This window comes from Coturnix japonica, chromosome 3 (assembly GCF_054131305.1).
Source record: "Coturnix japonica strain WE chromosome 3, WE-NBRP24, whole genome shotgun sequence".
NCBI lineage: Eukaryota > Metazoa > Chordata > Aves > Galliformes > Phasianidae > Coturnix > Coturnix japonica.
In genome coordinates this window covers 56,855,539-57,108,592 of record NC_140665.1, presented here as the reverse complement: position 1 = coordinate 57,108,592, position 253,054 = coordinate 56,855,539, and the positions used below count along the sequence as shown (strand labels likewise).

Below are 253,054 nucleotides of genomic sequence, written 5' to 3'. Positions count from 1 at the left end.
GAGTGCGTGCGAGCTGCTTGGTCCCCCGCCGTCTCTTTGTACACAGAAATGTGTCCCTCACACACGCGCAGGGGTAACACCATAACACCACACTGCAGAGGCTTCCTGAGGTACTGCAGGAGCGGCATCGTGTATCTTTTCAAGAGTCACGAGTACTTATGGTCTTAATTCTTTTCATTTATATAGTGTGCAAAAACAACTGTAGCCTATTGCGTTACAGGGATGGTCACACAAATCGCTTACAGACTGTAGAACACACTTTTCTCTTTGCAGATCTTAACCCCTAAATGGCAGACCAGCAGCTGAGGGAGGGTTGGGTTGGCTACGTTGCCTTATGTTGGCCTAGCACTCAGCATGTTTTTTTGTCCACCTCTTGCAGGTTATTTTGATGCTCACTCACTGGCCATGGATTTCATGAGCATTGGCTTCCGGGAGTGCTTGACTGAAGTTGCAAGGTACCTGACATCTGTGGAAGGCCTCGACACCTCTGACCCACTGCGTGTCAGACTGGTGTCCCATCTCAGCACCTGTGCCTCTCAGCGGGAAGCGGCTGCCATGACCTCCTCCATGGCCCACCACCACCACCCGCTGCACCCGCACCACTGGGCAGCCGCTTTCCACCATCTCCCGGCTGCCCTGCTGCAGCCCAATGGACTCCACACCCCCGAGGCCGCCCCATGCAGACTCTCCTCAGAAGTGCCTCCCCACGGCTCTGCACTGCTCACCGCTACCTTCGCCCACACCGATGCTGCCCTCAGGGTCCCCGCAGCGGGCAGTGTTGCTCCCTGCGTCCCCCCACTCTCTACCTCTCTCCTCTCCCTCTCGGCCACCGTTCATGCCGCAGCCGCTGCTGCCACAGCAGCTGCCCAGAGCTTTCCCCTCTCCTTCACCAGCACATTCCCCATGCTCCCTCCAAGCGCAGCTGCTGCTGCAGTGGCGGCAGCTACAGCCATCACCCCGCCATTGGCCGTGTCAGCCTCATCCAACCCCCAGCAGGCTGGCAATGGGGCTAGCGGCAAGCCCTACCGACCTTGGGGGACCGAGGTTGGAGCCTTCTAAGTGCCCTCTCTTCCTCCCTACCCAGTTCCCTCTTCTCCCTCCATGCGCTCACACACATACACACACTCATGCACACACACATGCACACACATACACAGCTCCTGTGACGTCGCTGAGGGCCAAGGGCCACTGTCACACAGGGCCTGGCAGCCAGCCCCTCACTACAGGCACTGGAAGGGATACAGGCAGCCTGCTCCTCTTGGCAGTTGTGCTGAGGGCACCTTGGGGCAGTGGCTTTCAGAAGCATCACCACTGCGTTGGCATGTGGATGTTCCCCAGGAGATCCATAGGCACTAGTGTTAACAGTTCTCTGGCTGTACATGCACAGTTGTGGGAGTGGCAAGGGATCACCCCCATCAGGTCTCCTGGGGCTCAAAAAAGAATTTGATTTTCCTAAGTGCCTGACATCTAAACGATAATAATAATAATAATAATAAAAAGAAATAAAACTTACATATACGTGTGTTCTGCTAAAACCAATAACATTGCACAGGTATGGGAGTGATCTGGGAGAGATAGGCAGTCCTGCATGCAGCTTCAGGACAGCAATATTCTTCCAGGAGAGTGTGCTCTTTAAGCAGACAGGTCCATTTAGCCAAAAGGCTGCTGAGAAACAACGTCCAATTTGACAGGCCTGGAACTCGCTTACTTAGTCTCCTTCCTTTGTACAGACTTGCCAAATTGTGACATCTAGCACAGCCCTGGTAAAAGCGATTATCTTATCAGTGCTTGGATTAATGAACGTTTCAGCAGTGCCTGTGAACCTTGAGGCACTTTTTTTTTATGGCTTAACTATGGTGCTAGCTTGTATCTGCACAAACAGTAGGTTGTCATGCACCCAGAAGGAACCACCTGCTGACAGCACGCACGCTTCCGTGGGGTTGGCTCATGCCAATACAAGAGACCTGTTGTTGTGAGAGTTCTATTTAACTTATTTAGCTGCGTTCGGACGTTTACTTTTAGCCAACTCTGTGCAAAATCCCTCTTCTTTTCGCTATCAACTTCTGGGATAACAATCGCTCTGGGTATGAATGAAGTGATGGTAGGGACAATTTTAAATTGGCTGTTAGCATGCCAACAATGTAATGTGGGTTTGATTCCAAACCAAAATGAATGTATTAAAGGGGATGGCAGTAAGTTATTTTGTCAATACCCAGACTACTAGTGCTGCATAAAATGTTTTGCTTTCCTTTTTTATTACGGTGACTTAAAAATAACCTAAGTATTTTAATACATCAAGTCAAAAACTAGAGATTTTATGTTAAAAAAAAGAAAAAGAAAAAAAAATAAAACACAGCATGTATTATTATGCACTTCATTTCTCTGCTGTGTGGAGAAAGCAGTAAGCATTGAGAATGTTAAACATTACGCAAAATATACTTTAAACTATTTGTTTTAAAAATACTGTACCTAGTTGGTCTTTTATGCATTACTTTGTTAACCTTTTTCTATGCAAAAGTCTTTACATATCACTAATTAAACGAAGTCCTTTTTGACTGCGTTTTATGGATGATTTGTTGCAGTTTTTATTTGCTCTTGAAAAATATTCGTGGGCTCTGTGGCTGGAAACACACCCATCTGCCTCTCTCCTGCTCCTGTTCAATCAGAAGCCTGCCTCCTCCAGGACACGTTTAAACGGGCAGGAAAATGAACAGTAAAACAGCATTGCTTTTTGTTTCTGCGTTGGTGGGGCACTTAATGAAACAGATCCATCTGTCCATCCCAGAGAGCGCCCTAAAGCATTGGGGTTTCTTGATCCAGCATTCATTCACCCTCACTAAGGGATCTACGCATAGAAGGAGAAAAGTGTAACCAAATGACATTCAACACTGAGAATAAGACTGGGCAGTTTTCACCTCCGGTTCTGGTTTCCTAACTTCAGTTCTCACTGAGGCAAGGGTTTGTTTCATGTTAGGTCTGCAGAGAATGTTAGTGGAAGGTGTGTAATTCCCTAGCCATAGGATAAGCACAGAGTCTTATAAGTCTGAAAGGTGCTAGAAGATCTATTAGGCTCACCTAACAGGTGACAAGACTGAGGCACAGAAATGAGGTGACAACCCTGCAGCCTCCCCGAGACAGCATCCATTGCCAAAATGCAGCCTCAGCTCAATGACTTGCTCCCACCACCACTTGCCTCCCAAGTGTTAGAAATGTAGCTGATCCACACCTGCATAAGTGAGACCTCAGTGTTCAGGCAATGGGGGGGGGGGGCTTAGATTTACATGAACAGCATGCTGTCCCATGGATAAAACAGGCAAAATAAAATAAAATAAAATAAAATAAAATAAAATAAAATAAAATAAAATAAAATAAAATAAAATAAAATTTAAAAATAGGAGGAGGGATCTCTACTCCCATGCCATAAATCATACATGGTATTTTGTGAAGTTTTGCTGTTTGTGGGAGATTCAGACATTTCTTTGTCTCTCAACGTAACTGCCCAATGGCAGTTCAGCATGTCCAGCAGCATCCAGTTAAGGTATCATTCATTTTCTCCCTGGGCACTTTCAAGAAGAAAAGTCACATGAGTGAAAAAAAGTGGTGTTTATTTGCATGAAAAAGCAGATTTCAACCCTACTTGACTTTAAGCTGTTAACTATTAACCTGCCATCTAAGAGCCTGGTAGGAGGTCTCCCTACATCCTACTGTGGTAAGAACAGGCAACCACTCACTTGGTTCCAGCTAAGGGCTTCGAACTATTATTTGCTGTGCCCCATATCATTATAGTCTGTCTCCCTAAAGGCAACAGTCGTGAAGAAAGGTAGCTTGAAAAACTATTTTTCAGAAACTGATTAGACAGAACTGTGGTTATTTTAGCTTCCTGAACCAAAGCATCACGAGTGGATTTGTGCAGCCTTTGTATTTGGGCCTGTCTTCACTCTAATGAAACAAGCCAAGTTTGTGTATGCTGAGTGGCTGATGTCTCCTCTATTTTCTTTTTCTGCTTTGTTTTGGTTTTTGTCTGGTTTCAATTTGTTTTTTGAGACCAGCACTGGGCAAGGCAGGAGCTCAGCCTACGTCCCTGTTTAGTCCTGAGCCCCCATATAGGATGTCACCTCTGTCATGGCACATGAAGGTTTCCTGAGTGAGAAATGAGAGCAGAAGCAGTTTATCATACATGTGCCCTTGGAAAGACGTCAGAAGGTAATAGGCTTGGGTGGGTCAGAGCTGAAGGAATCCCTACAAGTACTAGAACAGAGCAAAGGAAAGATGTCCACTTGGTGTAACTGAGTGCCAAAAGGTAGAATGTGGCTCTGCACACATTTACTTCAGCCTTTTTCTGTCTTTATTCTGCATTCAACTAAGCAGCAGTCCTGGGCAAGGAAAACTTGGGATCTACATCATAGCATGTAGCCCAAGAAAGCAAATCAGACTGTTCACTCAACAGTGTATCTGACTAACTTTAGCTCTGAGTAACTTTTCCATGTGTGGGTTAGAACCTTAAATTTCAGGAGTTGTACCCTGGCAGCTGCTGGGGGGCCAGGTCTTGCTGCTGCCTCCTTGGTGCCATCCTTCAACATGTTTGTTTGAAGCAACTCTGAAAGATGGGCCTTCATTCAGGCAGTCTCAAGGCATGTAAAGGGCATGGGCCAACACTCAGGACATGTGTGTTGGCAAATTCTTACGACTACTAACAGTGATAGAATTCTTCACATTAATAGAAAAAGTTCACAAGCGTATTTTCACCAGAAGATCTTACATAAGAAATTACTAGTGAATCTTAATCTGGGCTCCTATTAGCTCTGTAGTCACTAGGATCCCTGGCCATTTGCTTCAGTGGGCATAGATAGCCTGAGATCACACAGATGAGGATTTAAGGGATTCAGTAGTTACAGATGGTTTTGTCTGACTTCAAGAAAAGGTGAATGTGTATCTTTCTTTGCAGGCTTCCTGTGCCTGAACCTGGGCATAGTTTTACTCAAAGCTGAAGGTTTACATGCACTTTTCCCCTGCTTCACCATTTCACACTGGCAAAGACCACTGTTTTGGAAACTGATGTGTGAAGGTCTCAGAAGGAGTGACAGCAGGAGCCCACCTGCCCATGACAATACATGATAAGCAGAGAAAACCAGGCAGGTGCCAGAAATGCCACCATCTCAGCCAGAACCTACGCCCAGCCTTTCCTGATTTACAGATTAAACAAATGTTTGACAGGTAATTAACCGTGAAGAGATGAGATTTGTGTTTTTGTTTTGTTTGTTTGTTGTTAGTTTGGGGCTTTTTGTTGTTTATTGTTATTTTTTTGCCTCTGGCAACTGCTACTACTGGGAGTGGGAAAGTGCCACAGCTGTATTAATGCATATTTAGTCTGCATTCACTTGCCTAAATATCTGTGGTGTCCTCAGCAGGGATCCATCCTGCCCCCTGGCAGGCACATCTCCCTCATGTCCTTCAAAGTCTCTGCCAGTCTATGCAGCTGTTGCTTGAAATGACACGAAATGGTTATGCCCAGGGAAATAAATTTTTCCTTTTCTATCTTGCATCATCTGTGAAAAGGTGGAATTTAATGATACTTTAAAAAGCAGTCTAATACTTTTTTCCATAGAATCAGATATCTCCTCCACTGATGAGAATATAACCGTTTTTCAAAACAATCTGAAGATAATGTGAGATTATCATCCACTGATCTTATAAAATTACAACCAGTTAATGCTTGCAATGAGCTCATTCATCACTAATACCCAAATTTCTCTGCAGCCAGAGGGCTGCAGCAGTAGCAGCATGATCTTAATACCGTTTCTTTTCATGGCATATTTTTCTGCATTCATGATCGCAGTGCAAAGCTGGGCAACGTGAACTAGCGTTGTACCCTAGAAGCTCGAAGATCAGAAGAAGAAAGGAAACGAATGCAGGAAATAAAAAGAAATGAGTCCGTTTAAATGAGTTTGATGGTCTGGAGAGGTGGACTGCTTTTTACAGCTACAGCTGCCAACGCTGAATTCAGGCAAAAAAAAAATTGTCTTAGACAATGCTTATCTGAACATTGCTATTACTTATTCTACATGAAACTCCTTCTGGGCTTTTGATTTCATTCTACTTTCCATGTAGTCTGTGTTCAGCATTTTTCTCTTCTACAAAGGGAAGTCTTCAGAGAAATAGATGTCCTCTGATGCAACATTGAAATTATGATTGCAATCAGTTCAGAAATGTGTAACTCTGCCCACATCTTCATGTAAGTTACACTGCAAGCCCTCCTTCTATTAAACCAGCCCCCTGATCCAGGAAGCAGCACGTCACTGGTAAATGTTAAAGAAGGGTTTTACCTGCAAATACCCATAAATAGTATTCTATATTACTGTGTGGTATGTGAAAATCTCATAAATGACTATAAGGCAATCCATAAACCTAAGGAGCAAAAGCTACAATTACTGAAGGGCCCACGCTTTTTCTTTTTTCTTAGTTTTGGTTTAACTCTGAATGCTCTGGGGGATTTTTTTTCATATATCAGAAAGACACAAGTAACTTCACTTTGTTTTAGGAGATTAATGTCTTTTGAGGACTTTAAAACAAAAATTTACACATTTCAGGTACGCTTTTGCAACAGGATTAACAAGGTGATAGGTATTACGTGTGGATAGCTCGAGTAGTTTTCAATGACACTTCCCAGCACAGCACTATGGTTTAATCTGCAAGCCTTAAAATAAAATAACATTGCTTCCCTCCATTCTGTCTCCCTCTTTTAGAAGTATTTTGGTGAGGAAGAAGGGAGCAGTGTGTTTTGTTTGGGTTTTCTGGGTTTGTTGTTCTGCGGAGGCACCAGGCCAGCGGCACTGCACTGGGAGCGTTGCCTCAGTGGGACAAGGCAGAGCCGCTTCCTCTCCTTCTCCCCCTCCCCTGCCCCATGCTGGGCAGTTCTCTCACCCGGCAGCCTCCTCCCACCCCTCCCAACAAAAGGAAAGGCAAATGGGGTGAAACAGCAATAAAAATGGCCCTGCCAAGCATTTTCCCAGCTGACAGCTGGAGGTAAGCACCAGCAGCACAGCAGTGGCTTCACTGGGCTGCCTCGCATCTCTTGTCTCCACTCGCTTTTATTTAAGGATCTCAAAATATGTGCTTTTGATTAGTTACCTTGGATATCCAGTCTTGATCTGCCATCCTCAATGCCTGCTTCCTACCCTCCCCTCATTATGACGCATCTGATACCTGCTCAGCCACAATGGCTTTTCCTCTTCTATTTATTTCCCTTCACAGTTAGCAGATAAAAATGCTCTAAGCATGAATCTGAAAACAAAGCAAAACAAATACCAACATTTCTGCCCAATGATAGAGCTGAAAAGTGACCTGAATGTGCTGCCCTGTCTTCCTCTAAGTCCTGCTAAACCTACAAGAAAGATTCCCATTAGTAAATCACTGTTGGATCATTAAACCTTTTTAAGGCAGTATGTGCTTTACAGAGAGAATGAGGATTACGACACAGCCGTGCCTGCTGCCCACTGACAATCATGGGAACCAACCTCAGTAATAAATCCATGAATTATCTGGCTCACTTTGACCGGTTCTCACGCCAGAGCAGTTCCTTTGATGTGACCGTCAAGACCTAAGGATGCCCAGTAGCGGTAGCCACAAACAAAACAATAGAAAAGTAATAATTCAATATAAATATGTAAAACCAGCTTCTCCATATGTCCAGCTTTTGCAGTGTGGTATTTCTGTGCCTTTCGTTGCAACTGAAGGGGGGGGGGGGGGGGGGGGGAAGGGAAAGAAGAGAGAAATAAATGCCCTTCACACCTTCTGTTTTTTCTATGTATAATCCTCTAACGAAAGAAAAGCTGAACATGTCAGAGATACATCTTTTAGCTACAACTGTGCATGACTTCTTCAGTTAAGGGGCATTTCCTGTTGCTTTCCAAAAGTAGTCTGATATTCAAAACTGATATGTGCTTAAGGACTGATCCTGTAGAGCCAGTGAGTATGTAAGCAGCCCTACTCAGATGAACTATTCCACTTCAGTGGGACTGTTGACATAAATAAAGTCAGTCGTGCTTTTAAGCCCTTGCAGGACCAAAACTTCAGAGGATGCATTCTCATTTGTCTGATTTGTAAAAATATTTAGGTGCCAAGCTTCTTCTGAATGTTTAAATATGTCAGAAACGCAACAGTTTGTCTCCTTCCTGGCTGCCCAGCTGCACAACAGGGATAAAGTTATTTAGTTTTTTGTCCTTGATCTTGTCAAATTAGATGCCAGACACCAAGGAAGAGTTTTCCTCCAACCCAATCTCATCAGCACCCCTCTGAAGTTTCTGGCCCTATCTGTAAGCCTCCAGTTTGTAGCTGCCCTAAAACCAGGTTGTGAGGGATGCAAATTTCTGATGCTATTGAAATGATATGGAAGAAAAAATTCCCTTCAATACGACCAGAGTAGAAGCAGAATTTATTACATTATTTTTAACCACTGTATGTATACGATTATATATATTTATTTATATTTACTGCAAAGGATGATGGGAATTATATTTACTCCCAGGATGATGGGAACAAATGAGATCACCCCGCTTCTTTCATTCATTTTGCTGGACCACTTATGCAGAACTGCACCTTAGGTGATACGGTTCGTGCAGTTTATGCATAGAAAAGCTGTCACGTATGTCGAAAACATCCTTGCACAAGGCAGGGGCTGTTCAGGGCAGTGGCAGAGCTGGAGAAGGCTCTTTGCCATGGCCATGCCCACCAGCCCCACCAGCCTCACCTGGGTCACCACTATGCCCTGCCTGACACAGCAGGCAGCACCGACAATCAGTGCATGTGTGGAAGTATCAGTTTATTGTCTATTACTGTTTTCCTGCTTTCAGGGGAAACTGGCACCTCCCAGCTCTGTTTTCCTGCCAGATAGGCCAAGATTAGGCACAGCACAATGCATTGTCAATGTAGTTTACTAAGGTGTGATTAATCAAAGCGCACGTGGGAAAGAAAGCATAAAAAAAGCAGAAAATAGTGGTTGACTGTAGCCACAAGGCAGTAATAAAACAGGTCTAGAAGCAGATCTTTAGAATGTCTGACAACATTCAGATGTTTAAAAGGGTCAGAACTTTCATGGTTTCGTTACCAGAACACTACTGAAAAGGACACAGTGACTGCTCCTATAAAAAAACCTTTTTGGAAAATAGCCCTTGGATAGAGCTATGTGAGGTAATTATATCTCCACTGAACTTTTGTTATCAATGCCTTAAATAAGATGCCTTATTTCAGATTAAGCAACTTCTTCCAAAATATGACTCAGGGTGAGCTTTCTAACTGTTGTTCTGAAGCGACAGTTATGGTGGGATTTGCAATGAGATTGCTGTGCTTTTTAGGTTTATCTTACTGCCTGGGAAATGCTGCACATCAAATCTCTGTCTAGGAGAGATTTACACTTCAGACAGTACTATTTTACAGAAAACTTGTTGGGGGGAAAAAAAACAATAGTCAGAATAAAGGGTTATGTGTCTGACACTTCTTTTTTCTTCTCCTTCCATCTTCAGCAGTTTATCTAATACGCACTTTGCCTTGTTTGTGTCTGCTCACTGCCATGGTGACAACAGCACTCATGTCACAGCACAGCCGGCTCCCATGGTCTCGCCAACCGGTGCAGCAGGGAACCCAAGAGGAGCTTCGTGTCTCCCTGCCAGCCAGTCGTGATGCCCGCCCACCTGGGATGCAGAAACACTGGCTGCCTCCTCTGCCTTGGCACAAATTTCTGCACGACCTCTCGTTGCAAATCTCATGTAAGAAAAGAGGTGGAAAGAGGATGGAGGAGAAAGGAAAACGTTGCTTACAATTTGGCTTAATAACGGTTTCATCTGTACACAAAGTTTCTCTGTCAGCAATACAAAACCTTCGTTACTTCAGAACTTATCACAATTGAATGGGTATAACATTACCTTAAAAATTAAACTGAAATCTGTTTCAGCGATTGGTTGGGAGGCCAAGAGAGAGATAGTGGCGAACATTGTGGCTGGGGTGCCACCTCGTGGCCTATTGATAGCACGTTTTTATCCGTAGGCAAAGGACTGTTTCCCTTTGAGAAGGCAGCATGGAGTTTTACTGCAGGTTATTTTCTCCATAAAAACAAAAAAAGAAAAGAAGAATAATGAAATAAGCTGCAACCTGAATGCCATGGGAACAGATGAGTGTGTGTCCTTCTGACAAGAGTGCAATATGAGAACAAGTAGAAAATAAGTCTTTTGGGGAAAAAAAGAGAAAAAAGAAAGAAAAATAAAGAAGCTTTCATTTTCTAAACAGTCCATCGATTGTCAGACATGCAAAGTTTTGTGCCTATCACAGGCGTACAAGATTGGAAGCACTTCAAAAGCTGAATTAAAATAGTCCTGTATCTTCTGAGAGGTTGCCTGGAAGACATAAGTTCAAGTTTGGATCTGGAAGCTCCTGTTTTCCAAAACTTCAGAAAGGTGTGAGTTTAACTGCATACTCAACTGCTGGTTAAACTGATCTGTACTCAAGGTGTTGATTTCTTTACCTTTCTTATTGCTTCTGCACTGTTTTCCTATCAACCTTTGGTGTGAGGTGGAAAGTTATTAGTCAAACTTTTGAGGAAGAACATAAATGAAATTAAAAATACTTGAGATTTTTATTTCAAATTTATCATATTCGGAAGCAAATTCAGCCACGTAGTCAGGTACTTCTGCATTCCAGTGTTGTGAGTTACCTATTATTTAAAACAACAATAACAACAACAAAGACTCCGGGACAGATTCTTCTTTCATGTCTTATAATTGAGTGCCTTCTCTCCATCATGCTGACCTGAGGCCCAGGTAAAAGGAAGCCAATCTTTAAATATCCAAAACTGCATCAAAGAATATTGGCAAACCAAGTGTGTGACAATGAAAATACAATTAAGACAGGTTATAGAGAAGATTTATGAACTATCTATGACCATAGCAAGAGTACATTTAGGCAACATCTCTCTTTCTGCTCTCCTTTTATCTACCTATGGATTGCAGACATCCCATCTACACAGAAAAAAATATATATTGTGGAGAAATAACCATTCCAATGTCAAGAAGGCCATGCACCCACCCCTAGTAGTCAACTGCCACAGTTCTAAGAAGGCTAACCTGTCACAGGCATTCAGCAGTGACAGTGTGGTAGCACAGCAAAACGGCTCTCAGAGGAGTGAGCCAGGTGCTGGTTCAGCTCAGAAGTGGGGGCTGGAAATAATCACAGGCTGTCAGCCCACAGCTGAAAGGAACGTTCTCTTTCTTTAGCCTGGCCTCCCAGCTTTTCAAAATAACTGATTTTACTACCACAGCAATCTGACCCATGCTGAAAATGAACACTTATCCTGGATTTTTTTCAATTTAAAGAGTAATTACAGCAGAACCTGAAGTATCAGGAAACTTACTGTAAGGGAAACAGTGGGAAGCTCTGATTAACCACCTGAGGCAAGCAATGAGCCAGCTGCAGGAGCACAGATGAAGGTAATTCAGCTGTGCTCCTGGAAGGGGTGGAGCTTGACTCCTCCTCTCCTAGATCCCATTTAAGGGCTGACCACCACTAAGGTAGCATTGTTTTCTGGAGATTGCTCCTGTGTGGAGTTTTTGTGGTGAGCCTTGACATCAGTGAGCACCTATCTTGAAGGCCTTGGAGTTGGTGAGTGCCTTTGTTACTCTCTAGCTATTCATTTCCATCTATGTTTGTACTATTCTAACCATACAATACCATACTTATATTATTTCCACTGTACAAATACCATACTTGTATTATTTCCACCATACACTTGTGCATGGATTGTTTTACACTCACTGCAAAGTGGGTTTTTCTTATCTGAGCTTCAGTGGCAAATTTCAGGTCTGGCACTGTACTGAAAAAGCTTTGGAATGGTAGTGCTTCCATTCCTAGTACAATATTACAACCTGCGTGAGCTGTTTTGTGGGATTTTTTTTCCAAAGTTTCTGAAATCTTGCATATGATTAACCTTTCTCAGATGACTTTAAAGCTGGGATTGTGGTGCTAAGAGCATGCAAAGATATCATTACAAAAACTGAATTTATGCTTTATGCCTTAAAGCAAAGTAAGGCCTCTCCCTTTGCACTCCTTGGAAGTTCCTTTATCATTAAAAACAAATAAACAATAAAAACAACAAAATGGAGGACCTCTGGCTTCTCATGAAACACTCTCATCTGTAATGGAGAGTAGCTCAGTGCGCAGCACCCATCTGGCACACCCAGGCAATGGCAGAAGAAGGTATTGTATCCAGTTGTGACTTCACACCAAAGTCTTCCAGCACACAGTACAGGCTGAAGGAGTTAGCCATGGGTGATGCAAGCCTTGTGGCGTACTCCTGGCAGTGGGGAGGATCCTGTCAGTCATGCAACTTCATAGTATTCATTTATTACAGGTATTTCCTGTCTTATGTGCTGGCAGGCACCACTCCAATATGAATGAAGGGGTCCTCCCTCAGCCCCTAAATGGCAGCCTGCTCCTCAGGCCCCAGGGAGAACTGCAGCACTCTTCCTTCTGGCAGACAGCTGGGGGTTGAACCTTCTCCATAGGATGCTCCAGAAGGCTGTGAGCGATGAGGTCTGCCACGGCAACCAGCACATCATGTTTCAGCTGGATCCTCATTGCCTGTCATGGCACCAAATGACTGCTCATATGGGGAGGAAAATGTGGGAACTTGTCGGAGCAGTCAAAAAAAAAAGGGGGGGGGGAGGAAATTTTTACACACTGACCAATCATGCTGCCTGCCTGGCAGGTGTCATTCACCTGGCTGCTATGGGGCCTGCAGGGGGAAATACGGTATTATATTGCAGAGACGTTTCTGTGAGGGTGGTGCATCCAGGCAGATGCCTCACCTGCCTGCAGGTACCGTGCACAGGATAAGAATTCACATACCTCCCTCTTGCTTGAGTCCTGCAGATTTCAAACGTTCTTGAAACTTCCCCCTGAGCAGGAGCACCAGCACCTTAGGCTCGGCACAGAGACCATCCCGGATGCTCGTTGGGCTATAAAAGTAAAGAGGAGGAACAAAGAGAATTTTAAAAAGAAAAATATCCCAAAAAAGAAGTAGGAAAGAGAGAAAAAGTAACTTCCCTGACCGGGAATCGAACCCGGGCCGCGGCGGTGAGAGCGCCGAATCCTAACCACTAGACCACCAGGGATCCACGTACAGCATTTGTAATTTGTTTTTCAAGACCTTATCAGCTCGCCACGTCATTACCCTGTTGCATTTTCCTTTTGTTCTCCTTCTTCCGGACAGTACCACGCTTCGAAGGCAGGCGAGCGTGCGGAAGGAACCTTCCATTCCAACCCATGGAAGGGGAGCGGCGGGGAGAGAAGCGGAACTCGCTTGGCTCCGAGTCGAGTGCTGTGACGGGCCCTCGTCCTAGGCGAGCTGGTTGGCAGCCCGAGCGACCGCCAGCGGCTGCGGGTGGAAGGAGCCGGGCTTTCTCATTCTAGGGGGCTCCTTCCGAAGAGAACGGACCCCAAGCAGTGCAAGCCTTCAAGCTGGGTAGAGGAGCTGGGCCGCTGGCACCTGGGATGAGAGCCTTTAAAGCACTTCGTGCTGTGCCGTCTGCTGCGTGTACAGTATTCCCCCAGTGGCAGCAGGCTGGTGCCTGATGGATGGGTTTCTTCTGTCCAGAGGAAAACGTTGCATGAATATTTATGTCCTTAAAAGAGGAGAGAAGGCCTTGTCAGCGAAGTGCCAGGAACACAGACTGAGGACGAGTTGCCTGGGAGAGAGGAGGTTCCAGCTGCATCGTGTGTTCTGAAAGAAACTCGAGGGAGCAGAATGTTCCCTGGTGTCTGGTCCGTAGGAAAATGCCGATCCAGAGGCACACTGAGTGAAACCTGCAGCTCCAAAATGGGAACCAGGTGGACAGTTCTCTGTTCTGTGTTGGCAGGTAGGGATCCATGACTACTGAAGATGCAGACCATATCTGTGTAAGTGCTTTTCACTCTGGCACCGTTGTTTCACAAGCAAAGCAGATCTGCAGGCAGCAGTACAGTCGAGAGTGGGGGTGGATGCCCCATCCCAGGATACATTCAAAGTCGGGCTGGACAGGGTACTGAGCACCCTGATGTAGCTGTAGGTGTCCCTGTCCAACTGCCCTGCAATTAACTAAATGGCTTTTAAGGGTCCCTTCCAACTCAGATGACTCTATGACTAGTAAAATTTTTTCCTTGTGGAAGCAGTATCCATAATGTAAGAGGGTTTACTCTATAGAAACGAATGGCTGGTTCTCAAACCTTCCGTCACTGAAATTTGTTATAGAGTAAACCTTTTCCACATTAAGACAGATATGCTTCAGATTTAAGATTGTGAACTCTGCAAATATGCCTTAGCTTATCTTAATCAGCTTCAGAGTCAGAAAGCAAATGTAAAGGACTCCTTTTTTCTCAGGGCTCAGGAGCTCATGGTGTTTGGTTTCAGTCTTACCACTCTCTCGTCTGAGCTGATGGTTCCTTTCAGCCAGAGCCTTTCACAGTTAGCAGGCTTGAACAAAATGCTTATTTGGATTGAAATGGAGCTTGCTTTTGTCCAGACTGATTGATTTCAGGGCACAGTGATGCAGTCAGTTTATTAAACTGTAAAGAATCAGGCCCTGCTGGATACAGTCAGTTATCTTATACCCTACAAGATTTTCAGTTCACACATGTAGGTCAATAACCTCTTCTTTGGTAAGGCCAAGGCATTTTCTTCTTGAAGGACCAAAGCTGAGGGCTGCTGGATAGGGAGCACCCCAGGCTGAGGAGCCACCATGGCCTGAGAACTTTGCAAAGATGGGAACGTGGTCAGGTGAAAATCACCTGGTCCCAGCAGGTCACCAGTGCCCCTTGTTGAAGAGAAAGGCCATGTGGGACCTGGTGTCCTACCAGTTTGAGCCAGTGTAAATATAGTGGTTATTTTGACCCAAGAGTCTGCACGGAGCATCAACTTAAGATAAGGAAAGTTCTGTACCAGCCCAGCTGCTGGTTCAAGTGTGTTTGTGTGCTTAAACAACTCTGTGACATCACAGTTAGCAGCAAGGCTCCCCCATCTCTAATGCTTACTGTCACCCCAAAACTGGCTTTTGGAGGGCAGCTGAGTTCTGTGCTGCTGTGTCTATGATGCTAGCAGCAAAGGCAGCTCCTTCAAAACTAGAATAGGTCCACGAACTAATATGATTAAGTTTATGGCTAAGTTTTGGTGAAAGAGTCCTTGAGTGCAGCTGTAAAGGTAGTGAAAAATGTATGTACTGGAAAAGCTTTGCTGATTTTTTTATTTATTTTTTTTTTATTTTCCTATGTGTGAATCCAGGCTGCAGCAGCAGGGGGCAGACTCCACGACCTCCAGGAAAGTGGCACTGGGAGTCAGATGTTTTCTAGTTGCTTTTAGGAAAGGCTTTCACTTCCCTGCAAGTCATGTGCCCTGACAAAAGATTACACCTCTTCTCTGGATTCCTGCGTCCGACAGAGAAACCCCTCCGTGCAGTTGTCAGCAGTTCTTCCTCCTGCTTGTAGGAACGTAGCTGCAGCTGTGCCTGCATTCCTGTGATACCAGCTGGAGAGGAATGATCATCTGAGAGCAACAGGGGAGGAGGGATGTCACAGACTGGTGCTCCTTGTCACCTGATGTGGCGGGATAGCTCTTTGTCGGTTAGGCCAAGTGAATAGCACTCAGTGTCAGGGGTACCACACCCCAGCTTTCAGAGATGAGTAATTAAAGCTGAATTCTGGAACCTAAAAAATCAAAGCACTCACTTTAGCTGCAAGCTCTAAAGCAGCACACAATTAACTTGTCTGTTCCATATGAATATATTACATTATTATTACTTTCATTTGCCAGGTTAATTAATGTGTGACAGCAGGTTTGCTGCATAAAAATGAGTAAGAATAACATCAAAGCAATCTGTTAATTTACTCAAGTCTTTTATTTGGTTATGTTTCCGCTACATAATGGTAAGTACAAATTGTCTTTAGTACCTAGAGTACCCAATCCGGTAGTAGGGGAAGTCCTGTATCTGAGCAGACACTGTAATCATTATTTATAATTACATGCAATATGTGCATTTATCACTTCTCTCTTTCCCCAGCTGTTTATTTGAGCTGGAAAGTCTTGGAATCAGCTTTTCTTATTTAAATTAGCCTGGTTTAAAATGTGCATCATCCCAGTGTTGGGGAGGTGGAAATGAAAGGGAAGGAAAAGATTCTGCACAGACTGATGCGTTTTTATGTTTAATATCCATGTATAGTCAGAAGGATTGCCTAACTGTTAGATTATAATCATGTTCTTGGGGGAGGGAAGTTGCAGTTTAGATTTCTTAAAGCTGCTTTCTTCGTGGCAGTGTTTGATGGAAAGAATCTAAAGAAAGTCTCGAAAGATGTTTCCCAGTTCTTACAGCAGTCCTGATACTCCTAGCTCCAAGATCATTGGAGTAAGAAAGGCGAATTGCTCTGTCCTCTTGTAGTTTAATTTCAGTAATGCTAGGGGGCAGTATGAGAGAATTTGCATCGTCATGTTTTCATGCTTTGTAAACCAGTTATTTATTGTTTATAGAAAGCACTGTAAAGATTCTGAGGAGGAATAGGGGAGAAACTCACCAGCAATACTGTTATAAATAATCTTGCAAGTTCTACTACTGCTTCCCTTGTTCTTCCATTCCTCCCCTGACACTGCATTTGATCCAGGGATACCAAGGTCAGCTTTTCCTCTTGCCTCTGTTAAAATATGATACTGGGGTCTGGGATAAGGCATGGCAGTGGGTGCTTCATCAACTGTCCACTGAGCTCAGCAAAAAACCTTATTTGAGAGAAATAACAGTTTTGTTCTTATCTCCCCCTGTATCGAAGTAAATCCTTTTCATTTCTCAGTATCCTCTGCAGAGCCTTTTGGAAGCACCTTCTGGTTTAATCCACTTGGCAGTAGTAACTGGAGGACAATATCAGTTATGAGGGGAGCAGTTCTTGCAAATTTTTTTAAGCTCTGCTCTCTGTCTCATTTTTGGGAAATGTGTAGAAATTTTCCATATCCCGACCTGCTAAATTGATTTAAACCTACACAATTCATTCAAATTCAGACAGGAAGATCCGCAAAACTCCTCTTGGCCTAAACTGCAGAAACCAGGCTAAAAATAGTGATGTGTTGTAAGGGAAGTCAGCCCCTGGTGCATGGTAGGATCAAGCAGAGACTCAGTTAGGAAGAAGTCTGTCTGTCTCAAAGCTATTTTATGATTGTTTTGTAGTGGAAAAAGTTGTAAAAATTCTTGGGGGGGAACACTCAACAACAGAGTGACTGCTAGTAGGAATAGAAAACATCCATCTCATGTTTATACCTTTTCACAACTGGACTGTTAGGATATTCTTTACTTTAGTAATTCTTAATTGAGTGTTACCTTCCTTAAATAAATGGGCAGTAAGGCAACAGATGCAGATGTTTGGGGGAAAAGTGATGTGAGCCATATCTGAGCAATTGATTTCTTCTTTGTGGAAGCTGATCTGAGTGCAGGCCAGAAATTCACCATCAGTACCTCTGACAATTTTGTTCTTTGCCATGTATGCAGTTCTATTAATATACACTGCAGTGGATATTCAGCGGGAGATCAAACTCTGTTCAAATATTGTACTTAAGTATCTGAAGTCTGTTCTACCATATGCTATTATGCATGTGAGTTTGAGTAAGAAATCTTTTTTTTTCAAGAGTAAAAATTGATGATTTGAAAGTGACTAAAAATCAAACTTGCATTTTTATCTCCTTCAGTACAGTGCGATCAGTGATAAAACAAGCTTGTCTGATCCTGAAATCAGTAACAGATGTGAGTGCCTGCTGAAGATATTCTAAGCATTAATATCACAAAGACTGTGATTTAAACAATGTTAAATCATTTGCATTTAAAATATTTTCCATAGGAATGTATTGGCCCAGGAAAGAGCAGACTATTCAGACTGTTTCTATTGCCTGTGCTATATAGAGATCAAAACTAAGTTTTGTTTCAAAGGTTTTATTTCAAAGATGATGTGTCTCTGTATCTATACCTACCTCTGTATGTCATGTTCATGACTGTAGCAGATAGGCACTATCTCTTGCTTCCAGACTCAGTAACAAATCAAACAAATTTTATTTTTAGATCCAGCCCCACAGTCTCTTCCAATGTCATAAACTTGTCTATGGCTTCATAGACAACATCATAGGGGTTGGAAGGGACCTCCAGAGATCGAGTCCAACCCCCCTGCCAAAGCAGGTTCCCTACACCAGGTCACACAGGCTTCAATTCCAAGCGATATCTCACAGTTCTGTAACCAAAACTTATGCTGTGCTTCTGTTCTAGCTTCAATGTGTTTATTCTGCTGCTGTGACTGGAGCTAGAGTGATTTCTTTCCAATGCCAGAATAGCTAGAATAGACATTTGAAATGCTCAGGGCTATGTAAATTCTGAAGAGGAATGTGTCTTTGTCTGCTATATGGAATCTATGCATTGTCCTGGTAGAGTCTTCTGCACAAGACAAACAGGTAATGTGCTTGATGGAGAGTAAACTCCTACATCTCAACAGAGGCAGCTTTTCCTGGAGTTAGAATAGGGTGTCACTGACATTTAAATTCATCTGGGAGATGGCTGCATATCCGTATGAGAGCTGCATTCATACTTGAAATCATAGAATCCTACAGTCACAGAATGGCTTAGGCTGGAAGGGACCTAAAAGACCATCCAGCCCCAACTTCTGCCATGGGCAGGGCTGCCACCCAGCAGCTCAGGCTGCTCAGGACCACATCCAACCTGGCCTTGAGCACCTCCAGGGATGGGGCATCACAGCCACTCTGGGCACCTGTGTCAGGGCCTAGGCACTCTGTCTCAATGATCTCTCTTCTTTTAATTAAAACAATCCCCCTTTGTCCTGTCACTGCCAGACCATGTAAAAAGTTGGTTTCCCTTTTATTTATAAGCTCCGTAATCAACACAGATGATTTTGAAAGGGATCTTTAAGCAGTTGTTAGACTATTTAAAGAAGAAAGAAAGCATATACCAGTTACTTCCCTTTAAATCCAACAAGCTTTGATGTTGACTAACAACGTAACTACTAAGAAAAATGATTCTTATCTGGATGTCCTTGCATACCAATTGCTGTTTTATTTTTGCACGGTCTTTTACCATCTGCATGCACACAAACACATTCTGTGTTACGTTAAGTTGCTGTTTCTGCAGGTATCTGTCTGTCTACGGACCTCTGTCTTGCAGACTTTGGGATTTAGTGGTGCTGCGATGTGGAAGGCCTTTCTCCTGGAGTTCCTGTCTTTCACAGCTGCTTACTGACTAGAAGAGGGAACAGAAAGTGAGGTCTCATTCAGGCTGCCATTAAGGTCTGGTAGGGTTACCCAGAGCTACCTAAGGTAAAGGAGCAGAGTTTCTGGTAACTTGGATGGGTTTTTGGGGGGTTTGTGGAGTGCTTGTGGGGAAACCTGCATGCGGTGGATGTGCAAACAACAGCAAGCTTACAGACATTTCAGTTTCCAGTGGATGTAAAAGCATCTGCAAACCTGGCTTTCCAAAAGCGGTGCTTTAGTATTACCCTTAAAAATAACTAAACTGGGGTAAAGCTTTTCCGTCACGCCGAGGAAGACCCTTTCCCCGTACAGTGCTGGCGGCACTGAGAGCCTTGAGCATCTCCCGATTCCCACCTTGCACCCCTACCCGGACTCAGCCCCGCACCACCCACGGGGCCGACCGCGCCCCCTCCCCCGGGTCCGGGGCGGGCCGGGGGCGGCTCGGCGCGGTGGGGCGGAGCCGCGGGCCAGGCCGAGCCCAGGCGGGCCGCTCGGGAGCGGTGGGGCTGGTCCTGCTCCGGCCGAGCGGGGAGCGGTGCTATCTCCGCGGTCGCCATGCCGCCGCCGCTCGCCCTCCTTGCAGGTGCGCTGGTCGCGGGGAAGGGAGGTCGGGACGCATCCGCCGTTAAGCCGCGGGGTCACTGCCCGGCGTGCGGAGGAGGCGCGGGGCGGGGGCCGGGGCCCGGCGGTGCTGCGGGGCGGGAGGGAGCGGGGGCGGCCGCTCAGCTGCCGTGCGGATGTCGCCCGGAGCCGGGCTGCGCCGCCCTCCGCTCTGCGTCTCGTTGCTTTGCGGGCTGGGGGCTGCGTGCTCGCGGTGCTGCGGTGGCCGTGTGCCCGCCGGGCTGAGCGACGCTGCCTGCGGGGCTCGCTCTGCGGTGCGGACCCGTAGTTTGGCGGCTGGAGGAGCGGAGCGGAACGAGTCGTTCTGCTGATGGCCTTCAGCCTTCCGAGCGGATTTTTTCCCTAGACCTCGCGTGATTTACTGGAATGTTCCGAGCTCTCCCTGTTAACTTGCAGTGTCTGATGACCGTGACTAGGAAGCACGGCTGGAGGTGCGGCGGTGACTGTTGTCCGTCCGTCCGTCCATCTGTGTGTGCGCAGCTAACCTCACCCTCGGCATCCGTGTTGGTGCCTGGCCCTGGGGCTGAGCTGCGAGCTGCTGGCAGTGTGTGGTACTGACCGATGCGGCCTCCAGGTGATGGAATCGGGTGATGAATGCTCACGGCAGCCTTCTACCGCGTGTTTACTTTACACGCCGCTGTTACCGTTCGCCCATTAAATCATCGTGCATGTCTTGTGCTAATGCGTAGTAATGGACTTGAAGGACGGGTAGGTGCTCGTTAATTGATTATGGCTTGCTGCAGGATGCTGTGCTCCTGACTAAGTGCCTGTAGTTGGATGATTAAAATGCAGACTGGAGAGCTCTTCCAAGCTGTTGTATAAGCAAGTATTTCCGTAGCGTGGAAATTGTATTGTGTTTATATTGGGTTTTGGATGTGCCTATGTGTAAGTTTGTGTGTACGTACTCAGACTTCAGGAAATTAATGAAGAACACAATAGAAAATAGAAAGAAAAGTGTACGTGCCTATATAGTTTCTGAATGGAAGCTACATTATCAGCAACAGATGTAAGGCAAGGTAAAAAATACATAAGTCAAGCGACTGCATTCTCTGTTGTCCTTGCAAGGTTGTCCTTATTCAGGATAATGTTAGTAAATATAAGCAAACTATTTTAAGGATCAAAACCCATAAGTAACTTGGGTTCTGTGAAGAGCTTTAGTGGAGTTGTTGGGACTGCTTGCAGACATAGCATACTTTACAATGATTTCTCTTTTTTTCTTTCTTCTTTCTTTTTAATGAATCCAATTCTCGAGTTTGATGGAAATTCTGTACTTGGGTTAAATTCAGTACTGTTGTTGTTTATTATGCCATTAAAAAAATAATAATCAGGTATTCTGAAAATGAGTCTTATCTAAGTTGCAAAGTCAGGTCTCTGAGTCACAGCTCTTGCCTTTGCCCAGTGGGCTGTTCACTTATGTTTTCACTGGGTCAATGGCCACGTTTTGATTTTTATTTGCTCGTCTATTGCTGAAATGATAAATGATTCCCTTTGGAGATGAAATGACTAAGAATTGATTGGACAAGTACTTATCTGGCAGGGTAGGAATACTGTTTTATTTTGCTTTTTGTATCCAGGGTTTTGAAAGAGAAGACTGAGGTTGGCCAGGGGTTGCCGCTGTAAATACTTGGCTAGGTTATGGGTCTGACCTCTCTTCAGTGGACAGCTTACGTGTAGGTCTGTTCTTTTAAGTGATTCATTGAAAAGTGATTTGTGTTTGAGAATAACATTTCTTTATAAGGTTATTAATAAGACTGTATAAAATGCTCTAGATATGTACAGCATCTGCAGGGGCTCCCTGCAGTCACCCCATCTGGGTGAGCATGTCAAAGGTGGAAATTAGTGCGATCCTCTGGAGCGTGATCTGATGCAAGGACCTGCTGCTTCAGGCAGCTGGAAATTTCTGCTGAAAATAATTACGATGCAAATAGAGGATGAAGGGACTAATTTCCCCTTTGCTTTGAGTGAATCTGCTGTGACCGTGCAAGGAGTGACAGAGTGACAAATCTCTTCCTTCCCACAATCAATAATCTGTACACGTCCGAGGTTTTGCGGGCTCAGCTTTTGTTTTGGTGAAGCATCTGCTGGCTGGTACAGTGCTGAGGGTGGGGGTGTGTACTGGCCTCTGTGCTTCTCATTTCTTGCTCCCTGCTGTGAGGGCACTTAGTCTCAAGGTCTGCTCTGTCTGTGTGTGTGACACAGAGATTGCGCTGCTGCTTCAGGGCCTTCATGTGGGCTGGTATCACTTTCCCTGAAAGAGGAAATGTAACTACAGCTGAGGAGTGAAATCAGCACCAAGAGGGCTCACTAAGGGGCCTCCTTTGGTAAGAAGGAAAATAAAGGTAGGAGAATAGAGTTTTTAGACTTATTATTTTAGATCAGACTTCCTTATTCCCGAGACATTTCTCCCTAGCTTTATTCCTGAGACAATTGTAAGCAAACCAGAGGGGATTATATTCCCACTATAATCACATTGTTTTAGTTTGACGCATCAAGCACGTTATGGGAATATTTTTCTTCCTTTTCTTTTCAAACCCTTCTATTTGTGGGTGGAAAGCCCCATGGAAACATCAAGCAGGTGTAAGCAGCTGTGAGCTGCAGCCAAAAGACATCTACTGTTTATTCCTTTTTGAAGTCCACAGTTTAGTGCTGCAATCCCGGGGCCCTTTGTTTTGAATTTGCAATTTCTGTTCCTTTTGACTGCAGGAGGAGGATGCATGGACAGGCTTTGTATGGCCTGTCAGGACTCCACCATGGGGCGCAGCGCAGAAGCTAGAAGTAAGCACTGGGAAATACAAGTTGCTGCTTGTGCAGTGCTTTGCTCTCACAGCTGGGCTGCTCCCAAAACTAAACTCCAATTAAACTTGGAGAACTTGCATCAGTACTTCAACTTGATACCACGTAGCATCCTAAAGATGAGCCTGTACTCAAAGCTGCAATTTTATGGCAATTTTTTCTCTTCTAGGAAAACTGGCTTAGGCTTGATGAATATTGTATCCACTGAAAGCTTTGTAATCTTTACGGGCCTTTCTGATCTTTACTTAATCTTACTTTTAAAACATGAGCTGAATTTTCAGTTGCATGCCTCAGATTCCGCGTTGCTTGAGATCAAGCTGTTCCTTACATTCAGTTGTTCTGTCTCCTGTAAAACGTGTAATTGAGCACCAGGCCTCATGTTTGAAAACCAAGTGTACTTTGTCACGGCTACTCATAGTATGCTTTAATTTGTTGTTGGTTGGTTGGTTTTGGCTGTGGGGGGAAGTCTTGTTTCTTCTTTCGGCATCTTAAAATCTAGGCTCTCTGACTGCCTATCATGTTTAAGTGATGGTAATTTCAACCAGGTTTACAGGAATAGAAAATGTCAGAGCTGAGCAAGGATACTGTACCTGTTTGTTCAGGCAAGATTTGTGTTTATCTTTTGCTTAAAGTGTCAAATTAGGAGTGTTTGTTTCTTTCCCTTTCCACTGCAGCAGGATTTATAAGTCTTTTTGTTGACAGCTACTAATTTTCAGACTATGGATATCCTACTCTAGCTTCACCCTTTCTGACTGATTTGGGGATCTTTCCTTCAGAGTTTCTGTAGGTATCTGAAAGCCATTTTTCCAAATCTAAGTGTCTCAAGAGTGTCTCAAGAAATCACAGCTTTGTTCTGTGGCAATTCACAGTGGGAGCTACTACGACCTTGAACTCAAAGTGGGAGGAACCTTGTCTAAAGAAAAGGCAACTTACGCCACTTTTCCAAGTAAATGTGAATCTTTTCTAGCAGCGCTTTCTCTCTACAGCTATGCTTATCTTTATTTTACCCTCCTCTCTGTCCCACATGCCATCTGTCTTATTTTCTCATTTGTTTTCTTTTTAAATACTCTAAAACTGATGCAGAAGATAGAAAAGAAGTTTGAATTTTTATGAACCATTGCTACCACCTTCACTTTTGGAGGAAGATGTGCGGATGCCTTACTGTCAGCTCAGATGATATCAGAAACTGCTTGGAATCTGCCTAAGTTCTTACTTGGGATGTTGTAAGGAACAATTCACTATCGTCAATGGCTCAACACAGTACTTCTGTGCTGAGTCACTTGTTAGCGTTCAAACTATTTCATATGATATTTAAACTATCTACTAAAGAACAAAGCACTTTTCTTGTACTCTGCAAGCAGTATTTGACTTTTCAAACTCTTTCCTGTCACTCATCAAGACTTATGCAGAGAAGCTGCTGAAGGTTAATAGTAGCAACTCTGATACCTTTTGGCATAAAATCCAGAGAGCTCCTTCTATCCCATCTCTAAGAGTTTGCAGCCTGCAGATGTTGTTCTGTGGATGTGTGGTGTGAATGATGACATTGTGGTGAAAATGGGTGGTGAAGCAAATGGGAGAGTCTTTGGTTTCCACGTTGTTATGGAGCAGCATATGCTATGTGCTGAAACATATACAGGTGTGTGGTGAAAGACTGCATCCTGTAGTCATCAGGGTGGCTAGGAGGTGAATTATAAACTCAAAGGAGTGACAAGCATGACACTCTCTTGGTACAGTTTGTTGTTCTCCAGCCTTTGTGCTTGCATATCAGCTGAAGAAATTTAGAATCATAGAATTACTCAGGTTGGAAAGACCTCGAAGATCATAAAGTCCAACCATAGCCTAACCATAGCACCCTAACTCTAACAGCCGTCTGCTAAATCATATCTCTGAATATTTCCTTTGATTTACTGTTTTTGTTTTTTGTTTTGTTTTTCAGGGGGGTATGATGCTGAGCTCTGTTGGTCAGGCATGATTTATTGCTGGGAGGTGAACAGATAGTGAGAGATGGCTGGCATCATTACACTGCTGTGCAGAGACTAGGCAGGAACTTGCAAAGTCATCTATTTGTGTTCTGCTGCAGTCACACAGGACTGAAAGCAAAATCTCTGGTGTGGAGCTCATGTTGACATAGTTGTTGATGGGAGCAGAATTGCTTCCTTCAATACAAGAATTCTCAGTTCCTTAAAACAGAGCCTGCTGCTAACTGATCAGTCAGCAAATTTAAAAGTAGATTATTTGTTTTGAAAATTGGATTTCACATTGTAAGGCATGGTTTCTGGTAGTACAAATAGCACATTGTCATGAAAAGGGTTTTCTTTTTTTCTCACTCAGTTGACACTGTGCACTTGACGCTGTTGTGCAAGTGGTAAGCTCCAGTGTTTTGTCAACTGGTTTTGTCCTTTCCTGAACACTGCCGTTGTGGCTGTCGATCTCAAGCTGAGCTGGGAAGATAACAGCTTTTACAGCCCATAGCTACCAGTGGGTGTTCCTCCCTTAAAGCTTACTGGGATGATAAATTCAAAAAACACAGAGTTGCCTTCATCATGGAATGGGCTGCCCAGGGAGGTGGTGGAGTCACCTACCCTGGAGGTGTGAAAGGAGTGTTTGAACGTTGTGTTGAGGAATGTGGGTTAGTGAGAACTACTGATGATGGGTAGATGGTTGGACTGGATGATCCTGTGGATCTTTTCCAACCTTGGTTATTGATTCTGTGATCCAGCATGAATGGGGGGAACAGGGAAGCAGCTAGGCCTGATGCCATGATGGATGTTAGTGAGCTGCCTCTAGGCTCGATGAGTAGTGAGCAACGAAGAAAACACATTACCTAAGAAAACTGGTCTTAGTTCTTCTGTTAATCTCTGAAGTCCATTTCAGATTAGGTTTATGAGAAAAGCAAGAAAGTTATGTTCTGTTCCTTGTTTTTCCCTCTGGAAAGGAAATAACCAAACTCTGCAGAGCAGAAGTGCCTGCTTCTTGCAGAATCCAGCCCATGTCCATTAGGAGTGCAGTGCTGGTATTATTAACTTTCTGTAAGGGCTTCAACTTTCAAAATGTATTTCTTAGGCAAAATAATGGCTGTCCCTCAGTAATGGTAACAGGCCTTTAAAATATCTTTTCTGCCTTAGTTTTTTGCCTTTTTTTTTCTCCTCTCTCCTGTCTGTCTAGGAACTTAATAAATGATTTACGTTCTGCAGATGTCACTGAAATGAGGGCTTCACTTTCAGTGCTGATACAGTTTTCAACTCTTAACTGCCTTGCCGTCAACATTATATTGTGCTTAAAAGTTTTACCTCGTACTTTGTTTTACAAATCATTTAGTTTCTGATGTCTTTTTCATTCCACGTACTATTTGTTCTAAATTTTGTGATGAAAGAGCTACAGGTGATTATTTTCTTCAATGAAAGGCTCTAGGATGACAGCAGGCTGTGTTATAAATTGAAATTTATTTTATCTGGCCTTGAAATGCTTCTTCCTGCTTCCCTTCACTTTTTTATCTTTCTGCCTCAATGAATTCAGCAAGCAGAAAGTTCAGAAAAGCCATGTTGATTTGTGAAAAGCTCATGTCACGTGCTGTGAGTTCATTAGGCTGGCCCAGCAGCACATTCTGGATTTGAAGTGTAGATTTACTTTTAAGTCTTGTAGTAGTTATTGATCAGAACGTATATCTAGCTCTAGAATAATGTACTTCCTACAAATAACGTGTCAGTGCTTTTAAACTACAGTTCAATTATATACACAGGCATGGTAGATGTAAGCTAAATTTTATTTTATTTTTTTCTGTCTTTTTTTTTTTTTTTTTTAAAGTTGTATATTTTTACCCTATTTGGAGACAGATTTCCAGAGGGTCTGTGAAAAGGTCTGAATTGTTCTTTACTTAATCTTAAATTTTAGACACCCAATCTGGTTTAAAAACAAAGGCTTTAACATGGACCAAAAGAATAATGCTGTTAATATATTAACTATTCTAGATGACTTCAACTTGAGGTCAGCCAAGCAATTACTTTGGTGTAGCTGTAAACAGTCAGTGCATGATTCTTTTAGTTTCAAAATTATCCTGCTCTGATCAACAAGAACGCCTCAGTTCAGTAACAGTGTTTAAAACCCTCAAACAACCTGAAGGTAACATTTTTGGTAAAGCAATAACACCAAATAATTTCCATGCTTCTGTTTTTATGCAGCTCCTCAACCTTAATTCAATCTTACTTTTAAGTTGTCCTTTTAAAAAACAAGCTTTGAATCGTCTTACTGGCTGAATACATCTTTCACTGAGCAAATGAAGGCCAGATTAGGAACACCATAAAAAACAACAACAACAACAAAGCCTACAGGTGGTTCATATCATCTGTGTCTTTTTAATATATATAGAGATACACTGCTAATCTTATTTACCTGAATATTTTCAAGCAGGCACTCAACTGTGCATAAATATCTATGACACAGAAAAACTGTTTCTCTGCTTCTGGACAGAAGCAAGTAGCTCTTCAGAGAGACTGCCTAATTAGAGGTAGGTAAATGTGATACTGCTATGTTGTATATCAAGGTAAATTTGTTTTCACATATGAGTTTTTGTCTTGTAAATGATGCAAGCTGGCTGTCGGTACAGGACCAGAAACTGCTTGTCATGTTGTATAGGAGTCCTTAGCTGGAGAAAGGATGAACAGAAAGATAATAAAGGCTTTGAGGATGTTTCACGGGAGCACGAGGACTAAATCATTCTTCATTACACAATACTGAAAGGAATTATGCAAGAAGGAAGGAAATAATTAGAAACATTGCTGCTATTGAGCCAGGCCTCAGGCCATGCAGCAGTAAGGGCACAGCTGGCTGTCAGAGTGCTGTGGCTGTGCTGAACCACGGCTTGCAGCATCTGGGCACTTGTGGCCTGCACTGGTGTCATACCCTGCAGTGCCAAAGCACTGTGATGAGCTGAGTGCTGCAGGCTGGGCAGGTCAGAAGTAGCCAGGGAAGGTGTCTTGTGTTTATCTCCTGTGTTAGAAGCAGACAGGATTTTCTGTTACAATCAAACTGTTCAATGTGTTATTTAATATACAGTGTATTCATGGCAGAATTGAGGTTGCTATGGAAACCTGGCATTCTGATACTGTTAAGGGTGTTTCAAATCAGAAAACATTTGCATTGTGTTATTGCGAGACTCCCTTTTTGCTCCACTCATTCTCTCAGATCCACTGTTTCTTGAGAGGCAGGTGAGAGAGGGTGCAGTCATGCACCTGGATTTGCATCAGTCCTTACAGGCAAGCTGGGTTGGAAAGGGATGTTGAGGAATAGGAAAATGATCGTTTTCCCTTCAATTACCTCTTCTATCTTGAGTTGCTTTTGTGGGAGAGGAAGCATTTATAAATTCTAATCTTTCACATTGTAAAGTCAGTAGGCTGTTATCTTCATCTCTTTTTCCCTGGAAAATTGAAAATGATAGTTACTTTTAAAATAAAAATTTATAGTTATTTTTACAGCATGAATTTTATTGGAAATATACTAGACCTGTTCCAATACTTCCCATTAAACTGGCAGATTTATGTGTATTTTAATACTTTATCATTTGCTTGGCCTTATTCTGTAGAGCACTGAGAACGTGCTAACCAAGTCTGTGACCCTGAGAGTGTGCACTTCTTGTCTGTAGTCTGTGCCTGGCACTTGCTGGCTCCTCTTGCCAGTTATCAAGCTGTGCAATTGCTGAGGCCTGCTGCACAGGGTGACTACATGAGGAGTTAAGTCTACAGCTGCAAATCTGTCTTTTTCTGTCAACTCTGCCATTACAAATGTGTGTGTGCAGTTTATCTGTGTGGCACAAAGGCCTGTGTTGCTTTCAGTAGACCAGCTGGAAGTGGATATGAGCTGACATGTCAGGAGAAAAGCCAGGCTGCAGGTATGGAGTCTCTCTGTTGACTCTGTTACTTACAGGTAATTTGTCTGGCAGTTTTTGGTGGAGTAGTGGTAACGCGCAACTGTAGCACATGAAAAGGAGAAAGACAAAGAGCAGCAACATTTCAAACCATGGCAGCTGCTTCCTGCATGGGCTTGTTTTAGTACCTTCAAAAAGCCCAATTTCTTTGGATTGATACTTGTACTGTGCAATTTGTGAAGGATGTTTACTGTACATCTATTAGTGGTGATGCTTTTTTTGCCACTGTAAATTCCACTTGCAGGAACTGATTAATAGGGAAGACTCTGAGGTGTGACTTGGTCTGGGACGTGTGACACTGGGATCCAGTGCCACTTAACAATGTCCTACATATTTGATATAGGTATATCAGTCAAGGATCTGTCTCAGAAATACCTTATAAAGAGTGGTAGAGATCAGTATCTCCCGTAAGCACAGACTTGGTTTCGCTGACAAAGTATCTTGAGAAGGAAAGGCACGCTGGGCAAACCATTCAGCTTGCAGTTAGAAGAGCTGTGACTTTGTAGCAACTTTGCTGAATGACAACAATGTCCTTCAGAGTCTCAGCCTGCTGCCTCTGAAAAGAGAGCAGATGTTTTTGACAAGGAATTTTGGGAGACATAGTTTATTTAATAAAGTTGCTGACATTTACTAGAGTCTCACAAATAACTGGAGCCAGTACCCTACACATTCCTGGACACTTCCATTGTTTACATGTACAAGGTTGTCTGTATTTTGGTGGCTACACAGTTTGTTCTCCATATCCGAATGTTGATATTTTTCTGCTTCCTTGTATCTTCTGTTGCAACATTTTTGTAGGAAGAAACCATTTCTTTCTGTCAACAGCCCACGAAGCATACAGGATTTGGCATACTGACCCACCACATCATGTATACCTTTACACAGTGAGTGTAAAAGGTTTTGGGTTCAGAGAGGTTGGCTTTAATATTTCACTTGAACTGGGGTGAGTTGACACAGGGGATGCAAGACAATGAAGGGGTTAATTCTTCAAAAACTTCGGGGGCCAGCAAATTATCAGAATCTTAACTGCTGACTTATAAATGAAAATCTTCCAAAGTGGCTCTGTTTCAAACAGTACTGCACTTTCTCATTCAGTATGATGTAGCACTCTGCTTATCAGTTTACAGTTTTATAACTAATTTCTAACAACCACTGCTGAGTTATGCAGTAAAATGCATTGATCTTAATGGAAAATATATCTAGTGATGTTCAGCTGTCTGATTGGGAAGATTAAATGCTTTTCTCTTGACAGCTCTCACTTGTGGCCTTGACTTTCTGGCAGCTCTTTTGCTTCACTTTGTTCTGTATGAAATATGATAGCCTGAGTTAGTGGTAAATTTTTCCTCCCAAGTAAGCTAGGAATGATTCAGCTGGAGAGTCCATAGGAGCTGTTTCAAGTTTTTGTTACTGACATTCTGAATCAGAAATGTCTGTGGGGTTGGTCTCCTCTCATTGGTGATAGGATGAGGAGAAATGGTCTCAAGTTGCACCAGGGTAAGTTTAGGTTGGATATTAGGAGAAACTTCTTTACAGAAGGGTAGTTAAGAGCTGGAATAGGCTCCCCAGGGAGGTGGTTGGGTCACCATCCCCGGATGTGCTTAAATGCCGTTAGGATGTGGGGCTTGGGGACATGATTTAGCGAAGGGTTGTTAGTTAGGGTAGTATGGTTGGGTCATGGTTGGACTTAATGATCTTTTAGGTCTTTTCCATCCTGAGTGATTCTGTGATTATATGATTTAATCATTGAGTTTATTTTATTTGAACTCTGGCTCTTGTGTACTTAGTTGATGAGTTGAAGGTGATCTAAGCTTAGCCTGCTTCTATCGTGTTAATGAGGAATGGAAATGACTTTTAGCTTGCAACACCTCTGCAGCAGGCATAATAACCTCAGAAACCATTGCAGCCAGTTCCTTAACCAAAGGTATGTTTTTCATTTATGTATTTTATCTCTATTATCCAGGACTTCTGAACATGCTGATGCAAGTCCACATGATGTAGCAGGCAGAACAAGCTGCTGTCAAGTGTTGCATTTAAGATGGAGAAACTGTGATGCTGGTCTGCACATTTAGTCTGAACAGGAAGTCTAGAAGTCATTTTTGCACACAAATTCACTTTCAGTTTTTTTAATTTTTGCATTTGGGGCTTTTAGGAGTGAAACCCTGTTGCATGAAACTTGACAGACTTAATGTTTTAAATGCCAGTGGAATTATATGCATAAATGAGGGTTGTTCTTCTTAGCACCAGCTGAGTGATCAGTCCCAACTTCACTCAAGTGGGGAAGCTCTCCTAGTTTTTGCTTAGTACCCTTCAGTTAAATATAATAGACTGGTACTTCTTTATAAAGATAAAGCTTATTAGTATTTTAACACTGCATTGTACTTTACATGCTAATTACGTTGTGACTATATAGTAATAGTAAAATAATCTTATATTTATCTTAAGATAGCATTAGAATAAACTCTCAGTTTTTGGTTTGAATTACTGAATCTAATTGAATGTAATTAGTCTCTGCTGTGTTTTATTGGCATGTACTAGTGCTTTCCTGAAAGCTTCCAGTCTAATTTTATCTAAGTCATTCTGCTCAAAGAAGACAAATAAATAAGTAAATAAATAAAATAGTTGACTTAATCTGTTCTTTTTTTTTTTTTTACTGGCTGTATGTTTATATTACCCTGTCAGCCTAAAGCACTACAATGTTTTTGTGTTCTTTTTTTTTTTCTGAGACCTTTAACTTTTCAGTAACACCAAATGAAATAGGCTAAAAGAATGTAAAAGCAGTAAAACCAAACCTAGTTAGTCCAGGTCATGAGAAGCAAATGAGAATGTCTTGCCTGCTCCATTGCTTTACATACAAGCATGTTCTGTGTGATCCTGTGCTACAGCCATGTTAGCATGCGTGTGTTTGCGTGTGTGTAGTGCTTGGTAACTGCTTTGGTCTGACCAGAGACACAGACAGCAACCCCAGGTGTTCAGTTTCATAACTAATGTGCTAAAAATACTTTCCCTCTGTTGTCATACAATTTCTTACTCTGGTAACTTGGTGGAAATTTGCAACACTGCACTTAAGGTACTACATATGTATTTCATTTTTTGGTCTTAATAGTGACTTGTTGATGTAATCCTTCTCATCTCTCATGGTATGCTCTTTAGTGCAAAGGTGGCATGTATGCCCAGATGCCTTATTGGCCATAAGAAGGCGCTCTGCTGCAGAGCTGAGTAGAATCCTCAGTAATGCTTCATTCCCCAAGCCTGTGAGTGGCAACAATGCAATGTTTGTACTGCAGCAGATAATGTTAAGGAAATGTGTAGTAGTGTGAGGTGCTGTACGCTGTTTATCTGTAATCCTGGGGCAGAGGTAGAATAGAGAAGCAGAAATAAAGAGCTGTTGTTGTGTGAGATGCTATAGCCCACACCTGCTCTCTCTGGAGGGAGGGTATTTGTGCTTGTTGTTCATCTGCTCTTATGGAAGCACGTGGAAGGTACTTAGAGCTCAGTTAGTTCTTCATTTGCTAAGGGGGGAATTACAATGTTATCCTACCAGATAAAAGGTTGAGAGATGCATTGACCCCACAGTATAAAGAGGAGTGGAGAGAGCTGCATGATTTTAAATCATAGAATAATATCCTAAATTGGAAGCAATCCACAAGAATCATGGAGTTGAACTCCTGACTCTACACAGGACGTTCAGAACAGGAATTTTGAGTTGTTATTAAGCACAGGAAGCAGGTCCACTGTTGTCTCTTAAAGACTGCAGTCTGCATACAATGAAAGTAGTGAGGTATATCATTCTTCATGCTTCAGAAGAGACGGAAGGAGAAGTGGTGGTCAGGAGTTCAGTCTGTTCCTTTTACTTATGTGGCTTTACTGGAGCATTCCTGCCCTTATTATTAATACTCCCGTAGCTCCTTGGCACCATAAACAGACAAAGGATCAAGTATCAAAAAAATATGCTAATACAAATGAAAAAGTTTAAAGTATCAGGACTTACAGCAAGAAGTAAATTTTTGTATTTTGCTCTTCCTGTGATTACTGGGTGAGATGTTACCTGACATTGGCTGAATTTGGAGAGCAGTACATTTTTAACAGAATCATTATATAAATACATTATTTATGTGTCAGGATTATTTCTTCTTTTGAAATTATCTTGTAGAACAATTAGCATTGCAGTACATAACAACAAGATTATCATTGTCTATTCCAGTTTTAGTGTAGAAGGAGTTAAAGGGAGCTTGTAATTTCTGTAAATCAGTTTTTTCATCATTTGGGCTTGGACTGTTCTCATGATATATGAGTAACATCTGCCTCCCGGCATATAAATATGCTCTAAATATATGCATTTTTAATAGTCTGCCTGATTCAGTCTGCAACTTTATCAGACAAGAGTGCCAGGAAACCAAAATTCATTTTAATTGTGTATCCATAATAACATTTTCAGCAGTTAATAAAGAATACCTGCTATTTCTTTACTGGGAGTTATTGAAGGACAGACAGAGGAGAAGTGTGGAGTTAGTTTCCCTTTTCTGATGTAACTTTAAAGTGATACTAAAAACCTGTAAAGTAAATGTTGCTTCTGTACTGGTATTTAACTGAAAACCAAAAAGGGCCTTTCAGAAATACTAGTCTTAGCAGCAATTATTGCAGGTTACCTTGATCTTCCTAGCTTTTAAGCTTTTGTTCCTTAAAGGTAATTAGTACATGACAAATTGCAAAAGAAAACAAAAGTGAACTCAGAGATCATAAGGGCTGCACTCCTAACCCATTTGTTGTTCCATAGTACTATAGAAAGAAAACACTTTCAGAGTACAGATTTTCAACTGTAAGTAGACCTTCCTGGGATAATACTTTTTGTTTCTTTGAAGAAGGTGAACCAAATACATTTTAATTCAAGTGAGACTTGTTGAATTATTTTGTTGTGAAAATTTCTAGTACTCATTTGCTGAATACAAGATTTCTGTGTGTTTTATTTCCAAAGGAAGGAAATTAAGCCATTTTTCACCAGATTGCCTTTCTGTTACCTCTAGTCTTTCTGAACACAATAAACCTGACATTTGTTAAATTAAGCAATACCATGATTGTTTTGTGCTGATGCTTTCTGTAGCACATGCAGCTCCAGACCAAAGCCCTATCAATATCTGCCTTTCTTCTCACTCTCCTTGCAGAGCCTTGGTGTTGCTGCTCCAACACTGTCAGGACTCATTCTCCTCTTGACTCCCTTGGGAGTGAATGGAAGGAGCATGCTTCCATCACTTGCACAGGATGAGATCCCATAGAGATCTTCCTTCCCTCTTTTCATCCTGTGCTTTTGTGCTGTCATGTGAGAGGACTCTTGACACTTCCCTGTTCTCATTTTTATGAGTCCCGTTGTCTTTGTTTATGAGTTTAATGTTATCTAAGTGCTTTGGTTATATGGTAGTTCTTGACATCAACACGAGGTTCATCCGTGACCAGTCAGTGCTCTTATGCACACACCACAGCCTATAAATAGAGGAAAAGTAGGCAAAGGGGAAAAGCTAGTTCCTCTCTTTGAGCTCTGTGTAGTTTGCTAGGTAGGTGGTGATTGTGTGCTTTTGAAAGACTTGTTGTAATTCTAAATACAGTTCTAACAAAGATACCATTTTTGATCCACTGAAAGCCTAATGACCTACCTCAGTAAAGGAGATAAGGTTATACTGGAATTCTTTATATCCTCATACAGGCTGTGCAGGTGTAATGTCAGTTTCTGTGTTCTGCTGGAGACTATAGCAGATGATAATTTGCAGGGATAAAACAGTATTCTATTTATAAACCAAAGATGTCACAGTCAAATTTGCCATTTAAAGAGTGCTGTCACATACTGACCATTATAATTCTCTGCCTGATGCCTAGAGATCAAAAAAAACTCGATTATTTATGAAGTGCTGAATATATACCAAGTTAATGAGTAAGGAAAGTGCATTTTTAAGCACTGGACTTTAATTGCCAGGGACTGAGGCTTCCTAAACATGGAAAAAAATTATGGCAAATATTTCTGATAGAATGCAGCATGATGTGCTCTTTGGATTTTCAAATAGATTAGTCTATTTTTTTCTGCATGACCTCTATTGTTGACATCTGGGAATTTATATCGTATGATCTTTTAATGTAGGAGAAAGGTAGTAGGAGCTGATTACGCCCTAGAGTAGCTTTTCTTCTTCTATGAATCATAACTTACATGTTTTTCATATCTTTGTTGTATTGTCCATTGGACTAAAATGCTTAGTAGTAACTTTTGATTTAAATTTTAATCTGATAAAGAATTCTTAAGAAATTGACTCTGTGAATGTGCACAAGCCTTCAGGGTAGGCTGAGTGTATACTGGAGAGGGGAAGAGGATAAAATACATGACAAGATTCTCTGAAAGGAATTGATGTGGCATATGATTCATTGCAGTAAGTGCCAAGCAGTTCTGAAATTCCCACCTCTGATTTACAAGGGCCTGAATACTTCTACAATTTATCTGGAGAGGAGGAGATTGATCTTATTTCTTCTCCTAGTATGCTTGTTTGAACTTGTGTATTGTTCACAGCAGTGAAAGCTGTTTGAAGAACGCAGATGACTCTTTTTTTTCCCCCCTTTTCATTATTCTTAAACTTCTCACTATTATACAGATTATTTTTTTTCTTTATAAAGTCAACATTACATATCTTTCTGGTTTTACTGTTTGTGTGGGATGTTTCTGAAGATTCTTGATCTTCTTATCTGTGAAACACCAGGAAGATGATTTCATATAGCCTATTTAACTACTGCCAATCCTTCCAGGGTTTTATAACTTGCTACTGCTCTTTGGATTACCTGCTTTGCAGTACGGCTCTTTCTGTGCTGGAGAAATTGGCCTGAGTGCATTTATTGTTTGTCTTACTGTATGCTAAATGAGTATCTTGTGTCATGCACTGACTGGTTAAAGTTCTACTTTGCTTTAACAGTGAGTCAATTGCATTTCCACAACACTGCTGGGTTTTGTATGCATTGTTGACACACTGATTTATGAACTTCCTGTTTTAAAATTTTATATACAGAGAACTCTGCCTGGATATGAGGTACTGAGGGGAAGAAGAGCATCACGCCTGGCTGCTCACCTTGCCCATTTGACTGTACATAATGGAGACCAAGGAAGAGAAAAAGGAAAGAAGACAAGGCTATTTTGCTCGGTAAGGTTACAGGTTTTATTTCACTCTGCATATTCACATGGCTTAACAATTTTTAAATTATGCTTTAAAATAAAACAGTGCTACATTATGTATCCAAAGAGTGCTTTTATTGCCCATCCCCATTGTTGGAGTAATGATTTGTTCCGTTGAGGCAGCGGAGATAAACTTGAACTGTAACTGTTCTTTATAACAGAAAACTGTTCCTGGGTATTCAATTGCAATGTGCATACAATTTGAGCTTCCAGCATCCAGCTTTGGAGAGTATTTATAAAAATAAATGCATCTAAAACAAAATGTCTAAAACTAAAGCTTATGTGACTGAAGATAAAGCACAGATTTGGTATTGCCTCATGGGAAAAGGTGAGCTAAGAAAGGGTCGCTACATACTATATGATGCTGCCTAGACTTTATCATATATACATGCAATACTTATTCAGTCTCTTTCTCTCTCTCTCTCTCTCTCTCTCTCTCTATATATATATATATATATATATTTGTCATTTGTAATTAATTATTGGTGGTTGAGGTTTTGTTGTTGTTGTTTGTTTTTTCAAGAAATAAGTGATTGTGATTTCCTGAACACTTTTCTTCATTAATTTGATATATATATATACATATATATCATGTCTTACATGTATAGTAATCTCTGAGATTCAATGTACAAGAAGAACTAATGCTTGTTTACTCCTGTAGGAATAGGAGGGGGGTGAAAACAAGTATGAGGACATCTTTGACTAAGATATACTTTCTGCACCACTGAAATGGAAAGCCATGTACTCTCTCTACTCTATACTAAATAACTGTTACTAAAACTGCTCTAAACTACCAGCCTAAGTGAATTTCAGATGCCTAGAGACATGTTTGTCACACCTGCTTGAAGTAGTAGCATGGGGAAAAGTTGCAGCTCTGATTAACAGGTGGTGTGTAATGGTGGCTAAAGACTGAAGGGTTGCAGTAAAGAACGTCTGTTAATGTCAGGTAACTTGCTTTCCATTTGGAGAATTGTAATTATGCTGATGTTCAAATAAATATTTTGATTTATGACTCTGAGAAATGAAAATAAACAATGTCAGCTATAATAGAGATATATGAAATAAGGTAAAAACATATCTGAAGAGACTGCAAAGCCAAACAAGTAATTTCCTGCTAAAGAAGATGTGATTTTCAAGAAGAGCCTGACTAAGATGCTTTAGTATTGAAGATAATGTTTTGAGTCCTTTCTAAATGCTGTCTTCTAAACAAACTGGAACTGCCACCAGGGGCTTTCAGCAAAGTCCTCCTTGACATTTTATTTACTTTGTTTTGTAGCTTTTCTATGTTACTCTCTTTCCTATGGAAAGTCTCTTCTAAATTTTCTTGGAGTTTTTTCACCCTAAATGGGTGCAGGATGTTGTTGATCCTTGCTTAACACCTGAAATCAGTTTTGAGTTCTACTACTTACCTGCTATGTAACTCTGAGGAGATCATTTTCTTCCATCCTGTTTTGCATCTTTGTCCTTTACATAGGTTATAGGCCCTTAAATGAAGGCTTCAATCAGCTCTAAGCCAACCTGTGCATGATTTCTACAAGACTGCTAACACAAATCCTCAAATTATGTTCTATATATATCTTTATATATATATATATATATATATATATGATTTTTAATAGAAACTTAAATAGACGAGCAGGCAAGGTGCCCAGCTTACATTTGCATACATTGCCCACGTGTGCAGTCAGGAGCAGAAGTGGAACGGAATTTGCATGTCAGTGATTTTAATCTAGCATGTTTCCTCTAGCAAGCAGGTGTCATGTAAAACATCTTGCTTTACATGATGACCCATGTAAATGTCATGGGAGTACCTGAATAATAGGTGGTTAATACTGCCTTTAATAAAAAGGCAGTTCTAACAAGCCAGTGATTGTTTCTTCATTGTTGTTCTTTTGTTCTTTAAGCTTTAGTTTTGACTTAATGTAAACAAAAGTTCCATGCTTAGGTGCCCAATATTGGTACACTTAGATAATTTCATCAGGTGTGTATTGTTGTTGTCAGTTTTGGTAGTTCATTAGCTTAGAATCCGTGGTCATCTGCTCTGTCCTTGTGTTTGAGCACATGAGTTTAATAGTTGTGACCCTAGGTTCAGGTTGTTTTATGAGGTACTTGACATATCCTGTTTTTACTGCCAGCTTGAACTCATGTTTATAAAGCCAAGTGCAACCTTAGAGGATACCCAATGCATGCATCCCCTTACTTCCACTACTGTTTTTAATTTTTCTTCCTTTACCTCTTTTAACTTGTTCTGCGAGCCTGGGAAAATCTGTCTCTCTGCCCCGCCAGATCCTCAAAGGGCCCAACTTCCCATCAGAAAGCAGCTTTTGGTCTTCAAGCTGGTGTAGTTTTGGCCCTTCCAAGAAAGCTTTTGATGGAGGTGATGGTCAGTGTCTTGATGGATCACACTAAAAAGTGTTGGAGAGGTTCGACTTGAGAACCCCAAAGTATTTGATGTGGTTAGAATAGTGGTGGTGATGTGCTGACAAACCACCTCCTAGACTTCTAGAGGGGAAATGAGATTAAAATGAAGTAACTGTCTGCATCCCTCTCCCCTCAATTCAGTGTTTCAGTTAAGTTTGTTTAAACATCAGTCCTTGAAAGTAGTTAAACTTCGTCTATAGAAGAGACCTATGCAGCCATTCTATCTTTTCTCTACAGATCTTCGTGCTGTCAGTGCCTCAATACTTCCCTGTAGCCAAACAACAGTTTTCAGAGGTCTCCACCCCTTCTCCAGGGAAGTGAAGCTGAAATAAAGCCCTCAGCATTTCTTTCTGCTTACCAAATACTCCTTTACCTGCTGTTTATTGTGATGAAGGCCATACTTTTTGGCCATGAAACAATTAACTTTTCAAACAGAAGCCTCTACAATTTTAAAAGACCAATTTAGATTCCTTATGCAGATAAGATGTTACAGCTTGTGGGAGTTTAACAGGCAGGAAGTTGAAATATGAGAGTAACATGCAAGCATAAATTTCTCTTATGTAATAGGTCCTTATGTGAGACTGCTACTCCTACTTAAAGACCGCTCTCTATAGTTAAGTTTTCTTGCTTATGTATTCAAACTTGCTTCTAGGCTTTTACTTCAGTGCTATCAGCTCCTAAATGTACCAATGTTTTTTCCAGCTCTTGCAAAGAACTCTGTCTCCTCTTACTCCAAAGGCTTTCCTGGTATCCAGCCAGACAGAAAATAAATGGTACAGTGTAATATGGGTCTATAGTGGCGCATTTGTATATACTAAGTCCCTGCTCTGCAGTTGCCTGCCTGTGACACTTGGTTCTTTTAACTGTAATTATGTGCTCTTAAAGCTTGATATTGTTTGCAGTTCCCTTCAGTCCCTGCTTTTCTTGTCTCTCCTCTGCTCTTAGAGAATGGGGAACCTCTCTGTTTTTCCCTGCCTGCTGTGTAGGGTCAAGGTCAGAGGTACTTCACTTCATCTATGGCTTGTACGCATTGGTGATTAAGAAATGGTGTTATATAACAGTTTTAAAAGTATGCAAGTTGGAGCTGACATTGGTATGAATGCTTAAAATTCAGGTAACACAGATTTTGTTGTGGCAAGGTACAGTCTGAAAGCACCACATTTAATAAAGTAGCTGTTACATTAGCAGACCAAGGAGGGCTATCCTCTCATACCTTCTGGAGGCAATACTCAGTCAGAGCCTGAAAGTAGTTATACACTTGATAATCACTTCATGTTGCCTTATGATATGTGAATGTTTGAGGAAAATAACAAAATTTACAACAATTTAATTTTAGATTCTTGGTTTAGATACCTACATGTGAAACTTGCGAGTTAAGATTTGAACATTAAAACCAAGGTTTACAACGATTATAAACATCATGTTTACAACCTAACCTGAACTTAACTTATAAACATTCATAGTTCATTACTGTAGAGATCACTAATACATAGCTGCTGAGTTTTAAACAGCTTGAGTCTGGAAGGATGACCTGGAGAAGAGATTGCATATGTGTACGCCTTTCTTTTTGGCCAGACTCATAATGTCCACACGGCATTCATCAAATGCTGGTTGCTTCTTGGATTACTGCTTTGCCTGCAATTGTCTCCTTGCAATTCTTGATCTCTTGAGCCAAAGTGTTGCTGTTTATTCAGGTTTCCTATAGCACCCATAATTTATTTTTTGCTTTCAGAAGGAAAAGCTTCCACGCATTGTTCTTAAAACAAAACATTGTGAAGGTTTATCTTGGGTGTGAAGAATATTCAAGCCAAGATCCTGGAGATACATGATTTATTTATTTTTTTAATTACTTGAGGAAACAATGCTTCATTTCAGCTCATCTGTCTAGTGGAAATTTCTTAGCTCTGCTTCCAGACATGCAAACGTTTCTTCATAATCCTTTTACTGACATTAAAAATGGTATTGCATTTCACTTCCATCGTTCTGTCCAATGATATGCATGCCTGAGGCATGTATATTTGAAGAAATGTGTTGTTGAAGAAAAGCTGAAGATATCCCTCCCTCAGATTTGTAGGTGCAAGCATATTATTTGCTCAGTTATTTGGAGGTGTATGTGTGGGATAGTTGAACTGCTGTGTTGGCTGCTGAGAGAAGCATTAAAAATAATTTTTGGACACATAACAGTATTGCATTGTCTCCCCTTGCTTAGAACGGAGAGGTTTCAATGTTTTTAGCAGCCTTTCTGCCTGCTGCTCTAGGTTAGCATTTCAGCAGTCTTTTGCAGCCACTGCAGTTTTCAGAAGTTAAAGAACATCTAGAATTCCACAGACAGCCACCTGAAAAGACTTTGAATACAGGTTTTCTGGGAGGTTGGTGAGATCCCTTTGATGCTTGAGAGACATTTGCTGCTCATACACTTATTGCATATATAAAAATACACGGAAGCCTTTTATCATAGGTATAAACCCGAAAAGAAAAATGGAGATCTGGGGAGAAAATTTTATCTTTTCTGAAGTATGTTGTGGAATGTGATTGTTGGCAGGGGAAGAATGTGTTGTGTAGCTGCTTAGCTTGGGAAATGCTTCCTTGCTTCACATTGCTGTTGTTTTCTATACCAGCAATCTTGTAGTTCTGTGATGCAGGATGAGAGTCACTGGGAAAACAGCCTTAATTATTGCTCTTTACTTAGCCTGTGAATCACAAATTTATTCTCTATTTGAGTTCCTCCTCTGGGAAGTTGAAACAACACAGTGGTTTGTGCAGTTTTGGTTCCTTGCAATGCTTTTGTCCTCAAGAGTAATGGAGTCATCTATGATCAAAGGTTTTGGTTTTGGCTAACAGAGGTTAGAGAAAGTATCTAATGTGACTCTGAAATGTTTCTTCAGGGTTTTTCAAAACTTTCCAACTCCAGAGATGTTATTTATAGAGATGCAAAGCTTGTTTAAGACTTGTGTAGTTTATCTTTTACCCATTCATTTATTTCCCTCTGCATAGGATTTGAAACTGGGGAATAGTGTGTGTTCTGCATAAAGACTTTGTGTTTTCTTTTAGGAAAGAAAAGAAAAGGAGATATTCATGATGTTCTTATTTCCTTGAGGCCTATATTGCAGAATAAAAGATTGTGCTTATTTAATCTTAAGACATGCTTTCTTGTAGTGAAAATTCTGAAACGGTTGCTGTAAGATCTGTACAAAGTTTGTTAGGCAGCAAGTATACAATGTCCTTGTGTTTGCTTTTCCCAAGGGGACCTTTGGGTTTCTCTTACCAGCCTTTAAAAAGAAAGTATTTTAAAAATACATGTATATTTTAAAAAAAAGAAACTGATTTAGCCTCCTTTTTTTAGTAGTTACGTGATAGACCTTTTGATGTAGGAGTCTGTGCAGTTTTGATAAGAGCTGCTATTCATACAATCATGGTGTATTTGTTCTTTTTCCCCTCCCCTTCCCTTACTGTCTGCAGCCTGGTCTGCAGTGCATGGAGGGCATGCAAGAGGCCTCAGGCAACTTCCTTCTTTGCTCTTGGAGAGATTTAAGGAGGTAGCATCCTAAAGGCTATAAATACATGGTACCTTCAAAAGGTAGCTTCAGATCTAGGTAGCTGAGATCTAGGCTTTTTACTGGTGTCTGTAAGAAACTGATATAATTACCTGTCTACACTGTGCTGTGTTTCTGTAGTGTCTACATACACGATCTTGTCCTGTCAGTCTCCGAGAAGGATAATCTCTTCTGCTGTTAGGACTTACTGTGTACAGTTCTACATAATCCCAGTGACTAAGAATATCTGAAAGCTGGTGGAAATCTGGCACTATTACCTGGCAGATAGTTAGTTCCACAGTCGACATAAACGCATGCTGAGCTCAAGCTGTCACCAGAAGAAGTGATCCTGTACAACCTTCTGGTTTTGCCAGGTTTCTGTGCACCCAGGAACTGCTGGGGAGTGAGGGGCCCTTCCAGGAGCAGCCTCGCTGTTCCTGGCATGGAGACAGTTCCATGGCACAGAGGCACACACTTAAGGGAGTGCCTGGTGGTACAGATTTTTCTTGTTGGTGCTCTTAATCATCTCTTGCTTGTGCTGAAGGAAATCCCAGCTGTCCAAGCACCTTGTGAAGGCAGCCCTGATGAGCTCTCATGCTTGGTACCAGGTGGCAGGTAGGATTTAGAGCGTTTTGCGAAGAATTAGAGATAGCATCTTGAGATGTGTCAGAATTTACTTGGATCATGTATTTTTAGTGAATGATGCCTGCAGGGGTCTGCTTTTCAACAGAGGCAGGTTCATGATGGTGCTTGGTTCTCAGTGGTTCCAGGCTGGTGTGCTCCCGTGCCCTCAGCATTAAGCCAGCTTGCAGACTGAATTCAGAACTGACTGTGAGAGGTAGGTTGTCAGTGTAAGTTTGTAGGTGTTTTTCTGTCTTACATTCTTGTCTAGGCAGGGACTGTTTCCATCTGAAATATAAGCATATGTGTTAACTGTGTTCTAAGTCTCGAATGTTCTACCGCTGAGGTCTATGGGATTTTTTTTTCCATTTGTGTGGGAGAAAATCTCATGGAGAGCAGCAGAATTGGATAGAAATTTGATGGGAGGGAGAGAATTGCCCTGATGATAGAAAACTTTTGTAATGCAAATGAGCCATAAATCAGCTAGCTAGCTCCTGGGGTGCCTTCATGTGCTGAGCTTTTTCCTGTCAGGAAGCAGTCACTTTGGAGTGGAGAATGTGTCTTGTATAGCACTTAATCTACTGATAATAACTCTGAGTTTTTACCACTGTTTGTTTTTTTTTCTTCAGTAGGCTTAAATTTAGCATGTGGCCAATCGCACATAAACTCAGTTTAAATTAAGTTTGATGTTTTTCACATAGCATTGCGTGTCTTTCCACTAATGAGTCTTTTTCTCTCAATAATGCTTTTATAAATACATAGTCTCAGGGCATTCATCACACATCTCAAGCATCTGATCTTCAAAAATCAGATCTCTTGGAACAAGATTTCTATGTGTCCAGGATCTGCATTGGAAAGACTGCCATGGTTTAATAATTTTGTAATTTTACTATCAGTATTCCACATTATAACATCATATAAAGCATGAATAATTTTACTGAATCTGCAACTTACAGAAGAAGACTACATCTCCCAGAGGACAACACGGTCAGAGATGGGTCACAGGACCTGGACACTATATTATCTCTCTCCCAGACGTCTTTCGAGTTCTGGCGTTCAGGGGAGTGTGTGGGAGCCTTCACCGTTTCGCCTAGGTTCACAGTAGGCCTCTCGGTTTCAGGACTCATTCTCTCTCCTATTTTGCTAGATTTGTTAGCTTAATTTCAACTATATTATATTATATTATATTGTGTTATCCTGTATTTCAATATAGTATTTAGTAAATAAGTGTGCCTCCTTAGATCGTTGCCACTGTTTTCTTTTCCTAATTAACTTTTCCTTTCGGCCTAGGGCCCCTGCAGGGCTCACAGCCCCCCCTGTCACGGAGGCAGGTAGATTTTCATTTAAACCGTGACAAAGACAAGGGCCCTGGTTCCCCCCGGAGCACAGTGGTTGCTGTGAGAATTGCTTCCCTTCAACTGAGAAAAGAGTTTTTGGTATTGTAAAAGTATTCATGTTAGACATGATGCCAAACCCCTTGGATTTTTTGTTTCTTTGGGTTCTTTTTGTGGTTTTGTTTGTTTTTTTGCTTGTTTTGTTGTGTTTTTTTTTCAGTCTTGAGTGTAATTAAACTGTAGAAGATGACCCTGATCGTATGAAGTGTCGCATTTGAGCCATTTTATGCATTTCATACTGTTAGGTTTACAGAATAGTAGAGGTCACTTGTAGGAACAGAGCTGAAGGCAGCGTGGTGGGAGTCTGTCCTTCCAGGAAGTTCCTGCACCCAGCTGAGTAGGGATGGGGCAAAGTGGGGGTGGAATGGGAATATTACGAAGAACCCACCATACCTGTTTCCTGCCAGCCCTTTCTTCTATGAGGCCATTGTCCTTGAAGGCAGTGGGGAGGAGATAGATGGCCTGCTTGCTCCCTGGAGAGCTGGTGACACTTGACTCTGTGTCTTACCTACCCATTGGCCTCACTGTGACCTGGGTGGGTGTGGTTATCATTTTCACTTATGAGAAATCAATTGTAAGAAACAATATTACTAAAGCTGTGGATTCCTCTTTTTCCTCACTTAATGTTAGCATTGCTGAGTGTTTTTCTGAACTTTAATCCACGTGCCAGGATCTACCATATACTCGCACATTTCCTCTCCTGTGCTGTTGGTTGAAACTCTTCTCAGGAAGCGAATTAAACTGTTCAACTTGTTGAATAGGTTGCAGGTTGTTTGGAAGCAATGATTGCAAACGTAGAAGTGAGACACACAGTGGATTAGTTGAGATGTGTTTTTATTATCTAATCTGAAATATTTTAAATAGAACTTTTCTTCATTTTTGTGACAGTATTTCTTGCTGTAAATTTATTCCTGGACAGGGGAATTTTGTGACCTGTTTGTAAGCATGTGCACAGCATCTTTTATGAGCTCCAGATGCGTCATTTAACAGGATTCCTAAGGAATATATGGTGGCACTTACATAATTCCAGTCATGGCAGTTTTGCCATACAGAAAGCCTTGATATTTAAATGGTAATTTTCAAAGTAACTTCTGAAATAAAAGCAAAAGCTAATGCAAAGACAGGTGCTTTAAATCTCGGATTACTTCTCCTCTGGAACATCCCTCATAGGGTGATTTAAATGAAGAAATAATTAAGACTTTTGCTTGCATTACTTTGGTCACTGACTTCCTGGCCGTGGTTACTTTCTGATCTTGCTTACCTTGCTGGCAGTGTCAACCAGATGACTTCATTTAGCAAGCTGAGTTGATTACTCAACAATAAGATCCACTCTAAGAAGGAAAGTGTTTTCTTCCCCACTGGTACTGTAAAAGCAGTGTCACAGTGTTCTTGCATCCTGCTGCAGTGAAAGCTACACTTCTCTCAGCTCTCACAACTCTAATGAAAATTTCTCATCATCAAAGTGCTTTTTCTGGATGAGTGGGAAGAACTTACCACAGCTATGGCAGTGTTCCTGTCCAGACGCTGATTGGGCATCATGTAGCCTATGTTTGGTTTCGTTTCTGGTGGCTTCTCTTTGCTGATCTCAGGCTGATACTGCAAAAGCAAGGCTCTCATCTGATGAGCCCTGCATCAACGCCTATAAATTGGCACTGCTGCTTCAAGGGGCAACCTTGTCTCCTCTTTTGGCCTTTTCCTTTGTGTTGGTATAGATATTAACACAATCATGCAGGATATAATGGGGAGATTTATCTGATTTTTGAGAAGTTAGTTTCACATTGGCATTTCTAGAGTGGTGTATTTTTTTGATTTTTTTTGTTTTTTTTTTTTTCATTTGGTTGATTGTTTTTACTTAGGTAATTTCCCATGAAGCTGCAACAAACACTTGTGTGTCAGAATAAGGACGGCTCTTAGGGACAGTAATAATAATGGACACAGAGAGAGGCTCCTCCTTCTCTGGCGGAGAGAAGTAGCTTAAATTTTTTCTTGAGTTGAATCTCCTTTTCCTTGAATTGTATGGTCCCCAACAGGGTCCAGGGGCTTGCTGTGCTTTTTACTGTGTATCAGTACACTTGCTGTGCATTACTGCTGACAGTGGCTGGTTGTGGATACTTAAAAGAGTGCATTTAGAGAGCAAAAAATCTCAGTGCTGTGTGCATGCAGGGATTCTTCACAAAAGTGCTGACAGGTATACAGGCTTCTAACAATTTGCAGTAATAGGTACATGGGGAGAAAAAGTCTGTATCCCTGCCACTGTGCTCTTATGTCCTCATAGACCCTGCCATGATGAATTTTCACAGTTGCTTTTTGTACCTGTTTATGTCTCAACCAAACTCAGCATGTCGAAACTATTTATTTTTAGCTACTTTTCACTTTACGTGGCAGTATTACTTGAAACAATTTAACTGGATGCTCTCAATGTTTGTTGTTTATATAAAATGCTAAAATATTATTCCATAAGTTTTTCTTCCTGAGTTGGGTTCTAGGTGTGTTATTGTGACATTATATGCATTGCATTAGAATTCTTTCCCATGGATTTCACTTTAAGTGATCATTGATTTTCATTTGCTGTTTTATTGCCACGTTGTAAATATCTATTGCTATTGTAGTCACTGGGCTTTAAATTTCCTTCTGACTTTTCAGTCCATTTAACAAAAACTAAAACAAGCTTTATATGTTCAGGAAAGTCTAGCACTTGATCTGATAAAATGGATGATTAGTGATGATTATCCTCAGCAGTGCACATCTCAATAAGTCCTCATGTATCCTGTCTTCTTGTTTTGCGACGTTCTCAGTCTTGTACTTTAATTCCCTATTTTAGTTAATTATTACTTTCAAAGGAACTTTCTTTTTGTCTCTTGGAAGTTGAGTTTATTCAAGTGTTTAACTGAAGCAGGGAAGGGAGGATTTTATCAAAGTTTTGAAGAGAAATTGAAATGTATTTCAGCCAGCCTTATTGCCATGTGCTTGTTGTACGCATCAAATAATCTTGTAATCATAGAATCCTTAAAGTTAGAAGGGATCTTTGAAGACCATGTAGTCCAACTCTCCTGCAATGAGCAGGGACACCACAGCTAGGTCAGGGTGCTCAGAGCCTTATCCAGCCTCACCTTGAAGTCTCCAGGGATGGGGCATCAACCGTATCTCTGGATAACCTGTTCCAGTGCCTCACCACCCTCACTGTAAAAGACTTTTCCTTATATCCAACCTAAATCTATCCTTTCTAAGCTTGTAACTGTTTCCCCTTGTTCTATCAACATGAACTAGACTGCTAAAGTCTATCCCCTTCTTCCATAGAATCATAGAATGGCCTGGGTTGAAAGGAACCTCAAAGACCATCTAGTTTCAACCCCTCTGCCATGGGCAGGGTCGCTGACCACTAGCCCAGGCTGCCCAGAGCCTGTAGCTCCCCTTTAGATGTTGAAAGAATATGCTGCTTTAGCCATGTAACTACATGTGTGAGTTTTTTGTTTTGCTTTGGTTTGTTTGTTTGGGGTTTTGTTTTGTTTTGCACTTCCAACAGTTGTGTCAGTGGAAGCAGTAACTCAGCAAGCTGGCAGTGAATGTAAGGAGGAGCTCGAGCACCAGCTGGAGGGCACAAGCTGGCCATTCCTCCCTGGCAAAGGGCTTGAATGGAGAGGAACTGTCTTGCTGAGTCAGTCTGGGAGGAATTTGTTGCATGTGTAGGAGCGGTTGGGGATGAGTACCATGGTAAGATAAGTATCTAGCAGTGTTAGAAAGGAAGAAGAGTAGGAGCAGGATGGGGTTGTGGTAAGAGTCAAGTTGGAATTTGTGACAAGACAGATTTGTGATGTGGATTTAATTGAACAAGCCAGTTTAATGCATTTAAGGCAAATTTAAGAGAGTAACTCTTCAGGGAGAGATTTCTTGATTTTTACCTTCTGCCTATAGCCTGCAGTAACTGAGGTTATAAAAGAAGGAATTAAATAGATGTTTAAATCAAACTTAAAGCAGCTTTCAAAAATCCTTTCCCTATGGAAAGGATTTCATTAAATTGTTGCCATGGTAATGGATTGCTGAATACATGGTAACCTCTTTTGCTAAGTAAACAGAAAGATGGGGATACTTTATGCCTTTGAAAGTAGAGTTTATTAAGCTGAGTGGGAACATTTTATTCCTAAATTTTAAAAAAAGAAGATGGAAACTTTCTGAAAGTTCAAAAGTCTCTCAAGTTTTATCCTGGGAAACTGTGATATCCGCCCCCAAAATTAACATAAGAGAGCTTAAATAAGTTATTTAAAATTCTCTGCTATCCAGCAGAAGACTTGGGAAGAAGTAATACTTTCATTTAATCCAAGAACTGTCTTTTTTTAATCAGAAGCTGCAGCCTTTTTAAATTCCAGAAGAGCATTGCTACAGATCTGCATTACAGATAATGAAAGAAAGGTTGAGATGCTTTATTATATGTTAATGGCAGTATCAGGAAGGAAATAGACATACCCCCATAGTCAGTGCAGCACTTTACTCTTTGAAGCATAATGTCTTTCTTGATGATTGCTGTTGGCTGACCATGTGTGAAACATAGACCCGGTGTTTGTTGTAAATTAGTAACTGCTATTTCAATGAAAGTGGAAATTTCCAGCTTTGACCTGTGCTACAAATATCAGAGGTTTCTGTGGTTGCAGCATATGTTGTCCTTTTGGAGAGCTGGCAGAGTATAACCAGTGTGGGCACTTCTTGGTGTATTGCACCCATACCCATTCATCTTGATAGCTTTTTCAAAGAGTTAATTTTATCATTTTTTTCCACCTTCAGTTAATCTTTGAAATCTAACATAAAAATGTGTGCCATTGCTTACTTTTTGCCTTCATAATCTGTTTTAATAGTAAGCATACAGAATTGTGGCTTGCTTATTTCCAGAACAGAGTGCATACCAGCCTGAAACAGCACACCTTTGATAGAGCGTGCTTTCTTGCAGGGTGGCCACTACTTACTGAGATTGCTTACTGAGAGTGAACTGTCTTCACTGTAGTTGTGAAATGCAAGAAGCTGCACTGAAGAAGTCAGGTGAAGGCATTATGGTGTGGCACGGAAGCCTTTCTTTGGCTCCGAAAGTCGTCATGATTTGCTATGCCTGAGATCATTTATTCATCATGTTACATCAAGTTGGATGAAAGCATGGCCATGCTGTAAGGCTTCTGAATTTCAACACAATGAATTTGATTTATGTAGCTGTTTGTGTTCTGCAGGATGTTGTGCTGATCGTATATCAGATACCAAGGCATTTAGAGGATGCACATTGTAGAAAGTTTCCCGAAGGGAAAACTGTCAGCTTTAAGAAGCCATGAAGATTTCTTTTACCTTTGCCTTTCCCCCCCACCTTTTTTAAAAAACATGTATTTGTTTGAGGGTCACTTTGATAAATCATTTCTAAATGGAATTACTTATGCTCTGTGATCTTTGGCAATCTAATAGATCTTAAAAATCAAGCTTGATCATATTATCCCGGGACATTTTAAGAATATAATATGAACCTAGTGCTCTTTGTGATTACTTACCAAGTATATACAAAATAAGTTCCAAACCAATTATTTGTTAGGCCCTCCAGTTGATTAAGTGTTAATTGAAACCAAATGTATTTTCTAGGGGAAAAAAAAATAAAAATGTTACTGTCAGATTAGTTTATTTTCTTGGTATCAGGGATGCATTCCTTTCTTGATGCTCATATTCTTCTAATGAAAGTTATACAGTTAGCATCACCTTTCCTTTGACTGGACTGTTTTCTTTTTACACTAACCACCTATGTTAGTGTTATGGGAAAACCTGGCTGCTTTATTCTAAAAATGCAAGTGCATTTTCTGTTTGTAGGCAGTCAAATGGACTTGAATCTGGATGTTTAACTAGGTTATTTCTTGAAATATTTCCTGGCTCTTTTCCTGTAAGTCAGTGCCCAGATTCTCCCCACCCTCACTGCCAGTGAATTTAAGGAAGCACTGCTGACACTGTATTTTAACCTGTACACTCTGAAATTTCACTCCTTTCACATCACTAGTCCCTAGTAAATGGTGCCAGAAATCTTGGCAGCCAGCTCTCAGTGTCTTCAGAACTGGTTTTTGTGGGATTTTGTAGTAAAGTTCCAATGCCATCTGTTGTTCACATTAACAGACTTAAAAGTTTTGTTTTGCCTGTCGTAACCAATTGGCTTGAGGAACTTTAACTTGTGTCTAAATTACATTCCGAATGTGTAAGACTTTCTGAAGAAGCAGGCATGTTTATGCAGATAAGTTGTTTGTGTCTCCATGCCTGCCTTTTTCTCTGTCCTTCTTCCTTCCCTTGACAATTTTTCTGGTGAAACACAATATATTCTTTGACACAGACACTGAAAAAATGGACATCTTCTGCAGTAGTATCTATCTGCTTAGTAAAAAACATACATGTAGTTTTGTTTGTAAAGCTGTTTTAACTGCAAAACCTGACACTGTGATCAAACTGAGTGATTTTAATTAAGTATTTGGCCTTCAGCTCAGCAGGGACTTTCACAGACCAAGTCCAACGGTTTGACCTCTTTAGGCTAACTAAAAGTTACATCGTGTTTTTGAGGGCATTGTCCAAATGCCTCTTGAGCGCTGTTAGACCACCAGTGTTAGACCACCCTCATGGTGAGGAAATATTTCCAGTGCCCATTGAGCCCTCCTGTGGTGCACTCTGTGTTGTTTCTGCCCCACCACAGGTGACTAAGACCAAAGCACATTACCTCCCTCTGCTTTCCTTCCTCAGGGAGCTGCAGGGAGAAGTGGGGTTGCCTCTTGGCCTACTCTTCTCCATACTGAGCAGCCTAAGTGTACTCAGCCTCTCCTCACAGGACACTGAATTTTAGTTGGGTTCAGAGAGGTGTCCTTCAAAATGGAACAAGATCATTAGAAAACCTCCAAGGCAGTTGAAAAAGGAAATAGCTTGACAAATGTTCTTAAATGGATTTTTCCATCTTGCTAGGAAGGGTGGGAGATAACAGAGCTGTAAGGAGCAGATAAGACCTTCAGTCTCTAGCTTGATCAAGAGATGAAGAAACCTTCAAGAGATGTTTGAAACCTTAGCATGAGCAGGAGGAGGGATGAGCAGCTTACTCGCCTTGCTGTGTTGTGGCCCTGTTGCTCTTTGTGGTTGGTTATTGACTAATACCAAAGGAGTTCCCACTCAGCTCTTTGTTGGGCACTTCAGTTGAATAAGTGTTCAGCAGCCTTGCTGGGTGGTGCAGCTCAGCGTGAGTGATGAATGGGTTGAAGCTGAATGGAGTGACACAAGGGGATGCAGTTTGGCTATATGTGCAGCAAGCTCTCCAGCTATGCTGTTTTCTGCCTTGTCTCTGTAGTGCTCCACCAGTGAATGTTAATAATGAATTGCCTTATGTATAGGTTCATTGGGTTGTTTTATCAAGATCTTTCAAGAATGAGGTAAGTGTGTGGGGGAGTAATTTTGGCTTGACTTTAGAGGCCTCTAAAAGCAGCATCTTCTAAGTTACAAAGCGTTTCCTCAAGTGGAGTTACCACAACTCCAGATCCTATGGTGAACACTGTGGGTGCTTAGTCCTCATATGATAATTTTTGTAGTGCCATGGTTACCACTTTGAAAGCTCAGTGGTTACCTCGAAACAGAGAATTGGACAGGGGTAGTCTAGGTATTATTGGAAAATGTGATGTGTGTCTTGAGGATGAATTGAGGAGTGTGCTGGTGGCTTTACCTATTTACAGCTACTGTAGGTTTTGGGATAAGCTCTTGGTGAGCTGCCCAGCCTAGGAGTTCGGCGAGGTTAAATGCTGTGATGAGGAGCATTGGTTGATGATGTTACTATTGATCGGTCCTGTCTTTTTTCTGCCTTCCTCCTTCCTGTCACTAATGGACCAGGTCTTTTAAAGCTCCTTTTTCTTCAAGTTGCCTAGGGCAACTTTGATAACTCTAGTTCAAGTGTACTTTAAGAGAAGTACTGATGGAAGCTGTTGAAGTCATCATGAGGAATGTTGACCTCTAGGGAGGATTGTGGGTATTTTCCTTTCAAAAAAGGGTTACATGTTTCCATTATAGCTGTTTTTTGTTGTTGTTGTTGTTGTTTGGTTGTTTTGAGATAATGTATCCATGCTAAGTAGAACTTACTTAATGAGGTTGGTGATCAAAACACATTAGACATGTGAAACGGAAGGCTCTGATGCAATGTGGGTAGAAATGGAGCTGCTGGTGCCTCACCAGTTCCAGCCTGTTGAAGCAGATGATTTGGATAGCCTGTGACAGGCACATGTGCAGGAAGCTCATCGTGTCACTTGAGTAACAAGTCAGGGACATTTCATTTACAAGCCTGGAACCAAGTTCAACCACAAAGTAAGGATATACCATTGTAGTGGAGCAGGCTGCTTTAAAAGATACTAAGCGGGGCTAAATATTGGCATTGTATATGCGGTGTGATTGTAGTGTTTTGCAGTTATTACAGAAGCCTTTGATTAGTTTTGTGGCTAATTAGTCAAAAATAAGCTTCTTTTGCATACTCAGATTTTCCAAAATCTAAACAAAACATTTTTTGTTATACAAATGTATTCACTTTTGTCTTTTAGAACTACAGGTAGGTTGTTTTTATATGTAGTCAAGACCTAGTCTATAAAGTTTACACATATAAAATCTATTTTGCTGTGCAGAACATGAACTACCTCAACTGCTTTTTATGAGTCAGTGGCTGTGAGTGAATGGGGGACCACTGCAGGAGCAAAATTCATCTTCCCTGAGTTAGCTGCAGAGTGGAGATCTGCTGCAATGGTACTTGGGGAAGCATTTAAGAAGTATGTATACAGTTGAGTACAATAGGCGTGAGGCTTTTGCGAGTCAATCTATTGATATATTTCACTGGAAAATGTTGGTTACATGTGGACTGAAAAACTGACCTTTGTAACCTAGAAGTCAGCGTAGAAGAGAGAAGTATCATTAGGTCATTTTTTTTTGTTTGTGCAATATATAAATGATTCTTAAATTAGTGGTACCTGGGGGCATTTCTGGTGACTCTGACCCATAGGCCATAAAGTGAGCTTTGAAAGGTAAAGATGGGAACATAGCAGAAAGTGGTGTTAGGATTCCTGAAGCGTCTTTTTCACTTGGGCTGTTTTAAGGCTTCTAAAAAGAAAGTGCCCTTGTTGTTATAGTGATAGGCTGACAGATTTATAGGCCAGCCATTAGCATTTTTCTTAGAAGAGCATAAAAATCTGGGAAGTGTTTCTGCACCAACAGTTTGCAGCCACATCAGTCTCTTTGCTGTACAAGCACTGGATGATGCTTGGGTGCAAGGTAACACAGGCTGTACAAGAGCAGATGTAGGTTAGCATGGGTAGATAATGTTGGACAAAGTGGAAATAAATAACAAGTTTGTGTCAAAACAAATAGCTTTCTATTATGCAGGAGCAGCTGACTGTGAAATTGTTGTGTTAGCTGTTGTATGATAATACATCAGGATCTGAGCTTTTATTTTGTCCTTAGTTTCATCTTGAAAACAAGGTTTTGTTTTCAAAATTCGTTCAATAGCAGTTTAAAAACAAAACACCATTTGGATGTTTCTCTCTCTTTTATGAGGAAGAGGAACAAGGAAAACAATAGTAAAAACATTATTTTATTATTGTTATTGCTCTTGAGAAGATAATCTCAAGGTGATGGGTGATATGATGATTAAAGAGTCTGCCTTGGAATAACGTTAGGTACTGATGAGAAATGAGTTTTTTACAGGGTTGTAAGGATTTTTGACCTTCAATTAACTAAAAATCAAGAGAGAAAGTGAATGAACTTGTTTATAGATATTGGCAACATCCTCATGTTGTTTTTCTCTTTCCTTTTTATATAGTTTGAAAAAGAAAAGGCAAGCCAAGCAAAACACCGAGACTGTCTCTGCCAATTCCCCCGGATCTCCTGTTTCCAAAACTCCAGCTGAGAAAGATGAAGAAAGTAAAGTTATTTTGGAGCAAATCAGTTCCTCTGAAGACAACTCTAAATATGCTGGGGAAAAGGAAACAGTTCCGGACAAAGAAAAGAAAAAAAAAAAGTACAATCAACTGAAAGACATCAGGCGCACAGAGCTTAAAAGATACTACAGTACTGGTGAGTTATGTTGACATTACAGTGTTCTTTAAGTGTTTGTTTTGATGGACAGTTAATGTGCTTTTCTGTTATCTTATAGAGGTTCCTTTGATGGGTGATTGACTCTGCATATCCTTTCTGTAAAAGCAAAAAGGTTTATGTTGTTCTGTATATCCTCTAACTTTATCCTTCAGTTTCTTTAGAACAAACAAGAAAACCCAGCGTTATCAGAAACATGTTTCTGGTTTCTCTGTTCTAAAATACAGTGTGTAATAGGCAACTGTTAACTTTTTTGCTTTTCTTTTTCTGAATTTTTCTTCTTTCAGAAATTGAGGTTTATTTTTTGTTAGGGTTATTTATTTTATAAGTGATGCACACTGTTTAAGACATCAGTCTTTATTCTTACAATTTTATCTGCTGAAGTGTGAACAAGTAAGGAAATTAACTACAAAATTTTAAACAAAATGTCAGAAGAACCATGTGTTTGAAAATTTGTCATGTTCACCCCCTTCCCTTCCTCTGTGTAATCAGTGCTTAGTAAATCATTTATAAAATTATTTATACATATATAATATATATTTATAATCTTGCAAGTAATTTAGTCAAAACTAAGTGTGAATATAAGTGAGAAGAGTAGTACACAGATGTGTTTGCGTTTCTAGATTGTGATTTGTCAAATACTCCAAGTAGTTTTATATTTAATTTATGAAATACTTTTCAGATTCTCTTGGTGTTTTCAGTGAGTTCTTAGGTTAATAGAAGTAGGTGTTTGTGTGTCTTAGAGGGAGACACCAGGAAGACACCATCTTAGAGAATACAACAGGAAATTGTAGATATCCTAGAAACAGACTTCTTTCCTGCTCATGCAGTGTGTGTGAGCAGTTGACTTCTGAGGAGTTCTCACTAGTAGGAAATGAATCAGCAGTAAAAATGCTGTTATGCATTGACTGGCACGTGCAAACTGGTCTGTGCTTGTCTTTTATGAGGCAATTGAGCCTTCTCAAAAGGGTGGTAAATCTTGGAGTAATGTTTCCTAGCAAGCACAAGAGTTTATAGTGATATATCAGTCAAATTCTAAATTTTGGCAGGTTTGAATTTAATAAGATCAATAATTTGGAAACTAAAAGAATACTTGTTTTGCTTTTTTTGTCTTACATTCTAGCCGCACTGTTTTTGAAATCAAATTAAGAGGAATTTTTCAGGAATTAATCTGTGAACTATTTCTGTTTGCTTGGTACATCGTTTTTAAAAACAAAACAAAGCTTACAACTCTAACACAGCAACATTTAAAGTCATGTTGTATTGCTAACAAAGTGCTTCAGCTAAAAGCTGCAATTCCTTGTTGGTTTGTCCAGATCTGTGTAAGGTAGTTGGATTTCATTTCTCTGGTGTTTCAGGACTTCTGTAAAAACCTTTTGCTCTAGTTGGTGCTTGCTGTGGAGCAGTGGGGGATGACATGCCTCTACCAAGGGTCCTTCTGAGCTGGCGAGGAAGGACAGGAAGCTCTGCAGATCTTGGCTGGTGATCCAGCAGTCAGTAGAAGCTCAGGTCTTACTCATGTTTGTTTTGTAAGCTTTCTGATGTTATGCATGGACTGACATCGTGACTCAACACGCTGCTAGTTGTTGTGTGGATGTGCAAAGTTCTGCAGTGCTTTGAGAAATGCAAGAGTTTGATTCTGCAGTTGAGCTGAGCACAGACCAGGCTGACAAAAAAACACAGAGACTGCTTTGTTATTTCAGTGCCTGCTTTGTTGTTCCTAAATACTTTTCCCCAGCTGGAGTGTCAAAATTGCGGAAGTGAAACTTTAGAGAGGGGTAGAAGATTGTTGATTAGGAAATGAGTGTAATAGCCCTGTGTTCTCTGTGCAAGTCTCAAAATGCAGTAATTTCACTTGAAACATTGGTTGCCACAGAATTAGTTTTCGTTTGTTTACACTTACCTTCTTTTGCTGCAGCTGTACCTGTTAAAGAGTGTGCAGTCCTCAGGCACTTATCCCCACAGTTCTCCTAACAGCTGCTGCTTTTACTGCCCTTCTGTGCTGACTGAAAAGTTCCTGAGAGCTCTCCTGAAGCCTGCAGCAGCATCTATGGAGTGGGCTTATTTAAGTAGTTAGACTTTGCCTGCATGAAGATGACAAAAAATGTCCATCTGGCTGAGCTGAGCTCTGCAGGAATTATGAATGCAGCAGGTCCTGATGGAAAATATTAGCTGTGGTGGTCAGAACTGTAGAATTCCAAGGCTGGAAGTTCCTGGAGTTCCTTCAGCCACTCCTCATAAGACTTGTGCTCCACTAGTCTCCATAAAGACTAGTTTAGAAATGTTGATGCACTTTTGTATGAAAGTGGCTAAGAGAGACCATCATGTCATACACATCTGTCTTTGTTATTTCATGTTATGGATACATATACCTCATATATTTTTTCTTCTTTCACACAATTTCTTCTCTGAGTTGTCACTTACATGATGTATCAGACTGAAGGACTCCCTCTCATACCTGTGTTTCACCATTTTTCTGGATTTACCTTTTTTGTTGCTGTTTTTGTTTGGTAGTTGTTATTTTCCAATTATCTAGCTTTGACTTAATGTCTAGAACTTTTTAAGAAAATCTGATGTAAGACTTATATTTTCTAAATCCATTCTGTACTTAACCAAAATGCATTAGGTGTAGCAACATTCTTATAGATTCTCATCTGCACGTTGATATGGTGAGAAACAGGTAATTTATTTTGTGATTTAATGGAAGTCCTACTGGAAGTTTCCTTGAGCCCAGCAGGGCTGGGTTTCTTAGTGTAAGTGACTGAAGACCTCTGTCCTCTAAATAAATCTCCCTTTCATATTTTGCATGACTACAGATGCTTCTTTGTTTTTGGTTGTAAAACAGGGAAGGAATATTACAGCTCACAGTAATTTGTTTCTCATATACCACACTTCTTCCTTAAAAGCTTGTGGATATGTTTGCCTTCATAAATTTGCAAACGTTAATGATGGTAACCTCGCTCAAATGTGATTGTGTTGATTAGATAAATCCCTTTTCCCCAGAAGGACAGCTGTAGTGCAGTTTCTCTGAACGCTGCAGAGAACAGGAAGTGGTGGTACACCCTATCACGCTTTGTAGAAAGAGAGTGTTTAAAAGATTAATGCTCAGAATCAAAGAGAGGTTCAGCTGGTGAAGTTTTGTGGTTGTGTCTGTAGCCAGTGGGTGGCATCGCAGAGCCAAGGAGGAAGTGCATCATCCCGCAGAAGTCAGTCCTCCAGCATCTCTCCCCACCTTCTGGCACTGTGGTGGCATCATTACAGATAGCCTAATGTTATGCAGTATTGATCATTTCTCTTGAGACACTGCTGAATGGCTGAACAGGTGCCAATAAGAGATAATTTCTCCTGTGTAAGCTTATACTTAGCTTCTTTATTTGCACTTCTGTTGTTCTTGAATGGCTGTATAATTTTACGACATATCTGTACCATTCAGCCTCCAAATGTCACACTATAAGATATTGCTTTGTAAATATAGCCCTTGTTTTCATGCCTTATAACAGCAGAGGCACCAATACTATTCCTTTTTCTTTTCTGAGGACCAATGGAAGTAACACTTTCTCCTTCTTTCTACTTCATCTCTTGATGTTCAGCTTCCTAACTTTGTTTTACTCTTTTGCTATTAATGTTGCAGTAATCTTCTAATGGGATGTATTTGTCTGGCACAGTGCGATGTTTGCTTAGGCACTCTGGCTGATGTGCCTACTGCCCAGGATGTTCTAACCTTCTTGAGACAGCATCAGTGATGTGCTTCTGCAACTGCCTAGCTATGAATATTTTTGGGGGGAAGCCAGTTCTGTTGGAAGATATTGACTTCCCAAGTTTCAATATGTAAATTATTGGTTTTTATTTGTTTTGCCTTTTGTTTCTTTTTCCCTAAGTGTCAGAGGTTTGAAAACACTTTCAAAGCATGAGGGTGAATTTCAGAAACCTAGTGCTGAAACTCCAGCAGCTTGGAAACACTGATTCTTCATCTCTAGAGTGGAATCCACATCTCAGGAACAGAGAGCACCCAAGTGGACTGCTGTGAGACTAGAAAAGCAGGGTTTGTATTGGGAATTGTAAGAGCAGATGAAGAAGAGTGTTTGTGCTTTGCCACTGAAGGCTGTTGAGGGGAGAGGGGAAGGGCAAGAGACCTTGTGAAAACAGACAGTGTGAAAATGATGTAAATTAAGACAGAGTTCGCCCTTCTGAATTTCATTTGTATATTTACTCCATAAGAATATTACTTGCCTTCCTAGCAGCTGTGCTGTATATTCCCAGGTTCCACTGATTTTGCTTGAAAATGTAAGCAGTTAGCATATATGAGAGCTGGTCACCATTCAAGAAAGCATCATAAAGAAGCACTTGGTTTAGACTATTTGCCCCACATTACACATTTTTATCAGCAAAATAAAATGTAGTTCAGTAGTTTATCATTCTGCCCTCTAATCATAAAGCCATCTTTTATTTTCATGTGCTATCCTATCTCATTCAATACATTCAGCTCAGTTTCTGCAGTGTGTAGGAGATCACTGTAACAGAGCTTGATCCTATTGCATTTCTGATTTCTCTTCAAAGCAAGCAGGAGTCCTAAGAGCCATGACAAGAGTCCCAAGAGGGAAAAATGGTATATGTCCATGTCATGAGACTGCATAGTGTATGTTGAGCAGAAGGTGCCAAAGTATGTCCCCAGAGTCCAGAGGCATACAGTAGATTCTTTTATGATTTGTCCTCCCTGGCATGACTCAGGCAGGGGTGATATGGGAGCAGGATAGCACACGTGCAGTTACAAAACCTCTGAACCTTCTGGGTAGCTGGCCAAGAGCAGATGCTAGTCAATAAAACAGAGGATATAGCAATTTTCATCACTTATAAATGCCGTGAGATTTACTTAGATTGGCACCAGATCAACAGAAGCAGCTCCTCTGGTACCAGCTGTACTTAATGTCACTTTCAGAGCTGAAAGCTGCATGCAATGCAGTGAGAATCGTTTTACAGTTCAGTTTATTAAAGAAGTGGAACACTTTCTGAACCCACTTTGCATAGCGGTTTGTAATCCTTAGGCTACTTGTTAAATAGGTTTAGTCTGAAGTAGAATTTTCAGTATATTTTGAGTTAGAGCTTGGCACTTAGTTAATCAGGCTTGATTTTTGTCTTCAGTGCCTGTGGTGATTATGCAATAATAGGATACAGCTGAGAACTTATTTAGGGTGATAACTGTAGAAAGACAGATAGTACTTAAAATAAATAAATAAAAGAAAATGCATTGAAATTTTTACTGATAATTTGCTAACTCTGACCGGCACTAATCACTGGAGGCTTGATTTGGTCAAGTCTGTTAATGTTGTGAACTGTGTTGTGTTGTATTTAATGTAAATGATGTACAGAGCGGATGGAAAGGAAAATAATTACCCCCAAAACTGAGATCACAAAATTGAAGCAGCAGAGAAAAAAAAGAAATTATTTGGTTATAATTGCCTGGGTAGAAAAACAAGAAGTGTGGAATAACGTATGAGTATAAATGAGTGTAGTTAGTAGTGGGCTAGGTGGGACGCTTCACACAGTTGGCATAGTAGCATGGCTTGCTGAAACTATTTAGAAAGAATGAGGTGAACAGATGATTGCGAGACAATAGGTTTCACATCATCAGTGTTTGGTAATAAGGAAAAAATGATCTTGGGTCCCTCTGAATCAGTGTGAAGAGCAAGGTGTTATGTTCAAACTGAGTACAACTAATGGGTTTGCAAGAAACAGTCACACACGAGAGGAATGCCCTGTCCACAAGCAGCAGAATTTGGTCTGAGAAGTGGGTACCAGAAATAATGCTGCTAAAACTTAATTTCTGAAGTCGGGTGGAAACATCTGTACACTTTCTTGAGTTCTCCATGTACAGAATACTATTTTAATTCTCATCTCAATCAGTAAGTTTCTGTTTGTTGTAAAACTAAGTAAAAGACACATAAGGCGATGTTATGAATGAATTCTTTGGGTATTGTCTATCAATACACTGCAGCATGCCTATTCCCTGGCACCTTGAATTTTCTGAAAGAGTGAGTGCATGTTCTGAAGGACATCTGTATTTAAATATAATTAACTTCTCTGAAAATTGGTCCCTAGAGGATGGGAGCAGTGCTGCGCAGCAGCTGGTCTGATAGTATGCAGCGGGGCTATGGTAGCTGTGTGTGTGAGAGGGATGGGATGTGTGCTGGGAGACTGAATGAAAAGAGTTGTCATGTTTCTGGCAAAGATGATGAAGGAGGAAGCTTCTGCATGGTAGTGAGTCTTTTACCTCTAGGATACTTGGGATAGCAGGTGTTGGCTGCCCAAACTCACCAGGCCTGCCCCAGTTGCCTGTGGCTCTGTTGCTTGTGAAGACATGGGCCATGGGAGCTGCTCTGGATGCACCTGCAGGGAATTGTGGCAGGTGGGGCTGTGTGGACAGAATGTCTTGTCCTAGGGCAAAAACTAGCACTCCAGGTCCTTCAGGTCCAGGACTGCCCAACTAAACCTGGTGTCATCAAGGCAGATGTTTAGATTCTCCTCTTTTGCAACTTAATCGTATTTTGCTTGAAACAGACTGTAGGATGTTTGCCTAAATACTCTGAGAAGTAGAACTCCTTTGACCTGAATTTAATAACAAAATGGAGTTTGGCCAGGTGGCTGGTATTTCAGCATCAGTTACATCTCCTCCAAGAGTAAAACTGAAAATGGTTTAATAATACACCTTACATCTGTCAGGTTTTTGCTTAGCCTTTGTTGTGTATTTCAGCCTTGTATAAGGAGGTACCCCTTTGTGTCTACGAGAACTTTGTTAATGGAAGCTTTTTGCTTGTGGCGTTTGGGATTTGATTTAAAAATGGTTTGGACTGTAATTGGCAGAAGTGAGATTTGTTTCCTCTTACTTGTCTTATTGTCAGAGATGCTCAGGATAATTGTTTCTTTACATTGCCTATGGTCACACAAAATTATAATGACATCTAAACACTTGTTTAAAAGCAGCCACAGCTCTGTCTCATACCTGGGAGGGGATGCAGTCTTTGTTTTGATCCACAGACAAATGAAGTTTGCTAGTGTACCCAGTCTATCTCAGAGACTTAGGACACAGAAGATTTGCGGCATTTAAGACAGCATTTCTCCTAGCAGAAAGAAAAGCCTGTGTATCTAGCTTACTTATGGGCAAAGACAGGCAGACAGGATCATTGCAGCTGGGAGGCTGGAAAAACGTTTTTCTCCTATCCAGCTGATATATATCATAACTTAACATGTACTTAGCAACAAAGACTGCTCTTTGTTGGACCTGAAAAGTGGAGTTGTGGTCCCAAAGACTTCTCTCATTTTTTCTGTCTATATTAATTGTTCTGTCAGAAACCTATTACTTCTTACAACAGCCTTGTCTTGCCTATTTTTGACCATTATGGCTCCAACAAGAACCCCACCACCCTTTCCTTACGTTATCTCCTTCCTTCTTCCCCATGACACCTGATACTCACGTTGCAAATGGGCTGCTTTGTACTTGGAAACACTTGGTGAAAGCATTCCTGGAGTCACTCCTCTCCACTACTTCAGGATGAGTTGCAGAGGAGCTGGATACAGAAGCTGCCCTGCCAATCAGGATCCACTGTTGGCCAGGGAGCGCTTGTGCTGTCTCCATCAGCAAGGCAAAAGCTTGCTTTCTCTGCGGGCTTTCTGCACTTTGGTAAACATCACTATGACCTATTTCTTAAGGAGACATCTCTGCCCACAGAAGTTGGTTTTGTTTTCTGTCTGATGTAAAGTTATCTAACCAGAATCTCTCCTGTATCTTCAGACAACAGCTACAATGCCGGGAGCTTTCCACCATCCCTGCCTTTGCCAGACACCCTTTGCACACACTTGCTGTTCATAGCAGCTCCATCATCTTAACTTTCTTTCCTTTCTGACGATATAATATAATGCAATATAAAGACTCATCCAGTCTTTACTCTTCAGGATTTCTTTTCAGCTTTGACACATTTTACCTATTACCCTGTTGTTTTTCAGGTGAGATTTAGAGCTGAAGCAATGGACTGTTTCTGCATCTCACCATTTCTTTACAATAACATACTAAATAATCCTCTTGGCTGTTGCAGTACATAAACTCTCTGAAATAGTCCTTTCTCCCTCCTCCCCCCCCCCCACCCCCAAACTTCAGTGACCTTTTTCACTACATCTTTCCTCCTTCTCTTGTTTTTCTAACAGATCTCATAAAGGAAACTTTGAATGCTGTGGTGTGCATCTTGCCATCTTAGCCTTGGGAGCCACTCAGTTGTTGGGCACTCAGCAAGCTGTGTGAGGCTCTTGTACCTCCATGCTGTCCCTGCAGGGTTTGTGCATCCTGCTGTGTCTCCCTCCATTCTGCCTAATGTGAAAGTGCCAGCAAAAGAAGAACAGTGATGGCTCCCCATGCTGCATCTCCTTTTGCTTTGCATTTTAGCTCAGCATGCTCAGATTGTAATCAACTGTTAAAATCTGTAATATGTGACTTTGCTTTGTGCCCCTACAGTTTAAACTGGAGCACCTAAACCCCTACTTTGTGAAGGAAGAAGTAGATGACTGTAAGAGGAATTTAACCTCCTTGAAAATATTTTCAGTTTTCCATGTAGAAGCTGCAGTATATGAATATTGCATGAATCTCAGGTTCTGAATTCTTACTTAAATGTGGCTGAAAATACTTAAATCCATTTATAGCAGGAGTTGCTGCCTTTGCTATGTCAGTTAGTGGAACAGATTGTGAGTTTGTTTTGGGGCCTTCTGTTTTCTGGAGGTCTCTTAATTTCTTTAAAAGATGTACCTGAAAAACAGCTAGTATTGAACTACAATCAACTGTTAATTAAAACAGGGGGAAATTATTATGGCATGGATATTTCAAAGTAGACACGACTAGATTTTTATCAGTCCAGGAATTACCGTTCTCCTATGGCAGAAGTTTCAATAACTGAAAAGTGCAGATGTGGTCATGGTGAATGACTACGTGTTTATTATTCCAGTTATTTCAACCACAGAGAAAGAGGAGCCAAATGATAAATATGATTCAGTAGAGTGAAAAATAGAGAAAAGTAAAGGTGAGGGCTTGGCAAAAGGTTGTTAGAGATGCGGAAGTATAACTGAAGAAGAGATACCTAAGATAGCGTTGGCATGTTGGTTTACATTGTTTTTTTTTTCCTTCTTTATCACTAACAGTATGGTAGCACTCTGCTATCCAAATCTGAACAGAAAATGTTTCCATCTGCCTCGTTGCTTTTTTTCTCAGGAGGATCAGTCTGACTAGATACCTGAAAATCTCTATGTACCTAGCTGCTGCAGCTGTATCCTTTTTGCTAAAAGGAAGGAATGATGCTGGAATGGGATCTGCTCCAAAGATGCTGCTGTGATCACTGGATAGCACTGAGACTTAAAGCTGGGTGGAGGGTATTCCACAGTAGGCATCCAGCTCCTATGGAGGTGAGGTTCACCTGCACTTGAAAATAGCTGAAAGCAGGGCTTTGTTACATGTATTAATTTCAGTATCAGTGCTGTTCAGCAGGATAGTTAATGGATAACAAGAGGAAAATTGCTTGGGGATGCAGAGTTAAATCATCCTGTATTCAGCTGCTCTGTGTATATATCGTTGCTGGATGCTATTGAACATTTGGTTTAGAAAGTAAAGATGAAAAAAGTTGCTCAGATAAATTGATTTGACTCCCCTCTTCATCCTCAACCAGCCCAAGCAGGGTCTTCATATTCTTGAATTCTTTGTGTCTCTATAATGACTTAAGTGATACTTATTGCACCATGTCTCTGTCAAGATAGTTGGTATTGAGCCTTATTCACTGATAAGAGGAAGCTTTGTCTGCATAATCTCTTAAGTGGTGTTCTGATTAGGTTACTCCAAGTGATAACTGTCCACTGAGTTTATTGCCTTTTAAATTCTGTGAGCTACCTGCAAGTTTTCACTCCTTAGTGCTTGGTAATCAGTTAGGCTGAAACTAGTATAATTTTATTTGTTCATTGAGGTGTAAGACTGGATTGACTTGAAATGGTAGTGAAGTACTCAGAGATGTAGAAAAATATCTGGAGTCTTACGGTTTTAAGGAAACCCTTGATATGCTATTGCATAAATTAATGACACCTTTCCATCTTGAAAACTGCATGTAGTTTTTCTTCTCCAGCTGAAGAGGGGCACATTAGAAAAAGCAAAGAGATAGCCATTGTGATGAGAGAAATAGGAAGGAGTGTGGAGTATGCTAGTATTAGTCAACCTCAAGAAGTGGCAAAATAAACGGAAGATGTATAAAAATCTGTGCCTTGATATGTGATATGCAGAAGGGAACTTATGATTGTTTATTTGTTCATTCTTTAGATAATATTAATCAGGATGCTCAGTGAAAATAATAAATTCTAATTTTTAAGTAAGAAAAGGGAAGCACTGGCTTATGTAGTGCACAGTGGTATATTGTGGGGTTCACTGTCATAGGATCAGTGTGAGGGAGTGCAGAGGGACGGGGCAGACTTGTGGATGCTGCTCCTTTACCTTGAGCCTTAATGACCTTACCTGTCATTTCTAGAAGCCTAGGAAACTGATCAGAGAAAAGATTTCTGCTTGCATGCTGCTGAAGTCCTTTTTAAGACAGCGATTAATAAGTAAAATGGACTTTTGGTCCAACTGAGCTATTGCCTCTATTCTCTTAGGCTACTGAGTTTATTTACCCAGCTTGGGAGGCGCTCAGTCCTTCAACTCTTTGTTTACTTCTGCTTTTGTGATAGCATTATTGGACGTCAGCTGAACTATCAGGCCAGTTCAGATGTCATAGCTGGTATGAAAGCTCCTTATGCTGATTCTAGCCAGTTGCAGGTTAGTCCATAACAGCAGTGGAGATGGTTACACTGACATATCATATGCAGGTATAAGCAACCTGGGATTCTGTTGATGCTTTTTGACCTATTCTCATCTCTTTATGTAGCTATTTACATAGTTGCAGAGGTGCATCAAGGTGTTCTGGATAATAAACTGATTGACCTCTTATTCCTTCAATAGTTGCTTTCCAAATTACTGCTAGATAACTCTTGTTTTTTTGAAGGCTTCCTATAGGATTGGAAAATGAAATATGAACAGTCTGCTAAGAAACTGAATCAGGTATAAATATATCAAGGGCAGAAAAATTTCCATTCCAAGCATATCAGTTTTTAATAGGCATGTATCTTCTTGCATGCTCTCACTTAGCATTCTTATTCTCATTGCAGATTAATTTTACTATTTTTGCATAATTCCTATTTTACGTGTTTCCTGAAAAGATAGAGAAGTACAGTCCAACCACTCCACTCTTTTCCTTCAAATGCTGTATGTTTCCATTTCCATTAACACCTAGTCAGCTTTCATATTCATACAGTGCCATGTTCAGTATATGTGTAATGCAGGAAAACTTGTGAGGCAGAACTCTGAGTCACTTTACCACCAAGCAAATGTCCAAGTTCAAACAGTAGACAGTGGCTTGTATTTTAGAGCCTGTGAAGATGTACATCTCTTCCATTCACATCTTCCTGAAAGAAATGTGATTACTGAGGATAAGCCTGACTAGCCTCCATCATGTCTGTGCATGCTCTGGGTGCCTTTGGGACTGCTGCCTTCAAACAGTCAGAAAAAAAACTGGTGTCATGAAGAAGAAACTGGAAAGGATACAAGAACTGGAAAAATAATATGTTGTTTTTCTACTTCCTTTGTCAGTTTTTATTTTCTACTTTATAATCCTTCATGCAGAGTGTAGTTTGTGACCTTGGCCCAGCTAAGCGTATAGTAAGTAGAGAGGGCAGGATTTGCCAGACTTAATGGATTCACTGGAATTATTTTTTTCTGATAATCTGATTTATTTTTTATTTTTTTAAAATAATTTCAGAGCTTTATATGAAAAATCAAAAGCATCGAGTACTGTAGACTTTTCACCTTGGTAAATGATATTATGTTTTTTGGTTAGGTGGTTACGGCCAATGTGAGGATGGAATCCAGAATTCATTTCATTATTTCATCTAGGAAAAGCCATTTTATATATTAACAATTAATTAATATATATTAACAGTTAATTTATATTTAGTTTAGGAAATAGTAATTGTTTCTATAGACACTGAAAATGTGAAATTCCAACACAAGACGAGAGGAGGTGACATGGTGATTCTTTAATCTTTAATTCAGCTGTCAGCGTGAATACTTCTTAGACTTTACAGAAACATTTAATTTTAAGAACCGGAATCTGTTATGTATACAAATTAATCCATCAGACTTAAAGTAAATGAAGATACTATGTGAAATATTCACTTGTCATCTTGGAAAATTACTTAAATTAAGTGATGCTTATGAAACTCCAAAAAAGATATCTAGAAAATAACCATTCCCAGTGTACAAAGAAAAGGATTTTTTCAGTAAGTTCATAAGTATATTCCAAGTTTATATTTGCATGTGATGTTAATGTTTTAGCTGCAAACTTTAACGTATATTTATGCACCTAGCTTGTAGACATGGAAGAAAAAGCGAGCCATTTAGCAGTTGGGGTTCTTTAGGATATGTTGACCTTTACCGGAGAAAGAAGCACTGCATTATATTTATCCTAAGCTCAGCTTGTCTTTTGAACTCTTTTGCCTTTTGTTTGTCTGTACCGTTTTGGATGTTCAATTATGTGTAAGTATCTACCTCACTGTATCGTAGTGCTCCACAGTTCTGCTGGGGACTCTACTAAACAAACAGACCCACAGTTCTGTCAGGCAAGAACTAGAGTGCAAGAACTCCTTGCAACAGTATTGCTTTTGACTGTGTGATACTTTATAACTTCCAAGCCTAAGTAGCTATTGCAGTTGAATATACCTGAAAAATAAGATGTTGCAAGGGAAGTTAGGTGAGGGAGAGAGAAACATCCATTATCAGGCAAGAAGCTGTACAGTCGAAAGTTATCTGTATTGGCATACTGTTTTGTGGTCTCCTTATACCACAATGTGGTTGCTGATGTGATTGACTGTCAGTCATCTCTCCAGTCTTCCAAAGACAAAGTCTTGTTATCAGCTAAACAGTTTTAGTTCCAAACAGCAATGGCTCTGCTGGGAATTGTACTACTGTTCTTCCCATCCACATACAAACTTAACTTCGTATTCAACAGGCATAAATTCTGCCTCTTTCCCTCCATCTTCCTCGACTACTTTATTTTTTATGTTTTCCCCTGAGGTCTTGTTGATGCCTATCTAGTTCATATTCATGCATGCAGGTTCAAGCTAAGGAAGAGTTAATGTATTTGAAAATTTGTCTACTTTTTCCAGCTAGATAAAAATAATTCAATAGAAAATTTAGTCTTCCTGGCAAACCTTTTCTCATCTCTAGCGATAGATCATGGTCAACATAAAGTTTGCCTTTATATTTGTATTACATGGTTTTAATTATCCTGGAGTAACTGGAAGAGTATCTCCTGTGTAGCACAAAACAGTGATCACAGTGTAGGTGGAAACAGAGGCCTACTACACTTGGGCTATCTTAAGTCTGCACGGCCTTATGGAACCCACCTAGGGATGCTGAGGGAGCTGGTGGAGGTGATTCCCAAGCCACTTTCAACTGTCTAAGCATTCCTGATCCACCAGAAAGGTCACTGGTCCCAAGACAGACCTCTGGGGGAAACTGCTTGTTACCGGCCTCCACCCAAATGTAGAACCATTGACCATTGACCACCACCCTTTGTCTGTGGCCTTTCAACCAGTTTCTTATCCACCATGTGATCCATCTGTCAAATTCACATCTCTCCAATTTGGAGATAAGGATTTAGGGGAGATGGGGAATGGACCATGCCAAAGGCCTTGCTCGAGTCCAGGTAAATAACATTGGCATTGATCGCCTTCCTTTTGTCCCCCAGTGCCACCACCCCATCATAGAAACCCACCAGATTGGTTAGGCATGACCTTCCCCTGGTGAAGCTCTGCTTGCTGTCTTGGATCACAACCTCATTCCTCATGCGATTTATGATCTAGCATATCATCCATGAGGATTTGCTCCATGATCTTCCCAGGCACAGAGGTGAGACTCACCAGCCTGTAGTTCCCCAGTGTGTCCCCAGTGTCACTCCTATCTACAAGAAGGATCATATAGGAGGATCAGGGGAACTACAGGCCTGTCAGCCTGACCTGGGATCAAAGAAACAGAGCATCTTGAGTGAGACCATGTGCCAGGTCCTGTATTTTGTCTGCAACAGCCCAAAGCAACACTACAGTCTTGGAGCAGAGTGTCTCAATGACTGCGTGGAAGAAACAGACCTGTGGGTGTTGGTTGGCACTTGGCTAAACATTAGCAAGCAGTGTGCCTGGGTAGCCAGGAAGGCCAATGGCATCCTCATTGTGGCAAGGTGGTAGTCAGCCTCTTCTCCTGCATAACTAGTGAAAGGACTAGAAGGAATAGCCTCAAGTTGTAGCAGGGGAGGTTCAGCTTGGGTATTTTGAAAAATTTCTTTACCATAAGAGTGGTCACGTGCTGGAGCATGCATGCTGAGTCACCATCCCTGGTGGTGTTCAGTAGATGTTTAGATGTAGTACTAAGGACATGGTTTAGTGGAGAATTATTGGTGGTAGGTGGATGGTTGGGCTAGGTGATTTTGGAGGTCTTTTCCAGCTGACATGGATCTATGATTCTGTAACTCACTGTTAGTTGGGAGAGTTTCTTTTCATTGTATCGTAACCAGCAATTTTACTTAAATAACAGATTAGGGAAGTATTTACTATTTGCCACTTTTGGCCATCATTGGTGTTCTTTTTGATGGTTTAATACTGTGCACCCCTAACTCTTGTCACTGCCCTCTTTCTCCTGCTTTCACCATAGACTTTGATCTGAATAAGTTGATGGCAGAGATGAAAATCCAAATGGTCAGAAAAAGGCAATAAGAATACTAATTCTAGAAGTTCACTTTGGGTCTCCAGTCTCAGATGACTGAGATCTCTGAATAGTGTTCTTCTCCAAAACACTATTGGCAAAAAGTCAGCGTCATCCTAATGTTCATCATCCTACCTCTGCCTTTCAGGATACGTGTGCTATCCATGCATGTTTAAACTGTGTATTTGGTCCTTGCATGCTTTTTGCCTCCTTTATGGGAAGATTTGCATTGCTATCTCTAATATTGTTAACCATGACGCTTCTCACGGCAGTGTTCTGAGAAAACCATTGGTTGTGTCTGCAGTACTACGTGCAGGTATGCTCAGCTGAGCACACTGAGTTTTGCTTGTGTGGGCCTCTGCAAGCTGAAGAAAGTCCCTGAGTGCGTGGCCTCAGTGTTTTGAAAGCACTGTGTTAGTCCCTGCACCAGTCTCAAGGTGGAAACCAGCTGCAGAAGGGCCAGGTGTGACCTATCTGTGGGCCCCTCCCTTCTTTCTGTGTACATTACAGTTGGTTATATGAGCCCTCTCCCTTCTTTTTACTACTGTCTGCCTCTCACTCTTTGGAAATAGCAAAGGTTGCAGTGTGGCCTGAATGCAAGCCAGGAGCCCTGCCTTGCTGTTCCTCATTCTTCCTCCCCTGTCCTTCTCCCCAGAGCTGCTGGTTTGCACGGCAGAGCATCCCCCAGGAAGGCAGCATCCTCAGGGCCCTGCTACTTGGTCTTCTGGACCTGGCCCTGCTTTCTCCCCTCTCCCACCCAAGCCAGCTTGCAATACTGAGGGGCTGGGGGCACACAGGGCAGCCATGCACAGTCTCTCCACCCCTCGGCCTCGCTCCTGGAGCTGGGGCTGTGTACCAGCCTCACCCCCACCACCAGGTAGGAGAACATGGGTCCTTGGTGCAGGGTGAGCATGTAAGGGTGGAGCTCACTGGGTTTAGGCAGGGTGGGGGGTGAGTGGCTTCTCTGGTCCTTGGTTTTGCTGTCCCTCTGCTGTGGTAAGAGTGAAAAGGAGCAGCCCTGCTTGCGCTGCCAAATGCTGTGTGTGCCTTGCTGGTCCTGCAAGGGGTTGTGCAGGTGCGCTCAGTTTTCTGTGTGTTAGCTGGCAGAAAACGTCTTCTGAACAACCTTTATGCTTATACTACTTAACACTGTCTTTTACTGCTTTATGCATACCTATTTTGCAGGACTGCTGGGATACTTCAGGCTTCAGAGTTGAAAATAGCATTTAAATATGAAGTACTGGTGGTGAAATGGTGGTGAACCAGTATCTGTTGTGATCATGCTGACATAGTATCAGTGTATATCTTTATAAGCTGGTTTCTCTCTCAGCCATGATAGCAGCTTGTCACACAAAATGATAATGTCTATTAACAGAATTGTGCAGTAGTCATGGAAAAGCATGGGAGCAGCTTGGCATTGATACATAATCATGCACAGAATTCTTCCAGAGTTCCTGAGTGATCACTAATTGTGCTGCACTTGATGAAGAGTTGCCTGCTTTGCAGTGCCTGTTAATTAATAAATATTTTTGATGTGTCTGTTTCCATTTGCAGCTTCAGTGTGTACATCCCGTGAATCTCTTTTGAAACTTGTTGATACACAAACGTCTTAGAAGTCAATTACAATCTTTTTCCTTCTCTTTAGATGACAATCAAAACAAAACCAATGAAAAGAAAGAGAAGAAGATGGTTTCTCAGAAGCCTCATGGTACCATAGAATATACTGTAAGTATTGCACTATGGTTTGTTCATATCTGCTTTTTGAAAGTGGAATTGTTGAGGCTGACGTTGAGCCAGTGACATAATGCAGAACTCATGAAATGAATACTAAATGATATGTTTGTATGAATCTCAGTTGGATTTGTTCCAGTTATCATTGTGTGAGGAGAGCCAGGCTTGCATCTGGAACTGCTGTTCAGCCCAGGTGCTCTGCCTTTTCTCACAGCTGCCAGCCCTGTTTTTATTTCTGTGGTGTGACCCTTTAATAGGATAATTGGTTTTGTTACTTTGAAAAATATTTCCACTGTTGCTCAGGGGCATCAAGCAGGTGCTTGATCCTGAGACGACTGTGTGATCTTTCTCTAAGGAACCTCAAAAGAGCTGCCAGAGCTCAGAGAACTGCCTCTGTGCAGAAAGACCCTGTGTGTTATCCAAGGTCCCTGAACAACACTCACACTCAATCCTCCCACACCCAACATAACTGTAGAAAGCTTGTGTCCTGTCTGGGAACAAAACAAATGTCTGACTTACTGGGACAGCTGAAGGTGTAATGAGCTTTCCAGCATGTGTCCATCTGCCATTCTAGTTCTAATTAAGGTACTGCTGCTTTAAAGTTTTGTGACAAAATGAGAGGGGTATCTATAACACATCTCTATTTTTTTTACCCATCGCATAGTGTGAGAGAGGTAGGTTTGTTGTGGCTTTTTTTTTTATGTATTGACTTTGGCTTATCATATGATCTGTTAACAAGGGAGTGTGTTCAATCATCAAATCCATTCCCTGCAAACAGTTTTAGATGGTTACTGTCTAGCTGTTAAACTGTATGTGATTGCCATCTTTATCTTAAGCTTCAACTTTTTCTTCAGGCTGGAAATCAGGACACCATAAACAGCATAGCATTAAAGTTTAACATCACCCCAAACAAGCTTGTGGAACTCAATAAGCTTTTCACACACACGATTGTTCCAGGCCAGGTAAATTTTTTATGTTTTATATGCCTGAAATCTGATTATTTGCTAAGGCTTTTTATTGCTTTCTGCATATATTTGGGTACCTAGATGCAAAGATAATGGACAGTAATTTAAATCTCTCAAACGTCAACTTTACGTGGAGCTGGTGGGGAGGGGGATGGACTTTTATAATTGCCATATCTGATGTCCGTTATTTATTTGCTGTCACTAAGGCTTTAAGACAACTCTGAAGCTCAAGAGGGGAATGGAGCTGTTGTAAAGGAGTAGAATTCATGGAAAGCCTAGATAAATTATATTATATGATACATTAAAGAATTAGAGAGTTGGACACAATAATTGAAATGGCTCTTTGCCATTATTGTGGAGATGAGTCAGTCTCCCGTAAAGTGGGAAATAAATAGACTGCTTTTGAGAGAGTCATTGTATCTGTAATAAGCAACTTTTAAAAACCAGTCTTAATGCTTTTCATGCTTTTGTATTTAGATTCTCTTTGTACCAGAAACGAGTGTTGCCAGGCTGCCTTCTTTCAGTCCTGGTGCTCCCATTTCTCCTTCGTCATCAGATGCAGAATATGATAAACTCCCTGTAAGTCAGACGTTGGTTAACACTAGTCTCATGTTCACAAAACATTTCCTGATTCTGAAGCTGACATTCGGGGTTGTGTAAATAGCTGTTTGTTCAAGTTACAATTCTGACTTCATATGTAGTGTTATTGTTACTTAGTGTCAAGTAATATTTTAACATGCTGCAGTATAAATTTTACATCTTTACAATAATCAGAATTAGGGGATTGTGTCTGAGCAGAGCAATCCAATACAAGATAAGCTGGGCCCAGAGTATATCTGGGCAGTTGGAAATAGTGTGTGGCTTCTAAAGAATAGAAAGTTGGATGTGGATTTACTGCTTTATCCTGGAGATTTCTATACTGCTCTGCAGGTTTTTGGCTCTGTTCTACAGCCTTAATCCTGCATGGGGTTCTCTTTGCATGGGAATACTAGTTTGACAGAGCAGTGAGTTTCTTGCTAGCAAGTGTACTATTTGTGTAATAAGTGTAATAAGCTGTACCCATTTAAGACAAGATCACTGGATTTAATATTTGTGAAAGGCCTTGATGTAGTCAACTTTCAGTGGCTGTAATTAGGGTTTTCAGGGAATTAACTGTTCATCTGCTGATAATAAAACAATTAGACATTTCAAATTCAAAACTACTTAAGAGAGAAAATGGAAAGAAGCTTGGAGTGAATTACTGTGTTTAACTCTAGTCCTATTCCTCTGTGCCTTCTGCATGGGAATCACACCAGTGCCATTGGGGTGCACCGTGTGTGGAGATTTTCAGCATGGATGGGGTAGCTCAACTGGCACTCTCTTAATGAAAGTACCTCATTGAAACACAGTAGATTTACTCGACTTGACATTTGAGTTTCTTTCCTGTTATTTGGAAGAATTTTTTTGTAATGTTCTTTGATTATTTTTTTTCAGTCTCATGAAATTTACAAGTAGATGATTTTGGTCTTGTTCCGCACTAAGCTTTTTCTTTCTTAAGGATGCTGATTTGGCAAGAAAGGCCTTAAAACCGGTTGAGAGAGTCTTGTCTTCCACTTCAGAAGAGGATGAGCCTGTTGTTGTCAAATTTTTAAAAATGAATTGTCGTTACTTCACAGATGGTAAGGTATGTGGAACTCGGGCTCTGGGGACGTTGCTTTTAACATTCTTTGAATCCAAAGTCTGTGTGATTGAGAGATGAGTACTGTGGGAGCCAGGCGTACTGCATGTTTGTAAAGAATGCAAATGTTGCAGTGGTTTTATCTGTCATTGCTGTATTCATTGCTGTCATAGCAACATGTGGTATGATTTCCTTCTTTAATGTTTGGAATCTGTTACAATAACCGCTTTATGGAGGAGCAGCTCATCTAACAACCTTCATTCCTTTATCATGCCTTAACCAGAAATAGTCTGCTTCAGAGTGTACTGTTAGACACATAAAGCTACACTTTAATCCTGACTCGTCTGAGCTTTGGTTGTCCAGTTGCATCAAGTTGTGCAACGCCTTCGTAAGAGATGAACACATGCCTGTCTATCTCATTTACAACTTTGAGCTAAATTTTAACTCTTTCCAAATCAGTGTTTCCAAATGTGACCAGGTTGATTCTGTGCTTACTAATGAAGGTCACACAAACTCTAATAAAAAGGTTGACGCTGGTTAATGTTGCACAAGATCTTTTCTTTCTTTTCTTTGGAGCCATTCTTGTGACATACATGTTCTTGCTGGGATTGCAACTCTAAATTTTATACTGTGACTGTTTTGGGAAAGAGGGAATAACGTTTGTGCGGTGCCTTGGTCCTGTTCTCAAGGTTGCTGTACTTAAGCTGTCGATTTTCATGCTGTTGTTGAGTCCAGTTTCAGATAGATGTGCCTCCATGTTTTTGTTTTCAGGTTCTCTGAAATTGATAATTCTAATAGGTAATAGTCTTGTACAGGTTGGAAGGGACCTTAGAGATCATCAAGTCCAACCCCCAGGATTTGAGCCTCTGTGTAGAAGAGCAGCACTTCTACCACTTGCTCCACAGGGGGGAATTCTAACCCGGGCCTCCCGTGTTGCAACGCGGCATTCCTACCACTGCGCCACCAGGGCACACAATTCTGGTGGTTTAATGTTTGAAGACTTATTTTTTTTCCTCCTAATCCTATGATTTTTCTAAGAATAGTTTTACACTTTACGTTTTTCACTTCTTTTTGCGTGAAGTGCATGTGGACTGTATTTAATCACTCAACAATTTCTGTGGTCTCCTATTTTGTAGAAAGCAGTGGAGGGCTACTTGATTTCTTGCACGTAAATTAGGGCAATACTGTTTCATTGTTGTGTGATGCTTGCTAAGTGCAAAGGACACATATTGCTTTTTGGCCCTGGGACTGAAACAGCCATTAGCAGTCAAAGCAGTGGAATGTGGGACAGCTTGAAATGTGGTCACATGTCAGAGGTTGAATGCTGGATGGTGGCTAATGCAGTCTCTTATCAAATCAATGCTAGGTCACATCTTAGAGAATTAAATGCATCTTCTACAGTTGTGCAAAAAATGGTTGGGTCAGTAGTACCAGGGAGGAAGTGACTTCATAATAGATGCTTATGTACAGACCTTTCTGCATGTACCTTTTGGAACCCCAGATCAAGAAGATTTGGAATTCCGCTTAGCACAGTAACCTTGACATTTCCATGTTGAAGATTGCCTTCAGGAGTGCTAGTTTCATATAAATACATATGCTGTGTGAGACTGGCTGTAGTTCAGATGAATGTGTTTGTTTGTTTTTAAAATTCCCTACCCTGTTTTGTCTGAGGCTTGTTAATATTCTGTAACTCTAGTTTGTAGCAGTCAATGCTAAAAGTTGTATAGCTCAGCTGTTCTTCCTTAACAGACGTGAACCTGAGTGTCACTAAGAAATCTTTTTCTTTACTCTGCCAATGATGTCTGACTAAAACCTCCTAAGTTATGATAAGTTAATTACATTTGATATGCTAACTCTTTGTTCTTCTACTTTAGGGTGTAGTTGGAGGAGTCATGATAGTAACTCCAAACAACATCATGTTTGATCCACATAAATCTGATCCTCTGGTAATTGAGAATGGCTGTGAAGAATATGGGCTAATCTGCCCCATGGAGGAGGTTGTCTCTATAGCTCTCTACAATGACATCTCTCACATGAAAATTAAAGATGCATTGCCATCGTAAGAAGTGTTCTTTTCTGAACTTATTTTATTGAATTTTCCCTAACAGTCATGGAAAGGAGTTGGGGAGGGATGGGGGAAGGTTTAATGCAGCAGAATAAAACAAATGGGGAGAAAAATGCCAGCAAATGAATGATTCACATATGTTCTTTTGCTTACTTCTTAGAAGACTTTGGTGGCAGTAAAGAGAAATGTGTTGTAAGTGTGAGAATGCCAGTGCAAAGGAGACCAGTTAAAAAGAATATTAATTAAAGCTTTGGTGTTTTGCCATGACTGGGCTCTTGCACTGTCTGATCCACAAGGGATATTTCAGTGGAACTGAAAAGAGTTAGATTCTTTTGAACCATTTGATGTGTTATCGGGATGGTTCTGAGAGGGTTGTTTGTAACTTTTGAAGATAACACCTTAACTGTCTCTTTCAGGACTTGTAAAAATATTGTTTTGTAGAATATTTCCAACTCAGAACCAATTCAGAAGAGTTTTGGTAGTTAGAATTTGTAACACATAGCAGACTTTTGAGCACAGAGAAGATGGTAGTTTAATTTACAAGTGGTATAACCACTGCTTAATTTGTTCTAAGCAAAACTTTGTCCTTATGGATAGTACTTTCTTCCTAAGTGAAATTCACCTATGTTTCTCCATTTTCTTAGTTTAAGAAAAATTTTCTAGATACTTGTGTTATCTCCATTGCCAGGCTGCCTACTAACCAACTTCTGAGTGATGAAAGTCGTCTATTCTCATTCACCTCAGACTTTTAGCAGTAAGATGGAGCTTATGCAGTTTGCTGTTGTCTGCTGGCTTTAAGAATTTTCCACTGTAAAACATTTTAAATGTCTTGCATTAAAAATAAATATGTGGGAGTCTGCATTCAGATAGTATAGCTTTGTGCTGGATAAAAGAAAAAAAATGGACTGTTGCCAGTTGTGTTTGTGGAAAACATGTTTAAAGAGCACATACCTTATCTGTGATTTGCTTTCTTCTCAAAAATGCATTTTTATTGACTTAGGGAGCATGAAAAACCCACTGAACTACTAATGAGCAGAGCCTGACAATTCCCAAGTGTGACAAGTAATAATACTAATATGATAAAATGATTTTCCAGTGGCTAAATACATGTCCCTTTTTTTTATTACTGAGCTTTTGATAACCTTGATCATTTTTATTACATGTGCCATTTCTTCACCTGTGTTGCATAGTCTGCCAAGTGTGCTACTCATTTTAGTTTGGTATTTTCCTTTCCACATTTTTTTTTTTTCTTTAAAGTCATTCATTTGTACTGGTCTATGTTTATTTTGGAGAAAGTAATTTTTAGTTGAGTTTCAAAACTTAAGTTGATATATTATTCATTTTTTTTTTTTTTTTTCATTTTTCTTTTCTTCTGTTTCCATTTTGTTTTTTACATCCTATGTACATCCGTCATTTTACCTGGCAGTGACATACCAAAGGATCTTTGTCCTCTGTACAGGCCAGGAGAATGGGAAGACCTTTCCTCTGAGAAAGATATCAATCCTTTCAGCAAATTCAAATCCCTTAGCAAGGAAAAGAGGCAACAGAATGGTGATTCACCCAATGTTCCAGGTGCCAAACAGATAAATCCTTCAGATAAAGAAAAGTCTTCTGATTTTGAAGTTCTTCAGTCATCTGAGAGTACGGGCTCAATTAAATCAAAGTCACTGGAGTTTTATAATAATATCACTGCCACTGAACATTTGGAAAAGTTTGCTGCAGATCCACTTGTCAAGGAGCCTTCTGAAGAAAAAAATGTTTCAGACATCAGAACCAAAGAAGACTCCCTTTCAGGAGGAGGAGGGGATGATTTCATTGATCTGGAAAAGGTTCCATCTCGTATGGATAGAGGGTTGGACAGGAAAATCTCATTAATGGAAGGCTTGTTGGCTGACCCCAGGGAGTTGGGGAGAACGAAGCAGCAGGTAACCAAACCCACTACAGAAGTCCAGGAGCACTTCACAGTTGATTCCTTGGAAAAAAAGGACAGTGTTGAACCTAAAGCTGATTTAGACTTAGAGCTATGTGAAAAACAAGATGTTATTCCAGAAGTAAACAAATGTGTCAGTTCCCCAACAGGTAAGGTGGAGACTGCATTGGACACTAAGAAAGAGCTAGAGAAAGATAAACTTATAGAATTTTATCTCAATAAAGATGGGAGTGGGTCTCAGTCATCTGAAGACTTGCACAAGGCTGAAATCCAGAAAGGTGAAAACAATAAAGCAATTGGTATAGACCTTACACTTAGCTGTTCAAAGTCCCAAGCTGATGAAGTCCATACAGTTAGAAGTATGGAGCTTGATTCCTGCTGTGTTGGAAGGAAAGCACCTTCATTAGAAAGCAGCGCAGCAGCAGCAGAGGAAAAGGATCTCAAAGAGTCTCTGGACTCTTCGTTAGTACCAGCTGTAGACAAGACCTGTCAAGAAACACAGTTAGACAATCAATCAGAGGTCAGACTGTGGCTGCTGCAGAAAATTCAAGTGCCAATTGAAGGTAGGTCTCTGATTATCCTTGTTTCCTCTGAGACTCGGACAGCATTATGACGGTAACCTTTGCATTGATATCCTTCTGCTCTCAATTTTCTCTTTTATATATATAATGCTTGGTCTCCTTTTTTACTGTTGTATATTATAATTTTATATTTTATGATATTTAGAAGAAAAAGATGCACCTTCAGGCTCCCTAAATTTCTAGTTTAATAAGTAGTTTATGTGCTCTTTCCATATTCAGTGATTATGGTTTATGTAAACCTTATGTCATGTAAACTTCACTGCTGTTTACTGGCTTTAAGAACAGTAAAACGTCATCCAGTTGGAACACTGACAAGGATGCATCATGGCATAGGAGTTGTCACTGCTTATCTATCAATAACTACTTCTTCAGTGAATTTAGTAAATGTATTTATAATCAAATCTGAAGAATAGCATTGTTATAAAGTAATCTTGACACAGTATCTTCCTGGTATCTTTGATGCTATGTACGCCTCTAGGGAAGTGATAAATAGGAGTATATGCAGAGTCTTACTGATCCTTTTGTTTTAATTAGTGATTGGTTTATTGTGAATAAAATTTGAGAAACAAAATGAAATCTTACTTTAAGTAGCATGTTCACAGACTGTTATTTCTACTGCTACTCGGGGCATCTGAGTTTTAGTTTAATGAGCTATTGGCCATAATTCCTTGATTTGTATGAGATAGTGGAGGACAATTCAAGTGGAAGTCTTTATTTTAAAAACAGTTGCTCTTAAAATAATTTTCCTTTTCACTAATGTCTCAGTAGTTGCACTTGATGATAGTTCTCATCATCGAAAAACAACAGAAAAAGGCTGTATGTATGTTCCTAAAATGGCTGTAACAACTTTAGTGTGGTTGACGTTGCCTTTTAATAAACAACTTTGGTTTTTTTTTGTTTTTTTTTTTTGTTGTTGTTGGGTTTTTTTGTTTTTTTTTGTTTTTTGTCAAATTGGCAATTTAAGAAATTTGAGCAACTGTTACACTTTACCTGTCACGTGCAGACAGAAGGTTTTGACATGACTATCTATCTGACCATTATGGCTGACAATCTGACTGGGCTGGGTATGTTTGATGTTACTCTCTGGTAGGATTGGTTTCCTGGACTCATTCAAACACTGGGGTAGGAATGAGGGATCTAGCTGGGGACAAGACTGCAATTGCATCACCCTTTGTCTGTGGTGAGGTTTGCTGGGCTGGCTATGGTGACAAGTAGGCAAGGTCTTCTACTGTCTCCCCTTCCTTGCCTGCTTCATGTCACAGTTTTTACCCAGTCCAGTTATCTTAATGATTTAATTTACAGTGATACTGTACTCAGCTCTACAACTGAGGAGTATATGGTCCTGATAAAATGGAAATAAATAAACACAGTTTAGAATGAGCAAGGATTTATTAAAGCAGTTTGGCTATTGAATGAAATGTTAGGTTTAATTCAGTGCATAATAATTTGTAGTCTACTTTTGTACAAAGTTATCAATCAATCTCTGTGCCGATATTTTATCAGTTGTGGTAGTTGTGCTGTCTTGTAAACAGCTCATCTCTTCTGTCTCTTGTTCAGATATGCTTCCTTCAAAAGAGGAGAAGAGCAAGACTCCTCCAATGTTTCTGTGCATTAAAGTAGGCAAACCCATGAGAAAGTCTTTTGTGTCTCAGAGCACCACCATGTCTCAACAGTACAGTAAAAAGATAAAGCAACCAGAGTACTGGTTTGCTGTTCCCCGGGAAAGGTAAGTTGCAGCATGTAGTATGAAAACATTATCTGTCTCTTAATTTTTAAAGGTGTAGTGCTTTCTGGAGTTGAATTTGACTTTCTCTTTGTGGTCTACGGTATAAAATGCACCAAGAATGCTGAAATGAGGAGGGAGGTATTCTCATTTTATTATATGCCAGAAGTATAATGAAAATACAGTTCCCAATGAGAAAGAGGGCACTGAGTGCTGTGTGAAGGTTGAAAAGCTTGGTAGCTTATGATAAAAGTGCTTGGGGATCATCTGGGTTTTGGCTATAGTTTGGGGAGTGAGGAAATGGGGAAACGTGGGGCATTTGCAAGTGTCGAGGAATGCACTAAAGTGCCAGTGTTAAAAGTAGGTACTTCGTGTGAGCGAAGGACGTAGAGTGGAATTGAGAGACCCATCTGATTGAATGGGTGTGACTCTCTCTGCCTTCAGACCCATCAAATAAAACATTCCTTTGTGACAAAATCCACTTAAATGCTCTTTGCCTCTATGTACAACGAGCAGTACTGTAGGCCAAAAAAAAGTTAAGGCTGGTGATCTTCCATATGGATCATTTTTCCTTGACTACAGGGAATCAAATTGCTAGTTTTCCTGCTAGAAGGAGGATGGAGCAGCTCTCAGGTCTGTTAAAACAACAGAGGGAAATCAGTGATCACACTTCTGGTGAATTAGATGCAAGGAAGAAAGAATTGGAGAATTGGATGTGCAGTCAATTTTTCTTTTTAAACACTTTTTTCTGAATATTTTCAGATTTTGTAGCATGTGTATAAATTTAAGTGTATGTTTCATATATGTTAGAAATGAGTGTTTTAAGCAGACCAGTAGTGTAGAAGTTGCTGACATAGGGAGGAGGGGGAGAGGTTTAATCCAGCTGGAATGTGGCCATCAGGAGTGTTGCTGAAGGTAGCTTAGGGTTTGCTTGCTATCTGCTGAACCTGGTACTCAGCTCCTTAGGGATTTCAGAAACGTGGGTTTAGAAAATTCTAGTTTGGATTGTGAGCAAATACTTCAAGGAGCTGAAGGGATGATGTGATATAATACAAGGTCAGTTGTTGCTTTGAAGGCAGTTTGTCTAATGTTGAAAGCTGCTGGACTAATGTAATTTTTTATCGTTATCCTGTGTAACAGCTAAATCTTAAACTTCTTAACACAAACTTTGAAAATGGCAGCTCTATTTGTCATTTTATAAGCAGAAATTTTCATGATATCAAGGGGATTTAATTCATATATATACTTAAACATTGACAACTGGTTTACACTTCAGTCTTCAGAATAGTAAAAGTCATTAGTGTTTCCTTTAGTTAGTTAGTGTTTCCTAAAAAAAAGTTAGTGTTTCCTTTAAAGTCTCAGATGCATCCTAAAGCAAAATGGGGCTTCCTGTTCACTCATGTCATGGCTTGTGCTAGTATTACATAGTGTGTACTTGGTGTTACGTCTTGAGAGAATCATGGAGAATAGATTATTTGGGATAGATCTTCAATATATTTTTGATACAATGTATCAAAATAACATAATAAATTAAATACTATTCTGAATACAGAGTAGAATTACTTATGAAAATATCACAAAACATCTTTCTTGTCTAATTGGCCCTGTAGCAACGTAAGTAAAACATTTTCTGTTTACCATGGTCGCTGTAGCTTGTGCAGTGTCTTTGTATTTTGTAGCAATTAAACAAAAGTGAGATTGTGAAGAAATTAGTGTGCAGGTCAGTAATCACTGCTTAAGTTAAATCTTCAGATTTTCATTTAATTGTGTTTTTCTATGACCTTTTACTGTTTGCTGTTAAAACGGCTTCTGTAATCAGTTGCGAAAATGGCTCCTTTTTCACCCTGAGCCTCCATAATCTGCTGTTCCCAGCAGAGTTGCTGCTCCTTGTGTAAACAGTCTGTGGCTTCTGTGTCCTTGGCAGGCTTTGGTAAAGCTGCATGGTGGGAGGTGAGGGACACGCAAGGTAATTGCATTGGTTTGCTTTTCTTTGTGTTCTGTGTTTTATGAGAAACATTATTAATACACAGAAAAATGTTAGGCTGGCATCCTTTATAAGGGTTGTTAGAATGTCTTAAATCTTGTTTTCCTTTTGCCTGTTCTTCTAGTTCTGCTCCGACATGTGGCTTCACAGGGCACTGAGAGCAGTCCAGTGTGTCAGTCATGACCCTGAGCAACACTGCTACATTAATCAGTGACTCTGGGACTGCTCTCTGCAGCTTTGCTTAATCACAGAGGCATTTGCCTTAGCACGTAACGTAGGAGATGAAAATCTCTAGTTGCCTTACATAAAGATTACCTGGACTCAGGCAGCTTCTCATCACATTAACTGTTCCACTGAGCAGGGAGGCACTTGTGCTTTTGGACAGTAATGAGGAGATCGATTCTTTTGCTGAGAAGTCTTGCGATGGGTGTAGCTTATGGTGTTAGAGGGTAAGTGTGTGTGCTCTTATGGTTTATTTAAGTGGGTATTTAAATGGAATGCAGATTTTTCTAGTTTACTAGATTTTGAGCAGCAGTGGCAGGTGAGTAATTTGGTAACTTGTAGACTTCCTCAAGCTCTTCCAAAGGAAGATGTATTGTGCTGGGGCAAAGATAGCTACATTGAATTTCTTCCTTTACAAACTTGCATCCTAACAAATGATTTCCTTGTTTTAGCATTGAAAAGTTCCTCAGGCAAGCAGTAAAACTTTTAAATCATATTAGAATCATTTCAGTTGGAATGGACCCTGAAAGGTCATCTAGTCCAGCTCCTGTGCAAGAAACAGGGACAACTACAGCTACATCAGGATGCTCAGTGCCAGACCTTGAATGTCACCACATCTCTGGGCAGCCTGTTCCATTGCCATGTCATGTTACAATTTTACAAACAGAGAAGGGATGCTCTGCATCCCCTGTCAGAATTACCTCACTTCTGCAGTTGTCTATTTCTTATTTTATGTTGCTGCTTCTTAAATCTGGAGTGTCTGGATTTACTTAGCATTTGCCCATGTGGAGGAAAACTTATTTATTGATTACTTAAAGAAACTGAGATTATACAGGACCATGGAGACTGACAGGAAATACTCTGAGTGTACAGAGGCAGCTGGTTGATATTATTGCAAGGCTGCTTTTTGTCTTCCTTTGAAAGGTAATGATAATTGGGAAAGATCCCTAATAACTGGAAAGATAATTACTGCAACTATCTTCATAAAAATCAAGAAGAATCTGCAGGAGCATGGGCCAGTTGGCTTCGCTTCGGCCCCTGGGGCTGTTATGATGTAGGTCCTGATGGAAGCCATTTCCAGGCATGTGGAGGTCAAGAAGTGATCGGAAACAACTGTTCCAGATTTACCACAGGCAAACCATGTAGCTTTTCTGTCTTGAGACATTAAGCTTTGTGAACGAGAAGACATTAAGAGGTGTTGTTAACCATGCCATCAGTAAGGGCTTCACTACAGTCTCTTACAGGATTGTTACAATTAAATTGGAGAAAAGTAGTCAAGACAGATAGAAAATGAGACAGGTGAAAAATTGGACTCTCCTGCTCAGTCGATATCTAGTCTAAGTGGTAATGAAGTACAAGTGGTGTTCCTTAGCAATTGATCCCATTTAATGTCTGCATCCTTGATGATAGAATGCATCCTTGTCACTTTGGAGGGTGACACCAGATCTGGGGAGTGTTCGTACATTGGAGAGCAGAGCTGCCATTCAGAGGAACATGAACAAGCAAGTGCAGCGGGATGACAGAAACGTTAGGAAGTTCAGAAAAGGCAAATGCAAGGTTGTATGCTGTGGGTGGGACAACCTCACTGAGCATCTGGGGACAGATGGCCCTGGGGAGTGGTTTTACAGAAAAGGAGATGAAGAAATTGAGAACAAACTCAACGTAAGCCAGCCTTTATTTTCTTTGAGGTAATGAACGTTTTACTTCTTGCTGGCTCACATAATGGAGGAACATGGTGAGCAGTTTGGAAGTTGTTATTCACTTTTTTAAAAGATCGATCCAGACCCTTTGCAGATGACATGCTGCATACATTGGGGGAAAGTCTGGTTAGATGCAAGAGGGGAAAATAAATACACAGCATTGTTTGTATATGGAAGAAGTTGCACAGAGATGCTGTGGAATCTGTTGGAGATTTTCAAAGCTGCAGATGGACAAGGCTGAGCAAGCTGCACAAACTTAGGAATTAGCTCTACTTTGAGCAGAAGGTAGATGAGATGTTCTCCAAGAGTGCCTTACAACTTGAATTTGTTCTGTTTCTGAAATAAAGAGCATACTGCTCTCCTCTGCCCAACTACATGAAAGTACTTACAGGTTGTCCTTGGCCAGAAAACAGCATTTCCTGGTTTTATTGCTCTTGTGTAGGGATTTGTAGGAATTAAGTAGGTTAGCTTTCCAGACTAGGCCTACTGCACATAAAATACACGGTGCTCGAGCTGAAAGTCTCTTCCAATTAAAACTCAAATTAGTTAGTGAGGAGATTATCACACTGTTCTTTCTGAAGCATATGTGAAGCAAGCTGAGAGGAATGGGGCATACTGTGTCAGCTATTGATGTGGGGAAAAATGCAATTAGGGGAAAAGATCTTATCTAAAATTAGATGAGGCAACTTTCAGAAATATGTTCTACAGTTCACAAATTTCAGATCCGTGCAAGCTTGTAAGCAGTCACATGGCTTCTCACAAAGAAGGGGGAACCCTTAATACTGTGGAGTGTGACCCTCTTCAGTCTCTTACTGCAGTTATTGGCTATAGTGATGCTGAAGGCTGACTGATTGTGCTTTACTACCTAGATCTCTCTTTTATTTGTATGTGTTGCTGCAGAGTTATGAACAACAGCTTTTTATATTGTTGTTAGCTTTGTTGCTTATGTGTGACAACAGGAGGCTGTTGATGCCATAGAGAGTAGTGCTGGGTAGAGCTGTATGTTGTTGCATCCTTTGAAAATGTTTCACAGATACAATTCTTTTGATAACAAAAACATCAATGTAACTATGTCACCTAGTAACCATACACTACGGAAATGTTTTGTGAATGTGCAAAGAAGAGAAAAAACTAATTTGTTCCTTTTTCATGACTGGGACCTGAAACAGAAAAGTCAGCACTTCATACTTTCTGGGGGTAGTGGAAATTGTAGCCAAATTTCATGAGGTCTAAGTAAGTCGAGCCTCACAAATATTTTACTTTAACTAGGAATTAATGTGACTATCACTAGCAGGACAACAACTTTAGGGCTATCAGTTTCTGCAGTTACAGCTGACAGCAGACTATAACCCTGACTGGTAGAAAAGTGGAACAAGAAACATAGATTCAGTTGTAAAAATCTGTGGAATTATATTCATGAACAGAATCCAAGAGTGCAAGAATCCAGGGATTTTAAGGTTATTCATATTAAGACAATTTTGCATGTGCTATAAGTGCAAGTAACATGATTTATAAAGTGAAGGTATCTAGTATTCACTAGGACTTCAATTCTTTTGTATTAATCAAGGAATTGCCAGAAGAATCTCTCAGGTGAATAACTGAAGAAAGATCCAGTGTATTAAGTACTTACTGTCTGTCTGTCTTCCCTCTTTAATTAGGGTTTGATTTCTGCTGTGCATTCAGTTTCTTGGACAGTGGGTCCACTAATGTATTCCTGTTTGGTTTTGCATATGTTTGTTTTAACTTTGGTCTTCAGAGCTACCTGGATTAGAAGATTATACTAAATAAATTGTTCCGTTATTATTTTTTTCCTCTGTTCATTATGGATATTGTCAAACAACATCTCTTTAAAGCTGTCAGTAACTGCTCCTTTTTGTTGTTACAACAGGATGAAGAATTCTTTTGTGATTAGTCTGTACATTTTAGAGGGCAGCTAGAAATGCTGTGTAGAATTTGTTGGTGATATTTAGCAGCTTGCTTTACTTAGAAGGTCAAACTAATTGAAATGAGATGGTAGTCTTTTCTTTTTCTATCTTTCCCTTGGATTTAACTTCTGTGAAGCATGTTTCTAATACTGAACAGTTGATGGGCTTAATATGAATTGTATGGGACTAGACAAGCCACTTAGTCTTTCTGTGATTTTTTGTTTGTGTGTATAGCAAAAGGAGAAAAAAAATGTATGATTTGGGGGGAGGGGGTAAGGGTGGCAGGGATGCAGAAGATTAAATACTTCACGCTACTGGGTGGAAGGAGCTACTGCTGTGTGTGGAAGTACATGAGTACCTGGTGCGTGTGGTTATCCGCTTTGTCCCCAGGTGAAATCTCTGTACTACATGATACTGCCGTATTCATGGATCACTGAAAAACAGTTGTTTCTTCCTTTTCTATTCACAGGGTGGATCACTTGTACACATTTTTTGTTCAGTGGTCACCAGAGATATATGGGAAAGATGCCAAAGAGCAAGGTTTTGTTGTGGTAGAAAAGGAGGAGCTTGACATGATAGACAACTTCTTCAGTGAGCCCACTACTAAAAGCTGGGAGGTGGGTGCTTTCTGCCACTTTATGAACCATGTGTGTGTCAATTGTGCATGCCCTGTTAAGAGTCCCAGCACTTATTCTTTGGACAGTTTTTATATTTCTTTTTATAATGTTTTCTGCTTCGAGACTTGGCAGCAGTCACATAAATGTACTCATCTTCTTTCAGTATTTCTTTCTTCTCTCCCCAGAAACTGCAGGCCAACAACTAAACAGTTTTCTGATTTGCCACTGGTACATATTATGCATGTATTTTAGCTGTGTGATGTTTGCCTTTTGCAAAACTGTACAGATGTATGTGGTTAGCATTGCTAAATCTATGTTGTATTTATATACTATTAATAAATGCTCCCAAAAGCACAGGTACCTGTGAACACACCAGCGCAGATTCCTGTGTGCTCACTGAAATGGGTTAGCATGAGATGCTGTTGTACCAGACAGATCTTTGCTTCTTAGTTGCACAAAGAAGTTTAAATGGTAGTTGTAAGATGGATAGGTTTTATACTCAGACTCGTTCATCCAGAGACTTTTGCAGTCTGTTTTAACTACTTGGTGTTCCTGTCTTTACTATCTGCATCTCATGCCTATCAAAAGTAGTTCCTAAGGAAAGTAAGTTCATGTGGTTTTTTTTTTCTGATTATACTTATGAACCCTGAAGCACTTGTTATGTTATGATACGTGATAAATTAACAATTAGGTAATTTCCTGACTGGGAGGTAACTTAGTTGTGATTATTTGCCTTAAATTTGTTAAAATAAAAAGCTACTGGCCTGTTTTTTAAACATTTCTATTTTCAAATCAAAGTATGTTCAGAATCAGAACTTGGGAATGGAACTTGTCATTGGAAATGTAACAGAATTATCTCTGTGAATAACTTTCATTTTTAAAGTTTTGTTGTCTCATGATTCTGGTGCTTTGTGAACTGCAGCATGGGGCGGGGGGGAAGAAAGGTTTTCAGTCCTTGTTTTTCTCAGAGCTGAGTGCAGTCATACATTATGCTGCGTTTCATTCTTCATTTGCTATTTGCATTTTCCCAAATCCAAAATGAAGGATCAGGGACAGTGATCCAAAGAACAGAGGTGGGAAAGATCCAGCCACATTAGGAACTTCTCTCATTGTTTTGTTTAAATATGTACTGGCAGAAGAATTAGCTGGAAAGAGTTTTAAGGTGTGTCTCTTTTGTTCGCAATATATTCAAGCTTTGCAAATTTAAAGTAGGTCTGCCAGGAAATATCCGTCGAAAGTCCAAATTTGGGCATGGCTGTTGTGAAACTATCACTCTCCCTTGTGGGGAAACAGAAACTGCAATTGTGGAGAAGCATATAAGCAACTTTATCAAAGCGAGTCATGGGAAGAGGCTGTCTGTCACACTTGTGGGCAGGAACTCTTGCCACTGGAGCACTGAAGTACAGTAGATACTGCAAATTAATAGATGATGAAAAGGCAAAAGATGCCTTTGAATATTCAGATTTTTTACTGTGCCAAACCTGACCAGGACGAACCTTTTGTGAAGGTATGTTGAACTGTGTTCCTATTTGAACAGCATGGATCTGATACAGTACTACTTATGTTCTAGTAAAAAGTAATCTGTTCTCAGATGAATTTTAAAACAGAGTATTTGAACCTCAGGTAGCTTGTTTTCTCTTTCCTATAAGATCTCTGAAAAAAAAAATGTTGTAGATACAGTTCCTGTAGCTGTTGATTCTTTTCATTTGTTTTTGGTTTGTGTGGTCTGCAGTGTTAGAAGTTTTGCTGCAGTTACCGATGTCTGCAAGTTGGGTTGTATTTTGCCTGCTGGTGGTTGATTTACTTAGTACTTCCTCCCCCCCCCCACCTTCCTGGAAAGCCTAAAGAATAACATTTATAATAGGAGATCAGGTACATCTGCTTTAAGATGAAACAGATGTTCATTCCGTTTAAAAATATATATAATAGTAATAATGGCCTGGGTAGGGAAGAAAAACATTTAAGAGGTAGAAAGAGAGCAGGGATAAAAGCAGAAAGACCATTTTCCTTTAACAGTTAGAGGAGGAAGGGGTTGTTTTGTGTTTTCATTTATTTATTGTTAAACTGGTTTAATTTTGCAGTTCAAACCCTCACTGAAACTGGACACGTGAAAAAATGTCTAACACAGAATTCCCCCCAGTCTGGATCCCCCTGAGCCTGGACTGTGGGGTTAGGATGCAGTTGCACAGTTCTTCAAGTACCACCATCAGAAATATCTGTACTGCCTGGCTTTGCTGGGGCAAGAAACACTAATCCTGCAGGCTGGATTTTTGCCCTATCCCCCACTGCGGGTGCTGGACCATGAGTTCCCTGGCTCCCTGCTCAGGGTGCTGCTGTCAGCACTGCTCCAGGTGCCTGTGGATGGACACAGGGTGGATGGGAGTAAGCACAGTAGAGGCCTTGCTCCTGTCCCACTAGAGATATTGGCATGACTGGCATCCCTAGGGCTTTATCCTCCATACACAGAACTCCTCACAAGTCCTGGTTTTTATGGGAAGTTCATTCTGCGCTTTGTGGTGGAGCTAAACCTCCACCTGGAGCCTGTCCAGTAAATTTCTTGCCTGTGGGATAGGCGTGTATAGGACCTCCAGGTGTTTTTTGGCTGCTGATGGCTCCTGCAAGTTGAAGCAGCAATTGTGAAAGTGTGGGGGAGTTGTTCAAACTCAACCAGTGTATTCTGTGAATGACATTCAGAAGCTGTATTTGTAGGAGGGTGTGTGGAAGCTGTGCAGTAACGTTTTGAGATTGTTCTTCTGAGATAAGGCTGCTGTGGCATTAAGCTCATAGAAAGATGTTGATGTAAAGTTTCCTAGCTTTTGTAGCTGGGCCTCTTTCTTTCCCCTTTTCTTTCTCATCAGCCCTATCTCTAAGCCATTGCTGGTGTTTCCTGTTTGCCATGGTGGCATAGAGCCCTAAACCCAACTACAGCCCAGCAACACCATGTGGTGTTACCTGCTCACATCAGTGTTTATTAATTCCAAAGGACCCAACAGTAGTGGAAGGTCATGGGGGTGTGAAGACATTCGGACCGTGCTACCCATGCTGTCTCAGCCCTTGCCATTTGAGAATTACCCTATTAGTGGGCTGCCTGTGCTTTGATATAACCATTCCATACAGTGGTTTTGCTTCATGCAGTATGGCAGATGATGAGTATATTACTTCAAATGAATTTGCTTCCATAGAGGACTGACAGCATAAGAGCAGTGCTTTAGGTTTGACGCTTCTTCTCTTGCTTCAGATCATTACCGTAGAAGAAGCAAAACGGCGGAAGAGTGTTTGCAGCTACTATGGAGAAGAAGAAGATGATGATGCTTTACCTGTCTTAAAGCATCACAGTGCACTTCTGGAAAATATGCACATAGAGCAGGTATGACTAAAAAACAAACAAACAAACAACAAGAAAACCCTGGTTCCCTTATTAGTTCTGCTAAGTGTGGAGCGTTCTGCTATCTGTGATGTGACTGGTTGAATGCCTCACTGTTTATCCCTGTTCACTGTCCAGCTTGCCCAGCGCTTGCCTGCAAGAGTGCAGGGCTACCCGTGGCGGCTGGCGTATAGTACTCTGGAGCATGGGACAAGCCTGAAGACTCTGTATCGCAAATCGGCATCTCTGGACAGTCCAGTTCTCCTCGTCATTAAGGACATGGACAACCAGGTAAGGAGTATTTGTTCTGCAGGGTTTGGACTGAAAATAAATGTGTCATTAGGAAGTATTAATCATACCACATAGTGACATCATGCCACAATAAAGCATTGCTTATTTCTTTTATTCTATTTATATTTTCTACTGCTTAAAATAAACTTAGAGGCAGAAAAGCATGTAAGCACTAATGGAAACAAAACTACATATTTTCATAATTACAATGAGTGCTCCTTTTAACATTGGCTGTGGAAGTTGCAGATAACACCTTTGTGGTGGTGTACTTAGTACTCAGCAACGCCTGGAGTCATCATTCCTGTTGGCATGTGGCTTTATTTTGAAAGACAGAAAATTCCTCTTGAATTTTATTCTGTTCTCAAAAATAGTTTAATCCTTTTATTCTGACAGATTTTTGGAGCATATGCTACGCATCCCTTCAAGTTTAGTGACCATTACTATGGCACTGGTGAAACATTCCTCTACACATTCAGTCCAAATTTCAAGGTAAGCAGTGTTCTCTTCCTCGTATAAGATTTTTGGATTCCAAAAAGTAATAACCTTTAAGGCCCCCTGCAACCTAGGGCATTCTGTGATTTTAGATGTGCCAGCTGTTGGTTGCTTGTCTCAGTTGACCGCTTGTCTCAGTGTAACACTAAGCAAAAAAAAAAGGCTACAATTGTTTGAAGTGAGGGTAAGCAGTGGGTTTCAAGTGGGTTGAGGGAGGGAAGCAAGGAATAATAAGGAGTAAACTATCATAGGCTCACCTTGGAAGTTAACGAATGTCAAGAGGAGGATATAATTGCACACATACTTGGGGCCATAAAGACATCAAACTAGAGATAAAAGTGCCACTGGAAAACCCCTTGATTTCCATAGCTTGTGTATTTTTCAATACCGAATACACTGGCCTTTTTCTTTTCAGAATGCTTCTTGATTTAAAGATGCAAGCAGAATTGTGAAAATGATTAGGATGCCTTGTTCCTGATTTTAAATATGTACTTTTTTTTTTTTTTTCTTTCTACCTGTGTCCTCTTCCTCCTTGCCAATCAAAAAGAAAATAAAAACCAAATATGACTACACTGAAAAATACCTGCTAACAGTCAGTCCCTGCTAACTAATTGCATGCACCGGTACAGGCTGGGGGAAGACCTGCTGGAGAGGAGCTCTGCTGAGAGGGACCTGGGCGTCCTGGTAGACGACAGGTTGACCATGAGCCAGCAGTGTGCCCTTGTGGCCAAAAAGGCCAATGGCATACTGGGGTGTATTAAAAAGAGCGTGGCCAGCAGGTCGAGGGAGGTGATCCTCCCCCTCTACTCTGCCCTGGTGAGGCCTCATCTGGAATATTGTGTCCAGTTCTGGGCTCCCCAGTACAATAAAGACAGGGATCTCTTGGAAAGAGTCCAACAGAGGGCCACAAAGATGGTGAAGGGCCTGGGGCATCTCCCATATGAAGAAAGGCAAAGTGGACTGGGTCTGTTTAGCCTTGACAAAAGAAGACTGTGAGAGGGAACCTGATCCAGGTCTATAAATGTCTGAGGTGTGGGGTGCAACGTGGCGAGGCCAGACTCTTTTCAGCAGTGTGTGGAGACAGGACAAGGGGAAATGACCAGAAACTGGAGCAGGGAACTTCTTTACGGTGAGGGTGATGGAGCACTGGAACAGGCTGCCCAGGGGGAATGTAGAGTCCTTCTCTGGAGATATTCAAGACCCGCCTGGATGCCTACCTGTGTGACCTCGTGTAGGGAACCTGCTTTGGCAAGGGGGTTGGACTCGATGATCTCTGGAGGTCCCTTCCAACCCCTACAATTCTGTGATTCTGTGAACTACAAAATCCTGTAGTACTAGAATCTTCACAGTGCAAGTAACTTTGTTCTCCTTCACCCTCAGGTATTCAAATGGAGCGGGGAGAATACCTACTTCATCAATGGAGATATGACCTCTCTGGAGCTTGGAGGTGGAGGGTAAGTGAATGTTTGCTTCTTGTTCAAATGGTGTAGCTAACCTTATTTTATTTTGCTTAAAGAGGATATGGACTGTGGTGGTTGCAAGAAAAACTGATCAGTGAAACTGCTGGCATTTTAGTAAACTGTGTAGGACAGATATCTCAGCAATCTGATTTCTGTTACAAACCTTAGAGCAGTTTCCATCACTTAAAGATAGCAACTAATGTTGGGCAAGTAATCTTCAGTGGATGGGGGAGGTTAGAAAAAACAGATGTTTGGGATAGATACTCTTCTCATTGCTGAAGAGTTTTGCTGTTGGAAGATAATCTGTCATGGCTGTTTTGCCATCAACATCTAGTGTTTCTCACATGGTCCTTTTAAACTGTCCTTATTCTGTTGCTCTGCAGAGCTAGGACAAAGTGCTTAATCCGGTCCTAAGTTTCAAAAATGGGTGCATATGAAATCAAGGGCTAAGACTGTGCAACTAACTGAAGCTGACAGCAGGCTGCTGCCTGCAGTATCTGGCCGTGGTTTGCATTGGGGATGTGTAAACACCTCTTCTCCTAAATTGGAAGGGACCATGTCTGGAGCAGGGAAAGGTCCCTGCTGTTCTCAGAAATGCCTACTTTTTTCCATGTCACTCCTTTACAGCCTTGGGTTAAATATAACCTGAAATTTGATGTGTATTTTCTTTTAGCGGACGATTCGGCTTATGGTTAGATGCAGACCTGTATCATGGACGAAGCAACTCCTGCAGCACCTTCAATAATGACATCTTATCTAAGAAAGAGGATTTCATAATACAGGATGTAGAAGTATGGACATTTGAATGAAGTACTTACTGACTGCCTTAAGGACTGGATCCATTAGGCACTTAAAAGCTAAATAAAAGGTGCGGGCTGCCTCACAATGTTACACGCTTTTTTTTCCCCCTCAAGTCATACCAGAGCATGACTACGCAAAAAAATAACCAAGGAACAACAGCTGGTTTTCAGAGGCAGAAGGAGATGGAACAATACAAGATCAGTCAGAGGTTGTTTATTTTTAACTCCTTTCTTCAGCTCTTGTCCACTGAAGATATGATGCTTATGAACACATTGATGGTGTATGAATTGAGAACTTCTTCTGTAACTGTGAAAATATATATATATATACTGTGGGAAAACTATCTCTGTCCTGTACATTCCATGTGTATTTATGTTCAGCGTACAAATGCTAACCAAAAATAAAAAGTTAACTGCACCAAAATCTACAGCATACTGTTTGCCATGGGAATGAATGGGAAGTAGGTGTATGCAGCACTTAAGGGAACATGTTTTTAAATGCTTTTTATTTATTGTTATTGTATAGCGGACTTGGTTGTAAATGTGTTAGCTGTGAGGGTTGGGTTATTGGGTTTGTTTTTTTGTTTTTTTTTCTTTTTTTAATATTTCAGATCTTAATTTGGTAAATAATTACTGTTCAGGTAGGTTTCTTATGCGTCGGCATTTATTTTGAATCAATTTATTTGATTTCTGAAGTTTGATTTTTATTTTGTAAATGAGATTTGGTTTTCATTTAACCCTAATTAAGAGGGTTTATTTTCTGGCAGAAACACTTGAGTGCATAATTCTGGTTTTCTCTGAGATGAGAGGAAAAGTGGTTAGCACTCCTCATTAACAGGAACGTGTAAGCAGAGCTAATAGATTATTTAGGCAGTGTGGGGAGGCGCTGGGCAGAATGCCACCTGGTGTAGACTGCATGAGCTCTGGTGCAGTCAACAGAATTGGGACAGCACGCCCTGAGCATCTGTCCTAGTGCTATTGACTGTTTAGCAGGAATGTTTCTAAGAGGTGATTGTTTTCTGTATCACCACCAAATGATTCAAAATAAACCACCCACTGTGCTTTTTTATCTGAATATTTCTTTACATACTGAATAACTGCTTTGGTAAGGAAAACATACAGTCTGAAGATATGGAGAAGAATGGTGTTTCCTTAACAGGCTGGGTCATGGTAGCGCAGTATTTGTTTTCTTAGCAATTAATATTATTTTCTTCCTTATGTCTTGAAGCAACAGGCCGGCTTAGGATTTGATGGGCAAATAAGTATTCTTCCTTGTTTTGTGCTTTCTGATCTGTCAACCAGATAATTTTCCTATCAACACTTAAAAGACCACCTTACAATATACGGCTCAATTCTAACCAGATCAGTGCTATGAAAATTTCAGCAGGTAGAAAAAGTGTGGCAGAAGACCACCAGTCTTATTGTTTTCTACAGAATTCTGCTTCCCAGTTAAGCCATGGTTTTATTCACACAATCCAGTTGTGACCAAACACCGTCCTGCCATTAGTATTGAATGTGGGGTTGTCCTGACAAAGACAGGTTGTAGAAATGGTGGTGTGTTTCCATGCATTAAACAGTATCGTCTAGTTTTGGAATATTATTGAGTAATGCAACTCAGTTTAGTTACCACTCTTCCCATTTTTAATATATTCATAATAAAACAAGAAGCCAAATTCTTTTCTCTCAAAAGCATTAATAAATCTTAATCCTTCACATAAATTTCACAATCTAACACCAGTGCTGTCTATACACAGTAAGTCTGTAACATGCTGCACGTAAGCTTTTCACATGTCCCATCTACATGGCCTACTACAGCCATAGACTTATTGGTAATGCTGTGAAGTGTTTTCCAGGTTGCTAATAGCATAATGCTTTGAAGGCACCAGGAATATGTAAGACCCGTTTGCTCTTCTGATGGTGGCAAACCACTTACTAGTTAAAAAATCTACAACCCCAAAGCCAAGTTCAACATTTTACACACGTTTCACCATTGCTACCTACAACTTAGTTGGTTATATTATACTTGTCAGAGCATATCTAAACGCTGTGTTCTATATTCAAACAGTGTTGTTCAATCAAATTCTGTGACCCTTGAAACTATGAATATTGAATATATGTAATGCAGTGCTATCACAATATTTTCAATAAAGGAATTTATGCATTCAGAAACTTGGAGCAGATCCTATCCTTCCTTTACTCACTGAAAGGATATTGCTTGCAGACATCATTTTTGTATGGACCACCTTCATATTGCTGAAGTGTTTGGTGTATTTTTCTTTCCAGGTGAGACAAAAGCGAAAAGTCACCTAAAAGTTGGTTCTCAGCTTTATCAATGTATGCATTTAGTAGGTAAAGAAAATTGGCATTGGGAAAAAGTGAAATATGATTTACATATTAATATAGCAACTGTACTTTTGAACATTTCTTTGAACATTACCTTGAATGCAATGGTTGTAGAACTTTTATGTAAGTCGAGAGGAACCAGTCACTGGTAATTTTGCTCTTATAGTTATAACTACTTTAGAAAGAGCCTGTTTTTGTAACATGGAGCATGTATGTACCTCAGGGGAGGTTTGTTATTTGGGACCATATAGAAATGCACAGCAGGGCTGCTAAGTGGTTGGATGCCCAGGAGGTTGTGGATGCCCCATCCCTGAAGGCATTCAAGGCCAGGCTGGATGTGGCTCTGGGCAGTCTGGTCTGGTGTTTGGTGACCATGCACATAGCAGGCGGGTTGAAATTGGACAATCATTGTGATCCTTTTCAACCCAATACTATATATAGTGATCCAAAAGGAGGTTGTGGCAAGGTGGGGGTCAGCCTCTTCTCCCAGGTAACAGTAATAGTATGAGAGAGAATACATCAAGTTGCGCCAGGGAGTGTTCAGGTTGGATATTAGGATAAATTTCTTTTCAGGAAGAGTAGATGGGCATTAGAACAGGCTGCTCAGGGTGGTGGTGTTGGTCACCATGCCTGGGGGTATCCAAGGGTAGATGTAGAAGTCAGGGACACGGCATAATGGGCAATATTGGTGGTAGGCAGACAGTCACACTGGATGATCTTAGAGGTCTTTTCCAACCTCACTGACTGCACAATTGACTCTAAGTGTGGCACCTCCTGGCCTTTAAGCACTGGCTGAGGCCTGCGGGACAGTGCAGTGTGAGCAAGCTGAGAAACTGCTTCTAACACCAAAGGTTGACTACCATTGGGAAACAGCATCTTTCAGCTTAGATTTAAACAAGGTCAGAGCGTGTTCACTTTATTTCCAGTTTGTGCTTTTATTACAGAAAACTTAGGCTGAACAGAGATGGTGGTTTGCTTCGGAGCCACCACCGAAGGCTCTTTAACGTGGCTATGATCACCGGTGGGATCCCGGCTCAAGCCTTAAGCACAGGTAACCTCGGTCTGTGCCACACACAGCCTGAACACCGAACTCTCTCGCCGCAGCCCTCCGCTCCTCGAGGGGGCGCGGATGAGCCCGGTCCCCGCTGGCTGCAGGGCCGCCATTGGCGCACGCCGTGAGGGCGGGTTGGGCCTAAGGCCGGTCGTGAGGCGGTGCCTGTTTGGGCGACGGGCGATGGCGGGCGAGGAGGCCGCGGCCGCAGCCGGCCCGGGGAACGAGCAGCTTCTCGCCGAGGGGAAAGAGCCCGCGAGCGGCGGTTACGACGGCAAGTGCGTGTTCTGCAGGATCGCCCGCCGGGAGGAGCCGGGCACCGCGCTGCTGCCCTGCCAGGTGGGTAGGGGCGGCCCCGCCGTTGGGTAGGTCGCTGCCGCCGCCGCCCTCGTTGTCCTTGGCAGCGCGCTGTCCGGCCTGCTGCCCGGCGGACAGCCGCCCGCTTCCCGCTGTGGGGTGGGCTGCTGGGACGGAGAGAGCACAGAAGGGGTTAACTTATGAGAACTGTAGATCAGCCCCTGAAATCCCGGGTGTATGTAGGCCAGCTGACCGCTGTTGCCTCTCTGAGGGAAGTGGTGTCTTTATTTCCAGCTAACGAAGGGTGTCACCTTAGGGATCCCAGTCCTGGGGTTGCCATGTAGCCATAGCGGTTGTCTGTTCTTTTATGGAGGCAGCGATGAAGCTTTCCGCAGAAAAAAAGAAGTATCTTATTGTACAATAGCTACAGGTCATGGAACAGCTGCTATTGCTGTTAGATACTGAGGAATTCTGGCTGCAGAGGAAACAAAACTGTGCTCCGGTGCTTCAGCAGGCATACTCCAAGACAGCTTGCTTCAGTGTAGCAGCAAAAGAAAATAGGCTTTAGTTTTGATATTGTTGTTAGTTGATTCAAATATGATACCAAGTAATATCAAACTGGTATAGGGGAAGACCAACTCTGTTACCTGCTGTTTTCTTCTGACCTCATCCTGATCGTGTAATGTGTTTGTATTCTTCTGCAGTATGAAGACCTTGTTTGCTTTAGAGATATCAGACCTGGTGCCCCTCACCATTACCTGGTGGTGCCGGTAGAGCACATGGGAAACTGCAAAACGCTGAAGTCAGAGCATGTGCCCATAGGTAAGGCTGTAAATGTGTGTTACTCTTCTTAGATCAGGGGCAAAGACAGCAGTTTTACATAGCGTGCTGTCAAGTAAATTACAGCTTTGGACATTATTTGTTTGCGGTTGTGAAACACTAGAACACGTTATATGAGTGAGTTGGGTATGGAGTTACTCTTGCTGAAAACATCCATCATGTGCTATTCTAGAGTCATGCTGCGCTAATGCCAGAAATCTCTTTTTGTTTGCATGGAGTATAGATAGATGCTTCTGCTCTTGGCTGGAAATGCCACTATGTTTGTTAAAGTATATTCGTGATATCTTTTGAAAAGATAAGATCGTAAAATACTGAAGCTGTGCTGTGTTGTCTGCATGCTTCATTTAGTTGTTGCTGCTGTTAAAACATCATCTCAGATGTAGTTGTTTCACAAGAAATGCCCGGCTGACAGGAAAAAATTACATCCCTAAATGCATGAACAGATTCTGCTGTGGGGAAAATGACAGGTGCTACAAGAGAAGCATTGTAGTCGTGCACTGCAAATTTTGACTCATCCTATTTGACTTCCAAACGTCGGCGTTTCCTTCAGAAGCAACTTCTGTGTGTTTTGCTCTGAGGCAGTTTATTTTTTATGCCTTTGTCTTGGAAGTTTTGGGATTAGAGTTTCTTCTCTTTTACAGGAACGAAAACGTTGTCTTAGTAATAAGTAGGGCTGATGGTTTAAATGTGCTTTAATTTTTGTTTCGTATCTGAAACTTCGTGCCCCGGTGGCGCAGTGGTAGAAATGCCGCGTTGCAACACCGGAGCCTGGGTTCGAATCCCCCTGTGGTGCAAGTGGTAGAAGTGCTGCAATGCTACACAGGGGCTCGAATCCCGGGGGTTGGACTCAATGATCTCTAAGGTCCCTTCCAACCCGCACGAGACTGTGAGACTGTGATACCTCCAGGCTACAAAGGACAGAGGTCAATGTTGCTGTGTAAAGACATGAGATTAGTAAACCATAACCTCTAAGTGGCATGAGTGTGGAAATCAATAACAGTAGTGATTTTCACATCAAACTTTGCACTGCAATGTCTTGACAATCTGTTTTATTATGAGCAGTTACGGTATTTGTACTTTGAATAAAGCAAACACAAGCTTGTGATCTCAGTGTAATCTTTGTTGATGTTAATATTCAAAGGTTTTGTTTCTTCAACACCTGCTTCAAACTATTTGACTCTAAAGTCTTAAGATATGTAAAACATTATTTAAACTAAACAGTAAATGAAATTCATTTGTATTTGATAGTGAAAAGAATGATGGAAGTTGGAAAATCTGTTCTCCAGAAAAATAACTTTAGTGACTTGAATGATATAAGGTATGTACCTGAGCTTTCTGTGTTAATTACTAATGTCCTTGGCTTTTCAAAATGCTGTTTTAGGTAACGTGTTACATTTGCAGTAACATTTATTGGGTTTGCCTTGACTTACCATGTGACTCATCCAGTCTCATGTCCTGGCAATGAATATAAACTCTTTTTTTTCCTGATAAGTTCCCAGTGTAGGTTGTGTTCCAACTGTGAGATTCTTTCCTGAACACACTATGGAATCGTGAGGCCAATTCACACAGCTTATCTAAAAGGCTGTTCTTTAGTTACGTGCTGGACATTGACTCCACCGGTGGATTCCAGGAAAGATAAAGTTTGTCACTTTCACCGGGGTGCTGCAGTGTGTTTCAGAGTTATACCTGCATTCATTTAGGTTAAACCAGTGTGTTTGGTAGCCAGCATGAAGTGAACTGTGACATATTTAAGTAGTGTACAGTGTAGGGAGATGAGCCTTCCTGTATAAAATAGGTGGAAAGTACATTAATGTGGTGATACTTAACTTTCCAAGTAAAAAATAGGTATGGTGCATCTAAGGAACATTCCTGTTTTTTAACCCTCGTTTCAGCACAGTGTGCTGGATAGAGAGATGTGAAGTAAGTGGTTGGTGGTCTTCTGGAGGGTTTGCATCAGAGCATGTTGATGGGAAAGGACACATTATTTTTCATGCAGTGTAAAAGGAAAATGTTGTGAGTAAATTTCTTTGTGCAGTTGATCTCAAACGTAAGATGTTCCACTTCCTGTATTAACATCACGGTGTTTTTAACTTGTTTTCTCTTTCTGAAGAATGGGTTTTCACTGGCCTCCATTCTGCTCAATATCCCACCTGCATCTGCACATCTTGGCCCCGGCAAGTCAGCTGGGATTCTTATCCAGACTGATTTACAGAATCAACTCCTACTGGTTTATCACAGTAAGTGTAATGAGGTTTTTGAGAGGTCTTCCAAGCCTCTAAAAAGACCTCAAGAAAGAGGTTGATGTCTTTCTGACATCCAAAATATCCTTTGAGATATTAATCATATCATTACTATAATTATTTGTTATATTTTGCGTTACCTATTTGAGAAAAGGCAATGGGTAAAATTTGATACTGTTTATGCTTACACAGGGAAATAGAGTGACTAACATTAACAGCAAACAGTGAAGTAGTTCTGGATTTAATGCGTAGCTTAGGTGGATGTGATTTGCTTCTGACTAGTCTTTGTAAGTATTTGTTCTTTGATACGAAAAGATTTATTAGAATGTGATGGTTGAATGAAGACATGTATAACACATAGCCCAATTTAGATGAAAAATATGGCCACCTCACAGTCGCTTTTATCAGTTCATACACTTTTTTGCTCATCTTGCCATCCTTAGACTGAAACAAGTGTTTGCTGGACCAAAGCATTGTTTGTACTGTTTACTGTCTGTAGAGATTGCCAATGAGATTGAATTGAAGCTGCCAGTCACTGCTTGAAAACCTCTCTCTTCAGCAGAGGATCTATCCATGCAGTGTAGCTCCAGCATCCTTGTGTCATTGGGCAACCCCAAGGCAAAGGTGCTGAATAAAGTCTCTCCTAAAGATGATTATGGCAGCCTCTTTAAGAGGAAAAACTCCGCTTCTTTGTGGTGGTAGCTTGTTGGAGATCTCACCTGTCTTGAATAGAGCAGATCTGGCTGCTGTGTAACAGAGCACCACAGAGGGGGGAAGAAAGAGAAGACGACCTATGGCTTGTCTAATTATATTGGTTACTATTTTGGGTTAGCTCAGAGATCTCCGTACCAGGTTTGGTTATCCAGTGTGGATGCAATTCAAAAGATATCTTGCCCAGTTGTCAAGTTGGAAAATGTTCTTGAATTGTCGGGAAGGTTTTTTTAGTTATATACAATGCAAATACATAGAAAGTGTAACGGTCCCAGCTATGTAGTAGATGCATGAATGATCCCATATGATGAGAAAAAGCACTTATGGGCCTTGTGACATAACCAAAGACTGAATGTGTTTCTAATGACACGAACAGCACACAAATGCTCTCCATCACTCAGTAATGTGTATGACTGCAGTGCAGTTGTGAGCTGTGAGGGCTTGGAAAATCAGCCCTACGAGGAGAGGCTAAGGAAGCTGGGACTGTTTAGTCTGGGCTGAGGGGAGGAGACCTTATCACCCTCTTCCAGTACCTGAAAGGCACGTACAGTGAGAGTGGAGCTGGTCTCTTCTCACTGGTGACAAGTGACAGGACGAAGGGAAATGGCCTCAAGTTGTGCCAGGGCAAGTTTAGGTTGGATGTTAGGAAGAACTTGTTTACAGAAAGGGTAGTTATGTACTGGAATAGGCTCCTCAGGGAGGTGGTTGAATCGCCATCCCTGGTTGTGTTTAAGAGCCATTTGTATGTGGTACTTAGGGATATGATTTAGTGTAGGGTTTTTAGAGTTAGGGTACTGGCTAGGCTGCGGTTGGACTTGATGATCTTCAAGGTCTTTTCCAACCTGGGTAATTCTATGATTCTATGAAGAGGCCACAAGATGCTGTTCTGGAGAGTGTCCCAAGGAATTCCGGTTCTCATAGCTTGGTTGTTGTGGGCACTGTCTTCCCAGGTCCTTAAAACGTGATATTTTAACAGTGATTACTTCACTCAACCATCCTCCAATTGTCATAGTTGTTGTTTTTTCTTTCCTTATCACCAAGTGGGAGTTTAGTGAACGCATGACAATATCAGCTGCTTAAAGTCATGGTATTTTACTTCTTTGTATGCTTTATCCGTAAAAATGAATAATATATGCTGTGTCTGTCAGTGTTGTGCTGTTACTATTTTTAAGGCAGATTTTTCAGCCAACTGACAGTCTGCTGCATTGTTAATGCGTTGTGTTCTCTCTTTCATAGGCAGAGCAACTGATTGAGCGACTGCAAAGTGAAAATGCTGCCAGCTGAGAGCGCTCTTAGCCTTGTGTCATTAGCCATTTTGTTCTTTGTCTTTGAACTCTGATTTAAGGTTGCACAGTTTGTGGCCAAATATATACCAGGATAAAAAAAGGCTTAGTTCCTTATGAGGGAATACTGAACGTAGGACTGTCAACCTGATTCACACATTTGGGTTCTTCAGAAGTCTGCATATTTCTCTGACAATACGGAAATGCATTTTAATTATGATTTGATATATGTGTATACATATACATGCATACATAATACATACACATATGTAGACAACTTTTCCCAGTAGAATGTGGGGTATAGCAGCAGAACTCACTCTTAAGGAAACAGGTTGGTAGTAACAGCATGCACATGGTACCGAAGGTAATATTTGCTGTGGAATCTAGCTTCTATTTTAAAGATGCATCATTCTGGAATTGCAGGGAACATTTGAAGTATTTTCAGTTTCCATCTGTTCTTGTATGATATATCACCTACACCTGGTTAGTAGCAGGTACCTTGCTGAAAGTGCACTACTAACTTTTCTGGTGCTAAACCACTTTAATATATCGCCGATCTTACTTGCATGGCAGTGACGTAGTAAATGTTAATACAGTATATGCCCAAGATGTGATAGTGCTAAACCATAGAATGTCCTTTACATGGATGTATAAGTGGCTGTATGTTGGACCTGAAGATTGTTCCCATCTCATGTGCACAATATTTTCAACTCGTTATTGTATGTTTACAAACATGTGAAGAGTTCAGAGGAATTGATTTTAAAGCACCGCTCTTCTGCATCCTGTTAGAAGAAATTAAAAAAAACAAAAAACAAAAAACAGATTTTGAGATTATTCTGATCGTGTTCTCACTGGAAGTCAGTTGGAGATTACTAATGCCTTGGCTAGATTTGATTTCTAAATGAGGTCACAAAACAAATGGGTCTTCATTACAGTGAACTGTAGTAGGCTTGCATAACAGCAGTGTGATCTGAGTTTGGAGTAGCAGGGGCTCAGCCCAAAAGCAGAACTTGTAGGGATTGTGTTCTGAAGTGCTTATGGAATCCGCTGAACGCTTGCCCTCGCTGCATGACTCTAATCAGCAATGCTGGCACTCTGTTTTTCAATACCATGTTAAGGCAGACTGTTCGGAAAGTTTTCAACTCCAGAAAACATGGAGTGGATTTTCTTTGTTCACAAACTATTATCTCTTGGTGCCTAACCAACCAAGTGCCCTTGGCTGTTGCACTGAGATGCGGCTGAGGCAGTGACGGTCTGTTGCACCTGCAAGATTCCCTTAATATAATCTCAGTGTTTTCCACTGATCCAGCACCTGTTGCCTTAGTGGACAATGTATTACAGTAGACTATACATCATAATTCAGAAGGTAGGCACTCTTTTAAACAAATGCTTTCTACCCAGAAGAGCTAATATTAATCTTTTCTGAAGACCTCATTCCCAGTGTCTTGTTGTTCTTATTAGTGGGCACTGATATAATTTGTAGCACTTTGGTTTTAAATTGTAGTATTAGCTGTGAAGAGCGTGAATTAAAGCCACTGAACTTTGATCAATTCTGTGCAATAGATTGGGAGGCTTGAGCGGGCTCCTAACTTCATGAAATATCTGAACATAAGGATTTTTTATTTTTATCTGTGTCCTGATTTTTAATTAGTCTGTGTAACTGTACTTAACTGTGATATGTAATATTTCAAGAGCCAACATGGACTGTTGTCAAAAAGGATTAATAAACTGAACAAATGCTAATCTTGGAATGATCCAACCATAGAGTGGTGAGATACTTCCTCACTCCTGCTCCCAGCAGGATGGGGGAGGAAGAAATGAAGCTAAGAGGATGGAAAAAGAACAAGATTTGCTCTATAAAGGCAATCATTTCCTCCTGCAAACAGTCCAGTAGGAATGGCTAGCCTAATTGTAGCCCTCAAGAAGCCTTCCCTCCATTTTTATTGCTGAGCATGCTATTATACAGCACAGGATAACCCTTCTGGTTGCTTTGTGTGGTTGTGCAGGTTGTCCCCTCCCAGCTTCTTGCTCGCCCCAAGCCTGCTGGTTGGAGTGGCAGACTGGGAGAAGGAGAATGCCTTCATGCTGTGCAAGCACTGCTCAGCAACAGAATCATAGAATCATATCATAGAGTCATAGAATGGCCTGGGTTGAAAAGGACCTCAGAGGTCATGTAGTTTCAACCCCTCTGCTGTGGGCAAGGTTGCCAACCATTAGACCAGGCTGCCCAGAGCCACATCCAGCCTGGCCTTGAATGCCTCCAGGGATGGGACATTCACCATCTCTCTGGGCAATAGTCAGAAGATTGCTGCGTTAATGCTGTTTTAATCACAAACAGGAGATGACACTGAGCTGCTACAAAAGAAACTTAAGTCCATCCCCGATGCACTGAAATGTACACAGCAGGAAATGTGAAGACTGACTTTTATGTTTGAGGAGGGCCAAAATAGTGAGGGGAAAGTAAGACTGGAGAGGTAAAAATCAGGTCATAACCTAGCTTACAAAACTTTGTTGATAATCAAGATAGGGATTTCAAATTGTCTCTGCCACTCACAAACAAGCCTCAAACAGGCTCAGACAAGATGCTAAATGGAGCCACATTCATTACTGAGATGAATGCTCAGTGTCTCATTAGTGCTTTCCATCATGGAACTGTGCTCCATTTTCCTTCTGTATTGACAAGCTTTGTTCTTGGATTCAGCGGATATTTTTTAATTGGGCCAAGAAATATTTTCTGTCTATTCTGATGCTTTGAATATGTTTCAGAATTGTTGGCTACCCTCTGGAAAAAGCAGTGGGCAGACCCTGTTCATTATGTCACCCTCTTCAACAGCAGCTTTATAACGCCATTTTAAAACGTCCCCAGTCTTCTGTGGAGCATTGCGGTGAGCAGAGATGGCTAAAAAACCTTGTGGAAAGTGAATGTACTCAGCAGTTTTAATCTTCAGTAGACAAGACTAAGAAGCAAAGAAAGTTGCTTAGCCTCTACCCCTGTTCTTTGTTCTAGTATTAGCAGTCTTGAGAAAAGCTGCTTTTTTGACTACATATTTAGGAATGACAAAGCTTCGCTTGTACTCTTATGCTCAGTTGTTTTACCTAATGCAAGCACAGAGAATAATACTTCTGTGGTGGACCACTAATTGCCTCCTGAAAGGATGAAGTAGACACACACACAATACTGTTGCATGTAGAATTAAAAAAAAAAAAAAAAAGGGTGTGTTGACCCAAGGACAGCATTTTCAATGTGAGTACACTGGTAATAGACCCTCTATGTACTCAAGAAAAAGCAAACTGGTGAAGATCGTATTTGAAATTTGGCAACTATGAGAAGTAAATATGAATGGTAAAACCTGCATAAAAACTCTCTCGCTGTCATTTCAAGTGCTGTGCAATATTTATTGAAGTGCTGAAAGCACTTTGACAAAATACAGATAATTCCTGTACAACACACAGTACAGACCAGGTGCAGAACTCACAGGCTTCAACTGAAAGGAAAGACTGCAGAGGAAGCAGGTAAGGTTGTTGTAAGAAAAGAGAACTTTCAGGAGAGACTGTGAAAGAGCTGAATGTTACAAGGTAGGACAGAAAACCATATAAAAGGTCAAACTTTAGTTACAACTACAAACGATTTTTAATATTTAAAATACACATCTTACATTTTTTGTGAATATATTAAATTCTGTCCCACTAAAGAGGATTTCTATTGCTCTAAATAGGACCTGTTGCATAAGAAGACTTCTAAAAACTGTCACCTGTAGATGCTAATTGAAGCTGCATTGCAGATGAAGCAGAACTTTGTAAAACTTGTAAGCTGGTATCTAGATTCAGACATGTTCATTAGATAGGGCATGTTCTTGTCTCTGCTGGCTTTAAGATGGATTTTGTTATTCTTGAGAGTATTTGGTGGACAAACTGGACAATTGCATTACCTTTTAAAGACTTCTTTTGAGATATGGGCGATTGCTGAAAGCAGATTAGATTTGTCAACTTGTGCACTGACCCAGTTTGGCAGATTTGACACAGAATCACAGAATGACCCGGGTTGGAAGGGACCTCAAGGATCATGAAGCTCCACCCCCCCTGCCTGGCAGGGCCACCAAACATACACCTTTACTAGATCAGGTTGCCCAGGGCCCCGTCCAACCTGGCCTTGAACACCTCCAAGGACGGGGCATCCACAACCTCCCTGGGCAGCTTGTTCCAGGGCCTAACCACTCTCCTAGTGAAGAACTTCCCCCTAACATCCAACCTAAATCTTCCCTCCTTCAACTTAAAACCATTTCCCCTAGTCCTGCTATTATTGGCCCTTTCAAAGAGTTTACTCCCATCCTGGGAGTAAGTTCCCTTCAGGTATTGAAAGGCTGCAATGAGGTCACCCCGCAGCCTTCTTTTCTCCAGGCTGAACAAGCCCAGCTCCCTCAGCCTGTCCTCATAGGGGAGGTGCTCCAGCCCCCTGACCATCTTCGTGACCCTCCTCTGGACCCTTTCCAACAGCTCTCTGTCTTTCTTGTACTGAGGGCTCCACACCTGGACAGAGGTACTTCTGTTCTGAGAGGTACGCTTAAAGCTTTTCCAGATGAGCTCAAGTGATACGTAAACCAACCCTAAGCAGCAGTACAGCTGAGGCCATGTTACTGTCTGACACTACATGCGTGGCAGTGGAAGCCTTGGTTCTTGTTGCTTAACTACTTGGGTCAGTCTTAATTAAGAATTAGTGAGTCTACACAAGCTGGACTTGCACGCTGAGAGTGCTCAGGTTACACACTGCCTCAACTGTGTGTCTTTGAGAGCAATGGATTATCTTCCCTGATACTGCCATCCTGTAGTGTTGGGCAGTTCAAGTATCACCAGCTGCCTTCTCTAAATTACGAACTACCACTAGAGCAGAATCAAACGGACTGACAAACCATTAGAATTAAGCAGGCCGCATTTCATAGCTGTGTTATAAAAAGATTGATTTGCTTTGAAATCAAAATACATGCCCATGTTTCATCAAACGGGTGTGGAAATCCACTAACTCATGCTCATGTCACTTGGCTAGAAATGCTTTTCCAAAAAAACTAAAGCATTTGAAATATGTAGCGATGACAAGTTACATAAGTCCTGTTTTAAGCCATAAATTATCTTAGAAAGGGGTGGTTTTAAGAACACAAGCCAGTGCTGTCTGGTGCAGCATGTATTCTTCAGTTTCCAACATGCTGAAATGATGTGGTGATTGAAGCCCATCCTTTGTTTCCCCTCTATGCTGTGCCTGCCTCTGGCTCTCCTGTTCTCCAAATGGACTTATTGCACCACGTTTATCTCTGTTTTTTTCCATTCTTTTCACTAGGAAAAGGAGGCAGAGGGATAACAAAAACTGTATTTTCACTTGCTCAAACTTCTGCTTTTTTTGCAAAAAAAATAAAAGGTATTTTATGTAAATAGCACTAAATAATCAGTTTTATCTAGTGCATAGTTTATAACAAATCTCAGTATCCTCTTGAGGTGAGAGAATATTCTTATCTTAAAGACTCGTCAAGTACTGTACTTAGCACCACATACACCACATAGGAGCTTTTATTTGCCCTGTTTAAAAGAAACAAAGAAAAAAAGCTATGGAATTTTGTATTCCTGGTTTTCTTGATGGCAATTATGTGAAACACAGTTCCTGATTATTTTCAATATTGTTATTACAACTATCAAATATAACCAATCCTGAACACTGAAAAAACTTCCTCCAGAAGAACCACGAGGAAAATTCCCGTCGCTCATCTTTCAGTCTCATTTTTCTCTCGCAGCTCATTTTTTTTTCTCCCAGTTTGGAGAACTTGCAACACAGCTTTGCCTCAACTAAATGAGGGTTGTGACAGCATTCTATACTTCTACTTATGCGTTTGGCATTACAGGATCTCTCCTGTTGTAGACAGCATTGCTATTCTTTGCTGAATAAATCCAGAGCTTTTTTATTTGTCATTTTTTCCTTTCCACGAACACCTCAATATATTTTCTGATGTCTTTAAAATTGTTGTGTTGTGGCACCGTACTTTTTGGGAAGGGTATATTTGAGGTCACCAAAAAGGCTGCGGAGCTTTGTGATCCCCCCTAGTATGAAACAGCATTAGAAGGTGGAAGTGGTAGGATATACAGAGAGGAAGAAGAACTAGATGCAGAAGACACGATGCTAAGAATAGACCATTAAATTCAACAAGATGCAGCTTATTTAGGAAATGTGAAATATCCTTGCTGTGTGTGTTGTAGGCCACTAAGCAAGTGATATTTCTGTAAACTTGGGCATTTTCATATACTTCATGACAGTCAACCTAACTTCCATTTATTTAGAGTCACCAATAACAAAAACTGTAGCTACAGCCAAGCTTTTGTTTGAAGCATATGAATTCCCACAAAAGTGCTCAATTCCATGTTTTACAAATCACAAAATCCCCCCCACAGCAAGTCTTTCACAACCTCCAAGATTCAGTGCTTTCTGGTGGCAATTAGTCATTAGTGTTCAGAACCTAAAGCACTAACCCAGTGAGGATACCTGAAAAACCACAGCATGCTTGGTATTGTGACAGATTAGTTGATTATTTGTGATTTCTCTCCAAAATCGCTTATTATTTTTATGCAAACTGGTTTTTTATGTATCACACCCATTTTCACTCCTTTAAATGTCCCATTAATTTGCAGAGCTGAAATTCTGCAGTGAAAACCTTTTTCAAGACAGTATCTAGAGGTTTTTTTTCCAAATGGAAACAAGCAGCAAAACTGATCAGATGCCAAAGTCTCATTCCAGCAAAGTGATGACCACATCATCATCCTTTCCTTGCCAAAGCATTTCACCTTCAAAACGAACCAGGCCGTGTTTTCTGGCTCTCAGCAAGATTCCTACCACTTTGTTGGAGATTGTCACATATGTCTCAAACAGCTGCCCGAACGTTACACTCACGTGTCCATCTTCACCCTTCTGCCCGGTGCTTCTGATAATCAGGCACAGCTCTTCCACCTCCTTTTCCACATGTGAGTGAGCATCTTTCCCTCTCTGCTCTGTTTTAGACCCTTCAGGGGGTCTCCCGTAGGCAGGGTCTCCTCTCTGAGCGTGCAGAGGTTTAGATGCAAGCCTGTCATCGTTGCTGAATGGGTTCTTCCTCTGGTACTCGACCCGATCCTCTGCCCAGGTCTGCCAGCTTCTCCTCAGGTCACTCACTGCTCCGCTGGTTTTAGCACGTTGCCCCTTATTCTCCTCCATTCCTTGGAATTGGTTTGTGGCACTCAGATGGGAACCAGCAGCCGACTGTAGAGGTGGTTCTCCTGTGAACTGTCAGCTGAGAAGGAAACAACACAAATAAGCCTCGTCAGAAGCGAGAGAGAGAAAAATAATCCTGATAGTTTCCGCCAGAGTTTTGCATCTGCGACTGCCAAGGCTGCCGAACGCACTTCAAATACTGAACTTTTTGGTCGGTCCACTCATATCCGCACAGCAGCTGAGAAAGCGAAGAGATGCAGCCGGCCTCTCCAGGTCGGGCAGCGGGGCGGGCAGGACGCTCAGCCGCCGCTGTCCGCGGTGCTCTCGGCCCCGGTCCCTCGGCCCCACATGCACTGCGGTACCCGGCCGGCCCCGCGGGCACGGGACGCTGCGCCCGCCCCGCCGCCGGGATGTGCCCGCCCCGGAAGGACACAGCGGCCCCGTTACGGCCGGGAAGCGCGGCCGGGCGGCGGAGCGTTGCTAAAGTGGAGGCGGATAGTTCTGCCTTAAAAGGCCCCGGGCAGACTCTGAGCGAGCTCGGGCCGGGCCCGTCTGTGCGTAGAGCCGGCGGTGCCCCCCGCCTGCTGAAAGGCGGGGTGCTGCGGCTGGGTTGGGATCCAGCAGGGAGCACGGGGTTAGCGGCTCCGGGGGTGCTGAGACAGCGAGCAGCAATGCGCACTGCGCCGCGGCTTTGTGGCCGTGGGAGCTCACGATCACTGCATGATCCCGTGGTGTGTTTTGTGAAAGGATGGTTTACTTTCGGCTCCTGGAAAACTTCCAACTTGAGTAATTACATTTTGGGTCCTTAAAAGTCCCCTGAAAGGTAAAAAGAAGGAATTCCGCTTCCTTTTCTCCCTACCGTAGTTGTGTGATGCTGTTGTTGCCTTAAGACAAGTTCCTTCCTACAGCCCAATGATCCGCTTGGCTCATCTCTGAGACCTTACAGTACTGGGTTCTGCATCTGACCTATGCTTTGTTTTTGTCCTGCAAGTACTCTCTTGTTACGCTCTTGTTACGCTCTTGTTACGCTCTTGTTACGCTCTTGTTACGCTCTTGTTACGCTCTTGTTACGCTCTTGTTACGCTCTTGTTACGCTCTTGTAACTCTCTTGTAACTCTTTTGTAACTCTCTTGTAACGCTGTTACTTGTTAATCTCCATACACTCTTAAACTGTGCTATGCAGCACACAGATTCGGCACTGATCCCCATGCAGAGAGCAAGAAAGTGCAGAGCCTCAGCCCTGTTCTTCATCAGAAATGCACTGCTAGACCATGGAGGTCTTCATCTTCTGGGGTGGACAGCAGCGCTCCGTGCAGGTAAAGTAGGAGAAAGGCAGACCCAAAGAGATTTAGCTCAAGCAATAATGCCAGTGGCACCTCCTAAAAAGCTTTTGTAAGCTGCCTGGGATGGGCTTGTCAGCAGCCCGATGTGATGGGCACTGCTGAGCTCCTCTGAACTGACCAACAAGAAACATCTCCATCTGCTGCTTCACCTCCTCCTCAAGAACAGAATCACAGAATCACACAGAATGACCTGGGTTGGAAGGGACCTCAAGGATCATGTAGTTCCAACCCCCCTGCCTGGCAGGGCCACCAAACATACACATTTACTAGATCAGGTTGCCCAGGGCCCCGTCCAACCTGGTCTTGAACACCTCCAAGGACGGGGCATCCACAACCTCCCTGGGCAGCATGTTCCAGGGCCTAACCACTCTCCTAGTGAAGAACTTCCCCCTAACATCCAACCTACATCTTCCCTCTTTTAACTCAAAACCATTTCCCCTTGTCCTGCTATTGTCAGTCCTTTCAAAGAGTTTACTCTGGGAGTAAGTTCCCTTCAGGTATTGAAAGGCTGCAGTGAGGTCACCCCGCAACCTTCTCTTCTCTAGGCTGAACAAGCCCAGCTCCCTCAGCCTGTCCTCATAGAACTGCCTGGGAAGGTTCACCCTCAGATTACATTGCACACTGAGGTTGGCAGCTGTTGAGGTGAAAGCTTCGTACCAAGCTTTGGTTCTGATTAATGCAGGAGGAGAGGGTCAAGCATTGGCTACACGGATAAATCAGGAATGCAACCCATATGGTGCTTCCAGGTCATGAGCAAAATCTTAGCCATGTTGAAGAAAGGCCATCCAAAAATCGGCATGGAAAACACAGAACATGAGTTACTGCTGAGCTGGCCTGCTCCTAATAAAGGCTTACTGAAATCTGGATAAGCCAAACCTCCCAGCTCAACACAACGGGGATCAGGGAGTATGGGATTACAGTTATCGAGTCTAGATGTTAAGTTATAACAAACAATAGCCTGCAGCGCAAAACAGCATTATTTTATCCTGCTCAACAGCCGCTTCTCTGCCTTTTCCCTTCACAAGAATCTCATCTGTTTGCCCAGCACCCATGCCACAGTCGGTGATGTTCCAGCCGTACCGCAGCGGTAGCCGAGTGCTTGCCTCCCGCCGGGCCCTGCCTCCCGCCCGCTCCCCGCTAGTCCCGCCCGGCGGCGCATGCGGGGCGGTAGGCGGGGGATGGCCGGAGATGGCGGCGGCGGGCCCGGCACGGCAGCGGTACCTGCTGCTGCTGGCACAGGAGCACCTCGAGTTCCGCCTGCCGGTGAGGGGAGCGGGCGGGGGGCGGCCTCCGAGGGGAGGGGGAGACGGGGCGCTGAGCACGGGGCTCCCATGGCTGTACCTGGGCACGGCACGGCCTGGCCGCGGCGGCGGGACCGCGCCTGGGCTGCCCCGGGAGTGTCGGGGGGATGGCGGGTTGTTCCCGGCCCGTGTCCCCGCGTCGCTCTCCATGCGTGGTTGCAAGCGGCGCGTTCGCTCGGGGCCGTCTTCGTTTGCTTCATTATCTTTGCGGCCTCGGCTCCTTCCTCGCCCTCCAGCCCTTGGTTGGAAGGAAAGGCTTTCCTTGCCGCCTTCCTGCGTATGGTGGGATGGGGCGCTGGAGCCAGACAGCCGATTCTGTGTAGCATGTAGAGGCGGGACGGGCTGGCAGCACAGCGCTGCAGGCTGTGAATAAGGAAATGAGACCTGGAGGAAAGAGCTGGCTTACGGAGGTGTTTCTAAGGTCCTGTGCTGGTGCTTTGGCCAGGCTGTCTGAAAATGGAGAGTGCTGGGACCAGTGCAAGATGGTCAGGCAGAGCTGGTGCTTGTCAGTGCCTCCATCCTCTGTGTGGGATGGAGGACCAGCTTTGCTGCCTGTGTGGTGGTGCTGGACCCCAGCAACTGCAGGCTCCTGTCCAGACCCACATCTGTTTTCAAGCTAATAGCCGGTCATTAAGTTACATGTTTCATATTTCTCAGTCTTTAAGAAATCACACTCTGTGCTCAGAGCATCTCTTCTGTATAGGCAGAGAGAGATCCTGAGAGAGGCCGGTGCCTCCCACTTCGCTGTGGGCTGGCAGTGCCCTCCAGCTCCTTCCCTAGGAGATGTGCCCTACATCGCTGCATTTGCTTCTGTTACACTCTGTTGTACTTCTGGTCATGTTCTGAGGCTGCAGCTTGGAGTGAATGGGCTCCGTGAGGAATATCCCCAGTGCTTAACTCCCATTTCAGTTTAAAATGTTTTTTTCTGTAAGGAATTTTTACAGCTACTGCTTACTTGTTACTTGGAGATTTGCTGTTTCTCCTCAATACTCCTGAAGCCTGACCTTTGTATTTTCTCCTTAGGAAATAACATCTTTGCTCTCGCTTTGTGGCGGACAGTTTAGCAGTCAGCAGGAAGTCCATGTAAATGTAAGTGAGTATCAGATACCTTTTTAGAGTGTTCATGTGGTATACATATACATATATGTTGTCTATGGTATTTTTATTGGAAGAGAGTGACTGAATGCATTCTGAAGTTCATTAGGAAAATAAGAGATCTTCCAAAAGTGAGTAATCTTCAATTTCAGTTAAGATTTTGAATTCAGAAGAAGCTGCACCAAACACACATTGGGGTGTCTTCAGTTATCTGTATAAAAAGAAATTGTGCCATCTACTGGGAAGCTTGTTTTATTTCATTATAACTGAACAGTGAGCAAGTTCAGTAGCTCTGTGAATTTAATGTTTATTTCTGGTTCAATAAGACAGCGCATCCAAAATAGTGAAGCCAGGAGATACATGTTTCTAGTTTCAATGCTTAGTCAGCAAACATTACTTAGATTTTATTATTAGCTGTGTGTAACTAAGTATTCCAATTCTTTAGAGTCTGAATAACCTATAAAAACACGAACCGATAATGTTTTACCAAGTCAAGTATAGAGTTAGAGACTGGAATTTGTGATAAAGCTTCTTGGCCTTTCAAGATAATATACAGTTTTCCTTCAAATTAAATGTTTTATCCTTGTATTCTCTGTACAGCTTGTGTTTTCTTTTTCTCTTTTTCACTTTTTTTCTTCAGCATACATATTCTGTTTTGACAGTGCAGAACTGGTGTAATCCCTGTAACATCCTCCATCTGAGTGTCTACATCTCTCATCTTCTTTTTATTTCAGTCTCCATTTTGGATTCTCAATATTCCTTCAGAAGAGATGGCGAGGGGGCTGATGAGACGGACAGTATGTGCAAAGTAAGAAGGGGTGGAAAATCTTGAAAATGATGATGTAGACTGTGAAAATTTCTATCATTGTATGGTGGTAACTATTGATTTTGTATGGAGAAATCTCCCCTGTGAGGAAAGGCTGGATGACCTGGGTCTGTTCAGCCTTGAGAAGACTGAGAAGGGATTTTATTAATGTTTATAGATATTTTAAGTGTGGAAGTCAAAGGAACATGGCCAACCTCTTTTCGGCGGTCTGTGGGGATAGGACAAGGGGAAACAGCCATAAATTGGAGCACAGGAAGTTCCTCACCAGTACGTGAAGGAACTTATTCACAGTAAGGGTGACAGAGCACTGGAACGGGCTGCCCAGGGAGGTTGTACATTCTCCTTCTCTTAAGATATTCAAGACCCACCTGGATATGTACCTGTGCAGCTGCTGTAGATCCCCTGCAAAGCAGGCCCCCTGGACTCGATGATATGTAGAGGTCACTTCCAAGCCCTACAATTCTGTGATTCTGTAATTATAATTAAAGCTGAGAACAGTGATAGATAAAAACTGAAAATCAAATTTAGAAGGGAGTTGTATGATGCATATTTTTTGTGTCACCCTCCTGCAGCCTTCAGCCCAGCTCCTCCTACAAAACTCCAGAGCTAAGGAGTATGCCAGAGGTTGGTTGTTTCTGCTGCTCTTGGCCCTTTTTGAGGGGCCAATAACACATTTTCCCATGAATCATGAAAGATGGCTCAGAGACATAGTACAGGACAAGAAACAGCATAGACATGGTATGGCTCTCTGAGCACACTGAATTTATTTTATGGTCTCTTTGCTGCCTTGTTTAGAGTTGGTTTGGGCAACTGCAGAGAGTTGCATGCTCCCTGTTGGGTGCTTATTGTTCGTGCACGCAGTTTTACTTACAGTGGCTTAGGCTGTTTATTCTAGCTTAGAGAAAGTCCATGTGTACAAAATGGCCCTTTGTGACAGTATGTTTCCAATGGGTTGTGAACAAAACTTAAGCATACTCTAAGACTTAAATAACATCCTTTATTATACTGTGAAGCCCAAATACACTGGCCAAGAAGGACTGGTGGAAAGCAGTAAGTGTCTCTAAGATGTCTTTCAGCCTTCCCATCTTGCTGCACTCTAAAAATATTGGTATTTTCAGGTCTATATTTGAGCTGTGGGGTCGTGGCAGATCTGCAGGGGAACTCTATGCATCCTTGAAGAACTATCCAATGGACAAGATGGTATGCATGTTAAGAGTTTGAAACTGTGTTTCTTTCATCACAATGATTAATGCTGCAGCTGTACTAATTACAGTTTTTGCCTTTTTTCAGCTTCCATATCTACAGCCAGACTCGACATATAAAATACATATTCATACATTTAATAAAACGCTGACCCAAGCACAGAAGATAAAAAAGATAGATGTAAGTAGGCGTTTGAGATCTCCAACCTTTGTTTTAATCTACTGATGTTGTTCTTATGCCACGTTATCAGTGTTGTCTAAGATAAATGGAAGTTTAGATCTTCTGAACATTTTAAAGCAGTTAAGAGCTTGTGATCTCGTGTGATCTTTGTGTCTGACTTAACACTGAAATCACTGACTTCGTGATATTTTTTTCTAAGCAGGCTATGTAAGGCAAATATATCACTGTGCTGATTTCACAGATACAGAAGTGTGTATGTGTGGCCCAGAACTCTGAGATTTACATGGTAGAGTTAGGTGACAGTTTTAATAAAATCTGTTTCTTGATCTCAGTATTCAACTTTTATCATTGTAGAATGTGGTACAAACCAGTTCAGTGACTAGTTGCAAGCTGTGGATTGTTTGCCAGTTTTCTGTTCTGCCCTCATGTCCTGGTCTGCTCTTGTGTTCTCCTCCTAATTAATCAGTATTTTAATTCGGATTTTTTCTGAATTAGTTTTTTTGTCTTTCCACTTTCCATTTTTAACTGTTATTGATTCTGTTTACATTGTTTACTGATATTGAAATTATCTGATAAATAATTGGTGCCCTTTAGTGCTTTTTTCAGTTTTTATATATGTGAAGTAGTGCTGAAAATTTCACGGGATCGCACACACAGAATGACCTGGGTTGGAGGGGACCTCAAGGATCATCAAGCTCCAACCTCCCCGCCACAAGCAGGGCCACCAACCTCCACATTTAATGCAAGACCAGGCTGCCCAGGGCACCATCCAACCTGGCCTTGAACACCTTCAGGGATGGGGCATCTACAACCTCTTCAGGCAGCCTGTTCCAGCATTTCACCACTTTCTTAGTAGAGAACTTCTCCCTGACATCCAACCTGAATCTCCCCTCCTTCAACTTAAAACCATTTTTGCCTTGTCCTGCTGTTATGTACCCTTTCAAAGAGTTGACTCCCCTTTTGTTTATAGGCTTCCTTTAGGTACTGGAAAGCTACAGTGAGGTCAACCTGCAGCCTTCTTTCCTCCAGGCTGAACAAGCTCAGCACCCTCAGTCTGTCTTTGTAGGGGAGGTGCTTTAGCCCTCTAATCATCTTTGTGGCTCTCCTCTTCACCCTGTACAATAGCTCTCTATCTTTCTTGTACTGGGGTCCCCAGACCTGGATGCAGTACAGGAGTCTCACAAGGGCAGAGTAGAGAGGGACAATCACCTCTCTGTCCCTGCTGACCACCCCTCTTGCGATGGAGCCCAGGATATCATTTGCTTTCTGAGCTGCAAGAGCACACTGCTGGCTCATGTTTGGTTTTTCATCCACCAGGACCCCCAGGTCCTTCTCTGCAGGGCTCCTGTCAATTTAAATTGGTATAGTTGCACATCATTGAAATTTTATGTCTTACTATCTGTCGGAAGTATTGTTTTCCTTACTTGCAAACTGCATAATTAGCACGTTCATTTCTTTTCATCTAAAGTTGTGTCTTCTTCAATTAATAACAAACTTTATGCTTCTGTTTTTATTCCTTGGTCATTTGAGATGTGTTCACAAAAAAAGGCATTTTAGAAATCCAGGGGAATGTCAGAATGTACTTTTAGTAACAATCTGTTATTTCTCACAGACAGAACTGCACAGTGTCTTTTGGTTTGGTGGCTGTTGTTGTGCTTCTTTGTGTTGTTTTGTTTTTGTAGGGTACATGTTTTAAAAAGCTGTTTTTCTTTCTTTACCATTTAGGCACTTGAATTCCTACCATTCAGAGGAAAGGTGAATCTAAAGAATCCAGAACACATCTTCTGGATTTTGGAAGATTATGGAACGGACCCTAACAACGTCCCGGAAGAACCTTTTGATCTGTATTTTGGTAGATGGGTGCGTAGGTACAGTTACTTCCATTTTAGGACATGTCTATTAAGGAAAGTGTTTTTCAATTTGAAATGCTGAAGTTGTATTGAGCCTTAATGAAAGCAGAATGATATTGGAAGAGCTTTTGAACATGCTCTGTTCCAGATTGCTTTGGTCAACTTCCATGTATTTTATGAAGTCTTGGGCTTTATTTTTCCAGTGAATTCTTATCTGTCAATGCTATCCTCAGTTTAGATTTCAAGTATGAAAAGCCAGTGAAGATGGAACTTTTATGCGACCTTTGGCTATGTGCTTACACTTGTTAATATGTCCTTATTATTTGGAAATTCTTTTAACTTTGTATTGCCAGGAATTGTTATTTTGTTATCTAGAATAGTAGCAGAGCTGCTCTATTTCTTACTTATTTTCGAGAAGAAATTTCACTCTAAACTGTTTACATGCTTTTGATTCTATCTTGATGTATTTATCAGTTATTGCATCAGGGTTTCTATTACTTGGAAAGAAATCATTCATACTTGCAGAAGGCAGAAAGCAGACTGATGTGTTATGAAACAAATAGTTCACCGTTTGTTGGGTAGTGTTACTTAAGCAAATCTGTTAGTCTTCTTATCTCTTGTATCTGAGACTTGACAGCGATTTCAATTCTTTCTACAGATTGCAGATGGCCAAAGAGAACTTATTGAGTCCTACAGCATAAAAAAGAGACACTTTATTGGAAATACTAGCATGGATGCCTGTCTGTCATTCATCATGGCAAACCACGGGAGAGTAAAACCCAATGATATTGTATATGATCCATTTGTTGGAACAGGTATGTTTGTTTATTTTTCTACTGGAAGAAGAAAAACTGAGGGATTGTGTTACTGCTTGCACTGCACTTATACTTGATACAGCAGCCTCAGGTGCCTGACTGACATTTGATTGTTGTAAAATGAATCTTGAGAGGGATTTTGGGAGAAGGAGGCCAACTTCGGAAGATTTAAACAGACTTCTCAGAAGTGTAAAATATACTGTCTTAACTAGGGTGTTTCTTTTTTTCTTTCTGAACATAACGTGAGTTAAACTCTGGTTTATGTGTATTAAGGACTGCTTAAAATCCAAAGTGACTAGGAACCGAACTTTGCCTTCAGCCACTTTCAAAATGTTATATGGAACAGCGTTTTTGGAGGCAACTATGCAGAGAAGTCTTGAGGATGCTTCTGAGCATGTAATGTCATGTAGTGGTTATTGGGTCATAGCCAGTTGTGATCGATTCCCTCATACTGTTACTTCTCTTCAGGACAGCTTAGTACATAGCACTTGTTCTCCCCAACTGAGAATTTTCCTGGTTAAACCAGGAGGGGGAGCTTTTATTCCGCACAATAAAGTGCAAGCTGTGGTAGTACCTCTCATCTAAGGGAAAATATTGTTGTAGTTGTAATTGAAATAGAAGATCTATTATGCTCAATGCTACTAAGTCACGAGCTGCAAACAAGCAAAAATGCTTATGTTAGTGAGAGAATGAAGAGAATTCTTCGCACAAATCAGTAGAAAGAGTTAGGAAGTGTGTAGGCAACAATACAGTATCACTAGTAGGACAAGTTCTTATTAGCATATGGCTTCTCTGTACTGTAGAAAATACATTCAAAATGTTGTATTTTCAGAAACAAGACTTCAGTAAACAATGTTTTTGTCTTTAATATTTGTGTTCGTATGATATGGGGATTTTCTGCATGCAGAATTATTCCTTATGAAATTTACTCGTCTTCCTTGTGCTTGTGTGTAGGTTGTAGCATTAGAAAGGTTGAGAAAATTCCTCTAGTTCACCCCGAGCAGTTCATTTCACCTCATTGTCAGTTTTGTTTCTTTATTCACTAAACCAACATCACAAAAAAAGATTCTCAGGGCATTCATTCTCTTGGGAGTGAAAACTTAGAAACAAAAACAAGTTAGAAGAAAAAAAGAAAATCACATAGAAATGGTAAAGCTATAAAAATTAAAAGATAAGTGTTAAGACTTAAATGATTTAGTCCAAAAGAATAATATACATGAAATTTTCCCTGAACTGCCCAATAAATTGAGTTACAAATTTTATATTCTTGTTGCGCTAGGCACTTGTACTGTATGGCCTTGTGATTAATGTATATAGGAACACTGGAGATGTTGGGATATGCTATATCTGTTGGTGAGCTTTATTTATGACCAGAAAGTAGCTTTTCCTTTGCACCTACTCTTGGTGAGTAAGGCTCAGTAATAGTCTCTTATGGCCTTTATGGGATTATCACTGGACTATAGGGAGGTATTTGTGAGTGATGCAGTGAATATGAGCTGATGGGTTAGGAAAGAGCATATCTTCAGGACTCGAGGAGTGCTTTGAAAAACACGTAATTTAGATTTCTTTCATGGTGCAACTCCAACACCTACCTTGATTTCATCCCAGTTTTTTAATGCTGAAAAGATAAGTATTATCAAATAGCATCAAATGGTGTTTGATTGTTGGAAGCAAGCTGCTTTTGCTGAATGAACCAAATCACAAGCCTTCCAGATTAGCATAATAGTGGACAAATTCCATTTGTCTGTGGAAGAAAAAGTGCTTAGAATTGTGCTGCTTTTATTCCTTTTCTTTTTCTTTTCTTAATGAAGCAGAATTGAAATGATAGATTTCCAGAATGTAAATTCTATAAACTTTTCAGATACATTTTTTTCTTGGTGTTGGGTAAAATGAAACCTCTAGGAAAAAAATAAAGCCTTTTTATCTTGTCCTCCTAGACAGTTGTTGTTAACTCACTAAGCTTATTGCTTGTACCTTTGGAAGGTGTTTGTCCCTTGTTTTCCTTTGCCAATTCATGATGCTGTATAATTGCAAGAATTACCAGTTTGACATTATGGGGGATAGTGATATGCCCAGACCCTCATCTGCGCTCAGGAGGTAGGAAAAAGAGGCACTGTGACGGAAGGCCATGAAGTCTTGTGCCATTGTCATTCTGTTAATAGTCATCACTGGATGCAGTGATTTTCTGTTTAATCCTTTATGTACATCTATCTAATATAGGATAGGTCAAAGGGCAGACCATATGGACCATTTAAATATCTGTTCACCTTCTCTGTAAACACAACCAGTACCAGCTGAGATCTAAAAGCTCTAAATTCATACTTTCCTTTTCTTTCTTTCTTTTTTTTCTCCTGTGATTAAAAGTACTCTTAGATGGGCAAAGTACTTTCTTCTTACTTTTTTTGTAGGACTGGGTGGTATGCCCTACTTGGGGTCAGGGATAGCTAAATTTGTCTTGACCCCCTGGAGGTACTGCCCATCTGTTCTGAGGGATTACAGCCGAGGGGAATGGGTGACTCTTATGGGGTGAGTAACCTTGCTTTTCCCTGATCCATTTCACAAGAAAAAACAGATTTTTATTATTTTTTTTTCTCCCTCACCTTCACTTTTGGTAGAGTTGGTTAGCATATAATATTTTCTAGAATTTTCTTGTGCCCTGGGGCAGGATCTTCAGTTTGCATGTGCAATACATATTGAAGATTTGTCTGTGCTGAGCAATTGGTATGGGGCAGTGTAGCTGCCTGAGACGCTCCTTTTCAGGTTGCCAGTGAATGCAAGGGTTGATGTCATCCACACAGGCAGTCTGTGTATTTCTGGTGCTGGTGGCCTCTTGTCTTGCAGAATCTGTCCCCCTCATTTTAGTGGAACTGTTTCTGTTTATAAGCAGTTGGCATCAGTAAGGTGGATTTCACAGCTGGGTTCTTGGTTACTGCTCAGTTTTAAAATGTCCTCTCAGCTCTATACTTCCTGATTAACAGCAACACGAGCCTTTGATAATCTTCTGCCATCCTTTCCTTTTTCATTTGGAAGCTGTTAAAAGAAGTTTTTTAGCTTTTTTTTTTTTTTTTTTATTAGAAATGGAGATCCCAATGGTAGTGGTAAACTAGATTAGATTTATTGTTAGATAAGGAAGCTAGTAAACATATTTCTTTTCTGTATGCTGCTATTTACTCAATACATCTGCATGTAATTCTCAATTAGTAAATGAATTAAGAAAACTTTTTTGATACATTTACAGTGGAGACAATTATATCTATGAGGTTCATCTTGACCATTGCTACATACTCAAGTTTAATTTTTGATGTGATGAAGGATACAAACTTAGATCAGACACTGTTTGGTAATAATTTCTCCATTGTTTGTCAGAAGTACTTGTAGAATGGGAATAATAATTTTGATTACTGAGTGATCAAAGGGTCTTAGTGCCTTAAAATACAGAGAAATACAAACTCCTGAGAAAAGTCTCCAGTGATGAGTGGCATAACCAGATGAGGAAGATCAGTGATAACAGATGAGGAACTTGGTGTTATATTCTGTGGTGATAGTTGTGCAATGATTCTGAGTGGATTGTAGCTTTAATTCTTTTTATTTCTTTCGTTATTTTATTATTATTCATTGGGTTTGAGTCTGGTGTACTGCTTGTGCAGGCTCCTTCCCTTGGAAAAAATTGTAACACAGATAACATTAATGACAATAATTCATAATTTTCCCCTTTTTTCCCATTCACAGGTGGCCTCCTTATCTCCTCAGCACACTTTGGAGCGTACGTCTGTGGTACTGATATAGATTACAACACAATCCATGGATTAGGTGTGTTACATATTTCTAAGCCACTGAAATCTCACTTCTTGAAATATTTAAATAGTGATGTTAGTAGATAATTTTCATCTTCCAGCTTGTGTTGGTAGTGTGAGTTGCAGCGACCCAGGTGCAAGACTTGGAGGGTTTGAGCCTCACTTCATTTGTTGAAAATTCATTTTTTGTCTTAGTTTTCTGTCCCCTTCATCCTTATTTCATAGGAATGTCTGATTGAAAAACACAAAACCATAATTCCTATCAGGACACTTTGAATCAAGGTTTAAATTTTAGATTACTTCAGACTGGAATCATCAGTTTTCCTGAACAGATCAGAAGTGTCTCATTCAGAAGCAATTATAAGTACATACTAAGTTACATTCCACATAATTCCTCTGCTATATATAACCATGATTTATAGTGCTGTTGTCTTTTATGAACCTAGATGCATTTTCCTTACTGGAGGTTGCCGTAAGATTTGTCTTAGAAATGAGAGGTTTGGTGGTTCCCCAGATGAAGCATTTAGTTGCTCTTATTTTTATTGACCGTTCTGTGTGTGTCCTAGCTAAGCTATCCTGTCATTTTTTAAATAGGATATATTTAATAAAAGGAATAATGAAAACCAAAACAGAGTTCAAAATAGTAACGACAATCGCTGTGTGCTTTCTTATTGCTTATAACCAAACCCAGCAAGTCTAGTCCCAGTTTTACTTCTCTGAAAAAGTTCAGTGGAAATTGTTGAATTTACTACATAGGATGGATAGTGATATACCATAATTAACATATTCAAAATTTAACTGTTTCTCATGTATTTTTGTTGTGCCTTTTTACTTAGAAAGTTTAATCCAGATACCAAATAGTTGTGATGGTGAGTAGGGTAAGGTAGGAGGTTTTTTAGATTTTTTTAGTGGCTTAATTCCTTCCCTCTAAAAATATGAAAGACTTCTAATGAAATAGGTCATGGTTGAGAATGTGTTTTTTCCTTCCTCTCTAAGGCAAGGCAAGCAGGAAAAACCAGAAATGGAGAGGGCCAGATGAAAATATCAGAGCTAATCTCCGACAATATGGTTTAGAACAATACTACCTCGACGCATTGGTTTCTGATTCTTCAAGACCAATATGGCGAAAGGGGACGTTGTTTGATGCAATCATTACAGACCGTAAGTTTGCTTATGTTTTTTGTTGCCTGATAACAGTGACTGAAGTACTGTTGCCAGGATCATAGAATCATAGAATATCCCAAGTTGGAAGGGACACAGGAGGATCAGGTGTGAAATCAATATAGAACAACACGTCTTGATGAATGCTCATGTCTGCAGTTTCCATGTTGCAGAAGATGACCGTTGGGGCTCTGCATTGTGTCATCTCTGCATTTATTTAAGGATAGCTATACTTGTGTAACAAAGCTGGAGATAATGCTCTCTTCCATGAAGAGAGTATTATGATTGATGGTAAAAACCAATATGGCTGAAGATCATCCTCAGAATTTTAATTCAGTAAAAGCATAACTTTACTGGTGCGTGGAAGCTTCTTACCAGAATGGTCCACATTGCTGTCAGCACCGAGTCCGCAACATGTGAGTCTGCCATGCGGCTCTAATGGACTTCTGCGGACATGTTTTAAGTGCTTATTGGAACGCTTCCAAAGAGAGATTTAAATGCATTTATAGTACACTTATATACTAGAAACACTAGGGATTTGTAAAGATCCTCCACTCTTTTGGAAGCTTGTGCATTTAATGCCATTTGTCACACCTGAGAGAAGTAGAGGCTAAGGGAATAAGTAGGAGAGCTTGATACAGTGAATTCTGATCTCTGGTAATGACAGATTTGTATTAATTGGGAATGGAGAGAGTGACTTTTCCTTGTGTTGCCTGTGGTTCTTCAGCCTATTTGAAAATGAGGTCACATAGAATATTAGCATTGCATAGAACTGAGTTTTTAAACTGTGTTGAAATTTCTGTGTTTATGAAATGGCAATTCTAGTGCTTCCATGCTTAAATTAATGCTTAAATTCTCTTACAAGAGCACATGTACTAACATGCAATAAGCATGTAATGCTATTAGAAATTTGCAGAAATACGTGAGAGAAGCCAACTCTGGCTCAGCTTGTCTGTATGAGAATTACCATTTGCATAATGTGTTAGCAAGAAATTCCTATATATACAATTTCATTTTACATTCTATACATGTTATATATACAATTTCATTAGCTAAGCTTGATAGCAGAGGTGTTTGTCAACAAAAGAAGATGGGATTATTTGCCATGCATTGGAAATGTAGAAAATAAATTTTTTAATTAATAGTATGGAAAAGCATTCTCATCTGTATTGCAGCTAATGTTGGGTGTAATAGAAACCTCTTACAGCTGATGGCTTTCTTTGAAACAGTTTCAAAGTAATTCTTTACACATTGAAGATGTTTATGAACGTTCTTTGTAAAATTTTAAGGGTTTTTCCCCAAACTTTGCATAAGCTACAGACTGTGCACTATTGTATGTGTATAACGTAACTGTATATTGTTATTTGGGCAAAGAGTGAATTTTTTATCTCCATGTGATCTGTTTGCTTTTAATAGCACCATATGGTATCAGAGAAGCTACTCGCAGAACAGGCTCACAAAAGGAATCAGTTAAATCATCTGAGAGAAGGTAAATAAGCTGTCCTCTCTGTCGAAGAATATCAAAGTCTTAATAGGAAGCCAGTCGCAGTATCAGATTCTTTATTTTTTTCTTGGTTGTCTGTCAGCTCTGTAACAAATCTTAGTAAATGAAGAAGAAAAGCCCCTTTTGTTCTGTTTGCAAAACTAGTATGTCTAATACATCTGAAATCCACTTAGTTTTGTTCTACCTCCTTGCACGTGTTGAGATTTTACATCCTGTATCTCACCTCAGTGAACCACTGTTACCTTGTGTTTCCCATCCTCTAAAAGTTCTCTTCAATCCCTGCAAGCTGCAGAATTGGTTTAAAATGTAATGCTTCTATTTTAACTCAACCATAGCTTTTGGTTTTCCATTGCTTCTTTTCCTTTCATGGATTACATGTGGCTTCTGCACATGCATGGCCTTCCTTGTCTTCTGCCTTTTACTCTAAATTGCCCTTAGGAAAGATGCTGTGTAAAATAGCTTTTCCCAACACAATTGTGATTCTTAGATTTTCAGGGGTAGGTGATAGTCTGATGTATCAGCATGGGAATTTGGCAAATCTTAAAGCAGAAGCTGCACATCAAAATTGACTTAGGGTACTTTTTGTAGATTTCAAATAGTGCTATGATTATTATCATTATTATTATTATTAATTTAGAAATATGATTTTTACCTGTGCTTTTATGCTTACACTTGCAATTTTTTGTTTAGCACAGAAAATCACATCATCATTTCATCCAGCTATCATCTGAGTGACATCTTTTTTGACCTGTTGAAGTTTGCAGCAGAATATCTGGTGATGGGAGGAAGATTAGTTTACTGGCTGCCGATATACAGGCCTGAGTATGTATGCTTGATTTCTGGTATGTACTATGTCAGAGTAGATGGTGAATCTCAGCCATAAATATTTGGGCATAGAGAGCTGAGACCTTCTTAGTGCTAGCACTGAAAAGTATTGCTCATTCTTCATATGGTTAAGACTTTGTATGAGGGAAATAGGATTTTGAAATAAGGTTTTTGAGAGGAGATAATTCCTGCCTGTAACTGAAAAGAAAATGCCATCACATCTCCTTGTAAATGCATGTCCAAAGGATTGAGATTTAAGCTGAGATAAGGAGGCTTTTGAGGTGCAGATAGATTCCTAAGATAGTAGTAGAAAAGCTCTTATTAATATGTACTTCTATTAGAGTAGTCGATGGAGGTGCATAGAACATTCTTGGCTGTTTGGAGTTTGGCACTACTAACTTAACTTTCTTCTCAGAAATCAAAAGTCAGTTGACAAGAGATGACAGTGAGAGGCAAGAAGTGTAGGAAGCAGCGCTGCTAAGGACGAGAGAGGCCAGCAGAGACTGCGAGATGCTGTCTGCTCTGTAGTGCAGCCTGGGACGATGGCTGAGTTTAAGAGAAGAGATGTCTGTTTGCATAGCTTAGTTTATCTCCTAAGTAAGTTTTGTTGCCATTTATTTTTCCTCAAAACTGCTGTATAGTAAAGGGAAGTCAATGTATGGTAGCTGTAGAATTACTGCATTTGTTGTGTTTGTCAAGATAACTGAGTTTTTTGTCTACTTGTTGAACATTACTAAGAGCACACTTCTGCACATGGGATAAAATGTTTAGCTGTTGGTAACTGTCAGCTATGTATTCTCATTCTACTTTTGTTGCTGGTTTGGGGATGTCAGTTCTCTCAAACTCTAGTTGGATTGCCTCTTAACACTATGTACAAACTTTTTATTTCAAACTTCGTTGTATAAATTAATCTGTAAGTCACTGTATTAGCACAGAATATTTCTACGGTCACTTTATTTTCAGCTATGAGGTTGAGAGAAAATTTTATGTATGTAGAGAAAAAATAGGAGGTTGTCTGCTGGTATGTTGTGCTATCAAATATGCCCAGGCAACACCTGCCATCAGGCTTCTCTGTTATTTGAGATCCTTATGTATTACCTTAAATTAGAACTAGGTTAAAATTGATGTCTGTTAAAAGCATGTATATGTGTGCATTATTGCTAACTGACAAGGATTTTTAACAAAGTTAAAAACGATCTCTCATTCTGCAAGATAGCATCTCACACCAAAGTTTACTCTTTCATTCTGACACTGAAATCATTGTTGAGTCTGAATTCTTTTAATTCCTTTGCAGTCAGGCTTTTATATGCTTAAGAAGAGAGACTTCAGGGACATTGTGGCAGAGTGCCTACTTTATTAAGAGTGAGAGGCTGCTTGGTGTACTACATGCAAGAAAGGTCCTGGGGAGTAAGAACAAAACATCTGAGAATTCACTGGATACTCCCTTGTCAAAAGCATATTCTTACTTCACTTAGCAGAAGCTGTGACTTGATTTCAGACACAAGAAGGGACTGAAAGGCTGTTTTGTCTATCTGGAAGTTTTGGAACAATGCAGAAATATAAATAAATAAAAAACAAATGCTACTGCAAGTCTGTAGTATTGTTTTACTTGTTTAATGGCTTACTATTATCTTTAAATTAATAAATATCAAGGCTTCACTCAGTACCCAGAGGGATCGTATTATGGGTTCTTTGCTTTTGAAGTTGCAAGCTACTAACACTTCAGAGCTTGTATTGCTATTCTCTAAAGTGAAAACTTTGTGGCAGGGTTTTGTGAAGGCTGGCTTTTTTTTTCCCTGCAAATATTGCATGAGCAGCTGAGCCTCTGACGTTAGTGTTAAATAGTAGTGAAAGCAGAGATTGTATGAAATTTGTTCTACCAAATCCTGGGTGAGCATAGTGAAAACTCATTTGAAAAAAGCAAGTTTCTCTTCTTTTAGCTACTGTTAGTGAACTCAAAACTATGACTTAGAGAAGTTTGCATCACTTCCCTGTCTTATTAATAGGTCTGGATTAGTGGAATTTGATTTTTGTACTGCTTATGTACTTCAGCCTGGTCTCCTCAGCACCCTTCTAGGTTGTGTGCCTAAACAGCTTTGCAGGCCCATCATTTTGTGACATGCCTACTCTCACAAGCCTGTGCCGTACATACAGGACAAGTTATTTTCAGTTGTATTGCATTTGACTGCCCTTTCTTCTAGAACATTAAATCTACTTTGTCAAGTGCAAAAAATCCACATCTTTACAGGAAAAAAGAGAAGTTCCTCTGTTATATCTTTTAAGTTCCATTGATTTGTGTAAAAATGGTTCAGTTCTTTTTTTGGGTTTTGATGCCTGGCTTCTGTTGAATCCCAACCACAGGCGAATTGTGAGAGCAGGCATCTTATGTGAAATCATTGTCACTGACAATACCATATATGAAGCCTAAATGGCTGATTTTTATTGCAATATACGGAAACAATATCTGAAGTCATTTATCTTATGAGCTAGGTTAATGCTCTACTATTAAGTTTTAAATTCCTCCTTCAACATTTGGAGAAACAGCAATATGGTAATTTCCTATTTCCAAGGGCAAATAGTATGCTTCTGAGATGCAAGGCATTTTAAACATGGTAACTACCTGATTGTGTAGGAAGATCTTGATTGTATAGGAAGATCTTAATCACATTCCACATCACTAGCATCTGATGTTAAAAGATAATTGATTTTTCTTTTTTTTTTTTCTATTTAGAAAAATCTGCCATAAAGTAATTACTGTATGGTTTGTAGCACCAGCTTCTGAACTAAGGAATATTACACTCACAGGAGCTGGTTTAATATGATTTGGAATTGGAGCGCAGTGGGATCCTTTTAGGAAGCTGGTGCTGTGTCTTGCTGCAGCTTAATATATATTGGCTGTGAGATTTATTTATTTTTCCTAATTTTTTGTAAATCACAGCTTTTGATTGGAGAAGTTATTACTCCTGTTTGGCTGAGATACTTTCCACTTGATACAGGAATGCATGCATGCATTAGCACAGCATAAATAGATCATGAAAATGTGGGTGGGACCCCTTTAAAGTAATGTTTTCACTTATTCTGTATGTTTAATGTGGGGTAAAAAAGATTTGAATATATGGTGGATAAACTCAGCAACAATTCTTGAGCTTCTGGTCACTTAATAGAAAGTTGTCATAGGCTTTTTAGTTGTAATCTGTTTTGTGAAAAATCTGTGTGAATTTTGTTTTAGACGCAAGCGTTTCAGTTCATGAGCTTACAGCTCTGAATGTTTATTTCTTCCAGATACACAGAAGAGATCATTCCCCGCCACCCGTGCCTGAAACTTATTAGCAACTGTGAGCAGATGCTCTCCAGCCACACATCAAGGCGCCTGATAACCATGGAAAAGGTGAAGGAATTCAAGGTAAGCTTAAATTCTTGATTATGCTGTGTAAAATGGCAGCTGCTGCGCTCATGAAAGGTTCGTGCTGTGCAGCATTTGATCTTCACACAGTTCTCTCGCACTTGAGTCTTTTATGATGATGGAGGTTTTGTAAAATAGCCACACATTTCTTCCGAGTAAATTGGGTAGTGATTTAATGGACTGTTCTGGTTTTGCTGTTTTGCTTTTTCTCCTCATCTTCCAATAAACTTTTAGTCTTCAGCAAATCCCTTTAGCTGGGTGAAAGTGATCTTTAAAACTATGCTTGCTTATGGAAATTGCATATGCTTTTCTTGGAAAACTGAACTCAGTGAATTGGATCCATGGAGATGTTGAGATGCCGAAATACCCATTTTCTGAAGTGTAACTCGGTGCCTAAGTAAATCTTAAATACCAAGTACTCTGTGGATCTGATGGTACGTGTAAACCATATTCAACTGTTACTTCATTTTTAGTGTGGTACTTCTGATCATTAAATCTGACTAGGAGGAATATAGCTTTTGGAAGTAATGATGTTCCTATGTTCCTATGACGTGAGTACAATGAAGCAAAGAGATTTGTTTAGATTTACCGTGGGGGAGGACAAACCAAGTTCCTTTCTGGAGACATCGAGACTAGTAAACACTTGCATTCAAGTCTCCATGCCGTTGCTGATGCTTTTCTCACCTGCTAGTGCTGTTAAAAAGATGCAAATTGTTAATGAAAACACTGGCAAAATGTGAGCATTCCTTTTCTGTTGGAAGAGCTGTTTAAAATGGCAGGAGATACAGATGTACTGCTGTGTTTGCATGGTGCTCACACTGATAACGCAGCAGGATTTCAGTACTGCATTTGTATGGCTAACAAAACTGCAGTTTTCAAGCAACTTTTTGAAAAACACGTATGTGGAATTTAGAGCCCAAGTTGTCAATGTTGTCAGTAACAAACCACGAGGGTAAATTACGAACCTTTTTGACATTTATGTCTGTGATGTCCACGGAGGTATTCTGCAGAAGTTTTATTACATGGCAGCAGGTATGTGGCTGCCAGTGCTGTAGGATAAGATGTTCTGATTTAAAGAGTATGTTCTGCGAATAGACTGTCATTATTAGTTATTCTAGTTTTGTGCATCACATGTTCTTCAGTAGTGTTTTGACATGTTCACACCTGCAAACACTTAGCTTTGAGCACCTGATGCTACTTGGCAGACTTACTGCCTAGATAAAACTGTGCGGTGCTTTTGCTGTGGACTCCAGATGTCTTTTATGTAGCTTAAGGATACTAAGTCTCACACACTGTTTCTTATACTGTAGAACTATAATAAACACCAGGGTACATATTGACTCTTTTGCAAGTGTCTGCTTGGTTAAGGATCTAATGTTTAGCATCTGCCTTCCAAAGATCTCCCCACCCATTTTCCCTTGTCTGACCTGCTTCATATTTCCATGGCTCTCCATAATGTGTACTTTTGTGTCTTTACATCTCAAAAAACCAAAAAAGATGGATACTTCTGACTCATCAGATGTGATCGTAAAATCCACAACTTGCAGGCATTTGCATCTCCAGAAAGTTACCATTTTCTTTACTGGACTGATTTGTAACTGAAACTCACATATTGGGTTCAGCTCAGTGTAATGCTCAAAACTAACTAACATTTTATAAATGCTGTGGTGTCATTATGTTTCAGTTACCCCAATGTTTGTTGCGAACAATCACTTGCAAATTTCACAGCAAATTCAATTCCGTTATTAACACTCTTAACTGAAATAGAACTTTCTAGTTAATATTTGAGTGGGCAGGACTGTGTGAGTTTAACATCACTGAATTATGGAGAGAGGTATTTTTGAGAGCAAAACACAAGTTCCACTTTCCAAGATTGAAACAGTCATATGTAAGAACTGAAATACAGAGAAACACCTAGAAATTTTAGGGAGAGATAATTCAGAAAACTTGATTGAAGGTTCTGCTCTGAGTGTAAGGCTGCCAATGGAGAGGCTCTGGAGCACTAGGTTTACAAATCCACAGTGCTGGATGGGTCCAGCATTTCCATGTCACGCAGTCACTCCAGAGTCTTTATTGGTGTAGAACTTTTCCTACTACATTTAGCTGTGTTTGTTCCTGGATGTGACCCTGTTGTTCCTGATCTGGAAAGTTGTTTATAGCTGTGTAACATTAGTGCAGGTGGTTTCTATAGCTACTGTTCAGCACCAGATGTAGAGTGGCAGGAAGCTGTGATAAGGATAGGAAGATCTATTAAACAAGAACTGCATGTGGATAATTACCCTAAGGCTGAAGTGAAGCATGCCAGATTCATAAAAACTTGTAAACTTACACACAATATTGACCAAGACTTAAAGAAAAACAAAGCTTTCCTGTTATCTTTAAGCTCCCTCCTGTTTCTTCCATCACTTCCATTTATCAGAGACACGACACCTTTTTAGTGTTGTTTAGTGTTGTTCTTAAAGCAGTTAAGTGTTAAGCTGAAAACTCAAATTAGGTAAAAGCAGTTTGGTAGCATCCGCTTTGACAAGAGCTTTGTTGGCTTTCAGTTGTGACAGAATTCATCATAAAATGTTTCAGAGGAGACGTTTTATGCAATAACTGCTGTTAACAATTAGTCTGCTGTTTTGGGAACTTAAATTATTCAACGCGAGAGCCAAGGATGATATAAGAAAGAAAACGAGCAATGGTTAATGAACGTTTTTAGTTCTGACTTCTACAAATAAAGGAAGAAGTCTTTGTCTTCATGGTAGGACCAGTACTCTGGGGGAGGAGTTGGCTTACTGTTGGCTAGGCTGAACATTGCTGATCAGTCTTGACACATGGCCTAAGGAAATGTTTTCTTGGGAAGTGTCAGTATTTTGTGCCAAAGAACCAACTATAAAGTTTATGCCTTGAAAACCACGTACACATGTTTCAAAGAGAATCAAAAGCTAGTCATCCTTAGATGCAGCTTTATAAGTATCACTCCTGATTCTTCTGGTGAGTTGGTTAAAAGGGGTATAAGGACTGCCTATATGAAAACACTGGTTCAACTCCGTTCTCTGAATTCAAACATGTATATTAACTGGAATGGACAGTTAATGCATGTGAGGGAAAGCATGGTCAGCAACTGGAACAGTTCCAGTGATTTGATCCATTCATTACTGTTTCCTGTCCACGATCCCAAAGTTGTCTTCTCTTACTGCAAAAGTGAGAAATTTGGGATGTATGTTCTGCCTATTTATGCTACTCAAAATGGAGGTCAGCTGAGGATATTTGACCAGCTTCCTCACTGAAATGATCTGGTGCTCAATGCCTATGCAAATTCCAAGCCAAATATTCAGAACAGTTTCATGAAGGTGATTTTTGGCATAGTCTCATCCCTGCAGAATTCAGCGCAGTGTATTCCTAGTGCTCAGATAGTACCCATTCAGCTCCCTTTATAGAATTTGTTCAAAAAATCATTAGTCTGAAATTCAAGAACTTCTTTTATTTGATTAGTTCTCATATTCCTTGTAAAATTACTTTGATTAGTACATGTCAATAATGAGTGGCTTCTCTGGATAAATTTAGTGTTTATTTTCTTATCCTTTTTTAAGAAGCCATTCCTAATCTGTTCTTTAAAGCCATTAACGTTTTTATTGGGCAGTCATGTCTGCATAGGAAAGAGGTAGAGAATGGTAATACTTAAGCTGGAATTATGACAGTGTGGGCCAGGAGCTTTCTTTGTAAGCCATCCCAAGAAATCAGTGCCTGACTGCAGATCTCTCATCTAGCAAGCAGTGATCTGCATAGCTTTTAATGAGGCCTGGATTTACAAAATAGATTTTTCTGTGTTGTGAAGTGCCAGACTTTTGTCCATCTGATGAATACAGATGCTTTTCTTACAGCTCTGTTTAACTTGAAGTTTCTTCCCTCTCATACCATATCCCCTCTTTTCCCTAACCAGCTTGGGGTTAGAGGGAGGTAGTTCCATTCTTCCTCCCTTCAACCCAAGTTAGCATTTTGTTACTTAAGGAATCGAGATGAATGGTGTACAGATGTGTGACCTCTTAGAGGTTATAGGGATTAATTTTTATATTAAAATACTGTTGACACCTATGTCATTATTTTTCAGGGTCAGATATCTCATCTATTTCTCAAAACAAGTGAATTAAGTAAAATCACCATTAAAACACTTCTCAAAGGTATAAGAATACATTACCAGCTTAGGTCAAAGAAGGATTTACTGACCTGCAAATTCAGTGGAAGAACAAGTGTACTTTTCCTCAGAGTGGTACAGCATAAGAGAGGTGGAGGAGTGGGCAGACTGAAAAGGACTTAAGTCCTCCTCATTTCCTGTCTCCCAATAATATATAGATATACTTCCCATGGACATGTTATGAGGTTTTGTCTCACCTCTCGCAGGTGATAGAAAACAATTAGTCCTGCATCTACAGTGGGCTTACTGAGATCATTTTCTCCTGCTATTTTCTTGCATCATGGTATCTAAAAAGGACAGACTGCTTGTACTGTATGTGCTTTATGTGTTAGGTATGCACATGGCACTTAATTTTCAGCAAGTTAATAGAAGCCTTTGGCGTGCTGATGGCTATCTGCTAGGATAGCAGAAGAGAGCAGCTTCATAGATATTTCTTACTGTGTCCAGAAGAGGGCACTTGCACATGCACACAAATGTCTCGCTGTGTTGTAAAATCTTTGTCTCGCTCCTTTAGAATGTGTTAGGACATACAACAGAGGATGTGGTGTTGATCTTGCTAGATGGAAGCCTAAAAAAGCTAAAAAATAGCTGAAGGGGGGCAGGATGTCCACTAGAACTTAGTTCATTTAGTTCAATTTTCCATTGTAACAACTGGGTAATATAATTCCTTATTTTTGTATATTTACTTCCGTGTTACTACTGCTTGTGCTAAAGCATACCGGAATAACTTCAAATATGAATGAATAACCCCAAACTGTATATTAAAACAATGAACTGATTTATATGTCACTGCATTGCTTGAAATTTTTACATAAGCTGTGAAGGAGCACTAGGAAGAAACATTTAGCAGAATTTTAGTTTGGTTGTATGCTTGTTTTTTATCTTCTCTTTGTATAGTTCAGTTGTACTCATGAGGCTGTTCATATCAGACCCATCCTGCTACTGAGAGTGATAAACTGTAAACCATAAATGCTAAACTGTTTTTAACTTTGACATCAGCTTTTAGCTCTGAGATAAAAAGGTTGATGTATTATTCATGTTAGAATGCTGTTAACAAATTGGTAAATATCTTAATTGCACAAAGCCACAGCATGTGATGAACTGAACTTTTATATATAGTCATTCATATAATGGGTCAGTTTTCTAAACTGTTTTATAGGCTGATGTCAAATAGATTTTATGTGCAGGGCTTCATTATGTCAACTTTACTTTTCAGAAGTACATGAATAGTGCACACAAATAAAATCCCCTGATAGTACTTCAGTACCTGTGGGAACTCCTTTTAATCTTTTGTGTTCCTCTTCTGTTTGTATCTGCTTTCCACAAAAGGAGTGATTGAATTATTCAGGTTATATTTTTTCTGAGAACTAATCTTTGTATTTTCCTTTATAAAAGTCTGTGTGACATAGTACCTGGGCTCTCATTTCAACGTGCAAGGGTTGAATTCTGGGGTTAACTGCTGAGAGACTTGTGATTCAGCGCGGTTCAAGCTTGCAATGCATGTTATTGACAGCTGGCATCAGATTCGTGTAAAGAGTAGAAATTGGAATAATTGCATTTAAAACAAAGAAAAACAAACCTGCGCGGCAAAATAAATGAAAAAAAAAATTGCTTACAGTCTGTATTTGATCAGTGTTGAGTTAGAATCCACTGCGTATGTATTCTCATTTCTGTTAAACATGTCACTGAGTTAGTAGTAAGATGTATGTATGTGTTCTTGTTAATTCCAAGGAAAACTTCAGCAGTGTATTTTCGGAATGTTTGCCATTAAATTGTAACATATACATACACTTTATTCTTGTTTGTAATGATCTGAGGAAAAACAGTGGCAATGCATGCTGAACTTAGTACCATAAAAATTAATGCTTACATTTTGGTACCATACAGGATCAAGACCAGAATTCTTACTTGTCGGATGGTCAGTACACACCATACAAGGGACACAATTCTTTCCGTGAGAAGTATTTCAGTGGTGTGACAAAAAGGATTGCCAAGGAAGAAAAGGACAACCAGAAGTAAAATATAATATAAACATATTAAAAAATGAGGAAGGAATGAAGATTGTGTTTCTTTGTAAAGACATCTGGATATGAACATTCATTTGGACGCTTCAGAAAAATAAATACTGCTTTTAATTTTAAAGCAAGATGAAGCCCACAACACAGGTTGAGAGCAGTTCTTTTCAATTACATTTGTTTATAGCGGATTTTATTGTACAATGTTTCTGAGTTTTATTTAATTTATATTTGTGCTTTCAAGTCCTAATGATGATTGACTAAAACCATTATTATTGTTCTTTCACCATTAACATTTACAAAAAGTAGTGGTGTTATTTGGCTTCTTAAACTGTGAACATCTGGCTGTTTTAGAAACACGTGGTGGTGATCAAGGATTGCTTATTATGAAGATCAGTTTCATTTGCTTTGGGGTTTTTTTCCTGTTGTTTTCTGGTTTTCTTTTTTTTTTTTTTTTTTTTTCCTAAGAGGTATACAGTAGAACAGAGAAGTTTGTCATGAGATTTTATTTCTAACTGTTGCATGCAATAACTGCTCAGATTGCTCTGACTGAGGACTGCAGTGTTTAAAACAAACAAACAAAAAAACACAAACACACAAAGCAGCAAATGTGTGTGTGCGCGCACGTGCACGCGCCTCTGTGACCTGACAAACGCTGGAGAGCCTGTTAAACCCTGTGAAGTTTGTCCACATCTGAAGCTCATCTGTACTTTGGATTTGCTCTTGCATTCCTAAACCTTGACTCTTGGTCAAGCCAACTGTCTGCAATTTTTGGTTCAGAAATTGATAGTTAAAGCAGTAACAACAACAGCATAAAATCAGTAATGGTTCCCTAATGGTATTAAGCCTAATCAAATCTTTGAAATTGAAGCTGTATTTGTCAAAGGGAAAACTTTGCTGAATCCACACCATGTCCATCATGAAAATACCTCATTTGAAAACCACTAAGCCCATTAATTTAGGATGTTAATGGCTCTTCTCATTTTGGTGGTCAAATATTCTTCAAGAGGGCGTTGGTGAATGTATCTGCTTGCTCCAGCTAGAGAAAGCTTTGCTTCTTAATTTGATGCAAGCTACTGACTGTGATCATTTTACATTCTTTGTAGGTAATAACCTAGAGCTTCTCCAAGCACCCAGTTGTACCTAGGCAAGTAGCAATCATTGTGCATTTGCTTGAGTTCATTAACTGGATTTTCTCTTCTGTATGTTGTGGTCCTCAGCTGCAGCAGGGAGAGCTCAAATATTCAATGACAACTTTGTCTGACCTTCTGGATCTAATCTGTGGTGGTGTAGGTAGTTCTGAAACAGTGATTTATTTTCTCTGTTTACATTATAAATCACTTTGTTTTGAGACTCATAATGTCAGCCGTCTAATAGTTGTTCTGGGCTAAACTTGGAAGGAGATGAAAGCTCAGAAGATTTTCAAAAGCAGAATTTGAATTGAACACTTTCAAATATTACATGAAGAAATTACTGCTTCTGAAAAGCTGTCTTCATGTAACTTCTGACTTCAATTTTAGTATTACACTTTGACATTCAGTCTTTATTACTTTACAAATTAAAATTACTTTCTGTTCTTCATAGGCAGGGAATTTTTGTAGATGGATTTATTATGCATTTATAACTTCGTTTTCTTAAAAGTTACCCTACATAGACATGATCTAAATGGTTATACAAGATGTAAGGTAGTGGCAAATCTGGCTCTGTCTATTTAAAGAGAATGATTTAGTTTATTTCTCCTCTTCTTGGTCCAACTTTTAGTCCATTCAGCAGCGGTGGTGTGGCTTCTCTTTAGCAGTTCATACATAACAGCTCTATCATTACAGAAGAATACCATTTTGAACAGAAACTGTAAGTGTATTTGGGGTACTACATCAACGTATGCTAATCAAAAAAGTTTGGAATTGAAATCAGATGTTCAAGCTCTGCTGATCCCCAACATTAAAGCTATCATTTGGAAGTATTTCTCATGTCTAAACTTCTCCTTGTTTAATGTGCATACTTCAGACAATCGTATGTGCAGACGTGCAAAGCAGAGGCGTTTATAGCTATAGAGCTGGGACACAGCCCTTGTGCTGTCTCTAGCGAAGGACTGACAAGCGGGTGAGTTATCCTTTCGACAGGATTTGGCCACCGATGGCCGCGGTTTCTGGCGCTTTCATTCAATCTGGTTCCATTCAGTCTCTTTCTGTGAAGTTCCAGTTTCCTGTCCCTGGCAGGGAGGGTCAGTTCACAAGCCCGCTCTGAACTCATTCCGTTGTCATTCTCTCCTTTGGGGTGGTTTGTGCCATTTTCCAGTTTTGAAAAATAAACGTTATTTTTGGAGCGCGTTGTTGCACTGCAGTGAATTGGATGGAGGGAGGAGCTGAAGTCAGCTGCAAGGTCATACGGGCAGAGGCCCTCTCTTGCTGTGGGGAGAACTTTATTGAGTTAAGAAACAGAACGAGTCCTCGTCTTTTCATGGAATCCCTTCACTTGATGGTGAAAACAGGTTTGACAGAACGTCAAGGTTCAATGGGGTCTTACAGGTAACAAGGACCTAGAAATATTGTTGAAATGAACAGGAGTGTTGGAGAAAAAGAGTTAATATAGTTTCAAGATTAAAAACAAAAAACAAAAAGCAAAAAAAAAAAAGAAAAAAAATGTTGTGAGTTCAACTCTCATTCAGTATCGGAGAACTTGCATGGAAACAGGACTTAAATATAAAAATGTTAGCAGTTGTTTCTGTTGCTTCTGCTGCTTCTTGATCCTTTCCTTAAAACAAACAAACAAAAACCAAACATAGAGCATTTTGGGAGGTCTCAGCAGAGCATTCTCAGTCTTTAAAGCTATGACACCAATTCAAAAAAGCTGAGGTTCAGTTGATTCAACTCTTCAGTCCATTGAGAGGAATCAAGATGTGCCAGCCTGCTGAATGTCTCTGAGAAAGTGCAGTCTTCCCTTTAAACCAAGCTAAGAAACCAGTGTCTGTTACTGGTACAGCTAAACCTAGATCTCACCTAGCACAGCAAGCTTCTTGTTTTCAGAATGCTTTCACTGGACTTCCTGCTGGTGCTACGCAATACAGCAACTTCCACCCACTGGACAGGGGCACGGGAGGTCTTGATGTGGAGCCTTTCTTCCTCTCGACCTCTTTTCAACAGGCCAGTAAGACTGTGGTAGATGTCCTTAATTGTTTGGCCTCTCTTCTCCTTTTTCTGTTAGCCTAATAAGCAGTGCTTTAGCTCAAGAGTTGTGCCTTACAAGCAGGTTATTTGTATCCTTTAATGTGGAAGCTGACAAAAGTAAAGTCTAGTTATGATTTCTCAATAAAGGTTTGCCTGCTTGAAAATACTGAAGATACAAGTGCACATCCTCTTCAGCTGTTCTGACACTACTGTAGAGCTTCTGCAGGGAGGAAACACCTTAATAATTCTGAATCTTGGTTTTCCTTCCAAGACTATGATTTAAGAGCTCTTCATTAATGGCTATTTCCAGCATCCCTAGAACAGCTTCAGGCCTTGCGGTCACCAACCAGAGAAGTGTGTCACTGGAAAGGTGACTGTGACTTTGCACCGCCCTCCAGCCAAAGTCTTTCAGGCACAAAAATGTCCTCTGGGGCAGGGCATGACTGGAGCTGATGATGTGTGGTGGTTCTTTCCCTGTTGCACAGCAAGCAGCTCTGGGTTAGCTGACAGAGGACTGAAAAAGGCTCCAAGAAGCAGAGGCTGTTCACTGCTGGCTCAGCCCCCGTCGCCACCATGGTTCTCTTTTCTGACTCTCCTTTCCACTCCTTCATCAGAGCTCAGAAGAAAGTTTGAAAGCATTCTTTCTTTGCTGTTTAGCTTGGTCTACAGTCTAAACTGGGGTCCAAAGTTAAGTGAGTCTGTCTTTTCAGTTTGGAAATTCCTTCTTTGCTCCTAAAAAAAGTGGAGTTTGGGGTAGCTGGGAGAAGGAAGTGGCCAGTATCCTTTTCTTTTTTGTCTGCTATTTGGAAAATAAATGTGTTTGGTTTTTTTTCATCCTTGTTTGCTAATACTGCTGATGTTAGTGATTATGTTATTTAAAACAGCAAAATGTATCTCACCTGCCTCCATGCTGCCTTTTAAATATATTTCTCTGGTGTTCTTTTCTTTGCTTATCACACGGTAAAAGTCTCTGTTTATGTATGTACGCTCACAACTGTTTCCATTTCAGTTTTCTATCATTGCTGCTTCTCTCTATGGTGTCTCTGATCAGTTACAGCTTTTCTGAGCCTACGGATGTGGAGGATACTTCTCAAAAGAGATGGTGGCTCTTTCAGCCAAAAAGCCTCATCAAACTCAAGATCCTGGAGACAGGACAAGTTGTCTGGCTAGGCTAAGGTTATTGGACCTCAGGACAGGTTTGCCAAGTAAAATCCTTTAAAATGCCGGTATTTCACTTAAAATGAGGTAAGCAGCTGAAAAATATAATCCACTGATAAGAGATCTATCTGTCTTCACTGCCACTGCTGTGATTTTAGGTATGTGTGCACTCAGTAGGATGCCCGTTAGATTCATAACAGATTTCTGACAGCAGGCATAAGCACAGGAATCTCACTGCATATCGAGTCTGACAAGTAGTATTTTGCATACAAGTGGTTAGAAATGAGATATTTTATTCTATTTAATGTTCCTCAACAGTTATTTTTTAAAATTCAATTTATGCCTTTAGGATGAAGAGATTACCAGTGATTTCCTGGCATTCTAACTCAAAATTTCTGTAGCATTAAATAAGGTGGCTCAAATAAATAATTTCACCTTTCAGTGATATAAAAACAGCATCTTGTTATCGCTGTTTTAATCCTTTCCAAAACTAAGTTTTATTTAAAAGTGTTGGTTTTTTTTTCCCAAACTTTTATTTAAACGCAAATACCATTTGATATATAAAATTCTTATTTAAAACTTATTCTTTGTGGATTAATTCTAATAAATTTAGGATTGATAATGTTGGTCATGTTGCCATCCTTTGTAGGATTAGTAATTAAGCAGATACAAAGCTCTTAATGAAACGGTCTTGTCTATGCAAGAGGATACTGTTGGCAAAATACTTTTATAGCAATTGATCATAAAATTCTTTCCATAAAAGTCTGTCCCAGAAGATGTGAGGTGTCTGAGTGATGACTCAGGATGGAGGTTTAGTGCCAGGACTGGACAGCCCAGAACTTCTTTGCTTTATTCTGAGACTGATACCGGAGATTTTCACCAGAGACGGAATTGCACCGATGACTGCATTTTGGGGCAAGACTAAAAACTGATCCTTTTTCACTAAGAGAAACCCAGTGCATAACTTTAGTACAGGATAAATTTAACTGTGGATGTTCTTAACAAGAAATAGGGAAGGTTCAGTTAAAATGATGTGATTTTTAGATGGAGGTGAAAAATAGCTTGACGGGGACAAAAATTGGCGAGTAGCTGGATCTATTCAATTGGAAGGATTGGTGCTTCCCAACACGCAGTACTCTCCACAGAGAACGCTCGCTTTTTGGGTGGCTGTGGGATGGTGCCTCTTTGGCTGCAGTTCATGCTTGATAAATTGCTGTGCGTACTGGTTTGTTTTGAGGCTGTTTGCACAAAGCTGTGAGGTCCTGAGATTAGACGTGCTTGGTGCACAGTGTCTGTTACAGTAAAATCTGTGGCACAGACTAGGATATCTAAACTCGTGAGCAGTTCCACAGGACTCACTCCTCTAATGGTGAGAACCTTTTGTCTTGCTAATAAACTGCTCACAATATAGGAAGGTTTTTCTCTCTTCAAAATGTGCGTGTAGCAAACGGTACTTGTATGCTTTTCCATGAAACTAACTCCTTCACACAATGCTCTCTGGAAGAAACTGATCCAATTAAATGAGGTAAAGTACTGGTTTGCTTAAAGAAGTATGTTTTTAATGTCAGAACTGTTTTCTGCAAAATGTCATATTTTTGTCTCAGTGGGTTACCCTAAGAGCTGTCGTGGAGGTGTATGTGCACCTGTTGGCGGGTGGTGGTTGCTGGAAAGCAACTTAGTTCAGCAACAAGATGAATACACTCAGTCCCATAACTGCAAGGGGCTGGGCCGGTGCTTGGCGGCTGGGTTTTGTCTGCATGAGTGATGGCTTCATACAGCGGTGGGCGAATAACCACGAGCTGCCAAGTACTGCGTGCATTTGCTCTGCCTCAGTATTTCTGGTGCTCCCTGGGGCAATCTGACCAGCTGCAGTTTGAACGTGATAAACTACTTCTGTTTGCTGCAGGGAGTGACCTGCCAAAAACCCGCACAGGCCCCGTGCCCGTAGGGTGAGGGAAGTGGGACCTCCTGGCCTCCTTTCCCCTTGTAAAGCAGGAAAACGTCCACCCCATAAAAGATAAATTACGTAGTGATCACAGAAGTGCGTTTCTAGCCTTATGCAAAGATGACCAAGACTGCACAGATACGGGATATTTCTTAAGTATATCTGTTTGTGTTTTTTCCTGTTTTTACCCTAAAAGCAAACAAAAACATGTTTGTGCCAAGACCTGTCACGCTCCACCCCCATTTCTCTTCTTTTTAATTGTATTTTTATATGCTTGGCAGAATTAATGATGAAAATCTTTCCAGCTGTGACTTTGCCAGAATCCCTTTCCGAAGCTCCTACTAATTTGGATTCAAAGTGGATGGATGAAAGCCTCAAACAGCAAATCCTGGCAGCAGATCTGCTGAGGCCCCATAGCACTGACTTCTCCAACTGTTCTTATCTTCTGAGGCAAAAAAAAAAAAAAAAAAAAAAAAGAAAAGAAAAACAGAAAAAAGAAAAGAATAAAAGGGAAAAACAAGCAACTTAATTTTGTAATTATGCTATTGTTAGTGCTTTCCCCCCTTTGGGGGCCACAGCCTACACACACAAGGCTCTGTGGTGCTGCCCTCCATTGGGCCTGTGAAGGCCGGGTGGAGGCCCTGGGCACTCTCACCTTGCCGCTGCTTTCCACCATAGCACATAGCCTGCATTTGGAGGAGGCTTACCACACTGAGGGATGTCTGTTCAGTGTGGTGAGGGAACACTCATGCAAGCATCCCCTGTGCAACGTCAAGGCACTGAGCACCCCAGTGCTGGGTGCTCTCCCACAACGAAGGCCCACAATGTAAGCCACAAGGAGCATCCATTCTTACATGAACAGTTCCCTCTGTATGTAGTGGTAATAACACTTTCCTGTTAGAGAATTTAGGTAAAAGCTAATTATAGAAGTTCCTTGGTGACAGCAAGGTCTGTGTGATCCTTACAGTGATAATAAATGGAAAGTTTTTAATAATCTAATAAGCTAAGAATTGCATACAATTTTAGTTGAATATAATTAAAGTTTTTATTTCAACCCTACAAAAACAAGAGAAGGATGACTCTTGAATGCTACCTTGGAATTTTCATCTAAGTCATTTGTAACTTATGAGAATTACCCATTTAATTCACTACCAGTCAACTGGACAAACTGGTTTGTTGTTTCACATGGTACTTCAGTCTCTCATGATTTATTGAAGTCATGTTTTGGGAAAGAAAATTCCCAAATTTGGTTTGTTTATAACATAGAGCACTCTGATTTTTTAGGATTTGAAATGACAAGCAGGCTTTTGGCAATTGCTCTGTGCCAAAAAGGGCAACTAGGAAGTGTCTCAGAAGTGAAAGTGTGTTAAACATAAAAGGCTTAACGAGATTTAGGGTCCTGGTTCTTGAAAGACACGTAGCAAATCTTATTAAAAGCTTTTTTGTGCCTTCAAGTAACTGCTAATAATGACTTCTGAAAACGCTAAAACGTGATTTTGCAACTCATTTCAGCAGGGCAATTTGTTATATAAAGCATTAGTCTGTATCTTTTAGATATGGAGTGCTGTGGTTGTCTGGTCTACCCTTGTACACAGTGTTAGCCGCAGGATTTCTTTGCTTTACGTCTAACAACTAAGGAGGCTGTTTTTGTTTGTTCTTCTAGCACTGGCACTTGCTGCATCCAGTGAAATACTTCATTTCTGGGAGTGTGAACAGCACTTTATGCTCCACAGTGGCTTGGTACAAGGTCAAGTAGTGGAGGAATAAGAACCGATGCCTGTGGGATTAGAAAAATAGAAACATACCACTGATGATTTCTTATTCATGGCTATACTTTGTGCCATCACTTTAAGGCTTTTTTTTTTTTTTTCTTTCTTTCTTAGAAAAAAACAACAAACATCCACTTAAAACAACAAAGGAAAACAAGAACAACTTTCATCTTGTTATTCCATTGTTCTGATTTATTAACAGAAATATTGCAACATCTCACATCAAGTGCTTTCCTGAGAAATCTTTTATCACCAGTATGGAATTTTGTAAAACTAAATTCCTAAAGCTTGCTTTCCAGATCCTGATTTTGACTGGTACTAGTTGCTTTAATTCCTATTTGTTTTTTTTTTTCAATTAGCCAAGTGTCATACCAACGTTGGTAACACCAAGTTGGCAAGACAGTAGTTGGTATATACTTAACATGAGCTTTATTCCAGACATCTTGGATTTCTTTTTTGTATTGACAGTGCTTAGACTGAGCTTTGTCTCATCTGGTGCTTGACATGGTCTAGATACAGATATCATCTGCATCTAAATCAGTTTTGCCAGCCTCCTCCTAATCAATAGAGAGAAAGAAATCCAGAGCATTTGTCAGACTGCTTCTGCAGCTCTTGGATGTGTACTACACATTTAAGTATGTCTCTAATTGATGATGTAAATTCAGACATGCACATCACCTGCTGTTTCTACAGTAATTGAAGGGAATATCTACAAAATAATTCTGTCTTTTCATTTTTGTCTATTTATCTATCTAAGCATCTTTTCTTGGTCACTGAAATTATTTCTCTTTTTCTGTTTGCCTGCCTTATCAGTTTTCTGGCTTATCATTTCTATAAGTTGCTGCCTTCTCCTTTTTTTCATGTGTTATCTGAATATTTTGTTATGGCAGGTTTTACTTCCCCTTTCACTAGACTGTTATTTAATCCATATGATGCTTTGGGGAGCTGATGGGTGAGATATGAATTCTGCTTAAGAGTACTAGATTACATTTCGTGAAGTGCTCTGCAGATGACTTATTGCTTCATGGCAAGTCCTCAGCCTGCGGTTTCACAAGGAGGGGAGCTAATGTGACAGCTTAGTGCTGCTGAAAGGAGAGGATTTTTGTGCCTTATCCCCATTTTTGTCTTTTCTCACACAGAGCTCAGCAGAGTTGACCACTCTTACATGAGCTGTAGTTTTTATTGGACATTGTAGTGTCATTTTGCCTTACAGAACCAGCCAAAAAGCTGTGTTTTTGCTCAAGCAATGTGGCAGTGAGTGACTTTTCTTCCATCAGAGGTGAGCTGTTGGATCAGTGGTGGTTGTGATCAGGAAGCTGTGGTCTCTGCCACATCAGTCCTAGACCACAGGCTGACTGCAGAGACTGTGCAGCTCCTGGCTGAATCACCCAAGAACCCTTTGCCAAGAAATGGAAAGCAACTGAGGGGCTTTGGTGTCACAGTGGGCTTAGCCGAAATGTAAAACAGTAGAAGGTCAAAGAAGAGAAGTTATTAGCAGCCTTTCTGCATGCAAATTGACCGTGCCTTTGAGGAAAGGAAGGATAAAGTGAAAAGGATTGCGTCTGGGGATTAGTTAGTCACTTGTGACTTGACGCTTGTTTTTGTCTTCTTAATGAAGAGCTATGTTGTGGCTGTGGAAAGCTTTCCTTTCTTGTTGTGGTCTGGGGACTGAGTGTGCTGAATTAACCAAGAACTTTTGAGTATCAGTTGTGGAGCAACAGCGCATGGGTTTTAGCACCTCTGAGGAGCGTGAAGATATTTGCAGCCCAAGGGCAGCTGCCCTTCAGATACTGGCGACTCTTAAGGTGTAGAAAAATTGAGCCACAGTGTGTCTCACTGCAGAAAATTCTTCATTTTTGAGCATGATTGTGTCTCTTTCAGCATTTGGTGCTCTCTTTTTGAATACCTCATCATTATTACTTCTGTTTTCCTTTGGAAAATTCCCTCTCTGAGCTGATTTGGCTTAAAATTGTTTCCAACCCTTTGAACTGACCCTCTGGGAACATAATGTGTTTCTGATTTGGTCTGTGTCCTATTTGGATTTGCATCTCAGCGGCTACTGATTTTTACTGAGAAATGATTTCTTCCCTCTCACTCCCACCAAATGAGATGTGGCCTGGGATTCATTAACTCGTTTGCAACAAGTTTTTGAGCCAGGCGTTTCAAAGAACATGCCCAATTAGCTGGTGAGGTGGCATATAGGTGCCTAGGTGGAATGGATGTGCTGGGTTTCTTTTCTTGGTGAGCAGTGTGGCGAGCCTGTCATTGTCTGGGCTGGATGGCTCTGAGTAGCAATGTATGAATCAGATTCTGTGCGTGTGCATGAAATCATTGGCTTGTTAATCCCACCAAGAGGAGTACAAGGAAGCAGCAGCATTGTGCAGCAGGCAAGTTAAGACAGTTACCAGGCATAAAGCAGTACCCAGAGGAGTTTTGGAATGAGATGCTATGTGCATATTTATGGGCACATCTGAGATGATGAAGTATTCAAAGAGTGACAGAACAGACTGTGAATGTGATGGGTTCCCCAGATTTTATATCCTGCAGGAATGTATCTTGCTTGGATATATCTTAAAGGGGTTTTCTGTGTGTGAAATGCAAGTACGTTCTCTTCTCTGGGGCTGAGAACATCTTTCCACATGGAGATGTCTTTGGGCGTTCAGGCTGAAGATTCATTTTATCCTGTGCTGTGACCATTCCCTCTACAAATATATGAAAATATATGTTCTAGAAAAACACCCTACATTGCAAAGCTTCCAACCATGGAGCTTGCATTATTCTGTGTATTTATATAAGCCATATGAACATAACATTTGAGGGTCTCGCATTCTTGAATGCATTTGCCCATACAAGATCCTTATGAAAGAGATGTTATTCCCATCTTTGTTCAGAGAAATGGCCTCAAGTTGTGCCAGGGTGAGTTTAGGTTGGATATTAGGAAACAGTTCTTTACAGAAAGGGTAGTCAAACACTGGACTAGGCTCCCCAGGGAGGTGGTTGAGTCATGGTCCCTGCATGTGTTTAAGAGCAAAATATTCTGTATCTGTAAATCTAAATCTCACCCCAGCTGAGGAGCTCATCCTTTTGTAGGGTTCTGCTGCAGCATTTAATATTTTAATGCCAATGAGTAACACTGACATTCATTTTCTTTTAAACTGGAGAGAACCAATGATTCTTAAGCATGTACTGAAAATATACAAGAGTGATTTTTAAGTTAGTGGGGAAAGTCATGGTGAGCTACAATATATATATATATTTACAATATACTGCATATTCTACTGAAAAACTGCATTGCATGGGTTATGTAAACTGCTTGGTGTCATGAACAACAAGGCAAAGCAGATTAGTAAACGAATGTTATTTTTTTCTGGGCAGTGTAATATTCAGATAATACTTCAAAGTTTGTATTCTGCACAACTGATTCCGCTCACTCTGATTTGTCATTTGTAAGGAAGGTACTCTTTATTTTATATGGAATTACAGCAAACAGATGAAGACCTAGGAAGGTAAGAGAGGCTTTATTGTGGTTGTTATCTTCAGAGCTTGTCTGTAAGATTTTTTCCACAAGAGATGGAAGTGTATTAGGTTTTCTGAAGGAAGAAACTGTGTGTTTGCTAATGTTAAGAAAGGCTGTTCAATTTGTGGAGCTGTGGAGTCTGTGAGCACCAATGGACTGAAAAGCACTCACAGAATTTCATTAAAACTATTAAGTAATTGGTACTTATCGCTCCACATCTGAAATAAGTGACTGCTTTATTTAACTCAGCACTGTTCTGAAATATTCAGTATGAGAAGCACAAGAATAACTTGCAATTTTTAAGTAAGTTTTATCTTATTAGTGCAGATCTTCACAGGATTCATATGTGAATGGAGATGTCATTTAAAACTTACTGTTCTTCCACGTCAACTTCAGGCACATATTGCCAGATCTGAAATCTAGAGCAGTGTTGACACTATTCTCTCACTCCAGAGAGAATAGACCATTCAAATCCTTTTCCATCACTCAGCAGAGCTGTGACAAGGTGAGGAGAAAACCATCACAACATTTCAGAGAGTCTGTCTTAGCCTTCTTCACAGGATACTACACATCAACACGGAAAGAGAGAGGACAGTGTGGTGAGGTACCTCCAGCATATGCCTAGAAGATTATTTTCAGAGGTTTTTGTTTGTTCTTCTAGAAATGAATTCCCACTCTCTGACGATGGATAGTTTCAGTCTTAAAGGTAAAAGGCCACACTATCAGATTACTGGCTACCAGATACAGGCAACCGATTGCATTGGCTACTCCAGCGGCCCATGTATTTGTGTCCATGCTGAACTCAACCTTCCTAGCTCCACTGCTATGTGCAGATACTAAACTGCTATTCTTAGATTAAATTACAACAATAGACATTAGAGATGGTAAAATGATGAAACGGTTTCTTTTTTCCAGATGATCACTATCAGTTCTATCAGAAACACAACTGCACTCCTACTTTTGAGGTCTTTCAGAACTAATCTTAATATGTGATTTTTTAAACCAGGTTTTTCATCATTTTAAAGCTTTTGGACATGTGTGTGCTTTTTTTTTTTATTTTTTTTTTTTCCTTTTTAAATAAATCTGGATCCTGTAGAACAACTAAAATGCCTCATTTAGGTTACTGAACCTGTAATGGAAAAAATAAAACAACAACCCTGCAGACACTGAAACGGTTTAATTGGTATTCAATTACTTGTGCTTTTTCAGGCTTGTAAGAAAAATATCAAAGAATGAACTATAAAACCAGATGTATATCTCCAGAGGTTTAAATTGTCCAGTTTCCAGGGACATGCTTTAATTCTCCTCCCACTTAGTAATTTTACATTGGCGCAAGTCCTTTGGATAAGAAAGGGCAACTGACCTCTCCAAAATTAATGTTCTTACGTTGAGCTGGAAACCATGGGATCTCACGGAGTCTATAATCTCATTAACTGTAATCATATATATCTCTGTGTATTAATTCTGGATACTCTAATTAATGTCTTGGAGGTGATCCAGGGAAAGGCTTCGGTATATGCAGTTTTGCACATGCTTATGTGTCTAGCCAGCTTCAGAAATTATTATAGGTAAGGAATTATTGACCAAGCTTTTCCACTCCTTTCCCCATTTCTCCCCCTTTTCCTCCCCCACATCATTCCTTAGATTTCAGTTAGTTCAGGTGCTCTCTGTTACAGAAATGTCTGCCTGAATTTTTATATTAATTTTATTAAAAATATTTTTAAAAACTCACCAAGCCCTGGGTTTGTGTTCTGAACGTCTCAAGACTTTCATTCAGCAGGTTCTTGTGAGAAAAATGGATCCTGCTGCAGCCAGTCCCTGTCAAGATGCAGCAGCAGCAGCACTGCCTAGATGGGGGAAAGGAGTCTCAACATGCGTGACCCAGCCCAATTAAGGTACCCATTCTCAGATCACAGTGAGCAGACAAATTTAGTGTGTTGAGTTGCTTTGCTTTGTGCTTTCGGTGCCCTTTCTGTTGAAGCATTGCTTTGATCTCAGAGATGCGAGGTTTGTAAGGACCGAAATGTGCCATGTAGTTGTCTCCAATGTGGCTGCTTCACATTGGTAAAAGAGCCCACCAGTCTGTGGGTGACAAACCAGCTGACCTTGTTTACTGATGGCTGACTCTTTGAGTTCTCCTAGGAATCGTGGTTCTTCTTCTGAGATAATGTTTTGGCAGCTCAGTCTGTTCAGTGGTCGGGACCTCTATTTATAATGTGCAGTTGAGCAATAAGGTGGAGTAGGGATCTAAAACCCAAAGGAAATAGCCTGTTTGTAAAAATTGGAAGAGAGTTTGAAATCCCAGGGTCTCATCTTGTTCTGTTCCTTCATGGGTTCACCTTCCTTATTCTTACTCATTACTTATGACAGAATGAAGTTTACGAAGAACTTTCATTTTCCTGACTCCTGTCCCAGAAGCAGAAGTAGGATCTACGCCAGCCTCAGTTCCTTGTCTAGTCTCCATCGGTTGTCAACTGAATATTAACTACAACTAATATATATGTTATTACATATATATTGAAGAAACAGAAACAAAGTATGCTTTCTACTAAAAACAATCACTTTATTTATTATGGAAACCAGAATCTTGCTTGTTATCATTGGTTTAAAATATGACTAATTGTTTGGACAGCTCAGTACTTGAGTTAGATGGTTGGCTAAAGACTGTAAGTTGTTGAAGAGTGAAGTAGTTGATTTTGATGATAAAATATACTCAAATATTATTACAGTTGTGTGTTTGCCTGAAAATTGAGAGGAAAGGGGATTTTTTTTTTTTTTTTTTTTGTCTTTTTTTGGCTGAATCTTTAGTTTTCTTGGGCAAGGAAATTGTCCTATGTCAATTTGATTTGCAAAAAAAATTGTTCAGTGGCGACCCATAACTGTTTATTAGAGCTGTTGGGGTAATGCTGAGATCGAGGAGCATTTGTTAGAGATGGAGGAGAGCAATTGGTTTCCTTAAAGAGTCTGACATGCATAATGAAACTAAACTTATCTTAAATTCTACTTCCAGGAGAAGAAAATGGAAAACTGCAAAAGAAAGGGTCAATTACATAGACATTTCCAAATCCACTTCTATTGCAGCTAAGATTTTGGGAGCGATTGTTCTATTTTAAGGATATATTTTTCTCTTCTTAATCTAGCTTTGAAAACCATATGGCAGAGAGTAGAGGGATTTGTATCCCTTTTTGAATAATTGGAATAAGGCTATTATTTCTCAGACTTTCTTAATTGTAGAATTATGCAGTCTTGTAAAAATCTATGAATTGTTTTATCAGTTGGATAAAAGCCACAGTAATAAATAAAAAAATCCTTGGAGTGTAGGATAATATTGTTTAATATTTAACAAGTTTATTCTTGTTATCAAACAAGTGCTGATAATGTCTCGGTGCCTGTCAGTAGGTGCTGCCTACCCACAGAATCCTATGCCTGGGTGACTGGACCCCACTGGTTTTTCCAGCAGGCTGGGACACTTCTTTGTGGACTGCCTTTGGAGCTCTGGGTGTATCTGAAGCAAGGTGCAGTCATTTTAATAACCACCTTCTCCCAGTGGTCTGTGGACTTCAAGATGAGTGGCAAAGATGAGAGAGCAGAACTGTGGCCCCCAAGCAGGTACTTTCATCTGTTTTATAAAACTTATTCTTTTGAGCTCTGGCTGCACAATGCAGGGATGCGTTAGGATTGCTTCTTTATGAAGGACTGGAAAGCAAATACAGCATTTCTCAAATGAAGGCTGGGGACCAGCTATAGAGGAGGAGAATAGCCTGTTATCTTGTATAAGCCTGGTGGGGTAATGGGCCAGAGACTAGAAAAATTGATGGAGATTCTTTTTGTGGTTGCATCTTGAAAGTGAGAGGTGTTAAGAACTATATAAGATGCTGTTGTCTTTTGGCTGAGGCTAACCTGGTAGGGCTGGTTGCAATATGTGCACAAAGTGATAACAAATCAGCAGACAAGGAAACTGCATATTGACATGTTTTCAAACCAAAGATTTTCTGGCTGACTATAGCAGAAATGCAAGATATTTGCAAGTAATTGCATCAGTACAGTTGGAAATGCCGCCAGCATAAACTCTAGGAAATCAGTTTATTCAATGGCGATGTGTCAATTGCACTGTCTTCACCCAGCCTTTTCTTTCCCAGCCTCAGGTTGCCTCAGCTTAGATGAGCTAATCTCCACAACTCTTCTGGTTGCACAATGAAGTCTAGTTTGTTGCCCATGATGTGCCTTTGACCAAGAAGTAGAACAGGAGCTGTGAACATGCATTTCTACTCACTCTCTCAACATATGGAGTTGCAAATTGTACAGAGAGCTCACTGCTGGCTGAGTGACTGAGTGGGGTAAAAATGAGACATTACAATAACCTACTATTTAGAATGCGGCACTCTGAGTATACTCATCATTTCTTAATCTGGCCCTGGGTCTGGCTATAATTTGCATCTTGAGCAATCTTTCTGTGTTCTGCATTTGCAGTTGTGTTTTCTTTTTCTATTGTTAAACCTGTTTTCATCTCACACATCTTTCATTCTTCTGCAGCCCGTAGCCAGAGACAGATGAGAAGGTTCAAATGCTGAAGGTCATTTGGATCATCTAGTGGCCATTGCTGCCAGCACAGGATTATGGCTTGCTTGGTCTTTTTGCTATTGTTTTATCCAGTCAATTGCTAAATAGACTCTGTTTATTGGACAAAGTTTTGCCACCAATAATACCCCACATAACCTTAATTATAACAATGGAGTCATCTGGGCTATTGTTGAGAGGTGGGAGATGGCCTCATATGGTCAGAAAAATAATCTGTTTTTTGAGTCATCTTCTTCAGACCAGATTCAGTTCATTTTCTGTAGCACAATTTGTTACCTAGTCAAATCCGACATCTAAATCAACAGCACTGCTCAAATCCTTTTAGTTTAGAATATTCTCTTAGCAGAAAACAGGTTGGTTATCAATGTGCATCGGCATGAACCAAAAGGCTCTTCTGTTTGTTCAAGGCCCTTATTGCCTGTATATTTATAGTTGTTCTGGGCAGAAGGGATTGCACTTTGCTTTCCCGTGGTTTCATATTGCTACAGTTTACCTAGCAGAGAAGCTTGCCTTAAGGAACTCAATAAGACATTACTGAAAATTGTTTGCCTACAGAAGGAAATAAGAGTTTCACTGGCAGCCACAGAGGCAGAAATCCACAGAATAAAAGACTGGGAGTTGTGCCATATTGCAAACATCATTATGAAAATGATTTAGTATACATTTCAATACCCTTAAATTTTATAAAACCCGTGATACAAGTCTGAAGCATACATTACTCACACAGACTTCAAAATGATGTTCCAAGGCTAGACTTTCAAGAATGCCCTCGTATATTCCAGAATACGAGACAGTGAGAAATATACTTTTAATTATTTTCAAGAAAGTTTCTTCAGTGCCTTACAGTCTGCACACTGACCTACTGAAATCATTGAAGTGGTTCCCTGTGAGAAATATACAGCTGTGTGTATTACAACATTGCAGAAATAGACTACTTGCGGGCAAAAGCTGTAGCATTTTACTATTAGCTGAATAAAATCACATAAATATTCTTTGGGATAGTTGTCTTTTGGATGTGTATCTCTCAGCTGATTTCACATAAATATTACTCTTACACACTGAGTAAGGAAGCCTAAGTAGGAGTGGATTTTTTTGGCAGGGTTCGAGAGATGTTGAATCCAATATAAAAGAAAGACACAGCTGCACTCCGCTTCCTCAGGGACAGCAGAGCCTTCTTTCACAAGGTAGTATGAAGGGGATAGATAACAAAAGCTTGTCCATCAGGGGTGGGAAAATGCTGACCAAGAGCTGGCCGTGATACTGTCTTACATGAAGCTTTTACAAAATTCATCTTTAAGTATTATAGGCAGCTACAGGACTGCTGTGCTGGTACCAGATATCACCCCAGGACAACTACATCTTCAATTGTAGGCACAATTAAAGACTCTTGCTGTATACCCTACCTGTTGTTACACCTATGCTGCTTCGGTCTTAGTGTGGCCAATCTTTGCCAAGCCCAACTTGCCCCCAGGTCCTGGTGGTGATTATCAAATGTAGGAAGTCTTCCCTTCTCACACATCTAGGATGGTATTCATGTTTGTCTTGACTGGATCCTACTTTTGAAAGAAGACATAAATCAGGCTTGGGATATATCAGACAGATATTAGTAGACAGAAGGCTGACATGAGAAGTGGGGTAGTTTAACAAACTCCCACTCTCTAGCTGATGTGGAACAAAAATCCAAATGCCACACCCTTGTATACTTCAAGCATGTTGATTAATTGCTTCATCCGATGTTTGATGATGAGCCCCATGTTTCCCTGGCTGAGTCTATTTTGCTTTGCACACTTTCGGAGGGAGGGGACTTCTGTGGACACCAGGGTGTGATCAGTGGGAATTGGGCACAGCCTGGGCAGCAGGGAGGCTTGGGGCAGGTTCTTGTGGGGAGTGATACTAAGTGCAATGGAAGTAACAAAGGGTTAACAGGGCTTGAACAGGAGCAGATTCAGGACCAAGCACAGAGGTTTCTGTTGCCTCTGACTATGGTCCTTCTCTTTTCTTCTGTGGTTTCTTCAGGCCAGTGTGAATAACTTCATGCTCAGTGTGCTGGTTTCTAGGAATCCTATTCTAAGACACCTAATTCTCTCTGGGAATTGTATCTTGAATGTCTAATTCCTGGCTGAGTAGTCTGCTAGGCAACAGGATATCTACAAATTAAAACATTGCGACATTGAAATCCCTGGCTGTACCCCAGCTTTGCTGGAGGACCAGTTTTCATCTGTTTGCCTATGAAAAATATACTCAGATGTATATCCTTTCTCTTGCATCATTTAAATGATTCCTCATGCTTCCCACGGGCTATTACTTTTATTACACATGTGCAGTCATTTTGCTGCTCATTTAGTTCATTGTAACTCAGCCAGTAGCGCTCTTGTTTCTTGATCCCCCAAAATGTGTGGTTTAAGATCCCACATTAGCAAACGTTGGTTAAAGTTAAGTGGACTTAGACTTCCAGCTTCTGATAAGTTGCAGTGGGAGCTGGAATAGCTCCCATTGCAGAGATGGACTCTCCATCCTGATTGACTGGTCTGGACAACTTCTCTTCTTCCTCAGCTCTTATGTCCATTCTAACAAAGAGGATAGAAGAGTCTGTGCCTGGAGTGTCTTGCTTTCAGTACAACTCCAGTTGGCCAATTTCTGCCTTCCATTTCCTGACCCCTCGGGGTCCCATCATTATGAACTGCAGAATTATTCTCTCTCCCTTCTCTCACAGGAGCAGCCCACACTTCACAAGCAGCAACATAACCAGGAGTCGTAAGGCAGCTTCCACGCTAGCAGTGGGCTCTTTGCAGGGTCAACAGTCTGTCTCCACTAAATGTTCAAGGAAGTATGTGGGAGTTGGTTCATGGAAGATTCCGAAGACATTGGAGACTCCCCAGCTGTAATTACCAGGTAGACTGTCTGCTGCCTTGCAAGTCTTTTTGGTAGAGAGATTTTTCTTTTCTTGGCTAGCAGGGAGTGAAGGTGCTTTACCTTTTTACTGTTGATCAAAGGCAGCCTTTAGAAGAAGGCATAAAACAATAGAAACGCTTAAGAAATAGCAGTATTCATTCTCAGACTTATATTTTAATGTGACCAGAAGTGTGTGTGCCCTTTCCTATTTGATTTCTGTGCCCTTCCATAGTACTATTGTGCTCAGCATTTAATAAGCTTCTCTTTCAGATGGAACGCCTGTGGAAATATGATTCACTTCTATCCCCTCTAGGTCAGTGGTGTTAACACCATAACACTCCTTGCTCTGGGGATCTTTCATCAGCCTTCTACACTTGCATTTTAAAAAGCAATGACAATCTCATCAGGAAATCAAAGTTGATATTCAGGATTCCTTAGCAATAGACTATTGACATGCTGCAGTGGTGAGAGGAGCATCTATGCATAGAGGCACATGGTTATTGCTGCAGAGACTTGGCATTCCCAGAATGGCTGTCTTCCTACTTATCTTTAAGGGTGACGCAGGGCAGACACCAGAGGACTGGGAAACAATTTAGGTACTTACAGCCCTTGCTACTTATCCAGCCAGTGGGACAGCCAGCATGAGACCCGTCCTTTGCCAGGGCAATCCAGAGCTGTTTGCCCACCTTTGAGGAGAAAAACATAAAGCTTTGTGGTGGGATACCAAGTCTCCTGTTCAAGCTGTCAGAGGAAATGCCAGAAGGGGCCATGCTCCTTCACCAGGTTGCTAGCCCTCTCCAGAAACTGGAGATCTGGATCCCATTCTACTGTACCAAATTCTTCTGGCTGAGAGACAGGAACCCACTTCTATTATTGCTCATTGGCAAATACTTCTTTAGTTCTCAAAAAGCAAGAGCTTCCGTAAGAGCACAACATGAGGGGAACCCTATTTCTGAGGGACAGGAAGTGTGACAAGGGTGAGGAAGTGAGGGGAGGGGCTCAGCATCTTGCATGAGGGAGGTGAATAACACTTTTCAGTGCTAAAAAATACACACAACCAGTGCAGAGCTCAGCGTTTCAGTTGTGCATATGAAGCTGGACCTCTGACCTGTGTTGCTGGGAAACAAATAAATTCTGGACTTGGAAGGAGTTTTCTTAAGCTGTAGAAATAAAAACTTGTTTACAGCATACAAGGTAAGATTTACTGAGTGTTGTCATTACCAATAGCATAGGCCTACATAAAGGCTCACTCCTCTCTAGCTGACAGCTCCCTGGCCCAAGTGTGGACTCCTGGACTGTCATCAAGGACATAGTTATGCATCACATGTTAGCAGTATTGCTTCAGATTATTTCTGATTGCATCTCTCTTTTTTTTTCTTGCCAGTTTCTCTTTCCCATGTCTGCTCATTCCCACTCTGCTTCTTCCCCTTCCCCTCTGGCTGCCAGATCTTCTCTCCTAGTTCTGTGCTGAGCTCCTCACCTCAGATCTACAAGAACTGCAAGCACACTGACTTGTGTTGCTTCCTGTGCATAGGTCCATTTGGGGCCACCTCTGAAAGCTAGCATGGAGCACCACCTCATCACCCCAGCTTGGACTTCCCTGGGTAAAAAGGACAGTAGCTATGCAGGCAGGAACCTGAGTGAGATCATGGCTTTCCAGAACAGCCATGAGATGCTGTGCCCTCACCGTGTGTATGCATGCCAAGGGAAGGTCAAGCAGCATAACTCGGCAGTGGGCCTGGAGCTGCCTGTGCCCACTTATTGCCAGGCCCATCATTGCCAGCTGAGGGGCTGAAGCTGGCCCTGGGACAGGCTACTGGGGAAGGTATCGTTGTGTTTCTGGCCAGTGGAAGCAGGCCTTGAAGCCTGGGGATCATTGCAGTGTGCACAGAATAGGCCAGATCTGGACAAACTTTAATTATTGGAGTGCCCAAAACTTTAGCTGTCAACAGATTTCTTGTGCTGATAATACTTAAGACAACAAGGAGCTTACATGGGGATTTACATAAGGCCAGAGAGTGAATTAGCTCTATTTCCTGGCTTTTACTAGGTACAGATAGATTTGCACCATTTCAGCTTTCACCTTATGTATCTAAGAATGATTACAGCAGCATCAGAAGTGATGGGATCGGTCCTGCAACTAACACTGCCCCATAAATTCAGCTGCATAAACCATGAGTCCTAGCTAGCTAAGTAATTAGATTTAATCTAACCTATAATTCACAAAGTGGCATGTAAAATGCAATAGAAGAAATGGATTTACTTATAATAATAAAATGTGATCTTAAGCATCTGATTTTAATAATTGGAAAAGTGCTAAGCCAAAGGCCTTGATTTTCTGTCTATCAGCAACTTTTACTGCTTCATATGCAAATGCAATAGTATAATGAGCACTGAAGCTAAGGTTGTCCTTGGGTATGTGAGCAGCTGTGGCCCAAGGACAGGAACAGGATATGCGACTCCAAAGATGCATGGGGGTCTCTTCATTTGCTTGACATAAATCTCAGTCTTCAGTGACTTAAGAAAGAACGTTCACACACTTAAATGAACATTATTCTTGAACATGAAGTTTTAATAGTTCCTATTTTAAGTTTGTCATCAGCCTGCGTAGATTTATAGCACTTGAAGTTCTACACATAATACATTATCCGTTTGGATGTGATCTTCTCTTCCTTCATCATGGAGCCAGCCCTCCTTCCCAAAGACCTGAACTCCTCAGTTTGTCAATTTCTGGGAGGAACTGATGATCAGTAGTGCAGGTAATGTGACTCCCACAACATGTTTTGGCATACTTGGCTTTTAGATTTCTACAAAGAGGAGAGAAAGGCAGGAATCATGTTTTAATCACAGTGTTAATTTTGTAGGCTGTTAGTTGCATGTCAAGACCCAAACCTTCTCAGGTAGAACTGATACATTTACTGGACACATCTGAAAGGCTTAACATTGAAAACAATTTTTAAAGGTGGTTTAAACATGCATTTAGTCAAGCACACTTTCAATAAGGTGAAATATGTAGCGGAGACACTTTTATTTTGATTACAGAATAGCCAGCCTTTGTTTTCCTTTTGAAACCATACACTGGGAGCCACTGGAGTCCAGGAGCCCCTCACAGTCTCCTATGAAATAGTGAATAAAGGAAACCAGACAGACCCAGATGGTTGGAGATGATTCTGCTGCCGGCGCTATCACAAATGGCACCTGTGAGATGGCTGAGCACAGGAGCTGGGACATGTCCCTGAAGTGCTTCTCTGAATCACTGTGGCAGCTGGACTGGGCTAAATTGAAACCAGAAATACCAGTTGTCATGTCACTCAGATGCTCTGCTTTCAGCCAAATGGTAGATGGAAAAAAATACTACCAGATGTTCTTATGTTATTAATATTGTTATTATTATTATTATAAATAATATTCTGTGCTGGCCGGCTTTCACTCCGGGCACATCTGGAGCACACATGCTTAGGATGAGAGCACCAGCCGCCTGCTGTCCCCCTCCTTCCCTGCGCACCTGTAACAGGGGCATCTTGACCTCCCATGGGGTACCCATGGGTACCCATGTGTCCACTCACCCACAGCCCTGTTTTGAAAGCTCTGCACTCCTGTGCAGCCCTGCTGTGGGCACACTGGATGTACATGATGTAGGCAAAATGCAGATACTGCTTTTTCTGGCTGCCTCTTTGCTGTCAGAGATGCTGATGTGATACGCCCATGGTGTGGAGCACCTCCAGCCAAGAAAGCAGAATCCTGTGAGACGCTTCAGAGAAAGTTTGTTGCCTAAGCTACCCTATCTAACATTAGACATAAAACTCTCCAAAATGTTTCCATGCAATTTTTCCTGCCCCATTTTATCAAAAAATGAATGGGGCATGGATGTGAAAAGGAAATGTGTGACACACTGTCAGTGCTGCTCTCATCAGGAACCCTGATAAACCCCAGGACTTAGAGGTGCACCAGCTGTCAGATGCTGTTTGACATTAGTGCCAAACCATTGCTCGATTGGAAACGATCTCATAATTCCCAGCTTAGGCCAACTGTCTAGGAATACAGGAACAAGGGGAAAAAGTACTGAAGGAGGTGATGACAGTGGTTCCTTAAAAATAATAAAATGCAAGGATGCTATTAAACATGGCACAATGGTATTAGCGTATCTTTGAGTTGATCAAACACAGCTCTAGTATAAATACACTGGGTGGAGCTTTATCAGTTGACCTTTGCAGTCTATTTACTGCACTAAGACAATATATTTCTCATTATTACATTGTGGTGACATGCGGTAGGGTAAAGCACTTTCTATGGACATGGGAAGATACTGTGCTAGCCCTTGTAACTTTACAACTGTCAAAAAAGGAAGTACAGTCCTCTGAAGTCAGCCCAAGAGTGACATATCCTTCTTCTTCCTCAAGACAGAATATTTCTCATCTATACCATGAGCAGAGAGTCCCGAGGTTCCCCACTGGGACAGCATGGATGCAGTGGCAGTCCCTGAGGTCCTGGCTATGAGTGGGCAGTTGCTGAGGAAGGGCAGTGCCTGCTGCAGCCAGAGAGACTCCTTCCAGAGGTAATGCAAAGCAAGGTAATCCTGCCTAAAACAGCCAGCTGCATTTGGGGATATATCAGCTGTATCACGCATGTGAACTGGCTCTGTTCAAAAGAGAACCAGTCCCCCATCTGATTCTAGTTGCTGTGGGTCTGTTTTGGACCAATTCCTCTGCCTTCAATAATGCCATGTTTTTTTATCCTTACCTTGATCAAGAGTCATCCTGAGCAGTCAGATTTCCATGCAACCTACTTTGCACGTTGATTAGGGTTTTCTGGGGAGCGACTATGTGAGGAAGTTCAGGTTTCTGGAGACCCAGGAGCTGAGGGAAAGGACACAGGCCACACAGAGCCCTGGTGCTTTCTGCAGCACCCTTAGTAAGTTGTACTAATCATGCTGGCCAGGAGCCCTCCAGGGAAGGGGAGGCCCCAGTGAAGCTATGGGTGAGGGCTGAGCATTTCAGTTCACTCAATACGGAATGCCAGACTGGAATTTCTTCTTTTCTATTTTCTCTTTTTCCTTCTGCACCTCCCAGGAACAGAATAAACCGCGTGTATGTTGGAAGGAGCTTTATCAGACATCTTGCATTTCCCCAACACACTGCTGGCAAACAAAACCTGTGTTGGTCTGTAGCCATAAAGAAAAGCAGGAAGTCTTTTCACTGTTAAATCAATGAGACATTGCCATGGAAGTGAATAAGTCACAGCCTTCATGCTTGTCACCTGAGAGGCACTCACTCGATCTATTGAATAGAGAAGGACAATTAGGTGATAGGGGTGTTTATTCATCCTCTCCTTTTTCTGCTATTTCTGATCCCAGTAGTTTACTGCTCCAAGTGGAAAATAGGGATCATTACTGTGTTCAGCCTTGTTTTCTGTTAGATGCTTATAAATCTTGCTAATTAGCTGTAGAAATCATAAAAGCTCAGCATCATGTTTTAATCATAAACTCCTCGGGCCACCGATGTTCATGTCATTCCCTGGATCCTCATTTCCATGTACAAATTACCAAGCTCGTAACACTTTAGCAGCTCATCTCTCATGCCAGTGCTACTTCCAGCAGGATTATTATTTCGGTAACAAAGCCACAAATGTACACCTGCAAAAAATAAAACTAAGAGAATAATGCAGTGGTGGAAGTCCTCCACTCCTTGTTCTACTGGAATATTAAAGATACTTTGAAGGAATTAAATGCCGGATTCAAGTATAAGGCCTGACTGTCAGATCAACAAAAGCATTTTCTCCTTCCAAATGAAAGGTCCCCAACAAGCAGATAAGGAGGAAACATAAGCACTGCACTTTGACACCAGTTCTAACATGCAGAGAGTTTTTGGGGCAGCCCAGCAGGTCCAAAACATGACAGACACAGCTGTGAAATCAAACTTCGGCTGAATCTGTATCCAAATCATCACAAGAGAGGCCAGCATCTGCTAAGACACTGGATAATAATAGCTTGCTTAATTATACATTTTGCCTGTAATTTAGTCCAGACCAGCTTTCCTAGTGATAGAGAAGGAGGGTATTTTCCAGTTCTTTTATGTTCCTGTGATTAGCGGATAATGCCCTCGGTATATGCGCATGTATCTAATTTACACTTTATACTTTAATTCAATTTAATTTTGTCAAAATAAATATTATTCTTCACTTTTCCAGATTTTCTTCAGCGCTTAAGTAAACATTTTGCTTAGGAATGTGGAAAGCCTGTGTCTGCTTAATGCCTCCGCCTCACAGGGGGAGCAGGAGCCCGTACACCCATCGTGGCGGCTGAGGGCTGTGCAGCAGCCAGTTCTGTGTCCTTCAGGGAGACCAGGCCTCCCTAACTGTGTCAGAGGAGCAACGAGGACAGCAGAGTGTCTGCCTTGGCCATTTCTGTAATTTGCCTTTACAGACCAAATAATAAAAGAGGAATGGGACGATGTGATAAAAGTTTCTTCTGCTTTTGTTGTTGTCATTGTTCCTTTATATGCTTTGTTCCTGACTTGTTTTCACTCACAAAGTACAGCAAGTAGCCCACCAATTAATTTACTATCCACAAAAAGATGATGCCAGCCACATTTCTGAGTATACTCTGAGAAAGAGCTCAGAGTTCTTGCACACAGGTATGAGAATGACAGAAAATGGAGCTGCACTGAGCCAAGCTTGACCACTCAACTTCAGTTCACTCCAGCAGTGACATGGCCAAGGTGCAGGTTGCCCAGAGAAGATGTGAGGCCTTCTCCTTGTGGATCTCCAAGAGCCACCTGGACATGAGCTTGAGAGCCCTGCTCTGGGTGTCCCTGCTTGAGCAGAGATTGACCCAGAGAGACCCAAAGGTTCCTGCCACCCACAGTCATTGTGCCATTCTGTGTGGGCCTCTGCTAGCTATTTATGATACACCTAGAGCTAGTTGCTGGCAGTGAGGATCTCCAGTAGTAATAATATCTTGGTTTGTAGCAGCAGGAGAAAGGCACAAAAGACATGGCTAACCCCACGCATGCATCTGTTCATCCCCAGCAGGTTCTGGGAGAGGCTTGGGTGCCTACGGGGAAGATGGCTGTATCTGCTTCCTTGATCAAAGGCTCCCCTATGGATAGACAGATTGTTTTCTTAAAAATTGGATCAAAAAGTCACTGATCATGAGTTACTGGTTGAGTCCTATTTTCTGAGCTGTTTTCAAGCAAGACTGAAAATTGAAAGCTGGCAAACTTACAAGATCAATAGGCTTTACTTAAAATGACTCACCAATTAGCATGTCTGTGGCTTTTAGTAACATTGTATTCTTGCCAATCACACTGGTTTAAACTTTACCTCTTACACGCCCATATTTGTGTTTCCTTTCTCCTTCCCCTTTCCTTTCCTTTCCTTTCCTTTCCTTTCCTTTCCTTTCCTTTCCTTTCCTTTCCTTTCCTTTCCTTTCCTTTCCTTTCCTTTCCTTTCCTTTCCTTTCCTTTCCTTTCCTTTCCTTTCCTTTCCTTTCCTTTCCTTTCCTTTCCTTTCCTTTCCTTTCCTTTCCTTTCCTTTCCTTTCCTTTCCTTTCCTTTCCTTTCCTTCCCTTTCCTTCCCCTTCCCCTTCCCCTTCCCCTTCCCCTTCCCCTTCCCCTTCCCCTTCCCCTTCCCCTTCCCCTTCCCCTTCCCCTTCCCCTTCCCGTTTTTATTCTTTTTTTTCTTCTTTTTTTCCCCCTCTTCTTTATTTTCCTTTCTTTTTTCCTCTACTTGCCTTTTCCACATCCATTTTTTTCTCCTTCCACTTCCACACACTCCTACACCTGATTTCTCTGGTGAAGCCTTTCTTGCACAAGAATGACTTTGAGGCAGATACTACAGTGCTAGGAGCATGCAGCAGTGGAGCAGAGATGGGAGAGACTGCCAGACTCCCAATGAGATGTGTAGCCAATACTTCTCTTTTCAAGTTCAAGGTTCCACAGGGGTTAGAGGGTCTTAATAAAAGTATTTTTAAGAGGATGAGAGCTGTGAACAGCACTGCTCTTTTCTCTCTGAGTCTGGCTAGCAGATCATGGCTTTTATGGGTTTGGAAGCAGCCCTAGCTACTGTCATCCATGCCTTTGTTCTCCTCTGACCAAACTGCTGAGGAATACTCACAGGATGAGGCAGTGGGGAGGTGTTGGGGAGTAAAAGGGGCAGAGAGCAGCTGGCGTTACCACCTGGAAAGCTGATAGATGAGCAGCCTTCAGGCAGATTTAGCTTTCGGAGTTTCAGCTGTAGCATAAATTCTCAGTTTTAGCAAAAACATCTGCAGTAGCATGGTGCTTAGATGCTGGAAAGACCTGTTCCTGCTCTTGACTTTGTGTGTTTGTTCGCATGTACATCCATTCAGTTGGACTTCGACACCTAGGATAAAGAGCTGTGAGCTTAGAGTCCTTCATGAAGCTCTCTTAGCTTTGACATTTGAAACCCTGGAGGTACGGTTGGGTCATCTTGGCTGGGTGGGCTGGGGCACTGCAGCCTAACTCCAGCCTGGCTTGCGCTCTGGACCCTGCAGACAGATAAAACTGGAGTCCTTGTGTTCAATCTCAGCAGGGCCAGTTAGAGAGGCTGCACTTTACTTTGCATTTGCCATGTGTGAAGAATGTTCACACAGATGCTCCACATACAGAAACTCATTAATCAAGGGGAACCTGATCATGTGTCTGAGCCCTTGTTCAGTCTGACTTAGGGCAGTTTTGTTGACCTGAGAGGCACACTGCAAACCACATTATTCCTCGTAGACATGTACAGAGGTGGTGAGCCTGGGGAACATGTGGTTAAAAGGGAAGTAGGCCATGTATTTATATGGTTTCACTTTATTCTTTTTTTTTTCCCCCTGTATAGTACATTATTTTATTTGCTATGAAAATGCCTATGGCAATTGGCTCAGTGCTTTTGTGTGTGCAAGAAATCTAAAGAAATTAAAAGTCTTCCAGGGGCTTAAGCATCATCCTGTGTTTAGCTAAGATGAAGCTTAACAACAGCCCTGACTTAGATGAGTTTATACACAGAAGCATAAATCTCCAAGGTGGTCTTAGGGGTCTGTTGCATCCACCCTTCATCTGCAGCACTCTGGTTATGTTTCCTACTATGAGTTTGCACAGGTGTCTGCATACTTTGGCTTTGACAGCACTCCTTTCTTCCAAGAAGACACCAGGCTGAAAAAGTTTCATGACAGCAGCTTAGCCACGATCATTTCGCTGGGTTGGCAGTCAGGGGAAAACCTCTGGAGAACTGCTCATGTTGGCTGGGGAGAGTGGAGCGACCATCAGGCACAGGACCCCCCAACACCATTTTTACAGCTTTGCTTTCCAGGGCTGACCTGCCCTGAGAGTGACATTACAGAGCCCACACAGTGAGTCAGTGCTGGAACTGAGCTCCTGGCGCTTGCTGCTCCGTTCACTCTGCTAAACCACACTGAGATTAAACCAACAGAGGCAAAGAGGGAGCCTGGATACGAGGGAATTTAGCAGGGAACCTGCCTTGACTCATTAACGGAAACTTTTGAAAACAGACAGCAGCAGTAATTTTATTATATTTTTTTTCCCCATGCTGAAACAATTTGCGTGCAGTGGAGTCATTCCCTGGAAAAACATTGCTTTAATTTATCTTCTTTAATTATCACTCATCTTTAGTGGCATCTGGTTCTGATATTTTATTAGAAAGTTTGCATGTTTGAACTGGGCCTGGGTGGTATTTCCTTTCTTTTTTTTCTTTCCATTTTCTACTGTGATGGCACTTCCCGTGGTGGGAAGAGATTGGCTTTGCTTTATTTCACAAGCCATAATAAATCATATGGATGTTCTTCTCAAACATCATTATTACCATGTAAGCATGCTCAGAGACATGTCCTGCAGATTATTTGGTTCAGTTACTTGAGGTTAGAATGCCAAGCATTACAAACAGCAGACTGGGTTCCTGTTGAGAAGATGTGTATACTGCTTATGGGAGGATGTACTTTCTAGCCAAGATCTCAACAACCGTCTGGTGATACTGAGTGATACTTATGATGTTCAAAACAAAGCCTGACTTTTGAGAGAACTCCCTAAAATTGGGCTCCTTTCATATTTCCCCAAATGTTCATCTAAAGCATGAAGTACTGGGCATCCAAGTCCCTGCTGAGCTTTTTAAGTCATGCTTTCTATGAGGAATTGTGGACAGAAGAGAAGACATTGCTGCTCTTGTGGGCCAGTTAATCCCTAGTTAGCATTGCTTTTCAAGACTCACTTCCTGCTAAGAGATAAAGATGCTGCTTAGATTATCTGATGGCAAAACTTTTTTTGCTGCTGGTTGACAAGCCTTTTGTTTATGGATAAAAGCAGCAAAGTGCCATTTTTCTATACATGATCAAATCTGATATTTTCTCAAGTAACCCACCAGTGCTGGTCAGAAATCATCTATCAGGCAAACATAAACTCACCTGTAACAAGAAAAATGTCATTCAAAGAATCACAGATGTAAGCTCCTAGCACCTTACATCTGAAAGAATGAAAATGAGATCACCAAGCCAGTTGTTGAAGCAGACCTATAGAGAGAAATAAAGAAATGCAGATGTTAGTTGACACTTCCCAGTACCTTACAGTATTGTACTTTCTTCCCAGTGGCATTTGCTTACACAATATGCTGTACTGGGTTTTGTGGTGTATACTTAGTTTGTGGTGTGCCTGTTTTTCCTATCATGCAATGTTTTCTTCTGGTTAAACAGAATTATGGCCAATTAAATGTGACCTAGCAGTCACTTGTCCTTACATACACGAGCCAGTGACTGCTCCCCCTTGTCTAGAAAAGTCTGTGCCCTTTCCTACTGATGCATGTCTATAATGCCCACAGAAGTCTCAATGAAATTTCACCTCAATAAGCAGTTTGGTTTTGGAAGAGAAGAACTGCTAGTCCTGAAATGCAGTACAGAAAAAAAGCTGTGCTATGAGGAGACATTCAAACAGTCAAAAGGAGGACGTCAGTTAGTACATCTTGTTACAGCCCCTGGAATTGGAAGGAAGGACCTGGGCCAGTCTGTGCCTACTCCATTGCAGTGCAAAATGGTTAATAAGATAATAGGATAAACAGAATTCCAGGTAACAAAAATGAGCCTGGTTGAATTATTTACAGGGAAACAAAAGATATCATGTCCTACAGGAGGTGGCATTTTTTGCAGCACAAATTGACAATGCTTTTTCTCTGTGCTATACGCTTGCCCTGTGCATCTGTTTGAGCTACCAATGCTTCTGTCCTTCAAGTACTGGGACTCTGATGGGCAGCAAAGCCTACAAAAGAAAACAGTTTGTCTCAGACATCAGGAGCTATCTATCTAATACTCTTCTTGACAGGAAAGATATGGATGAGCCAAATACATGTTGGAATGACAATCCGGGACCAGCTGGACTGTGGAGCTTGCCGGGTGGCCTCTATGTCAATAGTCCTACCAGAGACTGTTGCTGGGAGCTGGATTTTGATGTCACCCTGGGCAATGAGCCTTGCCCAGCTGGGAGTAATTTCAGGAGTATGGGTCTTTTCTCTCCCTGAGCTGCCAAGGGCTACAGTATGATGAGGAAAGGTTTCACCAAGGAGTCCAGCCATGTCTGAATGCCTGTGGACTGTCCCACAAGGATAAAGTGAAAAATATGACCATAAATTGACAAACCCCTTTCTCAAAATTATAGTCTTGTTTCCTTTTCCAAACATCGTTTATAAAATGAGCAGTTCTTCCCCATCCTCCAAGTTATCCCAAGCTCTGCCCTTTTGGCAACTAAGGTAGGTCTCCCTTCTGCAGAAACTGTAGTAAGAATACGGGTCTCGGTCTGGTGCCCCTGAACAGCTCCCCAAGATCTCCCTGGCACTGAAAAGACAGTCCTGCTGATGCAGCCAGAGTTCATTTGTGCTTCTTAATTGCCAGACTTTTGGCTGTGATTTTCCCAACCAGTTCAGTAGACCCTGCAGGAAGCTGAACCAGACTCCTGCAAGCCCATGACTTTCCCATTGTCCTGTGTTAACTGTAGGGCTGGCTGAGTTCAAGCCATTTTTCATCCTTTCTGATTGTTTTCCTTACAGTCTGTGTTAATAAAAATATTTGTGCTATTTATGCAACGATTAGGCCAACACACATTGTTAAGATTATTGACGAGTAACCCTGTGTCCCTCACCACACACTACCCAGCCAAATACACAATAGACTGCTCCTTGTCCATCATTTTAGAGTTGCACAGCATGATTTACATAGAGAAATGCCTATTATGACAGCTGCTTTCCTATGATTAGACTATGCAACCTACAGGTTCAGGGACTCTTACAAAAAGATCTTGTAAAGTAAGTTTGAACTGGGCACATGTGGCAATATTAAGGTTTATTCTTGGATGATTTTTATCTTGTTTCACCAGTTTTGGAAGAGATCATTTATTTGTGAGGTGAAGTACAAGCAGTCAACTCAGTTCAACCACAGGTAAAAAATCAAGGTTGGGAAAGGTTGTTCTCATTTGTTAAATTGGTTACGCAAAATACACTGCAATAGGTTCTCATTCCAGTAGCTAGAGAACATGAGCTTTTTATGCAGATAACAAGAAAAGCACATACCCAAAGCCTTTCTGGATCTCAGCTGGTAAGCCCACAAGAAAATAAGCATGGATGCTAATGTGTTCTTCCATCTCTTGTTGTACTATGTGAATTCCTCTATAGGAGAGAAATATATTTTTGGTACAGGTAGTTTTTTGGGGAGCATGGAGGGAGGAAGGCATTATGCAGAGGAGAAATTAGAAATCCCACTCTTACTGAAAATGGTCTGACCTCCACCGAAATGGGATAAGAGCTGCTCTGAGACCCTCCTGTCCCAGCTAAACCACCTGGAGAAACATGAGTCTTCATTTTCCTGAGCTACTTCTTTTTCAGGGTAGAGATGTTTGCCTTGGCAAAACAACTAAAATAGAAGGAAACAAAAGCCTCCCACAAAAAGGTGGAAAGTGATCATGTAATTTGTAAACTAGGTTCTGTACTGTGTTTCACAGCTGTCATGAATGCAAGTTTGGCCTTGTGGTTGAGATGGTAACAGCTGTAAACTACAAAGAATAAATTCTTCCACACTTTTTAAATAAGCCTCCACCCTTATCACCAGTCAACCCAAATGGTTCAATTGAGTTTCCAGTTCTCCAGTACTTTCATGCACGAAATACAAGCTATGATTCCCCAGTCTTGCTTTAGGACACAGTACTCATCCATTAAAGGGCAGTTTTTCCATATTGCTCACTAACAGGATATGGAAGGAGAGAATATTCTGTTGGAAAGACACAGGGTTATTCCCTAACAAATTGACTGTGGTATCTGTGGCTTGGCATGTGCATCAGCACTGATTTGTTTCATTGTAAACCAGAATCACCGTGAAGTATCTGATCACCACAGTGGCCATGTAGATAGGTCAGCGCACTCATTCTGGATATTTTTTTCTTTTTTAATTTTTTTCCTGTTGATTCAGTTCCATAGGCATTCTAGGGCTGGTCCTCAGTAAAGCACACAATCTTCTCTTACTCGATCTTCCTCTTGAGACATTTTCTTCCAAAAATTAAGTGGGGAAAGAAATAACTACACTGTGATATTCAGCCCTTGGCTCATTCATGGCTTACATATAAGCACTTGTTTGTAACATTTAACATTTCATTCTTTTCCTTTGCTTTTAATCTTTTCCTCTCCTAAGCCTTCATGACTGGATGCAGCTGAACTCTGATTTGGACCAAATGGTATGACATTTGAAACTTGGATCGTAGCTTCACAAAATTTCAGAAAAGCCTACTATGCCTTCAGTCACAAGCAAGCAAACAAAAAAACTTTTGCTTTAAGACCAACTGAATGATGTGGGGGCATCCTGGCCAAGTTCAAGTTGACCTCAGGATCATAATTTTGGATTTGTGCCTGGCTGGTGCCATGGACTGTAACACTAAGGAGTTCTTGAATACAATGAAGAGCCATCAGGATCCAGATGCTACCAACTCATTGTTGTACAAAGATATTTCAGTTTTCACAGAATCGTAGTGGTTGGAAGGGACGTCCAGAGATCATCGAGTCCAACCCCCCTGCCAAAGCAGGTTCCCTACACCAGGTGTTAATAGCATTATTTTTCCCTTCTAAGGGGTTGATCTTATTTCTTATCCTTCTTATCCTCTTCCAGCTCTCCTGGAGAAAATAGAGGCATACAACATCTGCACTGGAGATTTGATCCCAGCAGCCTGTACCTCTGTTTGGAACTGCCAGTAAGAATGTATCTTATTGCTTCAATAAAATGACTCTGCAGTTAACACATAAGTCAGCTTTGGGAGTCTGGTCCCTTGGAAGTCATGCAATGTGCCTGGATTTTGATTCCTTCCCTTATTCTCCATGTATGTATTTTGTTTGACTCTTACTAGCACTTTTTACAAACAGATTGGACATTTCATTCTCAGCTGTATTTAGCCTGTCTCACATCAAAAGGATGGAATACATGACTTCTTGAGATCCCTTCCAGCCTTGTTTCTGGGGTGTTTATGTATCTCACTTTGCTAGAATGAACTTACTGCGCAAAAATGTTACTCTGCATTTTACGTACGCCATCTGTGAGGCTGTTTATACCACTTCATGAGAGGTATTTCTTTGGCTATATACACTGACACTTCTGCAACTCAATGCTTCTGTTGTGCCTACTATAAATTTTACTTTTAGTTGTTTTGTTTCCTTTCAGGTGTCCTCTTATATCATTTGATTTGAAGAATTGGCTTATTTGCTTAGTTGCTCATCTAATAGCTACAAGATATCTACTGCCAGTTAGATTGGGCTGAACAAAAATACAAATCTTCTGAGCAAGGTTCCTTCACTTTTCTGATCACTACCTGTTATGGAGGTCCAGCCCTGTTGTTTTAGGCACTAATAATGGGAGGATGTTTAAAAAACTTTTTTTTATTGTTATGGATCATTGAAAACTGGTGCTAATGCGGTAAGGCTTGACAGTGCCATCAATGATTACCATGCTTTTTGAGCTGAATTTCCATATAGGATCAAGTAAAAGTCTAGAACGTTGGTTCAGGTTTACTCTATGGATTAAAAAACAAACAAACAAACAAAAACAAACAAAAAAGAGCAGACATAGCTTTTTTCTTTTTTTTTCCTTTTTGTTTGTTCAAAAGGCCTAGAGAGATCCTCAGAAGCATTTTCCAAAGGCCCCTTCAGGAACAGCATCTCCCCAGCAGAGACAGTACATTCCACTAGCTGATATACTTCATGAGACACACCAGGGCACTGCACCATCAGTGATGAGTTTCATCTACTGAAATGTTAGAATTATCTCCAAGATGCACTAAAAAGACATTTCATCTTGTTTTTGTCTCTGAACTTCAATTTATCCAGCTGACTGAATGGATCATAGAGGTTTAGTTTAGAATGCCTTTATTCTGTGGGGGGATGTTTTGGAGGGATGTTTCTAGTTATGTCAAATGTTATTGCTATTCAGTATGAAAGCCAGATACCACTGTCTGCAGAAGAAAATGCTAGTTTTTTGGTACACTGTATTGCCAAGTAGATATGTTAATCATAGAGTCATAGAATCATAGAATGGTCTGGGTTGAAAAGGACCACAGTGATCATCAAGTTTCAACTCCCCTGCTATGTGCAGGGTCGCCAACCTCTAGACCAGGCTGCCCAGAGCCACATCCAGCCTGGCCTTGAATGCCTCCAGGGATGGGGCATCCACAACCTCCTTGGGCAACCTGTTCCAGTGCACCACCCCCTTCTGTGTGAAAAACTTCCTCCTAATATCTAACCTAAGCCTCCCCGTCTCAATTTAAAACCATTCCTCTTTGTTCTATCACTATCCACCCTTGTAAACAGCCATCCCCCCTCCTTTTTATAAGCTCCTTTCAAGTACTGGAAAGCCACAATGAGATCTCCCTGGAGCCTTCTTTTCTCCAAGCTACATAAGCCCAGTTCCCTCAACTTTTCCTCATAGGAGAGGTGCTCCAGACCTCTGATCATCTTAGTGGCCCTCCTCTGGACCTGCTCCAAGAGCTCCATGTCCTTCTTCTATTGGTGGTCTCAAGCCTGGATGCAGTGCTTCAAATGGCACCTCACAAGAGCTGAGTAGAGGGGTACAATAACCTTGCTTTCCCTGCTGGCCACCCCTTTTCTAAAGCAGCCCAGAACACAGTTGGCCTTCCGAGCTGCAAACACACACTGCTGGCTCATGTCCAGCTTCTTGTCTACCAGGACCGCCAAGTCCTTCTCCTCAGGGCTGCTCTCAAGGAAATCATCCCCCAGTTTGTAGAAATGCCTGGGATTGCCCCGACCCAAGTGCAGCACCCTGCGTTTAGCCTTATTGAACCTCATTAATTTTCATGTGCCCACTTCTACAGCCTGTCCAGGTCCCTCTGGATGGCATCCCTTCCTTCCAATGTATTGACTGCACTGATCAGCTTGGTGTTAATACACAGCTTTGTGCATATATTTCCTGAAGTTTCTTCTGGTATTAATAGAGTATGAGAAGAATAAGACTTATGTCTTATCTGCAAACAAATTCTTAATTTGCATTCTTGAAATGCAAGAAAACTGAAGAACAGTGGATTCTCAGAAAACAAAATGAAACAAAAAGTAAATCTGTTAGAGCAGTTAATGATGAAGCTGCAGCCTTTTTTTTTTTTTTTTTTTTTTTTTTTTCTTTCTTTCTTTAAGGGAAAAATGAACGAGGTGTTGATGAGTGCCTTCTTTTGGTCTACTTCAGCCAGAAATATATGCAGAGCATATAGCATGTGTCTTTACACACATGCTCTCTGTTCATATCAGGGAAGTTTTGCAGTTCCCTTCTGGGTTTCTACTGAATAATATGGAGGGAACCCATTGGTAATTGGGTCTGCTACCAGCAATAGCATAGGATGTTGTTGGCAGAGGAGAAAGGAAATACTCCAGGTCCTGCTGGACAGATATGGGCAAAATGCCCAGTTCTTGTAAAATGTTTTGGTGCAGGCATAGATGATAGATAGCAAATCATGAATGCTTAATACTTACAAATTACCTTTTCAGAGACAAACTTCCTTCCTTTCAGACAGCTGTTCTGCCTCAGCACTCTTAGCTGGTAGTCTTCCAGAGCTGCAACATGAGTTTAAATTAATTTATTGATCTTTTTTCTCCTTGCTAAAGTTTTCTTACCCTTCCTTCACGAGTATCTGTTAACTGAGTCTGCTGTGCTACATGAGTCTGCTGGACATAGATTATTTTCAGCAATCATAGAGTCACAGAATGGCTTGTGTTGTAAGGGACCCCAAGGATCAAATATCTTCACCAACCTTTTCTGCCTATTGGTTACTGTCAAAACAGAATGGTTCTGAGCATCTTCCCTTGTGTTACATGCTGTTAGGTAAGTGCTTGATCTGGTGCTTAGCAAAAGAAAGAGATTTTTTTCATCTATTTTTTGTCATGGAATTTGAAGGCTCAGGAGCCAAAGTTGGAGCCCTCACACAGAGAAAAGTACAATTAATAGAAATAGGGAAATCTACTTGCTCAGTACCATAGAATCACAGAAACACAGAATGTTTGTGTTGGAATGCACTTTTAAGATCAATTAGTCCCAAGCCCCCTGCTAAAGGCAGGGACAGCACCTACTAGACCAGGTCGCTCAAAGCCCCATGCAGCCTGGCCTTGAACACTTCCAGGGAGTGGGCATTCATGACCTCACTGGGCAGCCTGTTCCAGTGTCTCACCACCCCCACAGATGAGAATTTCTTTGTAATATCTCGTCTAAATCTACCCTCCTCCAGTTTAAAGCCACTTTCCCTCATCCTGTCACGACGTGCTCTTATACAAAGTCCTTCCTCAGCTTTCCCATGACCCTCTTCAGGTACTGGAAGGCAGCTACATGGTTTCCACGGGGCATTCTCTTCTCCAGGCTGAAGAGCCCCAGCTCTTTCAGCCTGTCCCTTTTGGCAAGGCTCTCCAGCCCTCTAATCATCTTCCTGGCCCTTCCCTGGACCCACTCCAACAGTTTGATGTCCTTCTTGTATTAGGGACGCTAGAACTGGACACAGTACTTAAGGTGGGGCCTCACATGAACATAGTAGAGGGACAGAATCACCTCTGTCAGTCTTTTGGTCCCACTTCTCCTGATGCAACCCAGGATATGGTTGGCCTTCTGGGCTGTAAGCACATTTTGCCTGATCATGTTGTATCTTTCACCAACCAGAACCCTCAAATCCTTCTCTTCAGGGCTGCTCTTTAACCATTCTCCGCCTAACCTGTATTTGTGTTTGGGATTGCCCCAACCCAGGTAGAAATCTTTCTGGTCTTGTTCAATATCTTTGTCAGTGATCTGGTTGAAGGGACAAAGTCCACACTCAGCAAGTTTGCAGATGATACAAAGCTGGGAGGATTGGCTGGCACACCAGAAGACTGTACTGCAAGACCTGGATGGGTTGGAGAGTTGAGCAGAGAGGAACCTCTCCGCATGAGGAATAACGACATTCATCAGTTACCGGCTGAGGGCTGACCTGCCAGAGAGGAGCTGGACCTGGGTCTCCTGGAGGGCAGCAGGTTGGCCATGAACCAGTAGTCTTCCCTTGTGGCCAAGAACACCACAGAGTTGGTTTCCTAGGGCACATCAAAAAGAGTGGCTAGCAGATCTCAGCTTCTTATCCATTAAGTGTGAATAATAACATTTTATATTGAAAAACAACCACAGTGTATTACTAATACCCATTCAGACCATTATCTTCTCTCTGATAACACCCAGTAGCAGATCCTCAATACAGGAGTTCTTGGTCACAACCTTTGTGATCTGTGCATAGGTTTTAAAAAGCAATTTAGGACATCTTTTTATCCCATCCCCATAGCAGTCAAAGAGACATTAAGTCTTCTCTCAGCTGTCTTTGTTCACAACCTGGCATATTAACTCAGAACTTGTCATTTTCACTTCACCTTACTCCCCCAGCCTGTGACCTGCGACAGATGTCTGTTCTAATTCATGGTTAACTGCTGCCTAATGACTATGACCCATTGGAACAGTCACTTCTTTAGCCTCTGCAGTTACATTTAGCAAGGACTGTGAATCAGAGCCCTAAAGGTAGAGGAAGTGCACCTCTCTGTTCATGAAGCTGTGGTTATACCTCTTGTATGCATATAGGCTTCATGAACATCCTCCCCCTCTATGCTGTATACACAATATAACTACACCTATGTTTTGGAAATATTTAAACTTTCCTTTAAACCATTCTGATCAATTTACTTTTACTTAAAAACAACAACATGGGTGAATTTATTACTAAAAATGCCCCCTTGAAGAGTGCCATGCATTTATTTCAGTCTAATGGTCTTATTTCCTTTCTCACTATGCAATCTTTATTATGGCCTTTCCTGAATAATTTTGGAACAAGAACATGTAAAGGGCAGATCTCCAAGAATGGCATTGTCTGCATTCACTCTTGGATGGATATTTTTTTATTTATTTCTTTGTTAAAAGATATTTCATTCAGAGAATCCCTGCTGAGATTTTTATTGCAGAAAATTAGGGATCATAAATCGTCTCTCAGAAAACTATAAATCCAGAACTATTGATGCATTCCATGGGCAGAGCTTGGCTCTTTGATGAAATCACTCCCTTTTCTTGTATAATTTATGAGCTTTTTTTCAGCATGGGGGGATTTATGCTTTTAAATTGCTCACCAGGGTTTTATTGAATATAATTTGCTAGCAAATTTATATGAGCCAAATATATTGCATTTTATCCACAATTATGAGCAATAAAATTGATGGGGCTTTACTTTTCATTTTCTTCTGGCAAGCAGAGGAAACATGAGTTTATCCTGAACTTGGAAAGAGGTTTCTCAGGGATACACGTGTACAATTAAAATAGAAAAGAGTGCAGTCAGCAAGGCAGAGGTGCCATTTTGGAAACTTTATTTGGTGTATGGGAGGTGGCAAGCTAGATTTCTCTTGCTCCAAAGGAATTGTAAAACACCGAGGAACTGAGTTAAAGCCACTGAATCCTATGGCATGCATCAACTTCTACAGGGTTTGAATCACACTGTTAGGAGGGAAGGTGTAGATAAGCTGTCTGAAAGTGGCTTGTGTTTCAAGGTCCCCTTCAGTTCCATTTTCCTGAGACATTTTGATTTTCATTTGGTTCAGTTTGATATATTCAAAGACACAAACAAAAAACCTAATGTAATGCTACTTTCTATGATTTATTTTCTTTATCTAAATAACATTCATTTCTGTATGGCTGTTTTCCTTGAGAATTTTTCTGACTGACAGAAAAGAGGAATAAAATGCAGCGTATCATCAATCTTAAAGCTTGAAGTTCCATAAAGTCCTTCATGTACCAGTTCTTGACTGGGCTTCTTAATGCTCTTATAACACACATACAGAACAGGACTATTTTTCCTAGTCTTATTTCAACAAAATCTAACTCCTAAATCCATTTCCTCATAACATAGTTGGATGCAAATCCTGCATCTTTCTTCTAAGTTAAAGCATGACAATTGGATGTGCACTGGACTGGCATCAAACAGGGTATGTGATGGGAAGGAAAATGAAAGTGCAAGGCTGTACCTGAGCAATACATCCCTGCTAGTAAGGCCCTCCTGCCCAAAGCTTTGTGCTGTGGACACTAATCTGCAGCCCTGCATCTGTCCCTTGGTCTGTTGGCTTCACAGGTTCAGAATCATGCCCTCTTCATAACACTAATAACACTAACAAACTCTTTTGATGGAGCTTGCAGTGAGACTTGTAGTGAGTGATGTCTGAGTGAAGAAATGCTTAAACTAATTTAGTTAAACTGAAGCAAACAGGATTGTGGACACACATTATAGTGCCATTTGGAAAATGGCTGTCCAGACGATGGGAGACCCACCTATACTTGTAGCTTTACTCACAACTGAAGGAAAACCTCCTTCTGTCCAGATGGAACTGTTCAGTGCAGACATCCTAAGGAAGATCCTCGTAACTTTTTTTCTTCCTTTTTGGCCTCCTCCTTCAGATTTTACAGCAGAAGAACTCAACTTGGCACAGAGTAGGTACTCTGAGGTTTTCTTTGCTCTAAAGGAAATTAGGGCTGCAATTTCAAATGGTCAAATCAAAGGAAATTCAAAGATTAAGACCCATATACTCTTCCATCCATTTGTCCCACAAAAGCCCAAACTGTTGGTATGCCCAGTGTGTTAACAGTGAATATCCTGTCTGTCCATTCTTGCCCATTTTTTTTTGCCATAGATATAGTATTGCTTAAACATTATATGGGTTTTGTGCTTAATGTACACAGTGATGAACGCTGGGGCCATAATAATGAAATATGGCTTTCTTAATGAAATTTCAGTCCCAGCTCATTTCAGTGCTGACACTGAGGTGACTGCAAATAAACACTTTCCAGAAGAGTCAGTTAAATGGCTGCATAAGCAATTTATCAAATACCATAACACTTAAATAAATAAAAAAGAAGTATTCAATTGTGGTGTATTACTGTCTGTGCTTTTGCTCCCAGTAACCCCACTCTTTGTCTTTCTAATAGTGAGATACTCACTGACAGAAAACAAATCTCTCTGCAGCGCTGAAAATTTTATCAGATTTATCTCTGACTGTCAGATCAATGTGTAGGAAACAAATGGAGTCAGCAACATGATTTAAATTAGAAGTCTAACAATTTACAGTCTCCACTGGTTTCTCATAAACCTTATTAATGTTTGGCATCGGGTACCAAGGAACTATAAATAACATTCCAGAAGAACATTTATATCTGCTTAGACTCTCGTTATATGTCTTCAACACAGCTTAAATAATGTCAGTAATACCTTCATCATGAACAGGAAATGAAAAAGTTACCCCATACATGTTTTGTCTTTTAATCAAATATTATTTTCTCCTTAGAACTGCAGAACTGTTTTATTTCTTATTTTATTTATTCAAAACTTATGGCTACAATTTCCACTTGTTTTTCTAGATCTCAGTAGGGTGCAAACCCCTCCCAGCTGAACAGAGCAGCATAGTTTCCTCCCAGCCCTTCACAGTGGCTGCTGCTGGAGGCCAGCCTCTCTCCTCTGATCTCTGGGCAAGGGAACTCAGAGTGCCTGTGGGCAGAGAAGGCACAAAGAAGGAGGGTGCCTTCACTCATTCCTTGTGGTTTTAGCCCTTTCTCTTTTTCTCATTCTAGTGTTTTCTCCAGATTACATTCAACAATTTGATTTCTTTTCTTAGGAAAATGAACTCAGATTTTCTTTTCCATTCAACACCTTCAAACACTCCTGTCCAAAATTCAGTTTTGTTACAAAATCATCTGTTGCCAATATGCTGCTGTTTTGATTGCCTCAGCTAGAAGACTAGTTCTTCAGGAAAAGATGTAGAGTTGCAGTCAGTTTCTGAAGCACCATGCTTCAGCCAAGCTCTGAATAAAAAAATTCTCACATAGAATGAGATTCATTGGTCCAAAGGCCAACATCTACACCAAAGAGTAACTTTTTCTCAATCAGAGCAGATATTTTGTGATGTAACTGGCATCAAATCTTACTGCTGATAGCTAGTAAGCAAACAAAGCAAAAAAGAATCAATGGACACCACAGAAGTTATGCTTCATGCATACAGTAAAGGCAAAAAGATTAGAATATGAAAAAGATTAGTGGTGAGGGCAATGACAAGTAGTGGAAGGAAGCAAAAATCAAGAAATACTGCACATTTGGACTTTATAAAACATGAAGTAATTCTTATAGATGTGCAGAGTGCATTCATCTAAGCTAACTTTGGAGACTTAGAGAGTCTACTTCCTTTACTGTGAAAGAAAATAATTAGGTATGTTAGAAAAGCATCTGATCTTTTTGAGACTTCTGCCTTAGGAAAAGATGAACAAGGCAACTGAAGTGACCGTTTCTCCCTGTTCACTACATGGAGAGTTTACACAATTAGTCCGGGTGTAGCCAACAGAAGCTACATTGCGCTTTGTGCCAGGAGCAACATGGCATCCTTTCACCATGACTCACTGTGGATAGAAATGACAGTGGTTTTCATAGCTAAAGCTTTGCATGCACCAGTACAGCAGTACCCTGGGACTGGTGCCAAGTGGTATACAACAGCTCAAAACACACAATGGGAAAGATGCTCCATGATGGCATCTTACATGCAACAGCTCACTATAGCAGCTTCTTGGGATGGTGCATAGTTTAGTTTTGCAAGATGAAACTGGGAAAGAGTTGAATACTTAAAATTACTCTTGCTCCTTTTCAAGGCATTCAGACTCCACATCAGCTGGTCCAGTAGGACTCTCATGGTGTCCTCTTGTCTTTCTTGGCAGCCCTTCCCACTGCAGAGAACCTCAGCTTTCCATGTTTTCTTTCCCTCGCACTTCATCAGCCCAATCAATACTTTTTCTCTCCAGTCATCTGCTGCATCTATTCCTGTGCACACTTTTGCATCTGAGAAGCGAATTCTACTTCCTGCCTCTCCACACAGCCACCCACTATCCCTCTCAGCCCAATGGGGTGGGTGAAACCCTTTTCTGGAACACAGAAGAAGTCAGCACCGAAATGTGAAAATTCAATTGCAATTTTTGTTTTTAGCCTGGCTCCTAACAAGGCACTTAGATTCAGAAGGGTCATTGAACCGAAAATAAATAAATAAATAAACACCAAAGGCAGTAAATGAAAGAATACAGACCAAGTAAATAAATAAATAAATAAATAAAAGCCACATAAATGCTCAAAGAAATAGTTCAAAGAGGTGGCAATTAGATTTAGCTGCTCAGAATGATGTGACAGAATTTCAAGGATAGAGAAATTTGACATTCAGAAGTACAAGAACAGGTGGAAGATTAGTTTCAAGAAAGCCCAGTCTTAAAGCCAAGTGTTTCTTCACCTACAGAAGTCAGCGACAAGAAGGACAAAACCTTTAGCTTGACCTTCAAACAGTAATTAGTAGCTGATCTATTGACATGAGTTTCCAGAAAATGGACAAAGCTTATGAAGACATTAGGAAGCCTGTTTTATAAATTATGTTTTCTTTGAGCTTAAAGGGATGTAGCCAATTTTCCACTTTTTATACAAGTTATGCTAGGGTGTCCTTTTCTTAGGTCTAAGAATTAAACAAAACAACAGCGTTTTTGTACTGTGTGGTTTAGTAGTAGACCTTAGGCAACTATTCAATATTAAATCTCCACAATAAAAAATGAGAAATAATTACACACTTTGTTATGGAAATTATACATGATAAGTTTATTAGAAGCCTCTGTGAAAATAAATCTGAGTAAACGGTAATTCACTTTTCCACTACCAAGTACTCACTGTTCCTAATTGAGAATAATTGTATTCTGCATAAGAATCAGAAATCACTGTTAGTTTCAAGGTCTTGTAGTCCCTTCAAGTAGGGGGAGGAGGAGCTCTGTCAGAGTTGCTTTTTATTTTTGAAAGCTTTATTTATCTATCTCTCTCTCTCTCTCTCTCTCTCTCTCTCTCTCTCGCTATTTATTTTGTCCAGAGTACATTAATAGATTCATTAATAGAAGCAACCTTCTCTAAGAAGAGCTCCAAAGCTACAGTGCTGGGTTTGTGCAGTCAACATGCAAGACAGAACTGTGCAATTTTTTAAGTGCCTAAGTTCAGTTTCTGAAAGGGATTTAAAAACCTACGAGTCCAGATAATGCCACGTAACAGGTTACCATGTGTCACCTAAACAGCAGTACCTTTCTTTGTGCCTGCTTTCAGTCTGTGGCAGCTCTGAACTTAGCTCATAACAAGAGAGGTTTAAATTAGGTCAAATTACATTGCATTTGTATACAGATATTCACTGCCATTCAGCTTTTGTACAGCCTCTGTTTACTCCAGACCGGTGAAGTTCTAGAAACCTGATCATGTGTTTGATCTCTAAGTACCACTCAAAGTCAACCTGGCTTACTAACAACAGCACTTCTAAAAGTTTTACTCAGAAACTGGCATTTGTGTGTGAAGCATGTCTGATTGATTTAGGGAGAACCTAGCAATTTCAGGAATACTACAGTAGGCAGCATGTAAAAGGACCACACTAGCTAAAGGACCTGCTTGTCATCAGATAATCAGTCCAGCACTGGTCTTTACATCACATTATACCATGAACCATAGAATCACTAAGGTTGGAAAAAACCTCAAAGGTTATCAAGCCAAACCATCAAACCATCACCATTGCGCCCACTAAACTATGTCCCTAAGTACCACACCTACATGCTTCTTGAACACCTCCAGGGATGGTGACTCCATCACCTCCCTGGACAGCCTGTGCTACTGCCTGACCACACTTGCTGAGGGGAAATTCTTAATACAGGAATACTCACAGGAAATAACCTGTGAGTTGTTGGTTGCTTTTATAGCAATTTTTTTTTTCCTGAAACTCTAGACATTTACTTCTTTTTCTGTTAGAAAGTGGACCAGAACTTTCATAACGCTGCCATTTTCTCCAGCATCAACAGAACAGCAGTAGTTGAAAAAAAGCAAGTGCCACTGCATTGAGTAAGTAAGCTTGTAGTAAATGCTTCAATCAATTGCTATCCCAGCTGGACTGAAGTTAGGCCATTCTGGACTGTGTAAGGAAGACCTCGTTATTCTATAAAGCATATATACATCCTGAATAATCCTGAATGTAATTGTGTATTGAAATGAGAGAGACCGAATATTAACTGATTCAATGTGAACATCAAAGGTTTGCATCAATTTTAAATAACTGATTATCAGTTGATGTGGATTAAACAGATTAGTATTAACATACCAAATTTAGAAACAGGGCAATTAACATTAATGTTGAGTAAGTTTAAGGTGTTTAAGTTGTTGAGTGAGCACTTTAATGGCCTGCAGCATATCCTGCTATCTATACAGTCCTGTTCAGATGTTGGTGCTAAGAATTGTTCTAGTCCTGTGCCATACGCTGCACAGGGAAACAATGAGAAGAGCCAGGTGAGAGCGAAGGAGTTTCTAATTACTGCTTGTGTTTCCCCACTTCTAGCTCAAACTTCTGGACTAAATACAAAGTGAGCTGTCAAGGAAAGGCACTCAAGCCATATGCTGGAAACATCACAAAGCTTTGTTGGCTGTATAAAAATCACTGCACATGGGAACAATAACTCTTTTTGAAAACCAAATAACTACTCTGATCTAAATCAATCAGGCCTGAGAAAGACAGAAAAAGGCTAGGAATATAATGGAGAATAAAGAAAGCATGCTCTCTGTGACCCGCCCTTCACAGAGCTATAGTTTTTATGGGTAAGCTGAAGGACCTTTGACTCCAACATTTTTGCCCAGAAGGAACATCTCTGTTGGAGATACATCTCTGTGCAGGCAGGAACCTCCAGCAGGAGGCCAGCTCTCCTGGCTGACGGAGTGTCACCTCAGAGCATTGCCTCTTGCTTGTTTAGGCCACCCCTTGCACTCTCTCTCCTCCATTCTTCATTTCCAAAGTGTGAGGGTTTGAGAATTGAACTCAGGACAGTAAATTATAGAGAGCTGTGAAGCTGCTGCTTTTTTTCATATATGTCCTGTCAAATACAGAGGTAACAGAATTTCTCTGCTAACTTTGCAGGTTTCAACTGCAAAATTATTTGAATGCATAAAGATAGCTGAGTAGATCTATGTAGAACTAATTTTTATCTCTGTGCAAGTGGAGCTTTAGAGGCTTTTGAGAGCATTATTGTACAAAAAGCCAGCCTTGAAGAGAAGGCAGCATGTTGGAAGGCATGTGCACCTCACCGACAATCAGCAGAGGCAGACACTGGGCAGGACCTTCTCCTTTACCTGCACATCTCCCTGTGTAACAAGACAGCTGACTTCTGACCACATCTCTTGAATGCAATGAAGATTCATGCCAAAGCTAATGCCAAGAGCATGTGAAGTCAGTGAGATAGACTTCAGCTTCCCTCTCTTGCAACAGCTTCTCCTTAAAAGGGTGGTGTTTTACAGAACTCAGCATGAGAGTTTTGGTGCTGTCTAGAAATTTCCATAGAACATGTTCTATATCATCTCATTATTGCTCAACTATTTGTTGGTTATTATTAACAAATTTGATTATGGTGGGTCAAATTGTATGTGAAATATACAGTGTTCCTTTTCTCTAATTCCTCCAAATAGCTATTTGTGCCAGTCATGTACTGCACTCTGAGCCAACAGCAGTCCCTGAACTGCCAAAAATGCAGTTCAAGCTGAAGTCTCACATATTTTTAATCTTTCCACTTACTCCCCAGCCAACATCCTCAGCTTCCCTTTGAACCACCAGCTCCCTTGCCCCCATGACATGCTTGGGCCCATGCAGTGCCATGCAGCCTGCCCACAGCCCCTTCCCCAGCAGCAGGCTCCATAAGTAGGATAGGGCTTTCCAGTTTGCTTTGTGTGGTTGTTGACAATCTGCTCTTTTAAATGGTCGGGACTACTGGTGGAGGAGAGGGGACAGCTGTATGCTCAGCGCACCCACTGTGGGAGCAGTGCTAGAAGAAGCAGAGGAACAAAAGGGAGCAGAGATGTTTTGGAATGAATGAGGTAAAAAAAAGTTTGGAACACAGATGCAGGAAGACCAAAATTCCTAGTTACTGTGAGTTGTGTGCTATCCTGCTCCAGCAGGAGCCTTCCTCTAAAGCTGGTCAGTACATTTACACTGCTCACACTTTTCAGACCTGTAGCTTTCGAGGCTTGACTCAAAGTAGATATCCACCAGTACACCTTTTGTGGCTGATGGCAGATGATGATACTAAGACAAACTTAGCAGCAGCTCTCCAGCTGTGGACGCCAGATGGTGCTTCTTGAACAAAAACAAAGTCAACTTTTTGTTGGCTCAGCAGGCTTCCACCAGCTCAGCTGCTATCACAAAAGTGGGAAGGTGGTATCAGAACTATTCATTCACTATTCACTATATGTTTCACAAAAGCTTTATTAGTACATTTTTAATGGAGATGCTCTAAGACTTCCTACTTGATGGCTAAGTATAACCTTGAGGCCAAATGAATAAACTTTTCCTCACATGCCTCAAATCTGCTGCTATGACAGAAAAGTTGGACATGTCTGATGGCAGCTCCTTTGGCTTGTTTTTTGCCCCACACTGAAGTGTTCATGTCAGTGAGGTCAGTGATAAGCTGCTGGGGTTGAGCTACTAGCGTTTTGCATCCTCTCATGCACTCAAACAAATATATACACCTGTTTTTATCTCATGGGCTATGGTAGTATGAGACAAGGTATAGTGTGTCTATCTGTCCACTGCGGATGAAGGTGGGGAGGACTCCAGGACAATACAGAGAGATTAAAGGAACTTCTCCTGGGAAGTTTAGAGAGTGCCTTGATGGTTAAGTAAAACACATCCAAAGTTAGTTGAGCTTTTGTGCTGATATTTTTCTACAACATGTATGATGGAAATCAGCATTTTACTTTCTTCAATAAACACCACAGTGTAAAAGTATTATTCAGAGTTTTATGCTGTTACTGTCTGGAGTGTTGGTTTTTATGGTGCCATATGCATTTGTGGTATGGACAAGTTACAGTTGCTGTGGGAATGTTAGTAATGAAATTTTTGAGTACTCAGTGCTTAAAAATCTCAACTGAGTTATAAAGAAGGCTTGTTTGCATTTCATTTCCTTAGTTAAACACAGAAAAATAATTCCCACAGCCTTTTGTGGCAAAATTTGCAGAACTAACACCCCTTCATGTTAAAGATCTGACTTTTTTTTCCCCAATATACATGTTATGTATAACTCTTTCCTACAGTGATAGCAAAAAGATTTTGAGTAGGTCTGTGGAAATACAATGCCTTTCCTCCTACTGTTATCTTCCCATTGGCTCAATATGAGTTCTGGAAATGTAAAATTGTGTACAGGGTACAGAGGAAGAGCCCCAAAACCTGGGATTTATTTATGGTCTTAGACAACCTTGAGCAGCTCCCCTGATCAGTGTGTTTTTGGTGTTGTTTCTTTTGTTTGTTCTGATCTAACAATAAAAAAAAAATCAGAAATTTTTGCTGTCTATCCATTCCCCTCTCATCCATCCCCAGGTTTGCTCAGTAAGGAATCTAGAGTGCTATTGGAAACCTGTATGAAGCTGAGGTAGGAGTTAGAAAACTCCACTTGATTTTATCAAGTATGCTTGCAGAATTACAAAGGATATATATATATATATATTTTATTTTTTTTTTTTACCCTAGAATGGTATCACAAATTTATGTTTTAAAGTGCTGGTTCTCTCCAGCTTATCTCTCCTTCCCCCTATCCACAAGTGCACATTGCCTGGCATTTGTTGGCATCCTTCTCTTGTCCAATGGGACAGACCAATACTATATCTCCAACACATACATCAGTACAAGGTTTTGTGCTGTTATCTGTGCACTGAGATTGAGCAGTATCTTATGGGTGTTTCTTCGGTACTCTTAACAGTAAATGGAAGGGATGTTTACTGTTATTACATCCCAATGTTGTTTTGTTCCTCTGAAAAATCTTCTCTTTGGGGAAAAGTTTTGGAAAGTTTCTGATACTTTCAGTTCAGATCTTCCCTCCTCAATTAAAAATAGCTCTTTATTTCCATTATTAATATCTGTTTGTCAGGAAAGGAATAAGGTATAGGGTTGGAAGACCTGAAGGCAGACACATATCTCCAAGAAAAGTGTTCATATTTTCGTTATCAAGGGAATAGTTGCTGTAGCAGAAGTTGACCACAGTATAACTGGGGTAGCTTTTTTAAGTTAATCTGCTTTCCCTCTGGACTTCCTTCCACAAATCAGATGATAAAAAAGGACTTAACTGCAGGCAATGTCCCATCTAGAAAGGCACTTTGAGGGTCCCTCTTTATTTGAAATCAACATCAATAGGAATTATAGTCTAAAGTGTGTAGGGTGCCTAATAAAGCTGTATATTAGAGGCCAGGTACACATATGGCAGGAGTGCATTTGCAGTAAAACCAAAGTATTTATAGAGCTTGCAATCACAACAAAAAATGTTATTTTGCACTTAGAAAAGATAAAATGTTGTGTTTCTGCTTCAGACACACTTCTAGATTACATGTACAAAATGCATAATTACACTACTGCTTTCTAGTCTATTAAAACTGCAGTCAGGACAGGTCACTGTAATACAAAGTGCATGTGAAGAGGTGAGACGGGCACTTGACATTCAAGATCTAGGCACGTGAACAGGAAAAGACAGAAAATATATGAGGATTGATAAGAGATTGATAAGAGGATTGATAAAGGAAAAGGGCATAGTCTGAAGTTAACTGAGGAAGAGAAACAGATGAAAACAGGAAAAGACAAAACAGACAAGAAAAGAAGTATAAACATCAGAAGCTCAGAATAATGGATAAGACAAAATATAATAAAATTGATTAATGAATTGCATGGCCATTATTAATGACTAAGAATGAATGATATTGAGCACAGGAGTCTCCAATCTGCATTCATTTGTGGATCCTGGCATTTCAGAAACCTGAACGTATTGAGGAGAGTGGATGGGGAACTATGGTTAACAGGTATCTCCACTACCCCATGTCTATCCCAAAGTTTGTGGCACTCTACACATAGCACTCTACAGAGATGTAATTGTTGACTTCAGAACCAATCTGAAGTTGATTTAAGTGAAGTATACACATTCAGTTGACATCTGTTCTACTCCCAATTAAAAGAGTACTTAAATTTAATAGCCTGGAACAAATTCTTAACGTGATTGACAATGTCTATGCTTATTTAAATATACATTTTCATATGTATCTTATTTTTTCATTTGCTGAAAATAGAGTGATCAAAAAGGGAGAGGGATGATTGTTCTAGGTTATGTAACCAGGACTGGTTTCTGAAAATGTCAGCAATTTGCTTTATATATAAATCTGCATTTGAGAAAAATCAACAGAGTCTAAGTAAGAAAAAGAGAGAATAATAAATTCTGACTTAATTACACTATGAATAGCATTGATTAAATGGAAAAGGACAGTGTGTCCCATTTCTTTGCTCCTAGTTCTTGAAGAATTCTTGTTTTCTAACTGTGAATCAGATGTTATTCTAATTATTCCCAACACGAGTCTTATCCTGGACAATGTTAACCTTTCAGTTCAGAGAACACTAATTCTCTGTTTCAAATGTCATCTGAATTCCTAAATTTCTAACTTTTCAAGGTTCCAGCTACTTCTGTTATTGTGGACTAAGTTCATAAATGAGGCTTGCATGCTTGATTACAACAGCGAAATTTTGTTCAGTCAAGAAGATCCTCAACTGGTATAGCTTTGGAGGCTTGGTGACAGCTCTGCCAGTCATGGATCTGACCTATGCAGTCCCAGTGGCTTACAAATTCTCTGCAAAGTCACTGTCAGCTGTGTTACCTTAATACCTTGCAGAATGGCTTAGCAACTGGGAAGAATGAATTATAAACAGGCTTCATAGTAGTCTTTTTGGATGGTTATCTTTGACTCCTGAAAAATCATGGAATAAATCACTAAAACACTGTTATATCTGAAGAAGGGTAGTAAGTGGAGCTTTTATCCAATCCTATCCTCTCCCTTAGATTTAATGATTCCTATAAAATGAAACAACATCCAAACCACCCCCAACTAGTTTTTGTGTCTGCAAAACCAAAACCTGAGTGATGAGGTTTTGCAAAATTCAAATCCAAACCACTCCAGTTTGTCCATTATAGACATGAGACTAAACTCAGAAACTTTTATCTGGGCTCTTTATCCCCTCCGGACTTTCGTGGTTTGGCTAAAAATGGAACCTAGATTTAAACCATTCCTGATTTGGGTCATGCAAATCATAACTTGTCTAAAGTAGTTCTTCAAAACCAAAACCATAACATGGCCCTCTTGTTCCATCCCTAATTAAATTAAATATTTTTTGTCCAGAGCATTATGAAGACCAAAATGTACAGAGGAATATTATCAGCATAACACAACCTTATATTTTATTCATTCCCAGAGGGTCGGATCCTGAAATCACAAAACCTCTCCTCATCAGACCATACTTGTGGGCATTTGAAGACAGTCTTCTGCTTTGAAGAGGGCTGTTGCTGCTTTCATTTAAGATTTGGAACTTTCATGGAGGTTCACTGAATTCAAATGTACCGTTTCTCACGTGTATTTTCTGGGTACTTTATTATTCCATGTACATACAGGTTATCAGATCTCTCCTACTGCAGGAGGAGCTGAAGAAGATCAGAACTGTCCATGATACTTCTAACAGAAGTTATCAGGCTCGGGTTTTTTTGTGTGTGTTATTTTTTTCCTCTAGTATTTTTTTCAGCCCTCAAACATCAATACGTCTGTTTCTAGAAAAGCAGGGCTCTTTGTATGGCATTTTCTGGCATCCCTGTTAGACTCTACCATGTCCTTGCTTTCCTTAAGAGGGTGACTCCCTGCATAAAAGCAGCTGATACAATTCCTAGAGTAGTCTCTCAAACCTTCCTGTGCAAGGGCGTAGCAAGTTTTCTAAGGACTTTCTGTGAACCTTGGTATATACTAGATTTCTGCTCATGATGGATGCATGCTTTCTTCGTTTTGGTACAGTTCCTTCCCTCCTTTGCTGCCACAAGCAGGGTCCAAAGGCAGCACTTTCTGACCTCTCAACTGTTTGTAGACTCCTTTGAAAAGAAAAACAGTTCTTCTGGCAGTAGGATTTAAGGCAGTAACATGCACTCTCCAGGATAAAGTTTTAAGGGGCCTGCAAATAGAGACATGCCTGAAAACCACCATCAGCATTCACAGACAGCTCTCCTGCAGATCTGGGAAGGGAGATCAGTACCTCTGAGAAGCCAGCTCCACCCTGGCTTCCTATGGAGTAAGCTCACTCCTGTCTGAGTACCTGCTGTTTTTCCAGTAGCTATACTAACAGACTAGTAATCCTTTTGTCAGGTTTGTGGTACTCTTGCATGCTAAATTTAACCTAATGCTTCATTTATTTAGCTGCATCCCGTTTTCTGATGTTTTTCTTGTTTGCTATGGATAAACTGTTGATACTTCTGTTTTTCTCTTGCCAGCAACCTCTGCTATTTTTTGTTTCTATTCACGTATGGATTTCAGTAGGCCTTTCTGAAGGCATAATGCAAAGGAAAGCTTTTTGAAAACAACATTCACAGACTAATAAACTCCACTCTTTACATACTAAAACCTGTGATCTGTCAATAATAGTTTTCCCTGTTTACTCCATGTGCTAAGACCTGTATCATTTCTGTGCAGCTACAAGTTGCTCTGAGGAGAAACAGCCCCAGAACTGGAGCAAGCCACACATTTAACCAGATAGCTGGCACAATTACAGTTATACCACAAGTCAGCTTAGACCAAGACATTAAATGAAACTCAAAGCCCAGTGTCTTTTTCGCCTCAAGCAATGACTTTTATCCAGTATGTTCTCTTAAAAAGAAACAGGCTAAAAGCGAAGGACAAAAAAGTACTCCTAAAGTTAAACAATGAAACCCATGCCAGCAGTGCCTCCTTTCACTGCCTGTGAGCTTCAGAGAAGGGATGTTGTGGGTTTGTTCTCTCTTCTCATCCACAGTTCAGGACAGGAGGAAAAAAGAGAGTTTTGTTTCACAAGAATAACAAGCAAAGGATCTTCTTTCTCATCTTCAAAGTTAGAAAGGAAGCGGCAGTCAAGATAGGGGCGGCAGAATGGAGGGAGATCATGAGAGGAAGTTGTGCCTTCCTTTTGTCATTATGGGTTCCCTTCAGAAAATCTCACCACTTAGTTGTTAAAACAGGTAAAATTTCTTTCCTTTGCCTTGTATATTCCAACTGACTCAGATCATCTCTCTCCCAGTCTTCCTTTAGTATAACCAAAATACATTGCTTTGCAGTGCTCCCACCTGTTGGACAGTTTGCAGAGCTAGGGTGGAGGAGTAAATGTGCATGCCTTATGTCTGGGTCTCTGCAGTACTGCACATCTGGGTAATATTAAACAAAGCTGGGGTGGGAAGTTCCAGTATAACAAATCATATGAGCCATAAGAGCTCAACTTAGGACCTGTGCATGTGTTTTCAAAACTAATTTGAAGCAAACCTTTTCAGTCTCATACTTCAGTGTTCTTTTGCCTTGTTTAGAAATTATATAACTCCATTGCTTTTCATCCTTAGGACCATGCTGTTACTTGGTCTATCTTATTCAGGTTCCCAAAAAAGAACTATGGTTAGCAATTCAGATATTTCCCAAACAGAACAACTACCATTGTATAGGCTTTTGTCAGGATGCTGCTAAAAATGTGCCCTGGTGTGGAGCCAGACCCAGCCCTAAAAGCTTATGGAGGCAGAAAAAACCTTGTATGGGTCTTTACAAGTCCCTTTTGGTTGGGTGGATTTTGAACAGGCTGGGGAATATTTTTCCACTCCAGTGTCCTCCCCTTTTTATCAAAATCAAACTAAGCTCCTAAGGAGACCCTGTGAACTTCACCTGCAGGAAAGGCTGTATGTCCTCCCTATCCCCAGCTCTCTTGGTGTTGCGTGTAGATATGAGCTGTGAAGAGAGAAAGGAAGCATCACTTGCAAGGGTGTGAGGAAGAGGACAACTGTCCTGAGGGACCAGAGAGGAGTAGTTTTAGCATTTGGATGTTGATTTTTCCAGTGAGAGAGAGTTAAAAAATAGGAGGTAGTAAGAAGATACTTGTGAGAAAACTCCCCTCTGAAGACAGCAGCTTTAGAAGTATTTTCAAGAAATCCAGTCTTCAGGTCTGCTTACTGCATTTGATTGAGTTGCACTGTAGAGCCATGGTCCCAAAAGATGTTAAAGTGTTCCTTCTGAGAAGGGTTAGCCTTCCTTCAATCTCTCTTCCATGAAAAACAGGTTTCCCAACATCACATGTAGAACATTTGAGGCAGAACTAGCTTGAGCTATAAAGTTAATAGCATGTCCATAAATAAGTGAATTATCATCAAACTTTCTGGTGGATCTCTTAAAATATTTATTTTTTAGGGGCAAGTTGGGTAATGGGTTTTCCTCAAGTCTTCAAGTTTTAGTGGGCAACAAAGAATGCAGAATAGAAGCTGCTTACCAGATGTTCCACAGCCTGGAGAGATAAAAGGAGATTATTTTTACAAGTAAAAGCAGTGACATGGTAGAATACATGGCGTAAAACACATATTTTTATTAAGTCATTGTGCAGTTGGAAAAATAATTTTCCATATTTCCCAGTAATAATCTGCCTCAACTATTTACTATTATTATTATTATTACTATTATACTATTTCTGACTACTTCTTTGTAACTTCACAGTTCTGGCAAACATTATTTATTTATTATTTTAAAAAACTTTGATTTTACTGCTTTAGTAATTCAAAATAGTATAATCTTTTGAAACTTAAGATAAATCTAACAAAGCTAATCTCATTAATGGAGAGCAAAACATCCTAACACTTTCAAGTTATTAAAAAGATTGGGGAATTGTTTACTGCCCAGACATACCCAAGAGGCAACAGAGGATGCAGTTCTGAACTAATGTAAGCAGTCTTGACTGTGTGCTTAACTAATGGTGTTGTAAAGGTTGACTATGATTTTTTGAGTCAAACAATTAGAACAATTTGAGCAAAAGTCCTTCAGTCAGCGGAACAGCAAGATTGTAGACATTTCTCACTGGATGTACCATCTTTTAAAAAATGTACCATTCTTATTCACCTGAAGTGAAAGCTTTGAAGTTGTCTCGGTTTTTAGATGGCAAATATGGATAACTGAAAAAGCAGAGAAGAAAATGCTCTCATTGGTGACAGGTTAGAGCTCCTATTTTCTCCTGTCTTCAACAGAATTATCCTGAAGTTTGTTTTCTTTTTGAGTTTTTAGGTTCTGCTTGGTTGTGTGCACTTCTATGTTTGCTGTTAGTCCCTTTATAGCTCATTGTTATTAAAAAGAAACAACACCAAAAACCCCAGAGGAGTTAGAATATCTAATTTTTCTGTCACTTCCCCACCACTCACTGGACGAATATTTTTTAACAACCATACATAATCAGGTTTTGTGTACTTGTCTCTGTTCAAAGAAGTTCTGCCCTACAGTAGCTTTTCAAAATTGCAGGTGACCACAGAGAGAAGGAAGACGTGAAGTCTTTGCCATCATCCTGCTGGGGATGGATGAAAGGGCCCTGAGCAGCCATAAAGTGGTAAGATTTTTGCACTATGTCATCTTCAACTCAGACAAGCTATTTGTTTTTATTATGCACTGCACTCTTGTGATAGAAGTCATATTTAGGTGAATTTAATGCAATAACTTACGTGCTTTTGTCTGCAACATGCAGGTTGTTTACAGAATTGAAACTGAATATGGCAGAATGATGCCTGAGCACTTCTGAAAATTCTTTACTGTTTTGATTGCGATCGGGAGTAAAAGCTCTGGTCCTGTGATGCTATTAAAAATCATGGTCTGAATGGATCCTTAGAAAACAGGTAGTAAAAGCCACTTCCCAAAGATCTATAATCTCATTCAGTGAATAAAATGGCTTGGATAGGACTAGATCTGAGAATTAAACAAAGCTGAATCTGAAAAGTAGCCTGTTGCTGAATCAGTGAATTTAAGCAACATTAAAAGTAGCACATCCTTGTAGGTTATGCTACATCTAACAAAAATTGTTGAAATGCCTTGAGTCAGAATAGTTTTTCTGTCTTGAATGTGGTATAATGTAGTGGAAATGCAAAGTCAGGACTTTAAGCAGTGATTGAGCACCTGGTGAGAAGGCAGGGCCAACCTAAGGGAGCTCAGGTGCATGAAATGTACCTGAGTTACCAGAAGGGTTGGAGACAGATCTGCCTCTTCCCAGACCTCATTTAAGGGTTGGCAGTGGAGATAAGTGTTCCTTGCTGGAGATCCTTGCTTACCTGAGGCCTGCTGGAGGTAAGCAATTTTTTCTTCCTTTGTTTCTGTATTTGTAGCTGCTCCATTTGGGGTTGTCCTCATTCCCTGCAGCCTAGGGCTTTGCCAACCTCCTATTATTGTTGTACTCTCCATCACATTATAATGTTACATTCATTTAATTTATTTTTTTTTTAGACAAGAAAGTTTGATGTGTGACTTATGTTACTTAAAGGTAGAAGATAAGGTAATTCATTTTAGTATTTGGTGGGACTATCTTAAGAGCACCATCAAATTTAAGGTCTGTGAATCTGAAAATTAAAGCTCTAGTTTCTGAACTCAAACTTGCAGGATTACACTCTACAGTTCTGACCATGCTTAATTTGTGAGATTTAAGATTTAGTGTTTTCTTTCATTTTTAAAACCCTAAGTGCTCCCAGCAATTTTCATGAGTAAAACTATCTTGTAATATTTATTACTGAAGAAGATCACGGGACTATATACTTTTTATTTTTTTTTTAAGATTGCATAGACAAAACATAAGATGCTTACAAGGATACTTCTTTCTTTCTCCCCACAGTTTAAGGAATACAAGGTAACTTAAAGGTCTTGGTGCTTAAAAAACAAAAAACACAGAAGAAAAGTGTAGTTCCTTCCAAGAAAGCATGAGGCTAGGAGAGAGGATTTCATTCAGTGTGTGGGGGTGGGAGGTGGGGGAGAATCATCATGTTGAAGGGTAAATTAATGTGTATTTTTCAGTTTTTCATGGCTGTTTAAATAGGAGCCAAAGAAACATTAACAAATAGTGGTAGGTAAAAGTAAAAAGATTGGGGACATGTAACAGAAATAGAAATCTGAGTGTTACTTTCTATTTTACTAGATAAAAATTAAGCAATAAAGTAATTGTGCTTGCAGTTTGAGAGATCTATAAATAGCATCACTTCCAGTCCCTGACATTCTGTGCTTGGAGCTGGATTTGAAATTGCATATTGAATGACTTGAGGGTGAGATAGTTAGATAGTTTGTTGACATGTGATTCACCAGCAGCATCATGCTTTAGAAGCATTTTATTCTTCAACTGTTGGTTTTCCCAGAGTAGGGGGCAATCAGTTCTGTGCAGAGTCCTGTGAATGGTGTCAGATGTGCAGCAGTAAGTTCTATGGTAGTAATAGTTGTCATGTGGTGTAATGTGCTTCATTATTTTTCTGACTATTCCTATGAAACAGCTATGAGATATGGTTTAGTGGCTTGTGGTAGCAGATGGTTGGACTAGATGATCTTGTAGTTTCTTTCCAAACTTGTGATTCTATGAAATAAGTCCCTTTATCTCTGCTTCTTCAGATAAATAATATCTCCTGTGAAAGATTGATCCATTTTGCATTAGGAATTATGTGAGGAAAGTCCCAATATGCAGAACAATGCTCTTTAGTGTTTAAGCAATGCCCAATAGCTTGGGTTGAAAGTCTCACCTCTTTTTGACTGCCCTTTTACCAAAAACATTTTAGGAGATTGTGTTTGGGTCTGAACCTGGCTTGAAGAGTCATTTGGAGGGAGGCCTGAAGGCTCTGAAAGACCACTGGGGACATCAGAGCTCCAGCAGTGAGATCTTCCTCTGCAAGGGCAAGGTTTAGGTAATACTTTCCATGGCCTGTTGAAGGGATGACGCAGTGTCCTGATTCTCAGGCTGGTACGTCATTGTTCTGAGAGGTCTGCATTCACTGAAGCATTGATGCCCTGCATCTTTTGTTTCTTATCTTCTGAACTACAGACAGTCTTAAGAAAATGCTCTTCACCAGAGTGTGGTCAGACACTGGAAAGGGTTTCTCAGTGCAATGATTATGGCCCTGAGCTGCTGGAATTCTAGGGGCATTTAGACAATGCTCTCAGACATAGTGGTTGGATTTCAGTACTCCTGTGGAGCCAGGAGTTGAACTTGATTATCCTTGACCCTTCCAGCTTAGGATATTTTATGATTCTGTGGTTCTGAGACCAGCCTAGAGCATATTTGTCTTTTTTTTATAAAGGTGCTTCAGCTTTAGACTGGGCTCATCCTTTGCGGACCTTTACACAAGGCCCTGTTCTTTTCTGCTCAAGTTCATTCAAGCTTCTTGTGGTATAACAAGTATTTTCCTTGTCCTTCCCACGAGGCTGTGTCTGGAACATGCTGAAATAACATCCTGAGAGAATGTCCCTACAGTTAATGTTTCCAGCATTTTCTACTGCCTTAGAACATCCAAAGGCCCTTCCCCAGCTGGAAACCTGAAGACATGGTATTTTCTGCACAAGGATTAAGAAGGAAATTCCATATATTGTGAGAAATACTACCTAATATATTAAAATGTGGTGGAATTTAGGCTTTGTGGACTTAACAGTGATTCAATGCCACAGCTTCTCAGCAGTTATACTGCTGCCCTGTATGCACAGACAAAGCCGTTGACTAAAGTCAATGTCAGGAGAGCAGACAAAACCACCTTCTGCTTCTGTGCACCTCAGGTGCTGCTGAAGGTGGCCTCTTTGGTGTAAGCACCAGAGGGTAAATTCAATTTCTGCATCTCCTGTTAAAGTGAGGTAACCAGACATTTCAGACTCCCTGCTTGGCCAGAAGACCTGTGATTTTTTTAATAGCCATTAAAAATATATTTACTTTTTGCTGTTCTTGGCTGATCTTCTCCTTTCGTGCTGATTAACAATGCTCTGATCTTTTAGTGCTGCCTTTTAGTAGCATAACAGCCTTCCAAGATGGAAGAAGTCCACGCTTTTCAGCTAACTGGTGTTTTATGTATACTGTAATAATTATTCTTCCCTGGTTGCTCCTTTTGATGATAGTTTCTTCCTTCCATTCTGTACATTTTATTTTAAATGTAGAGGTACTTCTCATAACTATGTACAGTGTGGAAAATTATTTTATTTGTTTTTAATTTACAGACTGGTTGCTGTTTTGTCTGTAAATTGTGGACACTTTTGTTAGCAGTTGTAGTTTCTTGACATTGCTAGCCATTTCTTTTTATTCTAAATGGAATATTCTGATACGTATTCTCTTGATTAGTTTGAAGCTCTTTTATGTTAACAAAGAACAGTGTGACTCAGGGAGCAGGTAATGGGATGTGAAAGTCTTTGCCACTCTCTTGCTTTACTGTGTTTGGATTCAGGAAATTAATAGAATGTAACTGTATGAGAAGGGTTCGCGTGGATTGTTGAGTTTATTTATTCATTTATTTATGCATTTGTTTGTTCTAGTTTGATCCTCAGAAGTGATTTTAATAGCTGTTAGAATGTGGCATTGCTAATGAAAATGAACAGACTGCTATTGCATTCTACAATAAAAACAAATGTGTGTGGTAATGTTATTAGAGGAAAAACTCTGTGTGTGTAATCAATATTTTCCTTTACTATATTCTATTCATAGTGAAACAACACATTTTACAGTCAAAACAGTTGCATGTAGCGAGCAGTCTGTTTCAAATAAAATCAAATTTGTTCTTCCAAGTGGTGTACTGTCAGACCTGTCAAAGATACGTGTAGCAGGCACATATACATGGATCCCTTTAATGTGCTGCTTTTTCTAATAAAAAGCCCTTACATGAATGGAAACTTTTGAAAAAGGAACTGTAATCGCAAAAATGCTTCAATTTCTGCAGGTGAGCTAAGGGAACTTCACTGTATAAATCACTAAAATATCTTGGCTTGCAAAGCTTCTGAACCCTGCTCCATGCAGTATTGAAGGATTATGGGTATTATGGAAACATATTAATTATTATTATTAAATAGGAAGATTACTGGGGGCACATGGTGCATGTGCACATGAAGATGTCCTTGTGGATGAAGAGTTTAGAGTGGATGATTATTTTTTTTGTTTTTGTTTACGTTTTGTGACTTGATGCCTTCATGAAAGGAAAAAATATTTTTCCAAATCAGGTTGTTTGTTGCTGCTGCATTTCATGTTTTATTTCACTTCCTCTTGATTCAGCTTTGGGTTGGTGGGTTTCATTTGGGTTAAAACTTGCTGTGGCTCTGATGCTTTTGCTCTTAGTAGAGGAAGAGTTATCTTAGTAACACTACTAATTTACTATGCAATGACAATGTTGCAGTACTATGTAATACAGATGTTACTGGGAGAAAGGCAGAAAAATGGTATCCAGAAAAACAATTCTGAAAATGATCTTTGCAATATGGTTGAAGCAACTGACAATTATCCTGGCTATGTTGGGAGTCATTCAGTGGTACTTATCTGAAACTAGTGAGTTACTGTTTCTGAAGGGGTAGGGGAGATTTATTTCAAAGTGGATGTTGGTTTACATTAAGAATGTGTATTCTGTTTTTACTAAAGTATGTATATTTAAAATGTTTACAAAGCATTTGCAGGGGCCAAAGCGCTAGGCAGTGCATATGCTTGAATGAGGAAAGTAGTCTACTGGTCTTAGAGATTGAAGCAGTCAGTGCAAAACAGGGAATTGAAGTCTTGAAGCTTCTTGAAAATGCTTCCTGCTTTGTGTGCTTAAATCTCACTGGAATTTGTACAAGTTGAGCACCAAAATTTCTTGATAACCTGGTTTGGGATGTAGGGTAACTAACTTGTGTTGTTGCTTTTTGTTTGCCTTCTTTCTTAAATGTAGTGTGAATGAAATCAGCAATGTGCTGCATACTGCCTTCTGTTGACAACTTCCTAATGACTGGTCTGTGGGCACTGAGGAAATCTGGAGATGAGTAAAGGCTTTATGAACAACAGTCTTTGTCTGCTGGCACTATTGTCTGTCCCCTCATTCCTTCAGGAAATATTGCATGTGGATGTTCTTTATGTGATTCCAGTTGCGTTAATAGGACGGCTTTGTTTTAATATGTACCTAAACACAGAGCATATAAAGCAATCGTGCGTATGAGGGGGTCTGTTTCAACCCAGCTGGGTGCTGGTGACACTGAGGAAGTGTGAGGGCAGCAAGCAGAGGTCTGCTTCCAACCTGAACAATTAGTTGGCTCCAATGCCACCGCTGAAGCTCACAGCGGTACTTTTGAGAGGTTTTCCAGTGCCCTGCTTACAAGGATATGCCATTACTCCGAACCTAAATTAACTGTCATAATTGAGCAAAGGGAAGATTTAAATGATCCCTGAACCAGAGAACCTTTTCTGTATAAGAATGCTTTATTCATGCTGGATAAGTGTCACAGGATCAAACTCATAGATGTTGAAAAGTAGTCAAGATGTTAGCAATGCACTTTAATCAGGCCAAGCAGTTACTAGCAGCAGAACAGGAGGAAAAAAGTTACTCGGTATCTTCCTTTAAGAAAGAGTCCAATAGAAAAATTATTTCCATTTGCTTGAGTTGTTTTTTTTTTTTTCCTCTCCCACTGTTTTTGTCTTTCAGCTGCCAAGAACAGAACAGAATGATGTGATTCATAGACTTTTTAATTGAAATTGTACACAGCCAAATCCAAGGGCTGCTACTCCCCTCAAAGTTGGTGGCAAAATTCCCATTGACTTCAACAGAAGCAGGCTTGGTCTATCAACATGTAGGGAAAACTACATCAGCCTGAGTGACCCACAGAAGGGTCACTTACATTTGTGGGACCGTTCCTTGTGTTCATGTCCTGTGGCGTCTTACCTTTCTGGTTCCTGCATATCTGCTGATCTTGAGGCTCCTTTGAGAGTGCTTCTCTGTTCCAGCTGATTTTATAATTAATTTTTGATGTTTAGCCTAATTTTTTTGTTTCATTGTGTAAGGTTGTTTCAGCATGTCCTGGACCTTGTCAAATCAGGATTTTCTCTTTATTTCCCCAATTCTGTGTGGAGTAAGATCTTTTCAAGTATTTTATTTGAAGGTTTCCATTCTTTGCTTTAAAGATGACTCCAGTGTAGTACTTCTGATCACCTTCATTTAAATCCCCTATGACTTATTTACGCTTCTATGAATGCTCAGCAGGTTTTTTTACCCTAAATGCACTGTTATACGGAGCACTGGATTTACAGCTTGGGTTGCAGTGCCAGATACTGGGTGGTGCTGAGTTGCTTGGTTTGATCCAGCAAAGCACTTAAGCACTGCCTCAGAAATAAAGGGAGTAATGCCAGAAGCAGAAGACAGTATCGCTCCTTACATGCTTTATTGCTGAGAGGAATTCAGTAGACTTCTCAACCTCCAGCTAATAAATGGGAATGTAGTTGGCAGTACCAGGCTGTCAGACACATGGAGACCAGGACAACCAAGCTTGTCTAGCAAAGCCTTTGCAATATTGATACAAGAAGGATATATATATTTTTTAAGAGATGCATAGGTGTTTGTTCAACATCTGTAGCTGGAGTTAATCATTTTGTGTATTATTTTAATGCCTGGCTGATCATTTAGCCTGCTCGAACTATCAATGATCAGTGTATGGGCAGTGTAGATGGGTTTTCATTTCTACCACTTGAGAAAGCTGTTGGATTGATTAGTGTTTGAGACTCTCTAACGCAGTGGTTCTCAATCTCTTCCAGATTGTGACCCCAAGTCACGAAAATAGAGAGTTTCAGGATTCCTCTTCTCTCTTCCTATTAAAAGAAGAGTGTTTCTTGCACATGTGTATGCATCCCTGCAGGCTCATCACACCCAGTAGACTGATTTTCCTGTTATTTACCCTCTGAATGCATTAAACATCTGCAGCACTGCAAACATCATCTCTTTCACATCCACTTATAATAGAGTTCTGAGTGGCCTTAAAGCCAGTCTGTAGATCTGCCTTGCTGCATGCTTTTATAGTTTGAAAGTGACCTCTCCAACTATTTAGCTTTATACTGTGCTACTTCAAAATCTTCTCTCTGGAATACGTGAATTGCCCATGCTGTTTTGGAGTAAGTGAAAAGAGTTGGTTCATATAAGAAAAAAATCAAACGTTTGGTGATGTTTATGAAAATGGGTTGACTGATCATAAAATTATTTGTTTTTCATGAACAGCTAACTCCACATAAATTTAACATGATAAGAAGTCCTTGAAACACAGAATGTTGCAATTCCCATAAATATTGTGCTGCTACTGATCAGTTCAAGTGAAAATAATGAAGCTAGGACTACCAAATCTTCAGTCCATGTATTTCTGGTTTACTAGGCAGCAGTGTGCTGTTGCAGCTCGCTGCACTAAACATCTGAGAATATTTGCATTGTAGATGCATTTCAGAGTGGCAGACATTCTCAGTAATATGTGTGAAGTGCAAAAAGGATACTTTGTCTCCTAGATGAAAAGTCTGCTGTAGGTTGACCATATGTTTTTTTTCCCGGAAATTAAGTTCATTCTATAACTGTATTTTTTGCTATTTTTGTCCATTTTATAAGTGCGATTTAGGCTATTTTGGTCAGAGCCTTTGCCATTCCATGTAGTCTGGTCTGCTGCTTCTTCCCACAATTTCTGTGTTTGAGGAAGTTTTTCCTTCAGGAAAGAAGGAGGCTTTTCCTGCCATAGCCACAGGCTGTGGACATGTGAGAAGCATGGCACATTTGGGGCAGCTACTCTGAAGTGGGAGTGTTTGATATGGGAGAAGTCATAGAATCATAGAATGTTTTGGATTCAAAGAGACCTTTAAGACCATTTAGTTCTAACCTCATTGCTATAGGCAGGGACAGTACCCACTAAAGCCAGTTATTCAAAGCCCCATTCAGCCTAGCCGTGAACACCTCTAGGAAGTGGGCATTCATGACTTCACTGGGCAGCCCACTCCAGTGTCTTACCACCCTCACAGTAAAGAGTTTCTTCCTAATATTCAGTCTAAATCTACCCTTTTCCAGTTTAAAGCCATTTTCCCTTGTCCTATTCCTATGTGCCCTTATACAGTGTCCCTCCTCAGCTTTCCTGTAGGCCCCTTCAGTTACTGGAAAGGTTTTAGTCCTCACTCCTCCCATTACTCTTGAGACCTTGATATATAAGGAGTAGCGGGAAACATTGTGCAGCTGTAGGTAGAGATTTGCATTCATTCATGCCTCTCAGTAGTAGAGAGTCAGATGGGATAGGCCATAAGGAAACTTTGTTCTTACTGAACAGTATCATAGGGCCAGGGCCATGTTTCCTTCTCCTTGTTGGCTCTTGAGACCTAATGGGCTTTTGGAGATTGCTTTGTCACATGGAAGCAAGGCAGCATATTACAGTTTTGGGACTTCCTTTTCAAAATCAGCTGCTTCCTGAATGTCACTGTAAGGTCTGTAGTGCTACATTTGTGCTGGCGCTTTATGCTAGCTGTGAAACTATATGGAGTTGCTCTAGATGGTGATGGGATTCTGGATTTTTGTTATGTACTAACTTACACAAGAAGAATGGGGTAGGTGTTCATCTCATTTAACCAAACACGCTCTCTCTGAAACCAGTTATTTCCACAAGCATCTGCTCTTCATGCTTCATGGAGGGAGAGGAGGATGATGTTTTTCTTGAACAAAAATGCCGAATCAATTTTCAGTGAGCTGTGTGTTAAATTTATGCTTGTCTTACTATCTTGGGTGTATGAGATTTGTCTCTGTGCTTAAACATACTGATAGATCTATAGTTGACACTAGCAAACCACTGTATTAGATCAAGTGATGGGTAAAATGCAGTTTTGCCTGGAAAACTTCATAGTGAATTTCTTTCCTCCCTCCAAATTTTTTGAATGATACTATGTAATTGACATTTCCCACTAGACAATAACCTGTTAAGCTGAGGTAAGTTGTCTGAGAAAGAGTTGTGAGAGCAGCGAGAAAAGGCGTCTCTTGTGTTTATTCGAAAATCATACTCCAAGCAGTGAAGCAGACTCAGAAATTCAGATCTCACCAACATCTGGTTTGCATCAGTAGAATCTAAAAGCACATGGGAATCTGACTGGATCCCTATGTGGTATCTGTGCATGCATGTTGTAACTTCTGATATTACCTGAAAGATAACTAAACTTGAAGATACTCCAGCCACACCTACGCGTATGCACAAATTGGCATTATATGTGTTCTTCATTTGTTTAGTCTCCTCATCCTGATCGTTGCTAGTAGTGTGAGCAATGCTATCTCTTATGGTCAAAAAGCTCATCTAATTTAACTGTTAACCTCTTCTCACAAGACTGTAGAAGGCCCTTGGAAATACTGTGTGAACCTGAGGATGAAACAGAAGGAGATATATTGACCTCTTGTGATTAGCTAGATGCTCGAGTGGGAGGGAACAGGCTGGGGATTAGAACCTTCTTGGTACAAACATGCATGTCACTTTACTTTGTCATTGTGTTGGTTGTGAATTAAAGAAAACCCTGAGAAGATTTGGGAAAAGGGTCTAGGCCTTTCAACACTTCCACAGTGTGTGCCCTAAGCACTAGCTTAAAGTTCCATTCTTTGTTGCCTTTACTCTGTCCATTTCCATAGCTCCTGTATGCTTGGCTGCACTGTGGCTCAGTTTCAAGAGGAAGAATAAGGAATACTTTTGCCCGGTATACTCTATAATCTAGTGGTTAGAGCAGTTTTAGGGAGTGAGTGGGCTTAATCCCTGTTAGGCTGATCGGTCCCTTTTGCTTTCTGCTTTAATCCTTTTCTATCCAAAATATAGAAACCAACAGTAATTCTGTCTGTCTTTAAATCTACGTGTCTTTCCTAGAGATTTCTGCAGTGTTTAGGTAACATTCATGCACTAAAATGTCTCTACAACAGTGCTTCATCTGTCTGTCTCTACTGAACATGTGCTTAAGGACAAAAAGTGAATAAAAATGGGAACATCCAAAGAATATTTGTATTGGAAAAGTAAATTAATCTGGGTTAAATAGTGGAAGAAGGTTTAGAAAAGTATTTGTGCAAACCTACTAGTGCCTGTAGGTAACATTTAGAAGAATGTATGCTGCCTTGATCACCAACAGCATTGCTCAGGATATTATGCTGTGCTCTAGTCACTGGGAGCAGCTGTCGATTTTTGTGTCCTTGAGGAATCCGTGCAAGAATGGTTTTTGATTTAAAAGGAGGAAGAACATCATTAGGAGACCTGGTTCTGTATACTAGCACCCTCGCAGGAACAGGCGTGTGTTTTTTGTGATTTCTGATTTCCAGTTCTTTGGTTACACTTCTTGTCTGATTGCTGGCAGAGCTTCCTTAGAAAGTTTTTGTCTTCTTGGAGAGAAAAATTGCATGTTATGCAAAACTGAATGTTCTATGTTATTATACCAGTGAAAAAAGACTAAATATTTTGACATATGATATGTTTCTGTGGTTACCATCTCACTATTTAGATGAAAGAAGTGTTAATGTACTGGCGTACTTTTTAACATCTTCTGTCGCAGTGTTTAGAAAGTTATACACATCTTAGCCATGCCAAATCACCCTCCTATATTACAATGCATTTTAATTTCTGCTGCCTTTGCAAAAATGTTTAGAGAGTAATGGAGAGTGTCCTGATTCAGTTATTAATCTTTACATCCAGATATCCTTATTATAGCTAATAATATTATAAAGCTGGTTTTAGTTTTTCTGACCTTCCAATGTGGGGCATTCTGAAGATGCAATGATCTGCTGGTAATTAGAGAGATGCATGTGAATATGCTTCTATACCCCTGAGCTTCCTTGTTTTTTTGGTTTTTTGTTTTGTTTTTGATCCATCCTTCAGTACCTGCTTCTTCTCTTCGTTTGGGGTTGCACCACATCTCATTTTTCATCTGAACTTCTGCTTGAAGTACCATTATGCCTGCAATGCAATGCGCTGTTCTATAGTGAGGAAAATGTGTTGGATTTGTTGACTTGTAAACTGCTGCAGTTTAGCCATTAATTTAAAAAACAAAAACAAAAAACAATAAATGTGATCAGGGAAATCAGAATAAAAGTTTTCAAAGCTTTCGAGCATTGTTTGGAGGCCTCAAACTCAGCAATGGAAACAAGAAACATATATTTCCTACCATAAGTCTTGTTCCAATTTCCAAAACATATGTAATTATGGCCAATCCTATTTAAGTTATACTTTGGAAAAAATTATTTAAATAGTAGAAGATTCCACTGCATTAGGAAAAAATATTCTAGCAACATGGGAAAGGGTGTATCTTAGAAATGTGGTTAAAGTCCAAACTGACCCTAATGGAACAATTAGAAATCTGCTGTCCCAGTTATGTGGTAGTGGCAAACAGCTGGTCAGGGACAGATGTATTGGGGAAGCTGGGGGAGGAATGGTGGTATAAGCAGTGACTAAACTAAAACATTCAGGATGCTGAAGTTGGCTGTCTAAACTTTCTGGCACCTGCAGGAGGCTAGGAAGGGCCCATTTGACATCTGTTTGATCTCTACAGAAAATCCATAGGATTATTCTTTTTAACCTCTAAAATTTAGGAGAACTGGATGGAAAATCTGCTACTTCAAATGTTTCTTACTTTTTTAAGTGATCTGCCACTTCTGCATTGTGGAGAAAAGCAGGAAATTCTCAATGCTTCTTTCATGTGATACAGTATTAAAAGGTTACATAGGTTGGGTGGTAGAGCTTCCACTTGTAGTTTTAGATCACATAGATGATCAGAAATACTCTTGTTATGCTTACAGCTGACTGAAGAAATGAAGAGATTACCTCTGCAGTTAGTTCTCATCATAGTAGTAGACATTTGGTGGATCCTAAGGAACAAACTGGTTTCAAAGTCAACTGATCTTTTGAGTCTCTAAGTCCCTTTAAGACAGCCACATGTTCAAATACAAATGGGAATATCTCCTTTTTTTTTTTTTCTGGCAGAGATGAGACACAAGAGGAGCTGCTGGCCAGGACGCCAGTGCTCAAAAAGGTGGTCAGAGGAGTAATACTTCTCTGACCTGGAGCCTGAGGTGCTGTCTTTGTTTGCTGAGGCTTTGTATCTTCCCAGTTGTCTTCATGAAGAGATCTAGAAAGAGGCCAGGAGTGGGGAAGAGGCAAGGTGGGGATGCTTACATGCTTTTTTTTTTTTTCCTCTCAGAGAAGAGATGAGCAGGTTAGAAAAGCTTGTGTCAGCTGCCTGTCCCCACTTTTCTTCTTGCTCTTCAATACCCAGACTTTCACAGTGTTTGGGAATTTCTAATTCTAAGTCAAAATGTGATCAGGGGCAGTCTGGTGAGACAACCTGCTCTCAGTCTACATAATTTTCCTCACTGCATGCCTGCTGGAGTACCTTTACAGAAAGAGCAGCATGGGGATGAGCTATATTTGTATGATATGTATGAGCTGTATTTGTAGTGTAGTCCTCTGTATTTGATGTATTTTGATGAGAAGCCAATGCTGCTCCTGCTATGGGGGTGCAGAAAGGCTCAGTTGCAGTCATTCAGCCTTCAGTGGAATACCTTCAAACTCTTGGATAGACCTTATTGATTGGGATTGAGAGTCTAGCTTTTGCTGCTGGGTTGAATTGGTATCATAACAGGCATATTAAGTACTTGAATTCCTTTTTTTCCCCTCTTCTTCCTTTAAAGCTGTTGCTATTTTATTTTTAGGAGCATAAAAGAAGCAGTGGTGAGGGGGAAGAGGAAACCACTCCCAGTGTTAAATCCTGTTTTGAACTGTGTGTATAATGAGGAGATGTATTGCCTTTTCTCATTCTGTAGATTAATGATTGATTTACCAGGAAATGTGATGTTATTACAAATGTGGGACCGAATTTGGATCTTGTTTCTTGGGAGTTGCCTGGATGAGGAAGGAAAGTGGGACCTAGTTGTTATTTTTGCTCCTCTTCTCAGTATTGGGAATGCATATGTTCAAATAACTTGCCTGATTCCATTTGCATGGTCTGTGAACCACTACCATTTGTTCAAGGAGACCAAATAGTGTTAGCACAGGAGAGCCCAGCCTGCACACTTACTCAGCCTTGTCAGGCAGTAGCTACATTTTAGAAGGAAACCACAGTACAAAAGTGGGATCTCAGGTTCCATGCAGTGTATGCAAAGCAGTTTCATTTAAAATGTCAGGTTTACCTTGGCAACACCAGTCTTCAGTAGGGATTAGGGCTGCACAAAACCACTGAATCATACAGTGTATTTCCATCTGCGTGCCAGGTCGCAAACATAAATTCTAATGTTGGCCTTTATCCGTCATCACATAACACTTTGGCATACTTTTTCATTCTCTGAATATGAGTGGAATGAGAAGGTTATTTGGAAAGTCATCTGTCTGAGAAGCTGTCCTGTTATAATTAGTAGGCAATCTTGAATTTCATCTGTGAAAGACAATGAAGTGGAGTGGAAGGGGAATGGGATTGTATATGGTAGTCAGTCAGACAATGAACCAAAAGGCTGAAGTAGAAAAGCTGGGGGAGTCAGACAATGCTGTTTATTTTTTTTAAAACAGAAATGTGCAAACATGACCTCAAAGAGTCAAATTTTGATCTAGATATGAGCTCAAATTTCAAGCAGCTCTAAAATTTGGAGGTTATTTACAGGTTTTGATTTGGCTTGTATCCAGTATCAATGAAATGCTTTTCTTTCTAAAGGCCTCTCAGATGCTGGGAAAGAAGGGTTCTTAGGTGTGAGCTGCAGGCTAAAGGAAAACAGCACCCAACTGGGTGGAGGTTATATCTGTAGATCAATCAAAAGTTAACAATGATGACCTTGCAAGTTATTTGAAGCTATCTTACTGCTCTGCACCTCTTCTCAACTTTACAAGTCAAGATTTGTTGTCCTTAGCCATGCTTCTATTACAACACCTGCAAGCTGCATACAGTTTGCTTTTGCTGTGTTTTTAAGGACTTAAACAGCCAAGCTTAATCACCCTGGTGCTGTATTAAAGAAGTACCTTTTGCAGACTCTTATGCTTCTTTCTGATATGTTAGGGTCATTATCCTTTCATCAGCTTTCAGAGAAACCTGTGAAAGAAGCTTTGTAGTTCAAATGTATTTGATAAATGTTTTTACTATTATTATTTTTTGGTCAGGAGATGCATTACCATTTTTCCTCTGGCTGTAGTGTGGGATATTAGATGCTCTGGAAAGAAAAGAAATGTTTAAATCTTGCTTCCTCTGGTACTTCATTAATGCCAAGAAGGAAGCTGAGCAGCATTGCTTTAAATAGCAGGTTTTTGTTAAAGAAAAAAAAAAAGAGGTGGTTGGAAATACCTGATGCAGTTTAATTGAGCAAAAGAAACACTAAGATTACATCCTGGAACAGAACATTACCTCTAGCATGACCGGTGCTTATAATGCATTTGGCTATATGTGCCACACTTATTCTTCACTCCTACTGGGGACCGAGTTAAGCATCAAAATGTGTGGATTGCATTTCCTGCGTTAAATAATTTACTTTGTGACTTGGCACTGCTGTTTTCTTGTCTCACGTTGTAACCCTGTGTGGTGGCCTTCTCTTATTAGGCATCTGTCAGTCTCCAAGGTAAGACATTTTTTTGGTAACAGGCCTGATTTTCATTGCTCATCTATTTCTATCTAAACTGCTTTCCTTTTATACACTGTAAGTCTTTGCTCTTATGAAATATTAAAAATAAGTGTTTGGGCTCTGACAGGATAAAGGACAGTGTGAATTTCTGGTTTCATTATTGGTGTACTAATGCACCATAATAATTCTGTACACAGAATTTCTCAGTTGTACAGTGACATGCAGAATACAGGGCCTGGGGAGTTTCTTTAACCATCGCTGTGACAGATACTGTTGGCATAAATACAAAAGCATTCCTCCTTCACGTGTTTGGTGTACAACACTTTGCTGCAGACTTCTGTAGTGCACTGTTCCATGAGAAAATTTTATTCCAAACATTGGCATTCCAAACATGGGCAGTGCCTGGGTTGCTTCCCTAAGTCTGAAGTTTTCTCTTTCCTCTGTGTTTTTATCTTACCACGGTTACTGCTGTTTTGTAACTTATGTAATTCTGTTCTGAATTCCTGTGAGCTCTTCCTTGTAGCTCTTTGTTCCACAAGCACATATTAGACAGAAAATTACAAAAGTACTGTTTCTAAATGGGGAACGTTTTGAACAAAAGAAGAAAATTGTAATCATTCCAATGAGGATTTGAGCAAGCCATCAGAATTAACAGTGCTACTTTTCCAAATGGACCAGTGTTTTGATTAGCATATGTGTTTACACAGTCTCTGCAGTGGCAGGAACTGCAACTGAATGCCTGTAATTGCAGGCAGATGGCTATTAGAGCCCATCCACAAGAAGGCAGCTATTTCAGTTAACTTCTCATCAAAAGTCTATGGTGCCCAAGAGATGCCAGCTATGGAGTTGCTTCTGTGGGAGTGTAATCTTCTTGTAGCATTCAAAATGCATATTTTGTTACAAGGATACAAACATGCTGTATTAATGTTTCTTAAAAGTGTTCTTCAACAAGCCCTTTGGGCAGTGCTGAAAATCAGCCTTTAAAGCAAAAAAAACACCAACACAAACCCAACAAATTACATCAAATTGTAATCTCACTGACCACTTGAGGGAGGTGGTGTGTTGTCTGGGTGCTGGAGCTAAAACCAGTGTCCTCACTAGCTTGCAATTGAAATATCAAAGCTTTAAAACTTTTGTAAGTGGAGAGAATACAGGACTTAGCAGTGACTGCTTTTCCGCATGAATCCATTTCACTTGCCCTTTACGGTAGTTCACTCGTGCCTGGCTGATTTTTGCTCTCTGAAGGGCATAGTGTTTGCAGAATAAAGAAAAACAGAACTTGGCCAAGTGAATGTCTTCAATTTCATCAGAAATGAAAGAAAAGTAAAATCTGAGAAAGGGTTTTAAGAGATGACAGGACAAAATGCAGGATTTCAATATCTGTGAAGTGTATTTGTCAGAATAAGGATGTTTACTGACTGGCTTGAACTCAAAATTATGAATGTAAAAGTTCTTCATCCTTCTCTATGAGTTATTCCTAATACTCAGAGACCTGACCTTTCAGCCCTTTCTCTGTTTCCCCTTCCGTCCCACGGATGTTTGGCCTGGCAGTGCTGCACAACAGCTGAGGTAAAGACAATACAAATGTGATGCAACAGTTTCTCATCTGAAGGAGTTGGATGTGAACCTAGAGTTTAAGAGAAATTAAAAACTGAAATGTCTCAGAGCTGTTGGCAGATCTAGGGGCCTGGACCCACCTCTTCAACAGTAAATGGAAATAAATAGCAGTGCAAAATGAGCAGTACCATTGTCAATGTGGGGTCTTATGTGCAGCTGAGTTCTGGAGGGCAGACGCTGCTGTAGGCCCTAGCTCACCACACTAACACCAGGATGGCTAGATATGCATCCCCTGAAGGTGGCATAGCAAAGCCTAAAGCAGAAATAATGCAAGAGAATAGTGTTTGAGTGGAATGATGAGTGGAGAGCCCCAAACTGGCTAAAGCAGAACACAAAATTCTGTGCTTCAAATAGGTTAGAAGATGCTGCATACTTTGTCTTCCATTTGTAAGTCCTAGCTTACTGTTTGGCCTTTCAAAGTAGGATGGCATTGCTGATTTATATGCAGACAGCAGCATTTACTGACCCTAAGATCTTTTTCTGTACTTGTCCACCTAACCCACTGTTCTCCATTAAGTATCTGAGAAGCTCTTTCTTTCTTGTTAAGTGTAGCATGTTGTATTTTCCTTTGGTGAATATCACCATGTTTTGTTTTTTTTTAATGTAACTGCAGTTTTCAGGACTCTTCCGAGCTCTTTGGCATGTCTGAAGCTCCACCCTTCCTATTGTCTGAAAATTTAATAAGGACTTTCTGTTTTCCATCATGTAGATTGTTCATGAAAATGCACTCACTGAATGAGATTTCCCCCAAACTCTGGTTAACAGAGAGATCCTAAATCTAAACCAGATTTAATTGTTCTCCTAAAGCTTTATATCTTCTTACTGTGACTCTGTATATTTTTCTGTAGTTAATGTAATAATGTAAGTATCTTTATTGGCTGAGATTCGTGAAATACCTAGTACAGTCTTTCCAAGGAATGGGGTATGACAAAAAATGGGAATATATAGATTTTATTTTTTTTTCCAAAATCCTTGTAAATGTGCATCCTGTTTTCTGATGGGATGAGGACAGACTGGTGTGACTTGCAGGAAGCAAATTGTGCAAGAGATTAGGGCTTACTCAGAACATGAAGGCACTTCTCAACAAGAACAGTCTCTCTTCTGCATGTCACTGAAACTCAATCAGGGACATATAATCAGGAAGTTGACTTTATTCATTAAGCCCTCATAGGTCATCAGTCTTCCTATCTAAAACATTATAGATTCAGGTTTTTCTGCTCAATAGTTTGAGCTCTATGGCTGTCTCTTTCAAACATCTTGATCAAGACTTAACAAAAATCAAAATACACAGATTAAATACAGTTAAATGTCTAGCAAATAAAAGTTGCATACACTTTCCCTTGTCCTGTGTTTTTTAACAAGGCTCAATTATGATATGTCATGTATAACCTTTCTTTATTACGATTAGTCTTTATTACCTAATTTTTTCAATTTGTGTATTAATTTGGTTGATGATGAATTTATCGGCCAGGTATTTTATGAGATTTGTTTTATAAAGATGAAGACCACACAGTCTATGCTGTCTTTTTCAGAAATGCGTTTTTTTGGCATTCTTGGTAGAACAATAGAATAAACAGAACAGAATGCTTTAAGGGATGTCAGATGTTGCTGAAATCATTTAGTAGGTGTAAATAAGACCGTGATAAAAATGTATGGAATCCATTTTTAGCTAAGTTACTTTTTCTTACATTAAAAAGGAGCCAACAGCCAAGTGAACCAATGAAATCTAAGAACAGTTCCCTGATTAGCTTGGAAATGCTTTCCTTCCTGTCAAGGTGTAGACCTTACAAGAACTCTATGTCCTACGAGAATACCTGTAAGTCTAAGACATGTAGGCAGATAGCTTGCAGACTTTGAGTCCTTAACTACTGTAAGATGGCAATTATAATTCCTAGAATCATAGAGTGACTTGGGTTGGAAAGAACCTCAAGAATCATCAAGTTCCAATCCCTCTGCTGCAGGCAGGACTACCAACCTCCACATTTAATACTAGACAAATAATTCTTTCACACTCAAAGGTTTGTATACATTTTTATGAAACACAGTAGTATTAAAAACATTTGTTCTTATTTCATACCAGTAAGATTTACTGATATCCAGGCACTTGGAGATGAAACAGCATATCTGTGTTTGCTGTTTTCCTTTAATACAAGGTGCCCTAGCGAAGCTCCACAAAAGAGCAAATGTATGAAGTTCTCACCTAAAAGACAATGTGATGGTAGCAGGTTAGCTTAGGGTGTAATGTGATGAAGCATTCAGATGGCTAACGTACAATTATGATAATACACAAGGGAAAAAACCTAGTCAATAATTCTGCTGTTAGCATAGGTGGCAGTGGTTATGAGTTTTATTATTTCCTCCTATGGTTACTCTGTTACTTCATATATAATGGTTAGATTCTGAAAGAGAAGGTCTTTCATACTGTGTGTGATTTTCTTTTTTAATTATTATTTTATTAACATCACTTCAAGCTAGTAGAGAGAAAACTGACACAGCAAAAGACTTCCGCCACAAGCAATGGTACAGTGAGATTTATTACACTGAAAGCAGAAACACCAGTTATTATACTGCATTGCAGTGCACACAGTTTCCAGGACTGATTGATGACATTTCCATATATAGTTAGGAGTAAGACATTGGTTTTGAAAATAGAATTAAAACTTTCCCTTTTTAGGAGCAAGCACCACTTTAGCAACATAATCAGTACATTAGTTCTTTTGGTCAAAACATTAACAGGGTACTTTGTTAACAAAATGTTCGGGTCACGACGAGGTCAAAGCATGAACTGAAAGACTTTTTATGAGATAAATGTTTCCAAACAGCACTCCAAGTTGAAAGTGCTGAAATTAAAGCTTTTCTCCTGTAAACAGGGTGTTGCTGAGCTGAGTAAATGGAGTTGTGGTATTTATTATTTATTTATTTTTCCCTACCCAGTGTAGGTGATGAGACTCTGCCATGACATGCATCCCCCGTGCAAAGACAGATGTTATCAGAATTGACTGGGTGGTAAAGGTGCTGCCAGAAAAAGACAATAAGAACTTATTTTATTACTATATCCTTTTCCTCTTTGCCGCTTGGCAACTCTTTGCTTTTTCTCCGAATGAAAACTTTGTGCAACAGCATATTGTTTCAACTGCGGTCTAGTATTCTTGTCATCAAAATACTAATGTTCCCCCCACTTCCATATTGCTGAAGTCAGAGTTAGATTTGTAAATGCCTACAGGCATTTATTCTCAGTTGAATGAACTGTGGCATAGGTGGGAGCTTAGCGACCAAACTGAAGGGGGTTTATTACATCCCAGTAAAGAATGAGATATGATTTTGGTTGCAGCTTTAATGTAGGAGTTATTTTACTTTGTTATGATACTTTCAGCAGCACACTTTGCATTATGAAGAAGGTAAATCATAAATAGAATTCAAATAGTATCTGTAGTGGTGTAAGATAGTTTTTATATAACTAAACCCATTCCTCATAAGAATGTGAATCAGTAAGAAAAGTGCAAGGTGTTAATGGCAGATTTGGAAAGAAAAGACAGAATAAAATCATGTGAATTTGGAATGCAGGTGAGCAGAAATTAATGCAGTTTCTCAAGGCCTGTGGGGTAAGCCATTGCGTAACAGACATTTTCAAAACTGAACGAGTCTTCAAGCTTCAGCTAACCAAAAACATCTCAGGTATTGTTTTGTTGTAAGAGAAGGCTCAAAAAATGCTTATACAAATACTTGTATATGTATTATATGTATGTGCATACATTTTCTACCACCTTGAATTTAGAACTGCTGCTATCATCCAGAAACACAGTATTATTATTAAGTGTATCTAACTTGTCTTGTACACAGGAGAAAATTAGAAGGAAAAGTGTTGAAGTTAATGACATTGAGCTAGAACTGAGCTGTCTGATTTACCTGTCAGGATATCAGTGGCTTTGCATTAGAAGCTATGATGGACATCAGCATTGTGGTTTGAACAGATGAGATGACTATTTTGGAGGTTGCCCTGGGTATTGTCATGGAGGCAATGGAACAGGAAAGAGCATAAACTGGCATACTTTGGCAAGGCAATATTTTGCAGAGTGTACTATGAAGCTGCAGTGCTGGAAGGAGATTTTTTGTTATTAGATGTGCTTTATGATTTAACTTGGAAAGTTCTGCACCTTTATGTTACAATATTGTGATGTGAGTGACAGTAAAATCTGTTTCAGTGATGCAATAGTAACACTTCAAAGATAAACTGAAAACAATTGTATATTGCTCCTTGCTTATTTCTGATCTCTTGAATTAAAAGCAATGTCCAGTCTGCTATAAGGAGCAAAAACTATGTTAAATGAAGATACTGTCAAAGAAAAACTATTTATTTCTTGTACTGTTTCAAAAACTGACTTGGGGATTTAAGCAACCTGAAATGAGATCTCTAATGAAAGTATAATTCTAACTTGTTCCTCACTCCTAAGTATGAAATTATGTTCTTCTTCATCCTGGATCTTGTTTAATTTGAAACGAAGGAAAACAAAGCCTATCCCAAGCACCTGAAAGGAGTAGCTGGAGTATTTAGTCTGTCATGTAGCACCTCATGTTCATCCTGTTTATGGCACTGCATCCTATTTTTTTTCACATTGTGTAGGTAAATGCATTTTTACTGGATTTGTAAGAACTGTGACTTTTCTTGAGGATAAAAGTCTTTAGATAATAACAGTATTTGATACTCAGCTGAAGAGCTGCAAAGACTTGAGATAAAAAGAAATGAGGTACCTGGAACAGAGCAGACTTGTATAAATTCATCCCTAGAAATCCTGACAGGTCAAGAAACAGAAATCCGGTCTTCCTGAATGCTACAGCCCTTGCACTATGCACTAGGCAGCTGAGGAACACACTGAAGTAAAATAAAATCCAACTATTTCTTCCTCAGTTTTCTAATGGGAGTCACCTTTGAAGCCTTCTCTTGCAAAGCTCTGGTCACTGCTGTCAGCATCTCTGCCCTGGGCATATCAAATGCTACTTTTCAGTTCATAAGGACTTCATTATACATCACAGGCTTTGGTTTTCCACTGAGCCCACCCTCCTCAGCCATGGCAGAAGTTCAGAACGGATCTATCACCTGGGCCGGAAAAGCACAGGCAGGATTTTATCACACTTGCTGCCTGGCTCACCATCCTCCATGCCTGCTCCCCACACAGCAGAAGGGTGCTCTGTGATTAGTGAGACTATTTTTCTGCTCTGCCAAGGTCACGGCCAATGAGAATTGGGAGGAAACAAAACCACGCAAAGAAGAGATATCCCTTTCTGACAAAAGAGCCTCTCACAACAAACAGATCCTGTTTCGGAGCAGGTGAGAAAAACCAAGAAGAGCTCCTTTATTAGCCAGTTTGGTCTGGAGATGGAGGATGAAAGTGAGCTTTGAAACCGCCTAACAAGGCAGAAGGGATGCTGGGAACATTTCAAGCATAACTTGTTTCCTCCTTTCTGCTGCTGCTCTGTCCTCCGTGGTCAGCTTCTCAATGTGTCATTGTTCAGTGGAGCCTAGAGGGGATGAAGTAGAGGTCAGGGTGCCTGAGTGAGGAGAGTGCCCGGGGTTATCTGTATCAGATGGTGGCTACCTGACAAGAGACTTGGCTGTGAGAAGCAGCAGGCAGTAGCACCATATGCTCTCACAACTTTGTTGCTTTTTTCAGGCAGCTCAAGACTTCCAGGTCTTCCTGTGCACAGAGCTTGATCTTGCAGGTCTTGAAAGACCTCTTTCTCTATTCCCTGTGCATCTGGGTTTCTGTTAGAAGTGAAACAGATCATCCTGAAACAAATGTCCAAACCTGCCTCCAAGCAGAGGAGTGCATTTGTCTATCTACTCGGATTCTCTTTTACTTTCCATGAGCTAAGACTGTAAATCCCAAAGCAAGGCATAGACAACAAACACTATGAAGGATTAAGATGTACTATTTAGGAAATCGTCACTAGCACAGCCCCATCTTATTTCCTCTAAAAGCATGCCACAGAAGTTCAAAAAGTATTAATGCGAGATGAACCACAATGTCCTTACACATTTTAGAAGTGGCATCTTTACCCATTTTCCCTGGCTACAAACAAGTGGATTTAGTTTCTAGTTGATGGGAAAGTCCTCATTTTTAAAAGACTTGATGAATCACACAAGCTTTGAGCTTTTCAGTTCTTCTCCTTCCTCCTATATCCTTCCTGTATGGCAAATGTAGTTTAGTGGAAGATTCCAAAAGTCAGGGGATTTTAATAAGTAGACGGACTACTTGTTTTGCTTTTTGCTAAGAAAGCACTCGATTACTTAGTGGAACAGAGATATGGAAAAATTACTGGGGCACCCATCTCTTGTGTGCTTCACTGATTTGATGTCAGGGATGATGGTGTAAATACAGAGGTGTTTTCTGGTGCCCGCAGAACAGGGAATTAAGTTCTTATTGCAAGATGACTTGTGTTATCAGTGTTTGTTTATACACGTATGAAGTCCTTATTCAAGTTAACCTGGGTCTATAACATAATTGGACTTTATGATCTTGAAGGTCTTTTCCAACCTAAAGAATACTATGTTTTTTATAAGAACTTAAAAGAAATTCTTTAAAGGGTCTTTTTTTCTGACCTTGGTAATCAGAAATTACTTTTTTTATTTCAAATGATGAGTCTGCTTTATTCTCAGTGTTGTTGCAGTGTCAGAAGAAGTGTTCTTTCTTAATAGTTTGCAGTGCTAGTCTGACTTCTTTTCCATTGTGTTTTTAAAGTTACTATATACTTCAATGTTTGTGGGTTAGACTCGCGTTTGTTAATGTCTATTACTATTTTACTATTAAAGTTATACAAATTTCTATTTAAAAATCTCTGCAGGCAGGATTATCTTTAATAACTCTGAATAATTCTCTGTTCTCAGAAAACTTTAATACTTTTATTACTCTCTGTTGTTTTTTGTTGGTTTTTTTTTTTGTTTGTTTGTTTTTCTTTTTGCTATTTTTATGCCCTTATTTGTATAGATTTCTATGGAGCTCCACTGGTAAAGTTACCCAGGTGCAAAATGTCTGTCTTTCTTATTCCATCATGACAGCTTCTTGAAAAGACTTCCTGAAGGAAGTGGTTGAAAGCTTTTTGTGTTTAGTCAACCCAAATACCTCAGCAATATTCTCAGACATACTTTGAAGAAGTATTTAATATATGAGCTGTGAGTTCTTTCTAGAGAAGCAATTTTGACTCTTTCTTAATATATCAAAACTTTCCATGTGGCTACTAATTCTAGATTTTATTATAGTCTGCATAGTTTTCCCTGAATGGAGGGAAGACTTTTTGATCTATAGTTTCCCGAATCTTTCTTGAGGGCTTAAAAATGGTGTCACACTTCTTGCTTTCTGTTTCTCTAGGAATTACATTGATTTTGAATGACAGATTATACATTGCACTTTCACAATGATTGTGTTCCTTCAGAATGCCTGAGTGAAAGCCATCTGGTCCTTGCGATTTGATTCTTCTCATTCTATAAATTTGATTCAAAAATCTCTTCTGACTTTGCAGTTTGAAACAGCCCTCTTTAAAGAGGAGATGATGCGGAAGCATCCTTTTATAAGCAGATTTGATTTAACTTTTCCTTCGTGGTCTCTTCTTTCTGGAAAGCTTTTATATCTGAATCATCTGTTGACCCTACAGAGTCTTCCTTATATTTCTTGTTTCCGCTGCATTTGAAACCTTGTTATTTTGTTTCATTCCCAACTCTTTCTCTGGAGTACTGCATCTGGGCCTGGAGCCCCCAGCAAAAGAAAGACATAGAGCTTTTGGAACAGATCCAGAGGAAGGCCACTAAGATGATCAAGATGGCTGGAGCACCTCTCCTATGAGGAAAGGTTGAGGGAACTGGGATTGTTTAATCTGGAGAAGGCTCCAGGGAGACCTCACTGTGGCCTTCCTGTACTTGAAGGGAGCGTATAAACAGGAGAGGGAATGGCTGTTTACGAGGGTGGACTGTGATAGGACAAGGAGGAATGGTTTTAAGATGAGACAGGGGAGGTTTAGGTTAGAGATTAGGAGGAAGTTTTTCACCCAGATTATGGTGAAGCACTGGAACAGATTGCCCAAAGTTGTGGATGCCCATCTTGGCTAAAAAAAGAGGATTACAGATGCTAAACTGGTTCTTGCTCTCTAGATGATGTACCCTTAGACATGGAAGAAGAAGGTAGAAAGTAAATATACAGCTTTGTTCCTTCTCTCGTGCAACTTCTTGAAGATCTTTCATCATCCACTGCAGTCAGCTCAAAAAGCAAATGTTCTAGTTCAGGAAGCTCAGTTTACCATGAAATAAAATGGTGGTGACTGCAATGGGTGAGTGCTGTTATGGGAAATCTGACTTAGGAGAAAACCTGAATGATAGTCTTTTGCTGAGAGGGAAAAAGATACATAAAGCTTATGTTCTTGCACAGCAAGATCTTCCCCTTTCTTTCTGCTTTATCACAAAAATACCTCTAGACAAGAAAGATGAACTTGCCAGAAACTCTATTTGAAAGCCACTTGTAAGCTCCCAGGAGCTGGGTCATGGCAGCTATGCACGCACATACTCACACATGAAGATTTATGTGACTTCACCTCATTTTTTATTGATTTAGAAAGGGCTGAGTCATTCTGACAATGTTAGCAGTTGAAGTATGCATTCCTGTCATGCATGCTTGTGGCCCATAATCAGCCTAGATTCAGTGACAAAGGAGATAACAAGCAGGAGGAGATTAATTGGCAAATATCAATTTAAATATCCATTGTTCTTCTAGAATAGCTCCCAGAGGATCTGGAGATCAATAACAAAAGTAGATAAGAGTACAGATGTTGGGCTACAGATTCACTTCCTATCTTTTCAAAGATTGTGAAGCTGAAAGCAGATATTTGAGAAATCTACTTATGCACCTCTTACAGCAATGTGCTGCTACTCCCAGAAAGCTGATGCTACTTACACACACTCATTGCTGCATCAGCAAAGGACATTTGCATTTGTTTCTTTTTAGCTGCATAATTGAATCACACACAAAAGAAAAGCCTGGTAGCCTCAGTTTGTCAATTATGCCTTTGCTAAAAAAAATAACTCCCATATTTAATAGGGGCCAACATATAAATTATAGGATCTAAGTACTCAATAGATGGACATACTTTTTCCTTCTATAGTTTTAGAGACTGCTGATTTGCTTTTAAGATAAAGAGTTATCTGTGGGTATTGCTATGAAGTGAGCTTTGCTATGAATCAGGGTTGTTTGGCATAGAGATGCTTGTTCTTCTGTTAATATCAAAGACTGCTTTGAGTAGATCCAACAGATGTCAAGAACAATAGGATGTTTCATCCTTAATATTTGCATATTTAATTTCATTTTTTTTTCAAAAGCACCAATGATGCCTTCTCTAAGTGTGAGATTCCTATTTCCCATCAGTCCCTCTCCTCCAACAGACACATCCAACACACACAATTCCCTGTTTCCTTTTCTCCCTCCAAACAGCCATAAATTAAACAATACTTTCCTGAATCTACACAAACTCATTTGTATCTTTGCCTTTCATATTCCACCCACCTTATCTCCCTTCGGGACAGACTTCTGAACAGAGATTTCATTCAGAAGCATCCCTTAGACAGGATTCATAACTCTGAAGAAAATCAAGAGCTGTAAAATGTATTTTTTCCTATTATTTTTAGTCTGTAGAAACTAATTTTGTTTGACAGTGGTCCAATGGTACTTTTACTTTCAAAGACTAATCAATTAATGGAAAAAAAAAAGGATTTTATTATTATTATTTTGGTAGAAGTTATGAGTTAGGAAGAAAATTGAAAATGAATGCAAAGCAGCCAGCTATTATTGAAGCAGTTATCAACAATAACTTTCTTTAGCAGACCTCTTATTGATGATAAAGATCCCAAAAATATGTATTATGTTTTCTGCAGGATTTTCATTTTCCTGTATTGAACAATATAACACTGATCTGAACCCTTCTGCCAAATGGTCCAGGTTTGTTTCAAAAGTATTTTCATTCAATTTTTTATATTTGTTTTCAATATTTGTATTATTTAGAGATTGTATAAGTAATGATTAAGGTTTCTTCTTGGCTTACTAATAAAAGTTATTTACTTTTAAGGGCCATGAACCAATTTCTTAGGCCAAGGATGGCTCACACTGTTTTATTAAAGAAAATGAAATGAATATTTGCAGAAATTCAGAACTGGATAAATTAGTTTGTTTTACCTATGCTGTAATACAGTAATTAAGATGTAATTCAATTAAAATGTCACATGAATTTGCTTTTTTTTTTTTTTTTTTTTTTTAATATAAATCCAATTGGCTAGAGTCTTAGAGAAGAGTGAAGTAGGTTTTAAGAAAATGCTACATTGACTCTGGTCCTCCAGATTTCTACAACTTTAAGGGCAGTGTATTGTCCAAGGATAAAATCCTCAGTTGTTCACATTGCCAAAGATGTAACAAAAACAAAACAAAAACCAAAAAACTCAAAACACATAAAAACTCATAGTTAATTTAATACTTTCTTTCTCACCACTTCATTCTATAAAGCTTTCTTTGTTGTCTTCCTGAGAGACTCTTGGACCCTCATTGTTGCTTCCTGCCTTGAAATTTCACTTGAAGGCTTATTACCCAGTAATAAGTTCATTTAAAATGATTGTACGTTTGATTTGTTGTAGACTCTCAATCAAAATGTTTCGCAATGCTAAATCAAATATCCCAGCAATTAAACAATTTTAATCCTATTACCTTTATAAAACAAACAAAATCTTATCCTAATAGGTAGTTTGACACAGGTTCATGGGAAGAAGCTATGTTAATATGAATTAATTTGATTGAACCTTCTTTTGATCAGATGCAGTAATGATCATGGCATTTTGCATAGGAGTGACAGAAATAGTTTGCTAGGCCTGCAGACTACTGTCACCTTGTTTCCCCTTTGAATAAGCCCATCAGATGGCACTGTTGCATATTGTCTTCTAAATCTCTCAGGGTACATGTGCAAATTTTTAGTCATATAAGAGTTTTGTTGAGTCTTTTTTTTTCCACTCTCTTCCCACAGATCTATGTTTTGTGTTGGCCAGGAAAAAATAAATAAATCTTGAAGTGTTATGTGGGTGTATTATGAAACTGGCTGCATTAAGATGGTACTGGTAAACAGCGATAACAGGTGCACAGCTGTAGAACCATAGAGAAAAGGAAAGTCATTCTTCTTTGTCCTTCTCCTTTTCCTTGCTGTGTATTGTCATACTTTTTCCACCTCTCAGCTTGCTCCCTCCAGCTTTTTGAGGATCTAATCAAGGGATGATGGGTGAGGGTTTTCATAACAGAAAGGACATGGAAGTTGAAGAGAAGAAAAGACACACGGGAGGATAAAGAAAAGGTAGACATTAGGAAATTACTTGCCTGATTTGTTCTACACAGTTTCAGCCCTGCCCTTGCCTGCCTTACACCAAATGTATGCATTCATTCTGAACATGTTCTTTACATTTTCTTTGCTACTTTAGAAGGAAAGAGGCACTAAATGTTAATTAAAAAGTGCTCCATTAACTACTGAAGGATGCATGTGCTACACCAGAAATTCACAAAATACACGGAGAAGCAAAACCAGCCTTGTCCTTGCCCACACTGTTTAAGAATTTGATTGTGTTAGAAATTCAGTAAGAAGTTAGTGAAGCATTAATTTGACCAAAGCAGCCCTGTTACCTGCTAGCAGTATCTCCTGCTTAGACTAGCTGTTCTCAGTTTCTTAACCATATGACAGCAAACAGGCTCAAATCATAACTAACAAAAATTCCAAATGTCCTACAAATTGAATTCCTTTCCTAATATAGTATCATATTGTTACATCTATAAGAGAAAACATTCTTTGTGGTAGATATTTAGAATCTTAGGAAAAAGCCTGATCATGCAAGATCCTAAAATAAAGCAGAGGAAATTATGTGTGTGTGCATTTGTGTGTGCACATGCATCTGCCTGCATGCTAGGAGGTCATAGACCATCTTATAAGCTGTGTTTTATAATGTCCACTATTTATTAATCCAATTGCAAGATCACTGATCTACTTCTCTCTTTTCTATCTATTCTTTGGAAAAACACCATCTTAGCTGAAGACACAAGAAGAAACCAATGCAAAAATATTTTATACAGTTGTTAGAGGCTGCAATATTCTTTGAATGAAGTCCCCCAAAATAATTTTGATGATGAATGACAGAGAAATTTAAGTAGCAAATATGATGCAAAATCTTCACCAAGCAGAGTTCCATCAGTGTAATTAAATGAATATGAGCTGGGAAATAACTGATTTTGAATATATGACATGGGTTCAAAATTAGCCTGAGTGCAAAGTAATACCAGCATGGATTCAGATAAAATACATGCCAAACTCCTCTCAGTTCCATTGGTTTTAACCTGAGTTTAACCCTCACCTTCATCCATTTTATTTTTTTTTCTTTTTCAATCATTTCAATAATTTCAATTATTTCACATCAGTATGGCACGAGGAATAAGTCCATTGCTATGGCCAGAATTTTCAGCACTGAAGTAGGCGATGGATCACAGAAGTTATGCAAGAAAAAGCTGAAATTGTTTGTGAGACGTTTGATTTGTCTGTAGTCTTGAATTTAATTCCACGCTCCTCTGTGAAACATTCATGACTCACAAGTAAAAAGTATTCCTTAGCTACAGAAGCCTGCAAGGGAATTTCAGTGCTTGTAGCAGAATGGCTTGCTTTATATGCCATATCTTTTTATTGATCCCAGGGTTCAACACAGCTCTTTCAACTTGAGCACTTCTACAGGCCAACATAGGTGCTCTTTCTTCAAAATATGTTCTTTAAAATAGAATGGAACTCTGAAAAATCTCCATGGGAAACAGACATTTCTTTCCAAGTTCTCCAAGGGGAAGGAGGACTGATAGGACAACTGACAGGTTTTGTGCCCTACTGGAATACTACAAGCTTTCTGCAGATGAGGACAGAGGAAGTGGCTTTCTTTTTCTTCACATGGTCTATCAGAAGAGGTTGGTTAAAGTCTCATGGTAAACCTAGATTGCTCTTTTCTCACTGCTCCCAGTTCTCTAGACAGTGAATGCAGGAAATGACCCACCACATGTTAGTTAATGTTTCAGCAGCCTTAACGATGCGCCATGCAAGGATGCAAACTCAGAATGGGGCAAGCACAGTGCAGCAACCTCCTAGGGTTCAGCTGAGTACACGGCATGCTGTACTCAGTACCAATCATTTTAAACTGACTGTGACCTGAAGATACAAGATGCTCATTAGAGGCCTTAGTAGCCTAATATCATCAGCAGATTGAACAAAGCTGTTCTACTCTTTGCCAGCACAAACATTAATAAAAGAGCCATGTCAATAAAAGTTTCGAAGATGAACCCATAGAATGAGGCACTTATAGACTATTATAAACAATTTGCCCCTTGGTGGTTGTCTGTTATCTGGCTCAGTCAAAGTCGTGATAAGCCCTGCCTCTTTAGGAATCATTAATTTCCTTGGAAATTTAAACAGCTGTCACTTGTGATATTCTTCAGGTGTACATGTGGGAAAGATTAGCTAGTGTTTATAATCCAATCTGTTCATTAACCGCCTGCCCATGTGGAACCTCCTTCGCAGGCTGAGAGTCCAGCTTGCAAATCTCCCATAGATAATTGGAGGCAGCCATGAATTATCTGAATAAGCTGTCGACAACAGGGATTGTGTGGCCTTACTAGTATCAGCTGGTCCCAGTAATACACTTAATGATTTCTTGCAAATGGATTTGGTCTCTCTGGGCACACACATTTAGTCCCTATGAACGAAGAGATCCAGGTTGATTGCTTGTGTTTCCTGCTTAAGCTGCTGTCTTTCCAGCTTGTTCTTGCTCTATGATGTGACATTTTTCTATAATGTAATGAAATGCTTAATATTAGCATAGGGTCTATATGACTATGTGAGGTAAAAGCACAGCACTGGTAGGCCTTAATGACTGCAGCCAGCCTCATTTGGAATCCAGCCACATACCTTCAGATCAGAGTCTCAATTTAAAGTGGACAACTGGACAACTGGTTTTGTTCTGAGCTATACTGTATGCATGTCTGTCTCCAGCCCTTCCCCCTGGATGGAATATGGATCTGCACTGTAGGTAGCATGTATCCTGGATGGATCTCTTGGTCTTATGTTGTAGCCCTGCCCCTAATGCAATCTTCTCTCATTCCTCACTAGAGCCCCTCTCTGGGCCTTGGATCATCACTTCCTGTGTTGGAGGCTGCTGATGATCCCTTCTTTAGGCCCTGGCTCTGCCTGCTGTGCTCACTTTTGGTGGACTGATACCCTGTTGGTGAAGGCACAGCTTGTGCTGGGGTCATCGTTGCCTGCTGGTTTGTCCTGCTTTGTTGGACAAACTTATTCCTGCTGCTCCCTGACTTACCACAGAATTGGTAGTTGCCCCTTCACGCAAAGCACGCTTCCTCTCTGTTGGTTCAAATTCTAGGGTTGCAGCAGCTTGTGAATTTCCTGGTTTGATGGTTGTTGCCGCAGCCAAGGGGATGGGTGTCACCAGGCAACAGCATTTTTTAAGACAGCTCTGTAGTTTAAGGAGTCAGGGACCCACACAGTCATGCCCTTAAGATCACTAGTGCTTTTAAACACCTGCTTATTTCCACTCTTGCTCTTTGTGCAGTTCCACTCAGGGAGAAAGATCGGTCATTATCACAACACTTGGAATATGATCGTAGATAGAGAGTGATTATATCTCATTTCAGGGTCCACCCAAGCCTGATTTAGGAAGACTATAAGGTCTGCTGGGCCTTTAGCCAAGATCTGTTATCTAGACCAGAGTGGAAGGTTTGGGTTTTGAGTGAGAGTTTTCCAAAAAAGGGGTGGAGGTGCATATTGATATTTCTGAGTCTGGAACATATTTCTGTGTCTCTGGAACGTGAAACCAAGATCTTTGGGGTACATCTTTCAAGGGTAGCATAGTTTTTGTTTTAACAATGTCATTATATCTACTGATTCATTTCAAACAATGACTATTTTCGTTTCAGAGGAAGGACTTTGAATTGTCCAAGGCAACCTGTTCTCTATGAACTTGCTCTGGATAGGTGGATGGACTAGAGAGCTGCAGGAAGTCCTTTCTAACCTCATCTGTCCTCTGAACCCCTGTACTATGTCTCATGTTGGTAGACTGGTCAGAATTCTCAACCATGCTTTCATTTTCCCTACTCTATAACAGATGGTCTAAGGATGTTCATTACATTTGGCTATATCAAATACTGCCAAAATAAGAACCACTAGAAGGCTAAGCCCTATACATGTTTTGACTAGGTGCAAGAGGGCAATAAATTTTTCCTCTGCCTCTGAAAAATAAGATCTTGGTGTAAAGGCAGTATATTTCAAATTGCATTGTCACTTTGTTTTTGTCAAAAAGAAGGTTTTAGAATAAAGCTTAGTGTAAAAACTGTTTACTTTAAAAATAGTAAACAATTTACATAGAAAAAAAAGAAAAGAAAAAAAAAAGCCTGAAAGAGAACCTAACCTCCTTCAATATACTGATTTTATCAGTGTATCCTTGCTTAGCTGTGGTGTCTTTTAACACTGTGTTGCACTTACTGATATCTTTTCCACGCTAGGAAGTCTCCATCCTATCTGTAATCCAAAGATACATGAGCCTCTTCTTTTGTAGGTAATTAATCTTGTGAACTGAAAGAGGAGGAAGACACTACCTAACCACTTTTTTTATAGTGCTGGTAGTTCAAAAGGGCATCGAAGGCCTTAGTCCGTATTTCAATGACTGCATTATACTGGCACTTACGTGGTGAAAAATGAATATTATTTCAAAGCACGTCCATGCTGGATGACAGTAATAAGTATAGCATGCTACATACTCAGCTTGAGATTTATGATGCTTAGTGCATGGCCTCAGACCTTTCCTCTCCTTTCCATAGGATTAGCTCTGCACAGTGTCAATCACTGCGACGTGTAAGGGGCTTCACTAGCAGACACTGGTTCCTGGACACTGGTTAGACACTGAAGGTCAGGCTGTGTCTCCTACCTGCAGTGTGACTTGTGAGGCTGAGCAATGAGCAACAACTCAGGACTGAGTGTGAGTGCTGGCATACAGAGGGTGGAGACATTTTATTGAGTAGGCCATATACTTCCAAAAGCAAGCTCGTGTCTTCTACCCCTCTTGAAGAGCCAGGTTCCTCCAGGCCATGTTCATCTTTCTGTCCCTTAGCAGGGCTGCTAGAGGAAGGGACACTGCCAGTGCTAGCCAGGATTCTGGGAGAAGGCAGCCATGCTGTGAGCAATGTGCCAGCCTTTTTACTCTATTGATGTTATAAGAAGCTTGTAATTGACTGTAGTTGCAGACAGATGTCCTTATCACCAGATCATGCTGGAGGATAAGTTATTAAATTGCATAAATCTGTTTACAAGGGTGGATAGTGACAGGACAATGGGGAATGGTTTTAAACTAAGACGAGAAGTTTAGGTTAGAGATTAGGAGAAAGTTTTTCACACAGAGGGTGGTGGCACACTGGAACAGGTTGCCCAGGGAGATTGTGGATGCCCCATCCCTGGAGGCATTCAAGGCCAGGCTGGATGTGGCTCTGGGCATCCTGGTCTGGTAGTTGACAGCCCTGCATATAGTGGTGTGGGGGGAGTTAAACTACATAATCATTATGATCCTTTTCAAACCAGGCCATTCTGTGATTCTATGATAAATGAGAATATACTTCACAGCCTAGGCCCTGTTGTGGACTTGGAGGCACTTAGAGATCTTAAGGGCCATGAAAAGATGTGACAGAGGTGCCCACTAAATTTTAGATGAGTTCATGATAAGGCACAATTGTATGGTAGATTTCATCATCACTTTTTGTGATGCAAACCTAAGTTCTGTCTACATTGTATTTTGGTTACTCTATATCCTTCTCAACAAATCTGAAGCAAAATATTTGCTTCAGGATTTAACCAAGTTATATTTTGATACTTTCAACATAAGCATTTTAATGATGTTTTGGAATATTGTTTCTAGCATGAAGTTTGAAATTTTGATATATTTTCTTTTCAGTTCAGATCCTCCCTTTCCTTGGCAGTCTCCTGCTAGCATTAGATTAAAGTATTTGACTTTTGGAACTGTAAGCCTAAATGGTTACAGCTGTTGAAGTATCCCATGCTAATCAAGATGAATTATAGTATCTGATATTTGAACAGACTTAGCTCTCTTTTCACTTAGCTTTGTAAATTGCTTTGCCTATGTCTATACAACCCTTGACACAAAACCATGATCTTGGCATGCTCGCTGACACAGAAGCCTCCCAGGCGGCTCAAAGACAGCCTGCTGAGGCAAACTAGGTGGCAAGTTCAAGGCTGTGGGATGGCACCTGTTGAGGTGATCTCCAACACCACCTGGGGCCAACCCAGCAGATTGTCTGGCTGTCTGCAGGGGGTGTGAAGCTGGTGCTGAGATCGGTCACAAGATGTTTCCGCAAGACATGCCAGGAGTAACAAGCTCTGGTGATGATAACCAGGGTCATCCAAGAGTCCAAATCACCAGAAATGTCCATACAGAAGAGACAGGTTCAGGGTCAAGATAAAAATTCAGTTCAGCTGGCAGCACTAAGTCATAGGCAGAGCTGCAAATGTTTATCAGGAAGAAATCAAGAGTGAGGTCTGAGCTTGAAAGTAGCTCCCAACAAATAAAGGGTAGAAACCTACTTCTCACAGCTCTTTGGTCACAGTTCTCTGACAGAAGACCACAAAGGTGCACCAAAAGCAGTCAGACACTGGTGAAAAGGCAGGGCAGACAGAGCTTGCTTTTTGGTCCTAACTATGGCCCTGACAAGCTGCATAGCCTCGCTCTTACAGATAGCTGGATTTAAGCTATTGTACAATACAGCTCTTCCATTCTTGAAAACAGGCTTGCCAGCATTTGCATTGTACTTGGAAAATTCAGCATGGGATATATATGCTGAAGTTTCTTATCTTACATCACCGTCTTTGAAAGCACATTTGGGTCTGGTTTAAGACCATTGTGTTTTGTGAGTTATAAATTTGTATAGCACAGAGCACATCCAAAGACCTACAAATATTTTTAGTATTTGCACATAAAAAGCCATTCATATTTTCTACATGCAGCTGGATTCCTTTCAGAGCAATTAATAATTCTTTCTCCCTAAATGCACCCAGAAGTACAAATTTGCTCAGATATATAGCACAGGTACCGTATTTTTCTTCATTATCACACTGAATCATAGTAATGATATTGTAAGAATCACAGAATCACAGAATCACAGAATTGTAGGGGTTGGAAGGGACCTCTAGAGATCATCGAATCCAACCCCCCTGCCAAAACAGGCTCCCTACACCATGTCACACCGGTAGGCGTCCAGGCGAGTCTTAAATATCTCCAGAGAAGGAGACTCCACCACCTCCCTGGGCAGCCTGTTCCATTGCTCCATCACCCTCACTGTAAAGAAGTTCTTCCGCACATTCGTGCAGAACTTCCTATGCTGTACTTTCATCCCGTTACCCCTAGTCCTGTCCCCACACACTACTGAAAAGAGACCAGCCTCACCACTATGGCTCCCACACCTCAGGTATTTATAAACCTGGATCAAATCCCCTCTCAGCCTTCTTTTCTCAAGGCTAAACAGACCCAGTTCCCTAAGTCTCTCCTCATAGGGGAGATGCTCCAGGCCCTTCACCATCTTAGTGGCCCTCTGCTGGACTCTTTCCAAGAGATCCCTGTCTTTTTTGTACTGGGGAGCCCAGAACTGGACACAATATTCCAGATGAGGCCTCACCAGGGCAGAGTAGAGGGGGAGGATCACCTCCCTCGACCTGCTGGACACGCTCTTTTTAATACACCCCAGTATGCCATTGGCCTTTTTGGCTACAAGGGCACACTGCTGGCTTATGGCCAACCTGTCGTCCACCAGGACACCCAGGTCCCTCTCAGCAGAGCTCCTCTCCAGCAGGTCTTCCCCCAGTCTGTACTGGTGCACTCAATTATTTCTACCCAGGTGCAAGACTCCACACTTGCTTTTGTTAAACCTCATTTGGTTTCTTACTGCCCATCTCTCCAGCCTGTCCAGGTCTCGCTGAATGGCAGCACAGCCTTCAGGCGTGTCAGCCAATCCTCCCAACTTCATGTCATCAGCAAACTTGCTGAGGGTGGTCACTATCCCCTCATCAAGGTCGTTGATGAAGATGTTAAGAACTTGCATTTGAGGTAAATGATGTTTGGAGGTACTGTTTGAACTCACTCAGGTTACCCATGTATTCTGACTGCTACCATCTGAGCTGTGAGCTCAGCAGTGCTGGGCCAACATTGCTGTGTGGTTGTTATGCATAGGCTACATTGATTTTGCTGCTGATTTTCACACCAAAGGGTGCCTTCTGTCCAAACAGGGTTGCTTAGCTTGTGGCTGCGCTGTCTAAGTCTCTGGGCTTTTTTTTAAAAATAATTTGTCCTTGCTAAATGAACCTTGAACCAGTGCAACCTCTTCTGCTGCTGCACACAGACACCACTGACCATGCTAATGAAGACCACAAACATCCCTCATTTCAGAAGCCTTGAGCCCTGCCTCAAGAGGGATGTGGAGAGAGAAATGTGCCAAGAGGATTAGAATTGGAGTGAGTGGTCTGAAAGGAATCCACGCTGAACTCAAACTGCCTCCTCAGAGAGTCCACAGACTTGAGCTCCACTTTCTCCCCGCTGTTGTTGGACAGGGAGATGAGGCTCCAGCGGTTGGTCTCGTTGCACACCTTGACCAACTGTCCATAAGGTCAGCCTGTCCATAAGGCCTGTACCCTAGAATACCATGTCTCCAGACTGTGCTTACATTTCTCAGACAGAACTGTTGGTAAATACTAAAGCAGAGAATGAATACTATGTTTTTCTCATGAAGAAGATAGAGCTGGCATAGAAACGTTGATTCATATTGCACAAATTGGATTGTTTGTTCATTTTTGGCTGTTTGTTCACAGCTCCTAGGGAAGGAAACTTGATGGGATTTGCAGCATGCAGGACCAGTCTGTTTTGCATTGTCCTGTCCCTGACAATTGGGCACAGCACCACTGAGCACTACCTCACATGCCATGAAGTGGAGAAAAGGACAGTGTAAAGCAAATATGAGTATGTCCTGAGGATTCCCAGCTTTATGCTAGCTCTTGGTGATGTATTTTCTGAATTAGTTGTAAATTCTATGTATATAATTAGTTGTAATTTTTCTTCCATTAGCTTATCTAGCTTCCCCTCACACTCATGTAAGTACAACATCCACTACAGACCGTTATATGAAGAAACAGATTCTCCAATTTGTTTGGATCAGGATTTACATTCTTCACTCGATGCTCTCCTGTTATTAGGAAGAAATTCTCTTCTGTGAGAGTGGTGAGACACTGGAACATGTTGCCCAGTGAGGCTGTGGAATCCCCGTCCCTGGAAGCATTCAAGACCACACTGAATGAGACTCTGAGCAAGCTGGCATAGAGGGAGGTATCCCTGCCTGTAGCAAGGGAGTTGGAACTAGATGGTCTTAAAGGCCCCTTCCAACCCAAACCATTCTATGATTCTATGATCTACACCCATACCACTAACAATTCTGTAAATTCATTGTATTTTAACTTATCAGTTCTTCTCCAGAATAAAGAATACTGATTTACTCAGTCATTCCTCATATCTTTAAATGATCTTTAAGCAAGTGGACATTTAAAAATATAATTTAACGTGTTCGTTTCGAGGTTATTGTTTATAGGCAATCCAGGTTTTCTGTGGATAATTAATTTTTCATGGATGTAGAGCCATTTCCTTCTGTTGACCCCACATATGCAGAAACATATCCATAACATTATCATTTCAGTGGTAATTATTTATGACATCCTTTGAACTTTCTTGTAACTGGGGTAATAGGAATCTTTTACCTCTGTACTACAAAGACATTCATATTTTTATAAACTTGGAAGCTTCCTGTAATGCAATACAATATTTTCACAGTTGAATAGAGCATTCTCTTGTGCCTGGTTTTAAGTTCAGTTGAAGAAACACACTAAAAATGAAAGCATGTCTGAAAACTCTTGGAAGGTAGGATGAGCTACAGCAGACATAAGTAAGTCTTTTTATAATATATATAATATATAATATTTGCTTGTGTTTTCCCTCTTGCAGGAATCACAGTGATCATGCAATGCATATGTATGCATTCAAGGATGCTCATCTTGAAGGTGTCAGGAATGCTGGTTCAAGTGCACATAAATAACATTACCTCCCGAGATTCCGATTTACAGTTGAACCTTCTGCTTCTGATTTTTGTAAACGTAGGGCTGCACTCTTAAATACAATCTATTAAGCTGGTCCAGGAGATTTGATTAACCATAATAGGCTAGAGAATCCATTTTGTGTGATCAGACTGTATTTTTGTAAATTATGTTTCTTTTTATTAGCACGTGTAGTTCTCTTACTTGTGCCTCTGTAACTATATATGTAAATCATTTTGCTCATGCCAGCATCCTAAGAACAGTGTCTGTGAAGGAACTTTCAGGAATAATACTTTGTGCCCTTTGACCATTTAAAAATTGAAACCAACAAAAATTCCTCCTGTAGTTAAGTTGTGATCTGCTTAACTCAACAGGGGGGTTCCAGGATGTGGGTGAATTTTAACCATCCTTTTTGACATAAGTCAAGCTGTGTGAAGCAATGAAATTCTGATTGCTGTGTGGTGAGACGACTGCATAGTGTTACAGCTCCCTCATTAAGAGGTACTGGAGCTAAGCAGGGGGAGTTCAACTTTCCTCTGTATTAAAAAAAGTGTGGGAGAGAAGGAGAGTGAGCTGGAGTAAGGGAGTTCACCTTGTAACAACAAAGACTTAACATACAGTATATCAAGCCTCCTGAACTTCGTCCTGCTTGATAGTTTATCAGCCAACCATGATGAACAAAATAGTAACAAATGATATAAATCCATCCTGAATTCAATCTTCTGGCCTAATTTTCAGCTTCATTCTTTTCATTGCTGTGTGTTCACCTATCCTCAACTCACAGTTGATATCAGTCCTAGTGTTCAAAATACATAGAGATCTCATCACCTGAATAAAAAACAGTGCAGGTGGGCGAGATGCAACACAGTTCTGATGTTTTCCTATTCATTCTAATGCACATTAAATTTCATTGTTCATTCAGCGTTGTATCCACTATACACAAAAAACATAATATGGCTCAAACAGCTTCTACTAATTTATTTAGTCAGCATGAACTATTTCCACTATTATGATCCATGACAACATATGTGTCATCTTTTGCAAATAGCCAGGAATTTTCATACCACTGAGATGTGAATCAACCTTATAATAGAAACTAGCACTCTTGGGGTGTTCTCAACTTTACAGAACGTTTGAATAAAAATCAGAAAGGTGACATTTCAGTACACAAAGATAACACTGGAAAAAAGTGACTGAAGCAGAGATCAGGCAATATGGAGATAATGAGAATTACTTTTGTCAGTGACAGCTGACTGAAAGTAAGTCAAGGAAGATGATTATGAAACAAGTGAGCAGTGGATGAATTGAAACTTCAAATTGTGTTAATGCCTATTGGGATCTGCAGCTCCTTCCCATATTTTTGTATTTTTATTCCCCATGTACTCCAGTTCTGTTATGTCCATGCATGCACTGACTGGCACTTACTAGTCAGATGGATTAAGCTTCTTGGTTGAGCTGTGACAGTCGTTTTCTTCAGATACAGTATTAAACCAAGGTTTTGTAAGCATCTTTGCAAAGTGCAAAGTGGGATATTGCAGTTTATTCAGAGAAAATGTAGGTAGCGGTGGAACAGGGAAAGAACCTGGTTAATCTGAAGTAGGTATGAGTCTCCAGCATTCTCACAAATACTGGTTCCCTTGGCACAGTTATTCCTGTGCCACAATTTTAGAAGAGAGTATGAGAGAGCAGATGAGCGGTCTAGAAATCAATCTTAAACACATGTTGTCTTCCAGGGAAAATAGAAAAATTTTGCCCGGATTTTGGCTTGGAATCACTGTGTTTCCTAAACAACTCATTCACTTGTGGGTTAGATAGGTTAATGCCTGGGCTAATAGCCAGAATTTAAAGAGGGAAAAAGCAGTCATGCACTTAATTTTTCCTTCCTAAATTATCTGCTTTTTGATTTATCTTGCTAAGCATTTCATTGTGGCAAATGTATGCTCTCCAGTTCCTTAACCCTGGCATGCAGTACTTCTTAATAATGTGAGTCACTTGGAGCACAGGACTCACATTTCCTTATGCTGTCTAATACAATAGGGCATGAGACTGGCTGCAACTGCTGCGTACTGAGGCAGCATATTTCAATAAAATGGTACTTTGTTATCCTGAAGTTTGGCCCATGCAGATCCTCTCAGCAGTCTACAGGATCTGTACTGAGGAGCAAATTAGTATGTTTCTCCAGCAGAACATTTTCCGTGGCCTTGGGTATTCTCCATTGCCTTGGATAACAACATCTGATAAATTAATTGCAGGTGCTTCCAAATGTATGGTGTGACTGTACTTATCTGTGGTCTACCTAGAAAAAATGGAAAAATTATTAGCCTGCATGCCTGACCTTGTGAATACATATGACATTACACAAGCCCCGGTTCAGCAAGGTACTTAAGTGCATACCTAAATACCCACATGAACAGTCAGACGCACTTTTAAGTGTCTTGCTGAATCTGGGCCATACAGAAGCTGAACACATCAAGAAGCTACCCACATTGAGTTCCCGTAAGAGAAAATTGATTTCCAAAGTGTATTCCCTCTGGCTGTTAACACCAAAGAAGAGTGAGTAATAAAATTTCTGCTTCTTCATCTTGGATAGAGGCTGTGCATGTACTCGCTTTCACTGAAATGTTTTCTCTCTGGTAATAGAATTGTTTTGTGAGTTTTGGGAACTATACCAGACAACTTGAAATAAAGATCCGTATTTTTTTGGTATCATTTTCTCCCTGTGTCTTTCATAACATTAGAAATAGCCACATAGATCCTAGTAAATATATTAAATAATAAAACAGATGAAAATTAGTAACAGGAAAGCCTTCTGGATCTAGTTGGACTTTGTGGCATGTCTGTTATTTAAGTGGTTTTGCAGTTCGTGGTATAGTCCTACTTTTAAACGTGGAGCCTACAGCTTCAGAGTGAGACAACTGTTCTGCAGAATAGCAGTCAGTTCACCAGTGACAAAACACACTGGTATTTGGATGTGTATTTTGTTACCACTTTGAAAAATATCAGTGCACTACAGTTACCTAAGTTATTGCTTACAGATGTTTCACGCTACACGAATACAATACAGAAGACTCTCCTCTATCTGTAGATCAACAATTTATCATAAATTCAGAGATGACTGGAAATGTGGACCACAGCCTTTGAAATTTTTTTAAGCTGACTAAATTTCTCTCTTAAAGTACACTAAGTGATACTATGGGATTTATACTACCACTAATGTTTCAGTGCCTGAGTGCAGAAAAATCACTGCCTTTGCTGAAATGGTTACTTACAGTGCGTTATAAAATAGTCTGAATAGATGGACTTGTTAATTCAGAATGCTCTGTGGCTGGAATCTATTATCAAAAACTACTGAGATGCATATCAGAAAGGTTATCACTTTATTATTACAACACACATATACAGAAAAGTGTTTTGACTACTAACCACAGAAGGGGTCAGAACAAACCCACAGAATATTAAGTCTTTTGGATACTGGTACCAAATAAAAACATCAGGCTTTTAAAACTGGTTTTTTTCTGCCTCAGTTTAGACTCTTCTATATTCATCTGCCCATCGTTAAATATATCTCCCCTAAACCTGCAGTTAGATCATACAGTAGAGCTATTCTAACTTGCTGTACAGACCCCAGGGAAATCTCACTTTATCTGTACACCACAGTGTAGAAAACCCCACAATTACCAGGAATGTAACAGGACTATCATAGCTGTTTTATCTACATTGTGATAATGCCTACAGACTGAGAAATCATTATAGTCTGGTCTAGCCAAATAAAGTAACATGACAGCCCCTTTTCAAAAGGGTTTAATCATCTAGTTAAAGCACCAAGTTAATCAGTGTGTTGAAAGCAGTGATGATACTAAACGAAAAATAGGATTGTGTGGTTTCTTATCATATGTGTTTTATATATATATATAACCCAGAAATAAAAAAGCTCAGAGATATGAATAATTCTCTGAATGGGTCAGTAGGTTAATATCTTCAGGGCTTTGATAAGAAAGCTACATTATCAATTACTTATGACTGCCTGAGAGAGAAGGGACAGAATGATTTGCAGGAAGCACACCTTTCCCACATTTCTTTAGTGGAATTTCTGGATCTGCTTGGATCTCTTCTAATGTGTCTACACTGGCCCAGACCATACACATCCCTCTGACTTCATGTCTGTGTACAAGGCCAGTCTTAGCTTACTCTTTTATCAGATTATTTAGTAAAGTTATTTTTGATGTGGAACAGTTGATCTCTCAAAACACCTAAAGAACCCAGAAGGACTGCCTCACTGAGGGACAAGAGAGACCAAATTCCTTACTTCCCTGGTCTTAAATCAATCCTTACTGGCACCATTTTGTAGCTTCTTACTGACTTACTAGTTCAGGGAGACAACTCTGAGGGAGAATTTGTTTGTGATGAGCATGGGTAGATATTACTGATAGAGAAGTAGAATCTTGGAAAACTGGGCTACTGTGAGACTGAGCAAGAACCTTGATCTCAGTTTGTCAAATAGTGTTCATCTTTGCGAACTGAGAACATTATTTCAGTTTCCCATTTTTCACTTACACAACGTTTTCTTAAGACCCTTATTCAAATCTTCCTCTGAGTTGTGAATTAAAAGGTAATGCAAAGGTAAGATCCATTTCACAACTCCCAGTGAAGGGAAGATTTCTGGACATGAAAGGAACTGGCCTCACATTTTTGGCTAGAGACTCCTGAAACCAGATGGTACACATTTTGTACCTAAGCTTATTCAGCGTTTACTGCTGGCTGCTATATTAATCCTGGCAGCTGCTTGGAAACCTCCTATCCCCCTGAAAATTAACACCTGGTTTCAGAAATACTGAAGTACAAGTGATGGAAAAACTATCTAGCCATATGAAGAAGGACACTCTTGATGTGCTCTTAACACCAGATATGGTCTTAACAGCTGTGCTTATTACTCCGGGGTCCCCACACTGCTCATTTTGAAGGTGTGGGCACCCAAGTGTCAGGCACTGACTTAAATTTACAGAACTTCGCAGATTTTTGTTTTCAACTAATCACCTGTGTTTGACTGATAAAGTATGCCACTCAGTTAAAACTCCAGAGAGCTTAAACTCTGCAGTAAATCTACTTTTATTTTAGTTTGCAAAATTCAACCTCGTCAAAGTCATGTTTAAAACACACCTTCACACTACAAGATTTTAGACAAGCTGGGTGGCGGGAAAAGGTGTTTTTTCTTCATAGCTGCAATTGTTCTTCCATGTACTGATACAGAGGTTGGTGTTTGGCTCCTGTCTGCAGGAGAAGGCTTTCACATTCCTGAGTTGCAATCAGGCACACTGCTGTACAGAAATGTAGCTGTACACGATATCAATTCAGAAGGTGGAGAGTGGTACAGTTTTGTTGCACTCATTTACAACAATGCCTTTCCAGCACTCTTGTCCTTGAACTCCACTGAACTGTGTTTTCAATTTTGGCTTTGACATGTGAATGAATGCTTGTGTTCAGTTCATGCTTTTCTTGCCAAACATTTTACTGATCTCTGGAATAAGTGGACAACTACTCATGAAGCTATTGAGGAGCCTTTCTTTTAACATGTTTGTGCTTCATTTGACAGTCAGTGTTAGGAGACACCTTGTAAAAGACAAGCTGTATTTACTACGTATTACACAGTTAAAGGTATTGGTTTACAGAGATATTAGATGCTAAAGTTGCAACTGATCCTACAAAATTCAGAAAAAGATTCTGATTCTTTGGCAGGTTGTAGCTTTTATTTGAGTAGCAGTAAAAACTGAGTTTATTTCAAATACTAATTTTGTTAAAAAGAAATGCAAGATAGGAATGCATGTTAAACATATTCAACTAATACCTCAGTAACTTTTGAGGATATTGCCTTATAGAACTGTATCACCTAAATGTTCTTGTCTCTGAGACATCAAATTAGACATTGTGTTTATGTGCACAGTGCATGTGGTACTAGAGCATATATGTGGTACTACAGATTTATGACATACCAGAATAAAGGTAAAGCTGCATAAAACCGCATTAATCATCTAGTTATGCACATAGTAATTCATATCCCCTGTGGGAGATGAATCTGACTGAGCCTTTTTCTTTGTGTGATATAGGACACTCATGTTTTGCAGACTTCAGACCATCAGAGAAATGCTAGAACTGGAATTCTAGGATCAAATATTCCCAAAGAGAGGAGAACTTCCAAACCTGTTTTTTAACTTGTATGAAGAAGTGCTCATGGGCCCAGAATGCAGAACTATTCATCTGACTGCTAAATTCAGGTTTATATATGGAAGAGAGAAGAACTGAAATCCAAACTCTGGATCCAGGCCCTGCTGGTAGGGAAATTCAGTTCTTTTGCACATATAGCTACATGCATACAACACATTCTCCCGTGAATTTATGCTCAGATTATAGGTATTCACTTAAAGCTTCAATTTTGTTACTGGACTATTGCACCCTAATTTCCCGTAAGAGTTAGACATTGTCAGGCTTTGAAATGAAACTGTTTCATAGAAGATTTAATAAATTTCATATCCTGTGCATGCCCACTGACATCAAGCAATTCTGAGTGTCAGACAGTAGGACTCAGTTCTGCTTAAAAACCGTGGACAATTTAGTTCCATGGCTGATCCCTTCTAAAGCAAACCTTCTAAAGGCATAATAACAAATGAAAAACAAACAAACAAACAACAACAACAAACTTGTTATCAATGGCTGAAGCACAGTTTAGTACTAGACTGTTTACCAAACTAACTGTCCATTTATTTTACTAGACTGTATCTCCATTTGGCAGCTACTATTTTCTACTTTCTCTTCTGTATGATACCTTTGCGTATAGAGAACATTTGCTCCAGGAGAAAGATCTTTGCCATTTCCTTCTTACATTCTGGGTCCAAAGACTGTATTCCCCAGCTCCCAGAAGCCTTTTGCAGACATCAGGCTTTTCAGCATGTAGGTAATGACTTTCCACTCTTCCTGGTGAAATGATGCTGCAGTGGCAAACAGAACAAGATTCAGGACATGCAAGAAAAGGTACAAAAAGTTGATCTTGTAGGTCAGTGATAGTGGCAATTCCCAAGCACAGAGGAGACCTATCTGTTAAACTCTGCTCCTGGCCCATTGGAGTGAGAAATAAAAACAAGAAGCAATCCTGGCACAGACCAGTTTCTTTGCTGAGTTGGACAGTTGAGCCTGTTTATTTAAGACATGCAACTTCTTATTTAGGAATTTCAGCCTCCTGACAAATGTTACTGCTTCCAAGCAGTTATTACTTCATTGTTTCATGGCTACAGGTGCACAAACACTGCCACACAGTAGCAGTAACTATTCAGCTGCGGCATGAGGCAACAAGTACTCTGCCAGTCATCTCCTGGACACAATCCAGAAGATGGTACATGGACCCCAATAGTCAGGATTGAGTAGTTCACCCATTTATTTTTTTTTAGAGGGAAGAGAGGTTAGCCATAGCTGCCACATTTGCTCTCAGACTGGCAACTAAGCCCAACACTACACTCCTTAGCACAGCTCTAGTCTATGAGATCAAAAAGGGAAGTCCCATCATGAACAAACAAGCCTCTGTTGTTTGGGTCTGCTAAAGGCAGCGGATTGATAAATACAGAAAAGACACAAATAAATAAATAAATAAATGAAATTAACTAAATAAAAAGAATAAAAGCTATTTCAAACTATTCCCTGTAATGACAATCATAGAGAGAAGCTGTATGGAATTGAACTGTACATCAACATACTGATGCCAGTGGCCTCTTTTTATAAATATTTCAGGAACATGTCTCAGGACTCCTGTAGCGTCCTGCAGGGTAGAAGGAGATTTGTCACCCACACATATAATTCACAAGTGTAAGAACTGTGACAGAATCTTATTATTAAATTTAGTTTGGAAAGCAAAGTCAATTTACTTTGTTGTTTAAAAAAAAAAACAAAAATCCAAACAAACAAAGGTAAAATTGACAAAGATGTAATCCTGGTAACTACAGAAACTGGTGAGAGTTCTGAGTTCACTGGGCTACAAAATTAGATTAATCTTCTCAAGATATGTTACAGTGAAATATCTAAAGTCTATGCATTTATGAACATGTGTTCCATGGTATAATTTTGTTTAATCTTCAGAGGCCTCTCAGAGGCCTCTAAATTTAATCTTAGGCAAACTGGCAAAGTTTTGCCTGACTAAAGAATGCCAAATAAAGCCCTAAAAAGGGATTGCTAGGATCAGAATTACTTGTTGTTTCCAGCTGCTTTGTTCTGCACTGGTATTGTAAAGATGCCATAAATTCAGCTTAATTGGAGAGTTAAGCTAGGTTTACAGCTGGTTTTTTTCTTATTTGAAGAAGTGCAAAACAGCTGAACATTCCAGTGAGTGTGGACCTTCATCTGAATGACATTTACAATAGAAAACCTCCAAAAAACCAGCATCTAGTCCCAGCTTTCCATATTCTTGTACAAATCTATTTTATTTTCACTTTCTCCCGATGATTCTCTTCCAGGACACTTTTCTCTTGCATTTGTGCTATGACTCATTGTGTGCATTAGTTTTGTTATAATTGTATTTGTGATGATGCAAGGGGTGTGAATTTCTGCATGCAAAAGACCTTTATTTTTTGCTTTGTGGTAGTTTAAGTTAGACTATGTAAATTCAGGTAGATAGCTTTCTGTGCTTCAATGTATACTTCTGTTCTAACAATATGCTCACATACCAGTTTGAGTAGATCAAGAAAACTTGATATAGCTTCTCCTCAGACAATATGGTTATTCTTAAGCTATGGCTCCAATGCAGTTTCTTTCAGGAGGAAGCAGTGTCTTACCTCTGTGCAAGGCAGCAATTACAGATGCTGTCTTTTAATTTTATTAACCTGAAGCGTTGCACTCTCAGTTTTCCTTTGTGTCAAGCACTGTTTGAAGAAAGTATGCCTGTTCTGTAAGGGAAGAAAAAGCCTGTATCAGCAGTGGATTGTTTACAGAACTGTGGTCAGTTACATTTATTTAAGCATTACTTACTGGTGTTACTTTACATACATGATGTATATACAACATCTTTCACTCTGCAAATTACCACTCAATTAATCAAATCTGAATCTGCAAATATTATCAAATGATGGTAAGGTAATAGAAGATTTTTTTTTTTTTTTTGCCTAATAGAGAATTTATGTTTGAAGTCTCTTTCTATACACCTTATAGCGGGATATATATATATATAAAAGCACTGCATCCCCAAGAATAGAAGTTGCAGTTAACTAGCTGAAAGAGAAAATGTTTTAGTAATACCTATAATTCAACATATTATCTGATGATGTATTCTCTCTTCCTCTATTATGCTTATGGGACCAGTACACTTCCAAATTTTACCTTTTTTATTTAGATTTTTTGAAAATAAATTCCATTGGAGAAAAACATGGTCCTTGCGGGAAGTGAATGTTAACATACCTTCAAGGGAGGTTGAAAGATGTAGTTATCCTTCATGAGAAAAACAAAGTGGAGAAAAAAATGCCTTCTCATGATCAACACTTCTGATCTACCCTTTCTGATAAATATCCCTAAAAAGTTGGCAGTTGAATAGTATGTATCAGTATATTAATCTTTCTTTCAATTCTATATTGATACTACACATTACCATTCATCACATTATGTTAATTTGATCTGCTTTCAGTTAAACTGAGAGATCAGGATATGTCACTAACTTTTGTGCTCTCCTTCTCTGTTTATGTGTGTGTATAAAATAATTTCTTTTGGAAGGCAGATAACAGGTATTTTTCCGAATGTTGTTTAGGTTTGTGAAAGTTTCTCAGACAAGGTGTTCTTTTTCTTAGCAAGTCTGGATTAGCTGATCCAACTAGAGGTGGGTGAAGATCCCTCTGGACTGCATGTAGCCTTGGAAAGCACATCTGAAGATGACAATATCACTTATTCTAGAATTTGAAGGACATTTGACTGACATGAAATTGAATGGGTCTGCCTCAGTAAATCTAGGAGCACAACATAAATAATCCAAAAATCTAAAAGTGACACAACAAATGTTACAGGAATGCAGTCAAGTGGGTACCTGATGAAATGTATTTGCTTCTACTGTTTACTCAACTTTATGAATTCCATTGGAAAACATCAGAAATAATCAACTTTCTCTTACAGAATTAAATGGAAATAAGCATTGATGTATATACCTATGCAATCCTATATATGCATCAACCATCCACGTGATCCTACATTAAATTACTTAAATGTTATACTTTTTTTTTATTTTTATTTTTTTTAATAGCAAGTATGTAATATCTCCACAAGTGAGTGACTACTGAGCTGTAATTAATATGCCCTTACTGTTTTTATGAATGCAGTTCCAATTGTTCCACTAGACTGAAGGACATTCTCTTGCTTGTACAGAAGTCAACTGATGTTAGGCAGGCGCAGCACAGCCTTCAGAGACCCGATATCCACAATATCCTGAAGAACTGAACCTTAAATTGTAAAACCTAAAAGCAGAAAATAGTGTGAATCTCATATATAATTTATGACATTGTGCCTTTCTTATTTTCACTGTTTAACACTGGGCTTGAAAATAGATAGAAATAAGGCAAAACAAAAAAGAGAGCCGTCTTTCTCTTTGAGCTGCTAGTACTCACCATTGCAATCAAATTACTGACATATTATTGATAGCAATAGCCACAAGAGAAAAGTTTCTTGTCAAAGTTGCCGTCTACACCTTCTTTTATTAGCAGGAGATGCGCATAAGTTCCACGGAGGAGAGAAAAACATACAATTTACTCCTTTGTATTTTCTTTTTCTATTATTTCTCTACAGATTTCAACCACACCTGAATTATCCTACATTCAAAAGAAAGAATATACAGGTGTAATAGGAGACTCAGCATGCATACCTCCAACCACTAAGATCAAGCCTATCAACTACATTATAGAAGAGTTTACTTTTGCTGAATTGTTATGTTCTGTTTTAGAGGTATCTTTTCATCACTGAAGAACACATCAAAAGATTTTAGGCTTTGACATTCTTATCCAGGATATTTTTCGCAGTCTTTCATCAGCTACTGAAACTGGATTAGCACCAGAAAAGGTTTAACACACACTGTATGAGCAGAGAAGAGACCAAGGGACCTTTGGCTTACAAAGAATCTATAAAATGTGATTATTAATGTCAAGGTATCGCACATTTAAAATAGAGCTCTTCAGCATTCCTTATAACTAAAATCACGAGTTGATGAAGAGCTGATGAAGAGCCTGTCCGAAGATGTCAGAATCCAGAAACAAAATAACTCACTTAACAACTGAGATGGGCTCATAAAAGCTTCAGAACAGAAATGAAACCCCGATTTTCAATTTAATTTCCAAACACCACACTTGCTTCAATTTACAATGTATTAGAAGAGAGGGTAAAATTAGTCTTTAAAATCCTCCATTCCATTACAGAAATGGAAAATAAAATGTTTACTGGTTTGTAGTTCAGAAATGATGGATGCAAGCTAGGCCTCTTCTTAGCATGTACTAAGCTGTTTTCAAGAAATACACATAATCTGGAAGCAAAGCTGACAAAAGTATGTTAGTGAAATTGCCTCGATTCAAACACTGCAAAGGCTGTTTGTTTACTTGAAGAAGTCAGAGCTGGATGGTGGAGTTTTAACTACTAAATTCCCCAGTTCTCGTCATCAGTATTAGATGGCTCACTTAGTTCTAAAACACGGTTAAATATTCCTGGAAATCTCGGACGATCGTGTGCTGCAGCCGAAGCCACAAAACGCATCCAGCTCACAAAATGAACTACTCTGTGTTTAAAAATGAAGATTTAAAAAAAAAAAAAAAAAAAGGGAAACCCCTAAAATTCTTGAAATGTTGTTTGTTGAAATTCTTCAAAACATTTGTTTGAAAATAATGTAGCTGCATGTAGAAAATGGTTGCAAAACTGCTATAATTTTGAACCTGAAACACATTAAAATGTATCTAAAATGCACACAAATACCTTCTAAGAGAAGGCTGTAAAAGCATGACAAAATTAACAATTTCAGTGTTTCAAGAATTAATTTACAACACATTTTGCAAGGTTCTTTTAGCTATTTATATATATATTTTCATTACAGTGTTACATCAGAACATTAATTCCATAAGAAAGTTAAAAAAAGGAAAACAGTTGTGCAAAATCATAATATAATGTGAGTTTATGGTCGCTCTGTGATTCACTGTAATGCATTATTAATCCATACGTTAGTACAAGTGAAATATTTTGAAAATTGTGATTTTTATGGAATTTAGTTTAATTTGTAAAATCATTTTGTCCACAGCAATGAATATGTGATGTTTTCTTGTACTGCATTTTTTCTGTATTTATCTATTCAGAAATCATATTCACAAAAATATTTATGGCCAAAGGGAATAAAGTAAAATACATATTGAAGGAGAAATTTTATCTATAGAACTTAATGTTCACTCAGTAGACCAGAACCTATAATTAATTAGTCACTTTTGCATTGGACCTCTGTCCTCAATTGTTTTCAGGAATTAATATCATACATTTTTGAAACTGTAAAAAGAAAGAAAATTTTGTACATGGATAGATTTGAGACAGCATTCTAAATTATTATTTTCTATAGTTAAAACCAAAGAATAGTCCATTGGAAATAGAAAACTGTCAGAACCAACACAGGTCTATTAGACTTAATAAGAGATTTAATTACTCAGTCAATATTATCCATACAGTAAACACATGACTGGAGATGTAGTTACAAGTGTTGATTCTCAGTGTTATTTTACGCAAGTCACTTCAGAGTTTCAAATGTGTATTGCACATTTTAATAGCTTTAGACTTATAGTGCAGTTCTGCAACTCATACAACTCAATTGTAAAATGACTGCCCACACTACTGACTGTACAAGACTGCAAGGCCCCATTCTCAGCTCAGTAAAGCCTCGTGAACTACTGTAAATTTGAATTTGTTGACATGATGAATTATCGTTGATCCTGATGCAATTCTCTATGTGTAGAATGAGTACATTACAGCGTACGACCCTATGTAGCTCTGAGTCATGTGCATTTAGTTAAGTGGCAAAACAAATGTTTACTTCTGTCAGTGCAGCTGAGCCAGTAACTGTGATTGTTATTAAGCTACGGGAAAGAAAGAAAGAAAAAAAAGCTATGTTTTAGTGCTTATCCTTTTACAGAAAAAATACGAGACCCCGATTTCAGGCTCTGTGTTGTTGATGATTAATGACCAGTGACAGTCAGAGCTGAAAGAACAAAGCATGATTTTCAAATACCCAACACAGTATGAAGAACTGGCAGATCTTAAATTCTCTCCCGCTGTCAGATATCATACTTCTACTTGGACCACATTTTGTGCAAAATTAACTAAAATACCAAATCATGCAGATCTAATAGTATACTTTAACGAAACCAGCCCATCTCAACGCGCTGATAATTTTGATATATTAAAATGAAGGTAATACATTTATCTCGTTGACTTAACGTTTTAATTTGCAAACATCTCAGAGGCCAAAGAAAACAACAACAAAAAAACCCAACAACTAATAAATATGCTGAAAAGCTCCATACCTCAGTATGAAATCCTGACCCTTTCTCCAACTAAGTACACAGAGACCAAATGCAGTGAGAATGCCAAGCTACAGGGGCCCCTCGGTGGGGAAACCTGTATTCAGTCAGCTGCATCCGTCTGCCGAAAGAGACGTGCAGGGACGGATGTGAGAGAGGGGTGTCACTTTAAAGTGGTGGCTGCTTTGAGAATGAGTGTGTCTACATGTGTAGGTTACATTTGGGTATATTTTGCCCAGGTGTTTGTACAGAGCACAACAAGCTCTCTGGGCTCATTTCTGTGCAGGCTTATAGTGCTAATGCAGCCCTGGTACCTGCAGCCTACACAGGCTGCACTCCCTGGCATCACATCCCCCAGCAATATGACACAGGGCAGCTGTGTAGGAAACACAGGTGCTGTACAGCTCCCTACAAGCAAACTCCATTGCACATGTAAAATGCTTGCTTAAGACACACGGGTGTGGGCCCAAGGCTTCGTTAGGAGGCACATTCCCTCCATTCTGGGGACATTCTGCACACCAGGTAAAGGCAGTCAAGAGACTGCCGTGTTCTTTTCTGTCTCACAAGCTAAAGTTTCGACTAGGTTATAATGGAAGCGGCTTGCACTGCAGGTTCTTGCGTAGCAAAGGAGCACTACAGTGCCCTGCCGACCCGTGTGACACCAGCACAGGGTCGGGTTTGCTCTCACTCCATCCGGACCTCCCGTTCGACCAGCGGATGGCGACGTGCGAGCCGACAACTACGGGATTCGGGACCCGAAAGTCCGCGTCTCCGTGGGGCTGGGGAGAGCCGGGACTAGGGAACGGGCAGAGAGCACAGCGGCTGCTAACACGGAGGTGCAACGCATCTCAGGGCAGAAGCGCCTTCCGGCCCCCCTTAATCCCGATCGCGGCTGGTTACCGGCACTACGCACTATCGCAGCAGGGCAGCCCCGCCCCGGCCCGGCGCTGTGCTGGGCCGTTGGGAAGTGCGTCACGGCGGCAGCGCGACTGCGCCACGGCGGCGGATTCGAACGTTGTCGGGCGGCGCTGGGCCTTGTCACGGCGGCTCGAGAAGAAGGAGAAGGGGGAGGAAGACGATGAGGCGCACGGTGTCCCGCGGCACTTTGCGGAAGATCATAAAGAAGCACAAGCCTCACTTACGTCTGGCGGCCAACACCGACTTGCTGGTGAGGCGGGAGCCCGGCGAGCCAGGAGCCGGCTCAGGCCCCGGTGGTTGTGGGGTGGGGGGGGAGTAAACTCTTCGAAAGGGCTGACAATAGCAGGACTAGGGGAAATGGTTTTAAGTGATAAGAGGGAAGATTTAGGTTGGATGTTAGGGGGAGTTCTTCACTAGGAGAGTGGTTAGGCCCTGGAACAGGCTGCCCAGGGAGGTTGTGGATGCCCCGTCCTTGGAGGTGTTCAAGACCAGGTTGGACGGGGCCCTGGGCAACCTGATCTAGTAAATGTGTATGTTTGGTGGCCCTGCCAGGCAGGGGGGTTGGAACTACATGATCCTTGAGGTCCCTTCCAACCCGGGTCATTCTGTGATTCTTTGGGGTCGTCGTGTGGGGTTGGGGTCGGTGGTGCTTTTGGCTGCGTCTGTTCCCGGTTGGAGCCCTGTGGGTGATCGTGAAGAGTTTTAATCTGATCCCCGGAGTGACCTGGGCTGGTGGGTTGTATGTGCTGGAACGGTGGGAGTTGTTGATAATAGTGGGGTGACAGGAGGTTGTTAACAGTGTTGATACAGTATTGTGCAAGCAGAGAGGGAGCAGGTTTGGTGGGAAGGTGGGAAACTGGTTAGTGCAGTCGTGTGGCTGATATGTAGCATAGCATATGTAACATTTCTGCTCTAATATGGTGTAGGTTTTTCTCTAACAATGAGCGTAGGGACTCAGGGACAGGGTTACGTGTAAACATTGTGTCACTCCACAAGTATGCGCTGCTGTTCCGAGAGTTTGGAGTAGATGGATTGAGAGAAAGGAGTCTGCTGTAAGTGACCTTAACGCACAGAAGTTTGTTGATTTCGAGTGGTTTTGGTTTGCAGGTGGTACTCAGCACAACTGTGATTAATGAGTTGCTGGGCTGTCGGTGGGTCTTGAATCAGTAAAACTAAGGTCTGGAATGTCTTTTTAGTCATCTAATGAGAATAAGTGTTGGGATCCTATCCATGGGTTAGAAGTATCCCCTGAAAAGGTGTAGGGGATAACAGAGCCTTATGGAGCAAGTCAGAAAAAGCTGAGCCACAACATTCTGACCTGCAGTAACAGATTTGTCACAAGGTTTATGTTGCTGGAATAACGCTCAACTGCACAAAGGAACCTGACCTTTGGAGAGCCTGTGGTAGCTGCAGAGGGAAAGAACTATCTGTGTATAAAAAATATACTTGTGAAGTGATTTAATTGCCTGAATTAGTTTGACTGTAATGTGTTTTTGTTTCTTAGCCGTGTGTGATTCCGAGGGCAGTAATGTGTATATTTGTATGATTTGAATTATGACTAATCTGAACTATGTATTTTGTATGAATGAACGCTGCCTTGCAGAATCCTGAAGGTTGGTGTCTGGCTACGTAAAGCTCAAAGCAGATATACCCAATAAAGTATGTCTATGCATATAACTAGGTTGATATGGTGCTTACATGACAGCATTTATATTTGACTGTAAACACTACCTACTTTTCTAATTTGCCTAATAACAGAATGTACCTTCCTGTTGCTGTTGCTATCTGGATGGTGTGGACTAAGGACCTCACCTCTCTCTACTCATGCTCAGAACCATTCAAGGCTTATTCAGTGGGATGCAGTGGGAACTAAACAAACTTGCAGAATTAATACATTCTTTGTAGTCATTAATAAAGTTGGTCTGTGTTTCTGTGGTCACATGTTACCTTGGCTTCGAGGAAGTGTGGCTGTCTGAAAAGGGGTAAGTGGGCATCCCTCCCTTACTTCCTTACTGAAGGAATATGACAATATATTTGTAGTGATAAAAATAATGTTGAAGTTTCTCCAACATGTTTAGGATTCAATTACTTCCCTTTTTGAAATCACAGAATGACCCGGGTTGGAAGGGACCTCAAGGATCATGTAGTTCCAACCCCCCTGCCTAACAGGGCCACCAAACATACACCTTTACTAGATCAGGTTGCCCAGGGCCCCGTCCAACCTGGTCTTGAACACCTCCAAGGACGGGGCATCCACAACCTCCCTGGGCAGCCTGTTCCAGGGCCTAACCACTCTCCTAGTGAAGAAATGAACAGGTAAAGGCTCAGGTTTGAATGTTACCTACTCCCACCCAGCTGTCTGAGACAAGCTGTGTAAACATTGTTCTAGCTTGAACTTATAGAAGAAAAACAGAAACTCAGCCACTTGCTAGATGCTAGAAATACAGGTTTGTACTTACATTGCAGAAAAGCATTGAGTGACCACTTTTGTCTTTGTGATCTGCATAGAGCCTAATGAGTATGGAAGGCAAAATATTTTCCAAGAAATTGTTTGTAAGTTCTATCGTCAACACAAAATGAGGCAGCTTGTCCTCATCAGTAGTTTGTTAGTCCTGGCAAACAGTGTCTCAGCGTGAAGAAATGAAGCATGGAAAGATTTTGTTCCCCCTTCTCCCTTAGGTTGTTCCTCAGAATCTGACCTCTGTTAATGAGTCTAATAGTGAGATTTATAATGTTTGACACTTCATAATGCTTATCACTGAAGATATATATATTTTTCCCTGTGGTAACTTTTTCATGAGGAACTTAAGGATAAGTTTAAAGCAGCTTTGATATTTTGCAGAGTGAACCTGCCTGAGCATCTGCTTCGTAGTATTGTAGTAGATGCTTCCAAATACAAAAATATAAATGTATCTACTGCACAATGTCATTCTCTTAGTTCAGCAGACTTAGAATTGTTTGTCATTTGAGTATTAAAACACCTGTTACAACAGATTTCTGCTCCAAACTGCCAAACTATTTCTGATGAACTCCAAATTGTAGCTTGTTGTTTGGTCTAAAAAGATATGATGGCAGAGGAAGGATGTCCCCAAATTCATATATATAATTGTTATGTTCCACTAATGTTTTTGAGCTCTTGATAGAAGAAATACTTTGTGTGCTGTACTAAACAAAGTTCGTGTTTGAAGGTTTAATTGACAATAGGCGCTATTGCCAGTTTTCAATGCTGGGCTATTAAAATGCTTCATATAAGGTCAGTATAATGGTGGGTTACGCAAAGGTGTTTTTAAATGGTAGTTTTTAATAATAAATTGTGGAGTTTTTTGTTTGCTGAAATTCTGATACTGAACAGAGCAGGATTGCGTATCGAACTGGAATCATGTAGAAGGGCTAAATGATGAGCTGGGAATAAATGGATGGAGCCTCCTGACAATGACACGTTAGTTGTGCTAGAGAAATTTATGTCAGTGCTTCTTTGCGCTGGAAAAAGGCAGAAGTCCTTGAACTTGTCTGTGATGAGTGGTGATGAGGCAGGGATGAATTTGCTTTTCATTAACAGCCTGGCTAGTTTAGTCACTAGAAGCTGATTAGATCTACTAGTACACAAAAAGGCTTCTGATTTTCCAATTGATCTATTGGTTTATCCATTACCTAAAAAAACCAAACAAACCCACAACAACCCTGCTAATATAAACCAAATCTTGTTTCTGTTAGATGTCTCTATGATCTCTTGGACAGGGATCTCTTGGAAAGAGTCCAGCGGAGGGCCACAAAGATGGTGAAGGGCCTGGAGCATCTCCCCTATGAGGAGACACTTAGGGAACTGGGTCTGTTTAGCCTTGAGAAAAGAAGGTTGAGAGGGGATTTGATCCAGGTTTATAAATACCTGAGGTGTGGGAGCCATAGTGATGAGGCTGGTCTCTTTTCAGCAGTGTGTGGGGATAGGACTAGGGGTAATGGGATGAAAGTACAGCATAGGAAGTTCCACACGAATGTGCGGAAGAACTTCTTTACGGTGAGGGTGACGGAGCACTGGAACAGGCTGCCCAGGGAGGTGGTGGAGTCTCCTTCTCTGGAGATATTCAAGACCCGCCTGGACGCCTACCTGTGTGACATGGTGTAGGGAGCCTGCTTTGGCAGGGGGGTTGGACTCGATGATCTCTGGAGGTCCCTTCCAACCCCTACAATTCTGTGATTCTGTGATCTCTTCTAAAGCAATCTTCAGAATTTAACAAGAACTTTGTCTGTTCTTTCATGAGTGTGTATTAAGACTTGAATAGAGTGGAACTTTGTTTTTCTGAGAGGACTGTTTGGGTATTTGAGAGCAATCAAATATAGGAATTCTGTCTCTAACAGTGAACCTCTAACAAAACAAACTGTCTATGAACTGTTAGAATCCTTCCTAATTTTTTTTTTCTTCTCCTTTTAAAGGTACATTTGAGCTTCTTGTTGTTTCTCCAGCGGCTGGCAGAAGAAGCCAGGATGAATGCTTTTGAGAACAAAAGTAAAGTAATTAAACCTGAGCATACTGTAGCTGCAGCAAAGGTAATAAGGCATTTTTAGTATTTCATTTTCTGTTCAATATAAAATATATTGCAACAGCATACGCATAAGTTTTCTGAGTGCTAATGCTTTTAACTATAATCCAAAGCTTGTAAAAATGTCACCGAGACATTGAATTAACTTGCCAATACATATAGTCCTATTTTTGTGAAATTATTCTGTGTTTAAACTCATATTGCAATATGCAAGTATGTCTTTGCTGAAGTCTACTGGCGCATATGTGGGCTGAAAGCTATGTGGTCGTGACTGGCACAACACTGGCAAATGCATTCATAACTGCTGTGTGTTATAAGACTGTTTAGTCCTATAGCTCCCTGCTGCTTTGACAGGGGACACATTTATTGCGAATGGGTAGGAAGAGTTTGCATCTGCCTATGAACAGCTGTGACAAGCAAACCTAAAGCTTGTTGCTACTTGATTTTGCGGCTTTGGGATGGAGGAGGAAGAGTCTGGGCTTTATGGAACTGGAACAGGTTCCAAAGTTGGAGGATCTTTTATTTCAGATGAATTTCAAATTAATGCCAAATTAATATCTTAACTGAAATAATGTAAATTAAGCTTTATGGAGCAAGTGGAGGAGAGTTCAAATCTGCATCTTCAATTCTTACCTTAGTCTGAAAGGTGTTTTAAGTGGGTTCTTGTAGCCTTGTGCTGATACTTTTTGAGCAAATAAACTATGTGTGATGTTGTGTCCAACAAGGGAAGAACTAAGAGAAGATTAAGATATGAATTAATACGTGGGTTCAGCATAAATATTGCTGTGTGAATGTATGTGAAGGAAGAACTGTCTGTGTTACAGAACTCTAAAGTTCTGTGTATGTGTAGAATAAGGGAAAGGTGAAGGGATTATACAGTCTTCTCTCCCTAGAAAGAATTGGTGTCAAAGTGTGCCTGGAGTCCTGTTGTATTTTGCAGCTGACTTCACTTGGAGATATATGTCTGCTTTAGAATTACAGAATGGCTTTCTTTGGAAGGGACCTTAAAGACCACCCAGTTCCAACTCCCTGCCGTGGACAGGGATCCCATCCACCAGATCAGGCTGCCCAGGGCCCCATCCAGCTTTGCTGTCAACGCCTCCAGGGATTGGGCATCCACAGCTTCTCTGGGCAACCTGTGCCAGTGTTTCACCACTCTGAATAAAGAATTTCTTCCTAAAATCTAACCTAAATCTTCTTTGTCTGGGTTTTTTGAAGGAACTCAGTCTGATGTACTGAGTTAGCTGTTCAACCACCTTCTGCCGCTGTGCAAACTAAAAGAGTAACACTCAGTGGCACCTGATATATTGGTCCTGTGGCTTCTGTTTATCTTCGGTTTTTCTTTCTTCTAGCAAAATGTTTAGTTTGATAGTTTCTGTTACTATAGTAACAGAAATATATACAGAATGTGTAGGGTAGCCAAGTTAATGTTGCAGTTGGAATCTTATGCATTTGTAATTTCTTTTAACTGCAATCTTAATGTTATTTGAACATTTCTTGTTCCGTTTATATATGTTTTTTTTTAAGATGAGAAGAAAGGAAAAACTGCCTGTATTTTAATAATGTTAACACTTCAGTGGTCCCACTTGGGCTTTGAAGTTCATTTTTCAACTTAAACTCCAAACCAAAAAATGTCCTTCCAAGGGTCTGGGCGCTTTTAATATGGGAAGAAGTAAAGCACTGCAAACAGAAACTGAGCGTAATAGCTGTGTAATTTCAAATTCTAGTTTTTTCTTTTTGTCTAGGCCCGATGGGATGAGAGCAACTAGGAATATGCTGAGGACTTGAGAGTGCTATTGATACTACTTGGCATTCAATTTATTTGGGGGGGGGAAATAAAGTAAAGCCTTTTATTTTTACAAAGTTCTTGGTTATGAGTTTTAATATTCTCTTATATGGCATATTTCTATATGTTTTTCCTTTATTCCTATCGATTTCCATAGACTTCTACCCTTGGTCACTTCACTCTTGGAAACAGATTGCTGGCTAGAAGAGCCGCTGATCTGAATATCTAAGTATTGTTTTGGATCTTATTGCTGCCTGGATTGTAATGTAGATACAAGCAATTACAAATATACTTTTCTTTTTTTGCAGGTTATTTTAAAGAAAAGCAGAGGCTAGAGGAACAAAAAGTAACTGCAGAGGCTAGTAAACAGCAGTGGAATTTCCAAACGCTTTTTTGTGCTTTCTTACCAACTTGAGATCCTGTGAGCCAACTTTGCACCTGTGAAAGCCTTTAGTTTTATTTATGTCCATCTCTTGACTCCGAGTATCTTACTTCTGCTTTTAAAAAATACATACGTGCATGCACATTATAATGTTTTCATCCATTTGATAAATAATTATAGAATGTATCACTTATGGCCAATAATGATTAGCCATAGTGTAATGGAAGATTTGCTGTACGTCATTTCTCCCATAATAATGGAACGATCCCTGTACTGTACACATTCTTCCAGTACGTATCATCAAAAGCATGAAACTTTTTAAGAGTAGCAGCGGTAAAGACACAGATTTCACTAATTCCATGATGCAAATTCAGAGTAGATTTACTAGATAGGCAAAATCTTGGCTTCCAAAATAAGTGCTGTAGAAGCTAATACGTTAAATACCTCGGCTGTGATCTATTTATAAATGTCTGAATGGTCTTAAATGACTGAAAAGCAGATTAACACTTCTGTGTTGTAGAGTAGGAATATATATTTTATGTTTAGAAATCATACTCTGAACTGTTTAGATGGTCTGTTTTTTGATGTGGTGTATGGGACAAGTCGGTGGCCTCTAATTCAGTTGCTGTGAACAGGCGCATGTTGGAAGCAGGGAGGAATACCAGGCATAACTGATGTGAAGGTGACTTCAAAACTGTTGCACTGGGTATAAGTTGGCATGATACTTGATACTTCTTTCACCACTTTATGAATGTTATTCCAACTTGTCAGAAGCCTGGAAATTGCATGTTACATAAAATCTTGAATTCAAATCTGTGTTTTAAATACTTTGTTTAGTTAATCTTTTAATAAAGTTGTAGTTGAATCTAGCTATTCGAGCTGATAATGCTGTTTTATGGAATCTGTAGTAGATAATATTCACAGTGAGATATTTTCAAAATAAAGATTGTTTTGTACTATTATGAGTTGAGTCATTTGTTTGACACATTATGGAGTATATTCTGGAAAAGCAGCAAAAAGGATTGTATTTCGTAAGGGTTTTTTTTGTAATCAAAGGAACCTGTAATGGTGTCAGAACTTCAAATTTTGTATTGTCCACAAACCTGTTAATCCTGCACAATCTGCAAAATGCCCTTTTACAATATGCAGAAAGAAAGGATGCTAGATTTTCTTTCTTGAAGTGTTTTTCTCTTAGTTTTCTTGACTCTTTAAATAAGTATTTTAGTTGCACATCTTGTTTAACTACATACATTTCCTCACTGGAGAGATCTGAGTTCTGTGATCTGCTTCATTTGAAGCTTGTTTGGATAGCTGGCTTAACCTATTTTTTTTGACTTGCAGATAATAAAGATTCACTGAGGGCTTAATGTAGTGTTCTCATTCCCAAGTAGTAAATGGATGCTCAGCTACCACTGCTGAAGGGAGGCAGGGGTTGAAACCAGGCATTGATGTATTTAGTTGTTTGTTTATTATTTTACAGGACATCTTGGGCTGTATTCACAATTAAGAAGGTGTTATGATTTTTGTTTTTTTTTCTTTTTAGAGGAAAGGGACATTTTTCCATAAGCCCCGACAAGTCCATGTCAGTGTGTCAAAACTAGATTGCCACTATTTTGTGAACATTTTGTCATAGCTGAAGCAGGCAGGTATTCAGCTTTCCCTCTTAAGTGTTTATTGAAAATTAAGGTGGTTGATTATAGTATGAATGTCTGAATACTTAACTGGAAGGCTATTAGGCCTTTCTTGAACATACACTATAAGGTTAATTACTTACGTTCATATTTGACAGCTCTTCTATGCCCCTTTGTATACACAGTCTCTTCATTTTTGAGTATAAACTCATCACAGTGTTATTGCCTGCTTACCCAAAACGCTTCCACTATAGCACTGGAGGATGTAGTAAGGTAATTTCCTTGGTCAGTGAGTCTCTAATAAAGACAGATGGCTAATGACAAAATATTAAATGCTGTTGCCTGAGAATGCATTCTTTTAAAACTAGATTTACGGTAGGAGCCTAATGATGTTGGGTTCTGTAATTTGAGTTCCTGTGTGGTTTCCCTAGGAGAAAGAAGGGAAGAATTATTGAGGGAAGAGCTATGCTGCTGCCTGAATAGGGCCTCTTCTACTTGATGGTTTTCATGAAACCTTCAGAACTGTAGATTGAGATTTCTCTGTTTCCTCGGTTGCAAAGGTAAGATTCAAGAGATTTTGGGAAGGAGAAATAATAGGTGTTCAGACAACAGTTGTGAGTCTTCATTTTCTCAGGAAGGCAGCATATAAGACTTACAGAGTTAAAGGTACACTAAGCAGTTACTCAGTCTTCCCATTCTTTCATTCTCTTTACAGTTTTCCCAGGCGTTCTGTTTCGCATACTTCTTCACACCTTCACTTATGTCAGTGTGAGAGAAAAGATGCAATAATGAAATGGAAGAATTTGACAAAAGTACTTCTAGTGGCCTTTGTATTTCATATTACAGAGTAGCTGATGTTAGTCTCTTACTAGGTGCAAGTCAATAAGGCACAGTGTGCAAGTCACTTGATTATTAGACTTAAAACTACAAAATATAGGTGTGAGTATTATGAATGGTATATCAGTGAAAGTGGGTATCTGAGGGGAGGTCTAGCTGTTCAGCTCCTAAGAGAATCAGCAGCAATATGTGAACCTCTACACTTCTGAGTCAGCCCAAATAATCACCTTTCTGTGCGAATCCAAACTTAGACTGGAACTCTGCTGTTTTAATTCGGCAAATTAACTCAGGTGCTAGAGAGGACGTTTGTGTCTTGGAGCTTTGTTCTTTCAAGTGAAGAAAGTGTGTGATTATTAGAATATTAAATTCTAAAGCACAAGTAATAAATATTATCTGGCTATAGAGATACAATAATAGGGATAAAAATACAGAAATATGTGCACAGTGGTAGGTAAATTCTTTTTCCAGCCATAAGGTGGAGATAGAGCAAAAACTGACTCCTTTTCTTCCCTGCAGTAACTTCCTATTAAGAGAAAACATTGTTTATTGTTATTAAAAAATATACTTGTGATGCTTTCAGATTTATTTTTTAAAGACTGCAAAGCCTGTATTGCTGATATGTGAGGAGCAATTAAAATTAATAATGAAATAGAAAATTCTTTCTCTTCAAAAAGTATCATGCTGTTCATCCGTGCTGAAAGTATATGATATTCATGAAGCTGTAACAGATTTTGAACATCTTTTCTGTAAACTCAACATTCCAGCATTAGATTGTTTTCTTACTTTGCTAAAGATCTGTAGTTATTTGTACAACATAGCTTCGTATTTAGAAACTGGCATATAGTGTCAGGATACTGCACGAGCAACTTTATATGCAGGCATATAGCTAATAGTGGTTGGATTGCAGATTCAGCTGGCATTCCATTACTCTTTTATTAACTTAGAGCAACTAGTGCTAGGGCATCATAACTCTTAACTATTTTGGTGGTTTTTTTAGATGACTTACCATTATATGTTTAGATGATCTAGTAGCTCAAATTTAAGTGATTACAATAAGACAAAAATTCCTTTTTCACAGCTGTGAACTGTGTCCAGTTTAAGTTCTCCAAACTGTTTCGAAGTAGTGCCTGTAGTTGTTCATTTTAATGTATTATAAATGTATGTATTGTTGCATAGTTACTTTGATGCAAATTAATGGTTCTGTAGTTCTGATGTAGGTGCTGTGCTGGCCTATGTAGACAAGACAAAGTGTAACTGAACAAATTTCTAACAAGTTTAAGTAGTTTCAGATCTAGGCCAAGAAGATGCTGACAACATCTGTACTGCGCTAAAGATAAACCCTAACTTTGAAGATGTATGGTATAAGCTCTTGATTCTGTAGAGTTTGTCAGTTGAAATTCATTCATTTGCTGTTTTGTTATCCATGGTGAGGATATGCCGTCTTTGCAGTCTCCACTCATCAAATTCATGCAGTCTTTGGTATGTAGACTGTGGACTCTCCTGTGGACTGGGATATTAATGTTGTCCTGACCATACTGCTGAAAGACCTTTTTGGGTAACTAGATATTTATAAGATCAGGAAAATGGACAAAGCAGGTAAGACCACCTAGACAGACTTAAAATTACTTATGGTTTACAAAAGAAATGTAGGTAACAGACTTACTATTAGGTAATTGTTGCTGTGACTGCAGTTGTTCAAGGGAACCAAGAGCAGCTCCTACAGGACTGGCTCACTCTTAGCCTCCCAATATATACATAGGTCAAGCTCTTTCAGCTGCTGCAGAGACAGACTCCTGTTTTCTTTCATAAGTGTGTAGAAGGCACAGAAGGATATATATTTTGGCAATTGAACATATCCTGAATAAAAAAAATCATTAGAGGTGAATGCTTCCAAATAAACATAATGAGGAATACTGTTGAATTATCCAGATTTAATTCCTTATATCAGGTTTAAATCGGTCTGTCTTTGTACTAATAGCTAAAACTGACAGCCTAATGTGTATTTTTTTTGTTCGTTTAACTTCATCAGGTAAGTACACACAGATATTAGATTATATAACTGAAATCAATTTTAATGAGATTTCAGCAAGTTTTATAAATAAACCAGATCAAGGAAAACATTTACATAACGTGAAGCCAGTTTTTAAAATTCAATTGCATAAGCTAAGCTGAAACCTTAGTACACAGAAGCCTCTGGTCCCAGATGTTTGAGAGTACTCAGAGTACAAGCTGAATTTAACGTACTGATGATGGATTGTTTAAACACACCTACATTCTTTATTCCTTAGTTTTTACTCTTTCAAGAAAACTGTGTGTGTACGATGCTACTTCCAAAATATGTGAGCTGTTTAAGTCTCTTTAATGTCTGAAGGTCGGATTGAAAATTGAAAAAAGGCTAACTTAAAAAAAGAAAAGAGAGCAGTAAAGAAAACAGTGCTTTTTTAGCTTCCAATGTCTTTTTTTCCCTAGTTTGTTTTTCAAGTTGAAATTTAACTATGGATTCTCACGGTTTCCAAATAGAAGGGTTTGGGGGAGGAGGGCTATAGTTTACATGTAGTCTAACTGGAAGTGTTCTTTTGTAACCTTTTCCAATACAGTTAGTTCTATGCCTACTCAACCTTAACCTCAGTTTAGCTGAGCTTTTCTGGTATATGGGATACCTTTCTGAACTGTCATCAGAATTCCTCAAGATGAAAATAAATGTTGACAATGCTTTTTCCTGTTGCCTTCTCTGGAAGATTTTTCCAAAAACTCATTGAAATGAATGCTGAAAATTCAGTCAGAAGTGGAAAAAAGGATCTCACCTTGCTTCT

The 253,054-nt window shown here is 40.3% G+C and overlaps 5 protein-coding genes, 3 long non-coding RNA genes, 1 other non-coding gene and 1 pseudogene across 56 annotated transcripts in view; 6 read left to right on the top strand and 4 right to left on the bottom strand.

Annotated features, from left to right (window-relative positions):
• The window catches only part of HEY2 (hes related family bHLH transcription factor with YRPW motif 2), a 10,891-nt gene extending 8,322 nt beyond the window's left edge, over window positions 1-2,569 (top strand). Inside the window, exon 5 of the mRNA XM_015858576.3 lies at window positions 380-2,569. Coding sequence (XP_015714062.1) covers window positions 380-1,059 — 680 coding nt within the window. The 3' untranslated portion in view covers window positions 1,060-2,569. The remainder of the gene's footprint in view (window positions 1-379) is intronic.
• An 8,027-nt stretch (window positions 2,570-10,596) lies between these two features.
• LOC107311705 (uncharacterized) lies at window positions 10,597-13,341 on the bottom strand. Of its 4 annotated transcripts, none has more exons than XR_014944089.1 (4): window positions 13,217-13,341; window positions 12,892-13,001; window positions 12,729-12,778; window positions 10,597-12,643 (listed from the first exon to the last, which is right to left on the bottom strand). It is a non-coding gene; the product is annotated as an uncharacterized LOC107311705 (long non-coding RNA). The 4 variants fall into 4 exon arrangements; XR_014944088.1 differs by having other exon boundaries at window positions 13,095-13,235; XR_014944091.1 differs by having other exon boundaries at window positions 10,749-12,624.
• Window positions 13,086-13,157, bottom strand: TRNAE-CUC (transfer RNA glutamic acid (anticodon CUC)). The gene has a single exon. It is a non-coding gene; the product is annotated as a tRNA-Glu (tRNA).
• A 367-nt stretch (window positions 13,342-13,708) lies between the features above and the next one.
• NCOA7 (nuclear receptor coactivator 7) lies at window positions 13,709-94,438 on the top strand. Of its 20 annotated transcripts, none has more exons than XM_085541726.1 (17): window positions 13,709-13,901; window positions 35,666-35,797; window positions 53,628-53,881; window positions 69,418-69,639; window positions 70,408-70,487; window positions 71,348-71,455; window positions 71,936-72,037; window positions 72,996-73,121; window positions 74,990-75,174; window positions 76,607-77,673; window positions 79,249-79,417; window positions 85,715-85,862; window positions 89,101-89,229; window positions 89,365-89,517; window positions 89,911-90,006; window positions 91,390-91,463; window positions 92,143-94,438. In XM_085541726.1, exons 2-17 carry the CDS (start codon window positions 35,748-35,750, stop codon window positions 92,276-92,278), a joined length of 3,099 nt encoding a protein of 1,032 aa, XP_085397852.1. In that variant the 5' UTR covers window positions 13,709-13,901; window positions 35,666-35,747; the 3' UTR covers window positions 92,279-94,438. The 20 variants fall into 20 exon arrangements, 17 of the variants coding, with proteins under 17 accessions (XP_085397852.1, XP_085397860.1, XP_015714010.2 ...); XR_014944085.1 differs by lacking the exon at window positions 13,709-13,901 and adding an exon at window positions 19,767-19,880 and having other exon boundaries at window positions 76,640-77,105; XR_014944084.1 differs by lacking the exon at window positions 13,709-13,901 and adding an exon at window positions 19,767-19,880 and having other exon boundaries at window positions 76,607-77,105.
• Window positions 94,439-95,834: 1,396 nt separating this feature from the next.
• Window positions 95,835-102,777, top strand: HINT3 (histidine triad nucleotide binding protein 3). Of its 3 annotated transcripts, none has more exons than XM_015858573.3 (5): window positions 95,835-96,002; window positions 96,665-96,782; window positions 98,049-98,118; window positions 98,911-99,037; window positions 100,988-102,777. In XM_015858573.3, the coding sequence occupies exons 1-5, from the start codon at window positions 95,847-95,849 to the stop codon at window positions 101,033-101,035; spliced, it is 519 nt and encodes a 172-aa protein (XP_015714059.1). In that variant the 5' UTR covers window positions 95,835-95,846; the 3' UTR covers window positions 101,036-102,777. The 3 variants fall into 3 exon arrangements, with proteins under 3 accessions (XP_015714059.1, XP_085397851.1, XP_085397850.1); XM_085541725.1 differs by having other exon boundaries at window positions 95,835-96,028; XM_085541724.1 differs by lacking the exon at window positions 98,911-99,037 and having other exon boundaries at window positions 100,988-101,853.
• A 4,545-nt stretch (window positions 102,778-107,322) lies between these two features.
• On the bottom strand, window positions 107,323-109,205 carry LOC107311763 (actin-binding Rho-activating protein pseudogene; annotated as a pseudogene). 3 transcript variants are annotated; one of them, XR_014944076.1, is made up of 2 exons: window positions 109,116-109,205; window positions 107,323-108,335 (listed from the first exon to the last, which is right to left on the bottom strand). The product of XR_014944076.1 is annotated as an actin-binding Rho-activating protein pseudogene, transcript variant X3 (transcript). The 3 variants fall into 3 exon arrangements; XR_014944075.1 differs by lacking the exon at window positions 109,116-109,205 and adding an exon at window positions 108,462-108,599; XR_014944074.1 differs by lacking the exon at window positions 109,116-109,205 and adding an exon at window positions 108,448-108,585.
• Window positions 108,688-135,714, top strand: TRMT11 (tRNA methyltransferase 11). 15 transcript variants are annotated; one of them, XR_014944072.1, is made up of 15 exons: window positions 110,763-110,862; window positions 111,924-111,989; window positions 112,730-112,803; window positions 113,940-114,021; window positions 114,112-114,204; window positions 115,930-116,064; window positions 116,713-116,869; window positions 119,278-119,395; window positions 120,599-120,679; window positions 121,660-121,824; window positions 123,241-123,313; window positions 124,019-124,150; window positions 124,569-124,750; window positions 127,436-127,556; window positions 133,624-134,059. XR_014944072.1 is itself a non-coding variant. In XM_085541719.1 (14 exons), the coding sequence occupies exons 2-14, from the start codon at window positions 109,528-109,530 to the stop codon at window positions 133,753-133,755; spliced, it is 1,356 nt and encodes a 451-aa protein (XP_085397845.1). In that variant the 5' UTR covers window positions 108,688-109,079; window positions 109,440-109,527; the 3' UTR covers window positions 133,756-135,714. The 15 variants fall into 15 exon arrangements, 9 of the variants coding, with proteins under 9 accessions (XP_085397845.1, XP_085397848.1, XP_015714019.3 ...); XM_085541719.1 differs by lacking the exons at window positions 110,763-110,862; window positions 119,278-119,395; window positions 124,569-124,750 and adding exons at window positions 108,688-109,079; window positions 109,440-109,572 and having other exon boundaries at window positions 133,624-135,714; XR_014944069.1 differs by lacking the exon at window positions 119,278-119,395 and having other exon boundaries at window positions 133,624-135,714.
• A 53,671-nt stretch (window positions 135,715-189,385) lies between these two features.
• On the top strand, window positions 189,386-226,642 carry LOC146761420 (uncharacterized). 2 transcript variants are annotated; one of them, XR_014944082.1, is made up of 3 exons: window positions 189,386-189,520; window positions 215,279-215,342; window positions 226,511-226,642. It is a non-coding gene; the product is annotated as an uncharacterized LOC146761420 (long non-coding RNA). The 2 variants fall into 2 exon arrangements; XR_014944083.1 differs by lacking the exon at window positions 226,511-226,642 and adding an exon at window positions 216,617-216,733.
• A 909-nt stretch (window positions 226,643-227,551) lies between these two features.
• Window positions 227,552-241,145, bottom strand: LOC107311759 (uncharacterized). Of its 6 annotated transcripts, none has more exons than XR_014944077.1 (6): window positions 241,050-241,091; window positions 240,153-240,270; window positions 236,917-237,068; window positions 235,302-235,520; window positions 233,417-233,579; window positions 227,552-228,895 (listed from the first exon to the last, which is right to left on the bottom strand). It is a non-coding gene; the product is annotated as an uncharacterized LOC107311759 (long non-coding RNA). The 6 variants fall into 6 exon arrangements; XR_014944078.1 differs by having other exon boundaries at window positions 235,410-235,520; window positions 241,050-241,090; XR_014944080.1 differs by lacking the exon at window positions 240,153-240,270 and having other exon boundaries at window positions 235,410-235,520; window positions 241,063-241,145.
• Window positions 241,124-248,735, top strand: CENPW (centromere protein W). Its single transcript, XM_015858580.3, has 3 exons — window positions 241,124-241,317; window positions 245,499-245,612; window positions 247,700-248,735. Exons 1-3 carry the CDS (start codon window positions 241,228-241,230, stop codon window positions 247,724-247,726), a joined length of 231 nt encoding a protein of 76 aa, XP_015714066.2. The 5' UTR covers window positions 241,124-241,227; the 3' UTR covers window positions 247,727-248,735.
• Window positions 248,736-253,054: the final 4,319 nt, after the last annotated feature.

Bases quoted from the DNA above. Each gene is read 5' to 3' on its own strand.
- CENPW (XM_015858580.3), top strand. From the start codon at position 241,228: ATGAGGCGCACGGTGTCCCGCGGCACTTTGCGGAAGATCATAAAGAAG. The intron at 241,318-245,498 runs GTGAGGCGGGAG...CTCCTTTTAAAG, and splicing joins CGGCCAACACCGACTTGCTG to GTACATTTGAGCTTCTTGTT. The intron at 245,613-247,699 runs GTAATAAGGCAT...CTTTTTTTGCAG, and splicing joins ATACTGTAGCTGCAGCAAAG to GTTATTTTAAAGAAAAGCAG.
- HINT3 (XM_015858573.3), top strand. From the start codon at position 95,847: ATGGCGGGCGAGGAGGCCGCGGCCGCAGCCGGCCCGGGGAACGAGCAG. The intron at 96,783-98,048 runs GTAAGGCTGTAA...TGTATTTGATAG, and splicing joins GTCAGAGCATGTGCCCATAG to TGAAAAGAATGATGGAAGTT. The intron at 98,119-98,910 runs GTATGTACCTGA...CTCTTTCTGAAG, and splicing joins AGTGACTTGAATGATATAAG to AATGGGTTTTCACTGGCCTC.
- NCOA7 (XM_085541726.1), top strand. From the start codon at position 35,748: ATGGAGACCAAGGAAGAGAAAAAGGAAAGAAGACAAGGCTATTTTGCT. The intron at 35,798-53,627 runs GTAAGGTTACAG...CTTTTTATATAG, and splicing joins AGACAAGGCTATTTTGCTCG to TTTGAAAAAGAAAAGGCAAG. The intron at 71,456-71,935 runs GTAAATTTTTTA...TTTTGTATTTAG, and splicing joins ACACGATTGTTCCAGGCCAG to ATTCTCTTTGTACCAGAAAC.
- TRMT11 (XM_015858533.3), top strand. From the start codon at position 110,788: ATGGCGGCGGCGGGCCCGGCACGGCAGCGGTACCTGCTGCTGCTGGCA. The intron at 110,863-111,923 runs GTGAGGGGAGCG...TTTTCTCCTTAG, and splicing joins ACCTCGAGTTCCGCCTGCCG to GAAATAACATCTTTGCTCTC. The intron at 112,804-113,939 runs GTAAGAAGGGGT...TGGTATTTTCAG, and splicing joins AGACGGACAGTATGTGCAAA to GTCTATATTTGAGCTGTGGG.